Raw genomic sequence first — 288,358 nt, 5'->3', positions numbered from 1 at the left:
TTTGCTACTCTTAAGTATGGCAATACCACGTGTGAGACTTTTTCAGTGTCTGGACTAATTCTGTTCCAGACAAGGCATGGTGAGTCCTTCGAAGACTTCATTTTTTGCCATAAATTTTTGGAAAATGAGGAATGAAACTTAAAATGTATTTTTTTTACAGAAAGTTGTCAATTTAATTAGATATTTCTCACACGCAGCATGGACATACATGGAATTACATCTGCTACTCCTTCTGAGTATGGCGATACCACATGTGTGAGACTTTTTCAGTGTTTGGGCTAATTATATAAAGGGCATTGTATCTTGTGTTTCATGAAAATCAACCAGTTGTATCAAAACCAATGTACTTGAATGGCTGCCTCCATACAAGTTGTCAAGGAATATAGCTTAGTGTAGCATCACCTACAGCAATCCTTGTTCCTATAAGCCAAGCAAGCCTAGCCTACTGGTACATGGCTGCCCCCAGGAATGCCCTGTACACTGGCCAGGAAGTACAGGGGGCTAAAGAAAGAAAAAAAAGAATTCCTGAGGTTCCAGAAGTGCAGTTGTCCACAGGGGATGACTGGGACTGGTGTCACAAAGAAATGTAGTCAGTGGATTGTCAGGGGAATATTGCTTTTCAGACATCAAAGACGTGTTCCTGCACACATGCGTGGTGGAACGGGCGCTCCGGCGCATGCGCATTCACGGGCCGGCAATCTGGCACACGCACATGCGCACTAGCGCACGTCCCACATGACCCTTGGGCTGGCCTATAAAAAGGACTCTGGCACACAGAACAATTGCTGGTTTGTCTTCAGCTTCCTGTGTATCTCTGCTTCCTGTTGTTACCTGATTACCTGCCTTTGACCCGGATTGACCTCGACTATTCTGCTTGTCTCCTGAACCTGACCCTTGGCTTGTTATACGGATTCCGCTCTTCTCCAGTGTTTGACCCTCTGCCTGTGACCCGGACCTGCCTGCTGTCTCCTTGCCCTTGAACCATTGCTTGTATCCTGGACTTCTCTTGAGTCTTCCTGCCGCACTACCTCAGCCTGTATTTGGATATACTAATCCTGTGTGTTTGACCCTCAGCCTGGTTCTGGACTTTCTCTTGTACCCGCTCCGGCTTACCCTCCACCTGCCAGTTGCTGCACAGCTACTCCTCTCTGACAAGGACTTCACGCCAGCTCCTGCTTCCTGGTTAGCCTGTGCCCCTTTGTGCATCCACTCCCTGTCTCACCTCCAGGGGGCGGACTGCAATTAGTCGCAGGGGTGAACCGCTCTCGGCATTTTGGCCTCGGTAAGTACTTCTCTGACAGGGATGCACAGATCATCGGGGCAGTTTAGGCGCAGGCAGAGACATGGTCAGAAAATGGAAAAAACGGACCAGGGTTAGTACTTGCTGTACTTGCTGTGGCTGCAATGCTCTGCTTCGCAGCTGTGGCAGGAATCATAGCCCCATGACTCCCACTGATCATGACACATTCAAGTGAATGGGCTTGCTTGTGTGGGGTCCAAGGGAATAAAGTAGTTGTAAAGTCAGAATTTTTTTTTTTTTATCTTAATGCATTCTATGCATTAAGATAAAAAACCTTCTGTGTGCAGCAGCCGCCTCAGCACCCCCTAATACTTACCTGAGTTCCATCTCTCTCCAGCGATGTCCATGAGTTCCTCGGCTGTCCAGGACATTCCTCCTGATTGGCTGAGACAATCAAAGTCAGCCAATCAGGAGAGAGGAGGCAGGGCTGAACCGGGGCTTTGTGTCTGAATGAACACAAGGAGCTGCTTGCTGTGAGGGCATTCAACGGGAGGGAGGGGTCAGGAGAGCCGAAGAGGAACCCAAGAAGAGGAGGATCTGGACTGCTCTGTGCAAAACCACTACCCAGGGCAGCTAAGTATAACATGTTTGTTATTTTTAGAGAAAAAAGGAGAATTTACGATTACTTTAAGGCAGGTGGTGAGGAGGCAATACAATGCCTCCTCACTGCTTGACAAATGCTCTCTGAAAAGCGATCTGTCTATGGATGGCTCTTCAGAGAGCATTGCACATGTATACAAACCCTTATGGTGACACTCTGACTGCTGTGGCGGTGATCAGGGACACTGTGACTGCTGTGGTGGTGATCAGGGACAGTGTAACTGGTGTCCCAGTGATAAGGGACAATGTAGGGTCCCTTTCACATGGCTGGGTTGGTGTGACTGCCAGATTCCTGCTGCAAGAATATGTGTATTCTTGCTGCTGGAATGACCCGGTTATGTGATCAGCCACTCAGTCCATTTAAACTAATGAGGGGGCTGACAGGGGTCGCTCTTGTTCACATGTAGCCATACACAGAGTGGTTAACTGCAGTTTGGGACAGGTGCCCAAGCCTGGACTCAGCTGACTGGGTCCAGGCTCGGCCATCTGTCCCCATCTACAGCTAGCCACTCTGTGTGCATATGTGAACAGCAGCACGCCATTAGTTTAAAAGGACTGAGCAGCAATGCACAGATTTGAGCACAGGCCCGTAGAGCCTGCAGCAGTGCATGAGGATATTTCTTCACCCACAGTTTAAAAAAAAAGAATGTGTATGCCCAGCATTAGAGGCATGGGGTGGTCAGTGAGCCGTAGCTCCTATGCTTGACATATACTTTTTTCAAATTTTTATGACCGAGATTTCTTCATCTGCATCAATTGATTTCAATGGAGGAATCTTTTTTTTTTTGCATGCCCAGCGTTAGGAGCGTGAAGTGGTCAGCAAGAAGTAGCTTCTATGCTTCGAAATATACTATTTTCTGGCAGAGATTTCTTCATTAACATCGATTGATGTGAATGGAGGACACTGTTAGGTTTTTTTTCATACATGTTTGCCCACTGCCCAGCATTAGAAGCGTGGAGTGGTCAGCATGCAGTAGTTCCTATGCTTTGGAATATACAATTTCACTTTTTTCTGGCTTCATTCTTCATCCACATCAAAAAGTATCTCTCATGTGGTATCCTCATACTCCTGAGAAGCAGTAGAATGTGTTTCGTGGTGTAATTCAGTGTATACCCATGTGTGTGAGAAATATCATTAAAGTGTCAACATTGTGCAAAAAAAAAAAAAAAAAAGAAATAAAAAAGATATTATTTTCCAAAAACTTATGACAAAAAATAAAATTTTCCACAGACTCAACATATCTCTCAGCAAATACCTTGGGGTGTCTACTCCAAAAAAGGAGTCATTTAGGGTGGTGTTTGTACTGTCTTGGCATTTTGGCACCTCAAGAACTATTATAGGCAGTCAGAAAGTAAAAGCTGCGTAAAATCCAGTATATATACTATATACAGTATCTTAAAAAAGTGAGTACACCCCTCACATTTTTGTAAATTTTTTTTATATCTTTTCATGTGACACAACTGAAAAATGACACTTTGATACAATGTAATGTAGTGAATGTACAGCTTGTATAACAGTGTACATTTGCTGTCTCCTCAAAATAACTCAACACAGCCATTAATGTCAACAAATGGCAACAAAAGTGCCCTGCTAAAGAAGCTGAGGGTAAAGGTGATGGTCTGGCCAAGCATGTCTCCAGACCTAAACCCTATTGAGCATCTGTGGGGCATCCTCAAATGGAAGGTGGAGGAGCGCAAGGTCTCTAACATCCACCAGCTCCGTGATGTCATCATGGAGGAGTGGAAGAGGACTCCAGTGGCAACCTGTGAAGCTCTGGTGAACTCCATGCCCAAGAGCGTTAAGGCAGTGCTGGGAAATAATAGTGGCCACACAAAATATTGACACTTTGGGCCCAATTTGGACATTTCCACTTAGGGGTGTACTCACTTTTGTTGCCAGCGGTTTAGACATTAATGGCTGTGTGTTGAGTTATTTTGAGGGGACAGCAAATGTACACTGTTATATAAGCTGTACGCTCATTGCTTTACATTGTAGCAAAGTGTCATTTCTTCAGTGTTGTCACATGAAAAGGTATAATAAAATATTTACAAAAATGTGAGGGGTGTACTCACTGTTGTCAGATACTGTATATATATATAGATATATATATATATATATATATATATATATATATATATATATATATATATATATATATATATATATAGATAGATAGATATATCTATAGATATATCTATCTATCTATATATATATAGATATAGATAGATAGATCTATCTATATCTATCTATCTATCTATACATATATATAGATATCTATCTATCCATCTATCCATCTATCTATCTATCTATCTATCTATCTATCTATCTATCTATCTATCTATCTATAGATAGATATAAATTGTAGATGCTATAACGTTCACACAAACCAATACTTAGACACTTATTGTTTTTTTTTAACTAAATACATGTAGCAAAAAAACATGTTGGTCAAAATGAATGAAGAATTTTAATTTTATTAAATATGTTTTATAACAGAAATGATAAAAAAAATTAAAAATATTAGATTTTTTGTTTTGTGGGGAATTAGCTCAGTAGCAGGTTGTGCGTAACTCATGGGATGAGTCGCAGCATAGTGAAAAAGGTACAGCAAGACAGCGGGATCTTGGTGAAACACAATTGTGGTTTATTTAGTGTTTACAGTACAGGTTTAAAATGGCAAAAATAAAACAAAACAGAAAACAAGCCCTAGCCACCTTGGACATCTTACTACAAACACAGGAACCTAACTAATTGTCCTGGAATAACCTACCGCTGCCCAGGCACCTGACTATCACACAAAATGAATCATGAGTCCTTATTCACATAGACTGAAGCCTCGTACACAGGATGGCTGGCTAAAGTATCCCAGATTATTTATGCAAACAGCTCTCATGGAAGTGGTGAGGGTTACCTGTCCAAAACATCTACCCATTTCCTCTCCCCACCCTAAAATTTAGCTAATGGGCCACCAGAGGGGGAGATAAATCAGATAAGTTGACCTTACCCTTTTGTCTTTAAATACTCATTTAAGTTTTCTCCTTATGTTGACTAAGCATGTTTGTGTCAAATTTGCTTGCAATGTTATGTGCATAAGTAGTCATTTCTTTTTTCTTTTTTTAATCCACAGTTTCCTTCCAACCCACAGCAATGGCAGGACGTTGCAGCCCAGTTCCATCATTAGTGGGATTTTCCCAACTGTGGCGGTGCTATTGGTGGAAAACATGTCCGGTTGTCCCACCAGCCAACTCTGGCTCATATTATTTCAATTATAAGGGCTTTTGCAGCATAGTCCTGCTAGCTGTAGTGTCTGCCACATATGAGTTTTTGTATCTTGATGTTGGGAAGAACGGCCACAACTCTGATGAAGGAGTCATTATGCAGACAGAGTTCTACAAGCGGCTCCAGAATGGCACCTTAAACTTGCCACCTGCTGAGGAGAATGTTGAGGGCCTCAATTTTGTTTTTGTTGCAGATGAGGGCTTTGCTCTGGGGAAACATCTTGTGAAGCTGTTTCCTATGAGGAACCTCACCCCAGAGGAGAGAATATTTAATTACAGGCTCTCTCATGTCAGAAGGGTGGTCAAAAATGCCTTTGGCATCCTTTCCATTCAGTTCAGGCTGTTTTTTTTTTTTTTTTACATTGAACAAAGGTTTTATTAATCAACTGGTGCATACATGTTATGTTTGCTTTAACATATAAACTTGGTAACTAGTACATTGATTGTTATACAGTCTGTACATAAGATTAATTGGTACATTGTTCTTGTCATGTGAGAATATTCTATATGTACATATTTAGCACATAGAAACTACACATCGAGGCACGCACCCAGGTAATCATTCCATACTAATTTGGTTTCATAATACACAGGTATCAGACTCTTGGAGCCAACGATCCCATATCTTGTTGTACTTGGCAGGGCAACCTCTATTAATATATATGCATTTCTTATACGGCAAGGTATTATTCACTTCTATTTTCCATTCTACTATTTTGGGGGGCGTTTGTCTCATCCATTTTTTAGCTATGATCTTTCTTGCTGCAAAGAGTGTCTCATGGAGAAATGTTTTTGTATATTTGTCAATTGTGTCTGGAATTATACCCAGGAGGCATTGTTTTGGGTCTAGAGCTAGAGGTGAGCCCATTGTATCGTGTAGAAATGTCACAATTTGTTCCCACAAGCCTTGAATCTTAGGACATGTCCAGAGCAAGTGGAAGAAGGTGCCTGTCTCTTTCCCACATATCAGGCATGTGGTAGATTGTGTGCGTTTGTATCTTGCCACTCTAAGGGGTGTGAGGTACGTCCTATGAAGAATGTAAAGCTGCGACAGATGGTCTGATAGTTTGGGGGACACAGCCTTACAAGACTCCAGTGCCTCCCCCCACTCCTCATCCTCTATTGGTCCCACTTCTCTTTCCCATCTTGGTTTGAGATTATATGCTATTTTAGTAGAGACGGGGGTTGAGAGCATGTTATAGAAAGCTGAAATCAGTTTGTGGGGGTCCGTGTTCTTAATTACTGCCATAAGGACATTAGGTGTAGGGTTTGGGAGAGAATCAGGAAATTGTGATTGTGCCGCATGACGGATTTGTAGAAATCTAAAGAACATTTGATTCTGAATTGTGAATTCTTCTTTAAGTGAATCAAAAGTTTTAAGATGCCCGTCTTTTAGTAAGTGATGCAGATAAAATATTCCCTGCATGGACCATAAGTTTGTGTCATGAATTTTGTTGAATTCAGGAGATTCTTGTTGTGCCATACTGGCGTGTAATCATTGAATTGTGGGATTTCAAGTTTGGAGGCGGCTAAGTCCCATATTTTCCTGTAGTGATATAGCATGGTTTGTCTATTTTCCCCTAGTTCCATCCCCCCGAGCCCGATGCTATTGCATATATCGAGTCCCTGGTGTGTTGTGCCCATTTTGGACATAGGAGCGTAAGAAATCTCTCGCTGTTCGTTTTATCTAAGTGGAAGAGCTGCGACAGTTGTGATGCAATGTAATACAGGTTAAAGTCAGGGAGAGCTGTGCCACCAAGGTCAGTCGGGTTCTTGAGAGTTTGCCATGCCAGTTTGTGTCTGTTGGTGCCCCACACAAAGGGCTTGAGAAGGGACTCTAAAGATTTGAAATGTTTCAGGGGTAAGTAAACTGGATTATGTCAGAGAACATACAGTATTTTAGGGAGTAAGATCATTTTAATTAAATTTATGCGACCCCAGGTCCCAAGTGGGAGTCTGGACCAAATCCGTACTTTAGTTTTAACCATGGAAAGGAGAGGGTCTATATTGAGGTATACATAATCTGCAGGGGATCTGGATATATGGATCCCTAGATATTTAATAACAGCAACTCTCTGAAGCGGTAGTCTGGCTTGGGATTCTGGGGGTGGGAAGCTATCGATTGGTAGAATTTGGGTCTTATCCCAATTGATTGGGTCTCTAGAGTACTAATACTAATGGGGGGGTTGTCCTGGGGGAGTCTGTACTAATGGGGGGGTTGTCCTGGTGGGGGGTCGGTACCAATAGAGGGGGGAGCATTGTCCGGGGGGTCTGTACTAAAGGAGGGGGATTTGTCCTGGGGGAGTCTGTACTAATGGGGGGGTTGTCCTGGGGGGGTCTGTACTAAAGGAGGGGGGTTTGTCCTGGTGGGGAGTCTGTACTAATGGGGGGGTTGTCCTGGGGGGTCTGTACTAATGGAGGGGGGATTTGTCCTGGGGGAGTCTGTACTAATGGGGGGGTTGTCCTGGGGGGGCTGTACTAAAGGAGGGGGGTTTGTCCTGGGGGGGAGTCTGTACTAATGGGGGGTTGTCCTGGGGGGGTCTGTACTAATGGGGGGGCTTGTCCTGGGGGGGTCTGTACTAATGGAGGGGGGTTGTCCTAGGGGAGTCTGTACTAATGAAGGGGGACTTTGTCCTGGGGGGGTCTGTACTAATGGGGGGGTTGTACTGGGGGGTCTGTACTAAAGGAGGGGGGTTTGTCCTGGTGGGGGGTCTGTACTAATGGAGGGGATTTGTCCTGGTGGGGGGTCTGTACTAATGGGGGGGCTTGTCCTGGGGGGGTCTGTACTAATGGAGGGGGGGTTGTCCGGGGGGGGTCTGTACTAATGAAGGGGGATTTATCCTGGGGTGGCTGTACTAATGGAGGGATCTTGCCCTGGGGGGGTCTGCACTAATCTGGGGGTTGTCCTGAGGGGGTCTGTACTAATGGAGGGGAGTTTTGTCCTGGTGGGGGGTCTGTACTAATGGAGGGGGGGTTCTCCTGGGGGGGGGGTCTGTACTAATGGAGGGGGCTTTGTCCTGGTGGGGGTCTGTACTAATGGAGGGGGGGTTGTCCTGGGGGGGTCTGTACTAATGAAGGGGGGATTTGTCCTGGGGAGTCTGTACTAATGGCAGGGATTTGTCCTAGGGGGGTCTGTACTAATGGAGGGGGGGTTTGTCCTGGGGGGTCTGTACTAATGGAGGGGGGGTTTGTCCTGTTGGGGTCTGTACTAATAGAGGGGGGTTGTCCTGGGGGGTCTGTACTAATGAAGGGGGGTTGTCCTGGGGGGGTCTGTACTAATGAATGGGGGATTTGTCCTGGGGGGTCTGTACTAATGCAGGGGGGTTTCTCCTGGGGGGTGGTCTGTACTAATGGAGGGGGGATTTGTCCTGGGGGGGTCTGTACTAAAGGAGGGGGTTTATCCTGGGGGGTCTGTACCAATGGAGGGGGGGTGTTTGTCCGGGGGAGTCTGTACTAATGGAGGGGGGTTTGTCTTGGGGGGTCTGTACTAATGGAGGGGGGTTTGTCCTGGTGGGGGATCTGTACTAATGGAGGGGGGGGTTTGTCCTGTGGGGGTCTGTACTAGTGGAGGAGGGTTCTCCTGGGGGGGGTCTACACTGCAGCTGCGGGCTCTTCTTTTGCCCCTTCCCCTTCGTCTCCTCCGCACGTGCACTGCTATACTAGTGAGCGGTGCTGGCCGCCACAGCCTCCCACTATGTTTCTTCCCCCGCCTTCATATCAGCCAGGGAAAAAATAGAATAGAAAAAGGAGCATAGAAGAGGATTGTGGGACATGTAGTCCCGAGGACTGACAGCCCCATTGTAACATGGAAACTGCAGCCCACACAGCATGCTCAGCTGAATGGGAGAGAGAGAGACAGGAGCCTGGGAAAGCTTTCAGGGAAGTACACCCTGGACTCCAGAGGGAGAGGGGAGTGCTGAGGGAACACCATCAGAGAGGGAACCCCACTGCCCTGCACCACCAGAGGGAAAGACACACAGCCTAGCGCCATCCCTGGTGGAGAAAGGAATGGAGTCATTGCCGGAATACAGATCTGGGTGCTACCCAGCGGAGTCACCACGGGCAATTCAGAGTGAGCTGACTCCTGATCATAGGAACCGTTGCTGTATCGCTGGGTCAGGTGAGAGGGCCGATCGGCCATTATCTACTAACGTCCATAGGAACTGCAGTCTCTGACCATCTTCTTGTTCTGACCATCTCTTATATAGTGTCTGCAGTCTCTGACCATCTCCTGTATTATGTCTGCAGTCTCTGACCATCTCCTGTATCATGTCTGCAGTCTCTGACCATCTCCTGTATTATATCTGCAGTCTCTGACCATCTCTTGTATAATGTCTGTAGTCTCTGACCATCTCTTGTATCATGTCTGCAGTCTCTGACCATCTCTTGTATCATGTCTGCAATCTCTAACCAGTTTCTGTACCATGTCTGCAGTGTCTGACTGTCTCTTGTATCATGTCTACAGTCTCTGACCATCTATTCTATCTTGTCTGCAGTCTCTGACCATCTCCTGTATTATGTCTGCAGTCTCTGACCATCTCCTGTATTATGTCTGCAGTCTCTGACCATCTCCTGCACTATGTCTGCAGTCTCTGACCATCTCCTGTATCATGTCTGCAGTCTCTGACCATCTCCTGTATCATGTCTGCAGTCTCTGACCATCTCCTGTGTCATGTCTGCAGTCTCTGACCATGTCCTTTACCATGTCTGAAGTCTCTGATCATCTCTTGTACCATGTCTGCAGTCTCTGATCATCTCCTGTACCATGTCTGGAGTCTTTGACCATCTCCTGTATCATGTCTGCAGTCTCTGACCATCTCCTGCACTATGTCTGCAGTCTCTGACCATCTCCTGTATCATGTCTGCAGTCTCCTGTACTATGTCTGCAGTCTCTGACCATCTCCTGTACTATGTCTGCAGTCTCTGACCATCTCCTGTATTATGTCTGCAGGCTCTGACCATCTCCTGCACTATGTCTGCAGTCTCTGAGCATCTCCTGTATCATGTCTGCAGTCTCTGACCATCTCCAGCACTATGTCTGCAGTCTCTGATCATCTCCTGTATCATGTCTGCAGTCTCTGACCATCTCCTGTATCATGTCTGAAGTCTCTGACCATCTCCTGTACTATGTCTGCAGTCTCTGACCATCTCCTGTACTATGTCTGCAATCTCTGACAATCTCCTGTATTATGTCTGCAGGCTCTGACCATCTCCTGCACTATGTCTGCAGTCTCTGACCATCTCCTGCACTATGTCTGCAGTCTCTGATCATCTCCTGTATCATGTCTGCAGTCTCTGATCATCTCCTGTATCATGTCTGAAGTCTCTGACCATCTCCTGCACTATGTCTGCAGTCTCTGACCATCTCCTGTATCATGTCTGCAGTCTCTGACCATCTCCTGTACTATGTCTGCAGTCTCTGACCATCTCCTGTATCATGTCTGCAGTCTCTGACCATTTCCTGTACTATGTCTGCAGTCTCTGATCATCTCCTGTATCATGTCTGCAGTCTCTGACCATCTCCAGTACTATGTCTGCAGTCTCTGACTATCTCCTGTATCATGTCTGCAGTCTCTGACCATCTCCTGTACTATGTCTGCAGTCTCTGACCATCTCCTGTATCATGTCTGCAGTCTCTGACCATCTCCTGTATCATGTCTGCAGTCTATGACCATCTCCTGCACTATGTCTGCAGTCTCTGATCATCTCCTGTATCATGTCTGCAGTCTCTGACCATCTCCTGCACTATGTCTGCAGTCTCTGATCATCTCCTGTATCATGTCTGCAGTCTCTGATCATCTCCTGTATCATGTCTGCAGTCTCTGACCATCTCCTGTATCATGTCTGCAGTCTCTGACCATCTCCTGTATCATGTCTGCAGTCTCTGACCATCTCCTGTATCATGTCTGCAGTCTCTGACCATCTCCTGTATCATGTCTGCAGTCTCTGACCATCTCCTGCACTGTGTCTGCAGTCTCTGACCATTTCCTGTATCATGTCTTCAGTCTCTGACCATCTCCTGTGCTATGTCTGCAGTCTCTGACCATCTCCTGTATCATGTCTGCAGTCTCTGACCATCTCTTGTATCATGTCTGCAGTCTCTGACCATCTCCTGTACTATGTCTGCAGTCTCTGACCATCTCCTGTACTATGTCTACAGACTCTGACCATCTCCTGTAACATGTCTGCAGTCTCTGACCATCTCCTTTACCATGTCTGAAGTCTCTGATCACCTCTTGTACCATGTCTGAAGTCTCTGATCACCTCTTGTACCATGTCTGCAGTCTCTGATCATCTCCTGTACCATGTCTGGAGTCTCTGACCATCTCCTGTATCATGTCTGCAGTCTCTGACCATCTCCTGTATCATGTCTGCAGTCTCTGACCATCTCTTGTATCATGTCTGCAGTCTCTGACCATCTCCTGTACTATGTCTGCAGTCTCTGACCATCTCCTGTACTATGTCTACAGACTCTGACCATCTCCTGTAACATGTCTGCAGTCTCTGACCATCTCCTTTACCATGTCTGAAGTCTCTGATTACCTCTTGTACCATGTCTGCAGTCTCTGATAATCTCCTGTACCATGTCTGGAGTCTCTGACCATCTCCTGTATCATGTCTGCAGTCTCTGATCATCTCTTGTATCATGTCTGCAGTCTCTGACCATCTCCTGTACTATGTCTGCAGTCTCTGACCATCTCCTGTACTATGTCTGCAGTCTCTGACCATCTCCTGTAACATGTCTGCAGTCTCTGACCATCTCCTGTAACATGTCTGCAGTCTCTGACCATCTCCTTTACCATGTCTGAAGTCTCTGATCACCTCTTGTACCATGTCTGCAGTCTCTGACCATCACCTGTACTATGATTGCAGTCTCTGACTGTCTCTTGTATCATGTCTGCAGTCTTTGACCGCATCCTGTATTATGTCTGGGGACTCTTTCTAACAGACAGCCCTCTCTGTGTGCATCAGAGAGACTCCCTTCCAGGTCTCATTAGTGTTCTCTCTTCCTGTATTTTCTTTATTGTTAAGAGATAGTGAGAAGATCCTAGGGTAACAAAGACTTCTTAGGGGAGCAGCTCTGTGTTTGAGTCGTTGCCATATAATCATTTGTAAAGGGGAGGAGTTGGTAAGATGACCACGCCCATGTGGGGGCGCCAGAAATATTTCTGCACCCAGGCGTCTGTGACCCTAGGATCGGCCCTGGTTCCAGGCGACTGCAAGGGACAATGCAGCCATGCGACTCTGAAGAAAAATTGCGCTGTAGATGAGTTTGGGCATAATAGTTATACCTTTATATATCTGGGACTTGATCAATCAGCTCTTTCAGGGATAGCACGGCGTTCCAACCAGGAAATCACTTCTTCAGGATCCTCAAAGAAGACTGCAGGACCGTCATGTTCTATTCTGAGGCGGGCAGGAAAGAGCATGGAATATTTGTAATGTAAGTTCCTCAGCCTGCGCTTGGCCTCCGCAAAGCTCTGGCGACGGCGTTGTACCTCCGCTGAAAAATCTGGGAAAATAGCTACTTTAACATTCCCTACTGGGATGTTGCCTTTCTCCCTCACCATCCTCAGGGCTGCATCTCGATCTTTGTAATTGAGGAGATTAGCTATGAATGTGCGAGGGGGGGCTCCCTGCGGGGGGGGGTCTGGCTGGCATGCGGTGTGCCCGCTCCACCGCAAATATAGGGGAAAAGGCTTCTCTCAATTGGTGTTGATTAGGAGTTGTTCCAGGAACGTGGTAGTGTCCTTGCCTTCAGTCCCCTCTGGCAGGCCTATCAGGCGTAAATTACATCTTCTCTGCCTATTCTCCATATCATCTTGTTTGGTGAGGAGTTGGTGTATTTGTTGTTGCATGCGGTCTGAGGATGTTTGTAAGGGTGGAATGGCATTCTCCACTGTGCTCAGCCTGGTCTCAGCTTCCTTCACCCTGTCCCTGAGCTTTTGACAGTCTTGCCTAATGAGGGAAATATCCATCTTGACCTCCTCAATTTGTGCTGTGAGGGAAGTTCTACAGAAAGTGATTGCTTCAAGTAGTCTGTCAGTATCGCTCGCTGTTCGGTCTCCCCCCCTGCTTTCTCAGGGGCGCCATCTTCCTCCATGTCCTCTTTGTCTTGTCGGCGGTACTGCTCGAGTTTTGCTGCCGCTGCCTTCTGTGATTTGGTTGGTGACATGCTGTGGGGGTCTGAGGTGTCACTTAGTGAGTCCTCAATCTTGTGTTGGTAAAGCTAGTAGCCTGCGGGACAGGAGAAAGTGCTGGCTTTGGCCTCAGAACCACCAAGATGTCCGGGAGAAAAATCTTCCCAGATGCGGCAAGTGCGTGACAGACTGCTGCTCCGTTTGGGGTGCTGGTTGTCTGAAGGTGCGGTGGGGAGTGTGAAAGGTCCCCAAAAGGATTTTTCAAAGTAAATCAAAAAGGCAGCAGGGTGGAAATGCAGCACAGGCCGGGTGTTTAGGTGGATAAAGATGGCCGCAGACCTCCGTGTGTAGGCCGAAGCCACGGGCTTGCCTAAATGCGTCCGCCACTCCGTCTGGGGTACTGCATGTCAGGGTAGTCTGTATGGGTGGGGTGGGATGTGTTCTAGGTCCCCAAAAAGGTTTCCCAGGAGAAGGCAGGCAGCAGCAGGGTGTAACTACCCTGATATAGGCCGGGTGCACAGGAGGACCAAGATGGCCGTGGACCTCCGGGAGTAGGCCGAAGCCGTGGACTTGCCTGAATCCAGCCGCCGCATGGAGGATCGCAGCTCTGTTCGGGCCGCCGCTGATCCGGTCACCTTGGGGGTCAGCACAGGGGATAGTAGATGCCCCAGGAGAGTTAGGCCAGCGGATGGTGGAATTTTAAGAGTGCAGGATTAATTCCAGCAGGAGTAATGGACGGAGCTCAGGGTATGCACGTCCTACTCCATGTTGCGTCAGGCCACGCCCCCAGTTCAGGCTGTTTTTAACACCAATTAACCTGGCACTTTACAAAATAAACCATGTGGTATTGTGCTGCTGTATACTCCATAATTTTTTAAGGAGGAATGCTAGCAGCTACCTTGCCTCCATGACAACTGACGCAGACCCTGCAATGGCAGGCCCAGCTGAAGAGGCTGCAGCTCAGCCATCTGTGGACGTGCTGATGGCTCTTGAAAATGCCTGTGCTGGATTGCCCTCACAAATTGCCAGAGATGTATGGCAGAAATACCTCATTTGAACTACTGTTGTCTGTGTTTCTTATCTGTCTAATATGTTCACAAATGGGCTTTATTTTGGCCACTTGCTCTAATAGTGCAAATGTACCTTATTTGCTACATGAGGTGACAATTTCTTCTTCAGCTAACTATTATGGTGTGCTGTGGGTCTGCTAAACACACACACAATGTTTTTGTTCTTAATGGATCTAATGCATGAAGTTCAAAAAAATTATGCCTTTTCAACTCTTATAATTTCTTGGAGGACTAAAAATTGCAGGAGTTGGCCACATTTTAAGAGCACATTGTCACTGTAACTACAACTACTTAACAAATACACTGGTATTGAGCTTTGAAATAATAAGCCACATATTGTTTAGTAAAAAACAATTTACTCAAAGCACATTCACATGTGGTTTTAAAGTAAACCAACATCTTGGTGTATAACATGTACGTTTTGCATTATTTCCCCTTTTTTGGGGCTAAACAGACATGCTCAAAAACATTAGATACACATCCCGAACTCAGGAACTTACAAAGTTCGATTTTGGTAAAGTGAAGGCCAAATGAGACATTAGTATCCCAAGACTGTGTGGATGTTGTCTTCTTCATATGGGGTGATCTCACCCCTTTAAAAGCCAAAATTTGAAGCCACGTACACGTAGAGGCATAACAGTTAAATTACCCTTATGGTCCCATTCCACAAATGTGTGTAGTTACAAACAACTTTTTTCCTAAACACACAAAACACACAGTGGGGTTTATTTACAAAAGGCAAATCCACTTTGCACTACAAGTGCACTGAAAGTGCACTTGGAAGTGCAGTCGCTGTAGATCTGAGGGGGACATGCAAGGAAAATAAAAAACAGCATTTTTGCTTGTACATGATTGAATGATAAAATCAGCAGAACTTCCTCTCATTTCAGATCTTCCCCTCAGATCTAGCTAAATAGATCTAGATGTGCTAGATGTGCTAGCTCCCATTACAGGGTATCAATGGACGTGTTTCGGAGGTGCAACCCCTTCCTCGGAGCTTAGTTATGAGGAAAGACTTGCACCCCCAAAACACATCCATTGGTACCCAGTGATGGTAGATAGCACATGTTGACACGCTGTGTGTTGTGTGGCTTTTGGCAAACTAGTTGTATGGAAATACACAAATTTTAGGCATGGGATCATGAGGGAAATAAGAATGTTAAGGCACAATTTGGGAGCGCCTTCAAATTTTGGGTTTTATATTCTTAAAAACACTGAGAAATTACAACTCACATTAGTAAGGGCAGTGTTTCCCAACTCTCCTCCTCAAGATGCAAAGCCAGGTCATCTTTTCTATAGTTGTAGAATTTGACACAGGTGATGTTGTCATGTTCACTGTTGGTAATTCGCACAGTCGTTTTTTGACAGAGGAAAATACAGAAAATATGACCTGGTGGTGAACCTAGAAGAGTGGAGTGGAGAAACACCAAGTTCTGTCCCTAAACTTTCACATTTCCAAGTCCCAAAAACATGTTAAATCAGAAAAGGGCAAACAGGAGCCAACAAGTGGAATAAAACACTTCAGACCAGGCAAGAGGAAAAATAAAATTTGGCAAGCATGTCCAAAAAATCTCTGATTCTTCGCTGTAAAGCAGTGACAGCCTCCTTGATTTTCTCCAGATCGTTCAAACAATGCACCATATCTGCACTCATTCTGCCAATAGTGCATCGTGGAAGATCATGACCTAGTAAGAAGAGTAAAAAGTATTAATGTAACGATGGTCAAGTGGCTGAGGCCCTACATAGTGAGTTTTGGTGAAATTCAGTAAATACTTACCTACCCAGTCTATTGTTGCTTGCAACCTGCTTGCCCTTCAGACACCTGTACTACTAGGAATGTACACACTGCAACTACTCTTTAATCTTAGCCCTGGTGCCTGGGTCTCCAAAACTCGAGTACCTAGCAACACTGCCAGCTCCTTCCACCTCTTACTTCTCCATGCTAATGTGTGGAGTGGGTGTTTGGCTTCAAATGTGTATATATGTCGAGTGTTTTCGATGTCCAAACAAGAGTCCAACAATACTTACTTGCACAAACAAGAGGCTCCCGAATACTTTCTTCCTCTTCTGGGTCACTTTGGCCCTCAGTGTGACTCACGTCATGGTATTGTACATCTGTGCTGGGTCCAGGAGTCACATCCCATGCCTCCAAGACAACATTCTGGGTGAGCTCACCACACTCTCTTTCCTATAAAAAGAAACAATAGACCATTCATTGAGCCACCCCAAGTCCCATCTGTTTCTAGCATCCATTTTGCTACATTAGTTGATCAACCTTGCACTTGGTCTGATGTCAATGTTTGCTCCTGACTTGTTGACTCCACCATGCTGCATTCTGGTTGTTTTCCTGTGAAAAATGCATAGAAAAGGGAACGTGATGTCATTTTACATAGGGCAAACACTGGACAAGTGCAAACATTTAAAAAGTCTAGCAGTTGCCCTCCACTCCTCTTGTCTCCTATGGGAAAGGGGATATATGATGATCATCCTAGCAGGCATGACTCTGTGTGACTGTGATCCCTGGGGCCTCTCATCTACCCATGTCTACACTGGCAAGGCTGCATTAATGGGCACTGATGAGGCAGGCAGCCCTAAAGTTCTGACCTAAGCCCATGGCCTGTGGCCCACCTAAAAGCACCCCTGTCGGTGGTTAAATGAGTGTGTTTTGGATGCCTCCCTTCGTGTGTTGTGGTGGCTTGGCTGGTTCCTCCTTTTTTAGTGCCTCCCTGTTGAAAGAAGATTAAAAAATTTGTTACAAAAATAAAGAAATGTCCAAAAACATGACCAAATAAGAATGTTCATATCTGCTTTATATTTACCTTCATCTTTCGAATACCGGGTCATACAAATATTTTAGATAACCTTATATATAATTCTCTAGAGTTACTTGGAGAAAGAACATATACAGACAGCATATACATATTGGTTAGATACAAATTTTGCCTACTTTTTTATGATCTGATGTATGTACTCCATCTGGTCTTGCTCACGGTGTTTGAGATCAAACCATCATTTTCTGATTTGGTCTGTTGGGCCTTTCGTAATTGCGCAGCTTGCAGTCGTAGTCATGCTTCTCTAGGATGCGCACCATCTCCGCCATCTCATCCTTGCTCATGGGGGTTGCTTTATGCCTCCTATGAGCTCCACCACTGCGGGGCTGCCTGGAATCCGCCATGTTGTCCCTCCCGAATGTTCTGCCGTGTGTGTCGCATGCAGAAGAAAGATGGTCACGCCCCAGCGTCATGACGCACTGAGAGCGGAGTTTCACGCATGTATACTGTATAAAGCCATAACGCATGTCGATTGAACAGCCGGTAGGATGCGGTACTAATGAGTTTTTTTCTGACCAGACAGAACCCAGGCCATCACTGTCTACACTCCCTTCAACATCTGCTGAGGCCACAGCTCCAGAGGTCCACACAGGTCCTGATGCATAGGATGAAGATGTGGAGGAGCTCAGCTTGACCCAGGTATAGCATTGTTGAACATATTTGTATCCAAAAATACAATGATGATAGCTAGATGTTATTGATAAAATATTTCTGCCTTAACTAAGTGTTTTCCATATCAATAGACAGTAGTGACCAAAAATGATTTGTACAAGAATAAAAAATGCTGGGGTCCGATTGATATTCTTTTCTATTTGTCCACATTCAATTTGCAACAGTGAGGAGATCAAAATTGTGTGTGATTGATGACCAAACCCTAAAAAAGATTCTAATTATGTCCCATTTTCATACACAGGAAAGTGTCAGTCAGGAGGAGCCCATGGCCAGCAGCCAGACAGAGTCCCAGATCCCCCCCCCCCATGCCCTCCTGCTAAAAGGGCAAGGAAAAGCAGGAATCTGGACGAGGCCACAGCTGCTTTCCTCAGACAGGCCACTATTGCCATACGGACAGACCCAGATGAGGCTGAGGGATTTGCCATTTTGACTGCTAATAAATTAAGGCAGATGGACAGTGAGCAAAGGAGCAGGTGTGAGGAACTCATCCTGCAGCTCCTCAACAAGGGGGTGAGGGGCCAAATTGCCAAAAAAACACACCTGTGTGATTTTTGTGGCCCCACATCCACCACCTCCATAGCCAACCCATACACCACAGCCAACCCATACACCACAGCCACCCCACCCACCACAGCCACCCCACCCACCACAGCAGCATGACAGTCAGTGGCAATACCAGCCACAAGACCCCCAACAAGGCTGCTGGTCTGGGGATTTGCACCCTTACCCCCTACTAATTTTTTTTTTTTTGGTTTTGTTTTGTTGAATAATATTTGTTATATTTTTTATATTTTTGTATGCATAGAATGCACTTTTTGGTTCTTTATATTTGGATGGCAGATAGCATCTCTAGTTTAATTTTTTTATCTTTTTTTAATGCACAATAAAAAAAAATTGTGGAGAATAATTCTTGGCTATGTGTTTTACTTCAAATGACAGTTTCAGAGTAGGCAGTTACATTTTAAAAAATACAAGGTAAAATTAACAAGAGACACCAACATAGTTTTATCTTTGATCTTAAAAACTACGGGATAATGGTGTTGTGGTAACTTACCCAAAAAAAAACAACAGAAAAAAAAAAAGCCTTTTAAAATACGTTTGGCAGAACTCCACCAGTATCACCAGCAAAGCAGCTTCATTATTCAAACAATAAATTGGGGTAGATGGCGCTACCTACTCATGGTTAATACCAAGACGTGGACAGAAAAAAGGGAGGGAGGCCTGAGTGCTACACCACTAGTAGGTGTGCCACACCTATACTCAATGTATATGATCCCACCTCAAGTAAAATACCAGTGATTCAGATATAGGTGTGTCTATGATCTATCACTGAGTGATATGTTAGCATCCTATGTAGTATATATAATCCCAAACTCAATTATAACACCATTACTTCAAAAATAAATATGTCTGTGATACATATTAACATTCTATGCACCATAAGAGTATGTGCCTGAGTGACCTTACAGAAATTTCCAGCCTCTTATGCCCTGTACACACGGTCGGATTTTCCGACGGAAAATGTGTGATAGGACCTTGTTGTCGGAAATTCTGACCGTGTGTAGGCTCCATCACACATTTTCCATCGGAATTTCCGACACACAAAGTTTGAGAGCTTGCTATAAAATTTTCCGACAACAAAATCCGTTGTCGGAAATTCCAATCGTGTGTACACAAATCCGACGCACAAAGTGCCACGCATGCTCAGAATAAATTAAGAGATGAAAGCTATTGGCTACTGCCCCGTTTATAGTCCCGACGTATGTGTTTTACGTCACCGCGTTCAGAACGATCGGATTTTCCAACAACTTTGTGTGACCGTGTGTATGCAAGACAAGTTTGAGCCAACATCCGTCAGAAAAAATCCATGGATTTTGTTGTCGGAATTTCCGATCAATGTCCGACCGTGTGTACAGGGCATTAGTGTAAGTTAAATAAACTAAGCGTGATCTGTGACAGATATGTCCCAAAAAATTTTAGAGAATATATGAAACACACTCTACACAATAACCTTATAATGATTCCCTAGTGGTTCCCTGGTAGTAATAACCATAATATAGGACCTGATGCCAGTATTAAAATAAAATCATTAAATTATAAACTACAATCATAAATATATCACCATGTGTATATCCAAAGTACAAGTAGCAATTTAGGTGAAGCCGCACTATGTGGACATGCTATACGTCCGTAAAAAGTATAAGGAAAAGTTCACATATAGATGTGCAAATAACAGTCTATATAGTGTGCATTTAATATTCTTCAAAAAATGTGACAAAGGTCAAATGGTGACTTAGGTGCTCGCAGTATCCTCTGGTGACTTTGTGCTCCCCCTCAAGGGTCCCCACTCACCGAATCCACTCACGCCAAAGGGGCAATGCGCATATAGATGTAACCACTGCAATCAATTCGCCACCGTAGTTATTACGATTCCAAGGATGGGCCTCTATATGTTCGCCTTAATGTAGATTTACAACACTGGCAAGCCCTTTGGTACAGGTAGATTGAAGAGGCCCATCCTTGGAATCGTAATAACTATGGTAATAACTACTACCACCGTAGTTATTACGATTCCAGGGATGGGCCTCTATATGTTCGCCTTAATGTAGATTTACAACACTGGCAAGCCCTTTGGTACAGGTAGATTGAAGAGGCCCATCCTTGGAATCGTAATAACTATGGTGGTGAATTGATTTAACCTTGGTATTATGTTGGTATGAGTTAACCTTGGTATTAACCATGAGGTCCCCTGGACCCTGTCCCCTCTCAATTACTGCGACCACCTTCCCACTCTATCCTCAACTCCCTAACCCACATCTTCAACCTCTCCCTCTCCTCCAGCACCTTTCCTTCCCCGCTCAAACATGCACTGGTTACCCCCATACTCAAAAAACCATCACTAGACCCCACCTGTTTGAATAACTTAAGACCTATCTCCCTTCTCCCGTTTGCCTCCAAGCTCTTCGAACGCCTTGTTCATGACCAAATGAGTTGCTACCTCACGGACAACAACCTTCTCGACCCCCTACAGTCTGGCTTCCGCCTACAACATTCTACTGAAACTGCCCTACTAAAAATCACCAATGACCTAATAACTGCCAAAATCAATGGCCACTACTCCATACTCATACTTTTAGACCTCTCTGCTGCCTTTGACACAGTTGACCACCTGCTGCTCCTCAGCAAATTACACTCCCTTGGCCTCCGTGATTCTGCATTATCCTGGTTCTCCTCCTACCTATCTCAGCGCACTTTCAGTGTCACTTACAACTCCATCTCCTCCGCTCCCCTTCCTCTTTCTGTTGGGGTACCCCAAGGCTCCGTCCTTGGGCCTCTCCTTTTCTCACTCTATACCTCTTCCCTGGGCCAGTTGATAACCTCCCATGGCTTCCAATACCACCTCTATGCCAATGACACACAGATCTATCTCTCCACTCCTCAACTCACCCCCACTATCTCCTCACGGATCTCAAACTTGCTGAATGACATATCGGTATGGATGTCACACCACTTCCTCAAACTTAATCTTTCTAAAACTGAGCTTGTTATATTTCCTCCTTTACGGTCCCCCTCCTGTGACTTCACCATTAATATCAACAACACAACCATTGGTCCCTCCACACATGCCAGGGTCCTGGGTGTAATCCTTGACTCTGACTTCTCCTTCAGCCCCCATATCCAATCATTGGCTAAATCCTGCCGCCTTAACCTTCGCAACATCTCCAGAATTCGACCCTTCCTCACTAATGACACCACAAAGCAACTTATTCACTCCTTGATTATTTCCCGCCTCGACTACTGCAACTCTCTCCTTAATGGCCTACCCTTAAGCAGGCTATCCCCCCTTCAGTCTATTATGAATGCTGCTGCTAGACTAATACACCTCACTAATTGATTCGTGACTGCTGCTCCTCTCTGCCAATCCCTTCACTGGCTTCCCCTACCCCAACCGTGTAAAATTCAAAATGCTAACCATAACATACAAGGCCATTCACAACATCGCCCCCATCTACATCACCAACCTCATCTGCAGATATCGCCCAAATTGCCCCCTCCGCTCCTCCCAGGACCTCCTGCTCTCTAGCTCCCTTGTTACCTCCTCCCATGCTCACCTTCAGGACTTCTCCAGAGCCTCTCCCATCCCCTGGAATTCCCTGCCCCAGTATGTCCGATCAGCCCCTACCCTGTCCACCTTTAGGAGATCCCTGAAAACTCATTTATTCAGGGAAGCCTATCCCACACCCACATAACTGTCCCTGAGCCACCCCCATCAAATCATTCTTTGCAGCTATTACCTTTTGTACCACCACCCCCTCCCTTTAGAATGTAAGCTCTACGAGCAGGGCCCTCCTGTACCTTTTGTATTGAACTGTACTGTAATTGTGTTGCCCCCTTATACATTGTAAAGTGCTGAGTAAACTGTTGGCGCTATATAAATCTCGTATAATAATAATAATAATGATGAGTAGGTACCGCCATCTACCCCAATTTATTGTTTGTGTTCGCCTGGAGACCCCCTAGGGAAGCTCTATTAGGGGAGGCTGCAGACCTATCCGTTGTCCTAAGCGCAGTCATATATATATTTTTGTATGCAGCTTCATTATTATCCCATTAAAGAAGAAGAGAATGTGCGCTGCATTTCGAGAATTTGCTGCGTCACGAATATTAATTCTTACAAATAAGGATAGGGGTTGATGCTGCGCTGTTCCAATAGGGGTTGGAACAGCACAGCACCAACCCCTATCCTTATTCTATTACCTTATGGGCTTGGTTTGACCCATATTCAGTGCTTGCAGCAGTTCCACCTTTAGCTACTCCTATCCTACATGGTAGCGCAGGAATAATCATACAGTTTAGTATAATACTCCATTACGAACGCTAGTTTACAAGACCGACCGCTTCCGGCTCGTCCTTGCTTCTGAGCATGCGTGTTGGTAATTAGAATTTTTGTGTGATGGACTTGTGCACAGATGAGACTAAAATCTGACAACAGACCATTGTCCGCCGAAAATTTACTAGCCTGCCAACCAACATTTGTTGGCCGAAAGTTGGACAACAATTGTCTGATGGAGCATGCTAATGGTCAGATTTTAGGCAAACAGTCTGTCATTCGATCCAATCGTGTGTACGAGGCTTGAGTATCACCACACAGAGAAGTTGCTGCTCCCCAGTCTGTCCTACACAGAGATTTGGTTCAAGGGTGGAACCAGAAGCAGCAGCCTCCTCCCTAAGCTGGGAGTTTTTTAGAGCCCAGGATACTCAACCTGCTTCAGCTGAGCCCATTAACCCCTCAGTGAGCCAAGTACGCTCACAACACAGCACAAAAGGGAAAACAGTTTGTATACTGCATTTCCCTCCCTCCCCACCGCCCCCACTTCCCCACTCTTTCTCTCACTTTTTTCTTCCCCCCCTTGTTTTTTCTTATGGTTTTTATTGTTTTGTTACTATATTTTTCCCCTTCTTACCCTTCTCCCCCGCCACCCCCTTTCTTCTCACCCCTTCTCCCTTTCTGCCCCCCCTTCCCTTCATGTATATTCAATTAAACAAATAACTGAATACTCTTTTTAGTCATTAGATCTGACATCTCACTTATAGATTCATCCCACAGTTAAAAATATCTCTCATACAGTATAGAACTCTATGATAACAACTTGATAACACTTCCTCCGTGCAATACACCGTTTATTCAGTTAATTGGACTGGTTTGCTTTTGATACATACATGCTTGTGTATGTTATGCATACATGAGTGTACATGCAATCCTGCTTGTATATATGTGTGTGCATGATTATATATACATGTGTATACTGTATGTCGTTATATTGAGAATGGTGCGTACTGGACAGGTGACCATAGTCACCTTCCAATGTGCCCTATATAATATATTTAAGCCTATAATTAATCATGTAATGGGCGGCACAGTGGTGTAGTGGTAGCACTCTCGCCTAGCAGTAAGAAGGGTCGCTGGTTCGAATCCCAACCACGACACTACCTGCCAGGAGTTTGCATGTTCTCCCTGTGCCTGCGTGGGTTTCCTCCGGGTACTCCGGTTTCCTCCCACACTCCAAAGACATGCTGGTAGGTTAATTGGATCCTGTCTAAAATTGTCCCTAGTATGTATGAATGTGAGTTAGGGACCTTAGATTGTAAGCTCCTTGAGGGTAGGGACTGATGTGAATGTACAATGTATATGTAAAGCGCTGCGTAAATTGACAGCGCTATATAAGTACCTGAAATAAATAAAATAAAATGAATGTAATAATCCTTTAATCTACTGATTAACTTTTAATCAATTATTTTTTAAATTAATCTATTTATTCATTTGTTAGTATTGCACTTATGTATTCTATCATGAGCCTATCTCCTTCCTTTTTTCTGTGTTCAGTAATATTGGTGAGATTTTTAAATGAATTTTTATGTGTTCCCCATATTGTATGTGATGCACTTTATGTCTCCATCAATTATTGTATATGCACGCCCACTGACTCCGCCCCTTGTCCCACTATTTAAGACTGCTCCTTTATTCCATCCTTTATGCTTGAAAAAGGAGCGCGGCCAAAACACAACTCGCAGCACAGAAGCTCAGAAACATGTCGCATGTTAGTGACGTCACAGCCCCATGCTGCCCCACCACATGCCTTCCAAGCCTCGCTCTAGATGAGATCTGACAGCGCACGGCCATCTTCCATCTTGCAAGAGGTGATCACTGAGGACAAGCAAGTCTTTGACAGTTCACCACCTCCGTCCACACCCTCCTCTAGATATCTGATGTCCCAGCAGGACTCGACTATACTAGTGAAAAGTGGACCTCACCGTGACCTGATCATCCACTCTGACCCTGCTCCTGGATGGTATCCAGCTCACCTATGTGCAACATTGCTTTCTCTCATGTGAGTTGATATTGCTTTTTTTAATTAAAGTGTTTACTATATATTCAGAGGCAACCCTCTCCTTGTTTTTCTCAGCTCTACTTGATTTTTGGCTTCTGGTCTATCTTGGTGGCAGCCCTGACTCGCAGTCCCATTATCCATCAAAATCATATACCCATTGCTGGACTTTTATGGATTTTATTATATAGTCACCTTTGAGGTACTAGTGTGTTGCGCCTTTTACTTTAATTAATTTTAATTTACTTACCTTTAATTAATAAAAACGGCATGGGAATTCCCCACAGGGAAACCCCGAACCAAAATTTAAAAAAAAAAATGACGTGGGGGGTCCCCCTAAATTCCATACCAGGCCCTTCAGGTCTGTGTCAGGTCACCTTGAGGCTAGGTGACAGATGCACACCGTTGGGATCAGGAGTGCACCGCAAGGCAGTGGACCCTACGGCTGACTGCTGCGGATGGGAGTCCGGGTGGTAAGGAAGGCAGGGCCGCTGGAACACCAACACGGATCCCACCGGGGTTAGAGCGTAGGATTCCCTGGGGCGCGGAGTCTAAGTGCCAGCAGGTGTTCACCAGAGCCTCTAGTAGTGAGGATGGACTGGGCTGCAACTGGCTCCAGGTCGCGACCCCCAGGGTCCCCCAGCTCACACCCACAGTAGGCAAAAGGAGGATAGGGATAGTAAAGGAATAAGCTAAGGTCAGGGCCACAAGCAGACAAGGACAACAGATTTCACGCCAAGGTTCAGGGTCACAGGCAAACAAGGATAGTCGGGGACACGCCAAAGGTCAGGGTCACGAGCAGACAGGAATAGTAGAGAACACGCCAAGGTCGGTAACAGAAACAAAGGTAGAGCACACGGCAGGCAGGAACAGGAAGCCAAACACACAAAGGTTGATCAGCAGGGCTGGCCTGCAGTGCAGAGGTTAATATAGAGTTCTCTGATAGGAGCTGGGGTGGAGCCATGCTAGAGGAGAGTTAATAAAAGCAGTTAGGTGAGAGTCAGCTGGTCTTTAGAGATGAACACATGGAGACAGGTAAGCTGATAGACAAAACCCTATTGCATAACCATGACAGTCTGGTATGAATATTAAGGGGAACCCCGGCCAAAATTTAAAAAAAAAAATGGCGTGGGGTCCCCCTCAAAATATATACCAGACCCTTCAGGTCTGGTATGGATTTTAAGGGGAACCCTGCGCCAAAATTTAAAAAAAATGGCGTGGGGTCCTCCCAAAAATCCATACCAGACCCTTATCTGAGCATGCAACCTGGCAGGCCGTAGGAAAAGAGGGGGGGATGTTGATGGGGACAAGGGCCTCATCCCCACAGCCCTTGCCCGGTGGTTGTGGGGGTCTGCGGGCGGGGGGCTTATCAGAATCTGGAAGCCCCTTTAACAAGGGGACCCCCAGATCCCGGCCCTCCCCCCTGTGTGAAATGGTAAGTACCCCTACCATTTCACAAAAAAAGCTGTCAAAAATTTTAAAAATGACAAGAGACAGTTTTTGACAATTCCTTTATGTAAATGCTTCTTCTTTCTTCTATCTTCTATCTTCTTTCTTCTATCTTCCTTCGGTTTCTTCCTTCATCTTCTTCATCTTCTGGTTCTTCCTCCGGTGTTCTCGTACTGCATCTTCATCCACGACGTCTTCTTCCCTTCTTCTCCTTGGGCCGCTCTGCATCCATGACGGCATTGAGGGAGGCTCCCGCTGTGTGACGCTTCTCCTCTCCTGACGGTTCTTAAATACCGGGGGCGGGGCCACCCGGTGACCCCGCCCCCCTCTGACGCACGGGACTTGACGGGGACTTCCCTGTGGCATTCCCCATGATGTCAGAGGGGGTGGGGGTCACCCGTTACGTAACCCCGCCCCCTTCTGAGGTCACAGGGAATGCCACAGGGAAGTCCCGTCACGTCCCCATGCATCAGAGGGGGGCGGGGTCACCGGGTGGCTCCACCCCCCATTATTTAAGAACCGTCAGAAGAGGAGAAGCGTCACACAGCGGGAGCCTCCCTCCATGCCATCATGGATGCGGAGCAGCCCGAGGAGAAGAAGGGAAGAAGACACCGCCGATGAAGATGCAGGACGAGAACACCGGAGGAAGAACCAGAAGAACCAGAAGAAGAAGAAGATGGAGGAAGAAACCGAAGGAAGATAGAAGAAAGAAGATAGAAGAAGGAAGAAAGAAGAAGCATTTAAGTAAAGGAATTGTCAAAAACTGTCTCTTGTCATTTTTAACATTTTTGACAGTTTTTTTGTGAAATGGTAGGGGTACTTTTGTACCCCCTTACCATTTCACACGGGGGGGAGGGCCGCGATCTGGGTGTCCCCTTGTTAAAGGGGGCTTCCAGATTCCGATAAGCCTCCCGCCCGCAGACCCCCACAACCACCGGGCAAGGGTTGTGGGGATGAGGCCCTTGTCCCCATCAACATGGGGACAAGGTGTTTTGGGGGGCTACCCCAAAGCACCCTCCCAATGTTGAGGGCATGTGGCCTGGTACGGTTCAGGAGGGAGCGGGCGCTCTCTCGTCCCCCCTCTTTTCCTGCGGCCTGCCAGGTTGCGTGCTCGGATAAGGGTCTGGTATGGATTTTTGGGGGGACCCCACGCCATTTTTTTTTTCATTTTGGCACGGGGTTCCCCTTAAAATCCATACCAGACCTAAAGGGTCTGGTATAGATTTTGAGGGGGACCCACGCCATTTTTTTTTTTTACATTTTGGCTGGGGTTCCCCTTAATATCCATACCAGACCTGAAGGGCCTGGTATGGAATTTAGGGGGATCCCCCACGTCATTTTTTTTTTTAAATTTTGGTTCGGGGTTCCCCTGTGGGGAATTCCCATGCCGTTTTTATCAATGAACTTCTATGTGTATTGTCGGACCGGCAATTCATTAATAGCCGTGAGTAGTTTTAAATGACTTTTTTCCTTTGAAATGTCATTTTGCTGTCAGATGTCGTGTTCTAAACACGGAAAACATGCGCTCCTTTACAGGCATACTATAGACACCCCCCAGGTACAAAATTTAAAGGAATATTACACTTTTATTTTTTATTTTTTCACTTTAAGCATTATTAAAATCACTGCTCCCGAAAAAACGGCCATTTTTAAAACTTTTTTTTGCATTGATCCATGTCCCCTGGTGCAGGACCCAGGTCCCCAAACACTTTTTATGACAATAACTTGCATATAAGCCTTTAAAATTAGCACTTTTGATTATTCATGTTCGTGTCCCATAGACTTTAACAGTGTTCGTGTGTTCGAACTAATTTTTTGCCTGTTCGCAAGTTCTGGTACGAACCGAACAGGGGGTGTTCGGCTCTTACCTAGTCCCGGCAATATGGATGAAAATCAGTGAGATAGGCCCTCAGGCCCTATATACTCTGAACAGCAGTATACAGGCGGTGCAAACAAGACAGGGACTGTAGGTTTGTTGTTTAGTAGAATCTGTTTGTAATTTTGAACTGGTACATTTTTAAAGTGTAGCTCCAGCTATTTTTAGGCTTTTTGGAAAACATAGGGAAGGGTTATCACCCCTGTAACATTTGTTTTGCTGTCTGTGCACCTCTTCGGAAGATTTCACCTCACTTTCTGTCCCAATGACAAATGTTTTTTGAAAATTTGGGGTTTTTAGTGAAACAAGGATTGGTGATAAAGCATCAGTGGAGAGGAGACACGTTTTTCCCAAATTAACTCTTACAGGAGAGAATTTCCCATCCTAGGGGTAGATTTCATCTCACTTCCTGTTGTCTCCTTCTGTTTGCAATTAGGAGTCGTTTGTAAGTTGGATGTTTGAAAGTAGGGGCCTGCCCTATATACTCTGCTGAAATTGGGGTCTTAGGTGTTGGTGTTGCCACAACACTGTAAGCCCTCACAGTTACTCTTGGTGGGCGCAGGAACGGGCCGTGCTGTGAAATATTAGATCAAGAATTGTAATTACCTGCCATTGTTGAACAGTGGTAGAAAAATTGGGCCTTTGGTGGTGGTGGTGGTGGTGCTGGTGCCACAACACTGTAAGTCCTCACAGTTATGCCCCGTACACACGATCGGACATTGATCGGACATTCCGACAACAAAATCCTAGGATTTTTTCTGACGGATGTTGGCTCAAACTTGTTTTGCGTACACACGGTCGCACAGTGTGTATTTATATCATTGTATTATGACACTTCTTACCTGTCCAGTGGGCTGCCAATAGTGTAACTAAGGAGGGGCTGTTCCAAGTAATAACCATTATTTAGGCATTCATCTCTCAATGAAGTGGAGAGGGTTACCTGTCCAAGATTTCCCCCCCTATAATGTTAGAAATGGCCCATGAGAGGGGGGGGGGAATCTGATAGGTGTACCTTATACTTTGGTCTTAAAAAATTCCCATTAATAAATGTTATCTTGATGTTGGCCAAGAAGTTTTGTGTCTAATCTGCTTTCCATGTTTATGTGCAAAAAGACTAATTTTTTATTGTTTTCCTCAACAGTTTCCTTCCATGTCACAGGAATGGCAGACTGTGGCCTCCCACTTTGCCCAGCGGTGGGACTTTCCTAACTGCGGAGGGGCAATTGATGGGAAACACGTCCACATCGTCCCACCACCCAACTCGGGGTCGTACTATTATAATTATAAGGGGTTCAATAGTATTGTGATGTTGGCGGTGGTGTCAGCTAATTACGAGTTCCTGTATGGTGGACGTGGGGAAGAATGGCCGGATGTCCGATGGTGGAGTCATCGCCCAGACGGAGTTTTACAAGCATCTCCAGAATGGCAGCTTGGACTTGCCACCTCCAGAAGACAATGTGGAAGGACTCCCATTCGTCTTCGTTGCAGAAGAAGCAGTTGCGCTGGGGGACCATCTTATGCGGCCATTACCGATGAGGACCCTCACCCCGGACCAGAGGGTTTTTAATTACTGGCTGGCCAGAGCCAGAAGAGTGGTGGAGAACACATTTGGAATCATGGCCAGCCGGTTCTGCCTATTTCTGACACCCATACATATGGCGGAGTATAAACTGAATCATATTATCCTGGCGTGCTGTGTTCTACATAACTTTTTACGTCAACATTCTGCCAACTATGCTGGCTCAGTTGGGCCTGAGGCCGGAATTCTAAATGAAACAACCCTGACGGTGCTTGAAAGTGGCCGTCCTGGCTTGCCCTCCCTCAGTGCCCGTGATATAGGGCTAAGATACCTTGAGTTCTTTGCGGGTAGGGGGGCCATCAATATGCCAGACAATGTGTGAAACCTTTATCAAATAAAAAACAAATTAAGCAAATCTTTGTTGACATTTACTGCTTGTGTTTGTTTTAGCTGACCCTGACAGAAATGTGGTGAGTCCTGAAAATGGCGTGATTGTGTAACCTTACAAAGCACTGTTAGGTGTTATTTACTAAAGGCAAAGGCACTTTGCACTACAAGTGCACTTGAAACTACACTAAAACTGCACTTGTAGTGCAAAGTGGATTGGCCCTTATTAAATAACCCCCATTGTCACATAAAGCAGCAATTGGAGCACCACAAAAGTGTTGTAGCGTTGAGACAATTATCCACACATTCTTGATTGACAATCTTTTTAATACCAGCACAATCACATGTGCATTTAGAAAAGGTTTTTAAAACAAACCAACATGTTTGTTGTATAACAATTTTTGGGGTGGCATTAGAAAAAGTACAAATGTCCATTTAAGATAAAACAGGCATGTTTCAAACCAACAAGAAAGACACAAATATTGAACTTACAAAGTACACATTTGGTAGAACTTGAAGGCAATATCAGACATGAGTATTTAGGAACTGTGTTTGATATTGCGTTCAGATGGGGTGAAGTCACCCCCGGAAAAGCCAAATTTTGAAGATGCACACCAATTTACGAATGTCAACATGTGCTAGCTGCCATCACGGGGGATCAAGGGATGTGTTTTGGGGGTACAACCCCTTCCTCACAGCTACTTTATTATTGAGGAAGGGGTTGCACCCCCAAAACGCGTCCATTGATCTCCCGTGATGGCAGATAGCACATGTTGGCACACTGTGTGCATCCTCAAAATTTGGCTTTTCTACAATTTTCGCAAAAAAATGAAAATTTTAGTACACCATAAAAGAAAAGGCTTTGGAGGGGTTTTAAAATCTCCCCAAAACATCAATGATGTTCTTATTTTTATTAATAACATCATTGATGTTTTTGGTGATATTTTCCAAGGCAACATTACACCCCATGATCTCCCCAATCAGGATCTGGGCACTTTCCGAGATGAAAGGATCAGGATCCACAACATCACGATCACCTAAAAAGAGAGAAACCAAAAAAACATGTATTATAAATATTCCGGCATCCATCTCTTACCTGAGCCTGTGGTCGCTGACACTCACCTGTTGTGGTGACTAGTTCCACCACGTCTTCTTCCTCCTGCTCTTCTTGTGTTGGGAGTATTTCCCCTTCTTCCCGAGGTGGGGGGTCTCTGATCTCCTCGGATGAGGGATGTCCTCTGAGTCTTTTCTCCCCTATGTGAAACAAAAAAGGTATACTTAGCACACAGATATTTGATGGCAGAACTATAAATATGAAACATTGCTTGGAAGTGGGGTACAATTGTCTATTTTGGCAGAGTTCCAAGATGTATAATTTGTATTGTCCTTTGTCAAGCTTCAATACTTTACCTGTCTTGTACAAGCTTCACAGATGGGGACCCCCCTATAGTATACACTGGAGCACCCTAATAAAAAGGGTGTTCTTGTGTCCCACACTAGTGCTCCAGCGTCCAGATGTCTAAACAGCTGCTGAGTGTCCTCTCCTTACACAGAATCTAGTTTGCATTTCATTCTAGTAACAAACACATCTACACAACCAAATTAGTTTCATACAAGTAGCCCCTAAAAAATGTGGTCAAATGCATATGGCAAAAACAATGGTGTTTTATAGTCCGAAAGAAAAATGTTCGATACGAACGAATAATGTGCCCATGAACATGAAAGTTGCCATTTTAAACTTAACAACAGTTCAGAAAAGCACATGGAGCAGCACAAACGTAATAAACACAAAAAGAATAGGAACACTGGACAACTACTTACTTTTTTCAGCACTCTCCGAATCTTTCTGTACTGCTCGTGTTCTCTTAATTTCAGGTCCGACCACCGCTTCCTGAGCTGATCTTTCCATTGTCGTACCCCGAAATTCTGGTGCAGACTCCTGACCACTTTCGCTATTATCTTGGCCTTTCTGACATTGGGGATGGGGTAAGGTCCATACTTTCCATCATAGTCGGCCTTCTTCAGGATGTCGACCATCTCCAACATCTCCCCAAAGGACATATTTGAGGCCTTAAATCTTCTCCTTCTTGATCCAGACGTTTCCGGCTCTGGGCTTTCCTCCCCCTCCTCCTCGTTGCTATAATTAGCACGCACCTGCTGTGTCTCCGCCATGTGCTCTTCCCCCACTGCGCCGAACGAAAAGGGGCGGGGAATAGACTAGAAAGAACGTCAGGGGCGGGCGGAGTTACACGCATGCGCAGTGTGTATAAATCGTAACACGCGTGTGTAGTACGTATGATCTGTGAGCGGAGGAAGGAGTATCAGAGGCGCCGATCATGATAACGAAGGTAAGAGCCAAACTTGGGCCTATACTGCTTCTAGACTGAGGCCTATATTGTAACAAGATTAGGAGAGTTTGGCCTGACATTAGGGTTTGTCTTGTGTTGTGTCTTGCAGTGAAAATGGATATCTTGAAAGATAACGACTTTATGGCAAGCTTCATTGATATGTTCAGGGAGCTGCCTTGTCTGTGGCAGATAAACCACCCACATTATAAGAACCAAACAAAGAGGAAGGCAGCACTGGATCAATTGCTGGAATTTGTGAAAATGGTGATCCCCACAGCAGACATGACCTATTTGAAGATCCTAATTGGTGGCCTGAGGAGCACTTATCTAAGGGAGCACAAGAAGGTCCAGGATTCCCAGAGATCCGGAGCAGCAGATGACATCTATGTCCCCAGACTGTGGTACTATGACAGACTGCATTTTCTGGCAGGTCAGACTGAACCCAGGTCATCACTCTCCAGTCTTCCTTCCATGCTTCCTTCCACCCCAGCTAAGGCTTCTGACGCCCAACCTGGGACTTCCAGCCAGCAACATGTGGAGGAGCCCAGCTTGAGCCAGGTATAGCATTCCTCTAAATATTTCTGGTTGTCCAATCAATGATGTTAACTAGATGTTAGTTTGAAGTACTAATTTATGATTGGGATTGATGATGCAAAAACTAAAACCATGTCCCTTTTTCATACACAGGGAAGTCTCAGCCAGGAGGTGGCCGGGCCAAGCAGGCTGCCTGATATGCAGGTCCCTCCCCTACATCCACAAAGACAGAGTGGCAGGAAGAGGAGTACCCTGGAGGAGGCTGTCATAGGCCTCTTTTGGAAGGCTACAGAGGCCCTGAGAAGCCCCCACACTGTGAAGGAGGACTGCTTGCATAACTTTCTGCAAAATGAGGCAGATGGAGGAGGGCCAACAACTCCTGTGCGAGTCCTTAATGTTGGAAGCTCTCAATAAGGGGTTGAGGGGCCAAATAACATCTGCTACCCACATTTGTGACCTCACACATGGTCCTCCTCCTCCTACAGGTCCTACTAGTCCTCCTCCAGGTCCTACTAGTCCTCCTCCTCCTCCTCCTCCAGGTCCTACTAGTCTTCCTCCTCCTGCCACATCTCCAACACCTGAGCCACAGCCAGGAAGGAAGCATGGAAAGAAGACCAGAAAGTGATGACCCTGGGTCCAGTCTGGCCTGGAAAAAGATGCAGGCTCTTGTAGTACCACAGCTTGGGGACACGGATGTCATCTGCTGCTTTCTGGATCTCTGGGACTTCTGGACCAGACTGCACTCCCTTAGATAAGGACTCCTCAAGCCACCAATTTTGATGTTAAAGAATTGATGTCTGCCCTGGGGGTCCAAGGCTTTGCTAATTTCAGCTGTTTCTCCAGTATTGCCTCCCTCTTTGTTTGGTTCTGAGCCCTTAATAAAGGTTTTTTTGTTTCAATTATACTCTCCTATGTGTTTTTTCCTTCAAAAAGGACAGTTTGTTTGTGAGGATTCAGGTACATTTCTAAAGTACAATGTGAAATTAACAAGGGACACCAACACCAAACAATCTCCTTGAGATTAAATAATATAAGATATCAATGGTGTTGTGGTAACTTGACACACAAAACACACACAAAAATATTATGGAGTAAAACTAAAAATAAAATAGAACAAAGATCAGACTTGAAAAAATACAAACCTGAAAAAACAACCAAAAACAGCCTTTAAAACAAAAAAAAAACAACCCAAAAATAATTTTATCAGATGTGACAAATCCAAATATATTGAGGGAGTCCCGATTAATAAAGAAAGAAGTTTGTGAGAAGTCTGTGTGAATATTAGCAGCAAAACTACTTAATTCTTCTCACATTATAAAGAAGAAGAGAATGCGCTGTATTAAACCATTTTTGACATTGCACCGTAACGAAAGTGCTCTATCCATTGCGAACGCTAATTTTACCAGACCGAGCTGTTCCGTCTCGGAATTTCTTCTGAGCATGCGTGGCACTTTGTGCGTCGTAACTGGCCACACACGGTCGGAATTGACGCGATCGGATTTTGTTGTCGGAAAATTTTATAGCCTGCTCTCAAACTTTGTGTGGCGGAAAATCCGATGGAAAATGTCCGATGGAGCCCACACATGGTCGGAATGTTCGACAACACGCTCCGATCGGACATTTTCCATCGGAAAATCCAACCGTGTGTACGGGGCATTACTCTTGGTGGACGCTGGAATGGGCCCTGCTGTGAAATATTAGATCAAAAATTGTAATTACTTGTCCCTGTTGAACAGGGACAGAAAAATTGGGCCTTAGGCACTGGTGCCACAACACTGCAACCTCTCACAGATACTCGTGTTGGAGCGCAGGAATGAGCCCTGCTGCAAAGTATTGCATCAAAAATTGTGGCCTTGGGCACTGGTGCTGGTGCCCAGAACCAAAAATGTTCTTACAAGTAGGGATGACCCGAACACCAGAACCTGCGAACGGACCAAAAATTTGCATGAACGTTAGAACCCCATTGACGTCTATGGGACTCGAACGTTCGAAATCAAAAGTGCTCATTTTAAAGGCTAATTTGCATGGTATTGTCCTAAAAAGGGTTTGAGGACCCGGGTCCTGCACCAGGGGACATGTATCAATGCAAAAAAAACTTTTAATGATTTTAATGATGCTTAAAGTAAAAAAAAAAAAAAAAAAAAAGTGAAATATTCCTTTAAATATCTTAACTGGGGGGTGTCTATAGTATGCCTGTAAAGTGGCACGTGTTTCCCGTGCTTAGAACAGTCCCTGCACAAAATGTCATTTTTAAAGGAAAAAAAGTCATTTAAAACTGCTTGCGGCTTTAATGTAATGTCGGGTCCTGGCAATATGGATGAAAATCAGTGAGACAAACGGCATGGGTACCCCCCAGTCCATTACCAGGCCCTTTGGGTCTTGTATGGATATTAAGGGGAACCCCGCACCCAAATTAAAAAAGGAAACAGCAGTATACAGGCTCTGTAGTCTGAACAGCAGTATACAGGAGGTGCAAACAAGACAGGGACTGTAGGTTTGTTGTTAAGTAGAATCTGTTTGTAATTTTGAACTGGTACATTTTTAACGTGTTTAGCTCCAGCCAAAAAAATCTATTTTAAGCTTTTTGTAAAACATAGGGAAGGGTTATCACCCCTGTGACATTTGTTTTGCTGTCTGTGCTCCTCTTCAGAAGATTTCACCTCACTTTTTGTCCCAATGACAAAGGTTTTTTGAAAATTTGGGGTTTTATGTGAAACAAGGATTGGTGATAAAGCATCAGTGGAAAGGAGAAATGTTTTTCCCATATTAACTCTTACAGAAGAGAATTTCCCTTCCTAGGGGTAGATTTCATCTCACTTCCTGTTGTCGCCTTCCGTTTGCAAGTAGGAGTCATTTGTAAGTTTGATGTTTGAAAGTAGGGGCCTGCCTTATATACTCAGCAGAAATTTGGGCCTCAGGTGTTGTTGAGGCCACAACACTGTAAGCCCTCACAGGGCCCTGCTGTGAAATATTAGATCAAGAATTGTAATTACATGCCCCTGTTGAACAGGGGCAGAAAAATTGGGCCTTAGGCACTGGTGCTGGTGCCACAACACTGCAACCCCTCACAGATACTCTAGTTGGAACGCAGAAATGAGCCCTACTGCAAAGTATTGCATCAAAAATTGTAATTACATGCCCCTGTTAAACAGGGGCTGAAAAATTAGGCCTTAGGCACTGGTGCTGGTGCCACAACACTGCAACCCCTCACAGATACTCTAGTTGGAACGCAGGAACGAGCCCTGCTGCAAAGTATTGCATCAAAAATTGTAATTACATGCCCCTGTTAAACAGGGGCTGAAAAATTGGGCCTTAGGCACTGGTGGCGGCGCCCAGAACCAAAAATGTTCTTACAAGCTATCAGCGTGATCATTGAGGAGGAAGAGGATAATTACTCAGGATAGTCACTCAGCATCAGCATAGGCAGTCTTTGAAGGGATCTGAGATTTCAAAAAAATGTATTCTGTTACATCAGCATCAGGTGCTTGGTAGCTGGTGGTGATCCAAGACTGATTCATTTTTATGAAGGTCAGTCGATCGACCGAGTCGGTGGACAGACGCACCCTGTGATCGGTTACAAAGCCTCCAGCAGCACTGAATGTGCGTTCCGAAAGAACGCTTGATACAGGACAGGCCAGTAGCTCAATTGCATACTGTGCAAGCTCTGGCCAGTGATCCATCCTTAAGACCCAGTAACCCAGAGGATTTTCGGTGGGAAAGGTGTCCAAGTTAGATCTTGCCCCTAGGTATTCCTGCACCATGTAAAACAGACGCTGGCGATGGTTGCTGGAACTGATCATACCTTGGGGCTGCTGACTAAAAAATTGTCTGAACGCATCGGTCAGACGGCCACCTTCTCCACCGCTCCTTCTTTGACTGACTGAAGCCTCAGCAACACGTTGTTCAGAAACAGGAGTTTGTAACCTCCCAGTCTCTGGGAATGCATTGCACAGACCTTTCTGCAAGGCCTCCCGAAGATGTTTCATCCTCTGCTCCCTCTGCGACGGCAAGATAAGGTCCGCAACCTTACCCTTGTAACGTGGATCAAGGAGTGTTGCCAGCCAGTATTGGTCCTTCTCCTTGATACCACGAATGCGAGGATCCTTACTCAGGCTTTGCAGGATCAGGGAGGCCGTGCAGCGCAGGTTTGCTGAGGCATTCGGTCCAGAGTCCTCTGGGTCACTAAGGACGACATGGTCCGCAGCCACCTCCTCCCAGCCACGTACAAGTCCATGTGTTTCTTGGGACTGATCCCTTAAAGACTGCTGCTGATGCTGAGTGCCAGGCTCCACCTCCATACTGACACAATCCTCCTCCTCCTCGTCCTCTTCCTGTGTGATCGGCGGGCACGCAGGAACACTGTCTGGATAAAGGGGGCTTTGAGAGCTAAGGAAGTCCTCCTCTTCCTGCCTCTGTTCTGCCTCAAGTGCCCTGTCCATTATTCCACACAGCGTGTGCTCCAACAGGTGGACAAGGGGGACAGTGTCACTGCTGCATGCACTGTCACTGCTCACCATCCTCGTGGCCTCCTCAAATGGTGACAGGACAGTGCATGCATCCCTGATCATGGCCCACTGGCATGGGGGAAAAAAAACAAGCTCCCCTGACCCTGTCCTGGTGCCATAGTCACACAGGTACTCATTGATGGCCCTCTGCTGCGTGTGTAGCCGCTGCAGCATGGCCAACGTTGAGTTCCACCTGGTGGGCATGTCACAGATTAGGCGGTTCTTGGGCAGGTTAAACTCCTTTTGGAGGTCTGCCAGCCCAGCACTGGCATTATATGACCGGCGGAAATACACACAGACTTTCCTGGCCTGCCTCGGGACATTCTGTAAGCCCGGGTACCTGCCCAAGAACTGCTGCACTACCAAGTTAAGGACGTGAGCCAAACAGGGCACATTAGTCATTTGTCCCTGTCGGAGGGCAGAGAGGAGGTTGGTGCCATTGTCGCAAACCACCATTCCTGGCTTACGTTGGCGTGGCGTCAACCACCTCTGAACCTGCCCCTGCAGAGCTGACAGAACCTCTGCCCCAGTGTGGCTCCTGTCCCCCAAGCACACCAGCTCACCAGGCCATGGAGGAAGAAGAAGAGGAGGGGGTGGAGGAGAGAGGTGTGTCACAATCATTAGTAGTGGCATTTTGGAGGCATGGTGGTGGAGCAACCTCCAACATCCAACACTACTGCACCTTGTCCTGCATCCTTCCCAGCTGCCAGCAGAGTCACCCAATGCGCGGTGAAACTTAGGTAACGTCCCTGTCCATGCCTGCTGGACCATGAGTCAGCGGTAATATGCACCTTACCGCTGACCGTCCTGTCCAGCGAGGCATGGACATTGCCTTCCACATGCCGGTAGAGAGCCGGAATCGCCTTCCGTAAGAAAAAGTGGCGTTTGGGTACCTGCCACTGAGGAACCGCACATTCCACAAACTGGAAGGGGGCAGAGTCTACCAACTGAAAAGGCAGCAGTTGAAGTGCTAGCAATTTTGCCAAGCTAGCATTCAACCGCTGGGCATGTGGATGGCTGGGAGCGAACTTCTTTCGGCGGTGCAGCAGCTGGGGCAGGGAAATTTGCCTGGTGCAATCTGACATCGGTGTACTGAAAGCAGATTGCCCACAAGTACTTAGCTGTGACACACCTAATTCTACACCTTCATTCCTTTCAGTGCAGGTCTCAGAGAGGACTGAAGGTATAGTGGGGTTGGAGATCTCAGCTGATGAGGAGCAAGGAGAGGTCCTCTTTGTTCTTTGGTGTGGGTCTTTTAGATACGCCTGCCAACGAACTGCATGGCAGGTCAACATATGTCTGGTCAAGCATGCGGTGCCCAAGCGGGAGATGTTTTGGCCACGCGAGATATGCTTGAGACATATGTTGCAAATAGCAGCGGTGCGATCTGATGCACTTGTCTCAAAAAAGGCCCACACCAAAGAACTTTTGGAATAACACGCAGAGACAGCAGCGCCCTGCTCATGTGGAGCTTTGGGGTGTGATGCAGTCAGTGTGCTGCCCTTAGGCTGGCCCCTGGAGGGCATCCTGCCTTGTTGGTGATGTGCCTCCTCCTCCTCCTCTCTCCTATCAGGCACCCACGTTGAGTCAGTGACCTCATCATCCCCTCCCTCCTCATCACTGGAGCAAACCTGGCAGTATGCTGCAGCATGGGGAGCATGACTTGCAAATTGCTGTTCTTCTTGGGCACCCCCTCTATCCGTGCTCACGTTACTGCCTTCATCTAGCTCAGTATCATCATCAGAGCCTCCTAAACGCTGGGCATCCTCCTGGAGGATGTACCCAACACTGTGTTCAAACAGTTCGAGGGACTCCTTAGGAGGACATGGTGGGGCTAGGGAAGGAGTCACTGATGTCATTGAGCCGAGGGAAGAGGCCGCGTTGGCAGCTGCTTTGCCAGACAAAGTACCCTGAGCATGGGTGAGAGAGGATGAGGAGGATGAGGAAGGCTTGGTCATCCACTCCACCAAGTCTTCCGCATGTTGTGGCTCAACACGGCCAGCTGCCGAAAAAAAGGCCAAGCGTGTCCCACGGCCAAGTGCTGATGAGGATGCACCGTCTCCACGACCAGCACGGTTGCCTCTAGACACAAAGCCTGCTTGCCCTATTTTATTGACTTGTGACAGTCTGCCTCTCCTTGTTGGCCTTCCAGACATACTAATGGCCTGTAGCTGCACTAAGCTGGGATATATATATATATTGATACTGCAGCTAGCAAAATCAACTGCCTGCCTGTAGTATGAGAACACCACCAACCTTCTACAAGTAGCTTTAGCTGAACACTGTGCAGAGCTCGCAAAAAACTAACTTGTAGCTTATTTAGCTGCCTGCGGTAGTGATAGGATCAGGAAAACACCACTAACCTTCTACAAGTAGCTTTAGGTGAACACTGTGCAGAGCTCGCAAAAAACTAACTTGTAGCTTATTTAGCTGCCTGCGGTAGTGATAGGATCAGGAAAACACCACTAACCTTCTACAGGTAGCTTTAGCTGAACACTGTGCAGAGCTCGCAAAAAACTAACTTGTAGCTTATTTAGCTGCCTGCGGTGGTGATAGGATCAGGAAAACACCACCAACCTTCTACAGGTAGCTTTAGCTGAACACTGTGCAGAGCTCGCAAAAAACGAACTTGTAGTTTTAGCTGAACACTGTGAGGAGGACGCACTACACCAACTTGTAGCTTTAGCTGAACACTGTTCAGAGGACGCACTACACTAACTTGTAGCTTTAGCTGAACACTGTGCAGAGGTCGCACTACACTAACTTGTAGTTTTAGCTGAACACTGTGAGGAGGACGCACTACACTAACTTGTAGCTTTAGCAGAACACCGTGCAGAGGTCGCACTACACTAACTTGTAGTTTTAGCTGAACACTGTTCAGAGGACGCACTACACTAACTTGTAGCTTTAGCCGAACACTGTGCAGAGGTCGCACTACACTAACTTGTAGTTTTAGCTGAACACTGTTCAGAGGATGCACTACATTGACTTGTAGCTTTAGCTGAACACTGTGCAGAGGTCGCACTACACTAACTTGTAGCTTTAGCTGAACACTGTGCACTACACTAACTTGTAGTTTTAGCTGAACACTGTTCAGAGGACGCACTACACTAACTTGTAGCTTATTTAGCTGCCTGCGGAAGTGATAGGATCAGGAAAACACCACCAACCTTCTACAGGTAGCTTTAGCTGAACACTGTGCAGAGCTCGCTAAAAACTAACTTTTGCTTATTTAGCTGCCTGCGGTAGTGATAGGATCAGAAAAACACCACCAACCTTCTACAGGTAGTTTTAGGTGAACACTGTGCAGAGCTCGCAAAAAAATAACTTGTAGCTTATTTAGCTGCCTGTGGTAGTGATAGGATCAGGAAAACTCCACCAACCTTCTACAGGTAGCTTTAGCTAAACACTGTGCAGAGCTCGCACTACACTAACTTGTAGTTTTAGCTGAACACTGTGAGGAGGACGCACTACACTAACTTGTAGCTTTAGCTGAACACTGTTCAGAGGACGCACTACACTAACTTGTAGTTTTAGCTGAACACTGTGAGGAGGACGCACTACACTAACTTGTAGCTTTAGGTGAACACTGTGAGGAGGACACACTACACTAACTTGTAGCTTTGGCTGAACACTGTGAGGAGGACGCACTACACTAACTTGTAGCTTTAGCTGAACACTGTGAGGAGGATGCACTACCCTAACTTGTAGCTTTAGCTGAACACTGTGCACTACACTAACTTAAAGTTTTAGCTGAACACTATTCAGAGGATGCACTACACTAACTTGTAGCTTATTTAGCTGCCTGCGGTAGTGATAGGATCAGGAAAACACCACTAACCTTCTACAGGTAGCTTTAGGTGAACACTGTGCAGAGCTCGCAAAAAACGAACTTGTAGTTTTAGCTGAACACTGTGAGGAGGACGCACTACACCAACTTGTAGCTTTAGCTGAACACTGTTCAGAGGACGCACTACACTAACTTGTAGCTTTAGCTAAACACTGTGCAGAGGTCGCACTACACTAACTTGTAGTTTTAGCTGAACACTGTGAGGAGGATGCACTACACTAACTTGTAGCTTTAGCTGAACACCGTGCAGAGGTCACACTACACTAACTTGTAGTTTTAGCTGAACACTGTTCAGAGGACGCACTACACTAACTTGTAGCTTTAGCTGAACACTGTGCAGAGGTTGCACTACACTAACTTGTAGTTTTAGCTGAACACTGTTCAGAGGATGCACTACATTAACTTGTAGCTTTAGCTGAACACTGTGCAGAGGTCGCACTACACTAACTTGTAGTTTTAGCTGAACACTGTGAGGAGGACGCACTACACTAACTTGTAGCTTTAGCTGAACACTGTGAGGAGAACGCATTACCCTAACTTGTAGCTTTAGCTGAACACTGTGCACTACACTAACTTGTAGTTTTAGCTGAACACTGTTCAGAGGACACACTGCACTAACTTGTAGCTTATTTAGCTGCCTGCGGAAGTGATAGGATCAGGAAAACACCACCAACCTTCTACAGGTAGCTTTAGCTGAACACTGTGTAGAGCTCGCTAAAAAATAACTTGTAGCTTATTTAGCTGCCTGTGGTAGTGATAGGATCAGGAAAACACCACCAACGTTCTACAGGTAGCTTTAGCTAAACACTGTGCAGAGCTCGCACTACACTAACTTGTAGTTTTAGCTGAACACTGTTCAGAGGACGCACTACACTAACTTGTAGCTTTAGCTGAACACTGTTCAGAGGACGCACTACACTAACTTGTAGTTTTAGCTGAACACTGTGAGGAGGACGCACTACACTAACTTTTGCTTTAGCTGAACACTGTGAGGAGGACACACTACACTAACTTGTAACTTTAGCTGAACACTGTGAGGAGGACGCACTACACTAACTTGTAGCTTTAGCTGAACACTGTGAGGAGGATGCACTACCCTAACTTGTTGCTTTAGCTGAACACTGTGCACTACACTAACTTAAAGTTTTAGCTGAACACTATTCAGAGGATGCACTACACTAACTTGTAGCTTATTTAGCTGCCTGCGGTAGTGATAGGATCAGGAAAACACCATTAACCTTCTATAGGTAGCTTTAGGTGAACACTATGCAGAGCTCGCAAAAAAATAACTTGTAGCTTATTTAGCTGCCTGCGGTAGTGATAGGATCAGGAAAACACCACCAACCTTCTACAGGTAGCTTTAGGTGAACACTGTGCAGAGCTCGCAAAAAAATAACTTGTAGCTCATTTAGCTGCCTGCGGTAGTGATAGGATCAGGAAAACACCACCAACCTTCTACAGGTAGCTTTAGGTGAACACTGTGCAGAGCTTGCAAAAAAATAACTTGTAGCTTATTTAGCTGCCTGCGGTAGTGATAGGATCAGGAAAACACCACCAACATACTACAGGTAGCTTTAGGTGAACACTGTGCAGAGCTCGCAAAAAACTAACTTGTAGCTTATTTAGCTGCCTGCGGTAGTGATAGGATCAGAAAAACACCACCAACCTTCTACAGGTAGCTTTAGCTGAACACTGTGCAGAGCTCGCACTACACTAACTTGTAGTTTTAGCTGAACACTGTGAGGAGGACGCACTACACTAACTTGTAGCTTTAGCTGAACACTGTGAGGTGGATGCACTACACTAACTTGTAGCTTTAGCTGAACACTGTGCAGAGGTTGCACTACACTAACTTGTAGTTTTAGCTGAACACTGTGAGGAGGAAGCACTACATTAACTTGTAACTTTAGCTGAACACTGTGAGGAGGACGCACTACACTAACTTGTAGCTTTAGCTGAACACTGTGAGGAGGATGCACTACCCTAACTTGTTGCTTTAGCTGAACACTGTGCACTACACTAACTTAAAGTTTTAGCTGAACACTATTCAGAGGATGCACTACACTAACTTGTAGCTTATTTAGCTGCCTGCAGTAGTGATAGGATCAGGAAAACACCATTAACCTTCTATAGGTAGCTTTAGGTGAACACTATGCAGAGCTCGCAAAAAATAACTTGTAGCTTATTTAGCTGCCTGCGGTAGTGATAGGATCAGGAAAACACCACCAACCTTCTACAGGTAGCTTTAGGTGAACACTGTGCAGAGCTCGCAAAAAAATAACTTGTAGCTTATTTAGCTGCCTGCGGTAGTGATAGGATCAGGAAAACACCACCAACCTACTACAGGTAGCTTTAGGTGAACACTGTGCAGAGCTCGCAAAAAACTAACTTGTAGCTTATTTAGCTGCCTGCGGTAGTGATAGGATCAGAAAAACACCACCAACCTTCTACAGGTAGCTTTAGCTGAACACTGTGCAGAGCTCGCACTACACTAACTTGTAGTTTTAGCTGAACACTGTGAGGAGGACGCACTACACTAACTTGTAGCTTTAGCTGAACACTGTGAGGTGGATGCACTACACTAACTTGTAGCTTTAGCTGAACACTGTGCAGAGGTTGCACTACACTAACTTGTAGTTTTAGCTGAACACTGTGAGGAGGAAGCACTACATTAACTTGTAGCTTTAGCTGAACACTGTAAGGAGGACGCACTACACTAACTTGTAGCTTTAGCTGAACACTGTGAGGAGGACGCACTACACTAAATTGTAGCTTTAGCTGAACACTGTGCAGAGGTCGCACTAGACTAACTTGTAGTTTTAGCTGAACACTGTGCAGAGGTCGCACTACACTAACTGAACAATGTGCAGAGGTCACACTAAACTAACTTGTAGCTTTAACTGAACACTGTGAGGAGGACGCACTACACTAACTGTAAATAGTCTAGCTGCCTGACTGTGGTACTAATAGGATCAAAAGAACACCAGCAATTTTCTTCAGGTAGCTGTAAATACTGTAACAAGACAAGCCTGCCTGTCAGTAGGAAGATAACAGGAACTGATCTAGCTAAACTGAATACAGTGTATATATATATATATATATATATATATATATATATATATATATATACAACACCTGGGATGCATATATATATACACAATAAACTGTAAGTGCAGCTAACTCACTGACTGTCCTGCCTAATCTATCTAAGGTAAATCAAATGACACTGTCTCTCTGTCTATCTCTTTCAACGCTGGAACACACACTACACTGGGCCTCCGTGCAAGCGGCCTTATATAGTGTGGGGCGTGTACTAAATCCCCTGAGCCATAATTGGCCAAAGCCTCCTTGGCTTTGGCCAATTACGGCTCTCTGTTCAGATGGCGCTGTGATTGGCCAAGCATGCGGGTCATAGTGCATGCTTGGCCAATCATCAGCCAGCAATGCACTGCGATGCTGCAGTGAATTATGGGCCGTGACGCACCACACAAATTTGGCGCAAACGGCCCATATCGTTCGCAATTCGGTGAACGGCGAACAGACGATGTTCGAGTCGAACATGGGTTCGACTCGAACATGAAGCTCATCCCTACTTACAAGTTATCAGCATGAAAATTGAGGAGGAAGAGGATTGTCACTCAGCATAACAGGATAGTCACTCAGCATCAGCATAGGCAGTCTTGAAGGGATCTCACATTAAAAAAAAAGACTGATTTATTTTTATGAAGGTCGGCTGATCGACCGATTCGGTGGACGGGCGCACCCTGTGATCGGTTACAAAGCCTCCAGCAGCACTGAATGTGCATTCCGAAAGAACACTGGATGCAGGACAGGCCAGTAGCTCAATTGCATACTGTGCAAGCTCTGGCCAGTGATCCATCCTCAAGACCCAGTAACCCAGAGGATTTTTGGTGGGAAAGGTGTCCAAGTCTGATCTTGCCCCCAGGTAATCCTGCACCATGTGAATCAGACGCTGGCGATGGTTGCTGGAACCGATCAGACCTTGGGGCTGCGTACTAAAACATTGTCTGAACGCATCGGTCAGACGGCCACCTTCTCCACCGCTCCTTCTGTGACTGACAGAAGCCACAGCAACACGATGTCCAGGAGGACCAGGAAATTGTAACTTCCCAGGCTCTGGAAACGCGTTGCACAAACCTTTCTGCAAGACCAAGATGTTTCATCCTCTGCTCCCTCTGCGATGGCAAGATAAGGTCCGCAATCTTACCCTTGTAAAGTGGATCAAGGAGGGTTGCCAGCCAGTAATCATCCCTCCCCTTGATACCACAAATACGAAGATCCTTCCACAGGCTTTGCAGGATCAGGGAGGCCATGCAGCGTAGGTTTGCTGAGGCATTCGGTCCAGAGTCCTCTGGGTCCTCTAAGGATGACATGATCAGCAGCCACCTCCTCCCAGTCACGTACAAGTCCATGGGTTTCTTCAGACTGTAAATGATCCCTTGAAGACTGCTGCTGATGCTGAGTGCCAGGCTCCACCTCCATGCTGACACAATCCTCCTCTTCCTCTCCTCCTCCTCCTGTGTGATCGGTGGGCACGCAGGAACACTGTCTGGATAATGGGGGCCTTGAGAGGTAAGGAAGTCCTGCTCTTCCTCCCTCTGTTCTGCCTCAAATGCCCTGTCCATTATTCCACGCAGCGTGTGCTCCAACAGGTGGACAAGAGGGACAGTGTCACTGATGCATGCACTGTCACTGCTCACCATCCTCGTGGCCTCCTCAAATGGTGACAGGACAGTGCATGCATCTCTGATCATAACCCACTGGCGTGGGGGAAAAAAACAAGGTCCCCTGACCCTGTCCTGGTGCCATAGTTGCATAGGTACTCATTGATGGCCCTCTGCTGCATGTGCAGCTGCTGCAGCATGGCCAACGTTGAGTTCCACTTGGTGGGCATGTCACAGATTAGGCGGTTCTTGGGCAGGTTAAATTCCTTTTGGAGGTCAGCCAGCTGAGCACTGGCATTATATGACCTGCGGAAATGCACACAGACTTTCCTGGCCTGCCTCAGGACATCCTGTAAGCCCGGCTAACTGCCCAAGAACCGCTGCACCACCAAGTTAAGGACGTGAGCCAAACAGGGCACATGGGTCAGTTGTCCCTGTCGGAGGGCAGAGAGGAGGTTGGTGCCATTGTCACAAACCACCATACCTGGCTTAAGCTGGTGTGGCGTCAACCACCTCTGAACCTGCCCCTGTAGAGCTGACAGAATCTCTGCCCCAGTGTGGTTCCTGTCCCCCAAGCACACCAGCTCAAGCACCGCATGGCATCTTTTTGCCTGCGTGCTTGCGTAGCCCCTTGAACGCCTACAGAGCACCACTGGTTCAGAGGACAAATCAGCACAGGAAGAGGCCATGGAGGAAGAAGAAGAGGAGGGGGTGGAGGAGAGAGGTGTGGCAGAATCACCACTAGTAGAATTTGGGAGGCATGGTGGCGGAACAACCTCCAACACTACTGCACCCTGTCCTGCATCCTTCCCAGCTGCCAGAAGAGTCACCCAGTGCGCGGTGAAAGATAGGTAACGTCCCTGTCCATGCCTGCTGGACCATGAGTCAGCGGTAATATGCACCTTACCGCTGACTGCCCTGTCCAGTGAGGCCAAGTCATTGCCTTCCACATGCCGGTAGAGAGCCTTCCGTGAGAAAAAGTGGCGTTTGGGAACCTGCCACTGAGGAACCGCACATTCCACAAACTCACGTAAGGGGGCAGAGTCTACCAACTGAAAAGGCAGCCGTTGAAGTGCTAGCAATTTAGCCAAGCTAACATTATACCGCAGGGCACGTGGATGGCTGGGAGCAAACTTCTTTTGGCGGTGCAGCAGCTGGGGCAGGGAAATTTGCCTGGTACAATCTGACATCGGTGTACCGATAGTAGATGGCCCACAAGTACTTGGCTGTGACACACCTAATTCTACACCTTCATTCCTCTCAGTGCAGGTTTCAGAGAGGACTGAAGGTAGGACTAGAGGACTAGAGGTATAATGGGGTTGGAGATCCCAGCTGATGAGGAGCAAGGAGAGGTCCGCTTTGTTCTTTGGTGTGGGTCTTTTAGGTACACTTGCCAACGAACTGCATGGCAGGTCGACATATGTCTGGTCAAGCATGTGGTGCCCAAGCAGGTGATGTTTTGGCCGCGCGAGATACGCTTGAGACATATGTTGCAAATAGCAGCGGTGTGATCTGATGCACTCATCTCAAAAAAGGCCCACACCAAAGAACTTTTGGAATAATGCACAGAGACAGCAGCGCCCTGCACATGCGGAGCTCTGCGGTGTGATGCAGTCGGTGTGCTGCCCTTAAGCTGGCCCCAGGAGGGCATCCTGCCTGGTTGGAGATGTGCCTCCTCCTCCTCTCTCCTATCAGGCACCCACGTGGAGTCAGTGACCTCATCATTCCCTCCCTCCTCATCACTGGAGCAAAGCTGGCAGTATGCTGCAGCTGGGGGAACATGACTGCCAGATTGCTGTCCTTCTTGGGCACCCCCTCTTTCTGGGCTCACGTTACTGCCTTCCTCTAGCTGGGTACCATCATCGGAGCGCTCAAAATGCTGGGCATCCTCCTGGAGAATGTACTCAACACTGTTGTCAAACAGTTCGGGGGACTCCTCAGGAGGACATGGTAGGGCCAGGGAAGGCGTAACTGATGCCATTGAGCCAAGGGAAGAGGCCGCGTTGGCAGCTATATATATATATATATATATATATATATATATATATATATATATACTGATACTGCAGCTCACAGAATCAACTGCCTGCCTGTAGTATTATTAGTATGAGAACACCAGCAATTGTATTCAGGTAGCTTTAGATGCACACTGTGAAGAGGACACGGTACACTAACTGTAAATACTGCAGCTGCCTGCCTGTGGTATTAATTGGATCAGAACAACAGCAATTGTCTTCATGTAGCGTTAGGTGCACACTGTGCAGAGGACACGGTACACTAACTGTAAATACTGCAGCTGCCTGCCTGTGGTACTAATAGGATCAGAAGAACACCACCAATTTTCTTCAGGTAGCTTTATGGGGCACACTGTGCAGAGGACACAGTATACTAACTGTAAATACTGTAGCTGCCTGCCTGTGGTAGTAATAGGATCAGAACAACAGCAATTGTCTTCAGGTAGCTTTAGGTGCACACTGTGCAGAGGACACACTACACTAACTGTAAATACTGCAGCTGCCTGCCTGTGGTACTAATAGGTTCAGAAGAACACCACCAATTTTCTTCAGGTAGCTTTAGGTGCACACTGTGCAGAGGACGCACTACACTAACTGTAAATACTGCAGCTGCCTGCCTGTGGTATTAATAGGATCAGAACAACAGCAATTGTCTTCAGGTAGCTTTAGGTACACACTGTGCAGAGGACACACTACACTAACTGTAAATACTGCAGCTGCCTGCCTGTGGTATGAATAGAATCAGAACAACAGCAATTGTCTTAAGGTAGCTGTAGGTGCACACTGTTCAGAGGACACACTACACTAACTGTAAATACTGCAGCTGCCTGCCTGTGGTACTAATAGGATCATAAGAACACCACCAATTTTCTTCAGGTATCTTTAGGTGCACACTGTGCAGAGGACGCACTACACTAACTGTAAATACTGCAGCTGCCTGCCTGTGGTATTAAGAGGATCAGAACAACAATAATTGTCTTCAGGTAGCTTTAGGTGCACACTGTGCAGAGGATGCACTACACTAACTTTAAATACTGCAGCTGCCTGCCTGTGGTACTAATAGGATCAGAAGAACACCACCAATTTTCTTCAAGTAGCTTTAGGTGCACACTGTGCAGAGGACGCACTACACTAACTGTAAATACTGCATCTCCCTGCCTGTGGTATTAATAGGATCAGAACAACAGCAATTGTCTTCGAGTAGCTTTAGGTGCACATTGTGCAGAGGACACACTACACTAACTGTAAGTACTGCAGCTGCCTGCCTGTGGTACTAATAGGTTCAGAAGAACACCACCAAATTTCTTCAGGTAGCTTTAGGTGTACACTGTGCAGAGGATGCACTACACTACCTGTAAATACTGCAGCTGCCTGCCTGTGGTATTAATAGGATCAGAACAACAGCAATTGTCTTCAGGTAGCTTTAGGTGCACACTGTGCAGAAGACACGGTACACTAACTGTAAATACTGCAGCTGCCTGCCTGTGGTACTAATAGGATCAGAAGAACACCACCAATTTTCTTCAGGTAGCTTTATGGGGCACACTGTGCAGAGGACAAAGTATACTAACTGTAAATACTGTACCTGCCTGCCTGTGGTATTAATAGGATCAGAACAACAGCAATTGTCTTCAGGTAGCTTTAGGTGCACACTGTGCAGAGAACACAGAACAATAACTGTAAATACTGCAGCTCCCTGCCTGTTGTACTAATAGGATCAGAAGAACACCACTAATTTTCTTCAGGTAGCTTTAGGTGCACACTGTGCAGAGGACACAGTACACTAAGTGTAAATACTGCAGCTGCCTGCGGTATTAATAGGATCAGAACAACAGCAATTGTCTTCAGGTAACTTTAGCTGCACACTGTGCAGAGGATGCACTACACTAACTGTAAATACTGCAGCTGCCTGCCTGTGGTACTATTAGGATGAGAAGAACACCACCAATTTTCTTCAAGTAGCTTTAGGTGCACACTGTGCAGAGGACGCACTACACTAAATGTAAATACTGCATCTGCCTGCCTGTGGTATTAATAGGATCAGAACAACAGCAATTGTCTTCAGGGAGCTTTAGGTGCACATTGTGCAGAGGACACACTACACTAACTGTAAATACTGCAGCTGCCTGCCTATGGTACTAATAGGTTCAGAAGAACACCATCAATTTTCTTCAGGTAGCTTTAGGTGCACACTGTGCAGAGGACGCACTACACTATCTGTAAATACTGCAGCTGCCTGCCTGTGGTATTAATAGGATCAGAACAACAGCAATTGTCTTCAGGTAGCTTTAGGTGCACACTGTGCAGAGGATGCACTACACTAACTGTAAATACTGCAGCTGCCTGCCTGTGGTATTAATAGGATCAGAACAACAGCAATTGTCTTCAGGTAGCTTTAGGTACACACTGTGCAGAGGACACACTACACTAACTGTAAATACTGCAGCTGCCTGCCTGTGGTATGAATAGAATCAGAACAACAGCAATTGTCTTAAGGTAGCTATAGGTGCACACTGTTCAGAGGACACACTACACTACCTGTAAATACTGCAGCTGCCTGCCTGTGGTACTATTAGGATGAGAAGAACACCACCAATTTTCTTCAAGTAGCTTTAGGTGCACACTGTGCAGAGGACACACTACACTAAATGTAAATACTGCATCTGCCTGCCTGTGGTATTAATAGGATCAGAACAACAGCAATTGTCTTCAGGTAGCTTTAGGTGCACATTGTGCAGAGGACACACTACACTAACTGTAAATACTGCAGCTGCCTGCCTATGGTACTAATAGGTTCAGAAGAACACCATCAATTTTCTTCAGGTAGCTTTAGGTGCACACTGTGCAGAGGACGCACTACACTACCTGTAGATACTGCAGCTGCCTGCCTGTGGTATTAATAGGATCAGAACAACAGCAATTGTCTTCAGGTAGCTTTAGGTGCACACTGTGCAGAGGATGCACTACACTAACTGTAAATACTGCAGCTGCCTGCCTGTGGTATTAATAGGATCAGAACAAAAGCAATTGCCTTCAGGTAGCTTTAGGTACACACTGTGCAGAGGACACACTACACTAACTGTAAATACTGCAGCTGCCTGCCTCTGGTATGAATAGAATCAGAACAACAGCAATTGTCTTAAGGTAGCTATAGGTGCACACTGTTCAGAGGACACACTACACTAACTGTAAATACTGCAGCTGCCTGCCTGTGGTACTAATAGGATCATAGGAACACCACCAATTTTCTTCATGTAGCTTTAGGTGCACACTGTGCAGAGGACGCACTACACTAACTGTAAATACTACAGCTGCCTGCCTGTGGTATTAATAGGATCAGAACAACAACAATTGTCTTCAGGTAGCTTTAGGTGCACACTGTGCAGAGGACACACTACACTAACTGTAAATTCTGCAGCTGCCTGCCTGTTGTACTAATAGGTTCAGAAGAACACCACCAATTTTCTTCAGGTAGCTTTAGGTGCATACTGTGCAGAGGACGCACTACACTAACTGTAAATACTGCAGCTGCCTGCCTGTGGTATTAATAGGATCAGAACAACAGCAATTGTCTTCAGGTAGCTTTAGGTGCACACTGTGCAGAGGACACAGTACACTAACTGTAAATACTGCAGCTCCCTGCCTGTGGTACTAATAGGTTCAGAAGAACACCACCAATTTTCTTCAGGTAGCTTTAGGTGCACACTGTGCAGAGGACGCACTACACTAACTGTAAATACTGCAGCTGCCTGCCTGTGGTATTAATAGGATCAGAACAACAGCAATTGTCTTCAGGTAGCTTTAGGTACACACTGTGCAGAGGACACACTACACTAACTGTAAATACTGCAGCTGCCTGCCTGTGGTATGAATAGAATCAGAACAACAGCAATTGTCTTAAGGTAGCTTTAGGTGCACACTGTTCAGAGGACACACTACACTAACTGTAAATACTGCAGCTGCCTGCCTGTGGTACTAATAGGATCATAAGAACACCACCATTTTTCTTTAGGTAGCTTTAGGTGCACACTGTGCAGAGGACGCACTACACTAACTGTAAATACTGCAGCTGCCTGCCTGTGGTATTAAGAGGATCAGAACAACAGTAATTGTCTTCAGGTAGCTTTAGGTGCACACTGTGCAGAGGAAGCACTATACTAACTTTAAATACTGCAGCTGCCTGCCTGTGGTACTAATAGGATCAGAAGAACACCACCAATTTTCTTCAGGTAGCTTTAGGTGCACACTGTGCAGAGGACGCACTACACTAACTGTAAATACTGCATCTACTTGCCTGTGGTATTAATAGGATCAGAACAACAGCAATTGTCTTCAGGTAGCTTTAGGTGCACATTGTGCAGAGGACACACTACACTAACTGTAAGTACTGCAGCTGCCTGCCTGTGGTACTAATAGGATCAGAAGAACACCACCAATTTTCTTCAGGTAGCTTTAGGTGCACACTGTGCAGAGGATGCACTACACTAACTGTAAATACTGCAGCTGCCTGCCTGTGGTATTAATAGGATCAGAACAACAGCAATTGTCTTCAGGTAGCTTTAGGTGCACATTGTGCAGAGGACACACTACACTAACTGTAAGTACTGCAGCTGCCTGCCTGTGGTACTAATAGGATCAGAAGAACACCACCAATTTTCTTCAGGTAGCTTTAGGTGCACACTGTGCAGAGGATGCACTACACTAACTGTAAATACTGCAGCTGCCTGCCTGTGGTATTAATGGGATCAGAACAACAGCAATTGTCTTCAGGTAGCTTTAGGTGCACACTGTGCAGAGGACACGGTACACTAACTGTAAATACTGCAGCTGCCTGCCTGTGGTACTAATAGGATCAGAAGAACAACACCAATTTTCTTCAGGTAGCTTTATGGGGCACACTGTGTAGAGGACACAGTATACTAACTGTAAATACTGTAGCTGCCTGCCTGTGGTATTAATAGGATCAGAACAACAGCAATTGTCTTCAGGTAGCTTTAGGTGCACACTGTGCAGAGGATGCACTACACTAACTGTAAATACTGCAGCTGCCTGCCTGTGGTATTAATAGGATCAGAACAACAGCAATTGTCTTCAGGTAGCTTTAGGTACACACTGTGCAGAGGACACACTACACTAACTGTAAATACTGCAGCTGCCTGCCTGTGGTATGAATAGAATCAGAACAACAGCAATTGTCTTAAGGTAGCTATAGGTGCACACTGTGCAGAGGACGCACTACACTAACTGTAAATACTGCAGCTGCCTGCCTGTGGTATTAATAGGATCAGAACAACAGCAATTGTCTTCAGGTAGCTTTAGGTACACACTGTGCAGAGGACACACTACACTAACTGTAAATACTGCAGCTGCCTGCCTGTGGTATGAATAGAATCAGAACAACAGCAATTGTCTTAAGGTAGCTTTAGGTGCACACTGTTCAGAGGACACACTACACTAACTGTAAATACTGCAGCTGCCTGCCTGTGGTACTAATAGGATCATAAGAACACCACCATTTTTCTTTAGGTAGCTTTAGGTGCACACTGTGCAGAGGACGCACTACACTAACTGTAAATACTGCAGCTGCCTGCCTGTGGTATTAAGAGGATCAGAACAACAGTAATTGTCTTCAGGTAGCTTTAGGTGCACACTGTGCAGAGGAAGCACTATACTAACTTTAAATACTGCAGCTGCCTGCCTGTGGTACTAATAGGATCAGAAGAACACCACCAATTTTCTTCAGGTAGCTTTAGGTGCACACTGTGCAGAGGACGCACTACACTAACTGTAAATACTGCATCTACTTGCCTGTGGTATTAATAGGATCAGAACAACAGCAATTGTCTTCAGGTAGCTTTAGGTGCACATTGTGCAGAGGACACACTATACTAACTGTAAGTACTGCAGCTGCCTGCCTGTGGTACTAATAGGTTCAGAAGAACACCACCAATTGTCTTCAGGTAGCTTTAGGTGCACACTGTGCAGAGGACACAGTACACTAACTGTAAATACTGCAGCTCCCTGCCTGTGGTACTAATAGGTTCAGAAGAACACCACCAATTTTCTTCAGGTAGCTTTAGGTGCACACTGTGCAGAGGACACACTACACTAACTGTAAATACTGCAGCTGCCTGCCTGTGGTATTAATAGGATCAGAACAACAGCAATTGTCTTCAGGTAGCTTTAGGTACACACTGTGCAGAGGACACACTACACTAACTGTAAATACTGCAGCTGCCTGCCTGTGGTATGAATAGAATCAGAACAACAGCAATTGTCTTAAGGTAGCTTTAGGTGCACACTGTTCAGAGGACACACTACACTAACTGTAAATACTGCAGCTGCCTGCCTGTGGTACTAATAGGATCATAAGAACACCACCATTTTTCTTTAGGTAGCTTTAGGTGCACACTGTGCAGAGGACGCACTACACTAACTGTAAATACTGCAGCTGCCTGCCTGTGGTATTAAGAGGATCAGAACAACAGTAATTGTCTTCAGGTAGCTTTAGGTGCACACTGTGCAGAGGAAGCACTATACTAACTTTAAATACTGCAGCTGCCTGCCTGTGGTACTAATAGGATCAGAAGAACACCACCAATTTTCTTCAGGTAGCTTTAGGTGCACACTGTGCAGAGGACGCACTACACTAACTGTAAATACTGCATCTACTTGCCTGTGGTATTAATAGGATCAGAACAACAGCAATTGTCTTCAGGTAGCTTTAGGTGCACATTGTGCAGAGGACACACTACACTAACTGTAAGTACTGCAGCTGCCTGCCTGTGGTACTAATAGGATCAGAAGAACACCACCAATTTTCTTCAGGTAGCTTTAGGTGCACACTGTGCAGAGGATGCACTACACTAACTGTAAATACTGCAGCTGCCTGCCTGTGGTATTAATAGGATCAGAACAACAGCAATTGTCTTCAGGTAGCTTTAGGTGCACATTGTGCAGAGGACACACTACACTAACTGTAAGTACTGCAGCTGCCTGCCTGTGGTACTAATAGGATCAGAAGAACACCACCAATTTTCTTCAGGTAGCTTTAGGTGCACACTGTGCAGAGGATGCACTACACTAACTGTAAATACTGCAGCTGCCTGCCTGTGGTATTAATGGGATCAGAACAACAGCAATTGTCTTCAGGTAGCTTTAGGTGCACACTGTGCAGAGGACACGGTACACTAACTGTAAATACTGCAGCTGCCTGCCTGTGGTACTAATAGGATCAGAAGAACAACACCAATTTTCTTCAGGTAGCTTTATGGGGCACACTGTGTAGAGGACACAGTATACTAACTGTAAATACTGTAGCTGCCTGCCTGTGGTATTAATAGGATCAGAACAACAGCAATTGTCTTCAGGTAGCTTTAGGTGCACACTGTGCAGAGGATGCACTACACTAACTGTAAATACTGCAGCTGCCTGCCTGTGGTATTAATAGGATCAGAACAACAGCAATTGTCTTCAGGTAGCTTTAGGTACACACTGTGCAGAGGACACACTACACTAACTGTAAATACTGCAGCTGCCTGCCTGTGGTATGAATAGAATCAGAACAACAGCAATTGTCTTAAGGTAGCTATAGGTGCACACTGTGCAGAGGACGCACTACACTAACTGTAAATACTGCAGCTGCCTGCCTGTGGTATTAATAGGATCAGAACAACAGCAATTGTCTTCAGGTAGCTTTAGGTACACACTGTGCAGAGGACACACTACACTAACTGTAAATACTGCAGCTGCCTGCCTGTGGTATGAATAGAATCAGAACAACAGCAATTGTCTTAAGGTAGCTTTAGGTGCACACTGTTCAGAGGACACACTACACTAACTGTAAATACTGCAGCTGCCTGCCTGTGGTACTAATAGGATCATAAGAACACCACCATTTTTCTTTAGGTAGCTTTAGGTGCACACTGTGCAGAGGACGCACTACACTAACTGTAAATACTGCAGCTGCCTGCCTGTGGTATTAAGAGGATCAGAACAACAGTAATTGTCTTCAGGTAGCTTTAGGTGCACACTGTGCAGAGGAAGCACTATACTAACTTTAAATACTGCAGCTGCCTGCCTGTGGTACTAATAGGATCAGAAGAACACCACCAATTTTCTTCAGGTAGCTTTAGGTGCACACTGTGCAGAGGACGCACTACACTAACTGTAAATACTGCATCTACTTGCCTGTGGTATTAATAGGATCAGAACAACAGCAATTGTCTTCAGGTAGCTTTAGGTGCACATTGTGCAGAGGACACACTATACTAACTGTAAGTACTGCAGCTGCCTGCCTGTGGTACTAATAGGTTCAGAAGAACACCACCAATTTTCTTCAGGTAGCTTTAGGTGCACACTGTTCAGAGGACGCACTACACTAACTGTAAATACTGCAGCTGCCTGCCTTTGGTATTAATAGGATCAGAACAACAGCAATTGTCTTCAGGTAGCTTTAGGTACACACTGTGCAGAGGACGCACTACACTAACTGTAAATACTGCAGCTGCCTGCCTGTGGTATTAAGAGGATCAGAACAACAGTAATTGTCTTCAGGTAGCTTTAGGTGCACACTGTGCAGAGGAAGCACTACACTAACTTTAAATACTGCAGCTGCCTGCCTGTGGTACTAATAGGATCAGAAGAACACCACCAACTTTCTTCAAGTAGCTTTAGGTGCACACTGTGCAGAGGACGCACTACACTAACTGTAAATACTGCATCTGCCTGCCTGTGGTATTAATAGGATCAGAACAACAGCAATTGTCTTCAGGTAGCTTTAGGTGCACATTGTGCAGAGGACACACTACACTAACTGTAAGTACTGCAGCTGCCTGCCTGTGGTACTAATAGGATCAGAAGAACACCACCAATTTTCTTCAGGTAGCTTTAGGTGCACACTGTGCAGAGGATGCACTACACTAACTGTAAATACTGCAGCTGCCTGCCTGTGGTACTAATAGGATCATAAGAACACCACCATTTTTCTTTAGGTAGCTTTAGGTGCACACTGTGCAGAGGACGCACTACACTAACTGTAAATACTGCAGCTGCCTGCCTGTGGTATTAAGAGGATCAGAACAACAGTAATTGTCTTCAGGTAGCTTTAGGTGCACACTGTGCAGAGGAAGCACTATACTAACTTTAAATACTGCAGCTGCCTGCCTGTGGTACTAATAGGATCAGAAGAACACCACCAATTTTCTTCAGGTAGCTTTAGGTGCACACTGTGCAGAGGACGCACTACACTAACTGTAAATACTGCATCTACTTGCCTGTGGTATTAATAGGATCAGAACAACAGCAATTGTCTTCAGGTAGCTTTAGGTGCACATTGTGCAGAGGACACACTATACTAACTGTAAGTACTGCAGCTGCCTGCCTGTGGTACTAATAGGTTCAGAAGAACACCACCAATTTTCTTCAGGTAGCTTTAGGTGCACACTGTTCAGAGGACGCACTACACTAACTGTAAATACTGCAGCTGCCTGCCTTTGGTATTAATAGGATCAGAACAACAGCAATTGTCTTCAGGTAGCTTTAGGTACACACTGTGCAGAGGACGCACTACACTAACTGTAAATACTGCAGCTGCCTGCCTGTGGTATTAAGAGGATCAGAACAACAGTAATTGTCTTCAGGTAGCTTTAGGTGCACACTGTGCAGAGGAAGCACTACACTAACTTTAAATACTGCAGCTGCCTGCCTGTGGTACTAATAGGATTAGAAGAACACCACCAACTTTCTTCAAGTAGCTTTAGGTGCACACTGTGCAGAGGACGCACTACACTAACTGTAAATACTGCATCTGCCTGCCTGTGGTATTAATAGGATCAGAACAACAGCAATTGTCTTCAGGTAGCTTTAGGTGCACATTGTGCAGAGGACACACTACACTAACTGTAAGTACTGCAGCTGCCTGCCTGTGGTACTAATAGGATCAGAAGAACACCACCAATTTTCTTCAGGTAGCTTTAGGTGCACACTGTGCAGAGGATGCACTACACTAACTGTAAATACTGCAGCTGCCTGCCTGTGGTATTAATAGGATCAGAACAACAGCAATTGTCTTCAGGTAGCTTTAGGTGCACACTGTGCAGAGGATACGGTACACTAACTGTAAATACTGCAGCTGCCTGCCTGTGGTACTAATAGGATCAGAAGAACACCACCAATTTTCTTCAGGTAGCTTTATGGGGCACACTGTGCAGAGAACACAGTATACTAACTGTAAATACTGTAGCTGACTGCCTGTGGTATTAATAGGATCAGAACAACAGCAATTGTCTTCAGGTAGCTTTAGGTGCACACTGTGCAGAGGACACACTACACTAACTGTAAATACTGCAGCTGCCTGCCTGTGGTATGAATAGAATCAGAACAACAGAAATTGTCTTAAGGTAGCTATAGGTGCACACTGTTCAGAGGACACACTACACTAACTGTAAATACGGCAGCTGCCTGCCTGTGGTACTAATAGGATCATAAGAACACCACCAATTTCCTTCAGGTAGCTTTAGGTGCACACTGTGCAGAGGACACATTACACTAACTGTAAATACTGCAGCTGCCTGCCTGTGGTATTAATAGGATCAGAACAACAGCAATTGTCTTCAGGTAGCTTTAGGTGCACATTGTGCAGAGGACACACTACACTAACTGTAAATACTGCAGCTGCTATGCCTGTGGTACTAATAGGTTCAGAAGAACACCACCAATTTTCTTCAGGTAGCTTTAGGTGCACACTGTGCAGAGGACACACTACACTAACTGTAAATACTGCACTTGCCTGCCTGTGGTATTAATAGGATCAGAACAACAGTAATTGTCTTCAGGTAGCTTTAGGTGCACACTGTGCAGAGGATGCACTACACTAACTGTAAATACTGCAGCTGCCTGCCTGTGGTACTAATAGGATCAGAAGAACACCACCAATTTTCTTCAGGTAGCTTTAGGTGCACACTGTGCAGAGGACGCACTACATTAACTGTAAATACTGCATCTGCCGGCCTGTGGTATTAATAGGATCAGAATAACAGCAATTGTCTTCAGGTAGCTTTAGGTGCACATTGTGCAGAGGAAACACTACACTAACTGTAAATACTGCAGCTGCCTGCCTGTGGTACTAATAGGTTCAGAAGAACACCACCAATTTTCTTCAGGTAGCTTTAGGTGCACACTGTGCAGAGGGCGCACTACACTAACTGTAAATACTGCAGCTGCCTGCCTGTGGTATTAATAGGATCAGAACAACAGTAATTGTCTTCAGGTAGCTATAGGTGCACACTGTGCAGAGGATGCACTACACTAACTGTAAATACTGCAGCTGCCTGCCTGTCGTACTAATAGGATCAGAAGAACACCACCAATTTTCTTCAGGTAGCTTTAGGTGCACACTGTGCAGAGGACGCACTACACTACCTGTAAATACTGCAGCTGCCTGCCTGTGGTATTAATAGGATCAGAACAACAGCAATTGTCTTCAGGTATCTTTAGGTGCACACTGTGCAGAGGATGCACTACACTAAGTGTAAATACTGCAGCTGCCTGCCTGTGGTATTAATAGGATCAGAACAACAGCAATTGTCTTCAGGTAGCTTTAGGTACACACTGTGCAGAGGACACACTACACTAACTGTAAATACTGCAGCTGCCTGCCTGTGGTATGAATAGAATCAGAACAACAGCAATTGTCTTAAGGTAGCTATAGGTGCACACTGTGCAGAGGACACGGTACAATAACTGTAAATACTGCAGCTGCCTGCCTGTGGTACTAATAGGATCAGAAGAACACCACTAATTTTCTTCAGGTAGCTTTAGGTGCACACTGTGCAGAGGACACAGTACACTAAGTGTAAATACTGCAGCTGCCTGCGGTATTAATAGGATCAGAACAACAGCAATTGTCTTCAGGTAACTTTAGGTGCACACTGTGCAGAGGACACACTACACTAACTGTAAATACTGCAGCTGCCTGCCTGTGGTACTAATAGGTTCAGAAGAACACCACCAATTTTCTTCAGGTAGCTTTAGGTGCAGAGGACGCACTAAACTACCTGTAAATACTGCAGCTGCCTGCCTGTGGTATTAATAGGATCCAAACAACAGCAATTGTCTTCAGGTAGCTTTAGGTGCACACTGTGCAGAGGATGCACTACACTAACTGTAAATACTGCAGCTGCCTGCCTGTGGTATTAATAGGATCAGAACAACAGCAATTGTCTTCAGGTTGCTTTAGGTACACACTGTGCAGAGGACACACTACACTAACTGTAAGTACTGCAGCTGCCTGCCTGTGGTACTAATAGGATCAGAAGAACACCACCAATTTTCTTCAGGTAGCTTTAGGTGCACACTGTGCAGAGGATGCACTACACTAACTGTAAATACTGCAGCTGCCTGCCTGTGGTATTAATAGGATCAGAACAACAGCAATTGTCTTCAGGTAGCTTTAGGTGCACACTGTGCAGAGGATACGGTACACTAACTGTAAATACTGCAGCTGCCTGCCTGTGGTACTAATAGGATCAGAAGAACACCACCAATTTTCTTCAGGTAGCTTTATGGGGCACACTGTGCAGAGGACACAGTATACTAACTGTAAATACTGTAGCTGACTGCCTGTGGTATTAATAGGATCAGAACAACAGCAATTGTCTTCAGGTAGCTTTAGGTGCACACTGTGCAGAGGACACACTACACTAACTGTAAATACTGCAGCTGCCTGCCTGTGGTATGAATAGAATCAGAACAACAGAAATTGTCTTAAGGTAGCTATAGGTGCACACTGTTCAGAGGACACACTACACTAACTGTAAATACGGCAGCTGCCTGCCTGTGGTACTAATAGGATCATAAGAACACCACCAATTTCCTTCAGGTAGCTTTAGGTGCACACTGTGCAGAGGACGCATTACACTAACTGTAAATACTGCAGCTGCTATGCCTGTGGTACTAATAGGTTCAGAAGAACACCACCAATTTTCTTCAGGTAGCTTTAGGTGCACACTGTGCAGAGGACGCACTACACTAACTGTAAATACTGCACTTGCCTGCCTGTGGTATTAATAGGATCAGAACAACAGTAATTGTCTTCTGGTAGCTTTAGGTGCACGCTGTGCAGAGGATGCACTACACTAACTGTAAATACTGCAGCTGCCTGCCTGTGGTACTAATAGGATCAGAAGAACACCACCAATTTTCTTCAGGTAGCTTTAGGTGCACACTGTGCAGAGGACGCACTACATTAACTGTAAATACTGCATCTGCCGGCCTGTGGTATTAATAGGATCAGAATAACAGCAATTGTCTTCAGGTAGCTTTAGGTGCACATTGTGCAGAGGAAACACTACACTAACTGTAAATACTGCAGCTGCCTGCCTGTGGTACTAATAGGTTCAGAAGAACACCACCAATTTTCTTCAGGTAGCTTTAGGTGCACACTGTGCAGAGGGCGCACTACACTAACTGTAAATACTGCAGCTGCCTGCCTGTGGTATTAATAGGATCAGAACAACAGTAATTGTCTTCAGGTAGCTATAGGTGCACACTGTGCAGAGGATGCACTACACTAACTGTAAATACTGCAGCTGCCTGCCTGTGGTACTAATAGGATCAGAAGAACACCACCAATTTTCTTCAGGTAGCTTTAGGTGCACACTGTGCAGAGGACGCACTACACTACCTGTAAATACTGCAGCTGCCTGCCTGTGGTATTAATAGGATCAGAACAACAGCAATTGTCTTCAGGTATCTTTAGGTGCACACTGTGCAGAGGATGCACTACACTAAGTGTAAATACTGCAGCTGCCTGCCTGTGGTATTAATAGGATCAGAACAACAGCAATTGTCTTCAGGTAGCTTTAGGTACACACTGTGCAGAGGACACACTACACTAACTGTAAATACTGCAGCTGCCTGCCTGTGGTATGAATAGAATCAGAACAACAGCAATTGTCTTAAGGTAGCTATAGGTGCACACTGTGCAGAGGACACGGTACAATAACTGTAAATACTGCAGCTGCCTGCCTGTGGTACTAATAGGATCAGAAGAACACCACTAATTTTCTTCAGGTAGCTTTAGGTGCACACTGTGCAGAGGACACAGTACACTAAGTGTAAATACTGCAGCTGCCTGCGGTATTAATAGGATCAGAACAACAGCAATTGTCTTCAGGTAACTTTAGGTGCACACTGTGCAGAGGACACACTACACTAACTGTAAATACTGCAGCTGCCTGCCTGTGGTACTAATAGGTTCAGAAGAACACCACCAATTTTCTTCAGGTAGCTTTAGGTGCAGAGGACGCACTACACTACCTGTAAATACTGCAGCTGCCTGCCTGTGGTATTAATAGGATCCAAACAACAGCAATTGTCTTCAGGTAGCTTTAGGTGCACACTGTGCAGAGGATGCACTACACTAACTGTAAATACTGCAGCTGCCTGCCTGTGGTATTAATAGGATCAGAACAACAGCAATTGTCTTCAGGTTGCTTTAGGTACACACTGTGCAGAGGACACACTACACTAACTGTAAATACTGCAGCTGCCTGCCTGTGTTATGAATAGAATCAGAACAACAGCAATTGTCTTAAGGTAGCTATAGGTGCACACTGTTCAGAGGACACACTACACTAACTGTAAATACTGCAGCTGCCTGCCTGTGGTACTAATAGGATCATAAGGACACCGCCAATTTTTTTCAGGTAGCTTTAGGTGCACACTGTGCAGAGGACGCACTACACTAACTGTAAAAACTGCAGCTGCCTGCCTGTGGTATTAATAGGATCAGAACAACAGCAATTGTCTTCAGGTAGCTTTAGGTGCACACTGTGCAGAGGATGCACTACACTAACTGTAAATACTGCAGCTGCCTGCCTGTGGTACTAATAGGATCAGAAGAACACCACCAATTTTCTTCAGGTAGCTTTAGGTGCACACTGTGCAGAGGACGCACTACACTAACTTTAAATACTGCATCTGCCTGCCTGTGGTATTAATAGGATCAGAACAACAGCAATTGTCTTCAGGTAGCTATAGGTGCACATTGTGCAGAGGACACACTACACTAACTGTAAGTACTGCAGCTGCCTGCCTGTGGTACTTATAGGATCAGAAGAACACCACCAATTTTCTTCAGGTAGCTTTAGGTGCACACTGTGCAGAGGACGCACTACACCAACTGTATATACTGCAGCTGCCATTCTGTGGTATTAATAGGATCAGAAGAACACCACCAATTTTCTTCAGATAGCTTCAGGTGCAGAGGACGCACTACACTAACTGTAAATACTGTAGCTGCCTGGCTGTGGTGCTCATAGGATCTGAAGAGCACCAGCAATTTTCTTCAGGTAGCTGTAAATACTGTAACAACACCTGCCTGCCTGTGAGTAGGAAGAGAATAACAGGAACAGATCTAGCTAAACTGAATACAGTGTATATATTTGTATACAACACCTAGGATGCATATATATATATATAGATATATATATATATATATATATCTATATATATATAGATATATATATATATATATATATATATATATATACTCAATACACTGTAAGTGCAGCTAACTGACTCGCCTGTCTACTCTATCTAACTTAAATCAAATGACACTGTCTCCCTGTCTATCTCCCCGCCGCCACTGCAACATGCTACACAAGGCCGCCACTAAACCCCCTGAGCCATAATTGGCCAAAGCCACCCTGGCTTTGGCCAAATATGGCTCTCTGTACAGACGGCGCTGTGATTGGCCAAGCATGCAGGTCATAGTGCATGCTTGGCCAATCATCAGCCAGCAATGCACTGCGATGCCGCAGTGAATTATGGGCCGTGACGCACCACTTGAATTTGGAACGAACAGGCCATAACGTTCGCAATTCGACGAACGGTCGAACATGCGATGTTCGAGCTGAACATGGGTTTCGACTCGAACTCGAAGCTCATCCCTAGTTAGGACATAGATTGGCGTGTGGCGGTCTGGAAGTGGTTAAAGAAGTGCAGTGCTGAATAGCTCTGGTGCTCTGGTCATGAAGGTGGTAAAACCTTCTGGAGATGAAGTGGTTAACATGGACTCAGGTCTGCAGTTAAATGTCACCCACCCTGCTTTTGAGGTCCCTCACATGCTTCCAGGGGTCAGGGGGGCTGCTACATATATTACTTCATTGTTTTTTAACATTTTAAATAACTAAATGGGATGGGGAGAAGATAAAAATGTACAGTGCCTTGCAAAAGTATTCACCCCCTTGACATTTGTCGTGTTTTGTTGCCTCACAACCTGGAATTAGCATGGGTTGTTTGAGGATTTGCATCATTCAATTTACAGAACATGCCCACAACTTTGAAGATTTTTATTTTTTTTTTATTGTGAAGCAAACAACAAATAGAACAAAATAACAGAAAAAGTCAATGTGCATAACTATTCAATACTTTGTAGAGCCAACTTTTGCGGCTATCGCAGCTCCAAGTCACTTTGGATAAGTCTCTATGAGCTTGCCACATCTTACCACTGGGATTTTTGCCCATTCCTCCTTGCAAAAATGCTCCAGCTCTTTCAAGTTGGATGGTTTGCGCTTGTGAACAGCAATCTTTAAGTCTGACCACATATTTTCTGTTGGATTGAGGTCTGGGCTTTGACTAGGCCATTCCAACACATATACATGTTTCCCCTTAAACCACTCAAGTGTTGCTTTAGCAGTGTGTTTGGGGTCATTGTCCTGCTGGAAGGTGAACCTCCATTCTAGCCTCAAATCACACACAGAGTGGTACAGGTTTTGCTCAAGAATGCCCCTGTATTTAGCACCATCCATCTTTGCCTCAACTATGACCAGTTTCCCAGTCCAACTGCTAAAAAACACTTATGCCGCGTACACACGGTCGGACTTTTCGTCTACAAAAGTCCGACAGCCTGTCCGACAGACTTCCGACGTACCTTCGGCGGACTTGCGGCAGACTTTCTTACGAACGGACTTGCCTACACACGACCACACAAAAGTCCGACGGATTCGTACGTGATGACGTACACCGGACTAAAATAAGGAAGTTGATAGCCAGTAGCCAATAGCTGCCCTAGCATGGGTTTTTGTCCGTCGGACTAGCACACAGACGAGCGGATTTCGGGGTCCGTCGTACTTACGACGTAAAGATTTGAAGCATGTTTCAAATCTAAAGTCCGTCGGATTTGAGGCTAAAAAAGTCCGTTGAAAGTCCGGAGAAGCCCACACACGATCGGATTACCAGCCAGCTTTAGTCCGTCAGCGTCCGTTGGACTTTTGTAGACGAAAAGTCCGACCGTGTGTACGCGGCATTACACAGCATGATTCACTGCAGGGACGGTGTTCTTTGAGTGATGTGATGTGTTGGGTTTGCGCCAGACATAGTGTTTTCTTTGATGGACAAAAAAGTTAAATTTTAGTCTTATTAGACCAGAGCACCTTCCTCCATACCTTTTGGGAGTCTCCCTTTTCGCAAACTCAAAATGTGCCACTCTGCCATAAAGCCAAACTCTATGGAGCGTACGGCTTATTGTCGTCCTATGTACAGATACTCCAGTCTCTGCTGTGGAACTCTGCAGCTCCTCCAGGGTTACCTTAGGTATCTGTGCTGCCTCTCTGATTAATGCCCTCCTTGCCCGGTTTGTGAGTTTTGGTGTGCGGCCATCTCTTGGCAGGTTTGCTGTTGTGCCATGTTCTTTCCATTTGGTTATGATAGATTTGATGGTGCTCCTAGGGATCATCAAAGATTTGAATATTTTTTTATAACCTAACCCTGACTTGTACTTCTCAACAGCCCTCTGGGGCTTTTCAAAAAGGTCTGTATATGTAATGACAGATCACGTGACACTTAGAATGCACACAGGTGGACATCATTTCACTAATTATGTGACTTCTGAAGGTAATTGGTTGCACCAGAACTTTTTATGGGCTTCATAACAAAGGGGGTGAATACATACTCACATGCCAATTATCAGTTTTTCATTTCTGAAAAATAGTTTTATGTATATATATAGCATTGAACTAAAGGCTGTAACAAAATATGTAAAAAGCCAAGGGGGTGAATACTTTTGCAAGGCACTGTATGTTTAAAAATCCCATCCTTTCTTCTCCTTTTTCCCTCCTCCTCATCGTAGCTTCAAACTGAAACATTTTCTCAGGAGAGCTTCATGATTTATTAATAAATATTTTTTAAAAATTGCGGCCTTGTCGCTTTGCTTCACAGTACAAATTAAATGCCCTATTGCAGTCGACAGGTGATGCTGCTGCAGAATGCAACCCATTTAATGAATGGGGAGGCAGTGCAAACGCACTGCAACTACGTGCAATAAAGACCTGCAGTGCAATGATCTCCCTGCTTCTGCTTCATTCATTCTATGGATCTGTATTTTCTTCCCTTCTCCTGCTGCTCCTAGATTATAACCCCACTGGTCGTCACGGGGCAGAAATTACATAAGAAAGCGAAGTCCTGCTCCTCTACCTAGATGGATGCCTTCGCATGATAAGTTAGAAATGGGAAAGTATTGTAATTTATAGGCAATGCAGGGGACGAGTCCTTTGCTCTCTGCTTGCCTTTTTTGAGCACAGCTTCCACAGTACAGGGTCACTTTATTCATTTAGTCAGTTTTGTTACCATTGACTTACTTAGGTTTTTTTCAACAACATAAATCATTCTGTTTTCATTTTCTTTATCTTATTATCAAGTATTTTCAGATTTACCAAAAACCGTTCAGACCCTGAGCTGGATTACTTTGACTTTTTCAGTGGATACCCTTTAATAATAGCAAGGGGTTTTAGCATTACTAACAAGGGTTCTAATGCAAAATTAAAGGGTGGGAGAGAGACACACAACCTGGACATGTTTCTAAACTTTATCCAGTCTACAAGGCAATTTCTATAGTTGTAATCTATATAATCTATGTAATTAATCCTCATAGCTGAGGTCCTTCGTCCACTTAATAATAGCGTTGCCTTTTGCTGAACTCTTTATTTTTTTTTTTTTTTCAATACTCTTTATTACAAAATTTTCTTACATATTAATTTACATAATTTTTCATTTTGTTTTACTTTAGTATCTTAAAAATGTACATATACTTCCTTTTTCATCTTCACTCATTCTTAACTCTCATACCATTCCCTCACATCCATACTATGGTCACCCTTCTCTTCCACCTATTATTCACACTATACAGTATTTTCATATACTCCTATATCGATAGTTAAATATGATCTACTCCACTTTGCCCATATATTTTCATATTTTTGCACATTTCCCCTTTGCTCATACATTATTCTCTCATGTGGTAGGACCTGATTTACTGCTCTCACCCAATGGCTAAGTGTCCGTGATATTGGCTGGATCCCTTTTTCCACTATCTGTTTTTGTGCCAAAAATAACACCTCTTGCAAAAATATCTTGGTATATCTGGACCATCTCTCCTCTCCTCTTGTAATAATCCCAGTAAACATACTTCAATTGTATCCGTGATGGGTCTATTTATAACTTTTTCCAGTTTACTGACAACTTGTTGCCAGTATCCCCTTATACTCCCACAGTACCACATTAGGTGGAGAAAATCTGCACCCTCCTGCCCACATTGTGTACAGTTTGGTGCAGACATTCTCTTCATTTTATACAACCTATTTGGACCAAGGTAAGTCTGATGTATTATATTTAGCTTATATATAGCTGAATTATCCTATTAATTATTGCTGGGGATACTTTCAAATGAGAGGAGCAGAGTTCATCCCACTCCTGATCGGTCATATCTGGAATGGCTACCTGCCATTTATCCCTTGCCCCCACAGGTTGTTTTCAGGATTCCTATCAGGGGATATTTAGATATTTTAAATTCTTCCCCTCCAAACAGTGCCTGTAATACATGGTCATATTGTATTTTTATCGTATATCTGTCCAATTGTTGTTACCTTTTTCTGTTCCCAAAATTTACTATCCTCAAATGCCTCTAACTGTTCAAATGTTGGGTTATTCCACAAGCAGGTTCTGGCGGGATATCAATAAATCCCGTCAGTTTTTTTGACTCCTTCCATACTGACCTAGCCAGTGTAAGAAGAGGAATTTTTGCTCCAACCCTCCTCAATTCAGTTGCTTCCAGACCCACCAAGAGATCATTTACTTGCATCTTCCTTAATAAGTATTGTTCCACCCCCGTTTCTTGTTCCTGCGTTACCCACGCTCTTAAGTGTTTTAATTGGCCTGCCAGATAATATAAATATAAATCTGGCAGTGCCAGCCCTGCTGCTGTTTTGGGTCATTGTAACGCTGTGCGTTTTAGTTTACATCTACCCTGTGCCCATATGAACTTAGTGATCTGGGAATGTAATTTTTAAAATATCTGTTTAGGTATCCTTACTGGGGAGTGCGAGAACACATATAAACACTTGGGTAATATGATAGATTTGATCAACTGTATTCTTCCTGACATTTATAAGGGTAATTTTATCCATATCCCCAGTTTACTCTTAACATAATACAACATGGGGTATACATTGGCTTCCAAGGCTTCAGCTGGGTCCAAGGTAATATTTATTCCTAGATATTTAAATACTTCTACTATTTTTAATGAGGTCTGGGGCCCATTCCCAGTGCTTTGCCCGAGCAACATCAACACAGATTTTTGCCAATTAATCTTGAGCCCTGAGATTGTCCCATATATTTCTATGATTTTCATTGCCTCCATTAAAGATGTCTGGATGTCTCCCATATAGTATAATATTATCAGCATATAAGCCTATATGTTCAGTCCTTCCACCCAGCTTAATCCCTTTGTAGTTTTTAGATTGTCTAAATCTATTTGCCAGTGCTTCAATTGCAATGGCAAATCATTGGGGGGACAGTGGACATCCTTGCCTTGTTCCCCTATATAGCCTTATTGTGGGGGATAATAATCCATTTATCAATAAATTTGAGCATGGTTGTTTGTATAATATTCATATCCATTTGCTGAATCTCTCCCCGAAACCACTTCTTTTCAATGATACCTGCAAGAACTCCCACTCTATAGAGTCAAATGCCTTGGCAGTATCCAAAGATACCAAGGCACTCGTCTCCAGGATAAACTCCCTCAGTTGTGCCATTAATTGCGTTCTTCTTATATTGTTTGAGGTAGATTTCCCTGGCATAAACCCGGTTTGGTCGCCATTTACAATAGACAAAATTACCCCATTAAACCTCCTAGCCAATATTTTTGCCAGCACTTTATAATCTATATTTAATAGTGATACGACGCACAATCACTTCTGTCTTTATCTTGTTTTGGTATTAATACCACTGTTGCCTCATACATAGAGGTAGACATCTCTCCCCGCAGAAAAATCTCCCTAAATGTCCTAGTCAAGACTGGTGCCACATAACGCTGATACACCTCCAACGGTATACCGTCCGGTCCTGGGGACTTACCCTTTCCCAAGAAAAGGATAGCTTCTCATACTTCCTCCTCCTCTATCTCTTTCTCCATCATCTCCTGTTTCTCTGTTAATTTAAGAAATTCTAAATCCTTCAGGTATTTCTCTATCTCTTCTACTGTGCATATCAGCATTGATGTGTACATATTAACATAATATTTACGAAAACTCGTGAGTATGTTGTCTATTGCACTAACAACCTCCCCTCTCGTTTGTCACCTTTGATATCACTAGTGATGATGATTGTTGTTTTATCAAGAAATTCAGCATCTTATTAGCCTGGTGTCCTTGCTCAAAATGTTTTTGTGTTAAAAAGAACCTCTTACGCTTAGCATTAACTATTGATTGAGTCTTATACTGACGCATTAATCCTTCCCATCTTATTTGTTTTTTATTTGAGGGATCTTTTATAAAACCTGCTTCTGCCTGCGCACATAGTTCTACTAATTCCTCATCTTCCTGTCTATTGGTACATTTTATATATGATATTGTGGATTTCAATGCCCCCCTTAAATACGCCTTAAAGGTGTCCCAAAATATACTATCCCCATGGGCTTCCAGAAATATTTCCATCTGTTCCGGTATCCAATCATTTAAACCAATCTGAGTTAACAAATAGGGCTGAATCCTACATCACAGATGCCTTCCCCTTGGACAAATTGTTAAATTAAATGTCAACCCAGAGTGGTCAGACACCCCCCTGGGCATATATGTCACTGAATGCACTAGAGGGAGTATCTTCTCATTCCCCAGAGCCAGATCTATTTGAGACATGCATCCTCTTCCTGGTGCACACCATGAGTAGGAGCTAACATCTGGGTTTTTAATTTGCCATAAGTCAATCCATCCTGCCTCTTTTATAAATTTCTCTAAAACATTAAATCCCACTGTTCCTTTCTGGGGTTTTTTTCCCATATCTATCCATCTTTGGGTTCAACCACATATTGAAATCCCCCATACATATAATATGTGCATCTGGGTACTCTGTCATGAATAACATTGCTTCCTTCAATACTTCTAATGTAGCTGGAGGGGGATTATATATCCCCATGATGACAAATGGCATAGAGTATATTGGGGCAAAGAAGAAAACATATCTCCCTTCAGGGTCCCTCTTTACCTTAATACAATCCCATGTCACTGTCTTATGAAACATCAGGGAAACCCTGATTGAATAAGTTGTATGACAAGAGTGGCAAGACTACTGAATCCACGATCTTTTAAGATAATCAAGTCTGTCTTTAACAGTATGTGTTTCTTGAATACATATTATTTTTGCTTGTGCTTTACGAATCTCTGTAAAGACCTGTGTACGCTTCAATGCCGTACCCATGCCTCTCACATTCCATGACAGAAAAGTGCACTGATTAATCATCTCTACCATCTTTCCACAAAAAAATTGACACTCCCCCTATTAATAGTGACCTCTCTCCCACCTCCTTACTTTCCCCTACTACTCTCATCTTTTTTCCACTCATCCATTCATCCCACTTCCACACCAAAAAATGTAGGGCATTACCGACAAATGGCATCTGCTACTATATAGGTAATTTGTATCGATTTCAGCCTTACTTACCCCCCTATCTTATTATCCTGGGGAAAAAAAATAATAATAAAAAAAAACCCACACATGTACATGTTCTTACCCCTTCCTTTTCCCTCCCTCCCCCCCTTTGCTTCCTACTCCTCCCTCTCCCTCCCCCCTCCCCTCTCCCTTCCATCTGTGTATTTATGTGTTCCACCCCTCTCTCCTCTTGCACTTATACGGTGTATTGTTTTACTGTGTATCAATTCCGCGCTGTCACCTATTGTGTTAACCAAGACTTACTATCTCAGTGTCTCCCTAGCTATGTGTCTCCTTCCCTTATTCCCTTTCCCCTTTCTTCCCCCCTCCCTCTCCCTTGCTATATAATTTTCCTTTCAATCCTCCCTTATCAATAGCCTTTATCTTTGTGTATTTCTCTGTGTCTATTTGCCACCGTCATCATCAACATCAACATCAACATTTCTTCACCATGTTAAGCTCAAACTCTTCTCCATATTATTGTGCTCTTCCCAACTGGAAAAAAAAAAAAAGAGGGAAGGGGGGGAGAATAGTACCTTCAAAAAAAAAATTACTTTAAAATAACATAAAAAAATCCCCCAAAATTAAAAAAAAAAAAAGAGGTAAATGTTCTCTCCCACTATGTTCCCAATAAATCCTCCCGATGGCGTCCTTATCATAGGATATCTCTCAACACCTCACTGTTCATTATTTAGGTGCAGGTTTAAATGTCCAAATCCATTCATGGGCTTGCTCCGGTGTACTAAAATACATAAACTTTCCTCCATCTTCCACTCTCAATCGGGCTGGGTAAGCCATAGAGTATTCTACCCCTGCCTCTCTCAGTTTCCGTTTTATTTCATAAAAGGTTGCCCTTTGTTTTTGTAGCTCTAGGGAGAAGTCTGGAAACATTGACACTTTGCTGTTTTCATAATGAATCTCCCCTTTTGTCTTGCTTTGTGCGGAATCAAGTCTGTATCTCTGCAGTTCAAAAGTCATGCCAGCAGTGGCCTAGGGGGTCTCACTGGTTTTGGTGGTGCTGCAGGCTCCCTGTGTGCTCTTTTCCACTGCAAATGCTGTTGATACCTCTATACAAGGAAATACACTTGTTATCCATTTCTCAACAAAGTCCCCCGGGTTATACCCCTCCACTTTCTCCGGCAATCCCACTATCCTTAAATTATTGCGGCACATGCGATTCTCAAAATCGTCTGTTTTAGCAATCTGTTTTTCTACTAGTGACACCTTTTTGGTCATAGGAGATACAGTGTCCTCCAATAGAGATGTTTTCAGCTTCTGCCATCCTGTCTCTAATGCTTTGCATAGCCTGCCTGATCAGTCCTATATCCATTTCAATCTCATCCATTTTACCTGTCAGGGCTGCGTTGCTTGGTTGGATGGATGCCATTAGTTGTGAGCTTACTTGTTCCAGCGTCAGCTTGGGCTGCTTCTCCTGCTTCTCAAGCTGTGATGTGCTGAGCTTCTGGGTTTCCAAAGCTGGTGGTCCTCAACTCCGTGTCTGTGGGGAGCTGCGCCCGCTGTCCTGCTTGTCGGTGGTCGCAAATTTTCTGAGGCGGTCTGCTGCCGACTGATGCTCATCTTGCCGCCAGGATCTATTTGTTTCCGGGTTGCAGGTCTCAGTAGCAGATGCTACACAGGATACTGTCGGAGACTCAGGCTGATCTCAGAACTCTCGCTAATCAAATCCGGCTGTGATAGCAGAAGTCATGCCCTTCCCTGCTGAACTCTTTCTAATTCAATGTATTTCCTGGATTGGTGACCAAAACTGAACTGCATGTTCAAGATGAGACTGAACCAATGTTTGGTAAAAGGGTAGTATTATTGATTTACCTCTTGAATGTATGTGCTTTTTAATGCCTGAGAGTATTTTGCTATTGTTAAGTCTGTGATCTACAAGTACCACATTTTTCTTTCATTAACCTTCTCCTAAGTTTTCAACAATCACTTTAGTGTAAGCTTCTGACCACTTCAAAGGTTTTCTTACCATTGTTTCATACATTCTGACCCAGTCCACGCTCCCTCTGTTTGATTAGAAATATTCAGATCTACCAAAAGTGTTACCATGTCTCAGGGAGTGGGCATACAATCCCAAATTATACCAAAGATAGCAAAAAGGTAATTTCATTCCAAAAACAAAAGGAGACTTTTGAGGCATCGTACTAAAAATACAGCAGCAGAATTCCATATAAAACAATCTGCCAGATCATTGGGATACCTCATGACCTGTACCTGCAGCGCCTTCTGTGTTGGAAAGACTTAAAGAACTTGTACAGGACCGTCTCTACTACATAGATTCAGGATCATCGCCAAACATATGGGCTTGATGCATGGGTATGATCCAGGGGTTATCTCTTTTTTCACCCTCGATAGCATCTATCAGGACCCACGAGGTGGCGACTATAATAAAATTCTTAAACCAAAAGTAAATAAACTATTGCACGAACCCACAGTGACCAATAGGCTAATTAAGAGCTGCCAACATAGAACAGTATACTCACATACCTAAACCAAAATATAAAAATGATTTATGTGGCGCTACTCTAGCCTAAATAAGAAAATGTATATATGCAATAAGTGTAATAAATAAAGGTGCAATAGTGCATAAATATCATGACTAAATAAATGATAATAATACAATCCACTAGAAAATGAGGTAAACTCTGACAGAGTGAAGTTCGCTTCCACCGAAATACATAAATAATGTGAAAAAAAATTCATATAAACCTGTAACTCACAAAATATATGCAGAATAAATGAAAGTGTGAAAATGCATAAATTGGAATTGGATTGTATTATTATAATTTATTTATTTATGATATTTATGCACTATTGCACCTTTATTTATTACACTTATTGCATATATACATTTTCTTATTTAGGCGAAAGTAGCGCCACATAAATCATTTTTATAATAAAATTCTTAGGCAAAAAGCCCGGTGGATCCATAACTTGCAGCTACAGCTTCCCCGGTTTAAACACTGCCCTTTTAAAATTTCAAAATTACTACTGACCACTAACTCTCTTAGATAGGAAGAAACTAGTTTGTGTCATATTGTAGTGGTAGTCATTATGTTCATCGTTGTGTCCAAATATGTGGGTCTGTATTGCTTTAAATGTCTTATAACATCATGTTTTGTATGTCATCATGGTTCGTGTTTATCTACATTTTGTGTATATATGTGTACAGTATATGTAACTTGCTATCTGGCACTGCCTCTGTGGGAGGTCTTTTGTGGTTTGTCTGAATAGTTTTATTTGTTTTGATCGGGTACTCGGGTGCCCAGCTGGTAGGGGGGAGGTCTTTGTTTTCCCTTTGTCCTCCCTCCAATGGGTGGGTGTGCTTTGTCTGCCCCTGCCCACTGTGCTTTGCTTGCTCCACCTCTTGGATGGATGGGTCATCGACGCCCTCTTGGTGTGGCGGGCCCATGTGCAGCAACTGGGTGCCCACACCAGACGTGAGGTCAGATGCTGGACGGTTGGAGCCTAGTGACGTCAGATGCCGAACTGTCGCCGCCTTGTCCGGTGGGACAATTTATGGGGGAGAGGTGGCCATGACACGTGCTGCTGCATGCTCTGCCTATTATGAATGTCTTGCTGTACATCTAAGTATAGGGTACTGTGATGATGCGTAGGGCCCCTTTTCTTTGCAGGGGACTAATAAAGACTATTCTATATGGGTACACAAGTGTGGTGCTGTACGCAACTGGACACTTGGGTGAGTACACCCCTCACAATTTTGTAAATATTTTATTATATCTTTTCATGTGACAACACTAAAGAAATGACACTTTGCTACAATGTAAAGTAGTGAGTGTACAGTTTGTATAACAGTGTAAATTTGCTGCCCCCTACGTGAAAATGTCCAAATTGAGCCCAAAGTGTCAATATTTTGTGTGGCCACCATTATTTTCCAGCACTGCCTTAACCCTCTTGGGCATGGAGTTCACCAGAGCTTCACAGGTTGCCACTGGAGTCCTCTTCCACTCCTCCATAACGACATCACAGAGCTGGTGGATGTTAGAGACCTTGTGCTCCTCCAGCTTCCATTTGAGGATGCCCCACAGATGCTCAATAGGGTTTAGGTCTGGAGACATGCTTGGCCAGTCCATCATCTTTACCCTCAGCTTCTTTAGCAAGGCAGTGGTCGTCTTGGAGGTGTGCTTGGGGTCGTTATGTTGGAATACTGCCCTGCGGTCCAATCTCCGAAAGGGGGTGATCATCCTCCGCTTCAGTATGTCACAGTACATGTTGGCATTCATGGTTTCCTCAATAAACTGTAGCTCCCCGGTTCCGGTAGCACTCATGCAGGCCCAGACCATGACACTCCCACCACCATGCTTGACTGTAGGCAAAACACACTTGCCTTTGTACTCTTCACCTGGTTGCCACCACCGACGCTCAACACCATCTGAACCAAAAAAGTTTATCTTTGTCTCATCAGACCACAGGACATGGTTCTAGTAATAGATTTCCTTATTCCGCTTGTCTTCAGCAAACTGTCTGCACGCTTTCTTGTGCACCATCTTTAGAAGAGGCTTCCTTCTGGGACAACAACCATGCAGACCAATTTGATGGTCTGAGCATTGACAGGCTGACCCCCCACCCCTTCAACCTCTGCAGCAATGATAACAGGATATGACGCTGAGCACATGCACTCAACTTCTTTGGTCGACCATGGCAAGGCCTGTTCTGAGTGGAACCTGTCCTGTTAAACCAAACTATGGTTTTGGCCACCTTGCTGCATCTCAGTGTCAGGGTCTTGGCAATCATCTTATACCCTAGGCCATCTTTATGTAGAGCAACAATTCTTTTCTTCAGATCCTCAGAGAGTTCTTTGCCATGAGGTGCCATGTTGAACTTCCAGTGACCAGTATGAAAGAGTGAGAGTGATAACACCAAATTTAACACACCTGCTCCCCATTCACACCTGAGACCTTGTAACACTGACGAGTCACATGACACTGGGAGGGAAAATGGCTAATTGGGCCCAATTTGGACATTTTCACTTAGGGGTGTACTCACTTTTGTTGCCAGCGGTTTAGACATTAATGGCTGTGTGTTGAGTTATTTTGAGGGGACAGAAAATTTACACTGTTATACAAGCTGTACACTCACTACTTTAAAAGTAGCAAAGTGTCATTTCTTCAGTGTTGTCACATGAAAAGATAAAATCAAATATTACAAAAATGTGAGGGGTATACTCACTTTTGTGAGATACTGTATATGTGCTGAATGTGTGGTTTTGTTAAGATCAGTCGTTTGTATGACATGGATAGTTCAATGCTTGGTGAGGAGGGGAGGGGGGCCTGTTGTCCTGATGGGTCAAGGGTTTGGTTATGTGTATGGGTTGTGTATGTGTCTTTTGGATAGGTGGCATCTGGTGTGAACATAGTCCTTTACCATTGTTGTGTGTGGCTTGTATGTAGGTTTTTTGTTTTTTTTTGGCTTGTATAAGTGTTTTTGAACGTTGTTGCTGTGAGGTCAGGATGTAGGGATTGGCTGGTAGCATGTGGCTGTAGTTATACTAAGTAAACAGTGCCTTGAAAAAGTATTCATACCCCTTGAAATTTTCCAAATTTTGTCATGTTACAACCAATAATGTAAATGGATTTATTGGAATTTTATGTGATTGACCAACACAAAGTGGCACATAATTGTGAAGTGGAAGGAAAATGATAAATGGTTTTCAAACTCTTTTACAAATAAATATATGAAAAGTGTGGCGTGCATTTGTATTCAGCCCCCCTGAGTCAAGACTTTGTAGAACCGCCTTTCGCTGCAATTACAGCTGCAAATCTTTTTGGGGCTGTCTCTTCCAGCTTTGCACATCTAGAGAGTGACATTTTTGCCCATTCTTCTTTGTAAAATAGCTCAACCTCTGCCAGAATGGATGGAGAGCACCTGTGAACAGCAATTTTCAAGTCTTGCCACAGATTCTCAATTGGTCCTAGGTCTGGACTTTGACTGGGCCATTCTAACACATAAATATGCTTTGATCTAAGCCATTGCATTGCAGCTCTGGCTGTATGTTTAGGGTCGTTGTAATGCTGGAAGTTGAACCTCCACCTCAGTCTCAAGTCTTTTGCAGACTCTCACAGGTTTTCTTCTAAGATTGCCCTGTATTTGGCGCCATCCATCTTCCCATCAACTCTGACCAGCTTCCCTGTCCCTGCTGAAGAAAAGCATCCATACAACATGATGCTGCCACCACCATGTTTCACAGTGGGGATGATGTGTTCAGAGTGATGTGCAGTGTTCCGCCAAATATAGCATTTTGCTTTTAGGCCAAAAAGTAAAATTTTGGTGTCTCATCTGACCAGAGCACCTTCTTCCACCTGTTTGCTGTGTCCCCTACATGGCTTCTCGCAAACTGCAAACGGGACTTCTTATGGTTTCTTTCAACAATGGCTTTCTTCTTACCACTCTTCATTAAAGGCCAGATTTGTGGAGTGCACGACTAATAGTTGTCCTGTGGACGGATTCTCCCACCTGAGCTGTGGATCTTTGCAGCTCCTCCACAGGTACCATGGGCCTCTTGGCTGCTTCTCTGATGAATGCTCTCCTTGTCCAGCCTGTCAGTTTAGGTGGACACCCATGTCTTGGTAGGTTTGCAGTTTTGCCCAACGGATGATGGATTGAACATGGCTCCCTGAGATGTTCAAAGCTTGGGAATCTTTTTTTATAACCTAACCCTGCTTTAAACTTCTCCACAACTTTATCCCTGACCTGTCTGGTATGTGCCTTGACCTTCATGATGCTGTTTGTTCACCAAGGTTCTCTAGCAAACTTCTGAGGGCTTCACAGAACAGCTGTATTTATTCTGAAATTAATTTACACACAGATGGAATCTATTTACTAATTAGGTGACTTCTGAAGGCAATTGGTTCCACTAGATTTTAGTTAGGGGTATCAGAGTAAAAGGGGCTGAATAAAAATGCACATCACACTTTTCAGATATTTATATGTAAAAAAAATAGAAAACCATTTATCATTTTCCTTTCACTTCACAATTATGTGCCACTTTGTTTTGGTTTATCACATAAAATCGCTATATAATACATTTACGTTTTTGGTTGTAACATGACAAAATTTGGAAAATTTCAAGGGGCATGAATAGTTTTTCAAGGCACTGGATGTGGGAGTATTTGGTTAAATGTATCATAGCTTTGAGATAGGAGGAGTGGGTTGTGTCCCTTTTCATGTAGGAGGCCATATGAGGGATTTATGCTTCATATGGTCCATGTGGATGGTTGGATTGAGTGTTTGTTGATCAGTTTGTGGGTGTTGGTGTGGTTGCTCTGATCCCTGTTGCTCCCTGCTTTGTTTATCAGTGATGAAGGGCCTTATATAGGCGTACTTAGAACTATCTTATTTTTGCAGCTGTGACGGTGTGGTTGATCATGGCCCACACTTCCCCTCTGAGTGGTTCAGTGCCTTGTATGCCACCACCATGCTTGCATGCTGAGGGTGTGGCTTTCAGACCTGTATATAAGGTCCATTTGAGATTTAGTGGTTCACATAAATATGACAGACTTTGTGGTAAGCCTAATATATATATATATATATATATATATATATATCTCACAAAAGTGAGTACACCTCTCACATTTTTGTAAATATTTTATTATATGTTTTCATATGACAGCACTGAAAAAATGACACTTTGCTACAATGTAAAGAAGTGAGTGTACAGCTTGTATAACAGTATAAATTTTCTGTCCCCTCAAATAAACTCAACACACAGCCATTAATGTCTAAACTGTTGGCAACCAAAGTGAGTATACCCCTAAGTGAAAATGTCCAAATTGGGCCCAATTAGCCATTTTCCCACGGTGGCCAAGACCATACAGCGGTTTAACAGGACAGGTTCCACTCAGAACAGGCCTTGCCATGGTCGACCAAAGAAGTTGAGTGCACGTGCTCAGTGTCACATCTGGAGGTTGTCTTTCGGTAATAGACGTATGAGTGCTGCTAGCATTTCTGCAGAGGTTGAAGGGGTGGGGGGGGTCCGCCTGTCAGTGCTCAGACCATACGCCGCACACTTAGTTTCTTTTCTTTTGTAAAGGTTTCCATCCACAGACTTTTTTAACAATGTCCTCCTAAGCACTCATGCTCAAATAACTCGCTAATTATAAACATATATGCCCATTTACCCATTTGCTCAAGGGGAGGCTTATTAAATATTTGTCAAAATGCTGGCTGTGCAGTCAGCCTTTGGAACTAGATGGACAGATACACCAGTTTTATCATGGCATTTAGGTGTTGTGTTGCACACTGAGGCTAAATCTGTGCATAGCTGTAATATTATATATTCATAGGGTTAAATTTTTTCAAAAAATAAAAATCATTGACTACATAATTTTGCTGTGTCTTGTGAGAAAAAAAAAAGAATATGGAACCCTTATGCTCAATGGGTTTAACTGTTAAGGTATAAGCTCTTTATAAAGATAATGAGAAATAAATTCTGACTGCCACGGACTACATTTCTCTCTACAGACATCTTATTTGGCATTACCTGAAAAAAAAATATAAACTCAAAGTTGAACTCAAAGTTGATATAAAATATTTCAATTAAAGTGGAACTTCACCCAAAAAGTGAAGTAGCACTCATTCACTCCCCCCCCCCCCCAGCCTCTAAGTAAATTGTCACTTTTTTGGTAGGGTGGGGGAGTATGTTTTTTGGCAGTACCCACTCCCACTTCTTCAATCCTTGCCTAGGTGAGGATCATGTTGTCTCTTTCCCCTCCCCTATTTACCTGTTTGTATAGAGTTCAGCTTTAAACAGTTTTAAACAGTAATTCCAGCAACAAGTAAAACAATTTAGTAAGGTACTAACACGTTCCAGAACACTGCAGCTTTACCTAAATCCAAGTTATCTGTAATCCACCGCAGACAGCCCATATCATGTCACAGGAGAAGTAAAAGGGCAGAGTGTACTTCCTTAGGCCTGTAGACAGGTGCAGTCTATTTTCTCCAATCCAGGGGACGCTCAACCGCATCGCAGAGGTAGAGGAAACCAAGAGGAACACAGTTTCTCTGTGGTTCCTGGGTCACTGGGGCAGTTACCTCGGTTGGTTGCTGGCTGCCCATTTGACTCTGGTGGCCATCTTAGGTCTGGCAGAGTCTTTTTAGGACCATGGCTCCTAGATATGACGTGCAATTTTGTGAGTGGACAGATTAGGGACAGATTTCCCATCTGTCAGGGAAAGTGGCTAGCAGTAGGGAAAGGTTCCTGATGAGTAGGGACAGGCTAGGGATATGCCATCCTTCTTGGAATCCTATCGCTTGGATGTAGACCGACCAGGCTGCATTCTGCCATCTAGGACAGATGCTATCGGCACACTCAAGAACTGCTTCATCTACTTTGGCCAGATATACTGTGAGTGTTACCAGTTGGGTACCTTCCCACTGTGCTGTTTGTATCTTTGAACTTTCTTCGCAATACAAGTTCTGTTTATTGCAACCGGACTCTGTGTCTTCACTGCTGCTGCTATTTCTGTATTGTCTGTGCCACCAATTGAATTAAAATTTTCAAACAGGTTAAATTCAGTTGGTGGCTATGAAAAGCATCTTAGTGCTTATTTGCTTACATTGAGTTTACTGTATGTGAGAGGTGGCAATTGGGCTGTTCCGCCATTACAGGCAGGCATTTTCCACAATTACCTGATTATTGTCAAAAGATAGCAGAGTTGACTACATTGCACTAATACCTGGAGTGAAAATTGAAGAACTGGGGTAAACTGTGACCCCTGTATGCATGCTAAGCTCAGTTTTTATTTTTGGCTGAGTGAAGAAGATAATAATCTATTGTTGCACAGAAGTGGAAAATGACAGGATTTCTGTGCAATTTACAGTATAGCTTTTACAGGGAAGTTATTGCATGTTTCTATCAATGTACACAACTGATATTCAAGTAATTCCCTCGACTTCCGCTCATCACAGGTTTCAGGTTCTCCTACTCGCTGGTCATACTTCATTGCCTCAACTTCATTTTGTTCAGTTTGTTTATTTTAGTTTTTTTATCAAATCTCTTTGAATATATATACCAAGGTTTTGTACAGGTGGACTTACTAGGGATTCCTGTTTGGGTACACAAGGCTCGAGGAACCTGGGCTTCAGCATTACTGTGCACAAGATAAAGAAACTAGGCTAGGGTTAAAGCAGTATTTTCAATATGAAGCCAAGATCAAGAACACCGGGACATGACCTAAAATTAGCAGGAAGAAAGATAAAAGCTAATCTTAGAAAGTATTATTTTACCAAAAGAGTAGTTGATGCTAGGCTTCCAACAGAGATAGTGAGTCATTCAACAGTGAATAAATTCAAACATGCTTGGGACACACATAGATCTCTACTCAGACAAAAAAAGTTAACACAATAAAAATAAAAACATGTATAAACATGTAAAACATAAAAAATGTAAAATTAAATTGGGCAGACTAAGTGGACCACTTGTTCTTTTTTCTGCCATCACTCTTCTGTATTTCTATGTTTCTAAAACATAACTGAACCCAAAAACAAAAAATATATTGTAAGCAACCATGTCCATGGTAAATAGTTTGTCTCAACCCTCTAGCTGCCATTTTTGCTGGACAACATGGTCTGTTACCAGGTAAAAAAACTAATTTACAGGGGACTCAGAAAAACAAAGATTGCTATAATAATGCTAATAAAAGATTGTATATATATACAAGTCATTTTAATTTGGCTATATCTACACTTTAACCCTGACCCTCTATAAGTGAGAGTGAGTGATGCCAATAACTTTGGGAAATAATAGCTGTGATCTGTACAATTCTGAATTTCTGCTTGCAATGTATGTTATTCTTTAGACCTAAGAATACAAGTTCACTTTAAACAGGTTCTCAAGAATATGATAGGAAAATGTAAATTGTCTTCTTACACGAAGAGCAGTTTTATGTAAACTTAAGTGTACAGAATTTTTCTAAATTGATTGCCCCTATTTTAGGTCAAAACTTGTCACAAACATGGATAATTGAAACAGCATATAATAAAGCAAATGCTAGTTTTAATGAAATGTAAAGAAAGACAGTACAGTTGCAATACAATTAAATACAGGAGGGTTATGCCTTGCTAAGAGCGCTTACAATTTAATGGATTATGAAATCCACGTGCCAGTTATATGCAAGTGTTGACTTTTTTTTATATCTTTTTTCATTTAGTGTAGAACCTCACAGTCCAATAGGGAATATTTTGGAGCTAGAAATAGCCCCTAACTTTTGTTTCTATATCTAGATCTACTAATTGTAATGGCGTGCACTTTTTAACACAAGTAACCTTTGCTTTTCATTTCTTTATTATATTCTTAGTCCTAATTGCCCAGATTTGTTACAGGTAATGCCCCACTAAGGACTAATATTTTATTTACTGTGCATATCAAAACATATGGAAATAGTTATTGTGAATTAAAAAAAAGTATCATATAAGATCCAGAACATATATATGAACACTCATTGTAAAGTCTCTTTTGCCATATAAAATGACAGATAATGCTGTGCAATAAATGCAAGGTTTCCAATTGCAAGGATAGTCGCTGAATATGCAGACTATGCAAGGTAAGTTTTGTGAAAGAAATACAAATATAACAGACAATTCATATAAATATTTTATATTCATGCATATACTGAAAGCTTTTTTATAGGAGCATTTGTGTAAGGCTTTTTACTTACTTGATTAAGTGCTAGCCCCAAGGAAAGTAATACATAGTTACTGTAACCGACACATTGTAAATTAAGTACCAGGAAACTGGCATCTCCCACTCGATGGGTGTGTCAGACAGGGAATTGTTTTCTTAAAAAGTTGTATGTGATAGAGTGGCCTCTGCACATGGAGTCCTGGGTGCACGCCAATAAATGGATGGATATAGGAGAGTTATCAAGGAAGATAAAAGTGGGCTGAGACCCACCACATGTTGGACAGTTGTTTAAGCTCTTTGCAATGTCTCTGCAATAAGATTTTATGTTTTTCTGGCAGACATCTAATTAGACTGAAGCAAATGCAGATGTGCTGGCCTAATAGAGTAATTTATCTCTTATATGTGGATGTAAAGTTAGATAACGTAACTGAAACTTATTAAATAAGGACTGCAGAGTAAATTGAGTAAGTACCGATATCTAATCTATCTCTGTTGCCTGAATTCAGCTTTTCATGTTCCTGATGAACCTGACTTCTTCCTTTCCCACCACAACATGCTATCGCAGAAGACAAGAACTGTCTTGTAAGTACTTTGTTGAATACCACCAAAGCATGTATGCCATCTCTTTGGCATAGGCAAGACATGTCATTTTCCCGGACTAGTTGGCGTTTGGTGCTTTATGTCTTCCTCTTGTGGAGATTAAGTATCATTACATGTATTGACTCACATTGTCCATTATACTCAAGTTTTTCAGGTGCTAAGTGATGATATAAGCATGGCACGTGTATGACCATGCGGATATCTGTCATTTAAAGTCCAGCCTTTGCACATGGTGGCAGGACTGCACTTGACTGAGCCTCTGCCGCAGCTGGCAGTGACCACGAAACTGGTCAAGCCTTGCCACAGTCTTATCCTCATGATTGACCTTGTGAAGGCACCTACTTGTCAATGCTTTTGAATGCACCCCGCAATGGATTATTGATTGCTGCACCATCAAGGAGTTGGCCACATTTCTGGATGAGATAAGTATACCTTACACCCCAAGAACTTGGGAACTACGGAATATTTTATATAAAACCTTTGGATTACAAATGGTCCCTAGGGGATCAGGACTATCAGTTTGCTTTTTGCAGCCATATGCTACAATGTGAGGGAGGCCATACAGGAGTGGATATGCCACTGAGTGTCTTTAGTTGCTCTACATTGTGTGTACACAATCATCCTGTTTGACATACCTCCTCCAGACCATTGAAAAAGTTTTCCCCTTCTTGGGTTGTCCAAACACCATCAGGACATTGTCAGCACAATTTGTGTACATGTGGCCAGTAACCCTTATCAGTATTGGATCCAACTATGCGGCAGACTGACATTGGGGATATGCACATTTTACTCCATGAGCATTGACCGTTTATACATCTTGGCCTCCATTGGTGCACAATCTATTCTTTCTTAAGAGGTTTTGTGGACTGAAGGGTATTATTGCACAATTGCCACATGCAGCTGTTATCTTGGCCTTATTCATGGATCTGCAAGAGGTGGACTTGGCTTGTTTTTATTAGTGTTTGTTTGTGTCTGTTCATCATTGTTTTAAACATACATTTGTGGTTTATCTAATAAAACTGTTTGCAATCTTTGATACATGCAGTGGGCTATTTCTATTTTTATGCTTTTGGGCTGGTTGAACCGAGACAGGTTTTTTATTCTCAGTTCTAATTATACATGCAAGAACCCCCCAGTCTGTCAGAGTAGTTTATGCACATTAACAAAACTGAAGTGATTGTAAAGGTTTTTTTTCCTTTTAAAATAACAAACATGTTATACTTACTTGCTCTATACTTACTTGTAATGGTTTTGCATATGAGGCTTGTGTAAGTATTTAGGGAGCAGGCATTAGGGGACTGCATGTAAAAGGTTTTTTACCTTAATGCAGGGAATACATGAAGGTAAAAAAAACATTTATCCTTTATAACCACTTTAAATGTATGGTGGACCTCTCTTCCACTGTTAAGGGCACTGAAGAAGTTTTTCATCGGACATGGTTCTATTGGAATGCCTATATATTCACAGCAGAGTACAGTGATGTTCTGACCTCAGGTAAATAAGAAACGCTTGACTAACCCTGAATTATTCCCCTGAAGATTGGACCTTGGTCCACATTGGGGCATTATGAGACCAGGCTTTAACTCTTCCGGTTGCCTCTTTTCCTCTTTTAAGTCTCTTCATATCCCAATGCTTTGTTAATCATGTCTGTCCTCCCCCTCCTCAGGTTTCTCATTTCCCTCATGCCCTCCCTGATACTTCCATGTCTCCCCAGTCTCCCTACCATGATCCCTCTTGATTAACCTTACCTTTACTTTCTTATACACTTCTGGTTCAAATCCACATGTAAACCTTGCTTTTATAGATTTACAGAAGTGTTTCTGCTTTCTCGTATATTTAAATAGTTTTTTCTCTTACACTTCATACAATCAACTATGACACTGTCATGGAAGTTTGCTTGATACTGATCAGGGATACAGACAAACAAACAAACCTGCTTATTATTTATGGTTTAGATATTTATCCCATACCATCAAATATTCTGTTAATGGATATCACTCTATGATGAGTTTCTACTGAGAATGTATTGTTGTAACATGACTAGGTCACCATTTTGATGCTATGATTTGTATACTTCCTTGTGTCTACATTAAATAAAGAATCTATTAAAAAAAAGAATTAATGTTTTCTTAAGCAAAACTGGAATCAGATTGGTTATGGGTTACTGCACTTTGGACATTGTTACTACTTTTGGCACAACCTTATTAAAAAAAAATCCAATAATGACTGTGACAACTAGTACATAAACACAATCTGGTATAGTAAGATAAATGCAAGTTGCAGTCATTTGAAAAGCTACTTCTAAGCTAGTTACTTCTAAACTGAATATACTTTATCATCAAATAAAAGATTACAGTATTTTAGACCTCATGAAACAAAAGAGCTTGTTGATATAGGGAGTCAGTTTTACTGGAAACAATGCAGAAATCTTTCTTACTGAAGTGTACTTGCCTAAAGTCTTCAGGCACATATTTGGAAATTTGGCATCATTCCTTGCAAAGAATAAACTAGGCATAAGTTTATTCTTAACTACCTTGGATGCAAATTAAGACTCTGGTTCTATCCCTATAATTTTACAACAATGAAAGCTTTCATGCTGCTAAATATACTGATTACAGAAGATAGTATATATATGATAGAATATAATGTAGCATATTTTTACTGGAGTAATTTTGCAAAAAAAGACATTTTACCATCAAACAAAAGATATTTTAGTCCTTGGTGAGACAAAACAGCTTGTTGCCATAATGGAGTTTGCTTGCTGAAAATAATACAGCAATCTCGCTTACTGAAGGTTACTTACCTGAAGCCATCAGACACATACAGTATATTTGGGAATTCAGCGGCTTTCTTTCTTTGCAAAGACTAACATGTCATAAGTTTATTCTTAAGTACTTTGAATACGAATTAAGCCTCAGGTTCCCTCCCTATAATCTTTTAACAATGAAAGCTTTCATGCTGCTAAATATTCCAATTATAAAAGATAGCATATAATGCAATATTTTATACTGGAGTAAATTTGCAGAAAAAAAATAATCTTTATGTACATTTTAACAGTTATTTCTCTGTAATTATGACCAAATATAGGCAATCTATACTTCCCATAAATTGCTTATTTAGATGCATTTGAAAGCTGAACACCAGGATAAACAAAAATCCTCCCTTGATTGGAACTGCCTTCACACTGCAAGAGTTAAATTTATGTCTAGGGTACCTTAAAAAAAGCACTTTTAACTTAACCCATTATAAGACTCCTGTATCCAATGGTCTCATGCCTTCTGGCATTATCAAGTACAATGCAGGGCCTTGAGGCATGAGGATGCAAAGGAATAGTCCAGAAACCAGAACATAGGGAAGTAGAGGAGAATGTCTACTGCCTAAGCAGCAGAAGATCAGGTATGTAAAACTGTTTTTTCAGGTACTCTAGATATAAACAAGCATGTAACCTTTGCGGTGCAGGGGTAGCCCTGCTACAAGGCTGGAATTTTGCTTTTCTTGGAGAGAAAGTGTATGTAAACCCTAATGCCCTGTAAACCGATCGGACATTGATCGGACATTCCGACAACAAAATCCAGCGGATTTTTTCCGACGGATGTCAGCTCAAACTTGCCTTGCATACACACGGTCGCACCAAGTTGTTGGAAAATCTGATAGTTCTGAACGCGGTGACGTAAAACACGTACATCAGGATTATAAACGGGGCAATAGCCAATAGCTTTCGTCTCTTAATTTATTCTGAGCATGCGTGGCACTTTGTGCGTCGGATATCTCTACACACGATCGGAATTTAAAGGATCGGATTTTGTTGTCGGAAAATTTTATATCCTGCTCTCAAACTTTGTGTGTCGGAAATTCTGACGGAAAAAGTCAGATGGAGCCCACACGCTATCGGAATTTCCGACAACACAATCCGATTGCACTTTCTCCATCGGAGAATCCGAACGTGTGTACAGGGCATAGCAATAATCGTCTCTTGTTTTCTTTCTCTATTTTTTTTATTATATATACACCATAGAAAGAGTTTTCTACCTGTTCAACAGATGCAAAATATATATTTTTTTAAATCTGTTGATTGATTAAGCAACCTTCTAGTTAGGTGCTAGGCTGATAGGTAAATTTATGTTTTTTTTGTATTTTTTGGCACTTCTGTAATCAGTGGAGCAGTGACTGATTGTTTTGGACTGATCAGGCTCTCACAGACTGCAGGCTTAATTGCTTCACCCTGCCGTCTGGAAAGCTCCAGAACATAGGAGTGGCGCATGTCAAATGAGAAGTCTTAATATTTATGGGGCCTCAGCCAATCCCTGGGAAAGTGTGCCCAATAGGTGGCTGTAAGGCAGATACATAGTCTGAGGTCTGAAGCAGTCTGTGTCTTGTGCAGGGGAAGAATTTCCCACCCTGAAGGCACCCCAGCTGTTTTTTTGTTTTTTTTTTTGTTTTTTAATTTTGTTTATTGAACCCCCGCTGAAATTCACCTGGGTTCATCAAGGCCCTAGTTATGCTAAAGCTGGGGGGCTGCTTGCTAAGAACCTCTGAAGCAAAACAAGGGGATTTCACCTAGAGCCCAGTCTGGAGAGTTCACTAAGGAACCATCTGTCTGATACTGGAAGAAGGCATCCACATTTTCAGGGGCCTTGCGAGTACAGACCTGAGCGCAGAATCTTTGTGACTGTTGCTATTGTTAACCTTTGTGCACTATACTAAGGCTTGCCTGGCCTGAAACATTGCTCATGGTGTCCCAGTGCTGTCCATTTCCTGAGCTATTACTGAAGGGACTGTCCTAAGAAGCAGATGCAGGGTGAAGTGTCATCCTACTGTTCAGTGATATGGATTATCTTACAGTTCCCTGTGCTCTATCCAAGTTCAGCAATAAATACATGGAAAAGGTAACACATAAGGGGCGTGGTCTGGACATGGCCGTGTGAATATGTGCTTCTGAGGAGCTCCCGGTCTGTCCCGGCCTATCCTGCCCTTTATTCAGCAACCTCATCAGTAAATAGCGGCATGTACTCTGCTGGGAGACGCAGAGGGCAAAGCAACAAACAGCTTAACAAAGCATCTCTCAAAACGCAGCAGAAAACCCCACAGAATGGAGCCATCCGACAGTACTTATCTGGCTCTCAGGACTCATCCCCTGCTAAGATGGCAGACGTCACGAGGCCTGGCAAACAAGTGAGTACAGCACAGAGCTGTTCCCTGACACCATCCATGGCCCCCTGTACCTTAGCTAGTGACATTACTACTCCTGTGTTGCTCCGTGATGGGTCTCAAAAAATGCAGACCCACACACTACACCTTTTACCCTGCACGCTGATGCAGAGCTGAGAGCACTGCTGCAGGCATTGCCGACCAGAGCAGACTTTGAATCCCTAGCCAGCAGACTGGAAGCCTCTCACCGCAGGGATATAGCAGCGGTGCGTACAGATATTACTGCCCTGTCAGAGCACATGAGAGCAGGGGAAGCCACTGTGACAGATCTAGCAAAGAGATTAAAGCAAGTGGAGGACATTCAGGCCACTCAGGCTATGTCGGTTTTGGCCCAGCAACTGCATTTAGAAGAGATTGAGGACCGCAGCAGGAGGAACAACCTGCGAATTAGGGGCCTACCTGAAGCCACTGGCTCTGAGGACCTACCAGCTACTGCTATATCCGTATTCAGGGAAACAGCAAGGAATGACTTTCCCAGCTACACTGTCATTCGGTCGGATCCATAGGGCCCTGGTACCGCGATCGGCGGATCCGAATCGCCCAAGAGATGTGATCTGCAGGATACACCAGTATGCACACAAAGAAGACATTCTGAGGAAAGCTTGGGAGATGAGAGATGTGGAATTTGATGGAGCAACTATCCAGATTATGCCGGATCTTTCCAGAGCCACCTTGCAGCGCAGAGCAATGCTGAAACCAGTACTTGAGCTTGCTCAACATGTTGGCATCACCTATCGTTGGTGACTTTCAAGAAACAATCACAATTTTTCACCCTGCGATTCCCTGCAGAGCTCCCTGCACTGTTTGATTTTTTGGAAACAGTCCAGTGAACGTTCCAGATTGGCTCCAAATGATTCCAAGATTCACTCATCGCTTAGGTGGGTCAAACCAATGGAGACCACGCTCACCGAGACCACAACAGAGTCGTCGCAGATCCCTCATCACCTCGCCAGAAGAAGCCAGGGAAGCCTAATGATCGCCGCCATTGTGGTGAGATTCTCTGCACTATTTCCCACGTTTCAATATCCTATCCCAAGTGCATTTCTTGATATTTAACTTTGAGTGTTCTCCCTGTTGAGCCCTCCTTGTTAGGGTTGAAGTCCACCCTCCCATGAACCATACGTGACAATGATTTTATGCTTCATTACTCCTTCGGGCCTAGGTATATTGGTAAAGTTACAATTGGGGTGAGTTATGGAAGGGAAGAGGGATTTACCTGTTACACTCTGGCAGGCGGAACCCAGGGGCGCCCACCTAAGTGCATCTACCTACGAAGTCTCTTTACCTAGTACGAGGGAAATTTGACGTTAACCTTTGCTATGGTCACATGCTGACGACAACCCATACACACTTATACACCATTCCTCCTTATGAAAGGGGGAGACGGGCCAAACTATGGCGGAGTCCTCTATAAACTGTCTATAGATGAGCCAGGACAGACAGGATCTAAGCAGGAGTGCTAGAACTACTAGCCAGAAATAAGGAGAAGAACACATGCCTGATTAGAAGGAAACATTTGGGCCACTGAGATCTATGACAATTCGAGACTGGCTGCTAAACTCAGATTTGTAGGGAGGAGTTGGGCATGATTTGTCAATATCATAACCTGACTTTTTGATCCTTTTTGACTTTGGAACGGAAGTGCCCTCACCAAATATCCCTCTATCAGAATGGGACACCCATCAAAAGACTTATCTGCTCTACGAATCACTCAAAGGTTTGCCCTATGGACTGTGGGGTCATCCCCCATGAGGTGCCAAAATAGACGTGAATACTCTTTAGGAGTGGGAACACATCTCCACGTATTATTGGCAGTTAGAGACAACAATGTATACCTGCTTTTTATAAGGTTAGGTGAGTTTGGGGAGGACAGGAACAATACCCATGTTGAACTAGGTTGGGCCAGTTTGAGGTTCTCAGTTAAGTGGATTAAGTTTTGAGCACTTGGGATGGAGTAAAATTTATATGGGACATGTATGGGATGTTTTTGTATGTTTACTATGCTTCATGCCTACTTTATACCTAAGAGCGGGTGGGAGGGGCGGATCGGGGTTGGCTCCCCTGGTCATGGTCTAACCTCATCCCCACTAGGCCGAAACACCTTCCCGGTGATAACTGGAGTGTGTTTCATTGTATATAATTGCACATAATTGTCTATTGACAATTAATACTAGAAAGGACAGTCCATAGTGTAGATTGTCCAATCTATTTCTCCTGGAGTTTTTTCTGCTCCTTCCCCTCTCTTTTCCTTCCCTTGAAACTTTCTTCCTTCAGCCTTAACTTCCTATACTAAGTTCTTCCTCCCCCCCCCCCCTCAAAAATCACAATTTTCTCGTTGAACGCTAAGGGGTTAAATGTACCTGAGAAACGGCGCATGCTCCTGAATGTTCTTAAAAGAAATAAAGCAGACATAGCGTTCATTCAGGAAACCCACTTTAAAACGGGTGCACCGTTGTGCCTGAAAAATCGGTACTTTCCACACACATACCATGCCACCAATCCCTCAGCTAAATCCAAAGGAGTTTCTATACTCCTTGCAGGGAAAGTACCCTGGACTTGCCGGGACACTAGAATTGACACAGACGGGAGGTACGTGTTCCTTAAAGGGCTGATAGGCAATGTGTTAGTGACTTTAGCTACAGTCTACGCTCCAAATGATAGACAGGATATTTTCATACTCAAAACATTGAACGATCTAATGAACTTTGCTGAAGGACAGCTGATGCTGGGCGGCGATTTGAATATCCCCCTGAATCCAGTGGTAGATACATCAGCTGGAACCTCTGCACTGCGGGCAGGTCTGCATAAACGGATCACTCGGGCGCTCCATGAGGCCAGACTGATAGACGTGTGGAGACTTTTGCATGCAGGGGAGAGGGACTACAGGTTCTTCTCGTCCCCACACAAATCATACTCACGCATTGACTTTTTCCTACTACCACATAACCAACTGGAGGCGGCGGACGCAGTCACCATAGGTACCATCACCTGGTCAGATCATGCACCCATTACCTTACGATATTCCCTCTCATGGACCACGATGACTAAAACGAAATTTTGGCGACTGAATGAAAGCTTACTGCAGAATCCCTTAGTACTGTCTGATGTCACAAAAGAGCTTAACCAATACTTTCTGACCAATAATATCGACAATTGTGACCCGGGAATACTGTGGGAAGCCCACAAGTCTGTGATTAGGGGGATACTGATTAAACACGGAAACACAGGAAACACACGACCTGGAAAAAACACATAAAAGAAACCCGACATTGGAAGCAGAACTTCTAACTTTGCATAAGCAGATGGTTGATCTATTACATTATCAGGCAAAAGCAGCACTACAATCATGTAGGAAACTCACATACGAGTCAGGGAATAAATGTGGAAAACTCCTTGCGAGAGCAGTTAGACAACAGAGGCTCCGTGCATATATCCCTCAAATCATTTCCTCATCAGGACAGAAGACGGTCCTACCCACACAAATTGCCAATAAATTCAGAAATTTTTACTCCTCCTTATACAACCTCCCGAAATCACATACTAATGATACCACAGTAGGGGACTACCTTACCCTAGCTAATCTTCCCAAACTCTCAGAGGAAAATACAGCTGCACTAGAAGAACCCATCACAATGACAGAACTGCAATGCGCTATTAAGAGTAGGGATGAGCCGAACACCCCCCGGTTCGGTTCGCACCAGAACCCGCGAACGGACCGAAAGTTCGCACGAACGTTAGAACCCCATTGACGTCTATGGGACTCGAACGTTCGAAATCAAAAGTGCTCATTTTAAAGGCTAATTTGCATGGTATTGTCCTAAAAAGGGTTTGGGGACCCGGGTCCTACCCCAGGGGACATGTATCAATGCAAAAAAAACTTTTAAAAACGGCCGTTTTTTCGGGAGCAGTGATTTTAATGATGCTTAAAGTAAAAAAAAAAAAGTGAAATATTCCTTTAAATATCGTACCTGGGGGGTGTCTATAGTATGCCTGTAAAGTGACGCGTGTTTCCCATGTTTAGAACAGTCCCTGCACCAAATGTCATTTTTAAAGGAAAAAATCTCATTTAAAACTGCTTGCGGGTTTAATGTCATGTCGGGTCATGGCAATATGGATGAAAATCAGTGAGACAAACGGCATGGGTACCCCCCAGTCCATTACCAGTCCCTTTGGGTCTTGTATGGATATTAAGGGGAACCCCGCACCCAAATTAAAATAAGGAAAGGTGTGGGGCCACCAGGCCCTATATACTCTGAACAGCAGTATACAGGCGGTGCAAACAAGACAGGGACTGTAGGTTTGTTGTTAAGTAGAATCTGTTTGTAATTTTGAACATTTTTAACGTGTTTAGCTCCAGCCAAAAAATCTTTTCTAAGCTTTTTGGAAAACATAGGGAAGGGTTATCACCCCTGTGACATTTGTTTTGCTGTCTTTCCTCCTCTTCAGAAGATTTCACCTCACTTTTTTGTCCCAATGAAAAATGTTTTTTGAAAATTTGGGTTTTTTTGTGGAACAAGGATTGGAAAGCATCAGTGGAAAGGAGAACTTGTTTTCCCATATTAACTCTTACAGGAGAGAATTTCCCTTCCTAGGGGTAGATTTCATCTCACTTCCTGTTGTCTCCTTCCGTTTACAAGTAGGAGTCGTTTGTAAGTTAGATGTTTGAAAGTAGGGTCCTGCCCTATATACTCAGCAGAAATTTGGGCCTTAGGTGTTGCTGTGGCCACAACACTGTAAGCCCTCACAGGGCCCTGCTGTGAAATATTAGATCAAGAATTGTAATTACATGCCCCTGTTGAACAGGAGCTGAAAAATTAGGCCTTAGGCACTGGTGCTGGTGCCACAACACTGCAACCCCTCACAGACACTCTAGTTGGAACGCAGGAACGAGCCCTGCTGCAAATTATTGCTTCAAAAATTGTAATTACACGCCCCTGTTAGACAGGGGCAGAAAAATTGGGCCTTAGGCACTGGTGCTGGTGCCACAACACTGCAACCCCTCACAGACACTCTAGTTGGAACGCAGGAACGAGCCCTGCTGCAAAGTATTGCATCAAAAATTGTAATTACACGCCCCTGTTAGACAGGGGCAGAAAAATTGGGCCCTAGGCACTGGTGCTGGTGCCACAACACTGCAACCCCTCACAGACACTCTAGTTGGAATGCAGGAACGAGCCCTGCTGCAAAGTATTACATCAAAAATTGTAATTACACGCCCCTGTTAAACAGGGGCTGAAAAATTGTGCCTTAGGCACTGGTGGTGGCGCCCAGAACCAAAAATGTTCTTACAAGCTATCAGCGTGATGATTGAGGAGGAAGAGGATAATTACTCAGGGATAGTCACTCAGCATCAGCATAGGCAGTCTTTGAAGGGATCTGAGATTTCAAAAAAAATTATTCGGTTACATCAGCATCAGGTGCTTGGTAGCTGGTGGTGATCCAAGACTCATTCATTTTTATGAAGGTCAGCCGATCGACCGAGTCGGTGGACAGACGCACCCTGTGATCGGTTACCACGCCTCCAGCAGCACTGAATGTGCGTTCCGAAAGAACGCTGGATGCAGGACAGGCCAGTAGCTCAATTGCATACTGTGCAAGCTCTGGCCAGTGATCCATCCTCAAGACCCAGTAACCCAGAGGATTTTCGGTGGGAAAGGTGTCCAAGTCTGATCTTGCCCCTAGGTATTCCTGCACCATGTAAAACAGACGCTGGCGATGGTTGCTGGAACCGATCATACCTTGGGGCTGCGGACCAAAAAATTGTCTGAACGCATCGGTCAGACGGCCACCTTCTCCACCGCTCCTTCTTTGACTGACCGAAGCCTCAGCAACACGTTGTCCAGAAACAGGAGTTTGTAACCTCCCAGTCTCTGGGAACGCGTTGCACAGACCTTTCTGCAAGGCCTCCCGAAGATGTTTCATCCTCTGCTCCCTCTGCGATGGCAAGATAAGGTCCGCAACCTTACCCTTGTAACGTGGATCAAGGAGGGTTGCCAGCCAGTATTGGTCCTTCTCCTTGATACCACGAATACGAGGATCCTTACGCAGGCTTTGCAGGATCAGGGAGGCCATGCAGCGTAGGTTTGCTGAGGCATTCGGTCCGGAGTCCTCTGGGTCACTAAGAACGACATGGTCCGCAGCCACCTCCTCCCAGCCACGTACAAGTCCATGTGTTTCTTGGGACTGATCCCTTAAAGACTGCTGCTGATGCTGAGTGCCAGGCTCCACCTCCATACTGACACAATCTTCCTCCTCCTCCTCTTCCTCCTCCTCCTCTTCCTGTGTGATTGGCGGGCACGCAGGAACACTGTCTGGATAAAGGGGGCCTTGAGAGCTAAGGAAGTCCTCCTCTTCCTGCCTCTGTTCTGCCTCAAGTGCCCTGTCCATTATTCCACGCAGCGTGTGCTCCAACAGGTGGACAAGGGGGACAGTGTCACTGATGCATGCACTGTCACTGCTCACCATCCTCGTGGCCTCCTCGAATGGTGACAGGACAGTGCATGCATCCCTGATCATGGCCCACTGGCGTGGGGAAAAAAAACCAAGCTCCCCTGACCCTGTCCTGGTGCCATAGTCGCACAGGTACTCATTGATGGCCCTCTGCTGCGTGTGCAGCCGCTGCAGCATGGCCAACGTTGAGTTCCACCTGGTGGGCATGTCACAGATTAGGCGGTTCTTGGGCAGGTTAAACTCCTTTTGGAGGTCCGTCAGCCGAGCACTGGCATTATATGACCGGCGGAAATGCACACAGACTTTCCTGGCCTGCCTCAGGACATCCTGTAAGCCCGGGTACCTGCCCAAGAACCGCTGCACCACCAAGTTAAGGACGTGAGCCAAACAGGGCACATGGGTCATTTGTCCCTGTCGGAGGGCAGAGAGGAGGTTGGTGCCATTGTCGCAAACCACCATTCCTGCCTTAAGTTGGCGTGGCGTCAACCACCTCTGAACCTGCCCCTGCAGAGCTGACAGAACCTCTGCCCCAGTGTGGCTCCTGTCCCCCAAGCACACCAGCTCAAGCACCGCATGGCATCTTTTGGCCTGCGTACTTGCGTAGCCCCTTGAACGCCTACGGAGCACCGCTGGTTCCGAGGAAGAGGCCATGGAGGAAGAAGAAGAGGAGGGGGTGGAGGAGAGAGGTGTGTCACAATCAGCATTTTGGAGGCGTGGTGGCGGAACAACCTCCAACACTACTGCACCTTGTCCTGCATCCTTCCCAGCTGCCAGCAGAGTCACCCAATGCGCCGTGAAACTTAGGTAACGTCCCTGTCCATGCCTGCTGGACCATGAGTCAGCGGTAATATGCACCTTACCGCTGACCGCCCTGTCCAGCGAGGCATGGACATTGCCTTCCACATGCCGGTAGAGAGCCGGAATCGCCTTCCGTGAGAAAAAGTGGCGTTTGGGTACCTGCCACTGAGGAACCGCACATTCCACAAACTCACGGAAGGGGGCAGAGTCTACCAACTGAAAAGGCAGCAGTTGAAGTGCTAGCAATTTTGCCAAGCTAGCATTCAACCGCTGGGCATGTGGATGGCTGGGAGCAAACTTCTTTCGGCGGTGCAGCAGCTGGGGCAGGGAAATTTGCCTGGTACAATCTGACGTCGGTGTACCAAAAGCAGATTGCCCACAAGTACTTGGTTGTGACACACCTAATTCTACACCTTCATTCCTCTCACTGCAGGTCTCAGAGAGGACTGAAGGTCTAGTGGGGTTGGAAATCTCAGCTGATGAGGAGCAAGGAGAGATCCTCTTTGTTCTTTGGTGTGGGTCTTTTAGATACGCTTGCCAACGAACTGCATGGCAGGTCAACATATGTCTGGTCAAGCATGTGGTACCCAAGCGGGAGATATTTTGGCCACGCGAGATACGCTTGAGACATATGTTGCAAATAGCAGCGGTGCGATCTGATGCACTCGTCTCAAAAAAGGCCCACACCAAAGAACTTTTTGAATAACGCGCAGAGACTGCAGCGCCCTGCACATGTGGAGCTTTGGGGTGTGATGCAGTCAATGTGCTGCCCTTAGGCTGGCCCCTGGAGGGCATCCTGCCTCGTTGGTGATGTGCTGCCGCCTCCTCCTCCTCCTCCTCCTCCTCTCTCCTATCAGGCACCCACGTTGAGTCAGTGACCTCATCATCCCCTCCCTCCTCATCACTGGAGCAAACCTGGCAGTATGCTGCAGCAGGGGGAGCATGACTGCCAGATTGCTGTCCTTCTTGGGCACCCCCTCTGTCCGCGCTCATGTTACTGCCTTCATCGAGCTCAGTATCGTCATCAGAGCCTTCCAAACGCTGGGCATCCTCCTGGAGCATGTACCCAACACTGTGGTCAAACAGTTCGAGGGAATCCTCATGAGGACATGGTGGAGCTAGGGAAGGAGTCACTGATGACATTGAGCTGAGGGAAGAGGCCGCTGCTTTGCCAGACAAAGCACCCTGGGCATGGGTGAGAGAGGATGAGGAGGATGAGGACGGCTTGGTCATCCACTCGACCAAGTCTTCCGCATGTTGCGGCTCAACATGGCCAGCTGCCGAAAAAAAGGCCAAGCGTGTCCCATGGCCACGTGCTGATGAGGATGCACCGTCTCCACGACCAGCACTAGACACAGAGCCTGCTTGCCCTCTCTTATTGGCTTGTGACTGTCTGCCTCTCCTTCTTGGCCTTCCAGACATACTAATGGCCTGTAGCTGCACTAAGCTGGGATAGAACACCTGTAATTTTCTTCAAGTAGCTTTATATACTGTAACCAGACAAGCCTGCCTGTCAGTAGGAAGATAACAGGAACGGATCTAGCTGAACACTGTGAGCAGGACGCACTGTACTAAATGTAAATAGTCTAGCTGCCTGACCGTGGTACTAATAGGATCAAATAGAACACCTGTAATTTTCTTCAGGTAGCTTTATATACTGTAACCAGACAAGCCTGCCTGTCAGTAGGAAGATAACAGGAACGGATCTAGCTGTACACTGTGAGCAGGACGCACTGTACTAAATGTAAATAGTCTAGCTGCCTGACCGTGGTACTAATAGGATCAAATAGAACACCTGTAATTTTCTTCAGGTAGCTTTATATACTGTAACCAGACAAGCCTGCCTGTCAGTAGGAAGATAACAGGAACGGATCTAGCTGTACACTGTGAGCAGGACGCACTGTACTAAATGTAAATAGTCTAGCTGCCTGACCGTGGTACTAATAGGATCAAATAGAACACCTGTAATTTTCTTCAGGTAGCTTTATATACTGTAACCAGACAAGCCTGCCTGTCAGTAGGAAGATAACAGGAACGGATCTAGCTGTACACTGTGAGCAGGACGCACTGTACTAAATGTAAATAGTCTAGCTGCCTGACCGTGGTACTAATAGGATCAAATAGAACACCTGTAATTTTCTTCAGGTAGCTTTATATACTGTAACCAGACAAGCCTGCCTGTCAGTAGGAAGATAACAGGAACGGATCTAGCTGAACACTGTGAGCAGGACGCACTGTACTAAATGTAAATAGTCTAGCTGCCTGACCGTGGTACTAATAGGATCAAATAGAACACCTGTAATTTTCTTCAGGTAGCTTTATATACTGTAACCAGACAAGCCTGCCGGTTAGTAGGAATTTAACAGGAACGGATCTAGCTGAACACTGTGAGCAGGACGCACTGCACTAAATGTAAATAGCAGGAACGGATCTAGCTGAACACTGTGAGCAGGACGCACTGCACTAAATGTAAATAGTCTAGAAGATAACAGGAACGGATCTAGCTGAACACTGTGAGCAGGACGCACTGCACTAAATGTAAATAGTCTAGAAGATAACAGGAACGGATCTAGCTGAACACTGTGAGCAGGACGCACTGCACTAAATGTAAATAGCAGGAACGGCTCTAGCTGAACACTGTGCGCAGGACGCACTGCACTAAATGTAAATAGCAGGAACGGATCTAGCTGAACACTGTGAGCAGGACGCACTGCACTAAATGTAAATAGCAGGAACGGATCTAGCTGAACACTGTGAGCAGGACGCACTGCACTAAATGTAAATAGCAGGAACGGATCTAGCTGAACACTGTGAGCAGGACGCACTGCACTAAATGTAAATAGCAGGAACGGATCTAGCTGAACACTGTGAGCAGGACGCACTGCACTAAATGTAAATTGCAGGAACGGATCTAGCTGAACACTGTGAGCAGGACGCACTGCACTAAATGTAAATAGTCTAGAAGATAACAGGAACGGATCTAGCTGAACACTGTGAGCAGGACGCACTGCACTAAATGTAAATAGCAGGAACGGATCTAGCTGAACACTGTGAGCAGGACGCACTGCACTAAATGTAAATAGCAGGAACGGATCTAGCTGAACACTGTGAGCAGGACGCACTGCACTAAATGTAAATAGCAGGAACGGATCTAGCTGAACACTGTGAGCAGGACGCACTGCACTAAATGTAAATTGCAGGAACGGATCTAGCTGAACACTGTGAGCAGGACGCACTGCACTAAATGTAAATAGTCTAGAAGATAACAGGAACGGATCTAGCTGAACACTGTGAGCAGGACGCACTGCACTAAATGTAAATAGCAGGAACGGATCTAGCTGAACACTGTGAGCAGGACGCACTGCATTAAATGTAAATAGTCTAGATAGAAGATAACAGGAACGGATCTAGCTAAACTGAATACAGTGTATATATATATATGCAACACCTGGGATGCATATATATACACAATACACTGTAAGTGCAGCTAACTGACTGACTGTTCTGCCTAATCTATCTAACTCAAATCAAATGACACTGTCTCTCTCTCTCTCTATCTCTCAGCACACCGGAACACACACTACACAGGGCCGCCGTGCAGGCGGCCTTATATAGTGTGGGGTGTGTACTAAATCCCCTGAGCCATAATTGGCCAAAGCCACCCTGGCTTTGGCCAATTACAGCTCTCTCTACTGACAGCGCTGTGATTGGCCAAGCATGCGGGTCATAGTGCATGCTTGGCCAATCATCAGCCAGCAATGCACTGCGATGCCGCAGTGAATTATGGGCCGTGACGCGCCACACGAATTTAGCGCGAACGGCCCATAACGTTCGCAATTCGGCGAACGATCGAACAGCCGATGTTCGAGTCGAACATGGGTTCGACTCGAACACGAAGCTCATCCCTAATTAAGAGTATGAAACCTGGTAAAGCACCTGGACCAGATGGACTGTCCCTCCAATACTATCAGACACTCCTACTGATCTTAGGTCCATACATGTTAAAACTCTTTAACAACCTTACAGACGGTGGTCATCTACAGAGAGACACCTTAAGTGCTCACATCTCCCTCATACCCAAGGAGGGAAAGGATCCATCTGCTTGTGGTAGCTACAGACCGATATCTCTCTTAAATATAGATCCCAAACTCCTCACTAAAATATTAGCTAATAGACTATCCCACCACATGACGGACTTGATACATCTTGACCAGGTGGGTTTTGTCCCCACACAGGAGGCTAGGGAAAACACCACCAAAGTACTCAACCTGATACATAGAGCCACTGTGACTAAAACACCATGCACTTTTCTCAGCACGGATGCTGAGAAAGCATTTGACCGGGTGAGTTGGGAGTTTATGACTTCAGTTCTTAAACACATCGGCCTGGGTAGCCACATGATACATTGGATATCAAATGTCTATTCCATACCGACAGCCCAAGTCAAAGCTAATGGAGTTTTGTCTGACCATTTCATCATTTCTAATGGTACCAGACAGGGGTGCCCATTGTCACCCCTTCTCTTTGCCCTGGTACTTGAACCCTTTCTAAGTACGATACGCAGAAATCCGAACATTTCGGGAATTACTATAGATCAAAGGCAGTACAAAATTTCTGCATATGCAGATGATCTTCTGTTTTCTTCGACCATATCCCTCCCAAATCTAATTAAAGAATTCAAGAGATATGGGGATATATCTAATCTAAAAATTAATTTTGACAAGTACACAGCGATGGGCGTTAACATGACAACAGAACAACTGTCCGCTCTGAAGACTAAATTCAACTTTAAATGGTCCGACAGTCACTTTACCTACTTAGGAACAAACATACCTAAAGATTTAAAACGCACGTTTGATTTGAATTTCCCATCAATGCTATCCAAAGCTAAAGAGCTGCTCGAAGAGTGGGGCAAGGGTCTACATTCGTGGTTCGGGAGATGCAACTTAATTAAAATGTGCATTCTCCCAAAATTTTTATACCTATTCCAGGCTCTGCTAATTAAGATACCTTCCAGTTACTTCAAACAAATACATTCCCTATTTATAAAATTTGTATGGTCACATTCGAAACCCAGACTACAAAGACATTACATGACTCTACCGAAACACTTTGGTGGTCTTGCCCTCCCTGACGCAAAACACTATTATCAAGCAGTACACTTAGGGAGGATCATTGACTGGAACAGACATGAACAAAACAAATTATGGGTCCAAGTGGAAAACAAACAAGGAAACGTCCCACTAAAAGGGGCAGTCTGGTGCTACGATCAGCTCTCCCGAGCCATGACCTCGCATCCGATTATAGGCGCCACGTTGTTGGTAGGCTCAACAATAATGAAGACCACTTCACTGACATCCAGACAGTCCCCTTTGTTTCCCATTCTGGGTAATCCAGCGTTCAAACCAGGACTGGATCGATCAGAATATGAGATGCTCTGGACGGCAGGTAAAGATTGCCCAATACACTATGTAGATGGAGATCGATGGACTTCTATTCAATTGCTAACGAACGTTAATGGTGGATTTCAGCTGCCATTTTGGAAAGTGATTCGCTTACATCATTTTATTCACTCACTGCCAGACCCGACACACTTTAACCGTGACCTGACGACCCTAGAAGAATATTGCAGGAATTAAGGTATATTATCTCAGGTACTATCCAAAACATATTCTCTGCTTAACACACCAGCGGAACAACCAGATCTGCCGTTTCTGCAGAAATGGGAACATGATTTACAGTGCAACTTTACAGCGGCACAAAAACAAAACATACTTAAATTCTCCCTAAAGTCATCCATCTGCACAAAAACACAGGAGACAAATTATAAAATTCTGACAAGGTGGTACTATATACCTCAACTACTACATACATTTTTTCCTAACACATCTGACCAATGCTGGAGGTGCTGTGCAGATAAAGGGACACTCCTGCATATTTTTGGGATAACAATTGAGAAGATTCTTAAGAAATTCACAAACCACATAACTCAGAGAGATCCTGCGATCTTTCTGCTGCACGCCATTACAAGCCCGGCTAGATCATACAAGAAATCAGTGGTTAGACATTTGCCTAAAAAAATGTGGAAACAAAATGTACCACCCTCGGTGGGGATGTGGCTGCGCAGAGTTGAGGACATTAAAAAAATGGAAGATCTGGTATTCACGGCCCAACACAAACAAGACAAACATTCCAAGACCTGGTTATCTTGGAACATGTTCATCTTGTCTGATGAAGGAGAAAATTGAGTACTGTCCGTGATACTTTTTTTATTTGCACTAACATACAATTTTTCAGGACAAGCTTTCGGGGTATGTCCCCTTCTTCAAGGTCCAAGCAGTACTGATTCACAAATTTTTAAGCAGAATGTTAAAGAAAAAGAAGAAAAAAAAAAAAAGAAGAGAAAACCAAACACATACAAATCAATGGTAATAAAGATAGCAGCAGAGTTAGTGAGATAAGACAGAGGGAGAGCTAGGGGGGAATGCAAGGGGGGGGGATACTAATCACAGAGCGGTCGTAAAACTTTAGCATAATGTATAAGGAAACCAATATCTAAATTCAGGCCATTATTCTTCGTGTCAAAAAGAAGTATCATTCTTAGTTCAAACATTTTTCTTTCCTGGATAGCTCTGAAATTCCCTTTAAGAACTAAGACATTGAGGTCTTCTATGGTGTGGTCCGATTGTGAGAAATGATGTCCCACAGGTGTGCATAAACTGTCTTCTTTATGTTCTTTGATGGTATGTCTGTGCAAATTCATCCTCGCTTGCAACTTCTGTCCTGTTTCACCAACATAAGATCCTTTGCTGCACCTTTTGCATTGGATGAGGTACACAACATTACTTGAGGTACAGCTGTAAGATCCCATGATATTGAAGGTCCCATTTGTGTGTGTAACACTTTTGGATAGATTTATCTGGTTGCATAGTTTGCAGCGTTTTTTATTGCAGGGTTTGCTACCATTATTTGTGACTTCATAATCAGAGTGAAGTTTCCTGCTGATTAGTTTGTGTCTGAGGTTGGGTGGTTGTCTGAAAGCCAATAATGGGGGTTGTTGGAATATTCCTTTCAGAGTTTCATCCTCTGTTATAATGGGTTGTAAATCTTTAATTATCTTTTTGATCCGTTCAAGTGCTGGGTTGTATGTGGTGACTAGAGGTACTCGGTTATTTGTTTTTTTCTCTGTGTATTGGAGGAGATTTTCTCTTCGGGTTTTCAAGGCTGTGTTTATGCTGTTGTTTATGGTTTTGTCTTTGTAACCTTTCTTATGGAAGGAGTCTGCCAGTGTTCTGAGATGTTTATCTCTGTCTTCTGGGTCTGAACAAATTCGGTGGTATCTGATGGCCTGGCTGTGTATGATGGCCGTTTGGTGTGTTGGGGGTGAAAACTGGAACTATGAAGATAGCAAATACGGCTACAACAAATCAAGTCCGATGAAGGACAAACCTTACTAAATACTTAAGAGTCACAAATACTTGAGACTCATAGACTGTAGATTTATTACAAGACAGGAACCTGGCTCGGTCCATCGCGCTCGTGTTGAAGACATACCCCTCCCTCTCCCCTTACCCCTTCTTTTCTTTCTATCCGTTTCACATACCTACTTCTTCAATTAGTGGTCTAATATTCAGTCAATGGATGATTCTCCATCCACACCAGATATTTTGGAGCTATGCAGAATTGAACAGCCCACTGGAACATAGTAACCACGGGGTATAGCAATACTACATGGATTTATATAGGTTGCCAAGTTTAGCTTACGGGCTAAAGGATGTCATTTTATGTGGTATGTTATCTTTGCTGCAGTTAGCATGAGAATCTTTTATTGAAAATGCACATGATGGTCATTTTTTGTCAGAATGTTAGATCTGACCACTGTTGTATTATAACCTCACGGTATTCCTTTCTATTCTTTTCAAAATCTTCAATAAAATGTATATTTGAAAAGGTAACACATAGACTATTCTATAAGCCAGAAGAGTGATTGTTTTGTACTTGGCTGGCGCTGCACTAGTGGAAGAGGAACCTGTGGCAAATCAACAAGCCCTTTCGGCGGTGAGCGCTACATATAAACCATTGAAAGTGTTTTACCTATTCAATAGATGCAAAAAATAAAAATAAATCTGTTGATCCAGCCAGAAACCAAGTGTGCTCTTAAGTTCGTATGGTCTCTGCCTGTGCTGTACTGAAATCCTAAGCAGTGTTTTTAGTCTTGCCTAGTTCTCGCTGTGGACTAATAGACAACTTCTCCTATTTAAGGGAGATGAGCAGAAGGGTAGGTGTTCTGTGGTTCAAACCCAAAAATAGGTCTAGGGTGACAATGCTGCTTCTCTATAGAAATAGTACAGTGAGTGAGCGTTGGTACCCTAGGAAAGAACCTTTGTTATTGGCAGGATGGTCAAGTGAAAATAAAGAAAAAGAAGCCAGAACGAAAAGAGAACTAATGCAGTCAGCACATGTAAAGAATGGTAAGCTGAGACATATATTTTTATTTTTGGGTTTAGAGATACAGTAATTTTATAATGTAAATAATGCCATAATATACAGCTCAGGCCACATCAAAGTGTGTGAAATGGCAATGCTCTGTGTTACCTTTACAGTAACTGATCACATTTCAACTAGCAATGCTGCTGTGCAAAGTACAGCAACCCAAAGCAATCTCCAAGATTTAGGTTTCTGGAAGTTGGATGGGCAAAAAGGGGAGTCTGCATTTGTTACTATGATGTTCTATACGCAGTCATGATGGTGTTATTTTTTTATATGTGGCAAAATTGTTCCTTTTTAAAGCAAGTCCCTTGAGACATTGTAGCATAGCAGCACCAGGGCAGTAACCTTGAAGCACACTGCAATAGCCAAAAACAACTTGATGCTACCGCCGATTATAAAGAGGAACATAAAGAAACAACAGTTTGCCAACAAGGTACAAAAGTATAATATACGATAAGTGTTCGATAAGGTGTGATAGCTGTTTTCTCCCGGCTTTAGCAAAATGACACCTAAGCTGCGAAAGCCTCTTCCCTCTGCACATATTGGTTTACTAAAGGAGTAGAGCCTGTTCACTTAGTAAAGTGGCTGTTCACTGAGCTTACAAATATTGAATTTCCAATGATGTTGTTTTTTTCCTTGCACATGATTGATTATTAGCGTGAACAGAGCTTAACTGCATTGCTGAGAGGATAGTCACAAATTCCTTTAGTGAATCAACCCTATAATGTATGTTTTATTTTATTTTTTTTCTCATCTCTGTGTGATGATGGACTTAGTTTGCTTGCTAATGGCAATAGATAAGGACATGCTACTAGTTTCCACGGCAACTTACATTGTCAGCAGTAGTTAGTGCCATCAAAGAAAATGTCAAAGTGTAATTTGTCCAATAGAAGCAAAACAACTTGTTTGGAATGTCAGAAGTGCAAAGAGCACAAAAAATATCCAAAAAAAACACTCATTAACTCATGGTTTTATCTCCTGTTTGGTGCTTCATTGGCACCACTTACATAACATCTGCCTACCTGGCAGTGTACACATATGGTAATGTTTACCCCTAGAACAAAATAACCAAAACCATTTGGCCCTTACTCCTCGACCATCTCTACAAAACACAAAATGACACAATAATTGTTTTTATACTGTATGTTTAATGTCTAATCTCTTTTTGTATTTATTTTAACAGAGGAGAATCACAGATTACATAAAAGAAGAAACATGTACAATCAAAACACAATCAACACTGTTCAAGGACAAACATCAGAGAATCCATAATACATCTGTGTTTTTACACCATTACTTTTAGAATGCAAATGAATAATGCTTACAGAAACGCTATGATCTAAATACTTCCATTGCTATTAAGAACATGTAAAATTACGTTGTACCTTTTTTAATGATGTCAAATACTTTCAGGGTCTAAGCAAGCTATGTTAGACAAAACATTTTAATGGGAAGGTAGATAGCTTGGGCTGCATATAACTTGTCATGCCTAATAGATTAGTTGTCTCATCTAAATATAATTATATGCAGGACACATGACTTTTCCTTCTCCAACTTTTACAGACAAGGTACCAGTTACCTGCGCTGTCAAAAAAATTGTATCTGGCAGACACTTCTCTTATGTATGACATGACATTAACAATTTTCGTGAGCTCCTGGATCATCTGCAACAGGAACAAATTGCTTCTCATACATCAGTGATGTCTCAAGCAGGTTTGGAAATATATAAAGGATTGCTTCAGCCAGTTTATGTCATATTGAGCAGTGAAAGAGGTGCATTCATTAAATATGTAATTACTCACTTATAAAACAATTCAACAGTCAATATAAAACTCTGATTAATGATATTGCTTTGTGATGGCTTAGACAGAACCCCCCCCCACACACACACACACACACACACACACACACACACACACACACACACACAGTGTAATTGACAACATGTGAGGGAAAAAGAGATAAGGGTCGTTTCTGGTAGTGTGACTATTTCAGCACTGTGACAGAATCCATTCAGCATTTCACTGTTTTTTGAGGAAATTAATTTGTCTTATTTTCTTCCTTAACCGATCTACTTATCCTGGACCTGTCTTACATAGAGCTAATAGGCTGTGACATGCATAATGGTACTAAACTGGACCCTCTACAATTACAAAAACACATTGTAAACAGAAATTGATCTGCTTTGAAACTATACATATTAATTAAACAAGAAACTATTACTAATGGGAATGTTTACTGTTTATCTAGTCTCGTCAAGTTGACATCACCTTATAGTAAGCCTTAGAAATGTTGTATTATTGTGATCATTGGCCTAACCTTTATTGGTACCATCAGATTCATACTTCAAAGCAGAACTAAAGTCTTAATTTTAAAGACTGGAAGCAGGCAGGCTGTTAATTGAAGAAGAGTCATGCAATGTCTCTTTTGCATTAAATAAATCTACCTGCTGGCTTGCAGTCTTCTTTGGAATGTATAGAAAGCTGCTACATTCAGGCACAGGTCCAGTGTGCCAAGAAAACTGAATTCCTGTGGATGCAAAGATGTGACACCATCCTACGTGGCCAATGAAAATGGCCACAGCCCAGCAGCCAGAAGAAGCCAGGTAGAAGATGCCAGTGTCGGTGAGGCACATCAGACTGTTAAAGAAAAGGTAAGTATTATGGACTTTTTTTTTTTCACAAGAAAAATGTTTATTCAAATCTTTACAGTACAAGCGATGCATATACACAATTCAAACTAGAACCTCAAAGATTCTGGATTTTTAAGGCAATATAAACAAAATATATATAAAAATATGTTGTTTATTGATACAAAATTCCTAAAAACAGTGATCTTATAGATCCAATCAGAATAGCAGAAACTGATACAAATACATAAAATTACATAGGATATACAAATGATGGTGACTTGAAAAGTGGCAAATTGCAGCTGCGATTCAAACACAGAGATACATCACATAGCTCTAGGTGATAAGCAGTTGCAGAGTCTGACGTGTTTCGAAAACATAAATTAAAATTCTTCATCAGGGACAAAAAAAAAATAGAAAAAATATATAAAATAGAAAAAATAAATAAATAAAATTGAAATTAAACTACCTTGTAAAGAAGGAGTGGAATGCTCAAAACAGAGCATCCACGCTGACCGCGGATAAGGTCCAACCAGAAATAGTAGGCCCCCCAAAGTATGCAGGAAGATCGTCCACAGGTGGATCAAAAATTCACCATATGTGGATGGAGCTGACATCCCCTGGGCTCCTGGCGTCTTCCTTAAATAGCCCCAGGTAAAGCAAAAACCAAAACGTGATGTCAAGCGGACCCTGCCGCTGCATCATTGGCTGGATGATCAGCTGGGAGTCACCAGAGGAAGGGCCGGCATACGGACGCATGTTGGCCTGGGCCCAGGAATAAACAACGCGCCTGGTGACGGCGCTGTGGAGCGTCCGACGTCACCAAGGCAACGGGGCAGCCGTCAATGAGACGGGGGAGCGATCCCACACCTGACGGAGATGGTCACGTGGCTCAGCCAGATGATGCTAAAGGGGGAGGAGCCACTCAGCGATCATGTGACCGATGGGGTGAATCCAACCCCCACATCGGAGAATGTGCGTCTGTGCTGGAAAATGCGGTGGTGACTACTGAGGGTGAGTGTACAGATGGAGAAAGAACCCAATCCCAGGAAAAACAACATTATAAACATAATTAGAGAAACAATTGTATATGTAACAAATCTCACTCCAGATCATATGATATAGTAGCATGCGGAATCTGTAATATCCCAACAAGAAAACCTCCAATTTTTCACATGAAAAGGAAACATAAATGAACATAGACACAAAAACAAAAACAGTAAACCCCACAAATTTTTTCCCCGATGGTCCCAACTCTATATAGTCACTTGACAAAAGGACAGGGGAAATCCCTAGAAGGCTGAGAAGAAGGAAAGCTCACACCCAATTAGGGCCGGACAGAATGGATAAATCCTAAAATCAAGGTATACAGGGACAGGATGAATAACAGGAAGAACCCTAGCTTAGTCAGTTTTCCCAGAACTGAACCCTTCCAGAAAAGGCCTCTAACTTTCTGCTTCATTCAGGCTCGGAGGGGTGGTGGCATCTAAATGCCTGATACAGCGCATTTCGCGCTGTAAAAGTATTTTGTTCCAATCCCCCCTCTCATTGGTATATGTACACGGTCAAGGACCGTGAAATTGACAACCGGCATTCTATATTCTTGTCTGGCCTTCCCTACGTAAAATGCCCCACACTGACATTGAAAGAGATAGACCACCCCTTTAGTTTTACAATTGGCAAAGTGTTTCATCCGAAATCTTTCCCCATTGGGTAGCATAAATGGCGTTCTCTGGCCTATGACCTCACAGAAGGAGCATGACCTACATGGGTAGGTACCCCACGTTTTGCACGGGTCTTGCCTCTGAGTGCCTTTATATTCACTTTCAGTGAGAAGACCCCCAATGGAACCCACCCTTCCAAAGGTGATCTGCGGCTTGGTAGTTACCAAACCTGATAGAATGGGTTCACCAATGTTTGGCGAGAATTCTTCTTACTCTGTCATGTTCATTGGAATAACGTAGTATAATTCTTGTTATATCATCACTTTTTCTTGTCTTTTTCTTGAATATCAAGTCCTGTCTGTCTCTATCCTTAACACGATTGAAAGCTTTTTTCAGGCATGACTTGGTATAACCCCTAGTCAATAATCTCTTGCTTAACTCATCTGGCTCCAACTGGAAGGCTTCTGAGGTCGTGCAGTTGCGTTTGATCCGGAGAAATTAACTATAAGGTATGGATTATTTTAAAGGCTCAGGGTGGAAGCTGGCCGCATGCAAAAGAGTATTGCCAGCACTCCTCTTTCTAAATAATTACTAGTCAACTTACCAGATTGTTCAGGGAAGTTGACTAGCAGATTATTTAGGAAGGAGGTTTTATACAGGTTGTCATGAACAAAAAATGTGGTTTATTGGTATTAACAGGAGAGAAGTGGTCAAATCTGATGCATATTATTGCAACTAGATACTGGTTCGGAGGCAATATATTCCAGCGTAGAACCTCATTTAATTAGTTGAGTTACATAGTATAGGTGGTGAGTAGCATTTGGGAGAACCTACCAGTGGTCCAGTATCATGGAGCAGGTGCAGCGTCCATGGCTCGATTGTCATCTAAGAGCTCTATTCCCCAAGCGTCTATCCACCCTGACCATAATTCAAATTTATTAGGGCACTTTCGATTAGTATAGGTAATCTTGTAGAGTGGCAGCACCGAGTTCAATACTGAGCTCCATGAGGACACCATGGGAGGTGTAGCGTCTTTCCAATGAAGGAATATCTCTCTATGGGCATAGAACGCTGCAAAACTTAGGAACAGTCTAGTGTGCTTGCTCTGTACATTAGAGTTGAAGACATTTAACAGCACCGATTTAGGGTCAGAGTCGAGGTCCGGGGAGGTAACCTGGGCAAGGCTCCCGACTATCCCCGACCAATATTCCCTGAGGCAGGGCCGGACCAGACCATGTGGAAGAAGGGGGCAGCTCCCAGACCACATCTGGGACAGGCCACTGGGGTGTTAGGATTCATACCTGTCAACCGTCTCGGCGTATAGTAGGCTCTGTGGAGGAACTTGATCTGCATAAAGTGGTCTCTAGCTGAGATCATATTGGAGACAAAGGAGGATACACATGTTTCCCATTCGTCCTCTGTCAGCTCAGGAATGTCTATCCTCCATTTTACCAAGGTTTTTTCAAGTTTCTTTGTGGGAGCTATGGATAGTCAGAAATATAGGGAGGATTATCTATGATCTTTGAAATAAGTAGTCCCTCCACAGAGTCTGTTTCCAGTGTAAAAGATGTCGGGAAATGTTTTCTATATGCATGACGCAGTTGGTAGTAGCGGAACAACATCCACCCCGGTAGTGAGTAGGCATCTCTAAGATCGTAAAACGATCTCAGCTTACCACCTGCAATGATGTGTTTTAGTTTTACTATCTCTTTCCTCGCCCAGAGTTGTGGATCTGGAATTTTATTCATATGTGGTAAGTTAGGGTTACCCCAGAGGGAAATATGAGGGGAAAATGTCCCGGGGGAGTTGAAGTGGGTCCTGGCCCTGTGCCATATCAAAATTGTGGTGCGCATTAGTTCCGTGATGCCAGGGTGAGATCTTGGCCCTCTAAACACCACGTTGCTTAGGGAGGAATACGATCCCATTAGGGCTGCCTTCAGAGTCACCGCCGGTTTATTGTGTGATTGGGAGAACCACCATCTGACTGTCACCAAGACAGCCACCCAGAAGTAAACCTGGAAGTCTGGTAGGGAAAATCCCCCCTGGGTGATGGGAAGCTGCAGAGTGGAGATGGCTAGTCGTGGAGGCCTTCCGTTCCAGACAAAGGATGATATTATACTTTTTAGTTTCACAAAAAATGAGGCCGGAAGAATCAGTGGAGAGCTATGGAAAAAATAACCATTAAGTATACCATCTTAATCAAATTTACCCCACCCACCGGTGAAAGAAGAAGGGACCTCCAGGCCATACACTTCTGCGAAAACGTCTTAAGCAGTGATTGGAGGTTCAGCTTGTAATATGAGGACAGCGGAGTTCCAACCCTTACTCCCAAGTACTTGAATTCAGATGTCCAGTTCAAGGGGGTGCCTCTTGGTGGGTGTTGGGTGGACGCGTGTAGTGAGAAGAGGAGTGATTTTCCCCAATTGACTCCGATGCCTGAGAATGAGCCAAACACATCCACTATATGAAGTGCTGGTGGGAGAGAGGAAATGTCCCTGAGGAAGAGTGTCGTCAGCATATAAGGATATTTTATCTGTAATTACCCCTACTTGGATGCCCTCCACCGAGGGGGCAGATCTGATGCGGGCCGCCATTGGTTCCATGGCCAGTGCAAACAGGCCGGTGGAGAGTGGACAGCCCTGTTTGGTTCCCCTGGACAGGGTGAAAGGCTGTGACAGCGAATTATTTGTGCGTATACGGACTGTGGGGCTGCGGTAGAGCATCTGAACCCATTTGATAAATCAGGGCCCAAACCCAAATTTATGTAGGACGGCCCAGAGGTAGCGCCATTCCACTGAGTCAAACGCTTTCTCGGAGTCCAGGGAGGCTACCACCTCCGGACCGTCCTTGCCTGGGATAGATGGGTGAGGAGGCATCGGATGTTGACATCCGTTCCCTGACCTGGCATAAATCCAGATTGGTCTGCATGGACCAATGCTGTGATCACAGTGTTCAGTCGCCCAGTCAGTACCTTAGCCAACAACTTGGAATCCACATTAAGGAGAGATATCGGTCGGTACGAGGAACACTGTCCTGGAGCCTTACCAGGCTTAAGGATAACAACAATAACCGATTCGGCCATTGTTGGGGGGAGAAATTCCTCCTCCAAGGCCTTTTTGAGCATTAACTTAAATGATGGAAGGAGTTCTTCTGCATATGTCTTATAGAACTCGGCAGGGATACCTTCTGGGCCTGGGGTTTTGCTATTTTGAAGGAGGGCTACCGCCTGCTGAATTTCCTCTAGGGTGATAGGGCCATCTAATGCTTCCCTGTATGTGGATGTCAGGCAAGGGAGTTCAACCTCATCAAGGTATGCTGTCAGCTCCTCATCCGCACACACCATCCGGGAGCTGTAGAGCTCTTGATAGAATGACGCAAATCTATCATTAATTGATGGGGGTCAGTCAAGGATGTCCCGTCAGAGTCACATATAGCGGAGATAGTCACCGGAAGGAGCTTTCCCCTGCCAGCCATGCCAACATACTACCCATCTTCTCCCCATGTTCAAATATTCTTTGAGATTGGTGTAGGAGTTTGGTCTAAGTGGCAGACGTTCGGAGCAAGAGGACATCCCTCAATGCTGCTTGGAAGTCTGAGTATACTCTGGGGGTCCTAGTAATGGAGTATTCCGCTTCAAGTGTGGCTACCCTTACCTCAGCTCTCAAGGTATCCTTTCTCAGATCCCTCCGGATCCTACGAATGTGTGTCTGTAAATTGCTCCTTGTGAAGGCCTTAAATGCGTCCCAGGATGTGGTCAGGGTCACTGAATGGTCTAGGTCCCGCCAGTAATGTATGTAATGCCTCAGATCTATATGGTTCAGAGATCCTCGATTCTGACAACCAAAACCTGTACAGTCTCCACAAACTATCCCCCAAAGCAGTGGACACGCACAACTTCAAGGCAAGTGGAGCGTGGTCTAATATGCCTCTGGGGAGCATAGAGATATCCCGAACTCTGGATAGGACAGACCCCCCAGCATGTGCAAGATCTATGCATGAGAAGGTTTTGTGTGAGGCTGAGTGACACGTGTAGGCCCGCCAAGAAGTATGACGCCACCTCCACACGTCAGTCAGGTTGGAGGCCTCCCCCCAAGAGAGCAGCTCAGAAGTCAAGCCCACTCCGGGCGAAAATTTGTCCACCCCAGAGTCCGGGACCAGATTGAAATCACCCAGTATCACCACATTATCCATAGCAAAAGCGGCAATCTTAGAGATAAGCTGATTAAGTATTCTCATGGAGGCTGGGGGGGTTGGTACAGGCCCACCACCACAAACTCCAGTCTGTCCACAGTATGCATGAAATATAACATAGCAGCCTTCCAGATCCAGTTCCATTGCCAATAGTTTAAACAGTAGGGATTTGTGTATGAGGACGCTTAACCCCCTATAATTAGTATATGTGGAGTGGTACTGATGTCCCACCCAGGGTCTCTTAAGGCTCAGAAGTTTACTATCCGTCAGGTGTGTCTCCTGCAGTATACAAATCTGGGGACGATATGTGTTAAGAAATTGGAACACCAGTGACCTCTTAACAGAGGAATTCAAAGCCCCTGGTGTTCCAAGATATGATATTACATTCAGCCATATACATTTAGTAGAATCCGGACCACTACACAGGTCAGAACATGGCATCTCAGATATCTAATGACATATATGCGTACATCGCTTGTGAAAAAATAGTAAAAAGTCAAATTGTAACAAAACAGTCCCACCCAACCCCCCCACCCCCCCACCCCACCAACCCCAGCCCCAACCTTGGGGAGGCTTAGGATCTCAAATTAGAACCGAGGCGAACACGCCTGTAGTGGGGAAACGCACACAGAATGGTATCCACAGTTCAGCTATCAAATGACACACATTTAGTCTCTTGCTGGAAACCGGATCAAATATGTGGGTGCAGTCTCCCAGCAACTGCCGGGGGCATTAACTTGAACAAAAAATGTAACATGAGCTGCCAAACTTGTCGGCCAAGGCCAAAAGGGGGGAGGGGGGAGGGGAGGAGGATGGGGGGGGAGGATGCGATATTGGATCGGGAGTCATTTTATCCTCCAAACGGGGTTTCCCCCTACCCCATGGGATGGATTGGGGATTAATGTTCCCAGGATCTCTGATGTCTGTGAGGTGGGGTGTTTGCTGGCACGTAGGGACCTCCCGGAAGCATGTAAGCCTAGGCCAAGTAATAAAAAAAGGGCACGTCTGTAAGGCTTCGGATGACCAGAGGCACGTCTATAAGGCATCAAATGGCTGTGGCTCATGTGATAAAAGAGGCATATCTGTAAAGCAGCAAATAGCTGTGGCTCATGTAGGCAGGTTTAGGTATAGTGTTACTTATCTGTTGGGCAATGTGTCGATCCACATGGAGCCCTCCTCGGGAGATGTGAAGAATCGGACTGATTCACTGTCTTCCACCCGCAGTCTGGCCGGAAATAGCATGCTGTAGTTGATATGCTTGGAGCGGAGTCTGGCCCTCACTAAGTCGTAGGATTTCCATTGCCTCTGAGTTTCCAGGGAGTAATCTGGGAGGATCAGGACCTTGGCGTTTTCAAATCTCAGTTCACCTTGGGATCTTGCTTCCTTCATTACCATGTCGCGGTCGCAGAAGTGGAGCAGCTTAAAAATGCGATGGGCTCTTTCCACCGTGAAAAATGCTGTGGGAGCTGTACCCTCTGACCCTTCTGGAAGGCCCAAAACACGCAAATTGTTTCTTCTATTGCGTTTTCTTCGTCTTTGGCGTGGGCCTCTAATACTTTAACTTTAGCTTTCAATACATGTAAATCAGCCCCTGGTCACGTACCGTGTCTTCGGTCTGAGAGACCCTCTGCTCCACCTTGGTCATGCAGTCACGGAAGGTATCAAAATCCTTTCTTATGAATTCACATTTGCTTGTATGTGGTCAACTTTGTCTGTCAGGGTGGTGATGGCCTGCATTACTGTTTTAAAATCGGCCGCCATAGCCGGCAGCTGTTTCGGATCGTCGGCCTGGTTCTCCATTCGGGCAGGAGTTTTAGGCAGGCCGCGGCTGCGGCCTTGCCTGCGATGTCTGGCGGTGCGGCCTTTTTTCGAGTTTTTGCCTGGGATTTTCTCCTGTGCATGCCCCAGGGATGCTGCTGAGGCTGGGGGAGCACAGGAGAGAGTTTTCCAGCGTTTCTGTACCCTATATAAGCAGGATTTGGTGCCGGTCTGCGGAAACTCAGACACTACACATCTGCTCCCAGCGCCATTTCGGACATGCTCCCCAAGTATTGCAGACTTTAGTTCCACTTTAAAGTACAACTCCAGCCTCCCCTGTTTCTGTCCTATCTTCTTCTACCAGTCTGCCTGCCTATACCCTCCCCACACGTGCCTCTGCATTTTCAATACAGGGTGTTGCAACAAGCACACTTCCTGTATGTGTGTCTAAACTTCTTTCTTACTAGCTTGTTCCAGGTCAGTAAATCACTGCAAGTAAATTTAATTTTGCCAGGAAGCAAACCATCGTATCCATGGCATGTGTATTACCCTGTCCAGATGCAGTGTTAGAATTTTGGTGGGTGTTGGGCAAATCAACCTGTGTTTTACTCCCATTTGCCGCCTGTGTGAATTGGCCCAAAATGATATGAAAATTAATAGAAATGTTCACACAAACTTAGTGAATATTGACTTTAATTATCCAATAATGTGAAAAAAATGCCTGCTTACTTATTTAATCTGCATGTCATTGGATAATTGAAGTGCATATTCCCAGATTCATTACTAAGTCAGTCTCCATGTGTCAGATATGCTAGTAATTTGGTTAGTAACTATACCTCAATTCCATGTTTTGATTGCACAAAAACAGCAAAAATCTCACTAGCCCTAGTTAACTTGTGTATTTGTGATTTGACATTTATATATAGCATACATAGAAATGATAAAATCCTTAAGATTTTTTTCAGCTGTTCTGTTTCTAGCTTTGCATTTGTGAAGTAAAACCAAGCTAATGACATCTTTTGAAGTTATACTGGTACCCAGTAGGACTGGAGATCATGATTTAGACAGCCTGGTTAAGCCAGTGAGGAAACATTTTATATTACATTGGGGGCCTGAAATTGTACAAAGGTTAGAAACCTATGTTTTAATGCCTACGTTTGTAAGTAGCCTACATCTGAAGCTTCAGACCCCATTCAGCCTTGTTTTTAGTTGGCACTGGAACAAATTAAACAATTAAACATATTCTTCTCTAGGCTGTTGCATAACACTATTTGTTTTGGATCTAGAGATTATTTCACTCAATAGTTTTTTATTGACAAAAATTAAAGGTACAAAACATGGTATACGAGAACTTTTTGAAATTGCCAAGAAGATAGTAGACAGCTAGAATGTAGCTGCCGAGAACTTAGAAATATCCAACGGTATAATTAAGCATATTAGTACATAAAACTAGTTGCCTGTAAGTTAGAGTAGGTATCAATGAGCCAGGTAATTTTTCTGCAGGCCACTAAACAATACGCAGACAAAGACATCAAGTCTGAATAAACAACATTGTCTGCAACAAGGAAATAAGAAAGAAGGAAAGAGAAAGGAAGGATGTCCACAGTAAGAAGGTGGGAGAGGACGGTGAGGTAAGGGGGAGAAGAGTGAGCATCGGGAGTGCTCAAAGCCAGCACCCCAATTCTCAATTACTATAATGAGTTATAGCTCTCTATGAACACTGATAGATGGGTATATTGTATCCACGGGGTTCATATCTGGGAGAATTTGTTTTGCGTGTCTAGCAGGACGCTGGTCAGTTTCTCATTGATAAAGAACCTGTCAATCCAGCAACAAACTTCCTCAAAGGAAACAATTTTTTTTCTTCCAGGCTTTAGCGATAGTCTGTTTTGCCGCTAACAAAATGTAGGTCACCAATTTGAATTGGGCTCTATAGATTATTTTAACAAACTGTACAACGTATCAACTTAAAACTTGACTCCAGGACACTTAAAAATTATCCTAAGCAGTGGGGCTGAACCCACACTGCAAGAATTAGTTACTTGTTTTGTTTGTTAGAGAGGAGAAGTGCTTTTACTTACCTGATCCTCCACTCCTTTGGCAGATGGTACTCCCCTATGCTCTAGTGGTGGACTGTCACTGGGCGTCATCACATTTAATGCAGGGCTATGGTCTTGATGAGGTCAGGACCTTAGACTGCTGGAGCATAAGAATCGGCGGGGGTGGGTCTAGAAATTTGGAAGAGCAGAGGATCAGGTAAGTAAATCTTCTTTAACAAGTCCCCTAGACCTAAGCGAGCAAGTAACCCTTGTAGTGTGGGTGCAGCCCTACTGCATGGGATAGTTTTCACGTTTCCTGGAATTGGACTTTAAGTCCTTGTGCATTGTTAAAGAATAAGTGTACTTTAAAACAAAATGCATTTAGCCTTATTTGCTCCCTCCTCCTGACCTAATATAACCCCCACCCCCGCTCCAAAAGGGCATACTTACTTTGATCTAACAGCCATAGTTCTGCTGTTTGTTTACATCCAGTGATGCAAATCTTTAATGTCCTGGCCATGCCTGTGCATTAGTGTCCTATAGACTTCTATGTGGCTGTGTTTTGAGGCTGGAGATGATCGGAGATGGTCCCATAGAAGTCTAGGGGGTTGTAATGGACACGAGTGACTGGGACAGTAAAGATTTGCAGTGCTGGATGAAAACAAATAGCCAAAGTGCAGTCAATGGATCAAGGTAAATATGTATCTATGAAGGGGTTGGGTTAGTTAGGTTAGGTCATTAGAAGGGGACAAACTGCATTTATCCTTTAAATGAATTGGTTGCCTTCATGTAAACTTTTCAGTTTGTCATTATAAACTTAGTGAAAAAGAATGTGACAGAGTATCCTTAAAAAGTTTATAAATAGAAAGAGTGTGGCAGCATTCCAGTTCACAAGGCACTATTAAATGTAATATTTAAATTACTGATGCCCTGTGATTGTATGGAATGGAATACAGAACACAAGCTGTATGCTCATGGCTAATTATAACAAGAATAGGAATGATCTGAAGCCTTTGTATCTGACTATGTTCTAAGAAGGTTTGAATTATGCTTCTGAAATGTGCTTCTGAAAATGTTTGGCTCTGTTTCAATGCTTTATTGCTCATCTCTAATCAAAACTTTTTTTCTTGTTTAGAACAGATTTGGGAACAGTAAATATTTCTCATGTCCTGAGCCTGTGAAAGCAATAAAGGAAACAAGAAGAACAGTTGTCACCAGGAGAGCTAAAGAAACAGTAATAGTAATAATAAGTTCTCACCCTTCAGCAATTTGCTAAAAATGTTTTTTTTTTTTTTTTTGCAAGAGGCCCCCCGCTGGAGAGATTTCCTGTCAGTTCGGTCTCAACAGGAAGTGAACTAAAATAAAATCTCCCCAAAGGAACAGGAGACCACAAATACGTATATATGCATTGAGAGCGCACAGTTTCAGTGCAAGCCGAGTAAGGCTGCACGCTCTCCCGCACTGACGTCACTTCCGGTACGCCTGGTTCCAGTCTCTGGAGTGTTGGAACGCTCGCCGAGAGTTAGAGGAATGGCGTCTTTCCATGTTTAGAGCTGTTTATGCTGTATATGCCAGTGCTAGCCTATACCACCAATGAATGTACACAATTTAGCTGTACAAGCTTTATTGCGCTATGTCATGTACTCTGCTTTTTTGCTCTACAAAGTTTTAGCAGATGCTAAATAAGCCAATGATCATTCCTCTTTGATTTGGCTTATCCTTCCAAAGATATGTATCTTATGCAAGTTTCCTTTTCCATCTAGCTATTTGGTGAGTATATTTTTTCTCACACGAGTGTTGGTGGAGCACGGACAATTAGGATCATCTATTACACATTATTTTCTGGAGTATGGACTCTTTTCTTCCAAGATTGTTTATTATTGAATTATGCATTTAATATACTGTATGTTTGTTGGAATCACATACGTATCACATAATAATCACATGTTTATAATTTTGAATTAGCGCTGTCCTTTATTTATTGTTTGTTTATACAAGTTCAAAGTATTTAGTAAGATTCATGGTGAGTTTTTTGAAGTTGTAATTTTTTGTCACAATATTTTTGAAAGTTAAATCATTTTTTTTCACAGAGTTGTTATCTAACAAGTTATGTCTCACACACAACATAGGTTATAATTACACCCCAAAACACATTTTGCTATGCTTCCCGAATATGTGGATATCACATGTGTAATATTGCTGCACAGCCTAGATGCATAGAGGGGCCCAAAAGCCAAGCAGCACCTTTGGGCTTTCAAGGAGCATAAATTAAACGTAAATTACACGTCTAATTTCCTGACTACCTATTACATTTTTGAAGCCACCACAAAATCACCCAATTTTGGAAAAAGAATACCTTGAGGTATTTTCAAGAGGCATAATTAATCTTTTAAAATTGTCATTTGTTTTGCCACAAGTTTTTGGAAAATGCCAGGAAGAAAAAAAATGTATTTGTTTTTGTTGTTTGTTTGTTGTTAATTAATAAGATATTTCTAACACACATCATTTGCATACTTAGAATAAAATCCCAAAACACATTCTGCTACTTCTCCTGAGTATGTTGATACCAAATGTGTGAGACTTTTCACAGCATAGCCACACAGAGGGGTCCAAATTCCAAGGAGTACCTTCTAGGGGCATAAATGAGTCTAATTTCCTGACTACCCATAACATTTGTGAAGGCCCTGGAGCACCAAGACAGTGAAAACACCCATAAAATGACCACATTTGGGAAAGCAAACCCCCCAAGGTATTGACTTAGAGGCATGGTGAGTCTTTCGAAGACTTAATTTTTTTGCCACAAGTTTTTGGAAAATGAGGAATGAAAATGAAAATGGATTTTTTTTTTTACACAAAGTTGCCAGTTTAATAAGATATTTCTCACATACAGCATGGAAACACTTAGAATTACAATCCAAAACACATTTTGCTACTCTTTATAAGAATGGCAATACCACGTGTGAGACTTTTTCAGTGTCTGGACTGATTCTGTACCAGACAAGGTATCTTGTGTGTCACATAAATCAACCAATTGTATTAAAGCTAATGTATTGTAATGGTTGCCTCTGTATGAGTGGTCAGGGAATATAGCTTAGTGTAGTGTCATTTATAGCAGGCAATGTTCCTATAAGCCAAGCAAGCCTAGCCTACTGGTACATGGCTGCCCCCAGGAATGCCACATTTACTGGCCAGGAAGTACAGGAGTCTAAAAAAAGAAAGAACAAAACAGTTCATGTGGTCCTAGGAGTGCAATTGTGTGCAGGGGATACATGGGACTGGTGTCTTGGAGAAACAGTCAATCGAATGTGTAGGGGAGGTCAGTTCAGGTGCAGGCAGAGATGGTCAGTATATAGGCAAAGGATCAATCCAGACAACAGACCGGAACATGGTCAACAAACAGGCAAAGCAGGAACATTGATTCCAATTACACTGGTCTGGTGACACTGTGGCTGGTGTGGTGGTGATCAGAAAACTCTAGCTGCATTATTAGGGCTCGTTCACATGTGAGTTGGGGGGGGGGGGTAAAACCATGCAGTTGAGCTGCTGTTTTGCCATCCCTCAACCGCTACCCCCTTTTGCTGCAGAGGCAGTGGCTGGGGGTTTACACCTGCTGTGGCTGCAATGCTTTTCAGCTGTGGAAGGAATTATACCCCATGTACGCCCACTGATCAAGAACCATTCAAGTGAATAGAATTTCTTGTATATGGTCCAAGGGGTTAAAGCACGTGGTGAGTAGACAATATGACTGTCAAATGCTTTTGTAAGAGCGATATGAACATCGATGGTGCTTCACAGAGCATCACACATATGAACAAGTCCCTATGGGGACACAATGACTGCTATGATGGTTCTCAGGGACACTGTAACTGCTGTGATGGTGATCATGGACACTGTAACTGGTGTGGCAGTGATCAGAGACACTGTGACTGGAGTAGCAGTGATTAGAGACAATTTGACTGGTGTCATGGTGATCAGGGACACTGTAACTGGTGTGGCGGTGATTAGGGATAATATGACTGGTATGGCGGTGATTAGAGACACTGTGAGTGGGTGGCAGTGATTAGGGACACTGACTCGTGACGGTAAAAATGTAAAAAAAAATATATATATATATATATATATATATATATATATATATATATATACATACACACACACATTTTTTCTTTACATGCTGTCAGCAAATAGTGCAGTGCAACCATAATGACACTGTACTACTATGGGGTTTTTTTTTTACACTATTCTTACTGTGATGATCACGGTAAAAGCAATAATTTTAACTCTTACGAATGGCTTTCATTCATGACTCATTGTTTACTATTGTGAGTGCTGTGATTGGCTACAGCTATCACATGGTACAGGGCCGCTGTGATTGGCACATATACCATATAATCACAGTGACCGTTCACAGGGATCACAATAGTAAGCAATGCTATCATGAATGAAAGCCATTCATGACAGTTGCTTCCATGTGATCATGTAAACCCTGTAATTGGTCACAGTGATCACACGGTACCTGGGCTAATCACAGTGATCCAGTACTGAGCACCATGATACACTGTGTCCACTGGAGACAGCAGTAACAGTGTGCGCTGCTGCACGCACCAGAGTGCAGCAAGGCACGTGAACAGAAGGCTATCATATGATGTTTACCAGAAATAACAGATCGCCTGCCCAGCTGTATTATTACAATAGGCCAGGCAGGAATTGGTTAATGTGTACATTAAGTAGACAAATTAAACCAATAGACTGATGTAAAGAAAAAGGCAATAATACATGTGCTCACTGGGTAAGCCACTACAACATTTATTATTTTAACATTTATTTAGAATTGTTTTACAATTTAAGGTTAATGTATCCGAAAACAGGCAGCACATTTGGCTAGATTGAAATAATTGTATTGTGTTCTTTTTATTTACCGTATTTAGCGTTGTGGATTTGGATAGCTATTTGCAATGCCAGGCCAGGGACATCTTTGGTCTAAAGAATATAAATTATGAACAAGAATGGTATACTTTTGAGTCACTTTTGTGCTCAGAATTTAAAAGCATTTCATTCTAGTAAAGTGTTGGACTCCTTTCACATTGGGGCATTTTTCAGGTGCTTCTGGGCTAAAAATAGCGCCTGTAAAGCGCCTGAAAAATGCCTCCCTTTCAGCCCATGTGAAAGCCTGAGTACTTTCACACTGGGGCGGTGCGCTTGCAGGACATTAGAAAAAGTACTGCAAGCAGCATCTTTCGGGCGGTGCGGGAGCGTTGTATACACGGCTCCTCCACCGCCCCTGCCATTGAAATCAATGGGCACCGCTGCCTAAGCGCCTGCAAAGCGATTCGGCAGCGGCGAGCGGGGAGGGATCTTAACTCTTTATTCGGCTGCTAGTAGGGGTTAAAAGCATCCCGCTAATGGCCGAAAAGCTTTACCGCTAACGCCCCCCCGCCCCAGTGTGAAAATAGCCTAACTGTGCTATTTACAATGCAAAATCATGGTATTTTTCTTATGTCCTATAGTTTCGTTTCACACCTGCACACTGAAATAAGTTGCATTTTTGTGTCATGCATTTTGATACTATAAAAAGTCTTGCATCTGGCTGTGGTGCATAACAATAACATTGTAGTTCACAGGGATTTTTAAAAATGAAGCATGATAATGCACTTATTGTGATATTAATGACCCCTTAGCATATGTTTACTTTTTTAAGTGGATGTTTATTTTGAAAAGTGAATGCATGATTAGCTTATTAAACAAGGTGACGCCTTCAATCACGTGCAAACGAAAACTGTTTTTTTTTTATGTCCCTCATACATTATTGGGTATTCAACATGAATATAGCTTCACTTTCTTTACTAAGCTAAGTGAACATTTACTCTGCTAATTAACAGTTTTGTTTCCTTTAGTAAATCCTTTTGGAATCTTGCTACAGCAAAAACTTACCATATAGACCCTGACCATAAGGGCCGTAGACCCTTGGATCTAAGTTTTACACGGACATGGGCAAACATGGCATGGGAAACCATGTTCATTTTTTTAGAGAAATAATCACCTTGTTGTTAATATTAGTTTATAAAAGAAAAGGAATTTCAAATAATAGACAAAAAGATAAGACAGGAGACAATTATCAAGGTAATGATGTTCCCTCAGCAATAGCTCATTACTTTTTCCTTATCAGTTTCCCTGTGGAGTAACATGTTGGATGTTTATAAACACCAGTCAGTCATGAATTGACGTATTATTGCTCTAAGTGTTCATTTGATTGCTGAATTTCTTTGAGGCAAAAAAATGATTTAATCATTTAATAATTTAATTATGGACACACATGTGCAGAACATGCACATGGATATATTCACTGTAAAAGAACAAGGCTAAAATTCTATTCTCCTTGAGGAACCGACAATGCTGGGCCTTTAGGGTCATCAAATTTATCATTTGTTGTTAGTTGCATAATCATAAAAATTCCATATGCCAAGATCCACAACAGGATAATACCGGACACAAGACCCATCCAAATGGCTGGAGTAAAAAATGATGAGCAGTCACTTGCATAGGAGAAAAGGTTGTTGTTGATGTTGAATCCTTGAATCTGTAATAAATAAAATAGGTGTTACTATTACCAACTTTTGGCCCTCTTTTCTTTATACCTCTGGAAAAGCAGTTTCTCAGGAAGTCTAATTAACCACCCATGAGGGTGACAATGGAAAATTATTTTTTAACCCTTTTTTGGGGGTCTGCTATTTGGACCCTGGATCTTGGGATGGCATGGATTAGAAAGAAGGAAGACTAAATATACATATTGAATAAAAACATATTTTGTATAAGAGAGAGGATGTTTTGAGCCACCCTAACCCTTTCTTAGTCCTATTCCAGCTAACACATCAAGTTGTTTTATCCAGCTATTAATATATGTATATGTACAGTATCTCACAAAAGTAAGTACACCCCTCACATTTTTGTAAATATTTTATTCTATCTTTTCATGTGACAACACTGAATAAATTACACTTTGCTAATGTAAAGTAGTGAGTGGACAGCTTGTATAACAGTGTACATTTGCTGTCCCCTCAAAATAACTCAACACACAGCCATTAACTTCTAAACCGCTGGCAACAAAAGTGAGTACTATATACTGTGTGTGTGTATATATATATATATATATATATATATATATATATATAAGGCAGGTGTGATAAAAAGCACAGCCCTTCTTCAGGTAGAAACACATCTGAATAATTTTCCAACAGTTCACATTTATATACCAAACATTTCATCTAAAACCAATTAATCAATTTTATAACAATTAAAGCTCTATCACTAAATCTCATCATACATGCTAAAAGCATGGAGCCAAGGAACGATCTGAGTTTAATCCCCAACATCACATAAAGGACTTCTGAAAAAATACCTGATATTAAAAAAAAGAATTAAATAATATGGTCTCAAAAAAAGACAAAGAAAAAAATTAGTCAACAACTGACAGATGAATATCGGAATAAGCATACTATAAAAGAGAAAAGATCTATACAAAAACATACAGATTGAAATCAGAGTTAAAGTGTTACTAAACTCAATACTGATCTATTCTGACAATTATATTTTCTATTGTTCTACCCCGTCGGTATGAAGGCAAGGGGGTGGGAGTACTGAATTCAGGAATGGTAGGATAATTGCTACTCAGAATGGACCAATGTTTTTTGATGATATTATATATATATATGAGTGGAAAGAGAATAGAACTAAGAAACAAAAAGTGTATTCTTTTAGGTAAAGAAGTCCTATTTCTAGAACACAATAAACTGTTACGTTCCTTTTTAATCAAATCAGAAGGCTAACCTCTTTGTGCAAGGTTTTCCTCCATCTCATGTAATCATTTATATTGTATGGATTTGTGGCTTCAAACTAAATATGGATCCATTAGTCATAGGAAAAGCCAAAATAAAGTGAATTATAAAGATTTTCACTTTTTTTGCATATAAAATGTAGCAGAATTTAATGTAATTACGAGCTGTGCATGATTACTACTAGGCAAAAGCCTAACATACCTGGGTTCGGTTTGATGCAGGTTCAGCGAACATGATTGCAGTCCACATTCTGAATCTGAACCTCACAGAAATCCACGAGAGCCAAATCTTAGAAATCAGTAATGCCCATTTTCTGTGCTAACAGGAAAGGGATTGCAAAACTAAGGTAATGGGGAGCTAGGCAGCAGCCTGGAGCACATGTACTGTACCAGTGAAAAAAATGTTTAAAGTGTTTATAAAAAATGGAGAATTCCCTCATGGGGTTTTTTAGCACCCAAGAAAAATATTCAAATTTGTTGATTAAAATTCTTTTATTTTATCAAAAAGCAATTAACAATTTCATGAAAGTTGTAAAAAATGAGCTCTGGCATTTACATGAAAAAAGCATTACCCATCAATCATAATGAAACTACACATTTGTATGAAACCTGTTATTAGCATTTTGCTGCAACGTGGTCATCCACATGATACCCCTATGCGTTTCAACCCTTCTAATTATTGCCTTCTTCAAGGGAGATTTTTTATTCTATGCAGAAAAAGAAAAATATTTTTTCATGTTTCAATCATCATTTTATATTTAAACATTACATCTAGCCACACATAATGGTGTATATTTACCAATTATTGTGATGGAGAAAGGAATAGACATGTCATGTAGCCAGAGATTTCTTTAAAATCTAGTTTCGGTGATCCTGGAACCATTCAGCCATGTGTCGCCTCTGCTCTCCTTGGGACAGACCCCACCTCCAAAGAACTTAAAAGAGACCACTTTTTTGGGCTTCGAAGGGGACAAGGGAGGGACCAGAAGATACTCTAAAGGAGTTCTTTCATAAAATCAACATCAACAATTATAATTAAAAACTTACAATGGCATATGATAAAAAAAATCACTTTTCTGGATGTCCAAATAATTTGTAGCTCAGCAGGAAGATTGGGCAGTACTTTGTCCCAAAAAAGCACTGCCGGCAACACAGTTTTGCATGCTGAAAGTTTTCATCCCACCCCCCTAAAGAACTCGATCCCCTATGGACAGTACCTTCTGCTACGAAGAAACTGTTCTAACGATGAGTTGTTTAGGAAGGAAGCAGGTAAGCTTCAAGACAGATTACTGGCACAGGGATACAGTCGTTCCTGTCTGCGGAAAGCTTACAATAAGACGGTCGGTCAGTCACGTCAACATCTCTTATTCAAATCGAAACCAAAAACCAATACTAAATTTGATTCTATGAGGATCATCATGCACTTTTACAATCAACATACACAAATTAGAGAAATCATTGAAAAACATTGGTCAATTTTGACGGATGATCAAAAGGTTGAACAATTCATATCAACCAACCCATTGATTACTTATAGACAAGCCCCATCAATTAAAGATAAACTGGTCAAAAGTGTAGAAGGCAAGTCCGCGCTAAAAAAACATTGTCCTATGTATGGCTCTTTCCCTTGTGGACATTGTTCACATTGCTATCTCATTAGGAGAGAGAAATCCTTCCTACTTCCCAATGGTGAGACGTTTAATCCCAAACATTTCGCCAATTGCCAAACATGCGGAGTTGTCTATACGATGTTTTGTGAATGTGGGGCTTATTATATAGGCAAAACAAAGCAACAATTCTGGCGTTGAATTTCCAAACATGTATACAGCATGGAAATTGGAAATAGATAACTACCAGTATGCAGACACGCAGCTCTACACCATCATTACCAAATGCTAAAAGTTACCTTTGTTGCCCTCGACAGGATACACATTCCTGATCGAGGAGGAGACTGGAACAAAGTATTACTCCAATATGAGCAATGCTGGATTTTTAAATTACAGCCCACTATCTTCCCAGGACTAAACAAATCTTTTATGAATGCTCCCTTTCTAAAAGGGTTTGCATCTGGCAAAACTAGTTAAATGGTACAATATTCTCCTTTTTTCTCTTTTTGGCTCATCTGACAGAATTAACTTAAATGTTCTCAGAAATGAGAGCCACAACCGGAAAGTCAGCCAGACCTCTAGCACATTTTATATACAAAAAGTCTAATAAAAATGAATTACAATAAAAACATAAAATTAAAATTATAGAGCATTATCAATTCCTGTATGTATTTTGTGATTATGATTCTTTCATCATATGTATTGTATTTTCTAAGTTTTTGATGATCTCCTGGTCCAGTGCCCTCACTGCATCCAGGGGTAAGTATCCCGCCTCCCATTCAACTTAACACGTAAGGGAGAAGCACTTTATGTCTTTCTTCCACTCTATGCTCCTGGTTGGTGCAATCTCCATCAGCACCACAAGAGGGAGCTTCATCATGACTGGAGCGTTCCATGATCATCGCTGGACATCCTGTGGTGTCGCACGCATGCGTGGTGTAGTGGCGTGTGGGTGGGACATCACAGCATCACGCTGTTGCCACAGAGATGACGGCGATGGCCGGGCAATGCCTTCTGGAACACCAGGGAGACCACATGGAGACTGCCATGCTGGAAACTAAGACATATACAGGGGGAGGAGGTTTCTGGGGGAGCAAGCACCTGCATTTAATTAAAAGTGAGTATAAAACGAAACAAGCTCCTGTGGATCCTAGAGTGATCCCAGGAGAGCTGCTGACACACAGACATATTGGACAAATCTCACCATCAAGTAAGTGTCTTGGGTGGGGTGTGCCAAATTACTTCAAAATCTTCATGCTTTTGAATGATTAACACAGAAATTCTTTTCTGACTTAATCTTAACAGATACGGATGCTTGGAAACTACTTGAGTCCTGTCATCCACATTATAAATTTGTTTTACAACTTTCGCTGCGTGTCATGACTAACTTGCATATAACCTAAGGTAATCACTGGGGATTTTTATTATAATATAAGTAATTGGTGGTTTCTGCACCAATGTATTATTATTTTTTGTGTACTTCATTACAATAATCTTTTATATTCAATTTATCACGGTCAAACTATCATATTGTTTGAGTGTTCCCTTCTTAATATTAAAGTGGAGTTCCACCCAAAAATGGAACTTCCACTTTAAGGGAAGATGACCCGCTGACATGCCACATCTGGCATGTCATTTTTTTTGGGGGGGGGGGGCGGAAACCCTCTTTTTAGAGGGTTCCACCTCCCACTTCCTCCCGGCCCCACTGCGGCGCCAGAAGTAAGTTCACCTCTCCCCCACCCTCTTGGCAATCATCTGGCACATGTCACAGGTCCCAGATGATTGCCCGGCCAGACACAGTGTGCAGTGCGTGCCCCCACTGACAATGCCGGTGCCGCAGAGGGGAGGGGGAGATGAGCGGGGCTTCACTCCCCCACATCGCTGGACCCTGGGACAGGTAAGTGTCCTAATATTAAAAGTCAGCAGCTGGTGTATTTATAGCTGCTGACTTTTAATTATTTTTTTGTTGGAACTCCGCTTTAAGTTCATTAGATATATCTTTTACACTATTTTTTTTTTATTTATTCATTTTTTCAGTAAATTAATTTGTAATCAAGCACATCACATTTTATTAATCAATCAGTTTTTACTTTTTTTATACAAGTATGTTATATTTTCACTATAATTACTTATCTAATTCTAATTAATTCACACCAATTACATTTTTACTTTTTCACTGATTCTACCACAATCACTCATTTCAACTTAATTTAATTCACACTCATTAATTTAATTTAAGTAATACAAACATATAATAACTAATTAACACATCAACCCGCAGGGTTAATAAATAGTTAATAAATAAAACATTTATGATTCAATCATTCGTTTAGTGGTTGCCCATTTTGGCAACCATTCAACAGTTAAAAAAAAATTCTTCTAAAAAGTATTTCTGAATTTATTTGTAAAAACACTAAGGCTGCCATAATATATCACAGGTGCTTGCTTGCTTGCTCTTCTCCTTGTCCCCTTGGAAGTCCAAAAAAGTGGTCTCATGTAAGTTCTTTGGAGGTGGGGTCTGTCCCAAGGAGAGCAGAGATGACACATGAATGGTTCCAGGGTGAACGGAACCAGATTTAAAAAAAATCTCTGGTTACAGGACATGTCTATTCCTTTCTCCATCACCATAATTGGTAAATATACACCATTGTGTGTGGCTAGATGTAATGTTTAAATATAAAATGATGATTGAACTATGAAAACATAATTTTCATTCCCTGCATAGAATACAAAATCCCCCTTGAAGAAGACCATAATTAGAAGGGTCAAAACGTGTTCCATTCAAATGTGTAATTTCATTATAAATGATGGCTAATGCTGTTTTCATGTAAATGCCAGAGCTCATTTTGTACAACTTTCAAGAAATTTTTAATTGCTTTTTGATAAAATAAAAGAATTTTAATTAACAAATTTGAATATTTTTCTTGGCTACTAAAAAGCCCGTGGGGGAATTTTCCATTTTGTATAACGTTCTGGGGTGTGCAGCATTAGCAGCTCACATACATGTGTTATTCCATTCTATGTTTAAAGTGATTATAACCCTTAAGGCATTTTTTTAAAATAACAAACATGTTATACTTACCTGCTCTGTGCAGCCCCAATCCTCCTCTTCTTGGTCCCCCACCGGAACTCATGGCTTCCTCCCATGCTCATGTGCAAATGCAAACATATCCGTTAGAGTGAGAGTAATAATTCTAGCACCATATCCCACGTTTAATTCTAAAATTCTAAACCTGTAAAGGCTGTTAAAGCATCACCTTTGACAATTGTAAGTATCATAGTTTGTCCCCATTTCACAGATTTGTGAAATTTGATATCTTGACCTGTTTGGTATATATTTACTCAATGCAACATCATCTTTTATATTTTACCAATAAATTTGGTAATATATTATGTTTGTTTGCACTAAAATTAATTTAAGTGTATTTTCTTGAAAATGTGTGTTTGATAAATGGCTGTGCAAATATGGTGCAACATAAAATAATCACAGAAACCATTTTATGCTCCAGTGCCTCTGCTTTCAAAAAATATATAATGTTTGGGGGTTCTACATAATTTCCTGGCAGTAAAATGCTGATTTTAACATTTCAAAATCACCCCAAGCAGGTAAAATCGCTGTTCCTAGCCGAACTGAATTTTTTTCAATTTTTTTGCTTTTGGTCCATATCTTCCTGGAGCAGTGCCCAGCCCACCATATCATTTGTTTAGCAATCCTTGTTCTAATACCACTGAAAAGGGCCAGAAATGTTTTTAACATTGGGCTGCTATTGACTTCATTAGAGTTCAGATTTGGCACCCAAACTTAACCAAGTAATATTTGCAGAACCCTGCTCAGACTGAACCCAAGTACATTTGGCTTATCAGTATTTGGGTTGTGGTGCTAAAAACCTTACCCTACATATACATGTATGCAGAGCACATGATGTTCCCTGGCCAAAAGAAAATAAAATTCTTTCCAACTGCGAAACAGCTATAGGGTTTTAGTCATGTGCTAAAACACTGTAATCATGTGAAATAATAATGATGTAAAAGCAGGCCAAAGGCAAAACCTAATTGTTGTGAATGTCTGAAATAAGAGCTCAGCTAATTTGCATACAGACATTTTCCCACTTGAAAAAAAAACAATTCATGTAGTATGGCATTACAAACTTTGCTAGGCCTCTGCCAGTTCTATGTAAAAACATACATTTTTTTTATTACTGAATACCTGGATTTGGTTTTATTTTCTTTAACCAACATAAGGGAAAAATCAGCAAGTTATGACAGTTTTCCTAAAACTTAAGGAAAAGGGGCATTCCTTGGAGGACATTGAGGTGCACATTTTGGACAGAGAGGACAACTGGTTCACAAGAGACTTGAAAGAAGCCATTTACATCCAACTGAGGCAACCATCGCTGAACGGGGCTGGAGGTCTTTGATATCATAGGGTAGATTTAACTAAAACTGGAGCGCTCGGAATCTGGAGCAGCTGTGCATGGTATCCAATCAACTTCTAACTTCAGCTTGTTAAGTGGTTAAATCAAGTTCTCAGCTTCTGCTGTGTATGTGATTCAATTTATTGTAGTGTATTTTTTCCTGAATATCATGCAACATAAAAAAATTGCAACTACCACCATTTTTCCTCCAGGGTCTCTGCTTTCAGAAATAACTACTTTTTTCGGGGGGTTGCAATAATTTCTAGAAAAAAAATGCAGATTTTATTATGTGTGCAATTTTAAAAAAATAAATTGCCCAGGTAAGAAAGTGGTTAAAAATTTGCTTAGAGTTCAGATTAAATTTACAAGGATCAAATCTCCTATGAAGTTTAGTTATAATACACTAATCCAATGCAAGACATAAATATGTGATTGAGTACATTTTGTGCAGAGGGGATAATCTTACTAATCATTAATGGTATTAATGTCTCTGTATAGTAACATTTGAGGTTAACCTAGGACACTTTTCTAAAAACGTACTGTTATTTAAAAAATGTATAACTATAATCGTTTATTCTCTACATATTCCAAAATCCAATGTTTGTTATTTTGTAAGAGCAGGATGCAACCATTATTTGATTAACTCTTTTAACCCAGGCTATGGAAACCATTCAAAGATTTTATCTTATCTATATTATCTATATTATCAAGCTTATCATGTTTTTGAAAAGTATTGTGTTACAATCTCTCAAGATCAACTGACAATAGGAAACAGAAAAGTGACGGCAGAAAAAGAGTAGTCCATCGGGCCTGGCCATTTATTTATTTTTTTTAGTTTTTGTTTGTTTTTTTTTGTTTTTTTTTTTGGGGGGGGGGGTTCGTTTTTGTTTTGTTTTTTTCATTACACATGTCCGAGTGTAGATCTATATTTCTCCCAAGCATGTTTGAAGCCATTTAAATGTCTAATTTACATTTGTAGGTGTATTCTACTAAAGGAGCATGATTATGTTGGCAGAGAAAAACTATGCCTGTTTCAAGCTTTCATTTTCATGTAGGGTTTTTAGATTGTCCTACACATTTATTGGATTTTTATAAAAATTGAATAAATATATATAATGCATCAATCCCTTCAATCCCTAATTTTAGTGAGAATTCTGTAAAATTCTGTAAAATACAGAGCTCTGTTTACAGCTGTTTTTCTAATATTAAATATATTTTAGGTTAATAATCTTGTTTTTATGTTCATGGGGAAGATGAGCCAAATCATTTATAGCACTATCATAAAAATAAGTCTAATCAAATAATATCCAGCAGTGTTGCAGGACAGATAATGACATACAAAATACATATCACGAGTGATAAATCTCTTTAGCTTAATTCAATCTATAGCAGGCCAAAACCACCTTTTTTCAGAAAATACAATAAATAATGGATATTATCTCAGCAGAGTATGCAGTAAGCCAAAACATCATACATCTATCACAAACTGTAAGACAATATACAGCTACTGTACAACTTTTATAAAAACTCTTGCCATGCTCTAGAAAAAAAATGTATTGGAATATCTATTTCTAACACACATTATGCATAGTTTGGGGGATCCACAGAACTATCAGTTTGATATTATTACTGCATTGGAGATTCTCCCTTATTTTCCTCCTAGATAGCAACATCTCCCTAAGGAGACCCATGACAATAATTAAAAACCTAACAGAGGTTTTAATATGTAAAAAATAAAATTGTTAACCTCTCTATTTCCTTGCTGTTTGATTGTCATACCAATCCTCTGATTCCAGTACCTTTTTTTTCATTGACCTAGACCAAGTGTACAGATCAGGAGTTCTAACATATTTCTGAGTCCACTGGCTACATACTTTTTGCAGGTCAGTGACTAATACAGTACTGAAGTCAGTGCTAGCCAGGCATGTTATGTTTTCAAAAAGCCTACATATTCCATTCAGTACAGGTTTTCTATAACAGATACAAATTGATAGTCATTTATGTCTATATTTAAAAATGCAGATAAAAAATATGGGGCTCTCCTACTTACAGAATTCAATCTAAGATTATAGAGATATTATTGTTTATAGCCTCATTGCATAATTCATAAATATTAACATTAACTATAAAAAGAAATGAACATGCCAAGGGTTAATTGGCATATTTAATAATCTTAGCTAATTTCACTAATTCATACATCTCAAATTGCAGTAGCCACAAATTATAGGAATCCAATCTCCCAGTGAGGTTGTGCAAACAAATAATAAGTATCAGAATAAATTGGAAATAACACATGGAAGTAATGCCAAATGAGTTGGTGTTAAGTTAAGATCTCTGTATTCTATTTTCCTGCTACTGCCCAGGGCTTTTACTGCAGTTGGCACCCTGACAAGGTATTTTTTGACTTGTTAATGAAAAATCCGAGTTTCCATAAACCGACAGATAGTTTTACATAGCGCATAGGTAAAGATAAAATACAAATCTATCCCGACATTCTTTTAAAAAACAAAATAATGTATATGACTGGATTTTGCAATACATTTAAAGAGTAAGAGTAAAAAGTTGTTTTTTGATAAAAAGTTATCAAGCTGGAAACTTTTTTATAAATTGGAGTTATATAGGAGTTGATTTACCAAAGGTAAATCGACTGACCACTTTGCAAATGCAATTGCACTCTGAAAGGGAATTTGCTCCAGAACTTAAAAAATGAGGGGAAGCTTTGCTGACTTCAATCATCCAATTGTGCAAGCAAAAATTATGCTTTTTTTATTTTCCCTGCATGTGATTGGGTATTCTTTTTTTTTTTTTTTTTTTTTTTAGAGGATTTGCATCAGTTAACAAAAGAATACATAACTATATATATGAGTCTGACAATTGTTCTGAAACATTTGCATGGCAAATTTGCAAAAAAGAAAAGAACCCAGAAAAATCACAGATGGGTACATTATTAATTATAACTAAACAGGGTGGTAGGATTCAGTTATAAAAAAAACAGTAAGGTCTCTGGGAATTTAAGATAGGCCGCAAAATATGAACCTATGCCTAGGAGACCCCCAAGCATAGTATATATAAATGTACAAAAGTCAGATAAGGCTATATATGTGCCTTAATCTGTGCATAGTGATTGGATATTCTTTGCAACGTGAAGCTCATTTACTAAGCTCTGAGGCAAATTCCTTTGCAGAATGCAACTGCACTTTCAAAATGCACAGTCTACAATATTTGTCTTTAGTATATCAACCCCCATACATTACTACTTTCATTTGAACTGATTTGTATTTTGATTCTGTTGACTCACATTTTTATTGACCCGAATAAAGCTAAGGTTAAATGGGTTATAAAATCTCTTGGCTACAATGCAGCAGTTGACTCATTTACAACACACAGTGACATCAATGGGATGCTAACAAGATAACTGTCAATAATAAGCTAAAACTTTCAGTAGCAGAGAGATTTAATCACCCACAGAAATGATAAGGCAATTTATCTGAAAGTAATTTTTTAAGTGTAAGTTTCATATTTTAAATTCTTACTCCTTTATATTATATAAATAACATTTAGTTCAACTTTACTTGTTCTGTAATGGTAAAAATCTACCACTCATCCAAATAGCTTCCTGAGCAATATCCCTCAGTAATAATGCACATAGGGACAACTCAGTGACCTTAATCCAAGTACTATGGTGTCATGGGAAAGAAAACCGTCCCCATTTTCTGCACTTTTTTTGGAAGTCCTTTAGGCAGTCACATACAGTATAACATTTATAGGTGCTAGTACATCTGTAGCTGTCCCTGGTAGACCACACAAGCGGATGAAGGATTCTCTTTCAGCTCTCTCCTCCAGTAACCATTGGGAAATACATAGTAAACAAGCCACCTCTGTGGTATATCCATTCTAAGGAAAGGAAAAAAGAGAGACCCACAGGGTCCTTTCACACAGCGTTCCACCCAGGAGACTTCGCTTTGCTCAGCAGGGGATCGATTTGTTGATCCCCGCCGAGCAGGCGGATGACAGGTCCGTCTCTGCTCACTGTGCAGAGACGGACCTGTCAGATCACTGCTCTCCTCTATGGAGCAATCGGATGAAAATGGACCGCCTGTTCGTTTTTATCCGATCCGATCGGATTAGATCCACCAGACAAATAGAAAATAGGGTCACCATCCGTCTGAATTTCACGGACAGGATCGGATCGGATAGCAGCGGGTGTCAACGGACATGTCACCGCTGACATTCACCGCTCCATAGAGGTGAATGGAGCGTCCGATCAAGTCTGCCTGAAAAACTGACAGGCGGACCTGATGGGAAAGCTTGTGTGAAAGGGACCTAAGAAGAATCAGAAGATAAAAGCTGACCCACTCTTTCAAGTTTATCCTAGTTCCTTATATTGGTACTGTCCAAAAAATGATTTAAACGTTATATACGAATATACCCACAGAGGAAAATAAAACAAACTAAAAGCATAAGAAATATATATAATATAAATGATGTGTATATACTGTATGTATATAAATATGGACTAAATCCATTGAACCAAATTATGTACGATATCAGATATGTAGAATTAAAAAAAATATTTCTAAATACCACCTATCACAGCTCACTGGAATAGATTAAAAAATGCACATATAAAATGATTATAATACATAAGGGTCTTGGCCATAATATTCTTAACATTTCTAGCTTTCCTGAAAACTAGAATAATACTGTGTTAGAAAGTGACTTAGTCATAAAGTGACTGTGCATAGACCTTGAATCTCAAATTTAAATAAGAATATAAAATGTAAACATAAATTGTAAATTATAGATTTAAATAAAGTCAATTAAAGTATCCACCAATAGTCCAATCCACAAGCGCAAAACAGATAAAAATAAAGCCTCTTCCAAGGCCTCAGTGATTTGTAATACCACCAACAGGCACCTTAACCTGAAGTGATAGTAGGAATATTCGCTTACCTCCCCATGACCCCCTACTTAAGGATCGGAGGGGTGGTTCAAGTCATCATGTTCCAGTCAGTGGACTTTCTATGCCAGCTAAGTGATGTCTTTTTACATGTGCAGTGCTTTTAACCTCATGTGAGTGTATTCCATCATTTAATATATATTTTAAAAGATTTTTACACCATGGAAAGGTCTGTGTCTGTTTACCTTACATTAATAATTTTGTTGGAAATTCGGCTACAATTGTCTGATCGCCGGTGTCCCTGGTGAATGGAGAAGGGTTCCAGAAGGAGACCTTGAGGTCTATAAAAATTGCTTAAGCACTTTATGACCACCCTTGAGTAGGGGGTCATGGGGAGTTGATAAGCGAGTACTCCTACTATCACTCTGGGTAAAAGGGCCTGTTGGTGGTATCGCAAATCACAAAAGTCTTGGAGGAGGCTTTATTTTTATCTGTTTTTATCTGTTTCGCACTTGTGGATTGGACTATTTGTGGACACTTTATTTGACTTTATTTTTGTCTTTCATTTACAATTTATGTTTACTTTTTCTATGCATATTTATATTTGAGATTCAAGGTCTATGCAAAGTCACTTTAAGTTTGGTTATAACATTTTATGGTTATTGATTGATGCAACACAGTATTATTACAGTTACATTGAGTAGAAAGGGTATCTTTTCTGGTGTGTGCTGCTTTACTAACTTACACTTTCTCACCATTTACTTTTGCACAGATGCACTGTTTCTAAATGAATCCTTTCCTGAAAATGATATTAGCTTTTTCAGGTAAGACTTTTTCCAATTTTGTATCCTGTAAGAAGATGGGCCAAAACATATTATTTTCTGTATTGTTCTGTGATGTCGTTGAAGTTGGTACTAAAGATCAGTGAATTTTTCATCCTTCCTGGTTCCCAGACTTTTTCTCTAAGAATTTTTTCTGTAGGATTGAACTTTGTTCAACATAGTTTTGATCTGTAGTACAGTTTTGTCTCTATCTGAGCATAACATTCAGAAAGATTCTATTGGCATTTACCTGGCTATGTCTCTGGCCAAGACTACATCTATGACAGGCAGTAAAAGGCACACCCCTCCGCTGGGGTCATGTGAGTACATATTGCTTTTAATTATTATTTATTAAGTAAAAGTTTTTATTGTGCTAGTGGTGCACTTCCCCTGTGTTCCCTTTTTGTGTCACAGCTCATGTTTCGGACACTCATTTGAACTGAGAAAGCCACCTACATGAATGATAAATTGACTTTAGCATATTACACTATAAAATCGATCCACTGGGTAAATAAGCCTTATTGACAGGTCAAAAATATGTATAAAGATCATTTTTATCCATAAGCTTGTCATTGTAAGCCCAAGGCTTACAATGTCACTGCTGACAGTGGGGACTCACCCCCCCTCGCCTCCCCTTCAGAACACATTGATCAGTGTTGAAATCATTGGCTGCCTTGGCTGACCGAATGCTGGGTTTCCTACAGGACTGTTAGGCTTCATGTACACGGGACGTGTTTACAAGCTCTCCTGAACGATTTAACTTGACAGATAGTAACCCACATTTAAACCGTCCGTTTTGCCACGCTTACATGCCACTTTTAGCGCCATTTTGACGCGTTTGCGTTTAGAATCGTTTTTTTAACCACTTAAGGACCAAGCCTCTTTCTGAGATTTGTTGTTTACAAGTTAAAAACAGTTTTTTTTGCTAGAAAATTACTTAGAACCCCCAAACATTATACATTTTTTCTAACACCCTAGAGAATAAAATGGCAATACTTTCTGTCACACCGTATTTGCGCAGCGGTCTTACAAGCGAGTGACATGTGATGATACGCATGGGGAGACGGAGTCAGTCACATCTTCTCATAGTGTTCAGCAAACACAGCGATAGCTGTATGATCGGTGAAGCTGTCTGGCCATTATAACAAAAGCGATTCAGCTACTGCAAATGTGTGAGTGGATTACATTGTTTGCCCAGTCTTATAGCATTTAAAAACACTGCGCAATTATAGTTTTTCTTTTATCTTTATGTGAATCATCACCTTGCAAATGTAATTCATCATCCAACTGTGATCTGTGAGAATTGAAATACAAGCAAGTTCATCAAAGGCAATTGATTGGACATTTTTTTTTTCTTTCATCTACATATATCAAGGGGATGTGTGTTCCCTTATATGTTTTTTGATGCATCTATTTGCATTTATTCACTTTATTGATTGATATATTTATTTGCACCTATTCACTTTACTGATTGTGATATCAGGGTATATGTTTTTTGATGCATTTTTTTGCATTTATTCACTTTATTGATTGATTATTTATTTGCACTTATTCACCTTACTGATTATGATATCAGGGTATTTTTATGGTTTAGGATTTTATATATAAGCACCACGCCAACAGATGGGGATAGTTTGATAAGCGCACCAACATATTTTATATTGATCTAGGGCTAGAATTATTGCTCTTGCTCTACCAATAATGGCGATACCTCACATGTGTGGTTTGAACACCTTTTCATATGCAGTCGCTACTCACGTATGCGTTCGCTTCTGCACACGAGCTCGTCCGGACGGGGCGCGTTTAAAAAAAATTTAAAAAAGTTTTTTCTAATTTATTTTACCTTTTATTTTTTATTTTTACACTGTTTTAAAAAAAAATTGTCACTTTTGTTCCTATTACAAAGAATGTAAACATCCCTTGTAATAGAAAAAAGCATGACAGGACCTCTTAAATATGTTTAGACTAAAATGCAATAAAAAAAAACTGTCATTTAAAAAAATAATTTTAAAAAATGGCCCTTTAAGAGCTGTGGGCGGAAGTGACGTTTTGACATTGCTTCCGCCCAGCAATTGTATGGAGACAGGTGGGGGCTCGTCTCCATACCCAGCAAGTGACCGGACCCAATCGCCTCCGCCACCGCCGACGGCTCCGGTGAGCAGTGGAAGGCACTGGATCGTGGCGGAAGGGGGGCCTCTTTCCTGCCCCTGCAGAGACCACTTTTATCTTGTAGCGGACCACCCACTGAAGAAGGGAATGCCGGGGTTATGGCAGCTAACTGCTGCCATAACAACGATATCCTCCATCAAACAGCCAATGTAAAACTGCAGCAGGCGGTCAGTAAGTGGTTAAATAGTCAAAAATGAAAAATGCCTGTAAACGAAACGCGGCTAAATGCGAGTTACTGTGTTTAGCTATGTTTAGACGCATTTGGCGCTTGAAATGCCTCTAAACTCAGCTTCTGAACCCATTTTTTGCGTTCCAAAAAAGAATCTAAACTCAACTGCCTAGAAACAACTGTAAATGACCCTGTGTACATGTACAGATAAGATAACATAGAGGAGAGTTCAGGAGCAGTTGATAAAAATGCCCAACTGCTTCGTCTGTTTAGCAGCAGCAGTGTACATGAGGCCTTACACAACCAGCTTCTGTTAAACAGAGATGGGTATATACTAATCAAGATTTGTCAGTTTCCCACTGAACCAGGTGAATTTCAATACATGTATTCTCAGCTTTACTCTTCTATGCCTGAGATTTTAGCACTTTTCACTGTTTGTGTTTTTACAGATGTAAGCTGTGTAAGAGCTGGATCCAAAAGTGTGACTGCTGAAAAACAAGGTCTGATGTAGTGGTATGTCACAAAGAAGTAAAAGAAGTATTTTGAGGAATAAGGTGAATTTACTGAAATATTTTAGGATATTGTGTGTTCAAGAAACGTGCAGTAAACTTTTAGGAGTTAACAGTTGCTTCTGTTTTTCTTGGGCCACTATGCCAAATAAATGAGCCTGTATCCAATCTGCTGTACCACAAGTGAAGTATGGAAGACCAGGAACTTGTCTTTGCAAAGTGCTTAAATAATGATTTGTGCATTATTAGTGTAAAAAATAATTGTGCTGTTACAAGAATTAGGCTTTGTACATTGGCCGCCCGCCCTCCCCCCATCCTATTCCAAAATGGATAATATTTAATCAATTATAAATTAGTATTTAAAATTAGAAAATACTCTTCTTACCTGGAACTCAGCAATATATATCCTCCAGTTGTTAGCTTCACTATTAGCAGGAACAAATGTCTCTGCATACAATGAACTTGTCCCTACTTGCTGGCAGTGGAAGGAGTACTCTGCTGGTGCGGAGGAATACGTTGTTTGGAATGAAGCATTTCTCAGAATATCTTCATTGGGAATTATTAGAATGTAATCTATGTTGAACCAGTTTCTTGCAGAGCCAGGGTAGAACATATTAGACATAACAAATCTAGAAAAATATTGAAACAAAAATAAAATAAGTACCATTACACAATAATATATGTAGTTCTTTTAAAGCAGAACTGCAAAATATCTTAAGGGGCTGATATCCTCTAGCAGAGAGTCATCTCATTCTGTAGCTGTAAAACCAAATGAAAATGACATAAAGGAGCTTTATTGAAGCATCTATTTGGATATGAATGAACGAACTACTACTCTTAAACAATGTAAAGCAAATATAACTGGGTCATCTTAAAATAGATGATATTTGCTTGTAATTATTTCTATCACAAATCTAAAATCAAGGGATTTATTTCTCATTTTAGGATAGTTGACAAAGCTATGCCAATTATTCCTTAGGCTAGGTTTACACTGCTGTCATACGATTTTGATCCAACTTTCAAAGCGATAATCTAGTGCTTCTTGGATGCAACTTGGATGCAACTTTCATAAGGTTTGTATATTCTATGGGGCCAAAATCACAATGGAATCACACCAAAGCGGTACTGGAATCTATTTCAAAATCCCTCCACACCGGGTCACATTGATAAAAACAATGTGATTTGCCTTGTCATGCAATTCCATGTGACTAAAGTCACATCTGAAATTGCACTAATGTGAACCGGGCCTTAAAGAAGACATTTTTTTACAGTTACTTTGGTCCAGTTTGGACCAGTGTAACTATGCATATACCATACCTGTGGGATCCCTCTAGAAGTAGAAAATATCTGTAGTAGCCTCCACTACAGCAGTGATCTCCACTTGCTTCTGCATGCAGCATTTTCTCAGTGAAAACAAAGCGTTCTCTGATTGGACAAATTGGAGAGGTGGGGCAGTTATGTTATACTTTCTACCCCATCCAATCAAAGAATGCTGAGAAAATCCAAAGCATTCTCTGAATGGCACCCATGCCAAGCGGGGCAGACACTCTGTATGGGACTTGGAAGTTAGTGGCATCATTGCAATAGCAGTGTCTAGTAAAGTGATTTCCAACTTCTAGAGGTCTTCCAGTATCTATTTGGTCTCTATTCATGCTGGTGATCATTTCCCCCCAGAACAGACAGTAATGCGAGATCTAAAATGCAACGTTTGCTTTGCTGTATAATGCATCCATACAGGTGTAGTATAAAACAGTGTGACAGGGATGGGTTACTGTAAATAAAGTCTGCTGTTTTTTACCACTAGACTCATAGTCCAACATGAATCTTATGCCGCGTACACACGACCGCTTTTTCCATCAGAATAAACTCTGACGGTCTTTCTGATGGAGTTCCGACGGAGTTCCACTGAAACGGACTTGCCTACACACAATCACACCAAAGTCCGTTCATTTAGAACGCAGTAACGTACAACGCGTACAACAGGACTAGAAAAAGGAAGTTCAATAGCCAGTAGCCAATAGCTGCCCTTGTGTCATTTTTGGTCCGTCAGAATAGCATACAGACGAACGGTTTTCGGAATTGATTCTGTCGGTAAGATTTAAAACATGTTCTATTTCTAGGTCCATCATAATTTTTGAAAACAAAAGTCAGATGAAGCCCACACACGATCGGAATATCTGATGAAATTATTCCATCGGACCTTTTCTGCCGGAAAGTCCGGTCGTGTGTACGCGGCATTAGATGACCCTATCTGTGATCATCAGTCAACTGTCTTAGGTGAAATATATATGAGTCTCGGCAGCCTTTCCTGCAATTCATGCATAGTGATAACACACAGTCTGCATTTCTTCATCCTCCAATTCCATAACCTTTGTTTCCAAACTGCTTATTTAATTGTGAGTGAGCATCAAATTGACAGTTTTTCTTATTCCTCTCCACCTAAACAGCTCACCTTTGAGCCACCAATGCCTAAAACATACAACACTCTACAAAGCACAAAAACCTGCTAGATAACTACCTGCATGTTTGAGAATTCATTTGCAGTTTCTCTTTAACTGTACAGACCTTCTTTTGGTGTTACTTTCTTCTGCATGATCAATTGTAAATTATGTGCAAGAAACTACTGCAGATTAGAGACAGAAGAGTTTTAAAGCTTAACTGCTTCACTTTTTGACCAGTTGTTTTCAGAATGTGTGGAATAGGTAGTTCTACTGTCTTATTTTCTGATAACATAATGAATTTGTGAGCCATAAAGGAATTTAAATTCTTGCTGAATGGGCCTAAATGTGAGCCACGGATGGCTTTGTTGGCAACACCCAGCTTGCCAAACTTTAATTTGAAAAAAAAAAACAGCTAAGTGGAAAATTCTGATTACTATAGCCAATCAGATATAGGGGGACATTTATATAAGTACCTGAAATAAATAAATAAATAAATAAATAAATAAATAAATAATGATAAACAATATGAAAAGAAAAAATAATAAATAAAAAATAAAAATAAAACAAAAAATAAATAAATAATAAAAATAAATATAAAATAAATAAATAAATATAAAAATAAAAAAAATAAAATAAAATAAAATAAAAAATGAAAAATAAAAAAATGTTTAAAATATCCACTATAAAAAGTATATTTTAAATTTTAATAACGAAAAATGGATATAGGACCTATTCATTCCCATTTTAACTTGTTCATAATACATATTAAGGGGAAGATGTAGCCACAACCCTATTCCCTAATCTCAGAAATAATTCAATAGTAGAATAGTAATGAATTACCAGTTTGATAAAAAGCAATTTAGGTCTAGTTCAACATTGAGCCCATGGGGCTGTAGAGTGCGGAGTCGGTGGATCCATTGGGTTTCATTCTCATGAGAGCTGAACCCCGCCAATGTGCCTCCACTTTATCAATACCACAAAAGGTCAAAAGACTAGGATCCCTATTGTGGAATAGTCTGAAGTGATTTGAAAGACCATGATGTTTATAGCCCTTCTTGATTCTATTAACGTGTTCTCTAAGTCTAACCCCTAGCTGTCTAGTAGTCCTCCCCACATATTGTAAATTACATGGACAGGATAATAGATAGGTCACATGCGTGGTGTTGCATGTGATAAATTTCTTAATTTCGAAAACCCTGCCATCAGATAATGATGTAAAATGAGTCATTTTCGTTTTCCGAAATTTTGAGGTCCTGCACATCATGCACCTACCACAACTATAGAACCCAACCTTATCCAGAAAAGTGCACACCTTCCTGGGTGGGTTCACCACATTGTGTGCCAGTTATAATCTAAGTGCAGGTGGTTTGGTGTAGATGAAACTTGGTTGAGCAGGTAGGATTTTCTTCAAATCTGTATCTTCCAGCAATAGGGGCCAATGTTCTCTAATACTTTTTTCAAAATGGCGATATTGCCTATTAAAACCTGTCTTAAATGCTATACTGTAATCGTTATCTTTAATCACTTTAGGTTTAAATAGCTCCTTTCTGTCCATCTCACCAACTAGCCTTTTAGTACATTCCAAGTCTTCCAATTTGTATCCCTTAGCTCTAAAGCGTTCCAGAATGACATTAGCTTGTAGGTTGTAATCATCTTCCTTATTGCAATTCCTTCTTACTCTGAGCATTTGACTTTTAGGGATACCCCTCAACCATCTTGGATGGTGGCAGCTGGTCAAGGGAATATATCCATTCCTATCCACATCCTTGAAAAAAGTGCGTGTACATAGTTTATCCCCCTCTCTGAAAATAGTGAGATCGAAAAAATTAATCTCCGTATAACTAAAATTCTCAGAAAAGGAGATATTAAAAGAATTTTCACTAATTTTCTTTAAAAATTTGCAAAAGGACTCTAGTGATCCTGCCCAAATTATAAAAATGTCATCAATATACCTTTTGTAGAGTCTAAGCTCTGGTATATTGGTTTGATATATGGCTTGGTTTTCCCAAAAACTCATGAAAATGTTGGCTACTGAGGGGGCATACTTGGCCCTCATTGCTACGCCTTTAATCCGTCTATAATACTCCTTTTCATGCCAGAAAAAATTATGGCTCATTGCCATATCGAGTGCTCTTAAAAGGAACTCCTTCTGTTTGGATTTCATATTGGTACTTCCTAATGCCCACTCAACAGCTTGAAGGGCATGTTTTTGTTGGATGTTTGTATAAAGCGAGTTGATCACTAGAGTCCTTTTGCGAATTTTTAAAGAAAATTAGTGAAAATTCTTTTAATATCTCCTTTTCTGAGAATTTTAGTTATACAGAGATTAATTTTTTAGATCTCACTATTTTCAGAGAGGGGGATAAACTATGTATGCGCACTTTTTTCAAGGATGTGGATAGGAATGGATATATTCCCTTGACCAGCTGCCACCATCCAAGATAGTTGAGGGGTATCCCTAAAAGTCAAATGCTCAGAGTAAGAAGGAATTGCAATAAGGAAGATGATTACAACCTACAAGCTAATGTCATTCTGGAACGCTTTAGAGCTAAGGGATACAAATTGGAAGACTTGGAATGTACTAAAAGGCTAGTTGGTGAGATGGACAGAAAGGAGCTATTTAAACCTAAAGTGATTAAAGATAACGATTACAGTATAGCATTTAAGACAGGTTTTAATAGGCAATATCGCCATTTTGAAAAAAGTATTAGAGAACATTGGCCCCTATTGCTGGAAGATACAGATTTGAAGAAAATCCTACCTGCTCAACCAAGTTTCATCTACACCAAACCACCTGCACTTAGATTATAACTGGCACACAATGTGGTGAACCCACCCAGGAAGGTGTGCACTTTTCTGGATAAGGTTGGGTTCTATAGTTGTGGTAGGTGCATGATGTGCAGGACCTCAAAATTTCGGAAAACGAAAATGACTCATTTTACATCATTATCTGATGGCAGGGTTTTCGAAATTAAGAAATTTATCACATGCAACACCACGCATGTGACCTATCTATTATCCTGTCCATGTAATTTACAATATGTGGGGAGGACTACTAGACAGCTAGGGGTTAGACTTAGAGAACACGTTAATAGAATCAAGAAGGGCTATAAACATCATGGTCTTTCAAATCACTTCAGACTATTCCACAATAGGGATCCTAGTCTTTTGACCTTTTGTGGTATTGATAAAGTGGAGGCACATTGGCGGGGTTCGGATCTCAAGAGGGCCATATCGCAGAATGAAACCCAATGGATCCACCGACTCCGCACTCTACAGCCCCATGGGCTCAATGTTGAACTAGACCTAAATTGCTTTTTATCAAACTGGTAATTCATTACTATTCTACTATTGAATTATTTCTGAGATTAGGGAATAGGGTTGTGGCTACATCTTCCCCTTAATATGTATTATGAACAAGTTAAAATGGGAATGAATGGGTCCTATATCCATTTTTCGTTATTAAAATTTAAAATATACTTTTTATAGTGGATATTTTAAACATTTTTTTATTTTTCATTTTTTTATTTTTTTATTTTTATTTTATTTTTATTTTTATTTTTATTTTTATTATTTATTTATTTTTTGTTTTATTTGTATTTTTTATTTATTATTTTTTCTTTTCATATTGTTTATCATTTTTATTATTTTTCATTATTCGCACTATCCACGTATTTATGATAAATATTCCTATCCAAATATGTATATTGTTTATCCAATCTAAATTATTGTAAATATAATTTTTAAATGAGATGTCTGCACATACATATATTTTTTAGTTTTTAGTTCTATGTACATCAATTGTATGCTGTTCATCCTTTGTAATAAAGTTTTTGGATTGCAACAGAATATGATGATTCAGGACATGTGGTGGCGGGTGCGTCCCACTAGCCTTGATTGGCTGTCACTTAATCCATACACCCTATATATCTTATGGCCGCGGTTGGATGTGTAGTCCTTTGATGACGCCCTGGGGGAGGGGCGAAACGCGTCGACGTCACATCCGGCCTTTACACAACCAAGTGACGCTTTTCCTTCCTGGCTCCGTGGAACCCATGCTACCAGCGGCGATCGCGGAAGCATCTGACATGCCTGATTGCAACCAAGGATAGTGTGAGTAGCGGCTTGCAGCGCAAGTGGTTTTCTAACCCCGCAGTACTTCACTATATGCCTTTTTCTTTGTTTTTGGGTGGTCAATCGCAAGTCCATGGCTCTATTGATTTGAAACACCAGCCATTTCATCCACCTATCCACTTTAGAGGTATCTCTTGTTAAACCATATAGAGACAGACTGACATTACAGGTTGAAGAGCCGCTGTGGCATTGCAAGGCTGTCTGTCCAAGATTCCTGTGATCAGTCCAGCTGTTGTTAATTATTTTGGGACCATTTGTTATTAGTATTATCTCCACTCTGTGAGCAGATGTTATCTCAACTTTAATAGCCTATTGGTATCTGGTAGCATTTATTTTATTGCTGTGTCAGTTTGTTTTTCACTTTTTTATTAATTGGGTAGCACTAATGGTCTTCACATTTATTTATTTTTATACAATTTGCATCTTATGTATGTCATTTTGATAATCAGCAGTTGTTTTGTGGATTGCACTTATCACTTATTATTTGTGTTATAGCAGTTGTCTAAAAGTTACGAATACTCATTTCTAGACTACATGTGATATGTAGTCCACTATTTATGATCCATGCACCTTGTATATTACCAATAATTAATTTTTTGTATTTTTTGTTAGCACGCAGCACTTTATATTTAAGTCATGTCTATCAACGTTGTAATCGTTTTTATTTTCAATTTTCAAGTTTTAGCACTTCTTTTACAGCAGCGATAGCATTTACTTGGTTCATTTGTTGCTAGCGCTGCCTCTCTCACGTAATATTTGTATTTGTAAACTGTATCTCCACCAGAAAGATCATGGAACCATATTGTAAAACATAATTTCTCCCACTAGAGTAATTAATGTGGCTAAAAATGGATCTTCCAAGGACCCTAACCGAAAAAGTTGTTTACTTTCTAAAACAAAATGGGAAAGGAATATTGTAGCTCCCTGAAACATAACCAATAGAGTCATTTGAAGATGCTAGTATACTGGTCAAAGTTGAATACCTCATCTACATCAACTAATCCATGTCACAATGCATATTTTTACACCTGTATGGATGCACTATACAGCAATATAATTAGTAGAAGCAATGCCCACTGTAACATATATGAATGCATAGATACCTACAAGAATTGGAGGTCTAGCAAGAGTGAAACCTCATTCATTCTGGAAAAAACAGTTCACGCCAGAGTTCTCTTTAGTGTGTTTAACATATTTTTCTGGAACCATTCATTTAGTAGTATTATTTGGCTAATGTATTTAGCTGTAGAAATCTGTCTGGTTAAACCAGAACACAGGGCAGATGCGGAAAAAAAAAATATTGATTGATGCAGCTAACTATGCAAAAAAATTGTAATCATTTTGAGTAAACTGGTATAAGTATACCATTGTATCTTTGTGTGTGCTTCCTGCCATTCTGGGTGAATCCCCAATGTCAGACAATCATGTAATGTTTTCATTGCACAGTGCTGTCATCCCAAAACTATACTAAAGAATATGCTTACAAGGGCAGCTTTTACTGTCCAGTCAGCAAGCTGGGAGCAGGGATGTAACAACCCCGTATTCCTGTGTGGGATCACGCTCCTTGCTATATAGCATGGCAGAAGTGTTTGTATTGCAAAGGTAGCTGAATAGAATCACATATAATATAATAAAATATAATATAATATAGTTCAACTGTTTGATTAGTGTTGGTTGTCAAGAGTTACATATTAACTTCAAGTGAAATCAAGTTTAGAACACACCTTACTTCCAGGCTTGTAAGTCCATTTCCAGGATTAGAGTATACTAGGGATAATCTAAAAAAGAAAAAAAAATGCTTAGAGTTATAACCAATGTGTTCTAGGTAGAAGCTAGGTAGAATTAAAAAAGGAAGATGTTATTTTACATAATATAGTACCTGACCTAATAAGATAGCATCTATGAGCCAGTACGTAAAAGAGAAAAATTTACATGTATTTACCTATACAGCATTATGTAGGAGTGTTAATAAAAGTAGAGGAATGTGACAATCCACAAGTACAGAATGCACAAAAAACAAGAATAGATATTACATTGGACTATTCCAAATTGGTGCTTTAACATTGCCTTCATATGTGTAAGTACAGCATATACTTAATACAATCACCACCAAATGTTGAACATGCATAACTATTTTCTTTAAAAAAAAAACATAACCAAAACTGCAAAATTAAATAGTACTGCCAGTGTTCTCTGTTGGTATGGATTTGCATTGTGTAGGAATACAGGAGTAATTATTGTGTCATTTCCTCAAGCAAAGGCATGATTTTGGTTTACATTGTTAAGGTTTTTTAATAAAGTAGTTTATTAAACTAATAGTAGTTTACTATTGGCTTTAGTGTGTTAGTCTAGAGTAGGGTTTTTCAACCAGGGTGTCATGGTTATGCAATAGAGTTTTCTCTGTCAGCTTACCTGTCTCCATGTGTTCATCTCTAAAGACCAGCTGCCTCTCACCTGACTGGTTTTATAACCTCTCCTCTAAGCATGACCCCACCCCAGGCCCTATCAGGGAACCCTATATTAACCTGTGCACTGCAAGCCAGCAGTGCTGATCAACCATCGTGTGTTAGCCTCCGTGTGTACTTGCTGTGTTTCCTACATCTGATTCCTGTTACCGACTTTGGCCTGTTCTCGACTCTCCCTGTCTGCTTGTTACCCTGACCTTTGGCTTACCCCTTACTTCCCTGTCGTTCCAGCCTGCTGCCTCCTTCCTCTTCTCCTGTAGTCTATGGTGAGCGTGAGACCCTGGGGGCCGCGACCTGGAGCCAGACTGCAGCACAGTCCATCCTCACCACTAGAGGCTCTGGTGAACACCCGCTGGCTCTTAGACTCCGCACCCTGGGGAATCTATGCTCTAGTGCTCTAGCTCCCACTGGGATCCATGTTAGTAATCCTGTAGACCTTCTTCTTGAACCTTCCAGGGTTCAATCTGCAGCAGTCAGTCCTAGGGTCCACTACCCTAGCTGTGCACTTCTGACTCCTACAGAGTGCATCTGTCACCTGGTCCCAGGTGACCTGACACAGGGTTCCTTGGAACCCTAGGGTTTCTCCAGAGGTAGCTAGGGGTTCCTTGAGCAATGAGCATTTTCTTTTTTTCAGATGAGCTCCCACTGACACTATTGATCTTTTTAGCTATCTGTAAGGGGGTAATTCTTCCCAATGACCACAATTGTAAGGGGCATGCTTCCCACTGACCATCATCACACTAATGTATCATGAGTTGTAGATATAGTAATTTTTAGAAGGGTATCTGCTTAAAAGTTATTTTAAGGGTCCCTCTGTGTTGAAAAGGTTGAGAAAGGCTGGTCTAGAGCTTCTAACACTATCCTTTTCCAATACTGACAATGTTGCTTTCCAAGGAGGTCATAATTGCTCTTCCATCCAGAGTAAGCAAAAACCACCACAGCACACCATATCCAGAGTAAATCTGAATCTCCAATGCAATACTACCAACACACACGTTCCTGCACCAATGGCTGTATCTTAGATTGGGTGCTGAAATGACCAATGGCTGGAACCGACTGCAATCATGAGAAGAAAGTGTCACCAGCACACCAGGATCTCCAAAACTGTGTCCAAAATTTTAATCACATAGTATCAAAAAATAAAAGCGATGTTTCAGAGCATGCAGGACTCTTTATCAGGCATGTTTGGTCACATGCCTGATGAAGGGGTCCTGCGTGGCTCCGAAACATCGCTTTTATTCTCATATCCAGAGTAAAGACACCTTAGAACAGGAAGTGCGTTACCGACCACATCAACAGGTGAAAAATAAAGGGAAAAAAATCAGAAAAAATAATTAATACAGCCATCATATTTAGTAAGTAGTGATAACCTGTGAGGTATACTTTGTGAATTTACTTTTACTTTGAATTTACTTTTACTTTGAATTTTTCATAAGGGCTGATAAAATAACCATGACGGTGATATAATAGCACTAGTAGTGGACTAGTAGTACTTGTCAGCATGGTGGCTTAGTAGTTAGCACTTATGCCTTGCAATAATAGCCTAATGAATTCAAATCTCAACCATGACACTACCTGCACGGAGTTTGCATGTTCTTCCTGTGCTTATGTGGGTTTCCTCCCACACTCCAAAGACATGTGTTTTAGTTTAGTATACTCCTGGCTAAATTAGTCCTAGTATGTGTATGTATGCATTTGGTGTAGGGACCTTAGACTGTAGGGTCCCTACTCCAGCTGTCATATGACGTCCTTGACTTTGAGCAGGGATATCTGAATGATGCGTTCAGCTACAGGCATCATTCATATATCATCTTTTAGAACCGGCGATTCCCTACACCATAAGAATGATCATAGCGGCTGATCATTCTCATGGGCGACAAGAGGGGACGTCCCCCCTCCCACCGCCCTCCGGTGCTTCTACCGACTTACCCCTGCCATCAGTGAGTCGGAGAACGGATCCGCCAGCCCCAGATGTTGACCATAGAGATTTACGGTGGACCAAATGGTCCCCAGAGTCTCTATGATCGTTCGGAGGCCGGGCACGATGTTATGACGTCACACTCGGCCTCTGCATTTGAAAAAACAGCGCGGCCTCGGCTGGGAAGCTGAGATTTTTTTTTTTTAATAAATATTTCAGGCTTCCCATCCTAGAGGTGAGATGTGGGGTCTTGCTTATTCCTATGACAAGGGATATTTAAATTCCTTGTAACAGGAATAAAAGTAATAAAAAAAATGTAAAAAAAAGTGTCAAACTAGAAAAATAAAAGTAAAATTAACAATTAAAAGTAAAGTGCCCCGTCCCTGTGTGCTCGCATGCAGAAGCGAACGTATATGTAACTCGCGCCCACATATGTAATCGGTGTTCAAACCACACATGTGAAGTCTCACGGTGAATGTTAGAGTGAAAGCAATAATTCTAGCCCTAGATCTCCTCTGTAACTCAAAACATGTAACCAGTAAAAAAATTTAAAGTGTCGCCTATGGGGATTTTTAAGTACCGTGGTTTGGTGCCATTCCACGAGCGTGTGCAATTTTGAAGCATGACATGTTAGATATTTACTCGGCGTAACATTATCTTTCACATCATGTAAAAAAATGGGGCCAACTTTACTAAAATTGGGCAATCTTTTTTCTTTACCAAAAAAAACGCATTTGAAAAATTGCTGCGCAAATACCGTGTGGGATAAAAAGTTGCAATGACCGCCATTGTATCCTCTACAATGTTTGGGGGTTGTATGTAATTTTCTATCAAAAAAAATTATGATTTTTACATGTAGGAGAGAAATGTGAGAATTGGCCTGGGTGGCAAGTGGTTAAGAGTAGGAACTGATGTGAATTTCCAATATGTAAAGTGCTACATAAAATTTTGGTGCTACAAGAATACCTTCATAATACTTTCAGAGCTGACTAAAAAAGGGAAGGCATGTTTGTGAATTGAGATCTGAGATTTATAAAGTGTGGTATCAAGCAAATAATACCAAAAGAAACACAGGTTTGTTGAATTGAACCCATGCCATAAATATAAATGCATCACTGGTTCAATATTTTATATGTTTTCTCAAAAGTTACTTACGTGGTATTGAAATCAGAGCATTCCGATCGGCTAGTGTTTGCTGAACGTGCTATGAATGTCATATTTGTCAGATCAAATACTACTGTGTCATTAGCAGTGACCACAAATTGGGTTGCGTATATCAGAATGCAGGTGTCTGATCCATTTGTCACATTAAATGGCGGATATGGAACTGTCAAATCAGTGGCCAGCAGCTGTCGCCCTTGTTTTTGCACCATGTCAAAATTCTTTGCAACCTTTAACAAAACAACAAAAAAAAGTTGAAAAAGTAGCTTACCATCAGTCACAAATCAACTGCTAATTTAATAATCTGAACCAACCAGTGTTCTATAAGATTTACTAACTTGATTTTCCCTACCACCTTTAAGGCTGGGTTCACACTGATGCGAATTGGACGAGGGTTTCCCCGCATAGAAATCGGTCCACACATCTCCGGGGCAGCCACAGAGTGCATTGCACAAGGGTCCTATGTGTGTCTTTGGCTTTGTTTCAGGTTCAAATACAGGCAAAAATTCTGGCTTGATTCCTCCCTGAAATGGAGAACAGGGACGCCCCGGATCTCTGCTCTGAGCTATGTCCGCATGTATGCTATGAGGAAGGCTTCGGCCGAAATGCGTTAGCATCTTATGGATTTTGCTATTGCTGTAGTGCAACAATAACGTTTTCTAATGAAGAAGCTATTGAGTTGCCGGCTCATGATTATTATGGACTTGCAGTGAACGGTACAGCCTGGGCACTGACACTCTACTCATACATTTTCCAATAGTGCGGTAGAGCTTGGGTGAGTCTTTTGTGTTTCCATAGCTAATGTTGTATATCTAAGGACATCGTTATAGTATGCTATTGTCTATCTGAGAGTTTCAAAATCTCTAGAAATACTGTCTCTTTGAAGTATAATATTTCTTATATCTTAATACCTCACTCTCATAAAGTCTTATCATATCTCACAATTCTCCTTATCACTCTGGTCATCTGTCAAATTTTTCCTATGGTTGGGCATGAACCCTATGTAAATTAAAGTACCCTCCAAACTAAAACACCATCAAAAATTAAAAACAAACTACAAATAAACAAAAATGTTTATTTTTGATTTTTGATGATGTTTTAGTTTGGGGGTTACTTTATCTCTATTTTTAAAGGGGTTTAAGCCTAACCAGAGGAAAATATTAACAGATGACTGAGTGATATGGTGAATAGTGAAACATGATAGGAAATGTATGGCAGTGAGGTATTAAGACTGGGCAAGCATAACAGCCATGTGATTAGAATTTTCAGGAGGAGGTCAAAGATGACACCCATATTTTTCATACAAAAGGTTTACTTTAAGTATTGTTCTATGAGGGATCATCTACATTGCACAGTCCAGGGAATGTGTATGTTTGGTGCATAAGAGATTATATAGTTTCAGGCCTTGCCTTATTGCTGACCAAATGGTAATTTTCAAGAAATTCAAAGCACTTTTAACCATGTTTTAATCCCAGAGTTAATCAAATGGATCAAGGTAATCTACTACCAAAATATCTTTACATTGCAAAAGATGTTGGTAGATTGGTTTGACTCATTCTATAATTTTTTATCTTAAAAACAAGTTAAAACATGTTAAGCTTAGTAAAAAAGTGTTCAGTACATACCAAATATTAATATCCAGGCTATTGATTAAACAATAACATATTTTTTATGAATCATTAGTTAGCAAAGCATAAGGTAAATATACTACAGATAAGGTTATTTTATTGCCGAGAATTAGTTGAGAGGAGATTTGGTTAGTGTTAGGGTCAGGGGCCAGCAAATCTTATGCCCCCTGCTAATTGGAAAGCACTAGCTCTGATTTAGTATGGAACATGTTAGATCTCTGCAGAAAGACCACAGCTTCCACATAGAAAGCAAAGTTCCTTCTCTACAGTATGCTGGAAAGGGACAGGATATTTTACTCAGGCTGTGGCTATGGCTACTTTCTAAAGAAAACAAAACTGTAATGGCATTTACACATTTATATTGCAGTTACCACAATGTATGATAATCCTCCATACATGCGTATTTGCAATGGCACCCAAACACATTGTGCTTGCACTGTAGTGCACACCAATACCCTGTAGCATATTTCAATTTGACAAGTTGGAGAAGCAGGGCAATGACATCACACTTCCCACTTCATCCAATCAGAGAACACTTTGCATTCATTGAGAAAAGGCAAAGCATTCTCTAAATGGCGCCCATACAGCATGGCTGACTTCCTATATTCAGAATGCAAGCAGGGCAGTCGCTCAGCATGGGACCCAGAAGCAAGTGGAGATTACTTGAGTAGTGGTATCCACTTCAGTGATTTCCAGCATCCAGGGGCATCAGCCAGGTTTGATATATGCATAGTTACATTGGTGCAAGTTGGACCAAATTAACTATGAATAAATTATCCCAACCTGGAATTCCTCTTTAACCGCCTGCCGACCGCTGGCCGTCAATTGACGGCCAGGCAGCGCAGCTCTCGTTGCGGGCGGACGTCATATGACGTCCTCGCTTTCTTAGGCCACCAGGGGGCGCGCGCGCCGTGTCACAAACACCCGGTGCGCGTGCCCGGCGGCCGCGATGTCCGCCGGGCACCCGCGATTACCGGTAACACAGCAGGACCGTGGATCTGTGTATGTAAACACACAGATCCACGGTCCTGTCAGAGGAGAGGAGACCGATGGTGTGTTCCCAGTACAGGGGAACACCGATCGGTCTCCTCCCCTAGTGAGTCCCCGCCCCCTACAGTTAGAATCACTGCCCTAGCAACACAGTTAACCCCTCCATCACCACCCAGTGTTAACCCCTTCACTGCCTGTCACATTTATACAGTAATCAATGCATTTTTATAGCACGGATCGCTGTATAAATGTGAATAGTCCCAAATATGTGTCAAAAGTGTCCGATGTGTCCGCCGCAATATCGCAGTCACAATAAAAATCGCAGATCGCCGCCATTACTAGTAAAAAAATTTAAAAAAATTAAAATGTTATAAAACTATCCCCTATTTTGTAGACACTATAACTTTTGCGCAAACCAATCTATATACGCTTATTGCGATTTTTTTTTTACCAAAAATATGTACAAGAATACATATCGGCCTAAACTGAGAAAAAATTTGTTTTAAAGAAAAAAAAATTGGATATTTATTATCGCAAAAGGTAAAAATTATTGTTTTTTTTAAAACTTGTCACTCTTCTTTTGTTTATAGCGCAAAAAATAAAAACCGCAGAGGTGATCAAATACCACTAAAAGAAAGCTCTATTTGTGGGGAAAAAATGATAACAATTTCATTTGGGTCGAGTGTTGTATGACCGCGAAATTGTCATTCAAATTGCGACAGCGCTGAAAGCTGAAAAATGGCTTGGGCAGGAAGGGGGCGAAAATGTACAGTATTGAGGTGGTTAAAGGTGTATTTTAAAATGTATAGTGGACATATTAGGCTCAGTTTACAAAGCTTTAACACAAGGATGACTATTTTTATATTGGACACGTGTTATTTCAAATCTCTTTGGATCTAAAATAGAAATAAATCCTCCTATCTTTTTACAGGTGAAGTTCAGTATCTTAACATTTTTTTAGAGCTGTAGTCGCCATGGTGCTGAACATGTGATCAGCTACAACACCAACCATTTGAGGGCTTGAAAGTGTGGTTGAGTACTGAGATAAGCACACTGGCAATTACTATCACCAGAAACATGCCTTGACTTTTTTGGGAAACAGCTGAATCTGTGGGTTTGGATCTACTTTCATTGAAAATATATATTTTTTAAATAAGTATCCTTACCCTGTGTGTTAACATATTATGACTTAGGCTTATAACATATTACATGTAGTTAGGAGTCTATTTACAAATGTTTTTACAGAAGATTTATACAACTTTCTCCCCATGAATCACACATTTTCTAATTTCATTCAGTTAGAAAAATATGTGAATCTTGCATGACAATTGTGTGAATCTTGGCCAAAATCATTTACCAATACACCCCGTAAAGTGTATCTATAGCAATTTTTTTTCTTGTTATGGAAAGAGTGGGAAAGGATAGGATCTAACAGCAACATAGAAAGAAGTAAACATTTTTTAAAAGTTGAGTAGGGAAACTCTATAACCTCTGTTAGCTTTTAATTGTTGTCTGTTCCCATGTTTCAAATTTTCCTACACTCTCTGTCTGTTGAAACATTGCCCTCGGAAAAGAAAAAGTGAGAAGAAATTTTGTCTAAAAGTAAAACCTAACAGCGGTTCTATCCTTTCCCCATTCTTTGAAAAACTAATAAAAAAGTTTTGGGTATACATACACTTTAGGACAGCTACAGCGGGGCAAAAAAGTATTTAGTCAGTCACCAATTGTGCAAGTTCTCCCACTTAAAAAATGAGAGAGGCCTGTAATTGTCATCATAGGTATACCTCAACTATGAGAGACAAAATGTGGTAACAAATCCAGACAATCACATTGTCTGATTTTTGAAAGAATTTATTTGCAAATTATGGTGGAAAATAAGTATTTTGTCAATATCAAAAGTTCATCTCAATACTTTGTTATATATCCTTTGTTGGCAATGACAGAGGTCAAACGTTTTCTGTAAGTCTTCACAAGGTTGTCACACACTGTTGCTGGTATGTTGACCCATTCCTCCATGCAGATCTCCTCTAGAGCAATGATGTTTTGGGGCTGTTGCTGGGCAACATGGACTTTCAACTCCCTCCAAAGGTTTTCTATGGGGTTGAGATCTGGAGACTGGCTAGGCCACTCCAGGACCTTGAAATGCTTCTTACGAAGCCACTCCTTCGTTGCTCGGGTGGTGTGTTTGGGATCATTGTCATGCTGAAAGACCCAGCCACGTTTCATCTTCAATGCCCTTGCTGATGGGAGGAGGTTTGCACTCAAAATCTCACGATATATGGCCCCATTTATTCTTTCATGTACATGGATCAGTCGTCCTGTTCCCTTTGCAGAGAAACAACCCCAAAGCATGATGTTGCCACCCCCATGCTTCACAGTAGGTATGGTGTTCTTTGGTTGCAACTCAGCGTTCTCTCTCCTCCAAACACTACGAGTTGTGTTTCTACCAAACAGTTCTACTTTGGTTTCATCTGACCATATGACATTCTCTCAATCCTCTTCTGGATCATCCACATGTACTGGCTTAAGCAGGGGGACACGTCTGGCACTGCAGGATCTGAGTCCCTGGCGGCGTAGTGTGTTACTGATTGTAGCCTTTGTTACGTTGGTCCCAGCTCTCTGCAGGTCATTCACTAGGTCCCCTCCTGTGGTTCTGGGATTTTTGCTCACCGTTCTTGTGATCATTTTGACCCCACGGGGTGAGATCTTGCGTGGAGTCTCAGATTGAGGGAGATTATCAGTGGTCTTGTATGTCTTCCATTTTTTAATTATTGCTCCCACTGTTGATTTCTTCACACCAAGCTGCTTGCCTATTGCAGATTCAGTCTTCCCAGCCTGGTGCAGGTCTACAATTTCGTTTCTGGTGTCCTTCGACAGCTTTTTGGTCTTCACCATAGTGGAGTTTGGAGTGTGACTGTTTGAGGTTGTGGACAGGTGTCTTTTATACTGATAACAAGTTCAAACAGGTGCCATTAATACAGGTTATGAGGGGAGGACAGAGGAGCCTCTTAAAGAAGAAGATACAGGTCTGTGAGAGCCAGAAATCTTGCTTGTTTGTAGGTAACCAAATACTTATTTTCCACCATAATTTGCAAATAAATTCTTTCAAAAATCAGACAATGTGATTGTCTGGATTTGTTTCCACATTTTGTCTCTCATAGTTGAGGTATACCTATGATGACAATTATAGGCCTCTATCATCTTTTTAAGTGGGAGAACTTGCACAATTGGTGGCTGGCTAAATACTTTTTTGCCCCACTGTATATCCACCTGATCTCGATGGAAAAAGGTACTGCATCATGCCAAGCACTCAGTGCCAAGAATTTATATACCATACAATAGGGATGAGCCGAACACCCCCCCCGGTTCGGTTCGCACCAGAACCTGCGAATGAACCGAAAATTCGCATGAACGTTAGAACCCCATTGACGTCTATGGGACTCGAACGTTCAAAATCAAAAGTGCTCATTTTAAAGGCTAATTTGCATGGTATTGTCCTAAAAAGGGTTTGAGGGCCCGGGTCCTGCCCCAGGGGACATGTATCAATGCAAATAAAAATTTTTAAAACGGCCGTTTTTTAGGGAGCAGTGATTTTAATGATGCTTAAAGTAAAAAAAAAAAAAAAAGTGAAATATTCCTTTAAATCTCGTACCTGGGGGGTGTCTATAGTATGCCTATAAAGTGGCGCGTGTTTCCCGTGCTTAGAACAGTCCCTGCACAAAATGTCATTTTTAAAGGAAAAAAGTCATTTAAAACTGCTTGCGGATTTAATGTAATGTCGGGTCCTGGCAATATGGATGAAAATCAGTGAGACAAACGGCATGGGTACCCCCCAGTCCATTACCAGGCCCTTTGGGTCTTGTATGGATATTAAGGGGAACCCCGCACCCAAATTAAAAAAGGAAACAGCAGTATACAGGCTCTGTACTCTGAACAGCAGTATACAGGCGGTGCAAACAAGACAGGGACTGTAGGTTTGTTGTTAAGTAGAATCTGTTTGTAATTTTGAACTGGTACATTTTTAATGTGTTTAGCTCCAGCCAAAAAATCTATTTTAAACTTTTTGGAAAACATAGGGAAGGGTTATCACCCCTGTGACATTTGTTTTGCTGTCTGTGCTCCTCTTTAGAAGATTTCACCTCACTTTTTGTTCCAATGACAAATGTTTTTTGAAAATTTGGGGTTTTTTGTGAAACAAGGATTGGTGATAAAGCATCAATGGAAAGGAGAAATGATTTTCCCATATTAACTCTTACAGGAGAGAATTTCCCTTCCTAGGGGTAGATTTCATCTCACTTCCTGTTGTCTCCTTCCGTTTGCAAGTAGGAGTGGTTTGTAAGTTGGATGTTTGAAAGTAGGGGACTGCCCTATATACTCAGCAGAAATTTGGGCCTTAGGTGTTGTTGTGGCCACAACACTGTAAGCCAGGGGTCCTCAAACTTTTTAGACAGGGGGCCAGTTCACGGTCCCTCAGACTGTTGGGGGGCCGCACTATAGTTTAAAAAAAATATGAACTAATTCCTAAATTCCTATGCACACATCTTTTTTGTAGTGCAAAAGAATAAAAGAATGAATAATAAATAATAATATATAGAGGGATGGACAGGGGGACAGAGGGATGGACAGGGGGACAGTGGGATGGACAGAGGGGTGGACAGGGGGACAGTGGGGTGGACAGGGGGACAGAGGGATGGACAGGGGGACAGAGGGATGGACAGGGGGACAGAGGGGTTGACAGGGGGACAGAGGGGTGGACAGAGGGACAGTGGGGTGGACAGGGGGACAGAGGGATGGACAGGGGGACAGTGGGATGGACAGGGAGACAGTGGGGTGGACAGGGGGACAATGGGGTGGACAGGGGGAAAGTGGGGTGGACAGGGGGACAGAGGGGGGGGGACAGTGGGGTGGACAGGGGGACAGAGGGGGGGACAGGGGGACAGTGGGATGGACAGGGGTCCAGTGGGATGGACAGGGGGACAGAGGGGTGGACAGGGGGACAGAGGGGTGGACAGGGGGACAGAGGGGGGACAGTGGGGTGGACAAGGGGACAGTGGGGTGGACAGGGGGACAGAGGGGTGGACAGGGGGACAGTGGGGTGGACAGGGGGACAGTGGGACAGACAGTGGGGTGGACAGGGGGACAGTGGGATGGACAGGGGGACAGAGGGGTGGACAGGGGGACAGTGGGGGGGGACAGGGGGACAGTGGGGGGACAGGGGGACAGAGGGGTGGACAGAGGGGTGGACAGAGGGGGGACAGGGGGACAGTGGGGTGGACAGGGTGACAGAGGGGTGGACAGGGGGACAGTGGGGTGGACAGGGGGACAGAGGGGTGGACAGAGGGGGGACAGGGGGACAGTGGGGTGGACAGGGGGACAGTGGGGTGGACAGGGGGACAGTGGGGTGGACAGGGGGACAGAGGGGTGGACAGGGGGACAGAGGGGTGGACAGGGGGGGGACAGGGGGACAGAGGGGTGGACAGGGGGACAGTGGGGTGGACAGGGGGACAGAGGGGTGGACAGAGGGGGGACGGGGGGACAGGGGGACAGAGGGGGGACAGGGGGACAGTGGGGTGGACAGGGGGACAGTGGGGTGGACAGGGGGACAGAGGGGTGGACAGGGGGACAGAGGGGTGGACAGAGGGGGGACAGAGGGACAGTGGGGTGGACAGGGGGACAGAGGGGTGGACAGGGGGACAGTGGGGTGGACAGGGGGACAGAGGGGTGGACAGGGGGACAGTGGGGTGGACAGGGGGACAGTGGGGTGGACAGGGGGACAGAGGGGTGGACAGAGGGGGGACAGGGGGACAGAGGGGGGACAGAGGGACAGAGGGGTGGACAGGGGGACAGAGGGGTGGACAGGGGGACAGTGGGGTGGACAGGGGGGCAGAGGGGTGGACAGAGGGGGGACAGAGGGACAGTGGGGTGGACAGGGGGACAGAGGGGTGGACAGGGGGACAGTGGGGTGGACAGGGGGACAGAGGGGTGGACAGGGGGACAGTGGGGTGGACAGGGGGACAGTGGGGTGGACAGGGGGACAGAGGGGTGGACAGAGGGGGGACAGGTGGACAGAGGGGGGACAGGGGGACAGAGGGGTGGACAGGGGGACAGTGGGGTGGACAGGGGGACAGAGGGGTGGACAGGGGGACAGAGGGGTGGACAGGGGGACAGTGGGGTGGACAGGGGGACAGAGGGGTGGACAGGGGGACAGTGGGGTGGACAGGGGGACAGAGGGGTGGACAGGGGGACAGAGGGGTGGACAGGGGGACAGTGGGGTGGACAGGGGGACAGAGGGGTGGACAGGGGGACAGTGGGGTGGAAAGGGGGACAGTGGGGTGGACAGGGGGACAGAGGGGTGGACAGGGGGACAGTGGGGTGGACAGGGGGACAGTGGGGTGGACAGGGGGACAGAGGGGTGGACAGGGGGACAGTGGGGTGGACAGGGGGACAGTGGGGTGGACAGGGGGACAGAGGGGTGGACAGAGGGGGGACAGGGGGACAGAGGGGGGACAGAGGGACAGAGGGGTGGACAGGGGGACAGAGGGGTGGACAGGGGGACAGTGGGGTGGACAGGGGGACAGAGGGGTGGACAGGGGGACAGTGGGGTGGACAGGGGGACAGTGGGGTGGACAGGGGGACAGAGGGGTGGACAGGGGGACAGTGGGGTGGACAGGGGGACAGTGGGGTGGACAGGGGGACAGTGGGGTGGACAGGGGGACAGAGGGGTGGACAGGGGGACAGTGGGGTGGACAGGGGGACAGAGGGGTGGACAGGGGGACAGTGGGGTCCTCACCTGTTTGTAGGCTGTTGTTTGAAGCCTCCGCTCTCTCTGTCACTCTTCGCGCCTCCTGTCTCCGTGCGGGACTGTGCTGGGAACTACACTTCCCAGCATGCAGCGCGGCACACGGAGCCCTCCATTACTGGTGTGGGGGAGGCGGCTTGAGCAGAGCGGAGCAGATATGCTCCCTGCCGAAGCTGAGCCGACCTGGCCCCGGCCCGAGCCTGGATTGTCGGGAATCCGGCCCTGGGTGGATTGGGCCGGATAAATGTCCTCAGCGGGCCGCATGTGGCCCGCGGGCCGTAGTTTGAGGACCCCTGCTGTAAGCCCTCTCAGGGCCCTACTGTGAAATATTAGATCAAGAATTGTAATTACATGCCCCTGTTGAACAGGGGCAGAAAAATTGGGCTTTGGTGGTGGTGGTGGTGCTGGTGCCACCACACTGTAAGACCTCACTCGCTCTTGGTGGGTGCAGAAACGGGCCCTGCTGTGAAATATTAGATCAAGAATTGTAATTACATGCCCCTGTTGAACAGGGGTTGAAAAATTGGGCCTTAGGCACTAGTGTTGGTGCCACAACACTGCAACCCCTCACAGATACTCTAGTTGGAACGCAGGAACGAGCCCTACTGCAAAGTATTGCATCAAAAATTGTAATTACATGGCCCTGTTAAACAGGGGCTGAAAAATTGGGTCTTAGGCACTGGTGCTGGTGCCACAACACTGCAACCCCTCATAGATACTCTAGTTGGAACACAGGAACGAGCCCTGCTGCAAAGTATTGCATCAAAAATTGTAATTACACACCCTGTTAAACAGGGGCAGAAAAATTGGGCCTTTGGTGGTGGTGGTGGTGGTGGTGCCACAACACTGCAACCCCTCACAGATACTCTAGTTGGAATGCAGAAATGAGCCCTGCTGCAAAGTATTGAATCAAAAATTGTAATTACACGCCCCTGTTAAACAGGGGCTTAAAAATTGGGCCTTAGGCACTGGTGGCGGCGCACAGAACCAAAAATGTTCTTACAAGCTATCAGTGTGATCATTGAGGAGGAAGAGGATAATTACTCAGGATAGTCACTCAGCATCAGCATAGGCAGTCTTTGAAGGGATCTGAGATTTCAAAAAAAAATATTCGGCTACATCAGCATCAGGTGCTTGGTAGCTGGTGGTGATCCAAGACTGATTCATTTTTATGAAGGTCAGTCGATCGACCGAGTCGGTGGACAGACGCACCCTGTGATCGGTTACAAAGCCTCCAGCAGCACTGAATGTGCGTTCCGAAAGAATGCTGGATGCAGGACAGGCCAGTAGCTCAACTGCATACTGTGCAAGCTCTGGCCAGTGATCCATCCTCAAGACCCAGTAACCCAGAGGATTTTTGGCGGGAAAGGTGCCCAAGTCAGATCTTCCCCCTAGGTATTCCTGCACCATGTAAAACAGACGCTGGCGATGGTTGCTGGAACCGATCAAACCTTGGGGCTGCAGACTAAAAAATTGTCTGAACACATCGGTCAGACGGCCACCTTCTCCACCGCTCCTTCTTTGACTGACCGAAGCCTCAGCAACACGTTGTCTAGAAACAGGAGTTTGTAACCTCCCAGTCTCTAGGAACGCGTTGCACAGACCTTTCTGCAAGGCCTCCCGAAGATGTTTCATCCTCTGCACCCTCTGCGATGGCAAGATAAGGTCCGCAACCTTACCCTTGTAACGTGGATCAAGGAGGGTTGCCATCCAGTATTGGTCCTTCTCCTTGATACCACGAATACGAGGATCCTTACGCAGGCTTTGCAGGATCAGGGAGGCCATTCAGTGTAGGTTTGCTGAGCATTCGGTCCGGAGTCCTCTGGGTCACTAAGGACAACATGATCCGCAGCCACCTCCTCCCAGCCATGTACAAGTCCATGTGTTTCTTGGGACTGATCCCTTAAAGACTGCTGCTGATGCTGAGTGCCAGGCTCCACCTCCATACTACTGACACAATCCTCCTCCTCCTCCTCCTCCTCCCCGTCCTCTTCCTGTGTGATTGGCGGGCACGCAGGAACACTGTCTGGATAAAGGGGGCCTTGAGAGCTAAGGAAGTCCACCTCTTCCTGCCTCTGTTCTGCCTCAAGTGCCCTGTCCATTATTCCATGCAGCGTGTGCTCCAACAGGTGGACAAGGGGGACAGCGTCACTGATGCATGCACTGTCACTGCTCACCATCCTCGTGGCCTCCTCAAATGGTGACAGGACAGTGCATGCATTCCTGATCATGGCCCACTGGCGTGGGGGAAAAAAAACAAGCTCCCCTGACCCTGTCCTGGTGCCATAGTCGCACAGGTACTCATTGATGGCCCTCTGCTGCGTGTGCAGCCGCTGCAGCATGGCCAATGTTGAGTTCTACCTGGTGGGCATGTCACAGATTAGGCGGTTCTTGGGCAAGTTAAACTCCTTTTGGAGGTCTGCCAGCCGAGCACTGGCATTATATGACCGGCAGAAATGCACACAGACTTTCCTGGCCTGCCTCAGGACATCCTGTAAGCCCGGGTACCTGCCCAAGAACCGCTGCACCACCAAGTTAAGGATGTGAGCCAAACAGGGCACATGGGTCATTTGTCCCTGTCGGAGGGTAGAGAGGAGGTTGGTGCCATTGTCGCAAACCACCATTCCTGCCTTAAGTTGGTGTGGCATCAACCACCTTTGAACCTGCCCCTGCAGAGCTGACAGAACCTCTGCCCCAGTGTAGTTCCTGTCTCCCAAGCACACCAGCTCAAGCACCGCATGGCATCTTTTGGCCTGCATACTTGCGTAGCCCGTTGAACGGCTACGAAGCACCGCTGGTTCCCGAGGACCAAGCACAGGAAGAGGCCATGGAGGAAGAAGAAGAGGAGGGGGTGGAGGACAGAGGTGTGTCACAATCATTAGTAGTGGCAGTTTGGAGGCGTGGTGGCGGAGCAACCTCCAACACTCCTGCACCTTGTGCTGCATCCTTCCCAGCTGCCAGCAGAGTCACCCAATGCGCGGTGAAACTTAGGTAACGTCCCTGTCCATGCCTCCTGGACCATGAGTCAGCGGTAATATGCACCTTACCACTGACCACCCTGTCCAGCGAGGCATTGACATTGCCTTCCACATGCCGGTAGAGAGCCGGAATCACCTTCCGTGAGAAAAAGTGGCTTTTGGCTACCTGCCACCGAGGAACCGCACATTCCACAAACTCACGGAAGGGGGCAGAGTCTACCAACTGAAAAGGCAGCAGTTGAAGTGCTAGCAATTTTGCCAAGCTAGCATTCAACCGCTGGGCATGTGGATGGCTGGGAGCGAACTTCTTTCAGCGGTGCAGCAGCTGGGGCAGGGAAATTTGCCTGGTACAATCTGACGTCGGTGTACCGAAAGCAAATTGCCCACAAATACTTGGCCGTGACACACCTAATTCTACACCTTCATTCCTCTCAGTGCAGGTCTCAGAGAGGACTGAAGGCATAGTGGGGTTGGAGATCTCAGCTGATGAGGAGCAAGGAGAGGTCCTCTTTGTTCTTTGGTGTGGGTCTTTTAGATACGCTTGCCAACGAACTGCATGGCAGGTCAACATATGTCTGGTCAAGCATGTGGTGCCCAAGCGGGAGATGTTTTGGCCACGCGAGATACGCTTGAGACATATGTTGCAAATAGCAGCAGTGCGATCTGATGCACTCGTCTCAAAAAAGGCCCACACCAAAGAACTTTTGGAATAACGCACAGAGACAGCAGCGCCCTGCACATGCGGAGCTTTGGGGTGTGATGCAGTCAGTGTGCTGCCCTTAGGCTGGCCCCTGGAGGGCATCCTGCCTCGTTGGTGATGTGCCTCCTCCTCCTCCTCCTCTCTCCTATCAGGCACCCACATTGAGTCTGTGGCCTCATCATCCCCTCCCTCCTCATCACTGGAGCAAACCTGGCAGTATGCTGCAGCAGGGGGAGCATGACTGCCAGATTGCTGTCCTTCTTGGGCACCCCCTCTGTCCGTGCTCACGTTACTGCCTTCATCTAACTCAGTATCATCATCAGAGCCTTCTAAACGCTGGGCATCCTCCTGGAGCATGTACCCAACACTGTGGTCAAACAGCTCGAGGGACTCCTCAGGAGGACATGGTGGGGCTAGGGAAGGAGTCACTGATGCCATTGAGCCGAGAGAAGAGGCCGCGTTGGCAGCTGCTTTGCCAGACAAAGTACCCTGAGCATGGGTGAGAGAGGATGAGGAGGATGAGGACGGCTTGGTCATCCACTCGACCAAGTCTATATATATATATATATATATATTGATACTGCAGCTGCCTGCCTATAGTATGAGAACACCACCAACCTTCTACAGGTAGCTTTAGGTGAACACTGTGCAGAGCTTGCAAAAAACTAACTTGTAGCTTATTTAGCTGCCTGCGGTAGTGATAGGATCAGGAAAACACCACCAACCTTCTACAGGTAGCTTTAGGTGAACACTGTGCAGAGGTTGCACTACACTAACTTGTAGTTTTAGCTGAACACTGTGAGGAGGACGCACTACACTAACTTGTAGTTTTAGCTGAACACTGTGAGGAGGACGCACTAAACTAACTTGTAGCTTTAGCTGAACACTGTTCAGAGGATGCACTACACTAACTTGTAGCTTTAGCTGAACACTGTGCAGAGGTCGCACTACACTAACTTGTAGTTTTAGCTGAACACTGTGAGGAGGACGCACTACACTAACTTGTAGCTTTAGCTGAACACTGTGCAGAGGTCGCACTACACTAACTTGTAGTTTTAGCTGAACACTGTGAGGAGGACGCACTACACTAACTTGTAGCTTTAGCTGAACACTGTGCAGAGGTCGCACTACACTAACTTGTAGTTTTAGCTGAACACTGTGAGGAGGACGCACTACACTAACTTGTAGCTTTAGCTGAACACTGTGAGGAGGACGCACTACCCTAACTTGTAGCTTTAGCTGAACACTGTGCACTACACTAACTTGTAGTTTTAGCTGAACACTGTTCAGAGGACGCACTACACTAACTTGTAGCTTTAGCTGAACACTGTGCAGAGGTCGCACTACACTAACTTGTAGTTTTAGCTGAACACTGTTCAGAGGACGCACTACACTAACTTGTAGCTTTAGCTGAACACTGTGAGGAGGACGAACTACCCTAACTTGTAGCTTTAGCTGAACACTGTGCACTACACTAACTTGTAGTTTTAGCTGAACACTGTGAAGAGGACGCACTACACTAACTTGTAGCTTATTTAGCTGCCTGCGGTAGTGATAGGATCAGGAAAACACCACCAACCTTCTACAGGTAGCTTTAGGTGAACACTGTGCAGAGCTCGCAAAAAACTAACTTGTAGCTTATTTAGCTCCCTGCGGTAGTGATAGGATCAGGAAAACACCACCAACCTTCTACAGGTAGCTTTAGCTGAACAATGTGCAGAGCTCGCACTACGCTAACTTGTAATTTTAGCTGAACACTGTGAGGAGGACGCACTACACTAACTTGTAGCGTTAGCTGAACACTGTGAGGAGGACGCACTACCCTAACTTGTAGCTTTAGCTGAACACTGTGCAGAGGTCACACTAAACTAACTTGTAGCTTTACCTGAACACTGTGAGGAGGACGCACTACACTAACTTGTAGTTTTAGCTGAACACTGTGCAGAGGTCTCACTAAACTAACTTGTAGCTTTAACTGAACACTGTGAGGAGGACGCACTACACTAACTGTAAATAGTCTAGCTGCTTGACTGTGGTACTAATAGGATCAAAAGAACACCAGCAATTTTCTTCAGGTAGCTGTAAATACTGTAACAAGACAAGCCTGCCTGTCAGTAGGAAGATAACAGGAACGGATCTAGCTAAACTGAATACAGTGTATATATATATATATATATATATATATATATATATATACACACACACAACACCTGGGGTGCATATACATACACAATACACTGTAAGTGCAGCTAACTCACTGACTGTCCTGCCTAATCTATCTAACTTAAATCAAATGACACTGTCTCTCTGTCTATTAGGGCGTACACACGGTCGGACTTTGTTCGGACATTCCGACAACAAAATCCTAGGATTTTTTCTGACGGATGTTGGCTCAAACTTGTTTTGTCTACACACGGTCGCACAAAGTTGTCGGAAAATCCAATCGTTCTAAACGCGGTGACGTAAAACACGTACGTCGGGACTATAAACGGGGCAGTGGCCAATAGCTTTCATCTCTTTATTTATTCTGAGCATGCGTGGCACTTTGTCCGTCGGATTTGTGTACACACGATCGGAATTTCCAACAACAGATTTTGTTGCCGGAAAATTTTATCTCCTGCTCTCCAACTTTGTGTGTCGGAAAATCCGATGGAAAATGTCCGATGGAGCCCACACACGGTCGGAATTTCCGACAACACGCTCCGATCGGACATTGTCCATCGGAAAATCCGACAGTGTGTACGGGGCATATCTCTTTCAATGCCGGAACACACACTACACAGGGCCGCTGTGCAGGTGGCCATATATAGTGTGGGGTGTGTACTAAATCCCCTGAGCCATAATTGGCCAAAGCCTCCTTGGCTTTGGCCAATTACGGCTCTCTGTTCAGACGGCACTGTGATTGGCCAAGCATGCGGGTCATAGTGCATGCTTGGCCAATCATCAGCCAGCAATGCACTGCTATGCCGCAGTGAATTATGGGCCGTGACGCGCCACACGAATTTGGCGCGAACGGCCCATATCGTTCGCAATTCGGTGAACGGGCGAACAGACGATGTTCGAGTCAAACATGGGTTCGACTCGAACACGAAGCTCATCCCTACCATACAACAAGACCTATGTGTATCATAACATTGAAAGAAATGTTCCTAGAGTTGAAGACAAAATCTATTTCTATTATTCATTTTTGTAAGGTTACATTAAGCCAGCCATGGACTGTTCAAATCTTGGCCAGTTTAACAGGAACTGGCCAAAATTTAAATCATGTATGGGCAGGCTGAATGAACCCGATCGAGCAGTCAACTTGGGTACAACCAGCCTGTAAGATTTTACATGCAAATATTGCTAGCAGCTGTTAAGCTGTTCCCGCCAGGAGAACACAATGGCTCTGCAGGAGGGATTCCCTCATCAACAATGACTGTGTTGATGGGGGAATTGAGTCTGATGAGTCTGTCGTGGTTTCAGGAAAGAAATTTGCTCCGTCTATGGCCGGCCTAAGCATAATATCTATTTTCACACTCTATTTTCCGAAGGAAATAGGATTTTCTAATGAACTCTTGCCTTTAGTCTAGTTAGTTAATTAAAAACCCAAGGAACATATGACCAAACAAAACACTGTAGTAGTTTCTTCCATCACCTATGACACAAATTTCCCAATGGAAGTTTCCAAGGGATGTTACCAGGTTGTAAAGAGAAACATTCTAATCAGAAGTTAATAATACAGAAATTCTTGAAGTGGGTGATTAAGGGTCAGTTTCAGTTTTTGACCAATACTGGAGAGTTAATATAACTTTTTTTATATTGCTGGGAAACTTCAGTATTGGCATCTCTGCATTTCTGTTCCCAGGCATTCACATACGACACATTAACAATAAAGTACCTCTGTCCCTGGTGGAGTTTTAACATAGCTCTTAATTAGGAGAGAAGAGGAACCCAAAATTTCAGGGTGGATCAGAAAAGTATCTGGAACTGTATGAGAGTTATCTTACCTGTGAACTCCCCAAGTCATATATGAACCCAACAGGTGGTTCCGACCGCTAGGCTCTGTCCATAACTGGAATATCACTTTTGGGTATCACTCAGAACATTCTACAGATTGCTTGCATCACTCTATGGACAAAATATCTTAATGTAGAGGGTGAGAATGATTTGAGTCCTAAGGCAGAGGTTGTCATGGTACAAATGGTTGCCTATTTAGGTGTTCTTGATTCTGCATTTGTTCAACATGTGTACATTATCTGCTGAGTGATGCTTCAAACCCTAAGCTATAACGCATGTGCTATTTTAACAACTATTATTTTCAGCTTTCATCTGCTGTCATTGCTGAAAATAACTGGTGTTTCGACAAATAAAGGTTGTTACGTGACAAAAATGTAATGCGTTGTAGTCCAAAGCCCCCAAAATTATGTTGTGAAATGTACAATATTTAGTATTTATTTGTAATATTTTACTAAGATGAAAACCTAAATAAATGAAGAAAACAATGCTTAATAGGGAAATTCTTGACAAACGACATTTTAAGCTTTTACAAATACTTAGCTTGGGCAGCACAGTGGTTAACACCTCCACCTAGCAGCACCGGGGTTGTTGGTTTAAATCTATGGCACTACCTGCATGGGGTTTGCATGTAGCTTCGACACTCCATAGACATGCTGGTAGGTAAATCGGCCCTAGTATACAGTATGTATGAATGTGAGTTAGGAACCCTAGATTGTAAGCCCCTTGAGGGAAGGGACAGATGTTAATGCACAATGTAGAGTATGTGTAAATTGACAGTGCTATATAAGTACCTGTAATCAATAATTATTCCTTCACATCTCTGTACAGGTTAGAGTGAAGGTGATTCCTTATGATAAAATGCATTACTTGATAAACGGTCTCCTACAAATGTTTTGGACAGTTAAAAATGAAGTATTATTGGTCTGTGGCTATTATTTCTTTTTTTAAAACTTGTCTAATAAATTTTGATACTTCCATAAGAAGGATGGAATTTCACATGGGCTATATTTTTTTATGTAAAAGACGTAAAATGGTTTATTTTAATTTTGAACAGAGTTGGGAAAGCATATAACCCCTGCCAGGATTTAATTGCATTCTGTGTCCCAATTGGGGAGATTTCCCTTCACTTCTTGTTGGGAAATTTCTTCTTTGGGGACACAGGATGAAAAATACACTTTTTTTAATTAAATATGTAGGGGTTAGAATATCTCTCATGTTATTGTTACTTTGGTATCAACGACTCATATTGCACTGTCTGCCCTGGGTAATGCACAGAATGTGTGGCCATCTATGGCACTGAAAAGTGACCTTTTTTTCTATTTTAGGTTACATTCAGGCTGCCAGAGGGACAAGAAATTAGTTTAATTCTCACCAACAAGGTCATGGATAACAATAAAAAAATGACCGAAGTGAAAAAATATTTACTGGAAATGGAGGGGGATTCATAAATAACAAACATGTTGGATTAAAAAAGGAGAAGATATTGTACACAAAAACTCATTTATTATCTAAGGGACAAAAAACCCATCAACATTTATTGCAATAGTTATATGTTAAACATTTCTACTACTGTAACTATGAGCCACAAGAGATTAGGCAACGTGTTCAGGAAAGTTTGTTAACTATAAAGAAAAGAATGCTTGGTAAAGGTACACATTGACCAGAAGAACGTGTTTCTTTGGGAGAATGAAATTTGACACAGCAGAATTTTGCTAACAAGAAATTCATAACTTTACCTGGACAATGATTGCTGAAACCTGAGTATATGCACTGCCAGTCTGTTAAAACTTTAATCAAGGTCTCATACAAAGCTGCCAAATTGTCAATGTTCTACTTTATTGGAGAACTGGTGTACAGGATAAGACAAGCTGGAATAAATAACCTGTCACCTCATTACATGTACCTGTTGTCTTAACAACAGAGGAAGCTAAGGAGAAAGAAGCTAAGAATATAATTAATGGCATTGCTTCATTATTACAAAACCATAAAGTTCACAGGATGAAATATTATAAGCTCTATTTCTGTACAAAGTGTTATGTTGTTATTTGAATGTGAAAATGTAATATTTCTATCCTGAAATTTATACCTCGCGTATAAGCAAAACAGATAGAATTTACAGTCACTGTCAATAAGAAAAGAACTTTGGGCAAACAATAAAATGTCTTAAAAAGCATTTAAAATAGCCACTGTGTACTTGTACACTCTTTTACTTATCATGGTATTGTGCACCTATTTTATTCTGACATATGCCAACAGCTAATAAAGGGTCTGGAGGATATTAGTTATGAGGAAAGGTTGCGAGCATTGAACTTATTCTCTCTGCAGAAGAGACGCTTGAGAGGGGATATGATTTCAGTTTACAAATACCGTACTGGTGACCCCACAATAGGAATAAAACTTTTTGCGGAAGGGAGTTTAACAAAAAAAATGTCATGGCTCCTCTCCCAGAGCTAACCACTCTGACATGCTATGGCATCAACAACCTGCAAGTTATTTGGATGCCAGCTTGCATGGCCTTTAGCAGATGGGTGAGTTCATTGAGTGTGGTTCCTCAGGACTCCCTCAAATAGGCATACCCCTCAAAACACCCTTACCTGATGCTGAGAGGCACTGGGCTTTTTGATATCTTCAGTGCCTTCTCATGGGGTGCATATTGTTGGTTGCCTCCTCCCCAGTTAACCAGCTTTAGGGGTCCTTTGGACCCCTAACCAGTTCACTGTTTGTGCAGATAAGAAAAGATTTTTAAAAATACAAATTTTAAAAACAATTTATTATATTATTTTATGTAATATTTTTCTTTCAAGGTTCCAGTGATCCCTTTAGTTTTGGCATGTCAGGGGGTGCTGTTTGAACAGAATTTGAAAGTGAGAAAGGGGGAATATGTGCTTCTCCCTTTAATTACATAGTTACATAGTTAGTCTGGTTGAAAGAAGACCAGCAAGAACTCATCTATGTAGTCTTTTATTAAACTCCAGTATCTTCCCAACTATAGAAGTTAAACTGTCAGGTCTATAGTTACTTGGTAAACACTTTAAACACTTTTTAAATATAGGCACCACATTGGCCGTACACCAATCCAGTGGTACTATTCCAGTCATTCAAAAATGGGTGACCCCCTCCTAGAGAGGCTGACAGTCACCAGGCTCTTTGGCACCCCGAAACCCAGAAGAAGGTGCCAGCAAGGGAACGGCCCCCTTGTGAAAGGCAAGTGTATAAATGCCCTTTCCGCAGTAAACTAGTTAGGAGTCCCCAGGATTTTTTTATTTTTTTTATTATCCTAAATTAACATTCCAAATTGGCAAATATAAAGAATGAATTATTTGAAGGGATTTATGTAGAGGTTAAAGTAGAACTTTACCCAAAAGGGAAAGTTCTGCTTGTTTGCACCCCCCCTTCTTTGCCACATTTGGCAATTGTTTTTTTGGGGGGGGGGAGCAGGTACCTGGTTTTGACAAGTACCCAGTCCCACTTTTGGTTGGATCGCCATGATCTAAACAGAAGTTTGGCTCTCCCCTCCTACCCCACAGCCTTCTGGGACACATCATAGGTCCCAGAAGACTTCGGAACCATAACTTGCACATGAGCGTTTCCCTTAGTTAAGAAGCAGCTCAGGTGAGGACAGCGCTGGATCCTTGGACAGGTAGGTGTCCTTATATTAAAAGTCAGCAACTACAGTATTTGTAGCCGACTTAATTTTTTGGAGAGCTCCTCTTTAAGTTTTTTTGTTACTTTGAACAATGCTTTCTTACTGGTTATGTTCGGTTTCTATTTTTTGTGGGTGCTTGATAGAAGAAAGTAGAGCATGTGAGTAGAGGACAGTGGAGCAAATAATTAGCATGGATGATGGTGAATAGGGATGAGCCTGATGTTCGAGTCAGACGTAAGTTCGACTGAAACATCGGGGGTTCGCCTGTTCGCCAAATAGCGAACAATTTGGGGTGTTCGCGGCAAATTCGAAAGCTGCGGAACACCCTTTAAAAGTCTATGGGAGAAATCAAAAGCGCTAATTTTAAAGACTTATATGCATGGTATTGTCATAAAAAGTGTTTGGGGATCTGGGTCCTGCTCCAGGGAACATGTATCAATGCAAAAAATAGTTTTAAAAACGACCGTTTTTTCGGGAGCAGTGATTTTAATAATGCTTAAAGTGAAACAATAAAAGTGAAATATTCCTTTAAATTTCGTACCTGAGGGGTGTCTATAGTATGCCTGTAAAGTGGCACATTTTTCCCGTGTATAGAACAGTCCCTGCACAAAATGACATTTCTAAAGGAAAAAAGTCATTTAAAAATACTCGCGGCTATAATGAATTATCGGGTCCCGGCAATACAGATAAAAGTCATTGAAAAAAACGGCATGGGTTCCCCCAGTCCATTACCAGGCCCTTTGGGATTTTATTATTAAAATCACTGCTCCCGAAAAAAACGGCCATTTTTAAAACTTTTTTTGCATTGATACATGCCCCCTGGGGCAGGACCCAGGTCCCCAAACACTTTTTATGACAATAACTTGCATATTAACCCTTAAAATTAGCACTTTTGATTTTTCACGTTCGTGTCCCATAGACTTTAACGGTGTTCGCATGTTTGAACGAATTAGTGTTCGGCTCATCCCTATTGGTGAATAGTCCTCCAATACAAAACAAAACAAAAAGAAATCAGTTGCATAGAAATGAAAATATGTTTTATAAGATCTCACTGTGTCTTTGAAGACAAATTAGGCATTTACTTGATCATTTCTTCTGTATTATTTGGGCCTCTTATAGCTTATCTTTTAAACCATGGAAACAGCTGCTGTTTTCTCATTGCTGCCATCATCTTGTTTGTTTGTTTTTTTCATTTTAGTGTAGAGTGACACTGATATTATCAAACACCGTCTTTTGGTGGCATCTTGAGTAGCATGACTGCACAGTATTTAGTACAGGCATTATCTAATCTCAGTGTCTATTTGCTGGTATGCACGAAAAACCTAAACAATCCATTTTGCTAAATTCAGCCAGTCAGGTCCTTATTCTACATTAGCCTTTCTCCACCTTTTTACCACTGAAGAACCTTTGAAATTCTTTCTAGTCCCTGAGAATGCTCACTAAATCAATTCATTGGGAGCCAGTGGAAAAAAATGTACCTTGTATAGGTGGCTAGTGTGAAGAACGCCCCTACCCTACAATGGTGGTAAAAATGCCACCCTTACAAACACCAAAGAAAAACACTAGTGTCATGCAGCTAGCTATTCCAAGGGTGCTGGCTCTGGAACTGTACAGGCACCATCAAATGGAAGGTCAATTAGGCACGGTTCAAGGAATTCCTAACAACCTCTGGAGGAACCCTAGGGTTTCAGTGTGGCTGTTCTACAAAATTTAAGGGTAGATGTAAACATGATTGTACAACTATATTATAATGTGTATGGTGAGTAAAAACCTACAAAACAAGTTCTATTCAGGCAGATCCTTGTATCACACATATGTTGGCATAATCAGATTGCAACATGCATGATTAGCTTTTTTCCATATAGAATTATAAAATTAAATATAGGTCCACTTTAATGTTCAAAAATGAAAAGTGAACAAAGCACATTTCTTTGTAGCGTGTACAAGCCTCAATCCAAAGCACTGAGTCTGGTTCATCTCTGATCTCTGTGCTATCTGCATGAGTCACTGATAGAACTCAAAGCCAACACCTCAGCTTCACAAGAGATGGCCAGCCCCCATCCAGCACACAGCATGTTACTCATAGACACAGCTCTGTGTTTTTCTCTTTGAGCCTGTTACAGGGGATGTGTCCCTTACCTCCAATCAGCTTTCACAGCGCTCTGTGCTGTAGCCCTGCAGCGTGATGGTGGATCCCCATCCCCTGCTTTCAACTGCTGAAAAATGTTGTGTAAAATGTGTTTTAGGAGGCTGTGTATTACCTAAGGCTAGACACTTTACCCACTTTAACCGCTTAAGAACTGCCCCACATGCAGGGCGGCCCTTAAGCGCAAAATCATGTACCTGTACGTGATTTTTTTCTTTGGATCTGGGGCGCACGTGTCCCGCCGGAGCTTTGCTCCCCACTGTGATTGGACACAGCGGGAGCCAATTAGCGGGTCCAGTGGACCCAATGTCTGCCGGAATCCCGGCGATTGTTCCGGGGGAGGCAGAACGACGGTCTGCCTTTGTAAACAAGGCAGATCGCCATTCTGCTAGTAAGGAAGACAGATCTTGTGTTTCTGCCAAGCAGGAACACGGATCTCTGTCTTCTTACAGTTAAACCATTCTCCACACAGTAAAGTGCTCCTAATCTCAGCTTGTTACCTGTATAGAAGACACCTGGGAGCCAGAAATCTTGCTGATTGATGGGGGATCTTACAAATACTTATTTCACTCATTAAAATGCAAATCAATTTATAACTTATTTTGAAATGCGCTTTTCTGGATATTTTTCTTGTTATTCTGTCTCTCACTGTTAAAATAAACCTACCAATTTAAAATTATAGACTGACCATTTCTTTGTCAGTGGGCAAACATACAAAATCAGCAGGGGATTAAATTCTTTTCCCTCGCTGTAGGCGCATTAATTCATTTCCAAGGCCAAAATAATCATTTATTCTGGTCATAGGAACGAATTAACACTCAAGTGCTAAACGTGCCTAGTAGACATAGGTTAATATGCAGGGGTTTTTAGAGGCAGGAAAAAAATGGCAGATGCCCCTAATAACCACAATAAAAACATCCAGTGTGCATGAGACTTTATAGATTATTTTGTGCACATTTGATGTATAGGGTGTACATCTGGGAGCAGCTGCTGGGTATTGGATGTATTGGATTGAACGCAGTTGTTCTTCACTATATGTTACCATCATTTCTTTCTAAATAGACTTTAAAAATATAAATATCATGCTTTTTTAATGATTACAAAAAAAAATAAACCTATAGTCTGCTATTCTTCTAAATTCTGACCCCGCTCAGTTCACTCAAACAAAAACAGTAGCCAGTCTGTCATCTACATATGATATTAAAAAAACTGAGCTAATATATCACCTATAACTATAAAATTGTTAAATGATTATTCAAACAGCGTTGAGAAGTTTTTCACATTGGTTACTTGCTCATAGTAGACTGTAATGTTAGAGAATGTGTCACACAGTAGCAAAGAAGTATCTAGTTAGAACCAGACTGATGCAGTTTTTTTCTAGGGAAAAAAATCCCTTATAAATAAATGTACACATCACCTACATCACACTTGTTATTTTTATTTAGGGCTTGTGCACGTTTCTTGCACACTAAATGCTTTGTTTCAGTCAGGGGGCAGTGTGATGCGCATTTAATTGCATAACACTATTTACTTTTTTTTTAACACTATTTTAAGTATCAAAAGTGACATGTGACCTGCAGTGCCTCCCTGCGCGCTGTGGTAAAAACCACATGGCTGCATCTTACCGCAGCTCACTACACATCCCCTCCCCGCTGCATTGAAATATGAACAGGGCACAAAGAAAACAATTGTTTCCTATGTGCCCTAGCAGTGACTACTGTTTATCCCTTGCGGAAAATTACAGTGACTACATTAAAGAGCCCTAATGAATCAAATTATTCCTCATTTGATCAAATTTGTTTACTGTAACTGCTGTTTGCTATATAGATTAATAATTTACAGTGGGTTTAGAAAAGGGTCATCCCCCTGCCCCCTTTAAAATAATCACATTTTGTTGCTTTGCAGCCTGTAATGAAGACCGGCACATTTTTTGTTTTATCCAGCTGTATTTACTCAGTGAAACTTATAACATCCAAGTGAAAGATATAACACCAACATATCAAAAAAACAATAAATATTCAAAAACAGAATCACTGAGTTGGTAAAAGGATCGCCCCCTTGTGTCAGTATTTTGTTGGACCACCTTTTGCTTTAATTCCAGCCTTTAGACTGTTGGGATATGTCTCTACTAACTTTGCACATCTAGACTTTGCAATATTTGCCCACCCTTCTTTGCAGAACTGCTCACGCTCAGTTAAATTTGATGGTGACCGTTTGTGGACTGCAGTCTTCGTCATTCCACCAATTTTCAATGGGGTTTATATCTGGGCTCTGATTAGGTCATGCAAAGACATTCACCCTTTTCTCCTTTAACCACTGTATGGTCATTTTTCTGTATGCTTTGGGTCATTATCATGTTGGAAGACCCCCATAATAGGATATTGTCACCTCCATGTTTTAGTGTAGGAATGTTGTTATTTGGATAGTGAGCTGTATTGGATCTATGCCATACATATTGTTTGGTGTTGAGCCCAAATAATTCAATTTTAGTCTCATCTGACCATAACACCTTTTTCCATGTGGCCTCAGAATCTTCAATGTGTGTTTTGGCAAAGCTCAGTTTTGACTGCATATGGCTTTTTTCTCGAGGAGTGTCTATTTTTCTTGCAACCCTCCCATACAAGCCACATTTGTGGAGAATTTGTGATATTGTTGTCACATACACACAATGATCACTCTTTGTCATAAATCCCTGCAACTGCTTCAGAGTTGCTGTAGGCCTCCTGGTAGCCTCTCTGGCCAGTTTCCTCCTGGCTCTTTCTTCCAGTTTGGAGTGATGTCCTGATCCAGGGAGGGTCTGTGTTGTACTATATATCTTCCACTCCTTATTAGACTTCACTGTGCTCCTAGGCATTGATAAAGCCTTTGAACTTTTTTTTGTATCCATCTCCTGACTTGTGCCTGTCTGCAACTTTATCCCAGGGATCTTTTGACAGTGCCCTGCCACCCATAGTCGATTGTTTGCTTCAGTTGCACTACCAGGGATTGAAATGCTCCAGAAAATCTATTTTCAGGTTGAGTTAATCAAAATGACCACAGCTGATCACAGTTGAAAGTCAAATGGCTTTGTGCGCCATTGAGAAGGTGATTAGCTACATCTGATTGAGTTTACAAGTCATTTTTAGGAGGGGTGATCCTTTTTCCAACTCAGTGATTCTGTTTTTGATTTTTTTTAAAATATTTTTTCTGACATATTGGTGTTATATCTTTCACTTGGATGTTATACATTGTACTGAGTAAATGCAGCCTGTCTTCTTTTCAGGCTGCAAAGCAACAAAATGTGATTATTTTAAAGGGGGTGATTATTTTCTATACTCACTGTATATTTATATGTGAACTCATTGCTGAATACAGAAACAGCTGAATACGGTTACTGTAATAATCAAGTACACCAAGGGATATATTTATAAAACATATGGACTGGACAGATGTCATACACATTTGCAAGCATGTTCTACACATTTTGACTGTAATTTCTTTAATAGAGTAATTGCTATGATCCTTAGCTCCATTTAGTGGTGGTATATTTTTCATTGGGGTATTTCAGAAAACTATACCACACTTTGGTCACTAGATGGAGCAAATAATAATAGGGATTCCAGTATTTGAGAAATTAAAGAAATTAGAACCAAAATTGTGTGTGTGACACAATGTGTGTGAAATTTGTACCACAAATGTTTTATAAATAGAACCCCAAGTGTTTGTATCTTACACTAAACCAGTTTACACTTACGCTTTTTGGTGGATCAAGCATGTTTGAAATGTTGTATCATCTCAGAGACATCTAGGCCTCTTGCACACATCTGCCTAAAAATGGAGACTGATGAGGTGTTACTGATGAGGAGACACTGATGAGGCTGCACTTATATGTGGCACTGATAGGCAACACTGATAGGCAGCACTGATTGGCACTGATAGGGGACACTGATAGGCAGCACTGATGGGCACTAATAGGTGGCAATGATAGGCATCACTGATAGGCGGCACTGATTGGCACTGACAGGCATCACTGATGGGCACTGATTGGCAGCACTGGTGGGCACTGTTGGGGCTGCACTGATCATCAGGACACTGATGATCAGTGCCCTGTTTGTCAGTGCATATTTCCCCTGTGTGAATTTGCTGGTTTTTGGCTCTCCTCTCCTCACGCGCTGTCAGCATGAGGGGAGGATTTCCTATAACTGGCAAATCCTGTTTACATTGTGGTAAGCTGTGATTGGACACAGCTGATCACGTGGTAAAAAGCCATCGTGATTGGCTTTTTACTCCGATCACAGATCACTGCCAATGCGCGCCATCATATGACGCCCTCCTGGCAAAGTGCGGCCGCGCTGTAGCTATCATTCAGGTATAGCGCGGTCACAAAGGGGTTAATATAAAGCTAAAATAATTTTTACACATGTGTACGTAAGTATGGATACATACTAATACGCGCAAGTACCTTACAGCTCATCCTCGTGTTTTTTCTGCCAGGAATATCTGATGTTCATACATCAGTACAGTGTGCAAGTACCCTTAAGAAAAATTGACCAGCAGCAGGGCTATTTTGTAAACAGATTGAAGGGGGAAAAAGCTTAGACACAAGACGGGCATTTTGTTACACCGAAAATATAAGCACACTGTCCTACAGACACTTCAGAATATATTGACTGGCAGCAAGGTGCTAGTTTAACATGACTAAGTAGAATAGTCTAAACTGTGCGGACACAAACCAGGCAAGCATGTTTCCTACAATAAAAATGATTGTGTAGTTAATTTATCGATTGCATTTAAAGATAGAAATAGCAAAGGCAGGATGTTATGTAAGATGCTCAGTTAGACCAAAATGTATAAACATAAGGCAATTATTTTAGTTAGCAATTTCTTTTTTTTTTTTTTTTTTTAGTACCAAGAAAAACTGCCACTTTAAAGTAATATTAAAACCCCTTTTTTCAGTTTAAAAGAAGAGGACCAGAAATGCCTATTGTCACATCTCTGTCCTTGAAACTGTTTCTTTGTTCTTGTCTTTATTTTAGTTAGCAATTTCATTTTTTATTTTATTTTTTTAGCACCAAGAAAAACTGACATTTTAAAGTAGTATTAAAACCGTTTTTTAAGTTTAAAAGAGGAGGACCATACATGCCTATTGTCACATCTCTGTCCTTGAAACTGGTTCTTTTTTCTTGCCTTGGGGGATCCAAAGCCGCTACCCTCCCTTCCCTCCTGTTTGTGGATGTCTCCTTTACCTAGATGGATGGTAATAAAATTGCCATGAATGTGGCGGTGCTTTGTGCGTCTAGACACACCCCTGCTCATTCCTGCTTCCGCCAACCAGAAAGTTGACTGAAGGCCTTTAGAGCCTATCACTCCATTGTCCTCAGTGTATTCTGCACAAAAGGAAACTTGAGGAACTTGAGGAAACTTGTGCAGATTAATCCAGGAATGGCAATGGTGACGACAGCAAGTAAGGGCTGTGAATGCATTGAGGTAAAAAATGTTGACCCTTTAGTATTTAAATTTACCCCACTGCTGTAACCCAAAAGCCATTCTGCAGCAAATTGCATTACTCCGTGTGGGGTTGGCTGGTGAATACACCAACAACAAGCACAGGCCTAAATGCAGATAGATCACATAAAAAGCGGAGAGGTGTAGGAGAAAGATGTGATGGTGGAGGGGTAGCAGGAGAGGGAAGGAAGAGTGGAGTAGAAAGAGGAGGAGGTACAAAAGGGTGAAAAGGAGGGAGAGGTCACAAAAGCGATGCTTGGCACCTACTACCTCCATGTAGCAGCACCTCTACCTTAGGTCTAAATGGACAGCTTATAGCTATAGCATTTCACACCTAATTTTTGGTGCTGCCTTTCCTTCCCCCTGTGTAGTGGAAGGGTGAGCAGTCTATGGCTATAGATTTTCCACCTGCAGCTATGACACCACCAGTGCCCTGACTACACATGCAACTTAAAGCCATTTCCCAAGCGTGTAATTTATAGGACTGGTGTTTTTCCATGTTGACCCCGAAACTGAACTAAAAATAACCCTCTCCCTGCCATATATTATTTAAAAAATGTTTTGGTTTGGTAAATATCCCCATGACAGTGTCCAGGTCCCCAAGCACATAGGCTGCATTCACACTTGAGCGTTGCTTTTTTTTGCACGTTTTTTTCAGGCGTTTTGTTGCATGTTTGTATGCACATTTTTGAGCATTTTTCAACAGTGTTTTCCAAGCATTTTGGAGCTTTGGCATTTTTGTATTAGCCAAAAGAAAAAACTATCACCTGTTACATCATTTGCTGCTATGTGTTTCTGCTTTCAGCTGCTTCAAAAACACAGCCAATCTGCCCAAATTAAGCTACAAAAGTAGCTCCAAAACTTTTTTGAGCTTCAGGCATCTGGCTTCAGGCATTTTGGAGTGGAGAAGTGAATACCACCATAGAGAATAATTGATTTTCGCTTTTGAGCTTCGAAACTACAAAATGCTCAGATGTAAATTAGGCCTTACAGACAACAGCGTAACTTTTAGGCTTTAAATAGGCAGAATTTAGTATGAAGATTTGCCTCCATAAACTTTAATAGGATTTACTGCTAAGTTCGGGCTTTGAGAATTTCAAACACAATTTAACAGACCTATCCCTACTGTATATATACATTGCTAAGGCATCGCTTTCCTTTAGCTAATAAATGGTAAGTGTGCTTACTTTACTACTGCGTACTAGTTGAAATGTTATTTATTTATAACATTTGTTTTGGTGATGCTTTTTATTTTATTTAGATTGAATTCCATTACATTAACCAGCATTTAAAATTGCTCTTTTCAGGATTCTCAGTTTTAACAACACCAGGAACAATGGGTGAATGCTGCTGTATGATTATCATGATTTTAAGATACAATTCTAAAATCCAAATATATGTGGAAATATTTAATCAGGATTGACTTTGGTGGATTTTACAAAGAAAGCAGCGAGGAATTATTATAAAATAATGTACTTATACTGCATACTGTTTATACAGTAGAGGGATGAAAACAGTTGTATGGTGAGTGGGGGCAAAAATCTGGTAAAGAAATAGGTGAATATGGCCAGATAACTGTATAACTTAAAGTGTTACTAAACCAAGGACTCTGCATTCACTATATCTGGTCTCCCACAGTACGCAGAATATGGAAATGCAATTATTTTAGTAAATATAAACTGCTAAATACCTTTTCTCATCAGTGTCCGGTTAAAGCTTGTAGGAGGAGTTTTAATTCTGCTCTGACTGTCCTATGAGGTTACATGACTCCTGACCTTTGTCTGGAAAGTGCTGATTGGCCCTGTGCTAGTCACATGCACCCTCCCACGAAAAAACCTCTCTAGTAATATACACCAAACTGAGCATGTGCAGAGTGCCCCCAAGGCTCTGTTCTATCAGGAGATGACTTGGGGACTGTGGAAGAAAGGGAAGATCAGAGAAGACCGGATCAAACAGCCTTTTTACACAATGTAGGGGATTAACCCCTTAGGTTCCACAGTGAGTATAACAAGCATGCTTTACTGCATATACAGACTGATTTTACTGTTGTGGGTTTAGTAACACTTTAAGAAAAAGATATAGTGGGCTGCCGACACTTTTTTCTTCTGTGCTATACAAATATCCTCTAAAAAAATAAATTAACCAAACATTTACTTCAGATGGATCAGTCAGTGACAGATTGAAAAGCAACTATTTGAATTTCCTTCTGGTTGTGATCTGGAGCAAGGTACTCTGGAAATATGTTTTCTTTTCTATATAAGATACGTCTTTTTAGCATGTGGTATTTATTTTAACAACATTTAATGTAATTAAAATAATCTTTTTTTTTTAATTGTAAATGTGAATGTAATCATTTTAGCATTAATAGTTCCATCGATGTGTACTATTTTTTCTATTTCTACCTATTTTTTTAAATCTTATTTCTCCATATAGTTTGTAAAAATAAATGTATATAAGAAGAAAACATCTTTTTTTTAAATTATGCAATCATGCTGGCTTATTGCTTGTGTAGTGCTGCACAGTGTATGCAGACTAATTAAAAACAATATAATTTAAAGGTGGCTTATTGTGTTATCTGTTCAGTCTCTCCATGAGGATGGTAATTGCAGTGCCTAACATACATTGAGCAGTTAGAGGGAGAATCCATAAATTACTTAAATAAAACATGTAATTGAAAGTAAAATAGTGAAACTCATAAAATACTTTCAGATAAACTATAAATTAGATTTGAGAATTTGTATTCACTGTAAAATAGACTTCCTTTAACAGCAGTAACAGAGTTCGCTTGGATACAGTGGGTATAGAAAAGAATCACTACCCTTTAAAATAATCACATTTTGTTGCTTTGCAGCCTGACATGAAGACAGACACAGTTTTTGTCTTTATCCATCTCTATTTATTAGTTCAACTTATAACATCCAAGTTAAAGATATAACACCAACATGTAAAAAAAATAAAATCAAAAACAGAACCACTGAGTTGGAAAAAGGACCACCCCCTCCTAAAAATAAGAAGAAGGGGAAGGTATTTCGTACAACACAGACCTTCTTTGAATGAGGATGTCGCTCCAAACTGGATGAAAGAGCCAGGAGTAAACTGGTCAGAAATGCTACCAAGAGGCCTAGAGTAACTCTGAAGCAGTTGCAAGAATTTATGACAAAGAGTGGTCATTGTGTGCATGTAACAATATCACAAAGTCTCCACAAATGTGGCTTGTATGGGAGGGTTGCAAGAAAAAAACTACTCCTCAAGAAAGGCCACATGCAGTCACGACTGAGCTTTCCCAAAACGCACCTTGAAGATTCTGAGGCCACATGGAAAAACGTGTTATGGTCAGATGAGACTAAAATTGAATTATTTGGCCTCAACACCAAATGATATGTTTGGCGGAAATCCAATACAGCTCACCATCCAAATAACACCATTCCTAGAGTAAAGCGTGGAGGTGGTAATATCCTTGGGGTGTTTCTCTGCAACAGGGACTGGAGCACTTGTTGTCAGGATAGAAGGAAAAATGGATGGGGCAAAATAGCGTCAAACTCTTGAGGAAATCTGCTGCCCTCTGCCAGAAAGTTTACCTTCCAACATGACAATAACCCAAAGCACACAGCAAAAATGAACACACGGTGGTTGAAGGAGAAAAAGGTGAATGTCCTTGCATGGCTTAGTCAGAGCCTAGACAGACCCCATTGAAAATCTGTGGAATGACTTGAAGACTGCAGTCCACAACCAGTCACCACCAAATTTAACTGAACTTGAGAAGTTCTGCAAAGAAGAGTGGGCAAATATTGCAAAGTCTAGATGTGTAAAGTTAGTAGAGACATATCCTAACAGACTAATGCCGCGTACACACGACCGGTTTTCTTTTCGGAATAAACTCTGAAGGTTTTTCCGACCGAATTCTGCTGAAACTGTCTTGTGTGCACACGATCACACCAAAGTCCGACCGTCAAGAACGTGGTGACGTACGACGGTACTAGAAAAAGGAAGTTCAATAGCCAATAGCCAATAGCTTCCGTCTCGTACTTGCTTCAGAGCATGCATTGTTTTTGGTCCATTGGAACAGCATACAGAGGAGTAGTTTTCCCGATAGGAATTGGTTCCGTTGGAAATATTTAGAACATGTTCTATTTCTAGGTCCGTCAGAATTTTTTGAAAAACAAAGTCCAATGAGGTATACACACGATCGGAATATACGATGAAAAGCTTCCATCTGACTTTTTTCTGTCGGACATTCCGCTCGTGTGTACGCGGCATAAGGGCTGTAATTAAAGCAAAAGATTGTTCAACAAAATGCTGACACAAGGGGGTCATCCTTTTTTCGATTTTGTTTTTTATTTTTTTTTTCTGACATGTTGGTGTTATATTTTTCACTTGGATGTTATAAGTTGCACTGAGTAAATACAGCTGGATAAAACAAACACTGTGTCTGTCTTCATTTCAGGCTTCAAAGAAACAAAATGTGATTATTTTAAAGGGGGTGATTATTTTCTATACCCACTGTACTTTACCTACGCCAACAAATATATAACTGACTACAAATAATATTCTGAGTTCAGCTTCTTTGAATATTTAGTTATGAATACTATAGCTAGAGTAATTTTACTGAATAAAGAAAATTGACCATAGCTAGAAAAGAATTGTTAACAGAAGTAATAGGGTTACAATTATTCTTAATGATGGCTGTTCATTGATAAATGGCCTGTGCCACTATTTAATATGGTGGTTTATGCCAGATTTTGTAAGAAGCAAGCACATGACTGAGGGATGTGCAGATTACCGAGGCTCAGGCTTACTGTAAAATAAACAATTAACCCCATTCCTTCCCCCCAAGATTGACCAGACGACACATATTGTTTTGGCGTTGAATGCCAATAGCAGCCTTTTATTACAACAAATGAAATACAAATATCAACATAAACAATCGTAATGCATATAATACATTTTATACATGACCATTAAACCAAAAAACCTCAGCTTAATACTACCCGATCCAAGGTCTTTGAAGGGCTATTTTCTCTTGACCAAAGGCCCCCAGCTGCAACTTACACCGGCTCAGGGACAATTACAACTTGCTTCCTACCAGATACAACTAACTTAAAACCATTGTTACCATTGTATTATTAGGAAGAAAAGGGACATCCATACCCCCAGATGGGCCCAACACCCCTAATTCTCAGTTATTTTATATAGCACCCCCTTCAAAGTCCCCATAGCCCTATTCACCGGTGATGAACCAGCCAAAGGCCGCACTCCAGCCTCACAGCGTGCCAGCACCTCCCTAAGGCCTGCCAGCAAAGTATGTATAACCCCTGGGATGCCGCCAAAGAAAGGAGAGAGGAACATACATTGTCAACCCCCCATAGCAGTTGCCTCCCCCTGCATCTCAGCACCTCCAGAGCCTCCCAACACACCCCTGGAGCCCCCTACAGCACAGATAGCTGTGGGAAGAGATAAAGGAATGAAAGACACATCAAGCTCACCTGGTTGCTGCTGCCCAACAGGACATCCAGCCACAATTCCAGCTCCCTGTGCCACCTCGTGTATCTCTCCCTCCTCGGAGCCGCTGATCTCCCCTTCAGACAGGCAGTCTTCATCTCTCCTGGTAGTCCCCCTGTGTTCCGTCCTTACAGGAAGAATCCATCCGGCCCCAGGAGCTGGCGGGAGCCTCCCGATGATGTCATCCACCAGTGCCGTACCGGAGCCCAAGGCTTCATCCAGCAAACTCCCACGCTGAGCTCTAAGCGGGGAAGGGGAAGCCCCATGAGCCATAGCATTGTTTCTTTCATCCGCGCCAACCGCCTCACGATGCCAGACCACCACATATATATGTATTTTATGATCCATTCATACCTATTTTACTTGCATTGTGGTTTTATTTTATCTGTATTGGTATATGTAATAAAAACACTTTACAGACCCACAGTGCTTTTTGCGTCTAGGTACATGCTTCATTTAAAGTCCCAAAGTCCCCCCTCTCTTTCTGGCTTCATATGAGCGCCAGAGTTAGAGCTCAGGTACCCACCCTCACAAGGGGGTCAGTGTGTGGAGGGAGCCGTGAGAGATGCTCATATGCACCGTGCTATCCTGCTACAGCTTTTGAGCATGAACACTGGGACATGTTTGGTGGTCAATAGGATCAAAAGGTACTAATGACTAATGGTCAGGAGGGCCAAGAGGCAGTGATCTGAGCATTAAAGCTGCCAAGAGAGCCAGGTGGCTGAATTTTGTGTTTAGTTTGTATTGATGGTGAGGACCCCCTGCGTGGGAAGACATACCTGTATGAACTTTTGACATTCTTTTAAATAAAAGTCGTCAGGAAAGCCCTGAAAACTATTTCTACCATGGAGTAAACTCACTGTTTTGGCACTACCACTGAGCTACAAATCCCTAACATGTCACAATGTATATAACACTATCTACATAATTAAACAAACTTTATTATTAGCTTATCTAAACATACAAAGTCCATGGGCTTTTTATTTACATTAAACAAAGTGGAATCCAGTTGTATAGTGAGTAGAGGCAAAGTATTGTTCTGGTGGATAAATGGATGAATATGGGTAGCTAACTGCAAAAATAAAGTAAAAGATCCAAAATTCTGCTGACGAACCAGCCACTTATTATTTGCTAAGTCATGATTTGCTAGTAGGTGGAACTATGGAAAAGATTTTATGGTCATCAGTAATCACCTTTAATGTCATTATTATTGGTTGGGTCATAATCCACAGTTTATCAACCCCAACTAAACTCAACTACCTTGAACCCAGAGAAGTTCATTCATTAAGACACGGTCACTAAGGATATCTTTGACACTATACAGAGATAAGTAACACTGTAGAGCAAAATAAGCCAATATCATCCAGCGAAACTGTCATTATCCAAGGCTATTGTATTATTTTTACACTGTGTTTATCTACTGATATTCTAGGTTCAACAACAACTATTTGAATTTCCTCTTAGATATGATATGGAACAAAGTACCATTAAAATTAGGTCATTGCTCTAACTTGTTTCTGTTAGAGCAATGACCTTAAGGTAATTCCTAAGACCTTAAAGTAATTCTTAAGACTTACTATGTTACAGATAGAGTAAAGGGCTTCCCTGTGCCAGACAGCCCCATCAATGTTAAGAAGTTTCTGTAGCACTAGAAGTCCAAACATTGCTATCCAGCATCTATAGTGTACACAATCCAAAATTGATGTTCAGCATTTATAGGTTTACATGTCTACTCTCTTTTTCTGCCCCCTTTATACTTCTTTTTTTCTAGCCAGATTGATGTTCATTATATCTATATACACTCCATAGATATTCCTGTCGCATAGGCTCCTGATGAGTGGACACAGCCTCGAAACGCATCAAGATTTTTTTGATGCCACAGCTACATCATCACTATGTTGCAACTTTACCAACTATGTTTTGTGCTATATCATGTGAACATGGATGTCAATAGTGGGCATGACAGCATTTGTACCTCCATGTTATCTTACTACGTGTATATATATATATATATATATATATATATATATATATATATGTATTTTATGTTCCATTCATACCTATTTTACTTGCATTGTGGTTTTATTTTATCTGTATTGGTATATGTAATAAAAACACTTTACAGACCCGCAGTGCTTTTTGCGTCTAGGTACATGCTTCATTTAAAGTCCCAAAGTCCCCCCTCTCTTTCTGGCTTCATATGAGAGCCAGAGTTAGAGCTCAGGTACCCACCCTCACAAGAGGGTCAGTGTGTGGAGGGAGCCGTGAGAGATGCTCATATGCACCGTGCTATCCTGGTACAGGTTTTGAGCATGAACACTGGGACATGTTTGATGGTCAGTAGGATCAAAAGGTACTAATGGTCAGGAGGGCAAAGAGGTAGTGATCTGAGCAGTAAAGCTGCCAAGAGAGCCAGGTGGCTGAATTTTGTGTTTGGTTTGTATTGATGGTGAGGACCCCCTGCGTGGGAAGACATACCTGTATGAACTTTTGACATTCTTTTAAATAAAAGTGGGCAGGAAAGCCCTGAAAACGATTTCTACCATGGAGTAAACTCACTGTTTTGGCACTACCACTGAGCTACAAATCCCTAACATGTCACAATGTATATAACACTATCTACATAATTAAACAAACTTTATTATTAGCTGTATTATTATTTATTATTTAGCTCTAAACATACAAAGTCCATGGGCTTTTTATTTCATATTAAACAAAGTGGAATCCAGTTGTATAGTGAGTAGAGGCAAAGTATTGTTCTGGTGGGTAAATGGATGAATATGGGTAGCTAACTGCAAAAATAAAGTAAAAGATCCAAAATTCTGCTGACGAATCAGCCACTTATTATTTGCTAAGTCATGATTTGCTAGTAGGTGGAATAATGGAAAAGAATTTATGGTCATCAGTAATCACCTTTAATGTCACTATGACTGGTTGGGTCATGAGCCACAGTTTATCAACCCCAACTAAACTCAACTACCTTGAACCCAGAGAAGTTCATTCATTAAGACACGGTCACTAAGGATATGTTTGACACTATACAGAGATAAGTAACACTGTAGAGCAAAATAAGCCAATATCATTCAGCGAAACTGTCATTATCCAAGGCTATTGTATTATTTTTACACTGTGTTTATCTACTGATATTCTAGGTTCAACAACAACTATTTGAATTTCCTCTTAGATATGATATGGAACAAAGTACCATTAAAATTAGGTCATTGCTCTAATTTGTTTCTGTTAGAGCAATGACCTTAAGGTAATTCCTAAGACCTTAAAGTAATTCTTAAGACTTACTATGTTACAGATAGAGTAAAGGGCTTCTCTGTGCCAGACAGCCCCATCAATGTTGAGAAGTTTCTGTAGTACTAGAAGTCCAAACATTGCTATCCAGCATCTGTAGTGTACACGATCCAAAATTGATGTTCAGCATTTATAGGTTTACATGTTTTAAGAGTGCTATCCAATGTTTGCAGGACTGTAAGTCCCAGCATTGCTATCCAATGTCTGGATTATTATATGTCCCAACACTGCCACCCCATGTTTATAGTCCTACAATCCAGCATTGGTAACTAGCATTTCTTGGGGTACAGATCTCAGCGTTGCTGTCCAGTGTCTACAGGACTGCAAACCCCAGTAATGCTAACCGGTATCTGCATGATTACAAGTACAATCATTGCCACCTGCTGTCTATAGTGCTACATGCTCAGACTTGCTATCTACTATCTGTGGGGCTACAAGTCTCAGCAGCATTATCCAGTGTCTGCAGAAATCTCAGATTTGTTATCAGACATGCATACAGTTATTGAAATCCTAGCAATCTCGGTCTATGGTTCTACAAGTCTAACTGTTCAGTCTCTGTGAAACTACAAATATTTTCACTATTACCTTGTATCTATTGCAAGGCCTGACATTTTTGTACAGTCTCTGAAGGACTGCAAGCCCCAGCATTGCTATCCTCTGCTCATACCACCAGAACTGACACATGCCTAGAACCCATTTTTTTGTCACACAATTCACACAACATTATTACATTTTCTTGCGTTGGAATGCAGCACACTTATGAAGCATCTTGCCCTTGTATGTTATTCTTACTATGGAAGCCTATATGACTTGAGTGTTAACAAAAAAAATCTTGTGGTCACTCGTGAATATAATAAAATATCAAAACTATCAACAATGGCAAATAAATCAATGCTTACTTAGTTATGAGGAACATAAGATCTCATCTGCAGGGTAACATATATGAAAACCACAGGAAGAAAATGGAAGATGCATGCAGAACTATTTTTATTACCTGTAAATAAATGTAGAGTTGAAAGGCGAATTGTCAGAGGAATGCCAGTTGATGAATGGGTCCATTTAAGATGTACATGGTAAGCACCATGTATTACTAATGAATTTTGTTTTTTTACAGAAGCTCAGATTTAGACAACATTCTTGAGTTTTTCTGTTTATTAAATCCAGTTCATGGAAGAAAATATTTGAAAGAACCCGTTTATCCAGGTAACATTTGTTTACAAGTGTTACTCCTACATTACAGCTACACTACATTACAGCTATTTATGGTATAGTTTATAGAAGCCCCAACTAAAAATGATCCTCTGCTTGACCGCTTAATCTCAAACACTGTAGGGCTTAATACTAATGTTCATATAAAAGAACATCTGGGTAGCAGTGACCATAACATGATTTACAGTTTTTCTCCATTGTTTTGGCTCATTTCTTGAAACAGAAATGACATTCTCAAAACAACATGGACAAATCTCCAAACCACTTGGCAATTGTTCACAACTGAATTGAATTTCTCATTCATTTCATCAAAATTGCAAATGTCTCAGTACATGTCTCAGTGTCTCAATACATCTTTCAAATGATTAAGTACAAGTAGCCTACATTTAGCACAATTTCCAAGTGAATAGATCTTGTTGATCTAAACTGATTGTCAATTCTCAGTCTAATGGTTGTTCTCTCCAAAACGTGTCAGCGTCATTTCATTGTTTAAGTCATCACATGCACAATAGTCTGTTCAATTGTCAAAATTATTCAGGAACATAATACCATGAATACCATATATGAATCTCTTGGAACATTTGATAAAATGATTACAGCAATTGATAGTCAGGTGCAACTAGAACTTGACTAACAAAGGAGGAGTCGGAGTTGGTCTCAGATGACCAATCAAACAGTATGTTTAGTTACCTGACAGGTGCTGTCCATGATTGTAAATGCTGCCAAACATGTATATATAGAGTTTGACCATGCAGGACCAGTACAATTTCTGATCATGGAGGCACCTGGCCAAGTAAATGAACAAGGGAAACTGCCTGCTCGAGGAAGAGGAAGAAGAAGAGGAAGAGGAGTAAGGGTGAGTGGTGGTGGAATAGGGGGAAGAGGCAGAGGAGCACGAAGACACCATGCTGTCCCTGATGAAATTCGGGCCACAATTATAGATCATGTCATCAACCATGGCCTCACAATGGCAGAGGCAGGTCGCCGAGTGCAGCCTAATGTGCCTCGCTCTACAGTCTTCTCTATCATCCAAACCTTTCGCAGGGAAAACAGGTATGTAGTCAGTCAATGATGGAATTATATAATGTATAGGACAGGACACTGTGCATAGAGCAACAAATATGTTTATTTACTCATTTACGTATTCATTTAGTGTGTGTGTGTGTGATAGGCCTACAGTATTACAGTATCTTACCTCAGTGGGATGTTACGTATGATACTAACAATGACAAGAAAAATATTGTAGAAAATAAACTATGGAATAGCATGGAATAGTTTATTTTCTACAATATTGATGATACAGTTTACAGTAGTATTCCAGTCACTGTGCAGTGATGCATTGGAATTGTGGTAAAGTTACTGTAAGTAAAACAACAATACGATTACATTGGTAACTCATTCTGTACGGAATACATAAGGTATAAATTACGAATGGAGTGTTGTCCTTTGAATTCTATGTCTAGGATTGGACGACAACCTGGCACGGGTGGCCGAGGAAAACTTCTCAATGAACAACAAGAACAAGAGATCTGTAACATGGTGCAAATAATGCCATCACATTGAGACAGATCCGCAATCCTACAAGACAAGGCCATATTCCAAAATGTCACTCTATAAGCATCTCCACAATAGCCCGCATATTGAAGAAGCATCAGATGACAATGAAGAAAATTTACAGGGTACCATTTGAGAGGAACTCTGACAGAGTGAAAGAGCTGCGGTACCAGTATGTACATGTAAGTCAGTCACTGGTTGTCCATCAAGATAACCTTTTTACAATTACCATAAGCAGTGGTTCCCGAAATGTATTGGTTTCAGTACCCACTTTACCTGATTTCTGAATCTAGGTAATCCAGGTATGAAAGTATTTGATTTACGTATCTGATTTATAAACATTTTGTCTAAAAACTGCAGCTTACTGTATGATGCAATTATCATTATAATCCTTATTTTGAAGAATATAACATACAATACAGTAAGAAAAAGGGTCAAAGAGCTGCAATTACAGTAGTGCCTCCCATGTAAATCTATCTAATACTGTGGGTTTTACTGTAACATTTCAGTAAGTCTACTCATTGATAATTTTTCCCCTCCCCTTTCTGTCAAATACCCCCTGTAGTACCTCTGCATAGGGTACATGTACCCCAGGTGTGGAACCACTGGAATACTGGCCAGTGATATATTGAACTTGTGTAGAACATTCCTACGTAACTGTCTGTAACTGTAGTGTATGACTCTTCTGTATGACTGGCTTGATGTTTTCTTTTTTTACTCTATTGTAGAGAATAATGGCATTGGAAGGAAACGAGACCTCTCACATACTCGTGTATGTGAATGAGGCTGGCTTCAACCTGGCCAAGGGCCGAAAACGTGGCCGAAATTTTATTGGCCACTGGGCCACGGTGGATGTCCCAGGCCAGCGAGGGGGCAATATAACTATGTGTGCTGCCATTTCTGAGAATGGTGTGGCCACTCACATCCCCAGTCTTGGCCCATACAATACACAGAAGCTCCTCATCTTCTTGGACAGCCTTCATTTGGATTTGATCCCTGAAAATAAGAGAGGTCTCATAGGGCCTCACCTACCACAATATATAATTGTATGGGACAATGTGAATTTCCACCGTGGCCTGCTTATCAGGGCCTGGTTCACTGCTCATCCAAGGATGGATATGGTGTTCCTACCACCTTACTCTCCTTTCCTCAACCCTATTGAGGACTTTTTCTCCGCTTGGAGGTGGAGAGTGTATGAGCATTGTGCTCAAGATCAGAGGTCCCTGCTCCATGCAATGGACGCTGCCTGTGAGGATATTACAGGAGATCAGTGTAGGGGATGGTTGGGACATGCACACCATTTCTTCCCTCGTTGCATCGCAAGGGAGGATATACGCTGCAATGTTGATGAGAATCTGTGGCCAGACAGACAGCAGCGTGTGGATGGGCAGGAGGTTGAGGACGGTGGCCAGTGAAGAGATGTTACAGTAGTTGTGAAACTCCAGCTTTATTTACAGCATTGTCGGCTACATGTAATTTTCCTTGTTTTTTGTTTGTGTGTTTATATTTCCGTATATTATGCTGTGTACATTTTCTTTTTACTCTGATGTATGGAAGTTACTTTGTGTGTGAATGATAATGGTTACAATACTGTAAAGTATTTTTTCCTTGGCAGTATGAGTGCAATGTGTGATGTCAAACCTTGGAGGCTACTCTTACCCTAAAATCTTTTCTTTTTTTTCAGTTTTATACACAATTGTATTCAGTTAGCTAGACAAAAACTGTACAGTAACCATTGTCAATGAAGGACTGGGCTAAGACTGAAAGGTGGACATGAGGGATATTTCAATGGTCCTCTGCCTTAGAGACAAAACATCTAAACATTTTGACTTGCAGTGCTTACACAATGCCAAAGGGACGAAGCATTTTGGGGGCACTGACTATTTGAATGAGAAAGAAATTTATTTTTGACACATGAGTGAACTGTTTTGGGAAAGATATGAGCTTTTGAAGGTGAACCATGGTGTTGTGCTGAACCATCCAGTTTATTTTGGCAAAAGCACCAAGAGAGTTGAGAACGTCTGGTCTGTTTCAAGAAATGAGCCAAAGCAATTGAGAAGAATCTTTGCCATTTTGGGGGCAGTGACTCTTTATATGGGAAAGGAATATGGTTTTGAAGCATGAATGAACAGTTTTGGGAGAGATATGAGCTTTTGCACGTGAGTTATAGAGTTGTGCTGAACTGTAAGACTGTTTTGCCAAATGAACTTAGAGTTTTGAGAATGTAATTTCTGTTTCAAGAAATGAGCCAAAACAATGGAGAAAAACTGTAATTTAATGTAAGCTGTAAACAATAAGGACATACTGGAAAGATAAAAACACTTACTTTTAAGAGAAAAAAAATCCAAAGATGTGAGTTGCTGTCCAATATTTAGACTCAGAGGCAATTTTCATTAAGCAACACAGAACAGAAATGGGAATGCTTCAAACTGACTGTATGCAAACACACTTCTTTATTTATTCCTGTGCGCAATACGTTCAATAGGCTAAAAAAAACTATGTTGCTCACGTCCAAAGTTAAAGACGCTATAAATAATAAAAAAGAGTATTTACAAAATATAAAAGTGAACACTAGTTTGAAAAAGAGAGTCGGACAAAGTCCCAAAAAATTTTCAAATATTTTAATTAATTAATATTATAATATTAATAAATTGATAGTAAAAAGATCAGGTCTGAGCATGTAGGTGCTTGACAAGAGTTGGTAACTGGGGACAAAGAGAAGGAAAGTGTATTAAATATCTCTGTGTGTGCAAAGGAAAATGGGGGAGCTTAAGTCCATAATGGGGATAGTATTGACAAATGAACCACAATGGCTCAAAACTGATATGGTCCAGAAATGTTTAGATAAAATACAGGTGAATAAAGCACCTGGACCACTTGGTATATATCCAAGTTTCCTCAAGGAGGTGAGCTCTGCTATTTCACAGCCATTGTTTGTAATGTGTAGAGACTCTTTAATGACTGGCGTGGTACCACTGAATTCTACTCTATACTGGTCTAAGGTTATTAGTGGTGCACCCCATGATTCAGTTTTGGAACCCTTCCTTTTTAACATATTCATAAATGATATAGAGTTTGGGCTTAAAAGTACCATTTCAGTTTTTGCAGATGGCACCAAGCTATATAGTGGAATGTCATCTTTACAGGGTGTCTCCAGCCTTACAAGCCGACCTCAATGCACTGTTTGATAAGGCAACAATGTGTCAAAATGTAAAGTTATGCACTTGGGGGCCAAAACATGCATCCATCATACATTCTAGAAGGAGAACACCTGTGGGAAGTCAATTGTGGAGAAGGATCTGGGTGTTTTGGTAGATCATAGACCTAATGATAGCATACAATTCCAAGCTGCAGTTTCCGAAGATAGCAATATAATTTCTTGTATAAAAATATCATCTGGAATATCCAGTTAAATTTGGGGCATCAGTTCACAAAAAGGATATAGCAGAACTTGAGAAAGTGCAAAGAAAAACAACCAAACTGGTAAGAGGCATGGAAGAGCTATAAAGAATAATTAGCTTAACTCAGGGGAATTGATAGGTCTACAAAAGATCTGGGGCTAGAGCCCATAGCAGCGTGGTAAAGAAAGTCATACGCTTGGGCGGGCATACACACGTATATACAGTAATATACATGTGTGTGCGTGTGTGTGTATATATCCCCAGAGAGCCCCCCACTTACATCAGGGTCCCCAGAGAGCCCCTCCTTACATCAGGGTCCCCAGAGAGCCCCTTCTTACATCAGGGTAACCAGAGAGTCCCCCCTTACATCAGGGTCCCCAGAGAGCCTCCTCCTTACATCAGAGTCCCCAGAGAGCCTCCCCCTTGCATCATGATAGTTGCTATATAGTGTTATACTATATTGTGCTAAATTACTGTGGAATGCAATGTGTGAGTTACATTTTCTTGTGTACACCATTAAGAAGGCCCAACAGTTCTTTTTAGGACTACCATTTTGTGTGTTTAGCTGGAGGGCCCCACACTCTTTTGTTAGTATTTGTTGTTTTATTGAGTTCTTTTTTTTATTTTCTTTCACATTTATCCATATTTTTTTTTAAATTTTGTGTTAAAAATGTGTTGGGGTTTAGTGTTTCAGTGTTTTTTTTTGGGGGGGGGGGTATTTTGGGGAGGTATACAGTATTTTTTATTTTTGTTGGCAGGGCCCTTTTATTATTTTGGGGTGAGCCGCATACACTTGTTGCTGACAAAGGCAAAATCACCCTTTGTTTGCAGTAGATCATCACAAGTAAAGTAGTGTGCATCAAAGAACCACATATTTGTCCCCCCTTTTGTTATAGCTACCAATACATTTAGGCAATGCTCTTTAATAAAATTGTTGGACAGGTCTAAATTGAAAGCCAGTGGTTTTACACATGGAAGTATTAAAGAGCAGGGAGGTCCTATATGACCCAGGATTCAGTACATCAAATAGAGGGATTACCATTGAGTGACTGTTCTAATAAATCTTTGATACAAGGGTAAAGTGGCTGATCACCCGCAACCATCCCAGAGGAAGCCCAAAATGCAGAGGTGTTGCATAAGAACTTTTGTTACGTTTTCTGTAGGTGACAAGATTATTCCCACTGATAACTAACTTCCATATGATCCTCTGATATCTGCAAGGAAGAGCAGTGGTGGTGGTCACTGCCTCAGCTTAGCTCCAGGAATTAAAAAAAATATCCTTGCAGTGTGTTTAAGGGGTAGAGGAAAAGGCTGTAATACTAACCCCACTACAAAGGTATTTTTTCTGGTGCCTGCAGTGGGCTTTAAGCTCACAGGAAAAGCCTCATCCACCAGGCTGTTGACTATATAGGGTCCAGAGCTGATGTGGACATTCTCAGAAGTGAGGATCCCAAAGGCTATTAGGTGTCCAGGCTGAACCGCTGACTAAAGCTTAAACAGTATGTACTGGAGTTTCTGGTTTGTGCTGCAGTCAGTATGCTGCCTTGGAAGTTTAAAGAGAGGTGTATCTGCTAGTCTGTTGACAGTGTGGACCTGCTCCCTTTTATTCAATTGTACAAGTCTTTGATTACCAATTACTATGAAACCCCTGAGCCTGATTCTACATGCTAATCTTTAATATGTCATCTGCCCCCTTAAAACATTATTTCTGCCATCATTACCAACTTCTGTCACCTTTTCTGTCTGGCCTATTCTAGTGCTCCAGAACTGTAGGTGCTACACAATGTTTCACAATTTTGTACAGTTTGCTACAGGATAAAGCCTGCATTGGAACTCAAAGTTTGTGGCCTATTCTAGTGCTATGGAACTGTAAAGGTGGCACACAATGTTTCTGCAGTTGGACCTCAGCTGCCAAACATGACATATTTGCTGCAGAGTAAATCCTCCTTTGTTTCTCAATGGTTTTCTGCCTATCCCACTGCTCTGAACATTTCTACTGTTTGCTGCAGGTTAAGTCCATCGTTGATTCTTAAAGTTTGCAGCTTAGTCTTGCTAGCACTTAAAATATTTGTGGATATTGTCTATTAGATAATACACTCTAATGCTTAATGAAGAAAAAGCCGCACCAGGTGAGCACATCAGCCATCCATCCACAGCATAGCCAGGGTTTAGGTGAAGGTGCTAGCACAGCTCAACTGCAGATACACAATCAAAAAAAATCCAGAATTCCCTGCAACACTTTACCTTTATAGATCCTTCATGCAAAAGACATCACAGACAGTGCGGAGTACAGTAAAAGTTGATGCGTTTCACTTTGTGACTAGTACTTACTCATAACCTCAACACTCTAATGTTTATTGCAAGATAAAGCTTGCTTTGTCTCTCCCTATAATTTTATGGCCTAGCCAAGCTACTTACACACTGTCCAGCCACTGAAGAACATTTGTGGCTATTGTGTCTCAGATATTACACTGTCTATTGCAGGATAAAACCTACCTCATTTTCCTTCTTATATTTTGGCCTAACCAGGCTGCTTGCATACTCTACAGGTAAAGGACAATAGATGTGGCTATTGTCTCTCAGATAATACACTTGAATTTTTACCGCCAGATAAAACCAGTATTGTCTCTTTCTATTTGCTGCATATTCAAGTGCTTGCATACTGCCCTGATGCTAGCCAATATCTACCAAATTGCATGCGTGGGGATGTATGGAAGGGAGGAGCTTCAGGGAATGTTGGGATGCGATTTTGAATTGTTTTTGAGCACTCTGTTTTGACATTTTATTTAACTTAAGACAATGCGAAGACTGCTACTTCCATCATTCAGTTCAGGCCTATTGCTTAACAAAAACAGTCAGGTGTCACAGCCAAAACTAACTTAAAGTCTTTTTTTTCAAGTTAAAATGAATCAGATTAAAAAATCAATTACACATCCAAAATATGTGATGTCACAATATGGTGTTCCTGATCCTGTCCATGATAATCATTCTGTTCCATAACAAAGCTTAAAGGCAATTTAAATAATTGATGCTTTTTTTTTACCAGGACACCCTTAAATTCACATTAAATAACCCAAATGGCAGTGGGCAGTGGCACATGACTTTGTTGGGATTGTCCCTGTTCTCACTGATGCAGAACTGCCCCGTCTCTTACCAAATTCTATCTGGTATGCCTAACTGGTGTATGCCTAACTTTTAAAAAGGATAGAGCACTGCAGTAAATTTGAGTGATATAATGTGAGGTGATTTAGGTACACTCTGTTTTACACTTTTTCTCCTTTAAAATGATGCAGCCACATGCTGTGAAAAAAAGAAAGCCCCAAGAACAAGTGAATGCTCGGCCATAAATCAAACATAATATGAAAGCAAAAAACACACAAAAGAAATAAAAAATCCTAAACCACCATTCTTGAAACGAAAGCTTTTTTTAAAAGGAAGCCTTGCAGCAAAACAAAAGGCAGTTTATACTACAATAATGGCCCTATTAACATGAAATAAAAAATATACCCCCAAAATAAATAAAAAACCCAAAATACCCCCATTCCCCATTTTTTTAAGGTAAACCTTGCAGCAAAAAAAAAAGAAGTTTGCCATTAACATGACAACAGCTACAAATTACCCTAAAACTTGGTACACACTATGAGTTGAACAAAAAAAAACTGTCAGCTGTGGTCGGAGCCGCTGTACTAACTATGCAAAGTTAATACAGCGAACTGTCCTGCTGGGCTGTTGTGTTCTGACAGAGGGATGCCCCCCTGTCAGAACACTCCAATCAGCGCTCTCTTGGCTGAGAGCGCTGATCAGAAGTCAGTCAACTGCTGGTTTTCCAGCACGATTGTCCGACAGAAGCCAGCCAAACAGCCGGCTTCTGTCAGACAGGATGCCAAACACACGGGCTGAATGTTTTTTTAACTGGCAGATGTCTCCTGACATTTGGCCCGTGTGTACAAAAATTAAATGAAGGATAAAAGAGCCACCATAATAAGAACAAAAAGCAGCCCTGGGGTTGATTGCCAACATTTTGTGCTGGGTTCTATGCTGTTTGTCAGATTTTTGTATGCTTTCCCTATAATAGTTTCAAATTCAGTGACAATATGGCTGCTCTGTGCCCCCCTACCTTTAAAAGTATAAGGCCCCGCTTAGCCAAAAGGCCTCTTATTGGCCCTTCTAAACCTGTTGGCCATAGTTTGAAGGCCATGGTTTAAAAGAAATTCACCCAAGCCAGTTTCCACATAAAATCTGTTGGACTGTGAATCTCAAACCCACAGGATTTGCCTCAAACCCATGATAACAGTAAACCCAAGCCTCATCCCTAGTTATAATAGAAAGTTTACTGCTCTTCTCTACTGCTAAAACAGATATGATGCGAACAAACACTGTAACAGCATACCTCTATGATACATTACATCATTGCCAGCTTGCTGTCATTTTTTTGGCAGAGATGTCCTGGTACTGGAAGTGATGCATTCCCCCAAGCCTTCCTGTAATCTAACACTAACCCTTGTAGTAACAACTCCTGTAACCTAATACTAAGCCTCCCTGTAGCCCTGCACGTACCTTTCCTAATGTGATATCAACCCTTTCATAATCCCCTCTCCTGTATAGTCTACCCTCCACTAAAAGATACCTGTGCCAGGATCCCCATGCTGGAAAAATTGGGTAATGGATGTGCATGTTAGCTAATACTCAGTGGCGACCCGTCCTTAAGGGGTGCATGCCAGCCCCCCCCCCCCCCCCCCCCCAGGCAGTCAAAAAAAATTTTTTTTTCAATACTGGCCCTTTAAAAAAAAAATACAAAAAGAGGGCCATAAGTGCACTGTGCTCGGACACAGTGCGACACCAGACACAGTGCACGTATGGGAAGCGCCATGTCTATGCAATCACAAGATAGCAGACGTGGCGCTTCATTTGCGGGCGTTTAGCCCGCCTTGCGGCGCTTTCCGAACCGCCGAGTAGCTTCCGCCCGGCGCTTGTCGTAATATATTACTATGGCCGGGCGGTTTTATTGACATCTAAGTTTGATGTCACTTTTCATTCTCCCATTGCGCCCAGGAGAAAGGAAACAGGAAGTACTATGAGAGGAACAGACGGACCTCTCCATCGCCACTGTGGAACAGGACACCGCAGGACAGGAGAGGACACCACACAGCAAGGTAAGTAGTACCGCTGTGCTTCCGGGGAGGGTTTGATATGACACAGGCAAGGCTGCATTTGGGAGACACAGGAGGCTGCATTTGGGGGACATAGGAGACTGCATTTGGGGGACACAGGAGGCTGCATTTAAGGGACACATGCTGCATTTAAGGGACACATGAGGCTGCATTTGGGGGACACAGGAGGCTGCATTTGAGGGACACAGGAGGCTGCATTTGAGGGACACAGGAGGCTGCATTTAAGGGACACAGGATGCTGCATTTAAGGGACACAGGAGGCTGCATTTGGGGGACACAGAAGGCTGCATTTGGGGGACACAGAAGGCTGCATTTGGGGGACACAGGCAGCTGCATTTGGGGGACACAGGAGGCTGCATTTGGGGGACACAGGAGGCTGCATTTGAGGGACACATGCTGCATTTGGGGGACACAAGAGGCTGCATTTAAGGGACACATGCTGCATTTGAGGGACACAGGAGGCTGTATTTTTATTGACATCTCAGTTTGATGTCACTTTTCATTCTCCCATTGCGCCCTGGAGAAAGGAAACAGGAAGTACTATGAGAGGAACAGACGGACCTCTCCATCGCCGCTGTGGAACAGGACACCGCAGGACAGGAGAGGACACCACACAGCAAGGTAAGTAGTACCGCTGTGCTCCTGGGGAGGGTTTGATGTGACACAGGCAAGGCTGCATTTGGGAGACACAGGAGGCTGCATTTGGGGGACATAGGAGGCTGCATTTGGGGGACACAGGAGGCTGCATTTGGGGGACACAGGAGGCTGCATTTGGGGGACACAGGAGGCTGCATTTAAGGGACACGTGAGGCTGCATTTGGGGGACACAGGAGGCTGCATTTGGGGGACACAGGCGGCTGCATTTGGGGGACACAGAAGGCTCCATTTGGGGGACACAGGCAGCTGCATTTGGGGGACACAGGAGGCTGCATTTGGGGGACACAGGAGGCTGCATTTGAGGGACACGTGCTGCATTTGGGGGACACAGGAGGCTGCATTTAAGGGACACATGCTGCATTTGAGGGACACAGGAGGCTGTATTTGGGGGACATAGGAGGCTGCATTTTGGGGACACATGCTGCATTTGGGGGACACAGGAGGCTACATTTGAGGGACACAGGAGGCTGCATTTAAGGGACACATGCTGCATTTGGGGGACACGGGAGGCTGCATTTGGAGGACACAGGCGGCTGCATTTGGGGGACACATGCGGCTGCATTTGTGGGAAACAGGAGGCAGTATTTGAGGGACACATGCTGCATTTGGGGGACACAGGAGGCTGCATTTAAGGGACACATGCTGCATTTGGGGGACACAGGAGGCTGCATTTGGGGGACACAGGAGGCTGCATTTGGGGACACATGTGGCTGCATTTGGGGGACACAGGAGGCTACATTTGGGGACACATGTGGCTGCATTTGGGGAACACAGGAGGCTGCATTTGGGGGACACAGGAGGCTGCATTTGGGGGACACAGGAGGCTGCATTTGGGGGACACATGCGGCTGCATTTGGGGGACACAGGAGGCTGCATTTGGAGGACACAGAAGGCTGCATTTGGGGGACACAGAAGGCTGCATTTGGGGGACACAGGCAACTGCATTTGGGGGACACAAGCGGCTGCATTTGGGGGACACATGCGGCTGCATTTGTGGGAAACAGGAGGCAGTATTTGAGGGACACATGCTGCATTTGGGGGACACAGGAGGCTGCATTTAAGGGACACATGCTGCATTTGGAGGACACAGGAGGCTGCATTTGGGGGACACAGGATGCTACATTTGGGGGACACATGTGGCTGCATTTGGGGAACACAGGAGGCTGCATTTGGGGGACACAGGAGGCTGCATTTGGGGGACACAGGAGGCTGCATTTGGGGGACACAGGCGGCTGCATTTGGGGGACACAGAAGGCTCCATTTGGGGGACACAGGCAGCTGCATTTGGGGGACACAGGAGGCTGCATTTGGGGGACACAGGAGGCTGCATTTGAGGGACACGTGCTGCATTTGGGGGACACAGGAGGCTGCATTTAAGGGACACATGCTGCATTTGAGGGACACAGGAGGCTGTATTTGGGGGACATAGGAGGCTGCATTTTGGGGACACATGCTGCATTTGGGGGACACAGGAGGCTACATTTGAGGGACACAGGAGGCTGCATTTAAGGGACACATGCTGCATTTGGGGGACACGGGAGGCTGCATTTGGAGGACACAGGCGGCTGCATTTGGGGGACACATGCGGCTGCATTTGTGGGAAACAGGAGGCAGTATTTGAGGGACACATGCTGCATTTGGGGGACACAGGAGGCTGCATTTAAGGGACACATGCTGCATTTGGGGGACACAGGAGGCTGCATTTGGGGGACACAGGAGGCTGCATTTGGGGACACATGTGGCTGCATTTGGGGGACACAGGAGGCTACATTTGGGGACACATGTGGCTGCATTTGGGGAACACAGGAGGCTGCATTTGGGGGACACAGGAGGCTGCATTTGGGGGACACAGGAGGCTGCATTTGGGGGACACATGCGGCTGCATTTGGGGGACACAGGAGGCTGCATTTGGAGGACACAGAAGGCTGCATTTGGGGGACACAGAAGGCTGCATTTGGGGGACACAGGCAACTGCATTTGGGGGACACAAGCGGCTGCATTTGGGGGACACATGCGGCTGCATTTGTGGGAAACAGGAGGCAGTATTTGAGGGACACATGCTGCATTTGGGGGACACAGGAGGCTGCATTTAAGGGACACATGCTGCATTTGGAGGACACAGGAGGCTGCATTTGGGGGACACAGGATGCTACATTTGGGGGACACATGTGGCTGCATTTGGGGAACACAGGAGGCTGCATTTGGGGGACACAGGAGGCTGCATTTGGGGGACACAGGCTGCATTTAGGGGACACAGGAGGCTGCATTTGGGGGACACATGCGGCTGCATTTGGGGGACACAGGAGGCTGCATTTAGGGGACACATGATGCATTTGGGGGACACAGAAGTCTGCATTTGGGGGACACAGGAGGCTGCATTTGGGGGACACAGGCTGCATTTGGGGAATACAGGAGGCTGCATTTGGGGAATACAGGAGGCTGCATTTGGTGTGACACAGGCTGCATTTTGTGAGACACAGGCTGCATGTAAGAACAGACTCCGCTGGGGACACCTAATGGCATCTGGTGGCAAGCGACGTGTCAGGTGACACACTTGGGGCTCCCACTGATTCTGCATTATGGTGAGTTGAATGATTTCATTTTATATTACAATGTAATGATAGAAATAATGCGCTTCAATCATCCTGACACCATAATAATCATGGTGCCAGGATGATTGAAGTGCTAACACCAGGTGTTTGGAATATCTTTATCTGCTGATTGTTAAACTTTCTAGAATACACATTTCTATTGTTGTGAAGGATCTGTCCCTCCATCTCTCGTTCATCTCAGACGCTAACCACTCCACCTTAGAGCCACGCCCACTATTTCGCTGAAACCACGCCCATTTTTCCCAAGTGGGAGGGGTCAAAAAGGAAGGGCGGGGTCTGGCGCCCCCCCATCCTAAAACTTCACCAGCCGCCACTGCTAATACTTTACCTCTGAATACACACAAGCCATCATTAGCAATTATGACTCTTGTTCTGAAATGAATTTAAGTGAACTGAGCAGTTATAAGTCTATTTAGCACCTTCACAACCTCTGCAACGAGTGCAGTATATCTTACAATATTAGAGCAGCCAGCAACCTCTCTATAAAACCTTCAGAACATTTCCTGGGTTGCTGCCACTGTCCTTTCAAAACATATGAGGCACTGAAATTGTACCACAAATACAATGTAATTCACATATAACCTAATTAAATGCATTGTATGATAACTAGATTAAAATTCTAACTCAACGTATTACTAAACTCAGGGCCCTGCATTCGCTATATCTGGTGTCCCACAGTACACAAAACATGGAAATGCAATTATTTTGGCAAATATAAACTGATAAATACATTTTCTCTTCCACTATATATATCAGTTTTGTGACTTATAGCAGTGGGGTTGATTTACTAAAACTGGGGAGTGCAAAACCTGGTGCAGATCTGCAAAAAACAAATCAACTTCTGTTTTTTTTTTTTTTTTTTTGCGAAAGCTTAATTGAACAAGGTGAAGTTAGAAGCTGATTGGCTACCAGGCACAGCTGTACCATATTTTGCACTCTCCAGTTTGAGTAAATCATCCCAAGTGTCCAGCTTAGCACCTGTTAAAGCTTGTAGAAGGAGTTTTTATTCTCCTCTAACTGTCCTATGAGGCTGCAGGACTCCTGACCCTCTGTCTGGACAGTGCTTTTCCCTTTGCTGATCACATGTACCCTCACAAAAAAAAAAAAAAAAAACAACTCTCTAGCAATAATGTATATGAGGTATGTGGCGCTAACTAAAATAACAAGCAAAAACAAGTGAAAAATATATATAACGTTTTATTGAAGATTTGTCACATCTATGTGTTAACACATTAACACATTGGCCACGGCACATCCCTGTTAGTGGCTGTCAGTGTGTATATATATATCTATATATATCTATATATAGAAATATATATCTATATGTATATTTTTTTTTTCACTTGTTTTTGCTTATTATTTTAGTTAGCGCCACATACCTCTTATATACATTATTTCTTTCTGTGTGGGAACACTTCTATATGTTGACGGCTTCTCACATCCTTTAATTTATCTGTGAGTGAGTGTGGTTTTGCGCATTAATTCCCCCTCCTTTTTTAAACTCTCTAGCAATACACAGCAAACTGAGCATGTGCAGAGTGCCCCCAAGGCTCTGTACTATCAGCAGATGGATTGGGGACAGTGGAAGAAGGGGAGAATCAGACAAGACAGGATCAAACAGACTTTTTGCACAATGCAGAGGATTAACACCTTCCACAGTGAGTATAACAAGCATGCTTTACTGCATACATGTGATACTCGAAAAATTAGAATATCGTGCAAAAGTTCATTTATTTCACTAATGCAACTTAAAAGGTGAAACTAATATATGAGATAGACTCATTACATGCGAAGCAAGATAGTTCAAGCCGTGATTTGTCATAATTATGATGATTATGGCTTACAGCTCATGAAAACCCCAAATCCACAATCTCAGAAAATTAGAAATATTGTGAAAAGGTGCAATTTTCTAGGCTCAAAGTGTCCCACTCTAATCAGCTAATTAAGCCATAACACCTACAAAGGGTTCCTGAGCCTTTAAATGGTCTCTCAGTCTGGTTCAGTAGGAATCGCAATCATGGGAAAGACTGCTGACCTGACAGTTGTGCAGAAAACCATCATTGACACCCTCCATAAGGAGGGAAAGCCTCAAAAGGTAATTGCAAAAGAAGTTGGATGTTCCCAAAGTGCTGTATCAAAGCACATTAATAGAAAGTTATGTGGAAGGGAAAAGTGTGGAAGAAAAAGATGCACAAGCAGCAGGGATGACCACAGCCTGGAGAGGATTGTCAGGAAAAGGCCATTCAAAAGTGCTGGGGACTTTCACAAGGAGTGGACTGAGGCTGGAATCAGTGCATCAAGAGCCACCACACACAGACGGATCCTGGACATGGGCTTTAAATGTCGTATTCCTATATTCAAGCCACTCCTGAACAACAAACAATTTCAGAAGCATCTTACCTGGGCTAAAGAAAAACAGACCTGGTCTGTTGCTCAGTGATCCAAAGTCCTCTTTTCTGATGAGAGAAAATTTTGCATCTCATTTGGAAACCAAGGACCCAGAGTATGGAGGAAGAATGGAGAGGCACACACTGCAAGATGCTTGAAGTCCAGTGTGAAGTTTCCACAGTCTGTGTTAATTTGGGGAGCCATGTCATCTGCTGGTGTTTGTCCACTGTGCTTCATTAAGTCCAGGGTCAACGCAGCCGTCTACCAGGAGATTTTGGAGCACTTCATGCTTCCTTCCGCAGATGAGCTCTATGGGGATGCTGACTTCATTTTCCAGCAGGACTTGGCACCTGCCCACACTGCCAAAAGCACCGAAACTTAGTTCAATGACCGTGGGATTACTGTGCTTGATTGGCCAGCAAACTCACCTGACTTGAACCCCATAGAGAATCTATGGGGCATTGCCAAGAGAAAGATGAGAGACATGAGACCGAACAATGCAGAAGAGCTGAAGGCCGCTATTGAAGCATCCTGTTCTTCCATAACACCTCAGCAGTGCCACAGGTTGATAGCTTCCATGCCATGCCGCATTGAGGCAGTAATTGCTGCAAAAGGGGCCCAAACCAAGTACTGAGTACATATGCATGCTTATGCTTTACAGAGGTCCGATATTGTTCTATGTATAATCCTTGTTTTATTGATTGGATGTAATATTCTAATTGTCTGAGATTGTGGATTTGTGGTTTTCATGAGCTGTAAGCCATAATCATCACAACTGTGACAAATCACGGCTTGAACTATCTTGCTTTGCATGTAATGAGTCTATCTCATATATTAGTTTCACCTTTTCAGTTGCATTAGTGAAATAAATGAACTTTTACAGGATATTCTAATTTTTTGCGTATCACCTGTATATAGACTGATTTTACTGTTGTGGGTTTAGTAATGCTTTAAGGATATTTGCCTTTTATCAAATCCCTAAAAGGAGCATATACTGTAGTGTTTTTACATATACTGTATATTCTTATTTAATTTATTATTTCTTTAAATAAGGTGTATATCAAACATTGCTTTTGTATATTTCATTTTTAAATTCTCAGACAACAGGTAGAATTATAAGTTCTGACTTTTCTCCTTTTATATTTTTAGCTGCACAGTTGGTTATTTATGGAGTTCCAATCTACAAACAGAACTTAATGAATCATATAAGTGACTCCACTCCCTTCTTCCCTGGAGTATTTAGTCAAGGCTGCATGGAGTTTCAGTTGGTGAGAGGTAATCTGAAGGAAAACAACTTCTTTCTTTTTTAGTAGTCCCATAATGATCTTCAACACAAATGTCCCATCCCAAAGTACAGTAACAAGTAATTAAATTAAGTTTATTTATCACTTATTAAAGCAAAAAATAATATAACTGGTAAAGAAATTTGTATTTGTAAAAATAAAGGCACACTGACAGCTCAGGACAGCCTTATGACAGCCTTATGACAACATCAATGCAGGGGGAATGAGAAGAAAAAAAAACACTTTCCCACCTCTGGCAAAAAGACAAAACTTGTGGTCACTTAACTTGACAAGGATATTATTTGTTTGGAAGTTTGCACAGATTCTACTAATAAAAAAGGGCAGGTGTTCCCTCTATTTACAGTATCTTCACCAAATCCATTGTCAGTGTCACAGATGTATTAGCCAAGGGGAATTCCTGTAGGATTTTTCATAAGTTGTTCAGACTTTTCAAATAAAAATAGAGATACTCAAGAGCAACCACAAGCAACAGACAAGGTATTATCACAAGCTAGGACAGGAGAAGGAGCAGCAGGTGAATGCTAGCAAGGTGAGTATAGGTTAGTCAAGGGATCCCTTTTTTATAGGCTGTTACTTTGCCTTAAATGTCCATGGTGACAGCGCCTCTTTGCACACTTTTCGGTATAATAAACACTCCAAAATTTACAAGTGGTTGTATGGACCAGCTTCATTTTTCTGAATACTAAAAGTTTTTGTTAAACACTCAGCATACACATTTAGCCTTACATAGAAAGCAATCACAAACTGTTAAATTGGTCTCAATAGACTTCTACGTTGTTGCCAGTATCTAGCATTAACAAGGTTTTTCTGCTATTTGTGCCTTTTGTGGTTAGTGAATTTCTCCACGCAATAGTAATTTGTAGTGTCAGTAGAAATTGCAGTGTGCTGTTTTCGCAGCAGCAATAAATATGTGCCCCTTGCAATCTAATGTCCCTTGAGGTGGGGTTGTAAATCACTGGTGTTCTGCACATCATGGTGCCATGACTGAATGATCTATATTGAGCTGTCACAGGACTCCCTGTAATTTGCAACAAGCATACTACATCATATCATCCTCTCACAAATCCCAAAGTGTAAATTTATTATCAAAATATATTGGCAAAGACAAGATTGTAATATACATCTAATTCCTGGTATCCATCTTCACCTCATCAGCTGCTCTGAATTTATCAGGAAAGGCTTATTGCTGTGATCTCGTTTAGGAAACTGTTCCCAACATATACTGCTATAACTCTATAGAAAAGCTATATGGTAGAAACCTCAATAAGGTTTCTGGAGGTCTTTAGCTTTTACATGACCAGGGTTCATGAAGACCCTACCATCAACATGACAGGCACCTCAACACTTTAATGAGTTATTTTGCTGGCCCCAGTGTGTTCAGAAGCTCAGGCATTTTTTTAACCATGCTTTCATAATTCAAACCCATATTTTGACCTCAATTGCCTACCTTTAATCAACCGGGACATAGCTGGGAGGCCGGTGAGGTGAACTTTGACGATTTAGCATTGGGCCCAAAGGACATGATATATTGGCAGTGTAACTGTCATTCCATTGCCACACATACAGTTTTATTTTACTTACTTTGGAAGGTTTCAATGCAGTGTAAATTGCAGTGAAATTGACTCCACTGTCTTGCAGAATTTTTGTGACCTTTTTAATGTGTTTATCTGTAAATGAAAGAAAACTGTAATTGTAGTCAGATGAAATATATACTATGGCGGTATAATTAAAGGAGTACTATTGCCCAATACAAAAATACATTCTATACAATATGTGAAAGACTAACTAAAAAACAATTACACAGAATGCAAATTTGTAGTCCTGTGAGCCTCCAGGTAATTGACCAAATCTGGTCTCCAAAATAGGATATCTTTGCAAATGATCAGCTGCTAAAGTTACGCATGTCTCATAACCATGCAAAATAGTTAAACCAAATTGTACACAGGCTGCGCTTATCAATATAAAAAATAAAATATTAATAAAGTGATATTGTGCTTAACATATACAAAACCTATTAATACTATACTATACCTTAATGTGCAATAAATTTCAATGAATGAATAAATAGGTAAAAGTGCTCCAATAAGCCTGTGTATTGCAAATATTTAACAAAGCTTGTGCAATTTTCAAACATTAATAGATAATTCAACACAGACATCCATGCGATTTAGTGTTACATCCAAGCATATCAGTGCTGCATCTATGCAATATGGTGTTAGTGCAATGTTCGAACAATAAAAAGTTAAAAAAATACAAAAACCGCATCCATGCGATTTGGTGTTGTATCCATGTGATTCTATGCAATTCAGTGCTGTGTTGCTGTGCAATGATCAAAGTAACAGTCCACAGATCTTCCACAATCCATTCATGTGTTATGGTGAACACAAACTAAAGTGCTGTGCGCTCATACAAGTGCTCCCCCCCAGGTGATAGCCCCTCACCTTAGGGCGTGCGACCTTGCAATTAAGCTTGGTCAGAATGCGCCTTAGAACCTCTCTGGGTTCGATGTTAGATGCAGGGTCCTGGAGAGATTTGCACTGGTGCCTCTGTTCCTCATAGCAGTCCCGTTTGTACCTCAATATATCAACACAAAAAGGACTTCATGGTGCAGTATGTACTAAATTTATTAAAATTATAAACAAATCCCGCAATGGGTACTCACAGTAACAAGGCGCTTAAGGGAGCCACACTAAAACAAGAGAGACGAACATGCAACAGTGGCCGGTATGGGGTGGCGTGCTAATCTGTCCCAACAGGTTGTATGTATAACGTTCCGTCCTGTCCCCTGAGACTACTCAGGGGACAGGACGGAACGTTATACATACAACCTGTTGGGACAGATTAGCACGCCACCCCATACCGGCCGCTGTTGCCTGTTCGTCTCTGCTATTTTAGTGTTGCTCCCTTAAGCGCCTTGTTACTGTGAGTACCCATTGCAGGATTTGTTTATGATTTTAACCACTTGCCGACCGCCTAACGACGATATACGTCGGCAGAATGGCACGGGCAGGCAAAATCACGTACCTGGTACGTGAATGCCTTCCCGCGGGTGGGGGGTCCGATTGGACCCCCCCCCCTGGTGCCCAAGGCGGTCGGCTTTGGTCTGGCAGCGATCAGAGATGAAGGGGAGGCCATCCATTCGTGACCCCCCCCCCTCGCAATCGCTCCCAGCAAATCGGAATCTTCCCCTGCCTCTGTGTAGTGCACAGAGGCAGAGGAAATGATGTCATCTCTCCTCGGCTCGGCAGTTTCCGTTCCGGCGCCGAGGAGAGAAGACTGTAATGTGAGTGCACAACACACACACATCACAGTAGAACATGCCAGGCACACTTTACATCCCCCTTTACCCCCTGATCCCCCCCCGATCGACCCCCCCCCCCCGTCACACTGACTGTCACTGTTTTTTTGTTTTTTTTCTGATTACTGCACGGTGTCAGTTTGTGACAGTTAGTGTGTTAGGGCAGTGAGTGTTAGCCCCCTTTAGGTCTAGGGTACCCCCCTAACCCCCCCCCCAGTGTCACTAAGCGATCATTTTTCTGATCGCTGTATTAGTGTCACTGGTGACGCTAGTTAGGGAGGTAAATATTTAGGTTCGCCGTCAGTGTTTTATAGCGACAGGGACCCCCATATACTACCTAATAAATGTTTTAACCCCTTGATTGCCCCCTAGTTAACCCTTTCACAACTGATCACTGTATAAGTGTTACTGGTGACGCTGGTTAGTTCGTTTATTTTTTATAGTGTCAGGGTACCCGCCGTTTATTACCGAATAAAGGTTTAGCCCCCTGATCGCCCGGCGGTGATATGCGACGCAGTGTTAGCGGGATCAGCCCAGATACCTGCTAGCACCTGCGTTTTGCCCCTCCGCCCGGCCCAGCCCAGCCCACCCATGTGCAGTATCGATCAATCACTGACACTTACAAAACACTAAACGCATAACTGCAGCGTTCGCAGAGTCAGGCCTGATCCTGACAGTTTTTTTGGTAGCATTTTGGTGAACTGGCAAGCACCAGCCCCAGGCAGCGTCAGGTTAGTGCCAGTACCGCTAACACCCACGCATGCACCGTACACCTCCCTTAGTGGTATAGTATCTGAACGGATCAATATCTGATCCGATCAAATCTATACTGGCGTCCCCAGCAGTTTAGGGTTCCCAAAAACGCAGTGTTAGCGGGATCAGCCCAGATACCTGCTAGCACCTGCGTTTTGCCCCTTCGCCCGGCCCAGCCCACCCAAGTGCAGTATCGATCGATCACTGTCACAAAACACTAAACGCATAACTGCAGCGTTCGCAAAGTCAGGCCTGATCCCTGCGATCGCTAACAGTTTTTTTGGTAGCGTTTTGGTGAACTGGCAAGCACCAGCGGCCTAGTACACCCCAGTCGTAGTCAAACCAGCACTGCAGTAACGCTTGGTGACGTGGCGAGTCCCATAAGTGCAGTTCAAGCTGGTGAGGTGGCAAGCACAAGTAGTGTCCCGCTGCCACCAAGAAGAAGACAAACAGGCCTGTCGTGCCCATAGTGCCCTTCCTGCTGCATTCGCCAATCCTAATTGGGAACCCACCACTTCTGCAGCGCCCGTACTTCCCCCATTCACATCCCCAACCAAATACAGTCGGCTGCATGAGAGGCATTTTCTTTATGTCCTCCCGAGTACCCCTACCCAACGAACCCCCCCAAAAAAGATGTTGTGTCTGCAGCAAGCGTGGATATAGGCGTGACACCCGCTATTATTTTCCCCCCTGTCCTGACAATCCTGGTCTTTGCATTGGTGAATGTTTTGAACGCTACCATGCACTAGTTGAGTATTAGCGTAGGGTACAGCATTGCACAGACTAGGCACACTTTCACAGGGTCTCCCAAGATGCCATCGCATTTTGAGAGACCCGAACCTGGAACCAGTTAGGCCCCTTTCACACGGGACGGATCCGTGTTGATCCGCCCCGTGTTTATCCGCTGCTCAGCGGGGATCGCTCCGCTTTCCCCAGCTGAGCAGGCAGATGACAGGGCGTGACCCGCACACTGTGCAGGGACCGCCCTGTCAGATCTCCGCTCTCCCCTATGGGGGATCGGAGGAACACGGACCGTCTGTCCGTGTTCCTCCGATCCGCTCTGCAGACGGATAGAAAAATAGGATTTTCTTCCGTCCGCAGAATCGGACGAGAGCGGAGGCGGACGACATCGGGTGTTAGCGGATGTACCTCCGCTGACACCCACTATCCCATAGGGATGCATGTATGTCCGTATTTCATCCGAAAATGGATGGATGAAATACGGACATACTGTCCGCATGTGTGAAAGGGGCCTTACAGTTTCTCTATTCTCTCTCTATTGTTCTGCTCTTTTTTACTGTATTCTATTCTGCAATGTTTTATTGTTATTATGTTTTATCATGTTTGCTTTTCAGGTATGCAATTTTTTATACTTTACCGTTTACTGTGCTTTATTGTTAACTATTTTTTTGTCTTCAGGTACGCCATTCACGACTTTGAATGGTTATACCAGAATGATGCCTGCAGGTATAGGTATCATCTTGGTATCATTCTTTTCAGTCAGCGGTCGGCTTTCATGTAAAAGCAATCCTAGTGGCTAATTAGCCTCTAGACTGCTTTTACAAGCAGTGGGAGGGAATGCCCCCCCCCTACCGTCTTCCGTGTTTTTCTCTGGCTCTCCTGTCTCAACAGGGAACCTGAGAATGCAGCCGGTGATTCAGCCAGCTGACCATAGAGCTGATCAGAGACCAGAGTGGCTCCAAACATCTCTATGGCCTAAGAAACCAGAAGCTACGAGCATTTTATGACTTAGATTTCGCCGGATGTAAACAGCGCCATTGGGAAATTGGGAAAGCATTTTATCACACCGATCTTGGTGTGGTCAGATGCTTTGAGGGCAGAGGAGAGATCTAGGGTCTAATAGACCCCAATTTTTTCAAAAAAGAGTACCTGTCACTACCTATTGCTATCATAGGGGATATTTACATTCCCTGAGATAACAATAAAAATGATTTAAAAAAAAAATGAAAAGGAACAGTTTAAAAATAAGATAAAAAAGCAACAAAATAATAAATAAAAAAAAAATATTTAAAAAAAAACACCCCTGTCCCCCCCTGCTCTCTAGCTAAGGCGAACGCACGCCTCGGTCTGGTGTCAAATGTAAACAGCAATTGCACCATGCATGTGAGGTATCACCGCAAAGGTCAGATCGAGGGCAGTAATTTTAGCAGTAGACCTCCTCTGTAAAACTAAAAAAAAAAAAGCACCCCTGTCCCCCCCTGCTCTCACGCTAAGGCGAACGCACGTGTCGGTCTGGCGTCAAATGTAAACAGCAATTGCACCATGCATGTGAGGTATCACCGCAAAGGTCAGATCGAGGGAAGTAATTTTAGCAGTAGACCTCCTCTGTAAAACTAAAGTGGTGACCTGTAAAGGCTTTTAAAGGCTTTTAAAAATGTATTTATTTTGTTGCCACTGCACGTTTGTGCGCAATTTTAACCGGTTCAATACAGGGCATTTTCACCCCCTTCCTTCCCAGACCAATTTTTAGTTTTCAGCGCTGTCGCACTTTAAACGACAATTGCGCGGTCCTGCAACGTTATACCCAAACAAAATTGACGTCCTTTTTTCCCCACAAATAGAGCTTTCTTTTGGTGGTATTTGATCACCTCTGCAGTTTTTATTTTTTGCGCTATAAACAAAAGAAGAGCGACAATTTTGAAAAAAACACAATATTTTTTACTTGTTGCTATAATAAATATCCCAATTTTAAAAAAAAAAATCAAATTTTTTCCTCAGTTTCAGCCAAAACGTATTCTTCTACATATTTTTGGTAAAAAAAAAAAATCGCAATAAGCGTATATTGATTGGTTTGCGCAAAAGTTATAGCGTCTACAAAATACGGGATAGATTTATGGCATTTTTTTTAAAAAAACTATTTATTTATTTTTTTTACTAGTAACAGCGGCGATCGCGATTTTTTTCGTGACTGCGACATTATGGCGGACACATCGGACACTTTTGACACAGTTTTTGGGACCATTCACATTTATACAGCGATCAATGCTATTAAATTGCATTGATTACTGTGTAAATGTGACAGGCAGGGAAGGGGTAAACCGCTAGGGGGAGACGAGGGGTTAAATGTTTCCTAAGGGAGTGATTCTAACTGTAGGGGGAGGGGACGTACAAGGGGAGGAGACCGATCGGTGTTCCTCTGTACTGGGAACACAGATCGGTCTCCTCTCAACTGACAGGATGTGGATCTGTGTGTTTACACACACAGATCCACAGTCCGGCCCGGTTAACGGGCAATCGCGGGTGCCCGGCGGACATCGCGGCCTCCGGGCACACGCACCGGGTCCAGAGCAACGCGGTGGGCGCGCGCGGGCCCCCTAGACGACCAGGAAGCCCAGGCCATCATATGACGTCCACCCAGGATGGGAGATCCCATCTGTGGACGTCATATTACTATGGCCGGGTAGGGAAGTGGTTAAAGCATGTCATGTTTGGTATCCATGTTCTCGGCCTAAGATCATCTTTTTATTTCATCAAACATTTGGGCAATATAGTGTTTTAGTGCATTAAAATTTAAAAAAGTGTGTTTTTTCCCCAAAAAATGCGTTTGAAAAATCGCTGCGCGAATACTGTGTGAAAAAAAAAAAATGAAACACCCACCATTTTAATCTGTAGGGCATTTGCTTTAAAAAAATATATAATGTTTGGGGGTTCAAAGTAATTGCAAAAAAAAATAATTTTTTCATGTAAACAAAAAGTGTCAGAAAGGGCTTTGTCTTCAAGTGGTTAGAAGAGTGGGTGATGTGTGACATAAGCTTCTAAATGTTGTGCATAAAATGCCAGGACAGTTCAAAACTCCCCCAAATGACCCCATTTTGGAAAGTAGACCCCCCAAGCTATTTGCTGAGAGGCATGTCGAGTCCATGGAATATTTTATATTGTGACACAAGTTGCAGGAAAGAGACAAATTTATTTATTTATTAATTTTTTTTTGCACAAAGTTGTCACTAAATGATATATTGCTCAAACATGCCATGGGAATATGTGAAATTACACCCCAAAATAAATTCTGTTGCTTCTTCTGAGTACGGGGATACCACATGTGTGAGACTTTTTGGGAGCCTAGCCGCGTACGGGACCCCGAAATCCAAGCACCGCCTTCAGGCTTTCTAAGGGCGTAAATTTTTGATTCGACTCTTCACTGCCTATCACAGTTTTGAAGGCCATGGAATGCCCAGGTGGCACAAACCCCCCCCCCCCCCCAAATGACCCCATTTTGGAAAGTAGACACCCCAAGCTATTTGCTGAGAGGTATAGTGAGAATTTTGTAGATCTCACTTTTTGTCACAAAGTTTTGAAAATTGAAAAAAGAAAAAAAAAATGTTTTTTCTTGTCTTTCTTCATTTTCAAAAACAAATGAGAGCAGCAAAATACTCACCATGCCTCTCAGCAAATAGCTTGGGGTGTCTACTTTCCAAAATGGGGTCATTGGGGGGGGGGGTTTGTGCCACCTGGGCATTCCATGGCCTCTGAAACTGTGATAGGCAGTGAAGAAGGAAATCAAAAATTTACACCCTTAGAAATCCTGACGGCGGTGATTGGTTTTCGGGGCCCCGTACGCGGCTAGGCTCCCAAAAAGTCCCACACATGTGGTATTCCCATACTCAGGAGATGCAGCTAAATGTATTTTTGGGGTGCAATTCCACATATGCCCATGGCCTGTGTGAGCAATATATCAGCCTCTCAGCAATTTGCTTGGGGTGTCTACTTTCCAAAATTGGGTCATTTGGGGGGGGGGTTGTACTGCCCTGCCATTTTAGCACCTCAAGAAATGACATAGGCAGTCATAAATTAAAAGCTGTGTAAATTCCAGAAAATGTACCCTAGTTTGTAGACGCTATAACTTTTGCGCAAACCAATAAATATACGCTTATTGACATTTTTTTTACCAAAGACATGTGGCAGAATACATTTTGGCCTAAATGTATGACTAAAATTGAGTTTATTGGATTTTTTTTATAACAAAAAGTATAAATTATCATTTTTTTTCAAAATTTTCGGTCTTTTTCCGTTTATAGCGCAAAAAATAAAAACCGCAGAGGTGATCAAATACCATCAAAAGAAAGCTCTATTTGTGGGAAGAAAAGGACGCAAATTTTGTTTGGGTACAGCATTGCATGACCGCGCAATTAGCAGTTAAAGCGACGCAGTGCCAAATTGTAAAAAGTGCTCTGGTCAGGAAGGGGGTAAATCCTTTCGGGGCTGAAGTGGTTAATAAATTTAGTACATACTGCACCATGAAGTCCTTTTTGTGTTGATATATTGAGGTACAAACGGGAATGCTGTGAGGAACAGAGGCACCAGAGCAAATCTATCCAGGACCCTGCATATAACATTGAACCCAGAGAGGTTCTAAGGCGCATTCTGACCAAGCTTAATTGCAAGGTCGCACGCCCTAAGGTGAGGGGCTATCACCTGGGGGGGAGCACTTGTATGAGCGCACAGCACTTTAGTTTTGTTCACCATAACACATGAATGGATTGTGGAAGATCTGTGGACTGTTAATTTGATCATTGCACAGCAACACAGCACTGAATTGCATAGAATCACATGGATGTAGCACCAAATTGCATGGATGGGTTTTTTTGTTTTTTTTAACTTTTTATTGTTCGAACATTGCACTAACACCATATTGCATAGATGCAGTACTGATATGCTTGGATGCAACACTAAATCGCATGGATGTCTGTGTTGAATTATCTATTAATGTTTGAAAATTGCACAAGCTTTGTGAAATATTTACAATACACAGGCTTATTGGAGCACTTTTACCTATTTATTCATTCATTGAAATTTATTGCACATTAACGTATAGTATAGTATTAATAGATTTTGTATATGTTAAGCACAATATCACTTTATTAATATTTTAGTGGAAATTTCTTATTTTTATTAGCACAGTGTGTGTACAATTTGAAAAAACAATTACAACCATGCAACATGTAAATGGTTCCATGTCTGTACAGAAATGTTGATTTTTATGCCTAATTTCGGCACAGCCTATTTGTTGTGTAAACTTTCACTGGAGGAAAATGTGGGATTATCACATATGAAAGCAGCTGAAGGACAGAAAACATTGCTGCTGCTGCTAAGCAAATTCAGGCTTAATACCTTCACTCCTAGTATTCTTCCAAAATGTCTGCTTAGATATCCATGAATGCCATTTAAACATCTTATATAAAAAGCATGTTATGAAAATAATATCAATTAGGTAACCTAAATGAAATGTAACTATACACTGGGGATCCAAGTTGAAATGTTTTGAATTTCAATAAACCAGGTTTTGTATACAGTTGTGTGAAAAAGTATTTGCCCACTTTCTGATTTTTTTTTTTTTTTTTTTGCATAATTGTCACACTTAAATGATTCATCAAACAAATGTTATTATTACAGAAAGACAACCCAAGTAAATACAAAATGCAGTTTTTAAATGGTGGTTTCATTTATTAAGGCTAAAAAGCTGTCCAAACCTGCCTGGCTTTATGTGAAAAAGTAATTGCCCCTAAACCTAATAAGTGGTTGTGGCAACAACTGCAATCAAGCATTTGCGATAACTAGCAATGAGTCTTTCACATTGCTGTGGAGCAATTTTGGCCCACTCTTATTTGCAGAATTGTTTTAATTCAGCCACATTGGAGGGTTTTTCAGCATGAACGGCCTGTGTAAGGTCATGATACAGCATCTCAACTGGATTTAAGTCCAGGCTTTGACTAGGCCACTCCCAAACCTAAATTTTGCTTTTTTTGAACCATTTGGAGGTGGACTTGCTGTTGTGTTTCAGATCATTGTCCTACTGCATAACCCAAGTGCACTTGAGCTTGAGGTCACAAACTGATGGTCAGACATTCTCCTTTAAGATTTTCTGGTAGAGCTCAGAATTCATGGTTCCATCAATTATGGTAAGTCGTCCAGGTCCTGAAGCTGCAAAGCAGCCCCAGACCATCACGCTACCACCACCATGTCTGACTGTAGGTATGATGTTCTTGTTATGAAATGCTGTATTCGTTTTATACCAGATGTAATGGGACGCACACCTTCCAAAAAGTTTAATTTTTGTCTCATCAGTCCACAGAATATTTGCCTGAAAGTCTTGGGGATAAAGGTGTTCTTTGGTAAATGTGAAATGAGCCTTTGTGTTCTTTTTGATCAGCAGTGGCTTTGGCCTTGGAACTCTCCCATGGATGCCATTTTTGCCCAGTCTCTTTCTTTTTGTTGAATCATGAACACTGATCTTACCTGAGGCAAGTGAGGCCTGCAGCTCTTTAGATGTTGTTCTGGGTTCTTTTATGACCTCCTGGATGAGTTGCTCTTGGAGTAATTTTTGTAAGCTGGCCACTCCTGGGAAGGTTCCCCACTGTTCCAAGTTATCTCCAATTGCGGATAATGGCTCTCCCCGTGGTTCACTGGAGTTCCAAAACCTTAGAAATGGCTTTGAAATCCTTCCTAGACTGATATATGTACATTACTTTGTTTCTAATTTGTTCTTACATTTTTTTATATTGTGGCATGATGTGTGGCTTTTTGTGATCTGTTAGCGTGTTTCACTTTGTCAGACAGCTTCTATTTATGTGATTTCTTGATTTAACAGGTCTGGCAGTAAACAGGCCTGGGCGTGGCAAGTGAAATTCAACTCAGCTTTTCCAAAAAAATGTGGTTAATCAAAGTTCATTCATGATTCAGCATGGGAGGGGGCAATTACCTTTTCACAAAGGGCAAGACAGATTTGAACAGCTTTTTACCCTTAATAAATTAAATAATAATTTAAAAAACTGCATCTTGGATTTACTGGGGTTATCTTTGTGTAATATTAAAATGTGTTTGATGATCTGAATCATTTAAGTGTGAGAAATATGCAAAAAAAATACAAAAATCAGGAACTGCTTTGTAATTTTGTAAATAAGGGTAAGCTGCGTTAACTTCAACGTTCCAATCGTGTTCAAGGAAAAGACCTGTATTGTTTTTATATCTCTTGCACATGATTCAAAGTGAACACAACTACACCCCATGTACTATGCTCAGTGAACACTAAGTGTGAAAATTGAACATTAACTTTGTCTTACCCTACAAAGAAAATTGAGTATTGTCCGTGATACTTTTTTTATTTGCACTAACATACGATTTTTCAGGACAAACTTTCGGGGTATGTCCCCTTCTTCATGGTCCAAGCAGTACTGGTGAAGACCATGAAGAAGGGGACATACCCCTAAAGCTTGTCCTGAAAAATGTTATGTTAGTGCAAATAAAAAAGTATCACGGACAGTACTCAATTTTCTCTGTCACAATTGCACTAATACGGCTATAATCACATCAAGTATCTTACCCTACAAACAATGTTACTCCTACAATTTTTTTTGTTTGATTTGTAAAATTATTATGATGGAATTTCAAATACAAAGGCAAAGCAAATGCCAGAGGAGGTGATTATTGTCTTCTAAGAGGTCAGTGCTTGTAATGCTCAGTCTTGTATTGGTACCCCCTTGTCTGACTTGTAATCGGAGAAAAAAACAGTGTAATTACTATGCCATTCTACAGGAATAAGAGCCTGAACATATAATGAGTTAATACAGCTACCTAATCTATTTATATATATTAACATTTATTTCCCACTGTGGTGTTATAACAATACATATTACTATCATTAATGTTAGATGATAATTAGGCCACTGACAAGTAAGATGCATTGGATATACCAGTTTTTAAAATGAATGCTCTTGAACTATGTCTAGTTACAAAGATATTTCAATGGACTATTAGCTTATTTCTGTCCTCTTCTTGATAACACTATTTAAAAATAATATGAAGCATGTTACAAGCCAAACATATGTGCCCTTTTAAAGCATTCTGAGGCCCCTAGAGACAAAGATATATTATTTAGCATTCTACAGAAAAAGGCAACAACTGTAGCTATAGCTACCAAGAATGTCACCAATCTTTACTGTTTAGCAAAGAACAACCTCCGTTTTATTTAAATCAGTGCTAACATACTGTCATTTGTACGCAGTTATGGCTGACAATAGTTCATTTCTCAGTTCATCTACTGAAAAGTACAACAGCATTTTAGGGACGGAAAATAATTGTTTTACAAAGACATACTAATTATTTGCTGTACTGAAAGCAACATGTTTTATATAACAAGAAATAAAATTAAAAAAAATATGTGTTAAGTCATTTTATGTGTAAATGTATAAGGAACAAGTTGGTTCTTTACAGCTTCCAGCTCCATGGTCTCAAACATCATTGGAGAGTGAAATGTTGTGGGGTTAGTCCCCTCAAAACTGATATTTAACTTTTGGATATTTGCCAGCTGAATATGTTACTGGTTTCTTTTAGGAACTTGAACAATGATTTCTCTTTACTGGAGTTTCCAGTTCTGCCCTTTATCACCATGGATTCTCACTCCCAATTCATAAAGGAATCTAAATTATGTAAAATAAATGTAAACTCCAACAGGTAGTGTGAGAACTCTCACAATGGCTATAGGAGATTTGTAGATCTAGACACTCAGACATGGTGATCTGCTGTCTTAGATCCAAGCGATCTACAATGGCAATAATGGCAAGAGTGATTCAACCTCCTGACATTTACTGAATACTGAAAAAAACTGTTTTGATTTGGACTAACCATAAGTCCACCCAAACCTAATTATTACACATGAACCTGGGCAGGCTACTCAATGTGCCTCTCAATACCCCCTATGAACATAAAAGTCAGTTTCACTTTGCCTTGTTTTCAATACATTCTTGTCCATGAGCCATGGACAAGTGCTTGCCAGTGCTGGCCATCCAATCTCTTATTTGGTCCTGGCATCTTGTGGCTCCTCTGCTGTTTCCTGAAGTCAACGTCTTCCCAGTCTCCTTCTAAGCGGAATTTTCTTTCTGATGCTAGACATGCTTTAGGTCTAAACCAGCATCAACTGGCTGCTTTAATGCAGTATTTCAACTCCCTCTCATTCGTTCAAGCCATCATCTGTTGGTCATTAAAAATTTAGTTCAGTGCATTTAGACACAGTTTTAATAAAGGTTCAGTTGCTCCCAAAATTCTTTGACGAATGTCCCAGTTTCTGTCCCTGTTGTTCCTGGTTAAGAATTTACTTTACCTACGGTTATTCCGTCTGCTTTTCCTAGCTTCTAATCAACTTGACCCCCACCTCTTGCTCCAGCTCAAACCCCTATTCCTGATTTCACTGCTTTCTGTTATGACTTGGCTTAACCCTTGGCCCTTATTACTGTTGCTGCTGTATGTGATTCAATATGATTCTTGGTTCTTCACTGCTGCCAGTCTTTCCTTAGCCACACATGGCCACCACCAGGTCCACAAAATCCATCCCTTCTTGCAGTGGCCAAGGATGAAGGAAGCAGACAACACTCTCCATAGACAAGGTACCTTGGCATTGTCCCCTACCCCTGGTGAAATAGAGGATCTTGTGAAATAGAGGACAATGCTGGAATAATCAGTTTACGGGTTGAAAAAAATCCAGTTTATACTGATTTATAATTGTTTTGGATGGATTCTGGTGGGTTGAATTGCTAGCTTGTTATTTCTTCGTGTGACTCTGGTGACAACACTTTCCAAACGTTCCCATCTGCATTCCCAGCTAAAATCATTACTGTGGTGTTGTAATGTGGGAGAAAGGCTTTCTGTGTATTCCATATTGAAAAGTGTGGGAGACCTGCAGAGATGAAGGCCCCTTGAGACATAGGATGAAGATATTTGCAAGTTATGCAACATCTAACACAAGAAGAGTAGTGTCCAATTGTTTAATGAACTACTACTGTAGGCAGAAGCTACCTTTAAATAATCTGAATAAGTTTTCAGATTTAAATGTACAGTATCTTTAACTCACCATTTTCAGAGAAAGAGGAGGCAGCATATATTTGACTGGATCTGCAGACAGAAACAAAAAAAAAAAAAGATTAAATTGTGTTAGTTAAAACAAATAGCCTTTTTTATCCAGTTTAGCTATAAAGGTACTATTGACAGAAAGCAGCCCAAAAAATGTTAAAGATGTACAGTTTAATAAATCAAGGAGAATCCAAAAACTCTATTTTATGGACTGGAATGGAATGACCACATTTTGGTAAAATTTGTATCTCTTTTTTTTTTTTATAATTATATTTTTTATTAAGGTTTTCAGGTAACAGACAAAGAAAACATAACATGACATATATCAGGGAAAGAGAAGAATCCAAACTACAGCTTACTGAGCATCAAAACAAGATGAGATGAATGTTGAATGTTGTTGTTCTCACTGCTCATTGAGCTGTGAGAACCAAGCGATCTGCGGTATTCGATCGTTTGGTTCTCAGTGTTAGAGGCGCTGGGGGACAGATGCAGCATCGGAGTGATGCTGCATCCACCTAGGTTAGTATGATTCCACAAAAAACATATATCTCCTTTAATAAATCCCCTTGCAAATTAATAGATATTCAAAAAAACATGGTATCACATTAATCACTAACATTCACTTTGCCTGAGTGAACAGGCTCTATTGCTACTGAAAGTTACATCCATTTGGTGTAGATAAACCAAATTCCAATTGCTAATAATGATATATTTAATCTATGATATATTTGTTCTAAAGCACGTGTAGCCAAATTTATAGAGGGTATCTACTTAACAGCAAAGGCTGCCAAAGATGGATCAAAATGTGGCCCATTCAGCATGGAGAGGCCAAAATTCAATCCATGTGTGGCCATTGCAGTCTATTAATTGACTTCCGTGCAACTGTCCTGACAGGTAAAATCCACCTGATCAGCGCTGCAGGCAATAAGCTGCAGTGCTGATATGTTTTTGCTGACAGTGGGGGGAGTCTCCCCACCTTCATAATACAATAGTGCAGTGGGGGGGGGGGGGATTTCCCCATCCACCGCAAATGTGTGGATGAAGGAATGTATGTCCAGCTTTACTTGCATTCCACTGCAGGCCCTTTGTTAGCTTTATCGTCTAATTTGTATTTAGTGTGTTTGGCTTGCTGAATACCAAGCAATTAAATACCTACACGGTATTCATTTAGCAAAGTATATGTTCACTTTGCAAGGTAAATGATAGCAAACAAGATGAACACGTGATCACTTGAATACCTAATCATATGCAAGGGAAATGTAGAAAAAACGCATCATACTAAAGCATATCAGCTCCAGGAGCAAACACAATCATCATTAAATTAGCATGTACCGTACCTTGGTATTGACTGTAGATTTATTGTAATTAAGTTTGGTTTAGTGTAATCCAGATGTAATAAAGGCTCATTTAAATTGTCTACACTGATCAGATTCCAGTCAGCTTGGCTTCTAAGGTATCCGTGCAGATTATGAATTGTCTTCCAGTCAACAGCAGGAAGAACTAGGGAGGCTGGTGAAGAATCCATAATGTCCTGTGATAAATAGTAATACATGAAGGATTTATATTAAACATGACATATGTATTAAGTGATCATTCAGTAGTAGCAGAATTAGGTATAGCAAATTATTTCATTTAAAGGTCACCTGTCAAAAGAGTCAAGATCAAGGGTTGTAAGTGATTAATAGCAAGTAAACACACGGATGGTTGTGGATTATTAATTTGTATTGAAAGTGACTACATAATGTTATAATTTAGCCATTTAAACAGCACCAATAAACTTACATGATCTATGCTGGTGTTCCTCCTTTAAATAACTATGCAAATACAAAAACGTTTAATAACGCTATGAAGAAAGCTGTTTGTCTCTGGTTAAGAAGAATAGGCACTTTTTATTACATAGATGGGTAAAATACTGTAAATTTAAAGAGCCCCTATATTTAGTATAATAGAAGGATCACACCTCCCATAAGTTTCTGTTTTTGAGGATTGAAATCTACAATTAAACCATTGTGTCCATTTATGTTTACAACTTTTAAGACCGCAAAATGTTGCAACACACTCAGGACATGACAACAAATAATGGAAAATTTCAAATACTTACCAAATTTTCTTTTCCTGATGGACTCCATGGCAGTCTGCATGTGGGTTTACCCCGCCTCCTCTCCACTGCTATAGAACCCCACTCCCATAAATTCTGGCTCATGGCCAGAGACTGCATCCTATAACTAGTCAACTCTTGACCAATAGGAGGGAACTCTGTCTCAAGCCAGCTGGAATCGGCATTGTAGCAGCCCAGCTGATCCAAGATGGCGGCCGTAACCACACGAGGCACAGACCAGGGGGCAGGGAAGTCCATCACAGACCAGGACGAAGCCCCAGCTCCTGTCTCTGTACAGGGGAGGGCTGCAGTAAGTACACCCCACTTGCTCTTTCTTTTTCCAACCTCCACGGAATCCCTAATAGGCAGATCCATGGGAGACTTCCATCTTACCCCCTTAAGTAACTTGCTGACAACTCCAGATAACTCTGACACTGAGAAACATGCACCCCCTCATTCTCCTGCTGATCTGCCGGCCATGATGGAAGCTTTCTCAGCCAAGCTATCCAGGGGACTGGCTCAAACGGCAGCACACATTACCTCTGCTATACAGACTGATATTCAGCATTTAGGAACGCAAATTGAACATATTGAACAAAAATAGATCAATCAGCAGCCAGAATCAACCAAAACACAGCCAGAATCCAGGATATTCAGGATCAACTTGAAATGGCTCTATTCAAAATTGACGACCACAAGAATAGATCCCACCGATATAACTTTAGAATCCGGGTTTATATCCGGCTATATGTTGTTACAGTTTTACTGGTTTCCCCCCTTTTTTAAATTTTTTAAATTTTTCTCATTTTAAATTGAATTCCCCCTGGTTTGTTTCACATGAAGCATAGTTTAACCAAATACTGCAATGTTTTGAAAAAGTTTTATTTTTTCTTAGAAAAAACCCTTGTTACAGGAACCCTGAGGTGCCGGTGGAGGATCCCACGGACTGGGGTTCTCTGACAGCCCCGCGGGTTCCCTGAGGAATGGGTCCACAGTGAAATTTTCTCCCCTCTTCAGTCATTATAGTTAACTAAGCTTCTTCTAGAGGGACTGGGCCCTTTCTAATGCTAGGTTTTGACAAGGTATAAATGCTAGGATCCTTCGCGCTAAAGTGAGAAACAAGTGAATCTGGTGACAATCACAAAGTGTACAAATAAGAGCTTGAAGTGAAAGATTCATATGATGATATCTAAAAAGATTGCAGCGAAATAGGCAAGTGTACACATGGCACTCGAAAAAATGAATAGGGATAGAAGGATCTCGCGCATAAAATCTATCATATAAATAAATAAAATTCACATATAACACTAATAGTAAGTGGGTGTGAAAAAAAAAAAAGCAAATCTTAGATAAAAAGCATCAAGTGAAGTGACCGTGCTGAAAAATAATAATAATAAATCACAATAAATAGTCACATTCAAAAAAAAAAAAAAATAAATGTGCAAAAATGCAAAACATATGCAACAAAAGGTGCAAAAATGCAAACGATGTAGTGTAAAAAAACTACAATAATAGGATATATCAGGAAAAAACAGTTCTTAGAGATGACCATATAAAGTTCGTGAACCGTGGTGGTCATAGAAGAAATAAGTAATTATGAGTAGTGGTGATAATGATAATCTTCATAAAACAAATGACGGATCAACCAGGCTCTCTAAACTCTCACCTCAGAGATGGAAATCAAAGGCATCAATATATGTCTTTCTCTGTTGTGATAGAAGAAGCAATCCCCTCTGTTTACTATCGGGCACCTCAAGGATGGAAACAACTGGCAACAATGTATGTCTTTCTCTGTTGTATTACAGGCAGCGTTCCCCTCTGTTTATTGTCAGGCACCTATAAAAATAAACTGGGAATATTTCCACCTAGGCTGTGACAGCCCGGTGGGAGGAGGGGGAGGAGAGAGGAGGTCCCCAGTTGAAGTCACGAGCGGTGACGTAACGCGTAGGGCGTGGCAGAGAGTTGACTATACCGGAAGTCACGTAAGGAGGCGCCTCGGACGCCGCTCCTTCCTTTCATGTGTATTTACTTTGTTTTTATGTAAGAGACCACCTATCGTTTTACCTAATAAATTGAATTTTAAAATACTACACCATCAGAGGCCTCCTCTCTCCTCCCCCTCCTCCCACCGGGCTGTCACAGCCTAGGTGGAAATATTCCCAGTTTATTTTTATAGGTGCCTGACAATAAACAGAGGGGAACGCTGCCTGTAATACAACAGAGAAAGACATACATTGTTGCCAGTTGTTTCCATCCTTGAGGTGCCCGATAGTAAACAGAGGGGATTGCTTCTTCTATCACAACAGAGAAAGACATATATTGATGCCTTTGATTTCCATCTCTGAGGTGAGAGTTTAGAGAGCCTGGTTGATCCGTCATTTGTTTTATGAAGATTATCATTATCACCACTACTCATAATTACTTATTTCTTCTATGACCACCACGGTTCACGAACTTTATATGGTCATCTCTAAGAACTGTTTTTTCCTGATATATCCTATTATTGTAGTTTTTTTACACTACATCGTTTGCATTTTTGCACCTTTTGTTGCATATGTTTTGCATTTTTGCACATTTATTTATTTTTATTTTTTTTTTTTTTTTTTTTTTTTTTTTTTTTGAATGTGACTATTTATTGTGATTTATTATTATTATTTTTCAGCACGGTCACTTCACTTGATGCTTTTTATCTAAGATTTGCTTTTTTTTTTTTTTTTTTCACACCCACTTACTATTAGTGTTATATGTGAATTTTATTTATTTATATGATAGATTTTATGCGCGAGATCCTTCTATCCCTATAGGTTTTGACAAGGGTTTTCCCCCCTTTTTTTGCCTTTCTTTATGGCAGGGGGACTGGCATGGTTGCACTGCACCTCACACTGTTTCTGAGAGGATGTTTAATGCCTTTTGGAAACAATCTGACTCCCCCAGGGTGAGGGAGGAACTTTCCATCCTGGACTCAGAGGAAGAAGGGGACAGCCCCTTCCCCTCTTGTTTTTTACAATTGAATAATTTTTTTTAAGAATGACTTATTCTTCTCTTTCTCCTTCATTCTTCCTTCTCCTGCCTCTCTCCTTTTCTATCTCTCTCCATCCAGGTTACACCAGAGCCATGACTTTCCAGGAGAGACTCCGGCCTCAACTTGTAAGCTTGAGAATCCGGGAACATCACGAACACATCGCCATCCCAGGCTGTCTTCCAACTTGAGGTAAGCTACTGATTAACTTAGTGAATGCACACTTCTGATAAATGACTGATTCCACACCCATAGTCCGTAAGCTACTGATTCTCTCCCACAACACAACCCAATTAAACGGAGACAAATACTCCACCAATATCACAATCTAAAGGCAGACATTTTTCCTCCAGGAGACGCATTTCCCCTTCTCATATAATTCATCATTCATGTACCAAAATTTCCCACACTTCTACCTAGCTAACGCTGAGAACAAAACTAAAGGGGTCGCAATAGGCTTCTCCAAAAACACCAACTTCTCATTGGCTAAGGTTATCAGAGACCCTGAGGGTCGATACTTGCTGAAGGAGGGAGCCATAGATGGGGGGCTTATACTTTTATTTCATATTATGCCCCCAACAAGGGCCAAGGAAAATTTTTTGAAGCCATGCTGTCAAAACTACATCCATTTTTTAACCACTTAAGGACCAGCCTCGTTTTGGATTTTAGGTGTTTACATGTTTAAAACAGGTTTTTTTGCTAGAAAATTACTTAGAACCCCCAAACATTATATATGTTTTTTTTTTCTAACACCCTAGAGAATGAAATGGTGGTCGTTGCAATACTTTTTTTTTCACCGTATTTGCGCAGCGATCTTATAAGCGCACTTTTTTTGGATAAAAAAGCACTTTTTTGAATAAAAAAATAAGACAACAGTAAAGTTAGCCCATTTTTTTTTATATTGTGAAATATAACGTGACACCAAGTAAATTGATACATAACATGTCACGCTTCAAAATTTTGCCCGCTCATGAAATGGCGTCAAACTTTTACCCTCAAAAATCTCCAAAGGCGACGTTTAAAAAATTCTACAGGTTGCATGTTTTGCGTTACAGAGGAGGTCTAGGGCTAGAATTATTGCTCTCACTCTACCAGTCACGGCGATACCTCACATGTGTGGTTTGACCACCGTTTTCATATGTGGGCGCTATTCGCGTATGCGTTTGCTTCTGTGCGCGAGCTCGTCGGGACGGGGGGGTTTTTTAGATTTTTTTTTTTATTATTTATTTTACTTTTTTTTTTTTACACTGTTTAAAAAAAAAAAATAGTCACTTTTATTCATATTACAAGGAATGTAAACATCCCTTGTAATAGAAAAAAGTATGACAGGACCTCTTAAATATGAGATCTGGGGTCAAAAAGACCTCAGATCTCATATTTACACTAAAATGCAATAAAAAAAAATAAAAAAAAAGTCATTTAAAAAAATGACATTGAAAAAAATATGCCTTTAAGAGGCGTGGACGGAAGTGACGTTTTGACGTCGCTTCCGCCCAGCAGTGTCATGGAGACGAGTGGGCGCCATCTTAGCCTCACTCGTCTCCAAACACAGCACTGACAGGACGCGATCGCCTCCGCCGCTACCGACGGCTCTAGTAAGCGGCGGAGGGCACCGGATCGCGGTGGGAGGGGGGCCCCTCTCCCACCACCGATAACGGTGATCTTGCGGCAAATCCGCCGCAGGGACCACTTTTATCAGAAAGCCAACCACTGCACGAAAACGGGGATACCGGGGTTATGGCAGCTAGCTGCTGCCATAACAACGGTATCCACCGCCAAAGTTTGGACGTACATCGTTGTGCGGCGGCAAGTGGTTAAGAGAACGGTTGTACTAGGTGGAGACTCAAACTTGTCGTTTGATCTCTCCTTAGATAAGTCCGGAGCGAAGAAAACTTTAACTAGACGTCCCCCCAGACAAAGTCTCAAAATAGCTCACCAATTAAACACTCTGGGCATGGTGGATATATGAAGAGAACTCAACCCACGTGCGAAAGACTACACGCACTACTCGGCCCCACACCAGACCTATGCCAGAATAGACCACATCTTCTTGCCAGCCTCCACAATCCCGCTTGCCATGAGGTCCCAAATTAGGGACACATCCCTTTCGGACCACTCTATCATGTCTCTGACAATGGAGTGCCCTCAAGGGGTGGAGAGACCCTACAAATGGCGACTCGATGAATCACTATTAAGTAATCCAGTGCACTGCACTATACTTGAGAAATCCCTACAGAGAGATAGAGATAACCCCCCCGAAATACAATGGCTCACTGCTCCTTCACCATCAGCAAACAGATTCCAGTGAGTACACATGTATTTGGGGGGGTTATCTCTACCTCATACGTTTTCAGGTTGATATATGATAGACTTTCTTTATACTTTTAAATTACAGATGCACCTCACACCTGCTCCTGATGAGTGGCACGAACCACAAAACGCGTCGAGTTACCAGATGCCGTGCTTTAATTTTAATTTTACACCACCTATATATGGTTTATGTTTTATTAATCACACAGGAATACTGAGGCCATAGGTCATGCAGGCACTACCTTGCAGCAACTGTATATCTCTATATGCTATTAGTGGATTTTGTAACCTTATCATGTTTGCCAGATGTTGCCAGTGTTATTACCATGTTCTACTGCTTTTTAAACTGACATCAGCAATATGTATGTTACCTATTGTGTATGATTTATTAAACATTGTATCTATCCACCAATCCATCGAATTGCAAACCAGGTGCTTCACTTAAAGTCCCACCCTTTGTCGCTTGCTTGCTGGCTCGCTTGCTTGGTTACGTGCTTTTTTTCTGTCACATTGACAGGGATGGAAATATGCGGCCTTACCAGGCAAAGATTTCATGAAAAGTCCCAAAAAAACCCTCTTCACTCTACAATACCATAATCAGGGATGGAAGCCCTTGGCTCTGCTCTCTTGTTCTAGCTTTATTATACCTACACCTGCTCTAGTCGACCCTTGGTTTACCAGATTTACAATCTTACCTAATATATGATTATGATATATTCATTTAATTATCAGTCAATTGTCCCATTTCGGATCCCTGTTATATAACACTGGTTTAGCCGTTTGTGTTGGTGATCAGTGCTTTCTGCTTGTGTGGCCATCTGGCTATCATTTGACCTGGGAGCTGTGATGTGCACTGGTGGCCTCCTTCCTTTCCCTGCCCATTGTGAGTGGGTGTGGCATCACTGTGCATCAATGACACGCCACCCGCAGCGGACGTGCGGCGTCCTTACGGCGCTGTTGCGCCCGCTGCGGTGACGTTACCACGCTCGTGAGTGGTGAGGGAGGTGGTCATGGTGCCACTTTCTGGACACAAGCCACCCAGATCGTGTCGCCTCTCTCCCCCTTACCACGCATATGTGACGTTGGTGGGCTGTCCCTAGGTTGCGCTTATATGGGCGTCCTTCCGTTGGGATCTGACACTTGGGGCACTCCACCGATCGGATTTCATGCACTCTCTTGGAAATTGTCCTCTCCATTTAGCACTAGGTAACTCTGCACTTTATAAATAACATCCATTCCTTTAATTTATCACTTCATTTTTGGACTTAGTAATTTGGCGGGTACTTTTTCCACCTCTTCCTCACGTTTTTTTCACCATCATTTTCCATTGATTAGTTTATAATTTTGGTTCCCTCACCTCTGCACAAATTCACTTCTTACCCCATACAGTCACTATCCACCATTTTCAATTTCATTCATCACTTTTTCCCCCAGCAAACCCCATTTTGGTGGTTTACCCATCACCCACCTCTCCAGAGTGCTCTACAGCCTCGGGTCCACCCTGGATGATGCCTGTGTTGGCTGTCGTCGATGGGCTGGGGAGTTATCTCTACCTCATCCATTTTCAGGTTGATATACGATAGACTTTCTTTATACTTTTAAATTACAGATGCACCGCACACCTGCTCCTGATGAGTGGCACCGAGCCACGAAATGTTTCGAGCTACCAGATGCCATGCTTTAATTTTAATTTTACACCACCTATATATGGTTTATGTTTTATTAATCACAGAAGAATACCAAGGCCATAGGTCATGCAGGAACTACCTTGCAGCAACTGTATATCTCTATATGCTATTGGTGGATTTTATAACCTTATCACGTTTGTCAGATGTTACCAGTGTTATTACCATGTTCAACTGCTTTTTAAACTGACATCAGCAATATGTATTTTACCTATTGTGTAGCTTTGTCGCTTTCTTGCTGCCTCGCTTGCTTGGTTGCGTGCTTGCCTTTTTTTCTGTCACATTGACAGGGATGGAAATACGCGGCCTTACCCGGCAATGATTTCATGTAAAGTCCCAAAAAACCCCTCTTCGCTCTACAATACTGGACTAATTGAAAAGAATGTCAAGCTACTCGCCAGATGGTATTATGTCCCCGGAAGACTAGCAAGGATATAGCCAGACGCTTCACCCCTATGTTTTCGGGGCTGCAATCGCATAGACTCCATCTACCACATTTGGTGGACATGTCCATACATCTGAAGCTTCTGGAATAAATTCTTCAATCTGGTGAGGAGAGTCACAGGGATGGCAATCTCTCAAGACCCCAAAACAGCTCTTCTGAATCACAGAATAAAAAACACCCCCAAACACACACAAGCTTTCATCTTTTTCATGTTCCTAGGAGCCAAAGTCTCTTTGGCAGGGGCCTGGAAGAAGCCCAGGGTTTCGATCCAGGTGACAAAACGCAAAATTTCCTGGATAATGACCCAAGAACAAATGACAGCAACACTCCTAGACAGAGTTCGGAAGTTCGAGGCCTTGGGCTTTGTATACCAAGGTCCCTCTCTACACAAGTCATATTTCACCCTAAAAAGTAACTCTACTGGATGTCTCCCCTCCTGTCTCTCTCTACTTTCCCCCCTATACTATCTCCCTACTCTTTATTAACCTCTAAATTATACTTCCTAACCCACATGCGCCTGACGAGTTTGGACATTGAGGGGTTTTTGGATTTCACGTGCGGCACATGTAATTATATTTTGACAAATCATTGAAAAATGCTCACGGGACACATCATTATCACAACACGAAGAATAAAAGCTTCCAATGAGGCCAGGGTAAGGGGTTGCATTACACTCCTGTTTATAAGATGGGGGTACTGAGACGCCCAACCGGCCCTGGACGAGCCGAGCAGGTCACAGCGTGATCCCTTTGGGGTGAACTGCAAAGCCCTCTGGGGCCGCTAAGGTTTGGGAATGTATCCACTGCTCTCTCCAGAACCATCTCTCTTAGGTCCAAAACCTTGGTTCATTGAGATTTACCCACATCTTTTCTATTGGGAGGTTCCTGGTGCATCTATTTTGACAAATATGAAAGTAAGAAGGACAATCTCTTGGTTTTTCATGGAAGACTGACGTAACTTTAGGTTTTGAGTCGAGCATGGGTATGAATACCAACGGGTCTGGGAAAAAGGTTAGAAAGGTAGTCTCTGGCCATGAGCTGAAATTTATGGGAGTGAGGTCTTATAGCAGTGGATAGGAGGCGGGGTAAACCCACACATAGGCTGCCATGGAGTCTGTCAGGAAATACAATGTTTCATCATGCATACTTATATGTTTCCTGTGCATATCCACCAAAGGCTTCACAAAAATGGTTCAAAAAGTGAAATTATTAATATTATCGTTAGTATTATTATTATTTGTAAATTCGTAAAATGTCATTTTTATCAATGTGTTTCAAGAGTGAAAATTTTCACGTGGTTTTTAGGGCTTGTTCAAACAGGCAGTAATAATGATTGGTTCAGGTACTTTCTAGCCCCCTTTACCCCCTGACTGACCACTAAAAGTCTGACAAGCCAGAATGAAAAAATTGTAAACATGTCGCAGTTTTGGCATGTGTTCCATTAAAAATTGCCTTTCGTAAAAAAAAAAAAGCAAAAAAAAAAATAGGGACATTCGGCAGGCTGCTGTTCTACCACCTTCTGAAAAGCAATCCACCAATGTGATGGTGATTGGGATTTCTAAATGATAAATTTTTTACCCCTGCTGCCAATCAAAACTATTGGAAACTACAGAAAAATTCCTCAGCATTCCAGCCAGCTAGTCAGCACAAAAAACTAATTTAACTGGCTCAAAATTTAGGATAATAAAAGGGGTTAGTGGGTTCTTCTTTTGGGGGGGGCGGCAAATAAAGAACACCCCCCTCTCCGGTGGCATGGCATGGCACCGAAATAGCACCCCCTTCCCCCCTGGGCAGTCTGGCACTTACCCGCGGGACTGTGGTGTCCTCTCCTCTCCTGGAGTGCAGGCAGCGGCTGCAACGGCTCTGGTGTCCACTCATCCAACTTCCTCTGTCATGTGTCTCCTCTTTCGCCAAAGTGCTAGGCATCCAATAGGATCGCCTGGCGCTTTGGCCAATCAGGAAACAGGTCTCACATACCTGCCTCCTGATTGGCGGAGAGGAACTTTAGTGTGAAAATAGCGAAAATGAATTTGCTATGGTCACACAACTGGGTAAAAGGCTTCAAAAAAGGGTGGCCTCGGAGCCCAGAACATTGCGTTCTGAGGCCACCCTTTTGAAGCCTATTTAAGGCCCATAGATGTGGTGTATCTGGATTTTGCGAAAGCGTTTGACACAGTTCCCCATAAATGTTTACTGTACAAAATAAGGTCCATTGGCATGGATCATAGGGTGAGTACATGGATTGAAAACTGGGCGAGTTCAGAGGGTGGTGATAAATGGGGAATACTCGGAATAGTCAGGGGTGGGTAGTGGGATCCCATAGGGTTCTGTGCTCGGACCAATCCTATTTAACTGGTTCATAAACAACCTGGAGGATGAGTTAAACAGTTCAATCTCTGTATTTGCAGATGACACTAAGCTAAGCAGGGCAATAACTTCTCCGCAGGATGTGGAAACCTTGCAAGAAGATCTGAATCAAATTAATGGGGTGGGCAACTACATGGCAAATGAGGTTTATTGTACAAAAATGTAAAATAATGCATTTGGGTGGCAAAAATATGAATGCAATCTATACACTGGGGGGAGAACCTCTGGGGGAATCTAGGATGGAAAAGGACCTGGGGGTCCTAGCAGATGATAGGCTCAGCAATGCCAAGCTGCTGCTAACAAAGCAAACTGAATATTGGCATGCATTAAGAAAAAGGATTAACTCCAGGGATAAAGCGATAATTCTCCCACTCTACAACACTCTGGTCGTACCTGGAGTATGCTGTCCAGTTCTGGGCACCAGTCCTCAGGAAGAATGTACTGGAAATGGAGCGAGTATAGAGAAGGGCAACAAAGCTAATAAAGGGTCTGGAGAATATTAGTTATGAGGAAAGGTTGCGAACACTGAACGTATTCTCTCTGGAGAATAGATGCTTGAGAGAGGATATGATTTCAATGTACAAATACCGTACTGGTGACCCCACAATAGAGATAAAACTTTTTCACAGAAGGGAGTTTAACAAGACACGTGGCCACTCATTAAAATTAGAAGAAAGGAGGTTTAACCCTAAACTACATAGAGGGTTCTTTACTGTAAGAGCGGCAAGGAAGTGGAATTCCCTTCCACAGGTGGTGGTCTCAGCAGGGGGGATCGATAGTTTAAAAAAACTATTAGATAAGCACCTGAACGACCACAACATACAGGGATATACAATGTAATACTGACATATAATTACACACATAGGTTGGACTTGATGGACTTGGATAACTATGTAACTACTAGAGCCTCTGGCTCTAATCAGGTGCTCCAAAAAAAAACACCCCGCCAATTTGAAATCCATGGTCTGGAGCCACTGATATGTAGATCAGGGGGCTGGACACATGGATAGGGGAGGCGGCGCCCATGAGCCCTCTATGGACGGGCCGCCACTGTTGTTTGGTATACTGACCTACCTATGTGTGCCTTTCCTGTTCTATTAATATATTTTTCTGTGTTTATTGAGTGGGCATATTACAAATAATCACAGCATGAGAGCCAAAACAGACTTAAAGCTCAACTCTGGGCAAAAAATATTTTTTCCCATGCAGTGGGGCTATGCATGCACTGCATGGGTTAACTGCTCATTTTGTCTAGGGGTCAACACAAAGCCTATACTCACCCAATACTTCAATCCTCCAGGAAAATGGCGCCGCCCACGTCCAGCGGTGGACTGTTCCTGGCATTTTCATGTCCAGAGCTGGTCTCTGGGCGAGATGACGTCAGCAGCAGCCCACTGCATAAGACCACTTGACCGTTTTGGAGGATTAGAGGATTGGAGAATTAGATGAGTATATCTCGGCTCTCTGAACCCTAGACAAAAACGAGCAGTTAAACCATGCAGTGCAGGCACAAGCCCATTGCATGGGGAAAAAAAATTGCCTAGAATTCAGCTTTAAACTGGTAGAAAAAGGGTGCATAATAGAAATGGGTGTTTAAAACTGGATGTGTGATGCGATTCTGTGTTTATATAAATTGTGACACCTAAATAAGCATATGTAGAAACTTGCCTGCACATTATACAGTGGGTTCTCACTTCCAGACACTGTGCTGTAATATGTGATGTCATCCATGCTTAGCTGAAAATAGAGAAAAGAAGAAGTGTTCACAGAGTAATCCTATTACACAAGTATTTCAGCTTGTGTTCGCTTGTAATGTCAGTAAGATACATACTGTGTCCTGGAGGAAAATCACAATAGATCCTTTCCTTGATACAACCTCTTGCAGTAAACTGTGTAATTCATCACTTGATGCAATGTGTCCTCCATTTAATGCTGGTGCTGAAGCCCACAGAGAGCTGAAAGAAGAGAATGCACAGTTACAATAACACCAAGATCTTATTGTTTTTTCTTTACATACTATAACTTGGATTATAATCTTGTATGTCTTGTACAGATATCTACTTACTGTATGTATTTTACTGTATACTGCATGCGTTGTACTTACAGCTGTTGTTTGTGTATTCTAGACTAATCCTTAACCATGCTTTGGTGAAGCTGAGTCGAAACTCATACAGAGAGAGAGAGCACTATTCTATTGCCTTCTTTAGCAAAAAAACACATTCCTGAATATCAGTGTGACCTTATCAGTATCAATGAATGTGCCATATACTGTATGTTGGATAGCCAATAAGGTGTTGGATGTTGGATTTAAACAATGAATGCCAATACTGCATAGTACTGTATATGTTATGTAGCACTGCCCCTGTAGGGCTTGCTGAATGTTGACTTCTTAGGCCTCTTTGTGATTACCTGCAGCTGGATACTAATAGTTTCCACTTGGTTGCTCAGTGTTCCCACTTGGTTGCTAGGGGCTCCCGTTTGTCCCAACCTTCTCCAGCTTGCTCGTTGCTCAATAACTAGTCCAGGGTATTTGTGTTTTTATATTTTATTTTGGAACTTGGGTGGGAGAAGGGATTAGTGGGATACTCCCACTGGAACTATTCACAATGGATAAGGACAACTCTCACTTGGCCTCACCGGATTATTTGTAGAAGTAGCCACACTGCTTTAACCATACAGCCACATGTATGGAGGGATTAAGTCTTGACGAAAAACATGGGCACTCACATGAGTGTAGACGGGTAGGCCACACACCCCATAAAGTGCAAAAAATTATACTAGAACTCCCTAACAGGGCTTTAAAGCAGCCAATGAAATACAGTATTAATAGTTGAAAAAATTCAATTTTATTAGTACAAAAAATATATAAGTAGCTAGTGGTAGTAGTAGGGATTAAGTCTTTTTGCTCTCACTAGCAGCAGACTTGATGCACTACATTATGTTCAGGACACTCTCTAGCATCCCCTTTTACTGACACCCATCCACTGACTCTTCTAGCTGAAGGGATGGCCCTCACTTGACAGGTCCCAAAGACACAGTTCTGTACTCACAGTAGGCAGAATCAGATCCTTCCTGGTGTCTCCCTTCCAGTCAGCTCTGCAGGACCCCTGGGTTCTGCTTCTCTCTCTCTCTCTCTCTCTCTCTCTCTAGGCCCCTGGGTCGACCACCCAGGGTCGCACGACCGTTTTAGGAGGAGAGGGCAGCCGCCCCCTCCCTCCTGGACTCTGTTCCCCAGCTTAACTCACTCTGAGCACATGTACTCTGGCTTTATATACAATATCCCAATTTGCAATGCAGCACTTTCCCTATGTCAATTGCTAGGGCTGTAAAAAAGCCTGTGCACTCACTTGTCAGCTGCCCTCCCACTGTCCTATATGCCTCCCTGTTGGACCAGTGGGGGGCAGTCAGAACAAGCTGAGCTGCACCAGAGTACAATGAGCAGACCTAACCAATAGATCCTGCTCCCTGGTAGGCAGAGAGCACTCTAATGCCCCGTACACACGGTCGGACTTTGTTCGGACATTCCGACAACAAAATCCTAGGATTTTTTCCGACGGATGTTGGCTCAAACTTGTCTTGCATACACACGGTCACACAAAGTTGTCGGAAAATCCGATCGTTCTGAACGCGGTGACGTAAAACACGTACGTCGGGACTATAAACGGGGCAGTGGCCAATAGCTTTCATCTCTTTATTTATTCTGAGCATGCGTGGCACTTTGTCCATCGGATTTGTGTACACACGATCGGAATTTCCGACAACGGATTTTGTTGTCGGAAAATTTTATCTTCTGCTCTCCAACTTTGTGTGTCGGAAAATCCGATGGAAAATGTCCGATGAAGCCCACACACGGTCGGAATTTCCGACAACACGCTCCGATCGGACATTTTCCATCGGGGCATACGTTTTACCTAACCATCTTCCTGGTAAGCAGAAAGATCAAAAACGATACTCTCTTCTAGCACCTATCTAGAAGGGTGCTACAGTTTTATGAGCTTTTAGTATGTCTAAATATTTTATTAATAACATTTTGATTTTTTTTACTATTCAAGAAAGTCCTGTCTGGATACCTAAACAGCCTGCCTTTGCACTAAAAAAATAAAGCGGTAAAACAAAATACATTTTAATCTAAATAATCATTTGAAACTGAGTGCAAAGTACTAGTAACTCTAAATGACCTTATCTGGTATGGTGCTGTACTATTTAGAGGATCTGTAAATAATTGTAGTCCAGAGAAGTTACCTCCAATTAAGATTAACTGGAACTGAATTAAACACATGGAACTAATGACAGCCAACGCCAAGATCTCACACAACTGGTTATGCAGGCAAGTACAGGAAGTGCTCTAATTAGTATGCATTTTCTCACTGACCCTCCAGACAGATACAGAGGGCCAAAGCAAATATTGAGCTTGTCACACCTGTCCTACTCTCCAAGCAGGTCACTGACACGTAAAGGCCTGCCTGTTGATGTATAAACAGACACAACAGGAGCTGGGCTGGAGAAAACTGCTTGCGTGTTTATAGCATACATGAGTCTGTTTTTACTATGCCTAGGCAAAACACAACTACTCTAATAATGCTAGAAGCTGCAAACCACGTCTCCATCAAGCATGGTGTTTTCACAAAATACTATTTATTTAAGGAGAAACAGTATACAAAGTGCACTGCGTTCACACGTTTGTTGGAGATTTTGATTAAATACATACAAATGTTATTTTTTTTTTTTCTGCAATTCCGAAAACACTGCGATTTAGATCTTTATTCAGATGTGTCAGAATATCTGTCTGCCTATTTTTGCTGCTAAGAGCTCAGGCCCCAAATCAAATATATCTGGTGCCAATTATTACTTTACCGTAGAAAAAGATAGAGAGATTTTTCTTTATATTAAAATGTAATTTTACATTTGGCACATTAGCGTTCAAAAAAAAGTTGAAACTAGTATTAGAATGTCTCTGTTACTGCCTGAAAAATAAAGTGTTGCACGCTAGGGATCACCTTTTTCAGCTTCAGAACTTTTGTATGCAGACAGCGTGGATAAGTGACGGAACCCGGAGGCTGCCCGCACCTGCTTTTTTTTTTTTATTTAAATGTTCATAAAGGGTTAGAACCCCCTGTCAAGATTTTTATTGCAATCTGTGTCGCCATCAGGGAGATTCGCCTTCTTTATTTGCCCTGATCACCAATATCACCGGAAGAAACAGCGAGGGGAAATCCAGAATTTTTGAGTTGCCACCAGAACAAGGATAGAGAAAATCGTCCGATGTGGGGCACTTTTACACATGACAACTGCCTAGGGGCTTGTTTACACACTCAGTGCTCTCTGAAGTGTGATCTACATTGGATAGCTCTTCAGAGAGCACTTGACAGATGGTGAGGAGGCATTTTGTCACCTCCTCACCGCTTGATTTAACCCTGTAAATACTGCACTACTGCATGCCCCCATGGACTTGTATTGGTCATGTTAATCAGTGGCGATAATGCCTGCCGAATGTGACAAGATGTTCATTTTTGTTGTGGCCACAAAACACAACACGTACAGTGCCTTGAAAAAGTATTCATTCCCCTTGAAAAACATTTATTATTTTCCTTCCACTTCACAATTATATGTCACTTTGTGTTGGTCTATCACATAAAATCCCAATAAAATACATTTACGTTTTTGGTTGTAAAGTTAGAAAAAATTAATTTTCTTGACAAATTATGGAAAATGTCAAGGGGTATGAATACTTTTTCAAGACACTGTATACAGCCCTGAGTGCAGACTGCATGCCCAGGTTCAGGTGGATGGTAAATCTGCAACTCAACCACCTGGTTTTACCACCGCCTAGCTGCATGTGTGAACAAAGAATAAGAGGGTTTCCCTCCATTGCTAAAGGTATCCTCCCACTTCCTGTTGAGTTTACAAGAAGTGAAATCTCCAAGATTAGACACAAATGGAGAAAAATAATAAACAGCACTGTTAATCCTGCCCTACGCTATCCAAAATGAATAAACAAATCCTTTGGGTCCCACAGCATTTTTTTCATCTTCGGCAATGTCACAGTTTCTCACATTATGAGGTTGATTATTTGGTGCAGATTTAGTGTGATTTGAGCCATACAGCATAATGGCTCAAATCGTACTGCTGAAGAATCGCATGTAATTTGAACAGGATTGTGGTGCGATTCCTGCTCAAAATTGCATGCCGTTCCCACACCTCATCGGCACAGAAGCTGATTGATATCATGCAGAGCTGCATCAGATTTTGCACTCTCCAGTTTTAGTAAATCAACCCGTATATGTTTTAGTGTTTGCAGTCTACGAACTTTAAATTGGTCGGAAATTTGGATACATATATTTTTATTTTACTCTTTTTTTATTTGAAATAATTTGTGAAAAGTTAGAAAAAATTAATCTTCTTGCAAATTTTCCATATGCGACATTTACATAATTTGTGTACTTCTAGATAACTACTGCAAAGTATAGTCAACAAAGTCTGCTGATCAAAGTGATATCACATCAGTGCGACTTTTATGTAACATAGCAGAATTAAGAAAATTCATCACAAAGGATCACTCACTCTAGTTTATATGTTAACTCACTAAAGCTGACATTATCATTAGAGATGCTTGCTACCCAAGAAATTGCTCAGTGTATGGTCAGGCAAAAATAGCCCTAAAGACCTTATTGTTTGTTTCATAGTAGGAGCTTAGGATAAGTTTATTATGGCCTTTTTTATTCTGAATTGTGGCTTCCATGTGATGTATTCCACTGGCTGTTCTTGTACTGTATGCAGAGCGATCAGTGTATCCAAACCCAAAGCATTCTTTTTTGCAGCTTACCAATGTGGCCGCTGCTTTAGTTTTCTGTTTTAAGGCTGGATTCACACCTATGCATTTTTAGTGCTTTTTGCATTTTGCAGATTTGCATTACAGTTCATTTAACATGGTTTCCTATGGAACACGTTCTGTAGTGCAGATCTGCAAAATGCACTAAAACTGCATAGGTGTGAATCCAGCCTTAGGCTGGATTCACATCTATGCATGTTGCTTTTGAGCATTTCTGCAGTGTTTTTTGCGGTGCTTAAGCGTTTTTACAGCGTTTTTACAGCGTTTTTGCCGTGTTTTGCGTTTTTTTTTGTTTTTTTTATAGGTTTTTTTATACTGTATACAGTGTAAAAAAAAAAAAAAAACAGCAAAAAACCCATCAAAAACGCAGCAAAAACGATGTACTTGCGTTTTTGATGCTGGTCCATTGAATTCTATTACATGTAAAACGCTGCATTTTGCATGAAAAAAAGTGCCTGACCCTTTCCAAAAACGCAGAGGCACAAAAATGCATCGATGTTCACAGGCACTTTTTTTCATGCAAAATGCAGCGTTTTACATGTAATAGAATTCAATGGACCAGCATCAAAAACGCAAGTACACCGTTTTTGCAGCGTTTTTGATGCGTTTTTGGTGCGTTTTTGCCGTTTTTTTTTGTTTTTTTTTTATTTTTTTAAATTTTTTTTTAAGACTGTAAAAAAAAAAACTGTAAAAAAAAAAAAACGCAAAACGCAAATCGCAGCAAAAACGCCGCAAAAACGCTGCTCAAAAACGTGGCAAGCATGAAAAAAAAACCTCCAAAAACGCTCAAAAGCAACATGCATAGGTGTGAATCCAGCCTGAGGCTGGATTCACACCTATGCATTTTTAGTGCTTTTTGCATTTTGCAGATTTGCACTATAGAACGTATTCCATAGGAAACCATGTTATATGGACTGTAGTGCAAATCTGCAAAATGCAAAAAGCACTAAAAATGCATAGGTGTGAATCCAGCCTAAGGAGGAACAATGGAGAAACATTTGACTAGCATTATACACTTCGGCTGGATTCACATCTATGCATTTTTAGTGCTTTTTGCATTTTGCAGATTTGCGCTACAGAACGTGTTCCATAGGAAACCATGTTAAATGGACTGTAATGCAAATCTGCAAAATGCAAAAAGCACTAAAAATGCATAGGTGTGAATCCAGCCTAAGGCTGGATTCACACCTATGCATGTTGCTTTTGAGCGTTTTTGGAGGTTTTTTTTTCATGCTTGGCACGTTTTTGAGCAGCGTTTTTGTAGCATTTTTGCGGCGTTTTTGCCGCGTTTTTGCTGCGATTTGCGTTTTGCGGTTTTTTTTTTTTTTTTTTTTTTCATTTTTTTTTACAGTCTTAAAAAAAAATTACAAAAAAAAAAAAATAAAAAAATAAAAAACGGCAAAAACGCACCAATAACGCACCAAAAACGCTGCAAAAACGCTGCAAAAACGGTGCACTTGCGTTTTTGATGCTTGTCCATTGAAATCCATTACATGCAAAACGCTGCTTTTTGCATGAAAAAAAGTCCCCGACCCTTTCCAAAAACGCAGAGATACAAAAAAGCATTGATGTGAACATGTTCCATAGGAACCCATGTTAAAAAATTCCCATGCATTTCTGCAAAATGCAAAATGCATCAAAAAACGCGCTAGTGTGAATGGAGCCTTAGGCCTGGTTCACAACTATGCATTTTTTTGTTTGTTTTCAGATTTGCAGAAAAACACTTCAGTCCATTTAACATGGATTCCTATGGATGTAGTTCATACCTGTGTATTTTATGGAAAGGGCCAGTGACCAGCAGGTTGTGTTTTTGGTCCCATAGACTTAAATGGATAAAAAATGTGTATTGAAAAAAACAAAATGCACCTGGAATATGCAAACTGCAACCTGCATAGGTGTGAACCAGGCCTCACTGGCCACTTTATAAGGTACACCTGTTCAATTGCTTGGTAACACAAATTGCTAATCAGCCAATCACGTGACAGCAACTCAATGCATTTAGGCATCCAGACGTGGTGAGGATGACTTTCAAACCGAGCATCAGAATGGGGAAGAAAGGGGATTTAAGTGACTTTGAACATGGCATGGTTGTTGGTGCCAGACGGGTTGGTCTGAGTATTTAAAAAACTGCTGATCTACTGGGATTTTCACACTCAGCCATCTCTAGGGTTTACAGAGATCAGGAAATAGAGAGAAAGCTTTCACCAAACGTACCCACTGACATCAGATGACGAAAACAAATCTATGGCTAGCATACTGTACAGTATATCAGTGTGTATGTTTCTATATTTTGCAGACAATGTTGGCAAGTTGTTATCTTGGGGAACAATTGGCCATCACCTAAAAAATCTAATCTAGCCAATAGGCTTTTCCCACATTAGAGTTCCACCAAGGATTTCCACAGCTGTACCCAAGCACTCCACAGGCAATCCTAAAATCTCATACTCATAACTTCAGCAAGGTGGAATTTAATGCCTATTAGTACCTTAAAAAGGACCAGTAACTCCTGAGGTTGATACCTATTTTTAGAGTTACCAACCTTCATAAAAACAGGACAAATTGTTGGCTGAGAATCAGGTCTAAAGTTGCAGTAGGGATATCCTAAACCAGACACAGTCAGCAATATATATATATATATATATATATATATATATATATATATATATAAAACGTAAAGAACAGGAAGAAAAATGATGATGAACAAGCTATTTCGAAAGTCACAGGTGCTTTTAAGGTCAGGGTTAGCGAAGGAGGGGGTTAGTTCAGTTTTTATACCTACTGTAATCATGTACATAGTCAGTCATCATCACAGACAGTAAAAACACAACAATATGGAGCAAAATACTTGGGCTATTATGAGTTCCTTAATTATATATTATTCGGTTAAGGTAATTCAGTGGCCTCTTGTGGCAGGGTCTCAACCTGCTACCACTATATCTGCAAGCCATTCTCAGAAGCATGTTTTATCCTTTGTTCTGCTATGTGTTACATCTCTCTACTAACGGCTTCATCGCTTATTTCAGCTTCCTAAGGTCCCTGACCTGGAACAGGTAAGCAAAAAGTAAAATATGAGGATACACCGGAAGTCATAAATAATACTTACATGTTTCAAGTACTGGCTCCCGTTAAAGCTGACATTTATTCTGCCTTCCCTGGTTTTTCCCCCTCCTCATCAACATGCTAATGATATTATTAAACAAAACCTGTTTTTATCACATACTTTATTTTAGACTGGGACTGGGAATTGGGGCTCCTCTACGCAATGCAAGCAGATCATGACTGGTGGGGGGGGTAAGAAGAGTGCTGCACCTAGCTTTCTGAAAACATCACTGCATCCCGTCTCAATACTCCCCTACTCAGTCCTGATGTAAGCAGTGGGTTGGCTCTTAGGAGGAGTTATGCAAATATAAAATTGTCTTAGTGGGTGGATGCCAGTCTGAAGGAGTGGGCATTCCTAGGAACACTGCATTTGTGTACTAACTGTCCTAGGCAATGTCCAGATTTGATGCTGAACCTTCATGAGTTAAAGAACTGAAATCCAATGAATAAAATGGGCTGGCCAGGAACAGTTAGGGTTATGCCCCGTACACACAATCGGACTTTCCAACAACAAAATTGTGGATTATTTTATTAAAGGTTGTTGGCTCCAACTTGTCTTGCATACACACAGTCACACAAATGTTTGCCAACAATTATGAACGTGAGAACTCGGTGACGTACAAGACGTACGACGAGCCAAGAAAAGGGAAGTTCAATAGCCAGTGCGGCTCCTTCTGCTTGATACCGAGCATGCGTGAACTTTTGTGCGTCAGACTTGTGTACACACGATCGGAAATTCCGACAACAAAATTTTGTTGTCAGAAAATTTGAGAACCTGCTAGCCAACATTTGATGGCAGAAAGTCCACCAACAAATGTTCGATGGAGCATACACACGGTCAGGCTTTCAGCCAACAAGCTCACATCCAACACTTGTTGTCGGAAAATCTGATCGTGTGTACGGGGCATAAGACTTTTTTTTTTTTTTGCTAGAATGTTACTGAAATGTTACATTGATATTCCATTCAGTTCTACTGGCTGCAGCATGATGTAATGCAATGTAATGTGTTGCACTATGTTGCCCAGAAAAAAATGTACTGCGGATTGTACTTTTTTCAGCGCAGACCAACACAGCACAGTGGTGTGAACTGTTGTGATAGGGAACCAGGCTTTTAGCCTTGCCTATGCAGTGTGACTGCAGCTGTCAAGGCTGCTCAGCACAGCCCAATGCATCCTCAAGGTTAAGGATGAGCTCCGGCGTGTTCGCATGGCGCACGTGCCGAGCCCGCCAGGAAGTCGGCACGGCGCAGCGCTAATCACAGGCAGGGAGACATTTCCTGAGCTCTGCAGCCGCACATCGGGAAATGTCTCACTGCTTGTGATTAGCGCTGCGTCGTGCCGACTTCCTGGCGGGCTCGGCACGTGCGCCATGCGAACACGCCGGAGCTCATCCCTACTCAAGGTAAAGCTAAAGTTCAGCTTTATGCAGCTAACACATCTACAAGACATGCATGCCCTTCTCCCCCTTTGACAGCGTAATCCCCTTCAATGCTCTGTATATAAGGATAATCTGCCCAAGGTCCAGAAGCACTTACCGTAAAAAACTGCTACTGAAAATGTTAATTCACTTTATTATTTTCAATAAATATGGCTTGTGCGCCTATAATGTATAAACGATACAGAGGATTCATGTCTAACAATACCCACTATATTCCATCTTGCAGTGATTATAATCATTTTTCTTTCCTTCCAGGTGAAGAGAAAGAAAATAAAGATCAGACTATTGCGGCACAGATACACTAATGTATTTCTAATCAAGTTATATTGCATCACACAATGCCAGTCATTGTCTGAGTCCTTGAGGTAATACTGGAAATCTGAGTCATAATCACATATAGAATATTCTCTGTGTTACAAAACCTCCAGACCTAAGTAAAAAGGATTATTTCTTTCTAGTTAGCACTATTCTTGAGCTGCATGTGACTAAAAGACCACTAAAATATACTGAAAAACTATTTATATAGAAATGGTTTGACTGTGTTTCACAGCAACACGACAGAAGGTCTCTGTAGAGCATAGTGGAAAAGTACATGAAGAGAAAAATATTATCTCGAGCCTATAAAAACTGTTTAACCACATATTGGAAGTTATGCTAGTAAATGATAATATATAAAGAGTTTTTTTTTTTGGGGGGGGGGGGGGGATCAGGTAGAGTAGACATACAAATATACCTAATGTGCATCAGATAGAGTAGAGAATGGTTAATTTTTCTATCTGTCCCATCATTTAACTTCCTGTCTCAGAAGCACAGAAGGAAATAGTAGAAGAACTCTCCAAAGTAAGGGGATATCCCATCTTGAACAGCTGTCACCAGTACAAGTTTACCCATTTAAATATCTCCCTTCATCTTCTGTTCTTGTGACCACTCAAAATGTTAGTTTTCCCATTTTTCCATTACCTATCAGAGACAGGATTTTTGCTTGCACATGATTAGATGGAAGTCAGAAGTACTTTGTCTCATTGACTAAGCTGAGGGAAAATTCCCCTGCAAAGTTACTAGTCTATTTGGCTTTGGTAAATCAACCCCCAAACCCCTTTAAGTTCTATTTCATTCCCCACAACCCTCCCAATACAGCAGTCTCTTCTGGTGGTTAAAAAGGGACCACAATTTTTTTTTTTTACCTATAAAGCATTATAGCTAACAAAATTCAAGAATCAGGATCTAACATTCTCTCTAGAGCAGTGGTTCTCAACCCGGGGGTCGAATGACGATTTGCCAGGGGTCACCGAATCCTGGGCTGTTCCTGAAGACCGCAACGCTCTTCAGCCTTTTTGCGGTTGCCAGTGACAACCCACGCGACATCCCACGCTACGAAATTAATTTTACTGTTAGGGGTCCCCACAACTTGGAAAATTTTATCAAGGGGTCACGGCACTAGAAGGGTTGAGAACCACTGCTCTAGAGGGTACCAGGTACCATCTGTTCTAAACAAAACATTCCCATGATGCTCACCACTCTGCTGGAGATGTAGACAACTTACAGGTTCAATGGCAACTGGATTTGGAAAACAATATACTTCTTAAAGTGGAACTCTAATCTCTCAATTAAGAATAAATATTTATAATCTTTATGCTGCAAGCATTAGTAGATAGGATTATATATTCTGATTTCTTGTTTTAACCTTTTTTTTCTTTTTAGTTGCTTCCTGGTTTCTGTCCTAGGCCAAAATGATGTCATAAATCTCACGAGTGTTCCTGGGTATTTTTTTAAATTCATCTGGAGGAGGGGCTTTCTCAGTTAAGCACACCCGCCTGTCTGCATGCCTGAGCTATGGTCAGATGGGTTCCAGCAATGCCAACTGGGGTGACCCAGCAGCATTTCTCCTCAGTCTAACTCCAATAATCATCCAGTAAAGAGTTACAAATGTTCTCACCTTATCAATGCAGCTAGAGTCTATGTTCTCTTTTGTTAGGAGGGAACTGTCTAAAATCAAGTAATTCATAAGTACGGAGTAGCATTATTAACCTCTAAATTTATCGCAGTTAGAAACAATTTCACAAAAAAAAAAAAAAAGGGGAGGATATTACTTTTTTTTCTTCCCTATCCCCTCTTATCTACTCTCTCTTTTCCTTCTTTTCCTCCTCATTCCCTCTCCCCACTTCTTTGTCCCCCTGTCCTTCTGTGTGCTGAAGAACCTTATGCCCTACCCAACCCCCTCAGTGTAAAGTTGAAATGGTTCAAATGTGTTGCTGTTTAACCTCCCTGGCAGTTTTCCTGAGTGTGGCTCTGGGTTAAATTTCAGTACCATTAGCGGTAACTCCGAGCCACAGTCGGGATTGCATTGCAGGATCCTGGTGCGGTATACTTAGGGCCCTTTCACACTGAGGCGTGGGCGGCGTGGGCGGTAAAGCGCCACTATTGTAAGCAGCGCTTTACCATCGGTATTCGACCACTAGCGGGGCGGTTTTATCCCCCGCTAGCGGCCGAGAAAGGGTTAAAAACCATCGCAAAGCGCCTTTGCAGAGGCGCTTTGCCGGCGGTATAGCCGCGCTGTCCCATTGATATCAATGGGCAGGAGCTGTGAAGGAGCGGTATACACTCCGCTCCTTCACCGTTCCAAAGATGCTGCTAGCAGGACTTTTTTTCCCGTCCTGCTAGCGTACCGCTCCAGTGTGAAAGCCCTCGGGGCTTTCACACTGGAGACAAAGCAGTGGCACTTTCAGGTCAGTTTGCAGGCGCTATTATTAGCGCAATAGCGCCTGCAAACCGCCCCAGTGTGAAAGGGCCCTTTCCTTGTCCCCAGGATCCTGCGATGTCCTCCCGCTGCGTCCGTGGGCTTTGTTCTGAGCCCAAATCCTCTCTGTGCCGGGCTCCGTTCCCTGCGAGTGTCGCGACGCACTGGGGCAGAGCCCGGCGGAAAATTCAAAAAATTTAAAAATCATAATACATACAGTACACTGTAATCTTACAGATTATATTACTGTATAAAAATTATTTCACATCCCTTTTGTCCCCAGTGCTTTGTCCAGTGCCCTGCATGCAGTTTTATGTTATATATACTGTTCTTTCTGCCTGGAAACTGGAGATTGTCCATAGCAACCAAAAAGTGTCCCTTTACGTCAAAAGTGGTTTTAGACCAGCTAGAAAACAGCGATAGTAAATTAGAACACTTGCAGAATAGAGCGATAGTGAATCGTGGGGAAATTAATTTTATTATTATTATATTATTTCTTTTTATAATTGTTTATATTTATTTATTATATTATAATTTATGATATTGTGTTTCAAACTTCATCATACCCGGGATATCTACTAGACTCTTGGTGGACAGATTTAGTTGCGTTATTGCTAAGAATTACAGGCCTACAATATAAAACGCAAAATTTCTATGCAAAATAATTGTACCGCTTTGAGACGCAAAAATCTGACATAATCATACCGCCAGGGAGGTTACTCCATTTTCAATACCCAATAGCCAAGTTTTCCTGTATGTTTCAGATATGTTTTGTAAAGTGAATATTAGGTCCTTCATTTGTTGAATTTCTTCCACTTTGTGTAACAGTATAGAGAATAAGATTAGGCGAGTGGGGGAGTCCTTACATCAGTGGCATGACTTTACGAGGTGACTCCGGTTTTTTATTTATTTTTTTAAGAGAGAGGGAGTTGTCATCTGGGATGGTCAAATCTGTGAATTTCTAGGATGCTTCCCTCGCTTCCCTTTGTATCACAAAGCCAGCATCAATCAGGAACGTTTGGGTACAATTTATGGATGACAGTTGCCTTTCTGTACCACCTTATTTGAATCTTGAAAATGGTTTCCTGGAATTTTGTACAAATGGTAACCATTCCCCATTTTATCCATAAAAATAAATAAATAAAATTGGGCTTAAATACATTTTAAGTTTACAGTTTTATAATAGCATTTAGTCTTGGTATTGTGAATAACAAAAGTATATGTGCTGAAGGGTATAAACTAGTTGCAAGCAGCAGAGGAGAAATTTGCAATAACAGTACATGTAAATTTGTGTGTATCCACTGCTAGGTCAGATTTAACTGCAATGCCTCCATTGTTTCTGTAACAAACAGAAGCAGAATAGTGTCATCACCAACAGGCCTATGTTCTGATATATATATATATATATATATATATATATATATATATATATACATACAGTATCTAACATTTTTGTAAATATTTTATTATATCTTTTCATGTGGGAACACTGAAGAAATGACACTTTGCTACAATGTAAAGTAGTGAGTGTACAGCTTGTATAACAGTGTAAATTTGCTGTCCCTTCAAAATAACTCAACACACAGCCATTAATGTCTAAACCGTTGCGATGCATACTAGCCCATTATGCTTTTACTTTGCAAGGTTTGCAGTAAACAAAAGAGGAAGTAAAACCCATCTGAGTTTATTTCCTCTTTAATTAAGTGCAATAAATATACACAGGAAAGGAAAAGAGGAAAAGCCCATAGCATAGTATTCCAAAAACATGCTTTTTTATTGAAAGAGAGGTACTCACAATTTTAAAGAATCAGAACATATAGCTTCACTGTATATATTTTTAGCGTTTCATTAAATAGAGCATTTGTCTATACAGATAACTGTCAGAAACCATAAATCAGACTGAGACAGGAGTACAGTTAAAATCACACTTGTTTAACCGCTTCAGCCCCAGAAGATTTGGCTGCTGAATGACCGGGCCTTTTTTTGCGATTCAGCACTGTGTCAGTTTAATTGACAATTGCGCGGTCGTGTGACGTTGTACCCAAACAAAATTGACGTCCTTTTTTTCCCACAAATAGAGCTTTCTTTTGGTGGTATTTGATTGCCTCTGTGGTTTTTATTTTTTGCGCTATAAACAAAAAAAAGAGTAACAATTTTGAAAAAAAACACAATATTTTGTACTTTTTGCTATAATTAAAAAAAGCACATTTTTTCTCAGTTTAGGCCGATATGTATTCTTCTACATATTTTTTAATAAAAAAATCGCAATAAGCGTATATTGATTGGTTTGCGCAAAAGTTATAGCATCTACAAAGTAGGGGATAAATTTATAGCATTTTTATTATTGTTTTTTTTTTTTTCTTACTCGTAATGGCGGCGATCTGCGATTTTTATCGTGACAATTTTGACACATTTTTGGGACCATTGGCATTTATACAGCAACCAGTGCTATAAAAATGCATTGATTACTGTAAAAATGTCACTGGCAGTGAAGGGGTTAACACTAGGGGGCGATCAAGGGGTTAACTGTGTTCCCTAGTGTTTGTTCTAACTGAAGGGGGGATGGGACTGCCTAGGGGAGGTGACAGATCGCTGTTCATACTTTGTATCTATCTCTTCTCCCCTCAGAGAACCGGGATCTCTGTGTTTACACACAGAGATCCCGGTTCTCGCCGTGTCACGAGCGATTGCAGGAGCCCAGCGGTCATTGATACCGCCGGGCACTTGCATCGGCTCTGGGGGCGAGCAGCGGGCACGCACGCACCTCCGGCAGTACGCACACGCCCCTAGTGGCCACCTAAAGAAGCGACGTAAGATAACGGCGTTTGGGCTGCACGTGCCATTCTGCCGCAGTACAACTGCGGTGGCTGGCTGGGAACAGTTTAATAGTAACAATAGTAAAAGCTAAACAGAGCAACGTAGTCAAATCATAGCCAGAGTTCGGTAACCGGAACAAATAGTCTGACAAGCCAGGACGTCAGGGAGCCAGAGATCAGCGTACTTCAGGACAGGCCAGGAAATCAAGAAACCGGAGAATCAGCGTAGTGGAACAGCAAGCAGGATCAGGAACCAGAAGGGAAGTCAGCCAAGTGAGTCTTCAACAGGTACACAGGAGAGAGTCTCTTGATATGTTGACTAAGGCGAAGGCAGAGATGATCCAAACTGAACAGCTTAAGTCAGTGTTTCTCAACTCCAGTCCTCAAGGCGCCCCAACAGGTCATGTTTTCAGGATTTCCCTCAGATGAAACGGCTGTAGTAATTACTAAGGCAGTGAAACTGATTAAATCACCTGTGCAAAATAATGGAGAGCCTGAAAACATGACCTGTTGGGGCGCCTTGAGGACTGGAGCTGAGAAACACTGGCTTAAGTAACCAGCAGGACTGATGAACAGGATATCATCAACAAGTGAGTCACTGTAGAAAGATTTAGAGCTGGCAATTAACCGACAGCTGAGCGGCCTGCTCTGAGAAGGAAGGGCTGAGCCCAGCCCTGACAATAACATTACTATTCTTGGAGTATCTATGCTGAAAGAACCTTTCTCCACTACTGACAACCTGGTGCTGAGATAAAGTGATAAGGTGGTGGAACACAGTATACTAGATGAAGTGGCATTGAAGTCTTTGTTATTGGGACTTTTTTCACAATTATTGATTTTTCACAGATTTTATATACAGTGTGTGGTGCATATATATTTTTGCACTGTTTCACTGAAAATGTAGATAACATTGCACTGTTTCACTGATAATGTTCAATATAAATATTGAGCATGTTGCAATGATATTGAAATATATTGTCAATTCTTTAAAGAAATAGAAAAACAAACAATAATTTATTGTAGAGCGCCACACAACTTTGGCCTATATGTTTTGGTGGTATTGTATTTAGGTACCAGTGAGTACCTAAAATCAATATGTGGACACGTTTAAATGATCATCTACATAGAATGACTCATCATCGAAGTTTATTTTTTATTTTTTCCCCTAGAAACGTGCTTTGTAAGATTGAACCCTACCTGTGGCATGTCTACATGCTAAGGCTAAGCCTTATTTACTTGTTCATGCTTCAGTCTGACCTTTAATGAAACCTCATTAACACATGGACGCCCTAAGGGAGGTGACTCCCACTGAGCTTATCAAATATGTATGATGTTTTTGTAACATGTCTTTTCCCTGTTCCTTTAATCAATAGTCTTAGCATTTTTAACAATCGACATGAGCGTGACTTGGTAATGACTGGGACAATGAAGAATGAAAAGCAGATTCGCACTTTAGACCGTTGCATAAACAGACAGTTATCTATCATATGAAGTTGGTTCTTTGTTGTCACACAAAGGACCTTATTATGAAGAAGTGGATTTTTTTTTTACTTTTTGGCATTTTATCAATGTTAGGCAAGATATGAATTAATTATCAACAGATTAAAGGAGGTCGACATAAAAGGTCTATCTGCACCCTTCTGTTTTTAGCTCCTCTGGATACATTCAGTTCTGTACTCTGTATTAATGAAATACTAATAATTAGGCACCACAATAACTAGACACCACATTGTTTAGCAAATACTGCAGAATTTACAGTTTCTGAGTCATTGGTTTGACCTAATGCTGCTAGTCTGTGTTTCCTCCAAAGTAAACTGGTTTAAGTAGAAAATACCAGTTACAGGCTTGCATTTCAACAAAAAATACTACAAATGCATTCTGTTAGTGAAATGTGCATATGATCGAGGAACCTTAGCCACTGTTAAATATGTATGACCTTACTATCATAAGGACAAGTACAGATTAGTCTAATTTTGAATTAAATAACAAAGTTAATTTGCAAATATGTCAAGTGTGGGATTCAATCGAAAAGGCAACTTTGTTTCTGTGTTTTTTAACAGTTTTATATTCAAATAATTTTAACAATTTTTCAATCAAAGTTGTTTGAACCCTGTTTCCATGCAATTTAATCCCAGCATTTTTGACATGAAACATTTTCTGCTCTCAGGAACATTGCATTTTTACCAAGGATTTTGACATAGAATCACCTGTATTAAAAATGCTCAGGTAGAGTGAACCTATGCCAAGACTATGGCATAAAGTATTTACACACTGGGGTTCATTTACTAAAACTGGAGAGTGTAAAATCTGGTGCAGCTCTTAATAAAAATCAATCAGCTTTCAGGTTTTATTGTCAAAGCTTCATTTAAAAAGCTGAAGTTAGAAGCTGATTGGTTAACATGCACAGCTGCTAGATTTTGCACACTCCAGTTTTAGTAAATCAACCCCACTCTTAGCAAACAGTAGAGGGCTTTAAAACAAGCCATCCCTGGCCTCCCTAGCTGCTTGTACTGTGAAGTAGTTCATTTTCAATGAACCTCAAAGATCACAGCCAATACCCATGTGAGTTTAGTTCAGTTCACGCAAAACATAAAAGGAAAACATAAAAGGAATGATCACTGTGTCCTTCAATGTTGACACAGAGGATCACAGATCAAATGAAATTGGCCCTGGGCCGTACCACGTAATTGCTGTGACCAATCACACTTGTAAAGAAAGGATGCATGTTGCAGCCTTTGATCTCGATAGCTGTGAGAGGAAAGAGTGTTTACTACAGTATAAAAAAAGATCACTGTCATCAGAGCAGTGCAGAGTCATTATGGTGACATTTTACCAGTGCAGCCAGCCAGTGTCTCTGATCACTGGCCACAGTAGTACATTGTTTGTCACAATAGTGATAATCAGGGCCGGCCCTACCATGGGACCCGATGGTACCATTGGTCCCAGGCGGCACTTTCAGGGGGGCGGCAAATTTCCGCCCACCAGCCAGCCCGTTCCGATGCTCCGCTGCTTATCCCACGGCGCCAAGGTGGAGTGTGGAGGAACCCGGCGCCGAGGTGACAAGAACAGGGGATTAGTCAGCGGGCAGGTCGGCGGCTGAGTGAGCGGGCGGGCCAGTCGGTAGGTGCTGGCCAATCAGTGGGCCAGCGGGCGGGCGAGCAGAGGGGTGACATCATTTCTCACCGCCCGCCCTGCATCACTGCAGTTCTGCCCTTACTGTGAAGCCGCGGGCAGCAGAGAGATTACATCATCTTTCTACTGCCTGCCTTCACTCTAAGACACGGCAAGTGACAATCCACAACCTGTGGCAGGTGACAATTTGCAATGTGTGGCAGGTGACGTGGTGGAAAGTGACAATCTGCATTGTGTGGCAGGTGACATTGTGACAATACACAATATGTAGCAGGTGATGTCGTGGCAAGTGACAATCCACAATGTGTGGCAGGTGACGTCGTGCACAGATTACTGTGTAAATGTCACTGGCAGGGAAGGGGTTGAATGTGTTCCCCCTGGGAGGTGTTTCTAACTGGGGGGGGGGACTGACTGGAGGGAGAGAGAGATCTCTGTTCCTAGTCACTAGGAACAGCAGATCTGTCTCTCTTACCCTGTCAGAATGGGGATCTGTCTGTTTACATTGACAGATCCCCTTTCTGGCTCTCTGTGGAGCGATCGCGCGTGGCTGGCTGACATCGCAGCCGCCGGCCATGCACAGGTCCTTTTATACTCCTATATACATGTATAGAGCCATGACAGGTCCTCTTTATACTCCTATATACCAGGCAGCACAATGTCTTGGGTCGGCCCTGGTGATAATGCACTGCTCTGGTGAATGTGATCATTTTTTTAGGCCTCATTCACACAGGGCATACAATAGCGATTATCTATGCAAGGCTGTGTTTACCTGCACAGGGATGAACAAGTGTTCCTAATATGACATCTGTGTATGTGCAGGTGCACAGACCAGATTGCAGATAGTGTGCTTTCTATTCCATGCCCCCCTAAAGATGTCAGATTTGGAGCAGTGCCTGTGTCCCTGATCACTGCCATTTCATAGCAATGTAACCAGAGCCAGTTCAGCCAGCAACAGTGTTCCTTATCACCGCCACACCAGTGCAGTGTTGCCTCTGTCTGGAGACACATCAAGTCTCCCGCGAGGTGCAGAAGCCTCCCGCATTTGGGGGAAGCCTACTGGACAACCGCAAGTTCTGCCCGATATCCCGGCTGCGGGCTGATCCTGGATGGTCCCCTGGTACAAAGCCGGGGATGATTGGATTGGTGCAGCAGGAAGGACAGCTGTGAACACCGATCTCCCTGTATAGCTGACATCTGCTTCTCCTTCTCTCCCTCCCGTGCCTGTCAGCTAAAAAGCTATACAGGGAGATCGGTGATCACAGCTGTCCCTCCTGCTGCACCGATCATCCCTGACTGTTCCCTGTATTCTCCAGCCCCCCTCTGTGTCTTCTACGGCTCCCCTACTGTCCTTCACCCGGCTCTCTGTCCTCCTCCTCCAGCCTCCCTCCTTGTCCTTCACCCCCCCCTTCTTCACTGGCTCCCTGTCCTCCTCCTCCGCCCCCATGCACCGCAGTCGGCTTCCCTCCTCTCCCGCCAGCTGTGGGGATCTGTCAGAATGGCGAGCGGAGGAAGAGACCAGTCATTTACCGGCCCCTGCTTTTTCTGAATTGGACACAGTGAGCAAGATTGCTCCTGTGTCCTGTGAAAACTGAGCAGAGTAACCTGTGTGTTACTCTGCTCAGTTTATGAATGGACAGGAGCCTCTGTCTCCTGTCCATTCATCTACAATACTGAGAGAGGGACTGGGGAATCAATGTCCTCAGTCCCTTTCCATGTCTTAAAGAGGAGATGTCAGGGGTCTGTTTAGACCCCTGATATCTCACCAAAGCCCCCCTCCCCAACAGAGTTGATTAAAAAAAATGCAAAAAATATTTAAAAATAAATAAAATTGTAAACAAAAATTATAAAAAATGAAATTACCCCCTCCCCCCAAAAAGCATTGTGAACAAAAACGAATTCAAAATTTAAAAAAACAATATGTAAAAATAAAAACTACTGACACCATCCATTGCCCTACTGACAGCATCACCGCCACATACTTCCCACCCCCTTCTCCAGAAGCACTGTGAAAAAAATATTTAAAAAAAATGATTTAAAATAAACAACAAAATTGTAAAAAATAGAGAAAATAATAAAAACAAAAAACTACTGACACACTGCTCTACTGACACTGTCCACTACCCCACCCCAAATCATTGTGAAAAACAAAAAATAAAAAAGTAAATTGTAAAATCATTTAAAAAATACAATTGTAAAAAAATAATAATAATAAAGAACTACTGACACTACACTCCACACCCTCCGCTGTAAGTCATCTCAGACTCTATTAAACCACACTCCATTTAAGCCACGCCCAATATGTAGCACAGTTTAAGCCAGGCCCACCTCCCTGAAATGAGTTTTTGCAGGTTGGGATGTCTGTGTCTGCCACCTGCATTGAGCCTGGCCTGTTTATTGACCACATTTCTGCCTGTGGCCTGGACTGATTCTTTGCCTATTTGCTGACCCTTTCCTCTGCCTGTCATCTGAACTGACCCATCTGCATGTCCCACTGACTATGTTCCTGTGAGACACCAGTCTCAGCCATCCTCTGTGGGCAACTGCACTCCTGAAACCACAGGAAACCTTTGTTTAGCCTCCTCCAGTGAACATGGAATTTTTGGGGGCAGCCACGCTTATTTATATTCCCTGACCACTCATATAGAGGCAAGCATTACAGTATACTCTTTTTGGTTCAATGTTGTTTTTTTTTATGACACACAAGATACAATGTCTGGTACAGACAGTCCAACAGTGGCGGTGCGTCCATTAGGGGCGCCCGGGCACCGCCCCCTCTATCACTCCAATGGGCATCAAAAAAGGTGGACTTGGAGCGCAGAGCATTGCACTCGCAGTCCACCCAGGTGTGTTAGAAAAGCGAATGAATATTCGCTTTTCTAACACTGAACCACCTCTCAGCCAATCAGGAGGCGCAGGTCTAATACCCATCACCTGATTGGCTAAAGGCACAAGCGCTCCAATTGGATGCCTGGCAAACAGAAGAAGAGACAAAAGGAGGACACAGGAGCCGCCGAGTGACACGCTGCTCATCCCACCATCCCACAGCTTGCTGCTGTCACTCACTGCCTGATCCCCACCCAGATGGGGTAAGTGCCGGGCAGTCAGCCAGAGGGCAGGCGGGGAGGCACAGTGGCTGCATTTGACTGGAACAGTGGCGGCATTTGATGGGCACAGTGACTGCATTTGATGGGGCACAAGTGGCTGCATTTGATGGGGCACAAGTGGCTACATTTGATGGGGCACAAGTGGCTGTGTATGATGGGCACAGTGGCTGCATTTGATGGGCACAGTGGCTGCATTTGATAGGGCACAAGTGGCTGTATATGATGGGCACAAGTGGCTGTATATGATGGGCACAAGTGGCTGTATATGATGGGCACAAGTGGCTGCATATGATGGGCACAGTGGCTGCATTTGATGGCACAGTGGCGGCATTTGATGGGCACAGTTGCTGCATTTGATGGGCACAGTTGCTGCATTTGATGGGCACAGTGGCTGCATTTGATGGGCACAGTGGCAGCATTTAATGGGCACAGTGGCTGTATTTGATGGGCACGGTGGCTGCAATTGATGTTTTTTTTCAGTATTTTTCAGAATTGTTTAGTTTTTTTGCCCCCCCCCCCCCAAAAAAAAAAAATTTTGAGCACCAGCCACCACTGCAGTCCAAACATTGAAAAAGTCTCACACATGGGGTATCCTCATACTCAAGAGGAGAAGCAGAATGTGTTTTGGGTGAACTTTTAAGTATGCCCATGCTTTGTGTGAGAAATATCTTATTAAATTGACAATGTTGTGTAAAAAAATATGTTTTTTGTTTTCTTTCTGCATTTCTTGTGGCAAAACAAAATCTTCAAAAGAATTACTATGCCTCTTACAAAATACCTTGAGGTGTTTGCTTTCCAAACTGTGGCGATTTTGTGGTTTTCACTGTTCTGGTGCTCCACGGCCTCCAAAAATGTGAAAGACAGCCTGGAAATTAAATGTGTAATTGATACCCCTTTGCAAGCCTGAAGGTGCTTCTTGGATTTTAGGCCCCTCTATGCAGCTAGGTTTCAAAAAGGACTCACAAATGTGGTATGCCCATACTCAGGAAGAGTAGCAAAATGTGTTATATGGTGTCATTCTCAGTATGCCCATGCTGTGTGTGGTAGAAATATTTTACTAATTTAGAACTTTGTGTAAAAATTACATTTTTCATTTTCTTTCTGCATTTTTCAAAAGTGCATGGCGGAAAAGTGAAAGCTTCAAAATATTCTTCATGCCTCTTAAAAATACATCAGGGTGTTTACCCTTCAAAGTGTGGTCATTTTTGAGTGTATCTGCAGTGTTGGCACTCCAGGGCCTCCAAACATGTGACAGGTAGTCAGGAAAATGAACATGCTCCTCTATGTGGTTAGACTGCAAAAAAGTCTCAATTATGTGGTATCCCTATACTTTGGAGGAATAGCAGAATGTTTTGTGGGGTGTAGTTCTAAGTATGGCTAAGCTGTGTGCATCTCAGCAGTGAAAAAGGTTCACACGAGTGGTATCCCCATGCTTGGCAAGAGTTAAAGAATGTGTTCTGGGGTGTAATTGTAATTATGCCCATGTTGGGTGTGGGAAATAACTTGTTAAAATGACACCTTTGTGAACTAAAGACACATTTTAATTTCTTTCTTCATTTCTTCATTTTCCAGAAAATTGTGGTAAAAAAATTACAACTTAAGAAAAACATGCTTCTTACTAAATATCTTGGACTATCTACTTTCAAAAAATGAGTCATTTTTTGGATATTTATGCTGTCCTGGCATTTTAGGGCTATAAGAAATGAAAAAGGCAGTCTGAACCATCAGGGTAAATACATTTCAAATATACTAACCATAGTTGTAGGTTCTATATATTTCACAGACTAAATAATATACACTGATTTGGGTTATTTTTACCAAAGAAATGTAGAAGAATACATTTTGGCCTAAATTTATGAAGAAAGAAAATATGTTTTTTTTTTCATTTTTGCCCTTTTTTCCTTATTATAATAAAAAAAAACTGTGGTGATTAAGTACAACCAAAAGAAATCTCTCTTTGTCTCAAAAAACAAACAAAAAAATGATATAAACATTTTTGGGTACAGTGGTACACAATTCAGGGATGTGCATAGGATGTGTTTTCCTATGCAGTGGAATGTAACTTATTCCATCCCGCTGTCAAACCAGTTTATGCAATAGGATAAAGGTCAAAGTGTATTAACGCATATTAACCATCCAAAACTAACATCTCATTGATTGCCTTAGAATATTCCACTTTGTGATCATTACTCATTGTACACTATCTTACTGCAGAAATAAGACAAGGTCATAGTCTAATCTATAAGCTCTGCAAGTTCTAGGATAATAAAGGAAAAATTATTCTGTTCTGAAATAATTCACATAAATTAACAGGTTTGTCATTCTGTGCTTCGGCTTGCTGTATTTCTGTTCGGGTGTCAATAAAGTTTTTGGGGCTAAAGAGAAAAAAGACATAATGGAGGTGCAGCATTCTCTGAATGCTTGCTCTGTATTTACTGGGGCATCACCAGAAATGTATGTTTCCCAGACACAAATCCCATAAAATGGGAACTGTCCCCAGGGTAATGAGGATAGCCACCCTACTACAGTAAAAGGTAGAGTGGAATGTGCTGCAAGAAGTATTGTTTTCTGTCTTATGCTATATAAATGTTTTCTTTTTTTTATAATGATCCTTTTTCTAACTCTTTACTTGGGTTTAGAAATTTGTAAAAAAACAACAACCAAAAGATGGGTTTTTCAAACAATAATATTTAACCAACTAAATATAAAATTAAATGTTTTCTTTTAAACAAAATACAGGCTACATCTAGAGATGCCAGAGGAACAATAAATACATTTTTCCTACTAATCTTCTGTAGGTTCCCAAAATAATTCAGAATTTATTCACAAATATTCGTTGTTTTATATTCACTAGTCAGTTGCAAAGGTGTCTGCTAAATTGCACTGGGAAGATGCTGAAGACCCTGAAGTAAAAAAACTGGTTAGATTAACTTGTAATAAATATTCACCTAAGAGCTAATGCAGAGGTTGTAGGTGGATCACAGATTCCCTTTCATCATATCAGATTAGGCACCACAAATATCTACAAAAATATTTCCTGGTGCCTCCATGGCAGCATACCCGTGACAAGCTCTGCCTTGGCTCCTCCCTCAGGACCAGTGAATATTATAAAAGTAAAGGATTAGTGCACTCCTAGCATTCTCCTTTTTTTTCCCTCATACCTCATGGTCAGTGAATGGTGGTCGAATGTCCCTTACCTCTGCAGTCGGCAGCTTCCAGCTGGATTCAAGCCTCTCCCAGGTGCAATTCCTATTCTTGGGCAGCTAAATGCGCTAATAAGATAGGAAGTCCCTTCTGTGGGTCTTTTGGGACAGCAGTTGTCTCTTAACCAAGAGCTCCTATCTGCCTTTATATACTGGCATTTGCTCAAGCCTGCAGCAGAAAAAGCAGCTATATCTATTTTTCACTTAGCCTTATCCTTCCATTTCTTCCTCCTGTCATCTATTCTCTCTCTCTTTCCTTTCCTTGCGTTCCTCTTTCTTTTTCGCTTTCTTCCTCCCCCACCACCTTCCCCTCCTTGTGATATTGTACCTTTATTCCTGGTTGATATAGTGGGTGGTGCGCACCTTCTGCTGGCTTTTCTGAGTCCCTCAGCATTTTCCTGACTGCTCTGTGGGCCGGGCTAAGTCGGGTGGGCCGCATAGGTCCTAGTGCCGCCGGCCGCGCTTGCACAGTCTGGCCTGAGGTTGTGGCAGGCATCTTGAATAGGGGCAAATTTTACATTTTTTGCCCTTGTTTGTCAAAATCATTTTTTAGAAGATTGTATCCTCCACAGATGTCCCTCCTCTCTCCATTGTTTATTACTGGGGCTTTCAGCATGGCATCCTGTTATCATCTGAGGAGGTTGCCTATGCGAGGAGCTCCTATTGCCTGGGAGGAAGCTGACACTACATGTGAGAAGTCAAAGATGTACTTCCCATTTCTAAAGAAGCAGGTTTCCTTCTTTCGGCTTGGTTTCCACTAGTGCGACTTGTCATGCGACTTGGGACAGCAAAGTCGCATGATAGGTCGTACCCCATTATTTCCAATGAGTACCGTTCATATCTGTGCGACTTCAAGTCGCAGTGACATCAAAGTACAAAGTAGTCCCTGCACTACTTTGGTCCCACTTTTATGCGACTTCAGGTCCATAGACCCCCAAGACTACACAGGCATTGTTTCAAGTCGCATCAAAATCGCGACAAAATTGCACGACTTTGAGGTCCCTATAGTGGAAACATAGGCCTACTCTGATGGATGATGTCAGGGACATTGTTGAAGAAAAAAACATTTTTTTCCTCTCAATTGCCTAGGAAAACTTTATCCACTGTCAGAACAAGACTCTGCAATGCCAGATGGTCCACTGGAGGTAGATGCGGCAGTGGTTCGTATACCAAAGAATTTTATCTCACCAACCGATGGTTCAGCCTCAATTGAGGATCCTTTAGACAGACGAATAGTCCCCAATAGGGATGAGCCGAACACCCCCCTGTTCGGTTCGCACCAGAACATGCGAACAGGAAAAAAGTTCTTTCGAACATGCGAACACCGTTAAAGTCTATGGGACACGAACATGAATAATCAAAAGTGCTAATTTTCAAGGCTTATATGCAAGTTATTGTCATAAAAAGTGTTTGGGGACCTGGGTCCTGCCCCAGGGGACATGGATCAATGCAAAAAAAAGTTTTAAAAACGGCCGTTTTTTCAGGAGCAGTGATTTTAATAATGCTTAAAGTCAAACAATAAAAGTGTAATATCCCTTTAAATTTCGTACCTGGGGGGTGTCTATAGTGTGCCTGTAAAGGGGCGCATGTTTCCTGTGTTTAGAACAGTCTGACAGCAAAATGACATTTTGAAGGAAAAAACTCATTTAAAACTACCCGCGGCTATTGCATTGCCGACAATACACATAGAAGTTCATTGATAAAAACGGCATGGGAATTCCCCAAAGGGGAACCCCGAACCAAAATTAAAAAAAAAAAATGACGTGGGGGTCCCCCTAAATTCCATACCAGGCCCTTCAGGTCTGGTATGGATATTAAGGGGAACCCCGGCCAAAATTTAAAAAAAAAATGACGTGGGGTTCCCCCTAAATTCCATACCAGACCCTTCAGGTCTGGTATGGATTTTAAGGGGAACCCCACGCCAAAAAAAAAAAAAAAAAACGGCGTGGGGTCCCCCCAAAAATCCATACCAGACCCTTATCCGAGCACGCAACCTGGCAGGCCGCAGGAAAAGAGGGGGGGACGAGAGTGCGGCCCCCCCTCCCTCCTGAACCGTACCAGGCCACATGCCCTCAACATTGGGAGGGTGCTTTGGGGTAGCCCCCCAAAACACCTTGTCCCCATGTTGATGAGGACAAGGGCCTCATCCCCACAACCCTGGCCGGTGGTTGTGGGGGTCTGCGGGCGGGGGGCTTATCGGAATCTGGAAGCCCCCTTTAACAAGGTGACCCCCAGATCCCGGCCCCCCCCCTGTGTGAAATGGTAAGGGGGTACATAAGTACCCCTACCATTTCACGAAAAAAGTGTCAAAAATGTTAAAAATGACAAGAGACAGTTTTTGACAATTCCTTTATTTAAATGCTTCTTCTTTCTTCTATCTTGCTTCATCTTCTGGTTCTTCTGGCTCTTCTGGTTCTTCTGGTTCTTCCTCCGGCGTTCTCGTCCAGCATCTCCTCCGCGGCGTCTTCTGTCTTCTTCTCCTCGGGCCGCTCCGCACCCATGGCATGGGGGGGAGGCTCCCGCTCTTCTCTTCTTCTCTTCTTCTTTTCTTCTTTTCTTCTTTTCTTCTCTTCTTCTCTTCTTCTTCATTTTCTTCTCCGGGCCGCTCCGCAATCCATGCTGGCATGGAGGGAGGCTCCCGCTGTGTGACGGCGCTCCTCGTCTGACAGTTCTTAAATAACGGGGGGGGCGGGGCCACCCGGTGACCCCGCCCCCCTCTGACGCACGGTGACTTGACGGGACTTCCCTGTGACGTCACGGGGAATGCCACAGGGAAGTCCCGTCAAGTCACCGTGCGTCAGAGGGGGGCGGGGTCACCGGGTGGCCCCGCCCCCCCGTTATTTAAGAACTGTCAGACGAGGAGCGCCGTCACACAGCGGGAGCCTCCCTCCATGCCAGCATGGATTGCGGAGCGGCCCGGAGAAGAAAATGAAGAAGAAGAGAAGAAGAGAAGAAGAGAAGAAGAGAAGAAGAGAAGAAGAGAAGAAGAGAAGAAGAGAAGAAGAGAAGAAGAGAAGAAGAGAAGAAGAGAAGAAGAGAAGAAGAGAAGAAGAGAAGAAGAGAAGAAGAGAAGAAGAGGAGAAGAGGAGAAGAGGAGAAGAAAAGAAGAAGAGAAGAAAAGAAGAAGAGAAGAAAAGAAGAAGAGAAGAAAAGAAGAAGAGAAGAAGAGAAGAGCGGGAGCCTCCCCCCCATGCCATGGGTGCGGAGTGGCCCGAGGAGAAGAAGACAGAAGACGCCGCGGAGGAGATGCTGGACGAGAACGCCGGAGGAAGAACCAGAAGAACCAGAAGAGCCAGAAGAACCAGAAGATGAAGCAAGATAGAAGAAAGAAGAAGCATTTAAATAAAGGAATTGTCAAAAACTGTCTCTTGTCATTTTTAACATTTTTGACACTTTTTTCGTGAAATGGTAGGGGTACTTATGTACCCCCTTACCATTTCACACAGGGGGGGGGCCGGGATCTGGGGGTCACCTTGTTAAAGGGGGCTTCCAGATTCCGATAAGCCCCCCGCCCGCAGACCCCCACAACCACCGGCCAGGGTTGTGGGGATGAGGCCCTTGTCCTCATCAACATGGGGACAAGGTGTTTTGGGGGGCTACCCCAAAGCACCCTCCCAATGTTGAGGGCATGTGGCCTGGTACGGTTCAGGAGGGAGGGGGGGCCGCACTCTTGTCCCCCCCTCTTTTCCTGCGGCCGGCCAGGTTGCGTGCTCGGATAAGGGTCTGGTATGGATTTTTGGGGGGACCCCACGCCGTTTTTTTTTTTTTTTTTTGGCGCGGGGTTCCCCTTAAAATCCATACCAGACCTGAAGGGTCTGGTATGGAATTTAGGGGGAACCCCACGTCATTTTTTTTTTTAAATTTTGGCCGGGGTTCCCCTTAATATCCATACCAGACCTGAAGGGCCTGGTATGGAATTTAGGGGGACCCCCACGTCATTTTTTTTTTTTAATTTTGGTTCGGGGTTCCCCTTTGGGGAATTCCCATGCCGTTTTTATCAATGAACTTCTATGTGTATTGTCGGCAATGCAATAGCCGCGGGTAGTTTTAAATGAGTTTTTTCCTTCAAAATGTCATTTTGCTGTCAGACTGTTCTAAACACAGGAAACATGCGCCCCTTTACAGGCACACTATAGACACCCCCCAGGTACGAAATTTAAAGGGATATTACACTTTTATTGATTGACTTTAAGTATTATTAAAATCACTGCTCCTGAAAAAACGGCCGTTTTTAAAACTTTTTTTTGCATTGATCCATGTCCCCTGGGGCAGGACCCAGGTCCCCAAACACTTTTTATGACAATAACGTGCATATTAGCCTTTAAAATTAGCACTTTTGATTTCTCCCATAGACTTTTAAAGGGTGTTCCGCGGCATTCGAATTTGCCGCGAACACCCCAAATTGTTCGCTGTTCGGTGAACTTGCGAACAGCCAATGTTCGAGTCGAACATGAGTTCGACTCGAACTCGAAGCTCATCCCTAGTCCCCAACTTAAAGGAGCTTACCTAATGGTGGGTAAACGCCTGGAAATTAGCAATTGCCTTATCATCTGTATTCAAAGCCCTGCAGGTATGGAACGAAAACAGTGATTCAGAATGTCCCTAGGGAAAATATTGTCAAGGCTTTGGACAAATTATGGCTCTCAGCAGACTTCACCGGTGAGACAGCGATGGATACAATTCGATACTTCGCAAGATCAATGTCACTATTTGTGATAACCATATGGGTATTGATGTCAGAACTACACTGTGACACTGTGTCAAAACAAAATTAGTATAAATACCGTTTTTTTATGGTAAATCACTCTTTGAAGAAAGGTTACAGAAAGCCATTTCCCACGTCACAGGAGGAAAGTCAAACTTGATTCCCCAGAACAGCAGTGGTACCCGGGGATTCAGGGATGCTTACTTGCACCCATACTACAACTATTACAGAAGTATCTGAGATTCTTGTCGACCAGGTCCATCTACAATTCCAGAGTCTCCCCTTTGGCCTCTGCATTTCCCTCAGAGCCCTCACGAGGGCTCGGATCACTATCCAAGCTTCTTTACTAAAAACTGGGTCTCCGTTCTTATCACTAACGAGGCGAAATCCTCCTTTTATCAAAAGATCAAGCCCAGCTAGTGGAACACAGGTGGATGCTGTGGCCTACACTATCAAGATTTGGTTGGATGGTAAATCATCAAACTAGTCATCTTTTCTCCAGTTTAGATGCCTTATTAAACACTGCAAAAGGGACAGTGTCCCTGCCATCTCAGAAAGTGTGGGCGATCATTCAGAAAGTAAGGAGAGTGAGGACATGGTTCTACATAAGAGCCTCAAGCTTGACTTAATAGGGATTTTTGTCTATTTGTATCCAGATGGTCCCATGGACACATGGATACCTCAGGCACCTTTTACCTAGAATTCCTAAAGCAATGGAGCAAACCGTCTATCTCAGTCCATATATCAAACAAGTTTGATGCACAGGGGTCTGCACTAGTGGACAAAGAGGGAGATGCCTGTAAAGCCACATCCATTAAGGCATGTCTTCTGGACCACAGTTACCACAGACGCCAATGTAATAGGCTAGGAGGCACATTGCAACCAGGTGTTGGTTTAAGAGAGATGGGCGTTCAATGTGGCAGATGTCATCACAAATATCCTGGAAATCCAGGCGGTTTATCTCACATCGACAGAATTTGCTCTCTTAGATCAAGGACAAATCAGTTCTGATTCGGATAGACAATAGAGCTGCAATATCATACATACACCACCAAAGCGGAAACCAGAACAGTTTCTTACTAAGGCAATTGGAACCCATCTTCATTTGGGCAGAGGGGAATCTGAAGGACCTAAGAGTAGTCTATCTTCCAGCCCACTTAAACACAAATGCCAATCACCCATCCCAAGGATTCCTGGATCTCAACAAATGGTCCCTACAACCGAAGTTATTCAGGTGGATTGTGGGCCAGTGGATCTTTCCTGAACTGCATTCTTTTGCTACAGCAAGCAATACCAAGCTGCAGAGGTTTGTTTTACATCTACCCCACCCTTGGGCAGAAGCAATAGATGTCCTGTCAAGTCCTTGGGCATGCAATCTAATTTAGGCCTCCTCTGGCCTTGCAATATCAACAATAACGGTGATAACAGTCCTGCCTTATTTGCAGGGAGACCCATGATTCCCTAAGGCAATATATCTTAGTGTCCAGCCTCAGGTAAATATTCCTCTGATAGCCTTTCTTCTGGCTCAAGGCATCACACCCATCAGAATACTCACAGATTGAACCTTCACATTAGAATGGTAAAACACAGAGGCTTTAATCATTAAAATGTTCTTCCAGAGTTGTTTCAACTCTGCTTAAAGCACAGGAGTCTTCAACGAACAATATGTATGACAAGGTTTGGAATAAGTTTATATCTTTCGCCCTGCCAATCTTTTCATTTCCAATTTCGACCTTCTTCACGAAGACGATACTACTTTGGTAATAAGACACTATATTCAAGCCACAATTCCCTTCAGACTTTCATCTAACCTATTTGTAATGCCCCAAAAAAAATAAAAATAATAAAAACCAGGGGCAAAGAAGCATCATCTGGGGTAGAGGCCTCCAGATTGTGGCCCTCCAGCCATTCTGGAACTGCAGTATCCATTATGCCTAGTCATGTCTGTGAATATCAGCGCTTTAAAATACCTCATGGGTCATGTGGTTCTGCAGCAGCTGGGAAGCCATAGTTTGCAGATCTCTTCTCTAGGTAACAATAGTTTCATGGATAATCAAAGAAGGCGTACAGGGCTAGGGGTCTAGAACCCCCTCTTCAGTTGGGCTGTATGCCACCCGGTTGTTTTCTGCCTCTTGGACAGCCAGAGCAGACGTATCCATCAAAACAATCTAAAGGGGAGCATCATGGTCATCTCAACATGCGTTTACGAGATGTTACAGAGTAGACCCGGCAGCTTTCTTATCTGTTGAAACTGGCAGACAGGTTATCAGGCCAGCATTTGCTATTTTAAATCCTTTTTTATAATAAATCTTTTACTATGCATCATCCCACCCATTTCAGCTAGTTATCTGTCACAGGTATGCTGCCATGGAGGCATCAGGAAAACAGAAAATTGTTTCATACTTACCGTAATTTTCTTTTCCTGGTGCCTACCCATGGCAGCATACAATCTCACCCTCAGTATGCTATATTATGTAGAATGCTGGGAGTGCACTAATCCTTTTCTTTTATAATATTCACTTGTCCTAAGGGAGGAGCCAAGGTGGAGCTTGTCACAGATATGCTGCCATGGATAGGCACCAGGAAAAGAAAGTTATGGTAAGTATGAAACAATTTTCTGTTTTATGCTAAAACGTTAATTTTTACTATACCTAGCACTTACACAACTACATTACTTTTAGCACAGCAAACTCTCTGGGGAAAATGCTAAAATAGAGGCTGTCCTTTTAGCAAACTAAGATAAGTTTATCAGAAGGGCAACAATTGTCCTCTTAATATTTGTCCTTGATTTACAAAGGAAAAGCAATGGGCGTTCTTTAACACAAAATGTTATGTGAAAAGGTAAAAAAATATAAGGCCTCTTTTAATACAGAATTCTTATAAAAATCATAATAAAGGTATAATGCTGAGCATTCTTTTAGCTAAAAATGCTTATGAAAAATGATATAAAAAGGTATAATACAGGGCCTCTTTTTAATAGAGAATGCTTATGAAAAATTGATTTGAAAGGAATGTTGTGCCATGCATTTTTAATGAGCTTCTTTCATCAAAAGAAAGTCACGGCCACATGACCAGATGGTCCCCTCAACTGGGAGTAACATTTATCATCCTGGGGACCTTGCAGTTCCGGACATGCCAAGCAATCACAACAATAAAAACAGACTATATATGATAAATAACAATGAAGGTCCAAGAAATATGAAAACATAATACACTTGTTAAGCAGACTTCCTTTTGGAAGAGTCAGCTAATCTATGCATTACCCACAAACACATACTGTATATTGTCACTGCACAAAAGTATGACATGCCATTGACCTCCTTTTACAAGTATTACAGGCGGCATATATTGGCATATCTGGTTCCTGAGGTTGTGCAGGACCCTCGGGCTTCATTCGTATACCTATTGTTTAACCACTTGCCTAAAAGCCACCGTCATCATACGTAGGCAGGTCGGCTCGTTCCCACAAATCGCCGTACTGGTACGTGTGCTCTTTTAAGAGCCATAGCAGGCACGCGCTACACGTTGGGGGACCCGATGCGCCTGGCCGGTGCCAGCATGAGAGCCAGGACGCGGATCTGTGTATGTAAACACACAAATCCCCATTCTGACAGAGGAGGAGAAACAGATATGCTGTTCCTAAAGGGAACACATTTAACCCCTTGATCGCCCCCTAGTGTTAACCCCTTCCCTGCCAGTAACATTTACAAAGTAATCAGTGCATTTTTATAGCTTTGATCGATGTATCAATGTCAATGGTCCCATAAAAGTTTCCGATCTGTCCGCCACAATGTAAAAGTCCCGCTAAAAATCGCAGATCGCTGCCATTACTAGTAAAAAAATAAATAAATAATAAAAATGCCATAAATCTATGCCCTATTTAGTGGATGCTATAACTTTTGCGCAAATCAATCAATATACACGTATTGTGATTTTTTTTTTTACCAAAAATATGTAGAATACATATTGGCCTAAACTGATGAAGAAATTAGTTTTTTTTTTAAATGGAGTATATTTATTATAGCAAAAGTAAAAAATTTTATTTTTTTTTTTTCAAAATTATCGCTCTTTTTTTGTTTATAGTGCAAAAAATAAAAACCGCAGAGGTAATCAAATACTGCCAAAAGAAAGCTCTGTTCGTGGGAAAAAAAGGACGTCAATGTTGTTTGGGTACAGCATCGCATGACAGTTAAAGTGACGCAGTGCGGTATCGTGAAAAATGGCCTGGTCATTAAAGGGGCAAATCCTTCTGGGTCTGAAGTGGTTAACATCCTCAACCACTATAACTATGCAGCTGACTTGCCAAATGCCTATCATATTTCCTTCTATACTCAAAACCATCAAATCTCAAAACCACTACTTAACACCTAATGCCCCAACACACAGCTATACCTGCTTTCTCTTTACACAATAGGTCACATATTTCAGGTAAGAGAGATTCAGCCCCACATTTGCTATTCATGATTATGATGGTAAGGTGTTTAAATGTGGCTAGGTGTATCCTTTGTCCCCCCCATGAGCAGAGTCCCAGTTACAATAGCAACCTCTGTCAATCCTATTTTTTTGCCACTCATTACTGCTCATAAAAGACAGAGACATTAAATTACCCTGTTCTAAAAGGCTTTTCCAACAAATACTATATGGCTATAAGTAAGCTTAAAATTACAAGTTATTATGTTCAGGGGTGGAAAGCCATTTCCTGTTTCTGAATGACTTGCCCCTGTGCACAGAAAGACATGGCTTGATGAGTTTCTGTGGAGGAAATTGGGCCCTGATCTCAACCTAATTGCATGGAACACAGATTGTTAGCCAGGCTTTCCAGTCCAATATCAGTACCTGACCTCACAAATGCTCTTTTGGCTGAATGGACTTGCACAGGAGACTGGAGGATGTTATAACACCAGATGTGGGCAGGAAAATCAGTTTTAACCCAACACATATGTGCATCGGCAAAAGGGTGGGCTTTACCACCTACATGCTGCACATTGCTGGGCAGCCGATGTTTATGTGCTGAGAGCGCGCTCACTGCTTGTTCTCAGCACAGAGACCGAGTTGTTAAAGACAACTCCGGGTCAGGGCTAAAGATCGGTAGCCAGCAGGACTGACGTCTGATCACGTAATCTCTGCCACAGTGGTCACATGATCGCTGATGTTTCTTACCCCTGGGTATTCGAAAGTGTTTAAAGGAACTACAGAGTAGATGGGAAGGGGTTAATGGTTTTGGAAATGGATGTCCAACAAGCCTATAGAGATGTGTTGATCGGGTGTCTACAAATGTTTGGCCAAATAGTGTAATAGTGTTTACAGCCCTTTTTACTGGAAAAGTCCTTGTAATGTCCCTTGCAATAAGTACAAAGGGCAGTTTTGCCTTGCTCTCCTTTTCTATTTCCGGTTGCTATTGGTTTCTCCTGCAGTTTCTCCCACAGCAACAAGCAGCTAATTGGTGCTTTTGTAGGTGGGTCTGTATTCGGGACATTCTGGAGCCTTTATAAGCCGGATTCTCCCCTCATGCTCCAGCTACCTGTAGAGGAACGGACCGCGCTCCCTCCCACCCTCCTTCCCTATGTCACAGTGTTGTTTAGAGGAGTTGTCATCCAGTCTAGTCTGGATGGACAGAGGTATTTGTTTTGATGTATTTGCTAATTTAAGGCATATGAAAATTTAAATATGCGGAGATTTAAGTTTGGTTATTGTAATTATTAAACCTGGGTTACCCTTAAATAAACACCGTGGCCAGTTATGACCATTTAAAATTATTGGTGTTGTCAGACTCTTTATTTGTATATTTTTTGCTACTTTGTGCTATCCCATGGGAATGGGTGAGCTTTGATTTTAGTTTTTATAGCATTCCTGCAGGAATAAATAAATCTAGATAGAGCACTGATAAAAACTAATAGAATCATAATTTTGTAATTCAAAATAGCATTATTGGTGTAGAAAATACTGATATAATTTTCAATCATTGAAAGATATAACAACAGAGCAGTAATGCTGCTTTACATAAAGTAAAAAGAGCTAATATAGCTACAGCAGACTGTATACGCTATAGTCCTCAATTTGTTAAATGACAGAAAAAATGCCTTACCCACAACTAGGACATGAGAGTATAGTGACCTTAACAGCTATTCATTCCTATTTCAAAGTCTTTATACATTATATTTCCAACCTGTCAAACCTCTGACAACATGCTGTACTTGAAACTTTACCCTTTTGCTAATTGCTGATTCTGCAGTTTTCTAGGCTTGTTCTCTAGCATTACATTACAGTGACCATTCTCCAAATGACTGCAGTCCTATGAGATAGCTAGACAAGAGTTACAAATATTGTATAGAAATTGCAGACTTTGAAAATTATGCCTAAAATATTACTGAGAAAAAGTGTTTACCCTTTAGGCTGGGTTCACACCTATGTGATCGCAGACATTGCATGTGATTCGCACCACATTGCTGTGCAGATCACATGTGATGTTTGTGCAATGCAAATTCAGCCATACAAACTGTATGGCTGAAATCACATCGCATTCGCACCAAAATGGTGTAGGGCCCTTTTTTGGATCCACACTGGAATCGGATTGCATGGGTGTTTACATCTATGCGATCCGATTCCTGCACCATTTGACAGTTCACACTACAATCTGCGAACCGATCTGGTGGTGTCATTAACTTTACATTGACACCCCCAGCAATTCGCAGATGTCAGTGTGAACCAGTGTGCGTTTCAGGTGCGATGTGGGAACCGGCACTGAATCGCAGGGTTTACCGCATCGCACCAGTGTGAACCAGGATTTAAATCAGAACTATAGGCAAAGCTTTTTTTTTTCATTTTGGACAGAGTCCAGGGTTATAACCCCCACCTGTGACACTTGGAACGGTTTGGAGCCGTTCGGAAATACTCGGAATCACTCGTAAACACTCGGAAATACTCAGTTCCGAGTGTTTCTGGGGCTTTCCGAGTTCAGCTGAGCTGTCCCCGAGTATTTCCGAGGCTCTGCGGCAACCCCCCCCCACCCCCACCTCTGGCCACATGCGATATTGCATGCAATAGAAGTCAATGCGGAACGAATTATCTTCATTTCCATTGACTTCTATGGGGAAACTCGCTTTGATATGCGAGTGCTTTGGATTACAAGCATTCTCCTGGAACGGTTCATGCTCGTAATCCAAGGTTCCACTGTACTACATCAGAGTATCTCAAGTGAACAAAAGTTTATCTGCTCAAATCTAATAATCCTGCTTGAGTAACCCCCCACTTTTCTTGATACAATATTATCTAATAATTCAGAAATGCTCAGTCTGTTTTAAGCTGCAGCCTCACAATATCAGTGTTACATTTTATAGGACCTCTATCACATTTCCATAGTGTTGTTTCCCACAATGCGTTTTTTTTCCCCCCTAATAGAATCCTATTGAATATTGTATTATCTCTAACAACTCTGGACTCAGACATTCACTGTAACCATATTTGGGATCGCAATTCACAGGTCTGCGTCAATGCAATAATACAGATATGCTCAGTGGAGCAGAGTTAGAGCCCATGTTTCATCCAAGTGAACAATGGGTGGTGAGCAATTGTAATATGAATCCTAACATCTATAGGTAACAATATGAAATCTTAGTAGTTCCAGATCAAATATTGATCTGGAACTGCTATAGCATTAAATGTGAGTACTGTCTAATCAAATGTATATTGCTCAATAGGTTACACTGTTGGTACTGATTTTACTATACAAGGGTATTAAAAGATATAATGAAAACATGGATCTGGCATCAGTGAATGATTTTTAAATGGCTGACTCACATTACCCAAATTAAATGTTCATTGTTAGCCACCAAATACACAAGCACTAAACCAGCCAGTTATGTCTACATGTAGAGCCCATTGTCCTGTATGCTACATTGAAATACAATCCTGTATATTGTATTACTTACCTTTCAGATGACCATAAAAGTACAGGTACATGACTTACAGACGTCACTCCTGAGATGCAGACACAGACCAGGGACAGATATACAAGCACCAGCTGCATGTTTGCAAGTAGAAGTGAACTACAGAATGAACATATACTATATAGCTATCCTACCCAAGTACAGGGGAAAACTGGTTATATCTCTAGTATCTGGTTAAAACCAAGACTCTGTTCACTGTTTTGTGTAAATACATTAATACAATGAATGGCGTTTCTACCATAAATAAGGCAGTTCTGATGCTGCTTTCAGTTTCCACCCTTTGCAGAGCTGCATGCCTTAAAAAAACTGGGATATTTTGCTAATTCTACTTTAAAGAGTTTTTTTCTGGTTAATTACTACATTACCAATACTAGCAAACAATGCATGTAAGTAAATAAAAGGTAGAAAAATACTGCACAGCATGCTGCTTATCAGTAACAAAAAAAAACCTCTCCTGGGCATAGCATATATATAAACTGATTGACCACATAATTTAGCTCCAGTACAAACTCTGAAAATAAACAACCATTTCTATTTTCAGCACAAGTAGCTTGGTCTCATTGAGTGGCGTTCAGCCCTGAGAATATGTTAAAATTAGATTGTGCTTCTAAAAGTCCTTTACATCTAACAGGATTTTTATCTTAATGCATTCTAAGTGTAGCAATAACTCTCGGTGGAGCTGCTGGTTTAAAGCGGGCTGTTACCTTCACTCTCGACACCTCTGTTTCACCGCCACCGGGTCTAGGGTTCCGTTGAGTTTACCTCTGGACGATGCAAGAACTGAACACTCGAGTATATTTTTCCAATGCTTTAATGAACAAATAAAGGAAGTAGCAGGAAAGAGGCAGAAGGAAAGCTGCAGGGAAGCTCAAATACCTTTCAGTAGTATTCTTCAGAACATCCTTTGGAATTGAACACTTGTAGTTGAATAATCTCCCCTTTTTTGTAGGATCTAATCTTTGCCTGCCTGGATAGACATCTCTCACTTGTCTAGCAGCCAGTACGTAGCACGAACAAAAGTCTCTGCCACAGACTTGTTTGGAATGAAACCCGTACGATCCTCTGCCACAGGATGTATTGGTTTGCGATGAATGTCAGACACAGTACTTGAACCTTTAAGCCAACCCGGCAGTACTATGCAGTAAGACTACTTCAGGATACGTCCTCCAACCGAGTCACCACGCCCCTCTCCAGACCAGCACTCTGCATGATCCTTCCATGACGGGTCCTCCCCTGGGATCTTCTCGGTTGTCCAGCTTCTTCACACAGGATAGACAGCTCAGGACCATTCCTCTGCTGCCGTGGTAGGCCCCAGACAGGCTTCTGGGCCCACCCACACACCACAGTGACGTGGGCCTCCGGAACGGAGGACCACAAGGTGGTACTCTTAACACATACCTGTCGGCCAGGAGGGCCAGCAGGTGGCTGAAAACGGACCCCAAAATATGGCGTCTGTCCCATAAATACCCTCTCCCAGAATGCAACTCGGAGGACCAACTCCACCGAGTTGTCCCCGGGACAGAGGAGCACTCATACGCTTCAACACGTTGCTTTTCCAACACTGGCCCATGGTGACTACGACACCCACCGGCACAGTGTGGAACCACATGCAACTCAGCCAAGCTGGAACAGAGGCAAATCTGACTTCCTCTAACAAGTGACCCACTAGATTTACCTATCAGCGGTAGATTAAAAATCTACCAGCGCTACATAAGCATTAAGATAAAAAGCATTCTGTATGGAGCAGCCCCCCTCATACTAACCTGAACGCCCTCTCTGTCCAGTGATGTCCATGAGTGTCTCGGCCGCCCGGGACTCCCCCTCCTGATTGGCTGAGACACAGCAGGGGCACCATTGGCTCCCGCTGCTGTCAATCAAAGTCAGTTAGCCAATCTGGAGAGAGAGGGGGCAGGCTGAACCACAGTTCTGTGTCTGAATGGCCACAGGGAGCTGCGGCTTGGCTCTGATGCCCCCATAGCAAGCTGCTTGCTGTGGGGGCACTCAACAGGAGGGAGGGGCCAGGAGCACAGAAGAGGGACCTGAAAAGAGGAGGATCCGGGCTGCTCCACTACACAGAGGAAGTAAGTATAACATGTTTGTTATTTTTATAAAATAAAATAAAAAGCGAGACTTTACAAATCACTTTAACTTACACCTAAATTGGTAATAAACCCAAAAATAAAATGTATTAAATTGCATCTCACTAATCATTAGATGTGGTGGTTGCATTTGTTTTCTTTTTTTTTTTTCTTTTCACTTATTTTCACTTAGTAATTCAGCCAGTAGGTCTGTTATTTCTCAACTTCCTTTGGCATACCACACTGCCCAGACAAAGTAGCAGTTATGCCGCGTACACACGGTCGGACTTTTCGTCTACAAAAGTCCGACAGCCTGTCCGACAGACTTCCTGCGGACTTTCGGCGGACTTGCAGCAGACTTTCTAACGAACGGACTTGCCTACACACGACCACACAAAAGTCCGACGGATTCGTACGTGATGACGTACACCGGACTAAAATAAGGAAGTTCATAGCCAGTAGCCAATAGCTGCCCTAGCATGGGTTTTTGTCCGTCGGACTAGCACACAGACGAGCGGATTTCGGGGTCCGTCGTAGTTACGACGTAAAGATTTGAAGCATGTTTCAAATCTAAAGTCCGTCGGATTTGAGGCTGAAAAAGTCTGCTGAAAGTCCGGAGAAGCCCACACACGATCGGATTACCAGCTAGCTTTAGTCCGTCGGCGTCCGTTGGACTTTTGTAGACGAAAAGTCCGACCGTGTGTACGCGGCATTAGAGTTTTTAGACCAGGGATAGGCAACCTTTTGAGCACAGTGTGCCGAAAAATGTTTTAAAAGAAATTGAGAGTGCCAGTTATATAAAAATATCAACTTCACATTCTCAATCATGAAAATACATTTTTATAAAGTAAATGTTGTACACTACTTGAATATTAGTAAGAGATTAACATTTATTTCTTACAAATATTGACCTTCACCCCAGTTCCTGCACCTTCACCCCTCAGATCCCCCAATTCCTGCACCTCCACACCTCAGATAAGCTCCAATTCCTGCATCTTCACACCTCAGACCACCCCAATTCCTGCACCTTTACACTGTTGATCACCCCACATTTCTGCACCTTCACACCTCAGATCACCCTAATTCCTGCATGTTCACACCTCAGATCTGCTCCAATTTCTGCACCATCAAACCTCAGATTAGCCCAATTCCTTCACCTTCACCCCTCAGATCACCCAAGTTTTTGGACCTTTAGACCTCAGTTCAGTCCCGATTCCTGCACCTGTACACCTCAGATCACCCCAATTCCCATCCGGATCTTCACACCTCAGATAATCCCCAATTCTTGCACTTTCACCCCCCAGTTCAATCCCAATCCCTGCATCTTCACATCCCAGATCAGCCCCAGTTCCTAAACATTTACACCTCAAATCAGCTGCGATTCATGCACCTTCACACCTCAAGTCACTGTACCCCCTTGCAAATCTGTCTCACCTCTGTACCCCCCTATTCATCTGTCCTACCACTGTAATTCCCTGCTCTTCTCACCACTGTACCCCGCTGTCATCTATTCCACCACTGTACCCCCCTTGTCATCTGTCCCATAACTGTACTCCTTGCACATCTGTCCCACCACTACTGTACACCCCTGCATACCTGCCCCACCACTGTACCTTCTTTCTTGTCTGCCACCCCCTGTTGTACCCCCCTGCACATCTGCCTCACTGCTGTACCTCCCTGCTCTTCTGTCCCATCACTGTACCTCCTGCACATCTGTCCCAACACTGTACCCCCTTTCTCATCTTCCCCACCACTGTACCACTTTTCTTATCTTCTTCACCACTGTGCCCCCCTTATCTGCCCGACCACTGTACCCCCCCTCATCTGGCCCACAATTGTACCCCTCTTCTCAGCTGTCCCTCCACTGTACCCCCTTTCTTATCTGTCCCAACACTGTACCCACTTTTTCATCTTCCCCACCACTGTACACCCCTTCTCATCTGCCCTACCACTGTACCCCCTTTCTTATCTGTCCCAACACTGTACCTCACTTCTCATCTTCTTTACCAATGTACCCCCTTCTCATCTGCCCCACCACTGTACCCCCTTTCTTATCTGTCCCGCCATTGTACCTCCTTCTCATCTGCCCCACCACTGTACCGCTTTTCTAATTTTTGTCACCACTGTACCCCCTTATCTACCCCACCCTTGGTTTCCCCCATTCTCATGTGCCCCACCGCTGTGCTCCCCTTCTCATGTGCCCCACCACTGTACCCCCTTCTCATCTGCCCCACCACTGTATCCCCTTCTCATCTGCCCTGATGATTTACCTCCTTTCACATCTGCACCCCACTGTACCTCTTTTTTCATCTTTATCACCACTGTAACCCCTAATCTGCAGCACCACTCTGCCCCCCTTCTCATTTGCCCCATCACTGTACCCCCCTTGTCATGTGCCCCACCACTGTACCTATTTTTTCATCTGCCCTACTGCTATACCCCCCTTATCATCTGCCCCAGGCAAGGATATGACAGAATGTGTCCTTTCCACCAAAAATTAAAAAGGTATCTATACTACAAGTGTTTACCTCAGTGAAATATTGTTCTTCTTTTGTGTGGGGATGATATTGATGACTACTATTATAATAATCAGGGCTTTTTTTTCTTTTCAAGAATAGGTGCAGGAACCCACCCTCCCCAGTAAACTTCCTGCCCCCACCCCCTCCCACCCCCAATCCCGCCATTCCTCGGGGGAAGAGAAGTAAAGTGATGCTAATTAACGGGTGGGGTCAAGGCACAGAACTGAGCTTTGCACACAAAGTAAGATTCAGAAAAGTGTAACACACAGAGTACTGGACTCTGGAGTGCATAACACACAGGAGTGCATATTGTGCAGTGCTGAGGAGTGTGTATCACACAGTGTGCAGAAGAAGATCAGCATTCCCATCAACAGCTCACTCGCTCCCCCCTGTCCACAGCTCCCCTTCCCTCCCCTCCCCATCCCCAGCTCACCTTCCCTCCCCATCCCCAGCTCACCTTCCCTCCCCATCCACAGCTCATCCTCTCCCCCCGTCCACAGTTCACCTTCCCTCCACCTCATTAACAGCTCACCCTCCTTCCCTGTCCACAGCTCCCCTTCTCTCCCCCCATCCCCAGCTCACCTTCCCTCCCCATCCACAGCTCACCCTCTCCCCCCCCGCCCATCCACAGCTCATCCTCTCCCCCTCCACCCTCTGTCCACAGCTCATCCTCTCCCCCCGTCCACAGTTCACCTTCCCTCCACCTCATTAACAGCACACCCTCCTTCCCCGTCCACAGCTCCCCTTCTCTCCCCCCATCCCCAGCTCACCTTCCCTCCCCATCCACAGCTCACCCTCTCCCCCACGCCCGTCCACAGCTCATCCTCTCCCCCTCCACCCCCTGTCCACAGCTTATCCTCTCCCCCCGTCCACAGTTCACCTTCCCTCCCCCTCATCCACAGCTCAACCTCCCCCCGTCCACAGCTCCCCTTCTCTTCCCCCATCCCCAGCTTACCTACCCTCCCTATCCACAGCTTACCCTGTCCCCCCCTGTCCACAGCTCACCCTCTCCCCCCCTGTCCACAGCTCATCCTCTCCCTCGCATCCACAGTTCACCTTCCCTCCCCCTCATTCACAGCTCCTCCCGTCCACAGTTCACCCTTCCCTCCCCATCCACAGCTCCCTTTCTCTCCCCCCCATCTCCAGCTCACCTTCCCTCCCCATCCACAGCTCACCCTCTCCTCCCCTCCACAGCTCATCCTCTCCCTCCCCATCCACAGCTTACTCTCTCCCCCCCACATCCACAGCTCCCCCCCATCCACAGTTCCCCTTCCCTCCCCCTCATCCACAGCTCCCCCTCTCCCCCCTGTCCACAGCACCCCTTCTCTGCCCTCCATCCCCAGCCCACCCTCTCCCCCCCTCCACAGCTCATCCTCTCCCTCCCGATCCACAGCTCACCCTCCATCCACAGTTCACCCTTTCCCCCCCGTCCACAGCTCCCCTTCTCTCCCCTCATCCCCAGCTCACCTTCCCTCCCCATCCACAAATCACACTCTCCCCCTCCTCCCCCCCTCCACAGCTGACCCTCCCCCTTCACAGCTCAACCCCCCTTCTCTCCCCCACATTCCACAGATTACCCTAGTATGCGCCCCCCATCCACAACTCACTTTTTTACCCTCTGTCAACATGTCACCTCTGCATCCCCATCCACAGATTATCTCTCCCCCCTCAACATTTCACTTCTGCACCCCTATCTACAGCTCACCCCAATCCATAGCCCTCAACCTCTGCTACCTCCAATATTTCACCTCTGAACCTCCAGCTCCCCCCTCAGCTCTCACTTGGCACAATCTAACATCCCCCCATCCCCAGCTCTGGCCTACCACAGCATCTCCACAGCTGTCCCTCTGCACAGCCGCCCCTCCCCCCTTCCACTCTCTCACCTCTTAACAGTTTACAGCACACAGTTTAGCTTCACAGCATTAGAACAGTGCAGTCAGGTCCATTCTATTAGGTAGGGTTTTTTTTTTCTCAGCCTACTGTACAGTCTCATCTGTCCAGCGTCAACTTTTTTTTTCCAGCAATGGCAAAGAAATTTACCAGATTTTCTGCCACAGATCATAGAACTGTACAGAGGATTATCCTGCTTATGGGGAGTGAAGTCAAAAGATTACTCTAAGCGCATGAAGTGTGATGAGGTGTTACTAAAACAGAAATAATTATGTGCTGCGGATTGTGTTAATCCCACAGAAGATTATGTTGGGCACAAGATTGCCAATCTCCGTAACTTTTTTACTTCAATCTTATTTTATTGAGATAGAAAAATTGTACAGTATACATATATATGTAGTTCAATATCATAAACAGAGATATACATCCGTGCAACCCTGGTGTCGTACCATCTGATGGTTTAGATAATTTGTGAGCTTCAGTAGATTTGGTGTGGTATATAAGCCTGTATACCTACAGCATCTAACCTGGCTTATTAAGGTTAGGTGAGCACCACTATCTACTCAACGAGTGGTGCCCACTCATTACAAGTAGGCTAGGGCTTTTGTTGCTGTGCTGAACATGTTTTCTCTGAGGGGGAGGCTCTGTGTATGCCACCGTTCCGGTCTGATGAAACTGAGATTGTGATTTAGGTGATCGTGTAACACTGTAACATAGGTAAAGGAGAAAAAGAGAGAGAGTGCAGATAGAGGGGTCAAGGCAGTAAGGAATGTAGAGATTAAGAGAGAAACATTCCACTCTACACAGGTGCGTCGGTGGAGTCCTCTAAGGCCCATGAAATAAATTCTGAGGAGTAGCGAAACATAGACCACGAGGTCCAGGTCTTGAAGAATTGCTCCTCTTTACCCATTTCCTGCGACAACATTCGTTCCAATCTATTAATTTGGTCCACTTCAATTGCCCAATCACCCAGGGAAGGCATGCTCGTCGACTTCCAATGTCTGGGCAGAACCGTTCTAGCAGCAGCCAGAAGGGGACGCAAGACGTCTTTTTTGACCGATTTAAGTGGTCCAGGGAGCAAAGATAGCAGAACTACCTCAGGAGAGAGTGTGATTGAAGTCGCCATGAGTCTGCAGTACAAATTGAGGATCTTTTGCCAGAACCTCCGCACAGGGGGGCATTCCCACCAAATGTGAAGTAAGGTTCCCTTGGAGGACAAGCAACGCCAGCAGGTATCCAGGAGTGCCGGGTTTATGCAGTGCAAAGTCGAGGGGCATCTGTACCATCGGGTCAACAACTTGAATCCTTTTTCTTGAACTTTGGAGGCTAAGGATATTTTGTGAGTCAGAATGAAGCACTTTTGCCAGTCTACAGGTGAAATGGAGTGACCCAAATCTTCCTTCCAGGCCTGTGTGTATGGGGGGAGGTCAGGATTATAAACCATATGTATGAGAGAGTATAGTTGAGAGACCACATGTGTAGGGGGGCGGTCTGGAGCAGCATGCTCTCCAAGTCTGTTAAGTCAGTAAATATATCAAGCAGGGATGGGAAGGTGCGAATGAAGGGTATCACCTGTTGCCTCTGCAGTTAATGCGTCGAGGTATGGGAAGATGGGCCGGAGGGTATGTCATGAGTCAGAGAAGAGTCCGATCGCAGGACTTGGGCAAGTCATCTGTGGTCCTCCTTACACCAAAGTCCAAAACTCGCTCCCTGTAGGGCCGGTGGAAAAGCTGGGGTCCCAAACAGTGGAGTCATGGGTCCTTTCAGAGGAGATCGGGTCTTGGAGGAATTCATTTGGGTTCAAATTTGTATGGTTTGTCGGGTAAGGTCGCTCAGGGGTATCCCTGCTTTCAGGAATTCAGTAGGCGTCCATGGTAAGGCACGGAGATCTATCAGATTGATATGGCTCTCTATTTGTACCCATAATTTGGTGGAGGAGTGATGGAACCAGTTAAGTATACGTGTGAGTACTGCTGCCTTATAGTTAATAGAGGCATCTGGAGCTCCAGCTCCGCCACAAATCTTGGGGAGCGTGAGAGTCTCATAGCGTATCCGAGGATGAGCCCCTCCCCAGATAAAGGAGGAGAATAGTTGGCGGAGCTTCTTAAAGAACCAGGAGGGTATGGAAATGGGAATAGTCTGAAACAAATAGAAAAACCGAGGAAGGACGTCCATTTTTAGGGCATTCACCCTGCCTGGCCACGATAGGCGTTTCTTTGTGTAGTTTGAGAGATTCATCTTGGTTCTAAGCAGAAGGGGAGCATAGTTCAGAGAGAATAATTGGGATCCTTCTGTGGGTATTTGGATTCCAAAGTAACAAATGGAAGTGGAACCTGTTTTAAACGGATACTTAGTGGAGACTTGGCGGAGGGCCTCCTGGGACAGTGAGATGTTCAGGATTTCTGACTTAGTATGTGTGACAGACTCACCCGGGACAGAGGCTGTTGGAGGGGACTGAATGTGAGCCTCTTGCCTACAGATTATAGGCCCTGGCATTTGGGGTACCCTTGAGGTGTTGTTACTTTGGCTTCGGGTCCTTGTCTCCCAGGACACACAGACTCTGGGGACCCTGTATTTGCCATATTAGCAATAGTGACTGAGTCATACTGTTGGGACACATACTGTGAGGAGATGCTAATATCAACTCCACTCACCTGTCTGATGTCTGCTATAACATGCTTAATGTAAATGAGTCTAGTCTGGCTCACCACAGGTTCTAAGGGTATTCCACATATTGTTGTTTGTTCTAATTAACCCTGTGTTTATGTTTATGGTAATGTGTATTGAATAGTCAATGGCTAGGAGACGAACAGTCTACTCCTACTATAGTTTGTTGATGACTAGGCTGAGGAGGGGGGGAAATCACTGTTTGTATTGTTAATTGTAATTAGCTCCTGCTATTGTGAGAAAATGTCCTGTGGTTGTACTTATGATAATGTATAATGTACTGTGTGAAGCTCGGTGACCACAAGTTTGTTCTAAAAGGTCATGTCTCCTAGTCACCTAGGCTGGATAAAGGATTAGATAATTAACTCATGTTAATTAGGTTAGGTTTTAGTTATCCTGCTGTATATATTTGTGTGAGATCTCAAATAAAAAGTCAATCCATGTTAGCAGTGAAATAAGTGTCGCCTTGTTTTGTGCTTATGAGCGGTTGGAATATCGGATATCTGTATCCAGACTGGGAGGAAGTGGTATACTGACGGAAGCACTCAAGTGGAGTGTGAGACGTTCCGTGACAGTATGGTTCACTTTGAAATTGCTCAGCTTCCCAAACCTTGTGAATTCCCGCCTTATATTTAGTAAGGATAGATGGGGTTGGTTTACAAACATTAACAGGTCATCCGCAAAGAGAGCCAGTTTGGAATGAGTGGGGCCTATTTATACACTTGAGATGTTAGGGTTATTGCGCAAGGCATTTGTCAGGTGTTCCATGACCAGGACATAGAGAAGAAGAGATAGAGGACAGCCTTGTCGTGTCCCGTTATGGATGGAAAATGTAGGTGACATTGAACCATTCACCCGAATTCTAGCAGAAGGAGAGGGGTAAAGATCATAATTCGGGAAAGCATTTTGGGGCCCCAGACCTATCTGCTTCAGGGACATCTGGAGGAATTGCCAGCCGACCTGGTCGATGCTTTTTCCGCATCGAGGCATAGAGGGACATCATGGGTGCGGGCATAGTCGGTAAGAAGCAGGGTTTTCAGGGTGTTGTCCCTTTCCTCGCAACCACTTTCAAAACCCACCTGGTCCAGGTGTATGAGGCTGGGGAGCAGTGGCTGCAATCTAGTGGCTAAAATTTTGGCATATATTTTCAAGTCCACTCCAATTAACAATATGGGCCTATAATTATTGCACAAAGTAGGGTCCTTATCTGATTTTGGGATAATGGTAATGTGGGCTTCGAGCATTTGTGGAGGAAACGCCGAGCCTTCCGATAGAGAGTTGAACACCTTAGCCAAGAAGGGGGTCAGTAGGGGAGCAAATGTTTTGTAAAATTTAGGGGTGAAACCGTCGGGACCCGGGCTTTTACCGGAAGGGGTGGCCACTATCGCTCCTACTACCTCATCCACTGTAATTACTTGCTCCAGCTCTTCTACAGTATTGCCATCCAAAGTAGGGAGCTCAGTTTCCTCAATATAAGACTGTCTATCAGGCTCAGGGGTAATGGTTGGGCTAAAAGAGATGCCAGGCGGTAGATATCTTGGAGGGCTCACTAAGCATTTCTCCAGAAGGGGCCTGAATATGGGGTATGAATGTGGAAGACGTGTTTGGATGAAGGGTGCGAGCCAACGGTCTACCGCATTTATCTCAGAATCGGTACTGATGTAAGGCAAGTCTGTCCGCATAGGTACGAGCTGAGGCCTCATACCGGTCCTTGAGTTGGGATCAAGCTGTTGAGACCTCTGTAAGAGTCACCACCGTTGGGGCTCGTTTATGTTGGGTCTCAAGGTCTCGAAGATTTTGAATTGCTGAGGTTATTGTGGCTGATCGAGCCTTTTTCATGCAAGTTCCCATCTGAATAAAGATACCTCGCAGGACAGCTTTAAGCACCTCCCATTGTAAGGGTAGCGAGGTAGTGTCCGAGGCATGATCTATTAAAAAATTAGAAATGGTTTCTGAAACCTTGTGCGAATAGTCAGGGTTCGTGAGAAGGGAATCATTCAACCTCCACGTACATTCCCTCACTGGCGTGGAAGGGATCGATAGTGTCAGATAGATAGGTGAGTGGTCAGACCAGACCATTGAGTCTATCTCGCATTCAGGTGGCCAATCCAAGTAGCTATGGTCAAGAAGGAAATAATCAATACGACTATAAGAGTGATGGACCTGTGAGAAGTGAGTATAGTTGCGATTTGTTGGAAACAGAACCTGCCAAATGTTGATTAAACGGAGGTTGTAAATAGCCCGTTTGAATGCCGTTAGCTTAGTAAAAGAGATGGATGAGCGAGAGGTTGATGAGTCCAAGAGTGGATCCAGGCGGGCGTTAAAATCCCCACCTATGATTAGTTTACCTTCTGCGAATTCTGACAAAATCCTCATGTACCGCAGAGTAGACGATATTTGATTAGTGTTTGGTAGGTAAAGGTTGGCAATAGTGAATTTCGTGCCCCATAAGGAGAACTTTACAAACACATACCTTCCTGGTCTATCAGGTCAATCGGAAGCGTTTTGTGAAAGGCAATAGAAACGCCTTTGGTTTTATGAGAGGGATTTGTACTGTGGAACCATCTGTTAACCACTTGAGGTCTGGGCCATAGCCGAATGATGGCTACAGCGCGGACCTCAATTTCCGGGAGGCCGTCATGGGACATCCTCCCCTGTGCATGCGCATTGCGCGCACCCTGCAGGGCGCGCGGTGTGCGTGCTGTGATCACCGAGTCACAGGTCCCGACCCCTTACCATGTGATCAGCTGTCAGCCAATGACAGCTGATCACATGATGTAAACAAAAGCTCGGTGATCGGTTTCGTTTTCTCCTCACGCTGACGGCGTGAGGAGGAAAAAAAAGCCTATCACCGGCTTATGTCAAAGGGACATCGGTCCCGAAGAGGAAGGAGGCACATATGCCTCATCTGTGCCTGAAAGTGCCATCTGTCATTGCCACCTGCCAGTGCCCACAGTGCCCAGCAGTGCCACCTATCAAAGCCCACAAGTGCCACCTATCAATGCCCACAAGTGCCACCTTTCAATGCCCACCAGTGATGCCAATCAGTGCCACCTAGCAGTGCTGCCATCAGTGCCCAATCAGTGCCCATCACTGCCACCCATCAGTGCCCATCACTGCCACCCATCAGTGCCCATCAGTGCCGCCTCATCAGCGTACATCAACGAAGGAAAAAAATTACCTGTTTGCAAAATTTTATAACAAAATATAAAAAAAAAATATATATATTTTTTTTAAATTCTGTCTTTTTCAATTTTTTTAACAAAAACTAAAAACCGCAGAGGTGATCAAATACCATCAAAAGAAAGCTCTATTTGTGGGGAAAAAATGATAAAAATTTCATTTGGGTACAGTGTTGTATGACCGCGCAATTGTCAAAGTGCGACAGCGCTAAAAGCTGAAAATTGGTCTGGACAGGAGGGGGGTTTAAGTGCCCAGTAAGTGGTTAAAGTACCTGTTGGAGAAGGAAGGGGTGGAATTTGTGTGGAAATGAGTTTCCTGTAACAGTAACACATTGACCTGTTGCGTATACATTTGATAGAGGATTTGTCCTCTCTTGGGTGCAATATTGAAGCCATTTACATTGTAGGAGCAAGATTTCAGGCGAGGACGAGATAGTACTGTGTGAGCCATAGTGGAATGAGAAAAAGAAAATCAGATTATAGACAGTAGAGGGGGGAGGAGGAGTGGGGGCAGGGGGAACTTGTAAGGTGGCAAAGATATACCAGGACAAAAACTAGGTAGGGAGGACACCTAAATAAGGAAAAATGTAACAAAGTGTAGCGCTAAAGATTTAACTTTACATAAAGTGATGAGAAAATCTCTAATGTTTGTAAATGTCCATCATTTATACTAGTGAATCATAGTGCATTCTTATATGAAGCCATTATGGTCACCGTGTGCATGAGCAAGTAGATAGTGAAGATACCACCACCGGAGTAAATGGAGGCCTACCAGAAAGTTTGAACCCAAAACAGCATATGCTGTATGGGTTAAACCAGCTTGTATTGCCCACCGGCAATGGGAAGGAAACTGCAGTGATCAGCCGGGAATGTAGTCCTGGAAGCCTTCACGAAAGTGTCATATATATGAACAAAGGATTGTGAAAATACCACCACCCAAGTGAATGGAGGCTTACCGGAAGGTTGGGACCCAAAACAGCGTATGCTGTATGGGTCAGACAAGCTTATATCGCCCAACGGCAATAGGGGGAAGCCTTGGTAGCCAACAGAGGGTGAGGTCCTAGAACAGGTTCTTATTATCAGTGGATTGGATGATGTCTCAGAAACTACAATGGACTCCACGACATCTCTGTGAAGACCCCTAGGACCTCACCCTCTGTTGGCTACCAAGGCTTCACCCCTATTGCCGTTGGGCGATATAAGCTTGTCTGACCCATACAGCATACGCTGTTTTGGGTCCCAACCTTCCGATAAGCCTCCATTCACTTGGGTAGTGGTATTTTCACAATCCTTTGTTCATATATATGACACTTTCGTGAAGGCTTCCAGGACTACATTCCCGGCTGATCACTGCAGTTTCCTTCCCATTGCCGGTGGGCAATACAAGCTGGTTTAACCCATACAGCATATGCTGTTTTGGGTTCAAACTTTCTGGTAGGCCTCCATTTACTCCGGTGGTGGTATCTTCACTAGCTACTTGCACGTGCACACGGTGACCATAATGGCTTCATGTAAGGATGGACTTTGATTCACTAGTATAAATGATGGACATTTACAAATATTAGAGATTTTCTCATCACTTTATGTATATTTAAATCTTTAGCGCTACACTTTGTTACATTTTTCGTTTATAGCAAAATTTCTATTTGCCATGTTAGCTGCTTACACAACTGAGTAAGCGCAAAGTTATTTTGGTTTTCTTTGTACACCTAAATAAGGAGCCTAACAAATCTAAGGGGTCCACTGAAATGGGATACCATGTGAGAAATCACGTAAAAAGGCACAGTTCGTGCCTGGCCTATTGGGGGTGGGGGGTCGAGGTGGAGAATCTGAGCCGTGAGCCCAGTAGCATAACAGGCATATATAGCTTAACCATAGGTGTGTGCAGCCTATTGCATTAGGGTGTGCACCCCAAATGTATTAAAACATGGACAGTGTTAGTAGAGCAGTGGACTTGTCAGTAGGTTTTTATTTTAATTTTTTTATTATTTAAAAAAAAATTTTTTAGGAGCCCTGTTATGGGGCTTTGGGGAATCTGTGTCACACGGGGTGATTAGGGTGTGCCCAGGCACACCCGGCACACCCCCTGCGCACGCCTATGAGCTTAACTGAGGCACATCAGTGTAACAAGACATTTAAACAGCAGAACACACATCAGATCATCTGTGAAGGAGGGTGGCGGTCCGCACGGGCAAATAGCTCCACCCAATCCCACCCTCTCTCCTTCACAGAGGCGATATCAATCCGTGAGATAATACATTAGGGGGGAAGCAAACATTTTCAACACATACTATCCATAGACCCCCAACAGGGGGCCCCGGAAACAAATCTGTATAGTAACACTGTAAACAGTAACAATGTGTAATAACATTTTAAAGTGAGACTAGTCGGTGTATGAGAAACCATATACCGAGAGCTATAGGAGCCCACGTGGATAGTGGCAAGAGACCGTGGACCCAGTCAGTCCATCTGTCGGCTCCTCCACCCGTATCCAAGTGGGACATTTCCGCAAAACACAGAGATTAGACCAGTGTGGTAAAGTACATTAGAAGCTCAGCAATTGCATATCCAAATCAAACATTAGAAATTTGCAGTCCCGTAGCCTCTCCTGAACTCCAGCTAGGTACAGCACACTAGCAAAGGGCAGGAAGAAGGCCCGCCAATTTGGTGCACCAGCTGTCCTAAGGCACTAGAGGACGTATCAGGCCATCTTGTCTCCCATCATAACATATCCGGCTGTAATCAGGTGGAACAGATGAGGAAAAATGTAAAAAGAAAAGAAAAAAAACCCCCAAAAAAATCTTTGGGGGGGAGGGGTTCCAAACATCGACCTGTCCAGGAGACAAGAGATAAGCAGTGTACTGGGATGGTGCTAGTCATATGGGGAGCGTTGAAGTGGTTTCAGGCAACTTTGTCGAGTTACCTTAATCTTCCGGAGAGGTAGGATGACGTGGTCTAGGGTCAATAGAGTGTGATCTGTACCTCGGGTGCCTGCGTCGTTGTGGGAGACGGTCACGTGTTTGCACCCTGGCATGGTTGTCTGGTGGGTCCAGCCAGTTCGGTACATCAGTTGGGTGTTGCTCCAGAAAGCTGAAAAAGGCTGGGAGTTGATCCGGGTCAGAGAGGACAAATTTATGTTCAGCTCTGGTCACCTTAATACTGGAGGGGTGTTCCCATGTGTAGGTTGCTCCAGCTAGACGTATCAGGTCTAGCAGTGGGCGGACCATGCGGCGTATGTAGAGAGTGTTGCGAGAGAGGTCTGGGTATAGGTGGATAGCAGAACCATCAAAGTCCACGGGACCCAAACGCCATGCCTTGCACATAAGTTCTTCTTTAAGGGTGAAATAATGAACCCTGCAAAGGACATCGCGTGGGCGGTCACTATGTTCCTTCCTCGGCCCCCCCCACTCTGTGCACCTGGTCTAGTTCAATAGGGGATGAAGTCTCTCTTCCTAGGACTTGGTTGAGGATGTCAGTGACAGAAGGTTTCAAGTCTGTACCCGCCATGGCCTCCGGTATGCCTTGTAGCCGTATATTATTCCTGCAGCTCCTATTTTCTCCGTCTTCTATGCGTAGTTGATGTTGTCGTATACGGTGCAAGTGCTCCTTGGAGGCCCGCTCGAGGGATGCGATGCGGGCTGCATGGTCAGATTGAATGTCAGTTAGGGCAGACACTGCGGTCTGATTAGTAGTGACCTGCTGTTGGATGGCCTGGAGATCCTTGTGGAGTGAGGTCTCCATTTTGACCACCCAGG

General features: G+C 42.8%; 1 protein-coding gene across 1 annotated transcript; it reads right to left on the bottom strand.

The window, feature by feature from the left end:
• Nucleotides 1–121,199: 121,199 nt before the first annotated feature.
• LOC141131941 (V-type proton ATPase subunit S1-like) lies at nucleotides 121,200–272,438 on the bottom strand. The gene is made up of 10 exons (XM_073619786.1): nucleotides 272,250–272,438; nucleotides 235,091–235,214; nucleotides 234,928–234,996; nucleotides 222,674–222,867; nucleotides 221,338–221,378; nucleotides 208,007–208,092; nucleotides 150,952–151,187; nucleotides 147,138–147,191; nucleotides 139,224–139,467; nucleotides 121,200–122,994 (listed from the first exon to the last, which is right to left on the bottom strand). Exons 1-10 carry the CDS (start codon nucleotides 272,345–272,347, stop codon nucleotides 122,785–122,787), a joined length of 1,356 nt encoding a protein of 451 aa, XP_073475887.1. The 5' UTR covers nucleotides 272,348–272,438; the 3' UTR covers nucleotides 121,200–122,784.
• Nucleotides 272,439–288,358: the final 15,920 nt, after the last annotated feature.

This window comes from Aquarana catesbeiana, linkage group LG03 (assembly GCF_042186555.1).
Source record: "Aquarana catesbeiana isolate 2022-GZ linkage group LG03, ASM4218655v1, whole genome shotgun sequence".
Classification (NCBI taxonomy): domain Eukaryota; kingdom Metazoa; phylum Chordata; class Amphibia; order Anura; family Ranidae; genus Aquarana; species Aquarana catesbeiana.
Note: the sequence above shows the minus strand (reverse complement) of the source record. Positions and strands in the feature narration are given on the sequence as shown.

Excerpts from the sequence above, each read along its gene's own strand:
- LOC141131941 (XM_073619786.1), bottom strand. The coding sequence starts at position 272,347 with ATGCAGCTGGTGCTTGTATATCTGTCCCTGGTCTGTGTCTGCATCTCA. Across the intron at positions 235,215-272,249 it reads CTTTTATGGTCATCTGAAAG|CTCTCTGTGGGCTTCAGCAC; the intron begins GTAAGTAATACA and ends CTCTTCTTTCAG. Across the intron at positions 122,995-139,223 it reads TATATATTGCTGAGTTCCAG|ATTCAAGGATTCAACATCAA; the intron begins GTAAGAAGAGTA and ends TATTTATTACAG.